Source organism: Acomys russatus, chromosome 15, assembly GCF_903995435.1.
Source record: "Acomys russatus chromosome 15, mAcoRus1.1, whole genome shotgun sequence".
Classification (NCBI taxonomy): Eukaryota; Metazoa; Chordata; class Mammalia; order Rodentia; family Muridae; genus Acomys; species Acomys russatus.
Genome location: NC_067151.1, coordinates 39,677,641 through 39,913,062, shown reverse-complemented (window position 1 = coordinate 39,913,062; position 235,422 = coordinate 39,677,641). Strand labels below are relative to the sequence as shown.

At 41.9% G+C, this 235,422-nt stretch overlaps 1 protein-coding gene across 4 annotated transcripts; it reads left to right on the top strand.

Moving 5' to 3' along the window:
- Positions 1–29,822: 29,822 nt before the first annotated feature.
- On the top strand, positions 29,823–208,486 carry Plch1 (phospholipase C eta 1). 4 transcript variants are annotated; one of them, XM_051157249.1, is made up of 23 exons: positions 29,823–29,955; positions 116,835–116,981; positions 119,514–119,757; positions 127,353–127,482; positions 131,219–131,389; positions 145,422–145,515; positions 147,337–147,540; positions 154,094–154,214; positions 157,659–157,830; positions 166,360–166,467; positions 175,262–175,423; positions 176,083–176,154; positions 179,169–179,260; positions 190,129–190,226; positions 194,104–194,283; positions 194,379–194,486; positions 195,180–195,304; positions 197,080–197,164; positions 199,867–200,013; positions 200,363–200,442; positions 202,385–202,444; positions 202,889–203,243; positions 205,620–208,486. In XM_051157249.1, the coding sequence occupies exons 1-23, from the start codon at positions 29,877–29,879 to the stop codon at positions 207,701–207,703; spliced, it is 5,118 nt and encodes a 1,705-aa protein (XP_051013206.1). In that variant the 5' UTR covers positions 29,823–29,876; the 3' UTR covers positions 207,704–208,486. The 4 variants fall into 4 exon arrangements, with proteins under 4 accessions (XP_051013206.1, XP_051013204.1, XP_051013203.1 ...); XM_051157247.1 differs by lacking the exon at positions 202,385–202,444 and having other exon boundaries at positions 205,623–208,486; XM_051157246.1 differs by lacking the exon at positions 202,385–202,444.
- Positions 208,487–235,422: the final 26,936 nt, after the last annotated feature.

Genomic DNA, 235,422 nt, shown 5'->3' with positions numbered 1-235,422 from the left:
TTGAACAACTACTAGATTCTTGGACCTTCCATTGACAGACAGCCACTGTTGGGTTAGCTGGACAACAGCCTGTAAGTCATTCTAATAAACTCCTTTTATATATTTATATATAGATTCATACTATAAGTTCTCTTACTCTAGAGAACCTGACTATTACACTGGCATTTTGCTAAAGGGTGTCATATATCTTATTTAGTTACTCCGAAGATGCGCATTTCTGTCAATAACCAAGATCACAGTTGCACAAGAGCATGTAAATTTGGGAGTGTACTTAAGACAGACCCTCTACCCCAACTCCTGGATAGATAAAGTTGCCAAAAAAAGAAAATCTAACAGTTTATACACAGGCTTCATTATACAAGTTGACTTTTGCGAATGTGTCAAAACTCCTTCCATACATAGTGAAAAGCATAAAACACAGCTTTTACAGGTCATGTCGCTCCTCTGCCCTCCCCGTCTTGAGTTTGGCATGGCAGCTGGCCACATATGGGGAGATACCTCTCCTGCTTGGTGGTTTGATGTGAGATTTTATTCTTTGTTCTTAACAATTTTGAGCAACACAGAAAGGCAGGCCATAAGGACAGGTCCTGCTCATTACTTCTACAGTGCTATCAATAGTTCAGCTAAGACTGATAACCTAGGGCAGGTCTTGGACCAGCAAGCACTTGAGAAATATGTGTCGAAAGGAAACTGACTCCTCCCTGAAAAACCTCTTAAATCAGGTTCCTTGACTTCCTGGTGCGCTGATTACAATAGGGTGTTATTTATGTCTTTTAGCCTCTTACTCCTGGATATAACTGTATTATTGATGATTAAATTGGAGTACTTTCGAATTCTTTTCTACACTCACCATGAATCAAATATACTAGTTTTTGCTCATGTGGAAAAATCAGCACAGTTATATTGAAAAATCCTTTGCAATGTACAGGCAAATGGGCTCAGGACAGGGCCCATTAATGCACGTATTGGACACTGTTTACAGGCTTTTCTGTGATCCTGATTGTCAGTGCACATTCAGAATCAAGCCAGCAGTGAAGTCTAGAAATCTGGCTGCTCTTTCGAAGAGAGACCTGACAGAGATTTGCCAGAATAATTAATGAGAGGCATTCCTTAGAATCTAAAGCTTAGATGGTGAAGGAGAGGAGGTAGGAAAAATGCCTCCTCCCAGTCTAAGGCACTTAAGAAAAGTGGATTTTTTCATAGTCTCCTTTTACCACTTTGAAGACTTTAAATCTAGGGACCCAGTACTGGGCTTTTGGTGACTGTTGTAAGGGTGAGGTCCTTTAGTCTGGGAAATCAGGGACGTTCAATCTCAGATGTCTCAGCTGAGCTGGAGTAAGCTATCGGCAGGAGTTCCTTCATCTTGGCAAAGTGGAAAGGATTTGCTATAGAAGATTCTAACTGGCATGGCAGGAGACCATCTAGGAAAGGTGCTTCATCACAGAGGACACACAGTAAAAGGAGTGTTAACGGAGATTCCCCTTCTCTTGAATTCCTTTTTAGCCAGTGGGGGTGGGGGTGGGGGAGGGTGTTGGAGGTTCTCTTTGTTTTGTTTTTCTGTTGATGCTGGTACCATGGAAGAGGTTACGCAATCACAGAGGCCGGTCACTACCCACTGTTTAATCATTTTGTTATTATCCTTTCCCTTTGTCATAAAGCAGGGAAAAATAATTTACCTCTACTTCCACAAAGTTACCAAAGTAATGACCTTTTTTTTTTTGTTTTAATCAGTGACTTCCCCCTCTCTTTTTCTTTCTTTCTTTCCCTTTCTTTCTTTCTTTCCTTTATTTCTGAGACAGGGTTTCTCTGTATAGCCTTGGCTGTCCTGTACCTGCTTTGTAGACCAGGCTGGCCTCGAACTCGCAGCGATCCACTTGCCTCTGCCTCCCAAGTACTGGGATTGAAGGCATGGGCCACCATGCCTGGCCCCCCTCTGTCCTGGATTTCACTATATATGTATTCCAGGATAGGCTTGAGCTTATGGCAGGTCTCATGCAGACCTGATGCTAGAATCACAGGAACGAGCCACCACGTCCAGCAACTTAATTTTCTTTTGGTTAACAATTCTTTAAAAAAAAAAACATGAGAAAAGCTATACTAAGACACCTGTTACCCCAGCACTAGGAAGATGGAGGAAGATCAGAGCTTCAAGGATTGCCTCTGCTATGTAATGAGTTTGAGGCTAGCCTAGGCTACAGGAGACCCAGTCTCAAAAAACCAAAATGGAAACGTGCACACATTTCAGAACATGCATGCTTGTGTATGAACGCATTAACTTTAGAATTAAAACTTAGAGAGATGAGGGGGCAGGAGATGGGGCTTAAGGTTAAGCATTTATTTTAGAAAGCAGAAAGAGGGGTTGGAGTAATGACTCAGTAGTTAAGAGCACTGGTGGCTGCTCTTACAGAGGACCTCCATTTGATCCCTAGCACCCACAAACGTCTGTAATTACAGTCTCAGGGGATCCAACACCTTCTTCTGGTCTCTGTGAGCATCATACATGCACTTGGTTCAGAGACATACAGGCACGTGTTCTGTGACAACACTTTTCCTGGGAGACAGAATGCATCTGTTAGGGAGCCCATGACAGCGCAAAGTACAAGTAACACCAAAGTCCAAATTGGTGAGTGGTTAAGTTTGACTTGAGTTTTTACAGGAATCTGGGTGAGGGGTTACACGAAGACAGCTGCATCACCAAAGCCCACCCCAGCATGAATGACAGCTCACAAGAGCCAGGAACCTGAAGAACACTGTGCAGCCTGCAGGCAGCTCAACAGATCAGAGAGTGGTGTCTATCGATCTAAATCTCTTGCAGGAATCTCTACTGGTGTCTGCTTCTTCTAGGCAGCTGTTCTGGGCTGGGAGTCTTCGCTGTAGCTTTTCTCCTCTGAGAGTCTTTATTGCCATCTGAGCTTTGTTTTCTCTGAGAGGGACTCGCAGCTTTATTCAGGCTGGTAGACGCCTAGGTGAGTCTGGTCAGCTTGCGTACCTTCTTGGCTCAGAAGCTTCCCAAGGATGGACTATTTCAAGCCCCTGAAGAAACGGTTACACACAGCAGACAAAACACCGATACGAATAAAACGATAATCATTTTTTCTAAAAGAAAGAAGGAAGGTATTACATGTTTTTCTTGTTTCCCATAGGTTTGGAATGTGGCATGATTTCAAACGTTTAAAGCTCACAGTGTTACAGAAATAAACACTATCAAAACCAAGAATGCAGAGCATACAAACACTCTTGTCAAGAAGTTGGTGTCTGAGTTTATTTTAACCTATGCATCTGTGATCTTTCAGCTCCAGAAAGACAAACACGGGAGGCTAGAGGATGGATAACCATGACTGATGAGGAGCTTAATTATCTTGCCTCTTTTTTTTTTTTCTATTTACCATGGTGATTACCACCCAAACGAAACTCTAAACAGCCCGTTTCTACACAAAGAAAAGCACTTTGGAAGCAGAAAATGACTTGCTTTTGTTTTATTTTTTCCTTTCTCGTTTATTTACTATTTATTTATTTATTTATTTGCTGCTGGCGATTGAATTCAGGTCCTCATAGCATACTATGAATTTACAATCTCAACCCTACTTAATTTCTTGTAAATTAGATTAGGTGTTTCTGATCTGGTTAAAGAAAAAAATAATAATAAAGAAAGAAAGACATTAGGAAATTTAATTTGTTTCTCCATGAAACCAAAAGACTGTGTATTTCCTTTTCTGAAATGATTTCTTCCTTGTACTCTGTAGCTATTCTGGTGGCTTTTTCTTCCTTTTTTCTTTCTTTCTTTTTTTTTTTTTTTTTTCTTTTTCCTGAGAGTCCAGGATAGCTTTCAGGATAAAGTTTCTTTTTGCCCATGGTGCTTTGCTGTGACATTGTAAATGCCTCTGTTGAACTGAATAATACAAATGGGTTGTTTCTATGGTATCGGCTAAGAGGGATGAAAAGGTGAAATACTAGATCTTGTGCTGAGAGGTCGCTGTGTGTCCCTCCTCCTACTCCCCCCCCCCCCCCCCCCCCCCCCCCCCCGGCCCTTCCAACCGTCTGTCAAGTAGAACCGGCGATCCCTCCCGGCCCTCCCATCTCAGGCTTTCGTTTATTACTTCCTGAGCAAATTCACGCATGAAAAAGACGACTTTTGTTTATGCTGTCACTAGGTCCAGACAACCCTTGCCAACCCCATGCCAGCGCTTCTGACCTTCTAACTGGAGGAAAGTTTTACGTTGAAAGGTGCGGCGAGAAGCTGTCCTCAGTTCCTCCCAGTCAGGCTTTGAACTAACAATAGGGCAGGTTGAATGAAAACTGATAAATGCAAATCCTGGAATCTCGAAGACGGATCGCACCGCATCACGCTGGTCCCTTTCCGCCGTTACTGCTCTCAGATGTCAACTTTTGAACACTTGCTGGATGCAAACGCCCTTCTGCCACCGGTGTGCCCTTTGACCGCTAGCAGTTGAACTGACGATTAACTGGCTTGTTAATTAACGCCAAGGAGTGGTTTTTGGAAGAGACTGGGAAATAACAAAGCACTCTATAACCTGCACTCCTGTCCTTAATTTGATTTGTAGTTTACTCGAAATGGATCGTTGTATTTACCAGTATTTACAGATGCTATATTTATTGGGAAGGGGGGAGTGTGTGTTGGGGGGGAGGGGAAGGATGGGTCGTTCGGTGTTTTATTTTCGAAGCAGTTCAAACTCTTGTAAGAGCAGTTGAACAGTTCGCTTCCCCTGAACTCTGCAGTTTTGTTCCTGCAACTTCTTTATCTGCCCATCACCTAAACTGAGAACCAACCAGGAATGCCTCTGGATTTGGGATTCTTTGAAATTTGCTGCGAGAAAGGACAGAAGACGATCTTTACTCCTAGGGTTCCGAGCTGTGCCTAGCAGGGAGCATCTTCCGGAGGGTGTAGGCTAAGGGGTCCAGGTCCAATTCTTGGCCCTCATTCACTGTCCCGCTGGGGCAGCTGAGGCTGCAGGCGCTCCAGTCCACTCGCGTGCGCTCCAGTTCCGGATTTGCCCTGAGCTGCGGCCAGGGAGGGAGGGGGTTCCAATGTGAGCGTGAGGATTTGAATGAGAAAGCAGGTTGTGGCGGCAGAGCAGGTCTCTACTCTGAGCTCCTCTGCGGGTTCTGCTGGCTGGTGTGTGGTAGTGCTCATCTAGGGGCCCTGTTTTGGTCCTTGGCAGAATCTTGGGGTTGGAGTCATACCGGGCCACTAGCAGATCACTCCAGCATTTGGGAGGTTGCGCCGGTGACAAAAACTCCAAGGATCCTTCATCCGCGGGATACTCTAAGCTGAGGAGGTCAGTGCTTTCGAGGGGTGGGGGTGGGGAGTAGGGAGAGGGACGCGAGGAGGAAGTGGAGGACCGGCCTGCCGCTCCAGCGTCGCGCGAGCAGGTGCCCGAATTCTTTCTGGGCAGTCCCAGCCCCGAGCGCCTTGGACTGTGCTATGTGCCAGGATGCCCCGGGTGAGGAAATGGACCACAGTCGCTCCTGGGCTCCTGATGGAGTGCGTGGGCTTTTGTGCCTCAGCAAGACCTAACCTCTTGTCTTCCCTGCCCTAGTTGCAGAGGTCCAGCCTCAGGAAGGGTCGGGCATCGCTGCGGGATAATCCCACGGCGGGGGCTCCCGGATTCTCTGTTGCAGGGAGAGTAGTTCTGGGGTCCCAGAAGCGCGTCCTCAATTGCACGCGCGCGCGAGTCTCACGGTTCAAAAAACTCCAGGCATTAGGCGCGGGGAGGATTTACTCCAATTGCCCTTTCTTGGGACAAATCAGAGGTTACCGGAGCGACGCCCGGGCTGCAAAGGCGCTCTTTGCGCCTGCGCGGGATCCCATGGCAACAGCACTGGATCAGAGACGCCACTTGAAGAGCAAACCTGTTTTGTTTTGCTTCACTGTGGAACCCACTCCTTCTCTAGACTTTTTTCTTTGTACCTTGGAACCAACTTACGATCTCATTTTTCTTTTTAAGTGTTTAGCGTTGAAGTGATAACCAACTGCATGGCATAGAAAATATGAAACTTTTTTCTCTCCTGCGTTATCATTTTGATCATGGAAAAAATAATGCTGAGAAACTGCTTATTGGAGGGTTTAGGTCTCCTCCTTTTATCTTGTGAAAAGGAGGAGGAGATGAATAAGCCTGTTTCTTGGTGAGGTTTTTGTTTTGTTTTGTTTATTTTTTGTTTTTGCTTTATAGTTTAGTCAGCCTTGGGTCTTAGGGGGCCAGATCTGAGCCTTCTTTCCACAGTGTGCGGACAACCCCACAGCACCCGCGTCCTCTGCATACCGCTGGTTTGTACTGTACAGAACCCGGTGCTCTCCAAATGAACTAGTGTGTAAAATGCTGGTGACTGGAAACAAAGGCTTTCTGTCAGCAGATGCGTTGCTTTTCCTGATGCAGGTTGTTTACTGCTGGGGTTATGGTCTTGTCCAGAAAATAAATATTTTAAGACGCCTTTTTGCAGACTGCTCTTCCCAAGCTGTCTGTTGAGAGTCATTTTCTTAAAATTGTGTCTTGAAAACCTCCTTCACTTTTAAATTCCATTTGTTAACACCCAGGGCACCATTTGGCAAGACTACAAATCTTCAGGGTTTCCTAGTGGGCTCTATAACTTCTCGTTACTATGTTTTCATAGACTGCATGCCTATTTCGCAGCATGATTGAGAGCTACTTTCTATTAAATAATCTGATTAGAATTCACAGAACCATTAATAAAAGTTTAAAATGGAGTTACTTTCTTGAGACAAGTATGGCCTCAAATGCCTTGAGTGAAATAAGAATTCTGCATCCTACTTTTGAACAGTATGCATTCCTGAATAGCGAGTGTTTAGTTGTACCAGGAATTTTAAGATGATTTCACCTAGTACAAACAGCAAATGACAGTCAATGAAATCAATGATACCAACATACTACTTTTCCAAAGATCTGTAAATAACATTCAAATAAAGTTTTCTATCCCATCTTTTTTCTCATCATTGTCTAGACATTGTGCCACTCACATAGCTCTAATGTTTAAAAAAAAAAAAAACTCTATTGAAAATGAGAAAAAGACTTATTTTCAGGTTCAAGTACTTTGTGGCCCTATTTGATAGCTTGTAACTGGCTCTGATTCCCTAATTCTCACTGACATTTGTTTCTTCTGGTTCCGGGAGGTAAACTGCAGTTTTAGCAGATCATGGGATAATGAGATTGGGAGTGCCTGGAGGAAGGCTGGAAAGGAGACAAAGGGAGGGGAGGTTGGTAGGCAGTGGCAGATTTATAGTGGCTTGTAATCTTGTAATAAAACGTGTTAAAAGTCCTTGCTTCTGTTTGACATATTTTCCACTTATTGACTTCAAGTAAACTTATTTTGAAAATCAGTTTTTTTATATAATTATAGAGATAGAGTTATAAAACCAGACATGATAAAGGATCTTTCATGTTAGAATTCCTTAACATAAAGTAGTGTGTGTGTGTGTGTGTGTGTGTGTGTGTGTGTGTGTGTGTGTTTGTGTGTTGCTTGGGATTGAACCCAGGGCCTCACTTTTGCATGCTAGGAAAGCAGTTTACTATCAGGTTATGTGCCTAGCCCTTACGAAAATTCTTAGCAATATGCTTTGCTTTTAATTTATTCATTTAGCCAACAGATATTTATTGAGAACGTGTATGTAAAGCAAGATGAATATATTCAGTTTCTTAGCCTCAATGGATTAAGAGTTCTGGGCTCTGGAATAACTCTAACTCAGCTTCTGGTTTCCAGGGCGGCAATACTACCTTTGGTGTTATTTTCTTTTGTCCCCTAGAACTGGAGATCAGACCCAGTTCCTAACATATGGTATGCAAGCCCACCACCATCACTAGCTGCACCTACCCTGAAGCCTTTGTAGTCTTATAGTTAATTTGGTCCTGATTAGATGGCTAGACTCAAATAGATGGTGCTGCTTTTATGAAAAAAGCAAGTATGCTTTTTAATTTTTTTTTTAATTTTTAAGGCAATTTAGATAAGATTATCATGTGCATGTGTGTACTTTGACACAGCCTTCAAACTGGTGCTCTTGCAAAAGTACAGTGCTCACTGTGGGAGAAACCAAGATGCCAGCAGCTCAGGTTTCCCCAGGGAAGCCAGGTGAGAGGTTCTGCAGTGCTTTGTTCTGGCCCCATGAGTCCTGACTTAATGAGCCTGCTACCAGCTTCCTTCGAAGAACAGAGTTGGGCTTCATGCTTGAGGGACTGTGACTGGGAATGGACGGTGGATATAAAATTATGGATGGGTGAAAGGAATACAGTGGACTGCTTTAACTTTTAAAGTAGGGTAACTTTTTGTGAATCCAGACTATTGCAATCCCTTATGTGCACTACAAGAGCTCTACTGAAGTACTGACCGTGCTTGACAAACATTTCCTCTTGTCTTGCCTAGGACAGAAGGTTAGAGAAGAGCCCAGCCCCTCTTTTTTTCACCACTTCCCAAGTTTAATACAGATTATAATGCCAGAGGCATGCAGAGGAGCATCCCCCATTTGGTTATTGCTCTTTGTCTAGGAAAACCAGACTCAGCTGTGAATTGTGAACCAAGTGGTGCAGAACTCATTACTTTGAACAATGCCTTCCCTGCCTGAGAAGTGTGTTCTCTAGTCTCGCTAGCATGGGTTTATTTCAGGCTTGCTGTGGTCACAAGGAAAATCATTTAGACACAGTTTGGCAGGCACTCACTTGCTTGTCTTTGACACCCGTGACCGTTTTTTTGTTTAGGAAGAAACCCAGTATTGCTGTGATAGGGTGTGCCAAATTGGAAGGGCATTTTAGGAAGCCCTGAAGAAGTTTACACAGCTTTTTGCTATTATCATCAAAGTTTCTGCTGTCTCTTTTTCAAAGTAGAAGAGGACAGGATGGATAAGAAGGGCAACCAAAAAAAAAAAAAAAAAAAATGTTTATGCCAAAGTTAAAAAATGTTCTTTCCAGCTCTGCATTTTGGATACAGTAAGTGCTTGGGCCTCAAAGTCGTTACAGAGCAGAGACAGATGACTCCACCATATGTGTTGCATGCATTAGGAAGCCAAGAATTGCAGTCACTAGGTGACCTTCTTAAATTCTCAAAGCTAACACATGGCAGACTAAGGATGAAAATATGGAGCTACCGATTTTTAATCTAGCTGTTTCGGGAAATCTAGGTACAACATACATCAAATCCTTACTGTGGCCTTGTTGTTTACAGAGTCATGAAGTTGGTTTTATTATAGATGCCATTGGTGAAACAGTAGCCATTTAATATGCTTTTTATCTGACAGTAAGTAGAACTGACTGTGTATATATTCTGATAATATATTTAGTTCCAAACATGTATATATCATGGAAACATGTTATGTGTGTATAGATGAAAAAGAGTCTTTACTAATTTAGGAATTTTGCCATGATTAAGACTTAATACAATGCTGGGCATAGTGGCTCATGCCCATAATCCCAGCACTTGGGGAGACAGAGGCAGACAGATCTCTGTGAGTTGAAGGTCAGCCAAGGACAGCCAAAGCTACACAGAGAAACCTTGTTTAAAAAAACAAAAACAAACAAAAAAACAACTGGAGACTTTTTGGAAGAAATGAACAAGTGACTAAGCTTATACTACGTGTCTTTGTAACCCATAATGATCCAAAGAGGTTGCAGCCATCCCATGGTGCTGATGAGACTCAGTGAGTTTACCTTCTTGCCTAGGATATACGTAAGTGGGGAAAAGATTTGGAATTTGAGATCTGGTTTGTCCACCTTCGTGTTCGGTTATATCATGCAAGATGGAACTCAGGAATTCAAGAGCACACGTATGCAAACCACAGGTGGTTTTATTTTCAAATTCCCCACTTCATGCAAAGTACCAGCAGGCAGAGGTGTTCCTCCTGCTGTGTGGTGAACAGAGGAGCCTCCTTTTGGGGGTTAGGAGGTTATAAATCTGGGTCTGGTCCCAGAAAATCATTCAAGAGTTTGTTTATAAACTGTGTTGGCTATTTGTTTAGAAGTGGGTGCTGTTTAGGTTCTTTTCTTCAGAGGTCTTTGCACATCAAAGCAGCCCACTTATCGCTTCTGGTCTGTTGTCATCTTGTGTTAGATCTGAGAGGACCCTTCCCCAACTTAAAGTCTGTTTCCTGACCTGTCAAGACACAAACCTTGGTTTTATCTTAGATTAGCTTTGCCCTTTTCTTTCTCTTGAAATGTACCGTGAAACTTGATGCAGGAATGAAGAGGGGTCTTACTAAAATGCCTTCTCAGCCTTGGGAATCAGAATAGGATAGCCTTGGCTAGTTGCTGAAAATGCCTGAAATCAGGCCAGAAGCTGGACTTTCGGCTGTCCTCAAGCCTCTGCTGGAGTGCTGGGGGGACTGCAATGGGATGCTGTGGGCTGGCTGCGGAGTCATTACCTTTTGAGGTTTTTTATCCCTGGAAAACTAGGCTCAGGACTGTCCATGCACACACAACTCACTGTGGCTGGGTTGCACCTGGGTTGGGGCTCGAACTACGTAACTTAGTAGTAGTCTAGTATCCTTGGCGGCACAGTACACACCCCTCCTCTCTGATTTTCCTCCCTACTGTCTGCTTCTGGTTAGTTGTCTAGTTCTCCTCCTCTTCCTTTTTTTTTTTTTTTTTTTTTTTTTTTTTTGACAGGAACTCAAGTAGCCCAGGCTGCTCTTGAACTGTTGCTTTGTCTGAGGATAGTCTTGAACTCCTGACCTTCCTGCCTCCTGAAAACTGGGCTTACCACTGTGCACCTCCATCCCCACCTTGAGTTCTTTTCTGTGGCTCTTTTCTCTGTGGCGGTGTCTTTTGCAAGGAACTTCACTGACCTGTCCAGTTAGTCAGGAGCTGGGGCCCACCTGTTAAGTTGCACCGGCAGCAGTCTGGAAGGTCTAAGTCTGGGCTAGTGCACGGGAGTTACTGATTAACTAAGAAGAGCCTTGGTGGTTTCTTTTCACCAGTCTGCATTTCCTGTTGCTGATCTCCAAGAATCAAGCATTCAAAGTCAGCTTCCCACTTCCTTCTTCCCGCCTCTTGGACATAGGAAAGGGACCTCTGGACCTCAGAACCGAGCTCCATGGTGTGCTAATAAAATCTCTGCAAATTTCCCCCTGTTGGAAACATGGAAGATCTATACAGGGTGCTCAGGGGCCAGAATCCAGGAACAGAAGGTACGTGAGTTGACCTGTTGGCAATTGTGTATCATTCAGTTTTTTAGACATTCTGCTCTCTTTTGCCAACAGTTCTTTCTTAGCCACCAGTGGGGCTGGATGTATTAAGAAGGGAATATCATGTCTTTAAGAGAGATTGGTTTGTAGACAAAGGTAATGTGCTCATATAAGGAGTTAGGATTATTGAAATAGTCTTTTGATTTTTATTTCAATTTAAAGTCGATTGTTCCATATAGCCATTTATATTAGAAGGCAAAAAGGGAAGGTAGAGGGGTGAACGTCTTTTCTTCTATGCATGTAAAATATCTCTGGACAGAAACACAAGGGACCAGCAGAATGGCTTGCTGCGGTGTAAAGGCAGGAGAAAGCCATTCACTGTATACCTTTTTGTAACTTGAACATTTAAAGCTTTCAACTTAAAAAAAAAAAATCCTTAGTTTTTCCATAAGAAAGAAAATATGCATCTACTTCCTACTCCTTAGTAGATGTAAGAGACTGGGAAGTGATTTCAAAGAAAGAGTGACACAATCTTTATTCTTTTTGAAAAATCTCATCAACTTTCATACTCAGTAATTTTAAAATATTCAATAATTTTGTCTTTGGCACAAGGTCTTTTACATAGACCTGGGTGACTCACTGTGTGGTAGCCTAGGCTGGCCTCAGATTTGTGGCAATCCTTCTGCCCCAGTTGAGAGGGTTTAGATTTCAGGCATATACCACCATACTGGCCATACATAGTAATTAAAAAAATTTTTTTTAGTTTTTTGAGACAGAGTTTCTCTGTGTAGCCTTGGTTGTCCTGGACTTGCTTTGTACACCAGGCTGGCCTCGAACTCACAGTGATCCTTCTGCCTCTGCCTCCCAAGTGCTGGGATTAAAGGAGTGCTCCACCACACCCAGCCATAGTAATTTTTGAGAATAGTGTATTTTTCTTCTTTCTTACAAAGCCTGCCTATTGGCTGCACTTAGACTCAGTGGACCACTGACAGCCGTTGTTTGTGCAGTGAACTTAGAAAGTCTCTTTTGCTTGTCTTTTTCTCTTACCCACCATTAAAAAAAAGATTTACTTATTTATTACATATACAGTGTTCTGCTTACATGTATGCCTGCATACCAGAAGAGGGCACTAGATCACATTATAGATGGCTATGAGCCACCATGTTGTTGCTGGGAGTTGAACTCAGGACGTCTGGAAGAGCAGACAGTGCTCTTAATCACTGAGCCGTCTCTCCAGCCCTTACCCACCATTCTTTTCCCACCATTGAAAGCTCTTGATCATTCTTGTATTTTCCTGAGCAGTGTCTTAACGGGTGTCACAGAAAAGGAAAAAAAAAATGCTTGTATACAAATGCTTTATTCTGAACCACAGCTTTTCTTGATTTACATAGCTCGTGAACTGGAAGCATTTGCTGTTTACTGAGTGAATCATTAAGATTCAGTGATGGAAGAAAGTAGTCACAACCTGTGCTCCAGCCTCCCTTTACCTTGTCCAAAGAGAGACATGTGAAATCCGTTATTTAGTGTCCAAGTGTGAAACAAAGGCAGAAACTCAACAGTTCTCAGCTCACTCCCGAACATTCTTATGTCAGATTTGCTTCAGTATTTTCTCCGAGTGCTGGGATTTCAGGCCTCACCACAACACAGCTCTAAAAGAAAAATGGTAAAAAGGCGTGGTGGCGCACGTCTTTAATCCTAGCACTTGGGAGGCAGAGGCAGGTGGATCGCTGTGAGTTCGAGGCTAGCCTGGTCTACAAAGCGAGTCCAGGATAGTCAAGGATACAGAGAGAAACCCTGTCTCGAAAAAAAACAACAACAACAACAAAAGTCTTTTTCAGTAAATGTTCTGTCTCATAACTGTCTCATAACTGTGTTTCTTAGCTCTTCAGATGGTTCCTTCATAGACCAATACCATCATGTGTTTCTTCTGTGTTTTTCCAAAGATATTAATTTGTAGATTTAGTTATTTTATTTTATGTCCACTAATGTTCCTATGTTTGTCCATACACCGAATCTGTTATTGATGCCCTTTGCGGGCAACCATAGCTATAGTGTATTCGCAAGTACATTGACTGTGTCATGTCCAGAAGACACTGTTTCCTAACATTCATACCCAACCTCTGGCCCTTCGGTTCATTTTCCCTGGGTGATTGAAAAAGTAATTGACATTCAGGGTAATTACTGATGATTAAGGACTGCTCTGTTGTCCTTTTGTCATTTGTTTCTGGTTATTTTGTACACCCTTTGTTCCTTTCTTATCATGATACAGATCTCCTTTGGGATTAAATGATTTCTTTAGTATGCTTTGATTTTTTTTTTTTTTTTCATTTTCTGCATTTTCTAGCCACTTTTGTTTTGGTTTTACAATATCCCTATGTAAAACATCCTATAGTAATGCTAGGCTGTTCTAAGGAGACAACAACTTAACTTAGATTTCATTGAAAACTCAAGTGGTGGTTCACACTTGAGAGGTTAGGGCAGCAGGATCACACGTTCAAGATTGTGCTTGGCTAATACGTGCAGTAAACTTTGAACTCCTACCCAGATCTAGCCAATGGACAGGACATTCTCCACAGTTGAGTTGAGAGTGGGGACTGACTTTCACACGTACTCTGGTGCCTCATATTTGACCATGTCCTCTTGATGGGGAGGCCTGGTGGCACTCAGAGGAAGGATAGCAGGCTACCAAGAAGAGACTTGATACCCTATAAGCATATACAGGGGGAGGAAGTCCCCCTCAGTCACAGTCATAGGAGAGGGGAGTAAGGGGAAAATGGAAGGGAAGGAGGAATGGGAGGATACAAGGGATGGGATAACAATTGAGATGTAATATGAATAAATGAATAAAATGTATTTAAAGAAAAGATTGTGCCTGGCTAGTTTGAGACCAGCCTTAGCTACTTGAGGCTCTGTGTCAAAACACCTGAACAAAGCCAAAACCCAAAGCCCTAAAAAACAATGACACCCTGAAATAAACAAACAAATCTAATATATTTGTTTTACTCCCCATTATTTTGTTTTTTATATCAGATTATATCTTTTTTACTACTATACTTTTTATATTATATATTCCTTAACAAATTATTGTTGCTAACATTTTAAAGGTTTAATCCTAAAAAATATTTATTTGTGTGTGTGTGTGTGTGTGTGTGTGTGTGTGTGTGTGTGTGTGTGTATTTTGTTTTGTTCTTTTGAGACAGAGTCTCTACAGATTCCTGAAATTCATATGATACCAGGCTGGCCTCGAACTCACAGAGATCCACTTGCCTTTGCTGCCTTAGTGCTGGGATTAAAAACAAGCAACTCCAGGCATGGCAAAATCTCTGTAAGTGTGAGGGCAGTCTGGTCTACAAATCCAGTCCAGGACAGCTAAAGCGACATGGAGAAGCCATGTCTCAAAAACAAACAAACAAATAGACAGACAAAAAGGATGACTCCATAGGCTTGTGTGTTTGACTGCTTAGTCCTTGAAAGGATTGCAGGGATTAAGAAGTGCAGCCTTACCTGGGCTTGGTGGCCTATGCCTTTAATCCCAGCACTGAGGAGGCAGAGGCAAGCGGATCGCTGGGAGTTCAAGGCCAGCCTGGTCCACAAAGTGAGTCTAGGACAGCCAGGGCTAAAGAGAGAAACCCTGTCATGAAGAGAAAAAAAAAAAAAAAAGAAAGAAAGAAAGAAAAGAAATGCAGCCTTGTTGGAGCATGTGTGTCACTGGGTGTTGGTCTTTGAGGTTTCAGAAGTTGAAGCCAATCTCTCTCTCTATGTGAAGATCAGGATGTAGCTCTCAACTGCATCTTCAGCACCATTTCTGCCACCATGCTCCCCACCATGATGATAGCTCCCAATTAAATGTTTTATTTTACTAGCGTCGCCTCGGCTGTGGTGTCTCTTTAGCAGCAGAGCAGTGGCTCAGACAGCAGTGCTGGGCTTCCTCAGTCTTATTTAGATCTGGCTGAGGTCATCCTCGAGTCTGAAGGACGTCTTTGTTGGATAAAGTATTCATGGTTGGTACGATTTCGCTCCCTAAATTTAGCTCTTTTAACCTATTATTTCATTGCCTTCAGACTGCTAAGGTTTCCGCCGAGCTGTTGGCTGCCAGACTTAGTGAAACGTCTTCAAATGACCATCCATAGATAGGCTTCTTTCTTCTGCAGCTTTCGGGGTTCTCTTTCTGTCTGTGGTTTTTGAAATTTTGGTTATATCTTAGTACATATAGTCTTATTGGTTGACTCTGACTAGAGACCTATGACCTTTGTCTACTTATATTTGAAAATTCTTGATTTGAAAAGTTTTATGCTAATATTTCCCTTTCTTCTCTCCCTCCCACTTTCCTTTCTTTTAAGACAGGGTCTCATTATGTTACCCTGGTTCTCCTGGAATTTACTATATAGACTAGGATGGCCTTAGAGTTACAAGAACTCCCCTGCCTTTGCCTCTCCACAGCCTGGATTAATGGTGTGTACTTCCTCACCCAGCTAGTATTTCCTTAGATAAGTTTCTGGGCTCTTTACCTCTCTGCTTTGCCTCTTTAATTCTGAATATTTACTCATTAGCTACTGTCCTGTTAAACTTTCTTTGTTTCTTTACATTCTTTTTTTCTTCTCATTTTATACATTCAATGAAGCTGTCTATGAATTTTCAAACTCTCTCTCTATATATATTTTTCCTCCTATTTCATCTTTTCATTGTGTTTTTCCAGTTTGTAAATTTTATTATTTTAAAATAATTTAAATCTTCATTAAAATTCTCATTTTAGTCATTTATTATTTTCCTTATTTCATTGAGTTACTTCTCTATATTTTCTTGAAGTTCACTGGGTTTCTGGGTTTCCTTGTCAGGGAGTTCACAGGTCTCCACTTCTTTAGATTGGCTACTGGTGGGCTTTTGCTGCTGTTGTTGTTGTTTTTTGTTTGTTCTGTTGGTAGTGTCCTGCTTCCCTGATGGTTTTTGATGCGTATGGCCATACATTGGTATCTACATGCTTAAAGAACTTATTTTGCCTCTTAGAGATTCTGGGCAGGTTGTCTGGTGTGGTCGGGTGTCTAAGTGGGCTTGCTACCGGAGTCCTTATATAGGCAGATGTAGTACAGGTTGGTCAGCAGGGTTGGTTTGGCATCTGGTCCTCAGGGTTGGAGCTAAAGCTCCAATTCAGTGGCTTGGTCCTGGGTGTTGGACTTGAGACCCAGGTCCATGAGGATGGTTTTAGAGCTCAAATCCCTAGGGCTTGGCCTGGGCATTGGAGCAGTATAAGCCTTAGTACTGTTGGGACCCATCCAGAGCTTGCTGGGGTCAATCTTCCAGGCTTGTTAAGTGCATGGGCCTGAATTCATAAGCCAAGTTGGAGCCTGGGGTAAAGAAGCTTGCCTGGCACTAGAGTGGGACGTGGGGGCCAGTTTATGTCATTGGCACAGAGTTTGAAGTAAGATCTTCTCAGATGTGAGTTAGTGGTAGAGGCAGAGTCTACAGCTTGTTTCCTCTATCTTCTCTGTGAAGGGTATCTCCGCGCTCTGCTGCCTACCGTTTGGAGAAGGATGAGAGCACTAATATAGAGCTTCCTCCTACCCTCTTTGTCTTAGGCTTTTTTTTTTTTTTTTTTTTCTGTGACAAGACACCATGGTCATGGCAGCTTTTACAAGGGACAACATTTATTTGGGGCTGGCTTTCAGTTCAGAGATTTAGTCCATTATCTTTATGGCGGGAAGCATGGCAGCACCCAGGCAGACACGGTGCTATAGAGGAAGCCGAGAGTTCTGCATCGGGATTCCCCCGAGCAGCAGGAAAAGACAGAGACACTGCGTCCAGCTTAAGTACTTGAAACCCCAAAGCCCACCTTCAGTGACACACTTCCTCCCACAAGGCCACACCTACTTCAGCGAGGTCACACCTCCTAATTAATTGCGCTACTCCCTCAGAGCCTATAAGGGCCATTTTCATTTCAAGTCACAACACTTTTGAACGTGACTTTCCTTATGTCTATGCTACACTGAGGTGCTGCAATCTTTCATTTGACTTTGTAAGTCTTGGAAATTTATTTTCATATATTGATAGTTCAATTTAATTTATTTTGGGTTAGTCAGCAAAATCTTAAAATAGTGTGTGTGTGTGTGTGTGTGTGTGTGTGTGTGTGTGTGTGTGTGGTGTGCATCTGTATAGAGGCTAGAGATTGACATCTATCATCTTCAATTCCTCTCTATCTTACTTTTTGAGACAAGGCCTCTCAGTATGTGCTTGACTAAGTGAACTCTCTCCTCAGCCCCTATTACACCATCTTGATAAGTCTTTAATGGCCGAATATTTTCCACTTTATGGACGTACTGTAATTTAACCATATTAATTGCTAATTAGATTGCTTTCAATCCTAGTCAAACAAATGCAGTGAATAACACGGTATTTGTGATTTTGAACAAGCCCAAGAATGGTTTTAAGATTTTTAGAAACAGTATTGCTGAGTCAATACATGTTCTGACTAGTTTTAAATCAGCTTGACCCAAGCTAGAGGAAGGCGCCTCAATTGAGAAGATCCCTACATAAGATCAGGTAGTAGGCAAGCTTGTAAGGCAGTTTCTTAATTAACGATTGATGGGGGAGAGCCCAGTCCCTTGAGGGCAGTGCCACTCTTGGGCTGGTGATCCTGGGTTGTATAAGAAAGCAGGCTGAGCAAGCCATAGAAGCAAGGTAGTAAGCAGCACTCCTCAATGCCATCCTCATTTCTGCCTCCTGCCTCCAGATTTCTGTCCAGTTTTAGTTCTTGCATTGGCTTCCCACAATGGATATGTAAGCCAAATAAACCTTTCCTCCCTAAGTTGCTTTTTGTGGTGCTCTTTCATCACAGCCATAGCACTGCTAACTGAGACTATACATTTGCAACTTTGGTAAGGATTGCTAAATCGGTCTTTGCAGAGTCTGAACAAGTTTTCTTCCCCTGGGAAATGTGTTGTTACATGTGATGGTTTCTCCATAGCTGAATCTTGCTTTTCTCCTACTAACTATGGGTTACTCGATAAATTTATATATTTTTATATCGTTAAAGTTTTTTTCCCCCTACTTTTGCTGTGTTGAGGATTAAACCTAAGGCTTTGTGCACAGTAGACAAGCACATCCTTATCCGGCTAATTTCTTTACACATTATTATATCACATTGTATTTAATAAGCATATTAATAATAATTATGGGTTGGGTGTAGTTTGTCTGAAGAGCCAAAGCTCATACTGCTATTTGAAGGCCATTGTGGCAGTGTTTCAAGTCAGGCTTTTAAGAGGTAATTAGATTATTAAGAGATTAGTATTATCCTTATGGGACTAAGTTCTTGCTTTAGTCTAGTGGGACTAAGTCGGATATGGTAAAAGAAGATGGTTACAAAGCCAGTCCACCTTCTTTACTTTGTGCCTTTGTCATGTGCCTACTTGTCCTTTGTTTTCTCTCTTGAGTAAAGCACCTGGAGCCTTCAATGGTACTTTACTTTTAGACATCACCACTTCCAGAAAATTGAGCCCAAATACACTGACTGACCTTTCTTCCTTAATCCCTCCTTCTCTTCCTTCCTTCCTCCCCACCTCCAATCTTTATTTCTTAGTTTTTGTCTTGTATCCCAGGCTTGTAAATGTTGTTTTTATTTCTTCTGAGAAGGGCATGAGATGAGAGCTGTACCCAAGCTTTATGAATACATGGCTTGGGCTGCACCCAGAGAGTTTCTATCTAATTATCCTTAGGCCTAGGCCTGGAAGCTTCTAGTCCCCATACATTCTAATCTTCTGTAAGCCTGGACCTTGAAGGCTTCAGCTTCTCTGTCTGCTAACCTAGGCCTAGAATGTCTTCAGCCTCCAAAACATACTGGTGAATAAGGTGATCCTTTCTACTTCTTTCTGAACTCTGGCTGGCTGGCTCAACTCAGCTGTTCTGGCTAAAAACTCCTCTCCAAGCTGACTGATTCAAATTGGCTTCTCTCCACTTCTCACTGAATTGCTCTACTTGGAAACACTGCCTCTGAACTCCACAAACTGAACTGCACTGCACTGTACTGTACTCTTAAACACTAGTGTATTGTCTCCACGAATTCTCTTTCTCCCTGTGCTGCTCTTATTTAGCTTGTCTTTCCTGTCTGTTCTCATGAGAGTTGGGTGTATCCTATGTCTGACTCATTGTGGCAAATCTTCCTCTGATTCTCTGTTACTTTGTCTGCCCCTCATTTAGATGTCATTGTTTGGGATTAAAGGCATGTATTAAACTCCAGCCAGAGGGAATAAATGTATACTCTATCCAGAGCAATTAGGATATGTATTCCAGCGAGAAGGATTAAAGGCGTATACTAAGGGAGTGTCTGTATTTTGGATGGATCGCATAGACCTAGGTTTTTGAATGTGATCCTGTGCCAGACTGGCCATGTTGTGGATTAAAATTCCCCTACACAGGCTGGCTGCAAACTTGCTGATGGTGATCTTGAACTCCTGATCCTATTACTTACCCCCTACCACCCCCCCACCCCAGATTGTAGGCATGTGCCGCTATGCTCAGCCTCTAAACTCTTATTCTATATAAACAGTTGACAAACTGCTGATAAACTCTTATTCTATATAAGTAGTTGACAAACTGCTGATAAACTCTTATTCTATATAAGTAGTTGACAAACTGTTGATAAACTCTTATTCAATTAAGCAGTTGAGAAGCAGCTTATCCCAGGTGATAAGCTCCATTTACTTACTGGAGAAGAGGGAAATGGAGGAAGAAGGCACGATGAATTGCGGGAATCTGAGTCATCTGTCCTCTGGGGAGCATACCCCTTTTTTTGAGATTAAACATTAGGCACCCTTATGTCTGGAGGAATAGGTCGCAAATCGTTGGCTCATTTATTTTATGCATTGGTGAATGCCTCTGAGGTTTGTGTACATGTGGGTTTATGGAGACCGGAGGAGGTCACTGAACGTCCTGCTCTATCACTCTGCATCTTAATCTCTTGAGATGCAGTCACTCCTGAACCTGGAGTGAGGCTGGTGGCCAACAAGTTCCAGGGACCCTCCTGGCTTGTCCCACCACCACCACTGCTTGGGTCATGCGCAGCTTTTTACATTAGGGCTGGGATCCAAACTCAGGTCCTTGTTCTTGCAAAGCACACGCTCTTACTCACTGAGCCATCCCCAGCCCTCAAATGATCAGTTTAGAGACAATTAGTATGAATCACCAACCTTCCTTCGGATGCCAGAACCTCAGATCAGCGCAGGCAGTCCGTGTGATTAGATGTGGTTGAATATGTTCATAACAGGCTAGAGTTCAACACGAATGTTTACTGAGAATTCAACATCTAAATTCGCGGTCACCGTTGCTTTGGGCGTCAGTTTTTCAGCGTGGTCTTAATATTAAGTCATTTTGTGTGCCCTCTTTTAAGATCCGGTCCACTCCGAATGAGAGGATAGGAAGGGAGAACTCATAATCCGGGAGTCTGGGGTTTCCTAATGACCCTGTAAGACTAACAGGGCTCTCCTTCATACATTATCTCTCCCTCCCCACCTATCCTTGCCCCCTTTTATTCAGAACTTCACAGAGCTTAGGAGTGATATCTTTGACGTTGTATATTTTTGCATCAAATCCCAGCACTGTTGCTTTGACCTTAGGTTGACTTAAAATCTTTCTGTGCTTTAGTTTTTCCAGCGGTGAGACGTGGATAACAGTTATGCCTGTTGGGATAATTGTAAAGATTATTTTATTTGTAAAACATGGTACTGTTACACAGTGCAGTACTTTAACAGTACTAGGTAAAAGAGATCATTTTCTTAAGTTCAGTGAAGGAACAAGTAACAAATTAATAAAACCTCAGGCACAAGCTAAGTAAAGAGGATCCAGATAAATACTGAGGCTAACTTTTGCATTCAAGATAGTTGCCAAACAGGACCAGTGAGATGGCGCCACAGGTAAAGGCAGCTGCCACCAAGGCTGGAAACATTAGTTCAATCTGTGGGAGTCACATGGTGGGCCTTGCACATTGTCACCCACATAAGTAAACAAATACAAACATGTAATACATTTAAAAAATACATTTTCCAAACAAATATGGCCATATATTTAAACTTTAGTTTTGTCAGCAGGAGACAAACAAAACAAAACAAACAAACAAACAAAAACAAAAAACAAGGCTAGACATATGCAAGAAAGAGTTCTCTAGTTCTAAACCAGGGACTTCAAAAAGACACTCTGTTTTAGAAAGGGAACTTAGAATGTTCTGGAAAACAAACACCACAAACAAAACCCACCTATTTTCTTTCAGATTTTATAAACCGTAAGGAAATCACCATTCAAAGCTTTGGTGCCACAGGATGGTACCCATCAAAATTCCAGCATGGACGCACAGGAGAGCCTCTGTGTTCCACCTCTTTCTGATGACTCGTTAACAGTTGGTGGCTATGGAGGGAGGGGAAATAATTTTCTCTAGCGGTGTAGCCACTGGTTAAGTTTCCCAAGCTCCAGTGAATGCCCCTCCTACCACAACACACATGCTCATGCAACTATTTAACTTAATGAAACACACACACACACACACACACACGGTGGCAGAGGGAGGGAGGAAGGACAGGAGGAGAAGAAGCCAGGGCTTAGTGGGAATGGAAGGGAAGATAAGAGGGGAATATGGCAAATTAAAATACATTATATACATGTATGAAGATGTAAAAGAGTAACACACACACAGCCCTCACAAACAAAAATTCTGGGTAGATATGGAGACATAGCCATATATTCATAATTTCATCACTCCAGGGCCTGAAAGAAATATACTATGAGTTTGGGGCAGTTTGGACTGCAAAATGAGTGCTGGGCCAGTCAGGGCTACTGAATGACCTTATCTGGGCCTGAGTGTGCATACTGTTAAAGAAGCTTCTACTGTTGGCATATGCAATACTCACTGCATGCTTGGAAAAATCTCTAGATGACATTTTGTTTGCACAAATCGCCTCTGGTATTGTAGAAGATAAGTTTTTCCTTTTTTTTTTTTTTTTTTTTTTTGGATAAATTGATTACTTTGAGTACAGAGATTCTCACTCCTGAAATCAGAAGGCAATGTCCTTCTTACAAGCCCCCTCAGTCCCTACAACCACACTGGTGAGTGAGGACAATAAACTAGAAAGACCAACTTATGCAGGGCCAGAGAGACGAGGAGGCAGCCTGTCTGCAAAGGCTCAGGAAATTGTCCTGAGACGCAGCGATGGAATGGATTCAGAAGGCAGGAGAAAACACTTATTGCACACAGGAGTAAACTGGTGGCTTAGCATCCTGTTTCCATTCTAAATATCCTTAAACATTAAGGACGAAATGCAGACCTCTCAGGCTTACAGAAACCTAGGTTGTGTTCCACGCATCATCACTAAAAAAGGCTCCATTTCAAGCAGAAGGAAGTGATGCCCAGGAGAAGGTGGACTCAGAGAGAAGTAACAGAGAAGAGGCATGGGGCTGTGTGGGACAGTGGGTGCAACTGGAGATGATCCTAAGTGAGCTCAGTCTCCAAGGGACAAATATCAAGCTTTCTTTCATTGGTCAGCACCAGACTTCATAGATGCGTAAAGTCATATGAACAGATAACTAAACAGCAGGAGTGAAACGACCTAGGGAAATACAGAAGACTGATGGGACAGGGAGGGGAGAAAGAAGGAATGGGCGGGCAGTGAAGGGTGCTGGGTAGGCTCAAAGCGCATTACATACTTGCATGAAAATGGCCTATGTAACCTGTATAGTAACAGAGAGAAACAGTAGCAAAGACGCTGGAAAGCAGAGAGAAAGAGAAGTAATGGAGATCGAAGAAGGGGAGAATTTGGAAGTAAAAGCACATGTCAGCTGCAGAAAATAATGATGTGTCTTCAGTGAGAAATAGTGACATAGGCTGGAAAAGCGAACGCAGCTAATATGTTGAAAGGCTCTTCAACAGTTTGGGAAGAAGTTAAAGTTATTGACTATTTAAACTTTGATAATTGCATGTTGAGCTTCAACCGAAAAACAGCTAGCTTCCTGGCTAGCACAGCTTAGATGAAATGAGAAACTTAACTAAGATGGTAATATGGAAAACAAAAATCACAGGCCTATCTTCCTGAGGAACACATATGTAAACATCATAAGCAACATACGAACAGGGCAAATTCAGTAAAGTATAAAAAGTGATACAATCTGACTGGGTTGGATTTATTTTGGAAATTGAAGCTAGAAAATTCACATGAACAGATTAACAGAAATATTCCCAAATCATATTATTAGATGCAGAGAGAGTATACTGTTTAATACCAAATTGTGTAAAAAGTAAAAACAAATAAAAAAAATTAGAAGAGATCTTCTTAACATTTTAAAGGATATTTATAAATAGCGTGCAACAAAGCACTTTGCCAACATGATGACCACTATTCTGTGAAATACTATATTACATAATTAATGGCATATTGTACCTCCCCCCCAATAACATTATTTTGTGGACATTTTTCTATAAATTTACAAGTTCTTTGCAAACACAATTGATAATGTCCACACAGCAATCAATGCTTATTGGTCAATATTGAATATTTAGTGTTCTTATTTTTCTGGGTCATAAAAAAAATGTTGTAGTAGATATTGGCAGTGCTCCAGTGCTTACAAAGTTTTACTGGAGCATGCATAAAATAATATGATGTAAAAAATAATATGGGGCAAGTCATTTCACAGTATCCAGTGTGGAGAAAAGCCCCAAAACTATGCAGGCCAGAATTCTGTGATCTGCAGTATTGTTCAAACTGGTTATATTACAGTTATTATTTAGTAGTTATTTCTATTGTTTCTGCCAGTACTCTTCACTTTTGGAGGGGAAAAAGGAGTTTTCAGACTTAAGAAATAAAGTTACAGTGAGCTGGGATGTTGCTCAGTGTGGACTGCTTGCCTACGATGCTCAAGGTCCTGGCTTCACTCCCCAACACTTCAGGAAATGTCTTTGTGTGTTCCTTTTGAGTATGAATGCAAATTATTGAAACAAAAGGTGTTGCCTGTTTCGAGCTATAAATTTATTTGCTTGTTTGTTTATTTATTTATTTGTGTAATGGGTGTGTGTGTGCCACAGGACACGCGTGGAAATCAGAGGAAAGCTTGGCGAGGTTGTTTTTTTTCTTTCTGCCTTCATATGGCTTCGGGAGTGCGCTATCAGGTGTGCGTAGTAAAAGCACCTGCCGCTAATAAGCCATCTTTCTAGCCAAGTAGCTCTATTTTAAACCAGTTGTTTCTGTTGTAGAATCTGCACGTCCTAGGAGAGTTGAGTGAATCGCATTGCCCAGCTGAGTCGCAGCACGTTAAGCCGGTGATTGCGTTAAAGAAAACACAGCAGAAACGTGGGCCTTAGTGACGTCTCCCGAGGGCCTTAAGGAACCGAACAAAGTGCCCTTTTAGTTATTTCCCTTTGTATACCTAGTTGGGAGAGGAAGGGCTGTGGAATCGGGCTCTTTGCAGAGCTGGTGCTTGCAAATCAGGGGCATAAAGGAACAGATTGACACTGGGGAAGGACCCCTGCTGGGTGGTTTAGGGAGCCCAGTGGCAGGCCTGACCTAGAACTGCACCCTTTCCACTCCTTCACCCCCTGGTGTAATCCCGTTGCCTTAAAATTAAGGGAGAAATGAGAGAGGTACAGGTTTCTTTGAAGTCTTAGCTTTTCCCTGGATTTCGTTCGAGTCATCAGGTTTTGGCAATACCTGTGCGCAGCAATCCTCACGCTGAACGTTTGTTGCCTTATGCACATTACTGTCTGATACTATTAGCGCTGCCTTTTATCTCCCAGCAAGGCCCGAGGAGAAGTGCAGTCAGCACCTTTCTGTCAGAATCCTGTGGGCTTTCAGTGTTATTTAAATTTATAATTAGGGATGGATGGATTGAGAGACTAGCAGGGGTTTGCCTAATGCCTACTGAAGGGCTCCAGAGAGCGAGCATCTCAGTGACTGCCAGGCCCACTTGCCCGCCCTCCCTTCCTTTCTTCTTGCTATCTTTTCTCCCTCCTTCCACTCGTTCTTACATTTTTTTCTTATTCCTTTTAAGATAAGGAACAAGCTCGTGGAGACACTAGCCTGAGTGAACCCTTAGAGGCAGGACCTGGCCGCACTCTGGTCTTTTGGCTTCTGAAGCAGGCAGGTGTTTTCCATGCCCTTGAATTTCTGCCTACAGCCTTGTGTCCTGTTGTCCCAAGCTGACCTTTCAGGGTCACACTCAGGCTCTGAGACCTTTCTGTAGTCCTGATCTATCAGCTTGGCAAAGGAGCTGTCTATATATCCAGCTGAGACTGGTGTCTGAGTGGTCTGTGTGGCACTGCTTGGGCTCCAATAATATATAGTTTTAAAGATATAGAGGGACGGGAACGGGAATGTTTTTTGTTTTGGTGGAGGAGTGATGCCAGAAGGCAGTAGCTTTGGTTGTAGGAGTTACAGGAGAGAAGGGGGTGGAGATGCCAGTCAAAGGCAGGAGATAAGTTCATCCAAGTTAATATATAATATATATTAGCATGTATATGTGTGTGTATATGTATGTATGTGTATGTGTGTATATATAGATATACACACACAATGGTTAAGAGTACTGCTTGCTGTTCTAAGGGAGCTGGTTTGAGACCCAGCACCCACATGAGAGCTCACAATGATTGTAGTTTAGTCTACCTTGTGTTTTGAGGCAGGGTCTCTTACTAGCCTGGAGCTCACTTAGTAGGTGAGTGAACCCCATTGTCCTTCTGCCTCTGCTTTCTCAGCCCTGGGATTATAAGTGTTCTGCCACCACACCTTATTATTATTATTGTTGTTATTTCTAATGTAGGTTCTGGGGCTTGAACTCATGCTTGGACAGCAAACACTTTACAGGCTTCACCTGTAAGACTTGAGGAGCTGGGTTATGTTCATTTCTCCTCATGCTGTGTCAATCCACTTGAATCATTAGGACAAAATACCATTGACAAGGTGGCTTACAAATAATAAAAGTTCATTTCTTACAGTTCTGGAGGAAAGGAATTCCAGGATCAAGTCAGACTTGGTGTCTAGTGACGGCCCTCTTCTAATTGCAGACTGCTGGCTTCTTGCTGTATCTGCACATGGTGTATACAGTAGGCTAGCTCTTATGCCTCTTACGTAAAAGACAGGGATCCAACTGCTTAAGAGATGGCTCAGGGGTGAAGAGCGCTGGCTGTTCTTCCAGCCTGAGTTCAATTCCTGAGTTCAATTCCTAGCAACCACATGGTGGCTCATAACCATCTATAATGAGATCTTGTGCCCTCTTCTGGCCTGCAGGCACACATGCAGGCAGGATACTGTATAAATAAATAAATAAATAAATAAATCTTTTAAAAAAGCCATTAAAAAAAAAAAAAAGACAGGGATCCCAAGGAAGGTGTAATTGAGGTGCCCCCTTCCCTCTGCAATTGGCACAAGATATACCTAGACACCAAATTCTCAGCACAAAAGAGATTTATTACCCTGGAGAGGCAAGCGAGGATTGAGGGGTGAAAAAGCTGCAAAGGCAGACAGCAAGCAGCAGTAACAACAGCAAACAGCAAGCAAGCAGCAGCAGGTGTTTTTTTTTGCAGGAGTGGGTGTTTAAGGAGAAAAGGAAGGAGTCTACGCTAGGATCAGTAGGTGAGTCCTGGTTGGACACATTAGCCAAATAATAAATTTAGATTGCTGGACCCTGGTGTTTAGTCTCAGGGATGAATGAGTCAGTGACCAAACAAGGGAATAGACATTGGGGGCTAGCTTTAGGAATGTAATCTTATGGGTTTTAGCAAGTGAGAGAAGGGTAAAAGGCAAAACCTGTTGATGCCATGCTTTCCATGTTCAGGTCCTGTGTTTGCCATGCTTGGGCCTGCTAGAGCCCTTCAGAGGGTAGAACCCCAAGGCTTCACCTCCTCAAGCCGTCATTAAAAATTTCAGCAGATGAACTTGGGGGGTACGGATGTTGAGATCACAGCACACATCTGTGGCTGGAGTACATCAACAAGGGCTTCCTTACAACTCCGGTGGCTAATTCTTTATGCTGGAAAGAGAGGGAACCGAGTAAAAGCTGTTTACTTTTTGTGAGGCTGTTCTTGGTTGTTAGCTTGACACACACGGGAACCTCAACCAAGGAGTTGCCTTCATCAGACTGTCCTAGGGCATTTTCTTGATTGCTGACTGATGGAGGGTCTAGCCTCTGTGGGTAGGTAATATCATCCCTAGTTTTTGTAAGGAAGTTGGCCGGCTGAGCAGAAGCAACGCAGTAAGCAGCATTCTTCTGTGGTCTTTGCTTAAGTTCCTGTCTCTAGGTTCCCACCTTGGCTTTTCTTCATGATGGACAATAGCATGTAAGCTCAGATGAAATAAATCCTTTCCTCCACAAGTTGGTTGGTGTTTAATCACAGCAACAGAGAAGCAGGCTACGATGTGTTTTTATCTCGGAAATCTTAGCATCCATTTCAGCTGGTTTTATTGTTATAAAGGCGTCACCGAACCCAGGATATTAGCTGTAATCCTCATGAATTTGCAGAACACATCACACACACACAGACACACACCTATTTTTTTTTTTTTAACTTCTCATTTTGTACAGGATTTCACTATGTACCCTAGCCTGACCTTGAACACAGTGCCCTCCAGCCCACTGCAGCCCTCCAAGTGCTGGGATTACAGGCAGGCCCTCTCATGCCTGGCTACAGGACATATTTGAAACCTTTGCAACCTGTAACAATCCTGTTTCTAATGGCCTATCACGGTTAGAAACTTGCATTTGGAAGCTGAAGATATGGTTGAAGGGTGTGTTTCTGCCTTTTCCTGGCAGCACAAACAAATCAATCTCCCTAATAGCATCTTCTCTGCTGTGGTAGAAGGCCATAACAGTACCTGTCGCAGAAGATTAAAACAGCATGGGTGTAAAGCCTGCTCGTGTACCCGCTTTGCTAAGTAGAAACACCTTAGCATTTACTTACACTTTTAGAACCTTCTTCCTTAGATCAGCAATGGGCATAGGGGGCAACATCTGATCATACCAAATAAAATCATGAGATCGAATTAGCAAGAGGAAATGAGTGTGAATACAGATAGGATGTTCTTTTTAATTCCATGTGCATTAATGTGTTTATACTATAAGTGACACATACGCCTTTTGTAAGGGAGAGGTACTACTGTTAATTATTAAAGATTATGTTCTTGGTAGTGTCCTTATTAATACAGAGGACTTCAAAATTGTATATTTAGGTAAAATGCTGTTAAAAAGTAGTTATTCTAGGAGAGAGGCATACAACAAGGGAGATAAGACTAGAATGGGGAAGAAAATGAGTGAATGTCAGTCATTGAAATTTTGAAAAAATTAATAACATGTCTAATTGTGTTTTGCTTATTTACCTGTAGTGCTGGATATTAAATTCAGGGCCCTGTACTTCTAAGAACATGCTCTATTTATGAGCTATGCTCTCTGCCTTTTACTACATTATTTATATAACTAAAAATATTTGGAAAAGGGCATCTCTTTATAATATGAAATGTTGGGTTTGGAGGACAAAGATAGAGTCATTTCTGTAACCAGCCATTATCTATCATGCCACCTGGTGTTCTGACTCCCTTAGCCTTAAGGAAAAGGAAGCTTATTCTAAGTTGGCGAGGATGAGGTTAAAAGAAGGGGCGGGGGAGGGCATTCAGGCTTGTGTGGAGAGGCAAGTAGGCTGCATCTAGATAGATGTCCTTTGTGGAAGGTTAAGGAGAAACTCTGACCAAAGCTCTAGGAGCCTCCACTAGTTGTCCCAGTGAAAGAAAACATGGTTGAGAGTTTACTTTTTTTATTAAGCTACTGACTTCATCCTGGGGTTCATTTGCAAATCTCTTCTTGCCTGTTCCAATCGGACAGATGACAAAACTGTTTTCCACCTGTAGGTTTTGCTTCTTTTCAACCTTGCTTGGCTTTTTCTAGCTTTGTTGTTCTGACAGAAAGGAGGTTGGGATTCTGAAAAGTCATAGCCAAATCTTGTGGACAAAGGGGGTCTTGTTCAGGGTTATGCACGATGGCTTTTTGCAGTTTCATCCGTCAGCTCAGATCACTCCATTTCCAGTCTTCCCTCTTTGTGGAGATGGGACTCTCTGCAGGTACTGGGAGTCCATTGTGCTGGACGCCTGGCCAGCTCTAGTTACATCTGTAAGCCTCGGTGGCCCCAAGATCAGTGGCCCCAAATAAATAGCTGAGCTGAACCAAAAGAGGGCAAGGGTGCTTTGCTATGCTTTGGCCTATTATTTCGTGGCCATTGTAATCATTTCTAACTTCGCATGAGGTGGTTACATAACCTACCAGGGTGGAACCAACACAAAATTCCATAGCTGAGAATGATAGCAGCTCACCTGCTAGCAAAGCCTAAGGAAAGTCACCAGGATTGCCTGGTAAATGTGGGTCCCGAGGGAATTCAGGTGAGGCGTGGAGCACATGAACCAATTCTGAAACCTACTGAATGATAGATTTATTTCCTCGACAGACAGCAGCAACTGAGTCCACAATGGGGCCATTGGAAAGAGTTATTGTTTGGGTAAAAAAAAAAAAAGGGGGGGACATTTCGGTTCTGAGCAGACTTGTGGGAAATTTGTTAGGGTCTGGAGGAGTCCTGGTGCAAATAACAGCCCTGTGTGTTGCCCCTAATGCTAGGCAACTAATGGCCTTATGCTGCCAGCGGTGAGCGTGTGGCTGCCATTTTCTTCATTTTGGTCTTATTCTGTTCCTCTTGACAGGGCAATTTTCGTTTTGATGCTGTGCCAGAAATCCTCCGACAATGAGCTACTGGAATGTGGAGAAAAGGAACTGTGTGCAGTACCGCAGGCATTTTCTGGTGGACAACAGTGTGTTTCATGGTGAGCTGTCTGCTGCATTTATGTAGCTGAAACCCTGCTTTGCTTTCGGACAGTACTTTTATTGTCCTCCTCTGGATGCAACTATGGCTCAACTGTTGTACTGAACCAAGGCTTGAGTTTACTTGCTTATGGTTAATTAACTTCAAGTTCCACTGGACCAATGACCCACAGTCGTTAGCAGTGTGAACCATCTCTACAACAGCAATGGTGTTCTCCCTTCCTACTTCCTAGCCTTTCTACTCTTGTGGAGTCCAGTAACATACTTTCCCATCTTTGTAACTATTTGGGGCTGGGCATACAGGAAGTGTTCTGTAAATATTTGAAGCTCGCTATTCAGCGTTTACTAGCTGAGTGGTGTGTGCTCTCCAAAAGTCAAATGTTAAAGTGTGCCGATGACCATCTGTTCTGGTTACTCATTAAAGAGACGGGCATTCACTTATATTGCTGTCCATTGGGGTTTGGAGGCTTATCCTGTGCATCAGACCTCAAGAAAACATAACAGAGCAGTTTGCCTCAGTTCAGAATGTCTGCCGGGTGGCTCGCTGTAACTGAGCAGAGAGTGATCAATATTAGTCATTTTCCTGACAAATAAGAATTATCTTTTAACCATTGCCTTTGGCCCAGGTGACAGCTGCTTGTTTAGTGGCTCAGAGTCAGAGATAAGCTTTGTCCATCCTGCCATCAGGATTTCCATGAGAGAAATTTGTCTGTGAACCCCAAAGATTTCTGGGGCACTGGAATTTTGTGGAGCAGTGTCCACTGGAAACCCAGGAGAAATAGAGGGAAGTAGAGAGGTTTCGGGAGACCTAGGTGTTGCCTAATTAAACATGCTATCATCTGTTTTCAACTTTCTGGGTTGATTCCTCATTGTGACAACAGATTTAATGTGTACAATTACTTTAAGATGAAGTCTGTGACAAGTCTTCATCCCGAGAGCTAGGGAGCAGTTACAACTTCAGTACAGTATGCTTGTATATTTTATATCCCAGTTAGTGTTGTTACTTTATTATTGTCTCTATCAGTTACTTTTCTCATATATTAAGGAAGGAATTATTTGGCTCACAGTTTGGCGGGCACAGTCCATCACTGGGGAAAGCATGGCGTCAAGAAGTGTTCCAGCTATGGAGAAAAGAGCATGACGCAGCTAGTCACAGCACTTCCTCATGAAGAGGCAGAGATAAACGCTTCTGCTAGCTCATTTCCTCCTTTCCCCCATTTGATTCATTCTGGAACTCCAAAATCCACATTTGGTATGAATCTTTCCTCCTCAGTTAACTCTCTGGAAACCTTCTCACAGACACACCTGAGTGTGTACCTCTGATTCTATGCAGTCAAGTTGACAGTGGCAGTTAGCCGTCACAAGGAACTCTGCAGGGCCTGATCACGAGGACTGCTCTGTGGAGCCCTTTGGGAATCTTCGTAAGAGTTCATCCTATTTTGTGGATAGAGGAAGTAAAGGTTGGAGGTTTTGTTTTTGTTTTGTTTTTTTGAGACAGTGTTTCTCTGTGTAGCCTTGGCTGTACCGGAACTCACTTTGTAGAACAGGCTGGCCTCGAACTCACAGAAATCAGCTTGCCTCTGTCTCCCGAGTGCTGGGATTACAAGCCTCTCCCCGCCCCCCCCCCCACCAGTTTAAGCTTGGAGGTTTTGAAGTGGAGATTTGCTATTCAAACTCTGATCCTCAGGGCTCCACAACCCCAGTGTTTCTGTTCTTTTCAGGCTATCATTCTTTGCTAAGAGATGAGTTCTGGGTGAGTACTCTGCCCTTGAGCCTAACACCGTGCCCCCCCCCCCCCGAGTGCTTGAGAGGTTCAAATTCCATTCAAGAGTCCTTGTTCTGCCATTAGCCAGTAGTGGACAACAAATTACACAATCCTTAAGGCATGTGGGACTCTGTGAGTTTGAGGCCGTCCTGCCCTACAAAGTGCGTCCAGGACAACAGCTAAGGCTACACAGAGAAACCCTGTCTTGGGGGAGGAGGGATTGACTTCTGATAGGGTCAGTCATCACAACTTCTCCCCTGTGTGAAGTAAGCATGCTGGTCTTGATAGGTTATAAGTTTTTTTGTTTTGGTCTAGTGTCTTAGATTCCTTTAAAGTATCTCTGAAGGTTACAATTTTTACATTTTCCTGAGTTTGGTGACTTTTCACCAAACACAAGATACACAAGGGGGCAGTGTAGCACTTAAAATGTGAATCGGTTACTTTTCACAAATCAAGAATTACTTCACAAAGGATTTAGAGATATTAAATCCTCTCAAGATTAAGAGAATCAAAGCCAGTTAGAACCGCGATTCTTTTCATTTGTAATGCAAGTAGTAGCTTTAAGAATTGATTTCTAAAGCCAGGTGTGATGGTGCAGGCCTGTAATCCCAACACTCAGGGAGTCAGAGGCAGGTGAATCTCTGAGAGTTTGAGGCCATCCTGCCCTACAAAGTGCATCCAGGACAACAGCTAAGGCTACACAGAGGAGCCCTGTCTTGGGGGAGAAGGGGCATTGATTTCTGATAGGGTCAGTCATCATTTTGTGTTTCTCTGCCTGGAGAGATTTTGTGACTGTGGACCCAAAGACACTCTGCTCATCTGTCTGTGGGAACTCAACACTTGGCTAAAGCAGGGGCAGTGAACGTAGCGAGAATACTGTGACAGTGAATTCTGTGAGTGTGTTGGTCTGTTTCGTGTTAAAGGGGTGTTAGTAATAATATTTTGGAGGTTCCAGAATATGGAGAGAGAGAGAGAGAGAGAGAGAGAGAGAGAGAGAGAGAGAGAGAGAGAGAGAGAGAGAGAGAGAGATCTCAACAGAGTAAGATGTGGTGAAGAAATATTTATTTGGAGGGAGGGGCTTCTAGGGCAGGTGGGCTTCCTAATCAACTTTTGCTTAGCAATTTGGCTTTTTGTTTATGTTGATGACAATTCTTGTATAGCCAAGTAAACCAGGATAAAGAGAGAAAAAAACCTTTACATCACAAACAGGAAAGCACCATCCCACACATACGCCAGCCTTTTGAAATATACTCACTTGAATGCAGATGTCTTTATATTTCTTTTTCCATGAAGACTTGAGCAGCGTTCCCAGAAGACAAGAACTGCATTAAAATGAGGACTCTGTGCACTAAGATTCTCAATAAAACTTAAAAAAACATAACATCTGTGCCCATAAAGCACATCCTATATTCCTTTTCTGGTTATAGTGGCAACATATTCTCAATGGAGTCGATTAGAATAATTATAGCCCAAACCAAAGAGACTGCTTAATCCAATGAATGTCTTTCTCTGCTCTGAATTGTTATCTGCTTGCTGATTAACTTTTATCAACTCCACACAAACTGGAGTCACCTTGGGAAGAGAGAACTTCAGATGAGGAATTACTTCTAGCAGCCTGGCCCGTGGGCATGTCTGCAGGGCATTTTCTTGACTGATGTGGGAGGAGACAGCCTACTGTAGGCTGTGCCACTCCTAGGCAGGTCTAAGTGAAGGAGCTGGGCAAGCCAGTAAACAATATTCCCTATGGTTTTCTCATGGATGGTTCTGGCTTGCAGGTTCCTGTCTTGAGTTCCTGCCATGGGTTCCCTCAGTGATGGACTATGACCCGGAAGTATGCTTTTGGTCATAGTGTTTATCACAGCAACAGAAAATCAATTAGATCTCTGTTCTTTCATCTTTGTGATCCTGCTGCTGTGGGAATGGGCTCGATGGAAAAGCTGCCAGATGTCTGCTAGCTGAGAGATGAGCTGGGAGATTGAATTAGTTCTATGTTCAATTGTAAGAGAAACTCAGTTAGGAATTATATGTCTTTGCAATCCCACTCTCTCTTTTGTCCTCAATATATGTGTGTGTGCGTGCATGCATGTGTGCATGCGTGCGTGTGTGTGATTGTGTGTGTGTGTGTGTGTGTGTGTGTGTGTGTGTGTGTGTGTGTGAGAGAGAGAGAGAGAGAGAGAGAGAGAGAATGAATATGTGTGTGGTCCTCTCAGAGGTTAGTAGCGGCCATTGGATCCCCTGGAGCTGGAGTCACAGGCTGTTGTAAGCCACCTGAAATGGGTGCTGGGAATAGAACTCTGGTCCTCCAGAAGAGCAGCCATCAAGCATAACTGATGTGAATTATATAACTAGACTAATTGTATCAGGAGGCTCATCATAAGCGTTTACAGGGAAACAGTGTCTTCCAGACATGCTAGGCTTGATAAACATATGAGGTCAGAGACTGTGACAGCAAAATTCAAGCCAGACAAAAATCTCAGCATGGAGAAGGGGGGCCAGACAAAAGGTCTCATCTCTAACCAGAAGCTATTTGCAATCAGCACCTCCTTGGAAAGGGAAAAATCAGGTTTTCCAATGGAGTTGCACAGGGTATCCCAACCACACTTCAGGGCAGGCTCCATACCCAGGGATAATTGGCTGACACAAAAGGACACTGTGATGTGTGAGTGTGTGTGTGTGTGTGTGTGTGTGTTATGTTTTTGTTTTCTATCGCTCTAGTTTTTAATTTTGATTTTTTTCTGTTAGGGAGAACATGAGTCAGATGAATAGGGAGATTGGGAGGATCTAGGAAGAGTTGGAAGCAGGGAAAGACTAGGATCAAAATATATCATATGAAAAATTTTCAAATAGTAAAAAGCAAAAGAATTGTCAGTAACATCAGCATGTTCAAGTAATACCACAATAGCTAGGCTATGCTTAATTACTACAATTTGGTTCATGGTTTCAGAACAGAAACTGAATAGAAACAGAAAATAAGTTTATATTACAGGCATCGGCTACTTCATTGACTTTGCGCATTATGTAAATGAGGAAGATCAGCAGAGGCAACCAAGACCCTCATGGAGACTGACTTTGGGGCTAGATACTCTTTTGACACCTCTGTCTGGTAGGAAGATGTAGGGTGAGGGCTGAAGAGGTTCTCCCTAGCCTCCAGTGAAGACTCAGAGATGGGCCTGGAGAATGAGCTGGCTGTCTAACCTCTCTAATGGGGGACAGAGCTGGGACCAGGCTGAACCATGGAACTGGCCAAATGCTGAGCATAAGCAATGGTGGAAGTGCTAGGTCCCAAACAGGACAACTGCATCACTTGGGGAACCTTCTAAAAGAGCCAGAAGATGGAGAGGTATGAAGCATAAGCAGGTCTTCTGGCTATGACATAGCAGCCTTGCACCCATGAACTCACTATAACTGTGGGTATCTGCACAAGATTGGGCCTATCAACATTCCATCATGGGTGGAGACTGGGCCCATGAGATCCTACTCCTCCTAGAAGGACTACTGCAATTGATGGTTGTTAGAGCAGGGGGGTGTCAAGTTCTTCGGTAGTGGAACCACTCCTAAGTTAAGTACTAATCTCACACTCCTGCGCAGGCAAGAAGTGCTAGTTAAACTGTGGGCCACATACAAGAAGAAGATGTAAATGTAGAGGCAGGGGGCATTTGTTGAGAAAAAAGAGAGGAATGAGGGAGGAGCATGGAAAATGAGGAGACTGAAGCACATTAGGGAAATATACAACTTCTGAAATGTTTAAAAAAACCAAAGGTAATACTTTTAAACAAGCTGAAGGGAAAGGTATTTGTCCTATAATCATTGGGAATTTGAGAACAACATTCTTGATATTTTGGAAATACACAAAAATTTCGCTACATAGATATTTAAAGTTTTTTAAGTTCGTCTTTTATCTTTTTGCCTTTGTGTCATCGTAACTGGGTTATTGGGCATTCTTTTGAATTTGATTCCTATGTGCCCATCGTGCTTTGTCCCATCATACCATCTCAGGCAGCCTCTTACTTTTTGACTACTTTTGGTTGAAAGTCCAACTCATTTTAAAATGTTGATTTGAAATGTATTTAACAGTTCCATCCAAAGCCCGCTGTGGCTGTTGACGGCTGAAGGAAGGCAGGCTTTGTCTCTGTCTCTGTCCACAGAATGCCAAGTCTTATTCCTGTGATTTGCTACATGGGTATCTTTTATTTTATTTTTAAGATTTATTTATTTATTATATATACAGTGCTCTGTCCACATATACACCTGCACGCCAGAAGAGGGCACCAGATCTCGTTATAGATGGTTGTGAGCCACCATGTGGTTGCTGGGAATTGAACTGAGGACCTCTGGAAGAACAGTCAGCGCTCTTAACCTCTGAGCCATCTCTCCAGCTTGCTACATGGGTATCTCATTTCACTTTTACCTCCTCTGTCACCAAGGGCCCATGAGATAGAGGACCCACTGTCTCCCTTCAGTGTCATCCCTTCTCTGTTGTGAAGTCCATCTCTAGCACTTACTTGACTTCCTTGCTTCTGACGTCCCTGGGGCAACTTGCCTGGCCCGTTCTTTTATCCCCGCGTTTCCTCACTTGAGTCTTTCGAAGGCTGTAAAGGATGGATGGGTGTGAGGTCCTGTTTTCCTCTCTGCAGACCGCTTCTCTTACTTTTAAGTGACAGCTACTTCTATCAGCCTATACCTTAAGATATCCCCAAGTTTTTCTTCTGTAGCACTTCCCTGCCATCTCATGAGTGAGAAAGGCTCTTTAGCATGCTATCCCTGTCACCCAGGATAAGGTTTTAGGGCACTGTGAGTTTTGAATGTCTCTTTCATATGCCCTGGCAGCTTGTATATTCTAGAGCCACTCTAGGCCTGACTTTGTCTTTGGTATTTTAGATCAGGGTGACTTCATGTCCCTAAACACTGGCATTATTTACTGTGTCTGTTCCTTGCAAGGCTGTTTACCGGCATTGTCAGAGCCAGGCAATGATCTGTCCATAAAAAATGTATGTTGAGATGATTCAACCTCTTTTCTTCAGGAATCTAATTCAGTGAAAGGTTTTGGCCCTATGATTTCTTGGCTGAGTTTTCTTTGTCAAGGACATTCATATAGCAGACGAAAAGTCCCCGCTGAGTGCCTGCCAAAATGGTAAACCAAAGGTCTGGGTGTGTGGGCAGCCTAGGTGGGAGAGGAGAGACAGAGGTCACACTTGATTATGCCAAACAAGCCTGTCACCTTCGAGAAAGATCATTGGCTCGCCTTTTCCATTTCTTCCAATTCTTTCTTTGAAGCCCGTGGCCATTTGGAGGTCAGCCAAACCCAAAAGGTCTGTGATTGTTTTATTCATCCATGCTTGCGAGCCCCAATTTCCTAATTACTTAATTAGAAGGAAGAAATTGTGTGTTTAGTACAACTTCTCCTTCAGACTGGCAGATTTCTCACATGTTAGCTGTGTACTGGGTGAAAATTATTTCTCTTTAGATCTGTGCTACACGTTTAGCCTTTGTTTTTTTTAAAGCTGCATTTTCATAATTATAATTAATTTCTCTTTCATTTTCCCCAATATGCAGATATTGATAGAAAGAGTCTACCAGTGGACTCTGGGTTCCTCTAGGGCCCCGTAATTATTTAATTTAGTTACACAAACGATCTAGAATTTTTTTCTTAAGCCATGGTAATAATTATTAGTGATTGCATTTGTAATCACGGAAACCTCTTATCTCCCGTTTGTCAAAACAAAGATGAAAAACTGCAGTTTGTCCCTTTATAATGTGTAAATGAAAAGCCATCCCAACAGACGTGATGTGTTTGTGTTATGGCTCATTCCTTTCAGCAAATATGTTGGCAGTGATTACCAAATGTAAGTTGTGGGGTTCAAAGGGACTTTCAGATTGTCTTCAGTCAAAGCCCATGACGGGAATAGCTGTTTCATAGCTATAACTCCCATGGGTATCTGCTCACTCCAACAATGGGTACATTCCTGCCTGAGTCCATCTCCTAGCCTGCATACTGATACCTGATGAGCAAGATGATGTATCTAACCCTGGGATGCATCACGTCTGAAGAACATCCCCTGTCCTGGTACCTGTCTATCTTGGCAGCCTTTCTCTTCATATACCTCAGCTTCATTGACGTTTGTTCTTGCCCACAAAGTCCCGCTGTTCTCTCTTTAGCCATCTATTTATCTTTCTTTCCCTCCCTCCCTCCCTCCCTCTCTCCCTCCCCCTCTCTGTCTCTCTCTTTCATTTTTTCTTTCATGTTTATGTGTCTCTGTGGGCATGCATGTATGTGTGTGGAAACTAGCAGTTGGCCTGAGCTGCCTTTGTTGATCGCTTGCTACTTTCCTGATGCAGGATCTCTCGTTGAACCTGGAGACTTGGCTGCCTTGGCTGGTCTAGCCAGGCAGCTTGTCTTTGGGGATCCCCTGTCTTTGCCTCCCAAATACTGGCACTATGGAATGCCTACCATATATGGGTGCTGGGGATCCAAACTCTAGTCCCAACAAAATACCGCAGAAAGAATCTCCTCATTTTATTTAAAAGGGGAGATTAAAACCAGCTGCTTTCATATTTATGCACTATGTTGAGTTTGGTTTTTTAATCTTTTTGCTATAGAATATGTCGTGGCTTTGTGGCCTAACGTTCCTGCACTCAGAATTTTGCCACGGGAAACCCAGGAGAGACCTGTAGCCATTCCTTCCTGAAATGGAAAAAGAAAGTCTGCTGAGAACCCTAGTGTACCTTATTATTGCAAACGTGCAGTGACTTCAAGGCAAAATGGTTTCTGTGAGAACTCGTAGCCTGCTCAAATTCATTTAGTGATACTTCCTAGGGCTCCCATGCTGCTTATATAGGTTTATCTCTTTCATTCAATTTTGAAACTGGAGTTTTTCTCTCATTAAAATGGCCCTATTAATAAAGGAGCTTAACTGGGGTCTTTTGCATTTCATTAAAATTCTTTGCAGTCTGAGTCTTAAATGCACTTGTCTATGGAGTAATTCTTACTGCAAAGGGCATGGATCAGACCTTGCAGAAACAAGGGCATGGGTCTCTCAGTGCGAGAAGCCCAAAGAAGGCCTGGGCAACATGCAGAGAGAGTCACCAAGCAGCACAGGGCTGCCTTAAAAGCTAAGAAGATGCACTTTTATGTTCACCATATGAACAGGAAAAATGCTCCCACCTGTGCCTGTCATCTGAGAACCCTGAGCAACATGTGAGCCCAGTCCTGACTTCCGGACAGCAGGACCACTCTGGGAAACAGACCCTACGTGGGTTGAGTAAGTGTAGAATTTGTGAAAACTTCGTACAATTATGTTTTCCACATGTTTTGTCATTTGGTAATGTGACTGATGTGTGGCCACAACATTTCCTGTTTTATAAAGGATGATGGCTTATGCCCAAGTAAAAGGACATACTGTTTCGTGTCCTACTTTCCATGCCAACGTGAAATGGACCATCAGCGTCTATTAGAGAATGACTGCAGCTTGGGACAGTGCCAGAGTCAGCTTTCCCCGGGTTGTTCTAGCAAAAAGCTGAAGCCTCTTTTCTGCTGAGGAGATTTGTAATTAATGCTCTAAAGAGCCCAGTCAGGGCCGCAGTCTGGAACCACCTGGAGAAGCAAAAGCAAAAAAACATAAAGAAATAAGGTTCTGTGGACCTAGTCTGGTGGTTCCGCTGTCACTAATCTGGGGTATGGCTGGGATGAGGAAAATTCGAGAATTTCCCATGTTATTCTAGGGAGTAGCCCTTTCAATTCTAGGCTGAATAGCTCGGGCCTAAGGTGGTCAATATGTATTATCTCATAGAGCTATTTGTTTACTTTTTGAGACAGAGTTTCTCGATGTAGTCCAGGATGTCCTGGAGCTTGCTGTGTAGGTCAGGCTGGTCTTGAACTCAGAGAGATCCTCCTGTCTCTGTCTCCAGAGTTCTGGGATTGAAAGCACGTGCCCCCCCCCCATGCCCAGCTCTCACTTGTCTCTTTGTTGTAAATGAACAGTATGTTGAATACGAGTGGAGAGAATCAGCATTTTTTGTTGTAATCCTGAATCTAAATGGGAAATGATCAGTTTCTGTTCCCATCTAGTGTACTGCCGACTATTCAGTTTATTTTGGAAAGCAGTTCCCATGTTTTCCTCTTTGCATTTTGCTGTCTGACTCCCCTCTACCTGGTGTGTGTATGTGTGTGTGTGTGCGCGCGCGCGCGTGTGTGTCCATCCATCTGTCCGTTCATCCATCGCTCCATTTGCCCATCCATGTCCTTATCTGGTTTTAGCATCAGGGTAACACTGGCTTGGTAAAGTGTGTTTGATAGTGTGTCTTCCCTTCTAGTTTTGTGGAACAGTTTGATTTTAGTGATCTTCCTTATAGAATGCACAGACTGGTAGTGAGTCCGTCTGGTCTTGGGCTTTTTGTTGTTGTTGTTGTTTTTGTTTTTGTTTTTGTTTTCCTGCTTCAATCTTGTTGCTTCCTAAGGATCTGTTGAAGTGTCTTATATCTTCTTGACTCACATTTTGAAGGTCATGTGTGTTTAGGTCTTTCTTCAGTTAAAAAAGGTTTCTTTTGCTGTTTATAATATAATCACATATTTTCCCCTTTCCTTTCCTCCCTCTAAAGCTTTATGTATACTGCTTGCTCGCTTTCAAATTCATGGCCTCTTTTTTTTCACTAATTGTTGCTACATACATCTCTATATATGCATATGTATTTTTAAATACATAAATCAAACCTGAGTTCTCTCTCTCTCTCTCTGCAACCGGTCTCTTTATCATTGTCCCAGTAAACCCCCTTCTCTCTCCCCATTCTCTGTGTTGCTCCCTTAAGGAGCTTCTTTTTCCTCTCTGTTCTTGTGAGAGGTGGGCGTATCCTATTCTGTCAAATTCTCTTTTGATTCATCACTTTTTCTTGCCACTCAGTGAGACATCACTTTCAAACATGGGTGCTTCCTTCTGCAAACTAACTTTACCTTCATTGTTTGGGATTAAAGGTGTGTACCACCACACCCAGACCTAAGCTTTCCTTTACCTGAAACTTGCTGTGTGCCAGGCAGGCCTTGAACTCAGATCTGTGTGCCTCTTTCTCCTGGATTAAAGGTGTGTTTGTAGTCCAGCCGATCACACAGACTGAGAAGGTCTTTGGATGTGATCTCTCGCCAAATAGCCATGCCCTGAATTAAAATTCCTCTACATGTGCTCTTCTCTGGGGAGGAGTGTTTCTCAAGAGCTCAGCATTCTTTAGTTGCCTGCAGTCCTTTGTGTAGGCTGAGGCTTCCCCTGGTCTACTTAGTACTTCTACTGTTGCTGCCCTTGTTCTGCTCAGATGTAGGCAAGTAAATCTGAGGCAAGTAAACCAGTTTTCTTTTTCTTTTTCTTTTTCTTTTTCGTTTTTTCGAGACCAGGTTTGTCTGTGTAGCCTTGGTTGTCCTGGACTTGCTTTGTAGACCAAGCTGGCCTTGAACTCATAGCTATCTGCCTGCCTCTGCCCCCCAAGTGCTGGGATTAAAAGTGTGTGCCACCAGTTTCCTTAAAATTCTTTATTTATTGCTTTCCCAATCAGAGTCTGGCCTGAAACTTGCTGTGTAGACCAGGTTGGCCTCAAACTTGAAGTGATCTTGCTTCTCCTTCTCAAATGCTGAGATTCATGGCATGCATCGCTCTACTTGTTTTTTCCCCCTTTATTGATATTTTAATATATTATTTCCTCAGCCTTCTCCTTGATCGTTGATATTCTATCTTCTGCTTGGTTGAGCCTGTTGAAGCTTTTGACTGTATTTTTTATTTCCTATATTGACTTTATACTTTTTTAAAATCTCAAAATCCTTTTTAAAGTATTACTGACTTTTAAATGTATGTTGCTGATTTTATTGTTCATCTTCTGATCTTTGTCTCTGTGTTGTTGACTTTCCTCTCTATATCTGGGATCGAATGTATCTACTTATATTCTCTTTGTGGTATTTGATCATTGCATGTGTGCGTGTCCGTTGTAGTGTGGTGTGTCTCTCCCCATTGCTTTCCACTTTATTTCCTGAGGCAAGGTCTCTTGTTGAACCAGGAACCCATCAATTCCAGCTAGTCTAGCTGACCAGCTTTTTTCTGCTATGGCCTGTCTATGACACTTGAATTCTAGGACGGCAGGCAGTCACCGTAGCTGTCCAGCTTTTATGTGAAATCTAGAGCATGGACTGCTCTTTAGGCTTGTGTGACAAGCGTGCTATTCGTCAACCATCCCCTAGTCCACTGATCATGAAAATGTTTGTTTTCTAAGGTTTATTTATTTTTCATCTTACGTGTATGGACGTTTTGCTTGAATGTATATCTGTGTACTACATCCATGCCTGGTGCCCATAGTGGCCAGAAGAGGGCCTCAGCTATTCTGGGAGTTACAGACAGTGGTGAGTTGCCATATGGGTGTTAGGAATGGAACTTGGGTCCTCTGGAAGAGCAACAAGTGCTCCTAACCACTGAGCCATCTTTGCAGCTCATATACATACATACATACATACATACATACATACATACATACATACATGTGTGTGTATGTGTGTGTGCATGTGCTTGCACATGCTTATGGGCATGCCATGCTGCATGTGAGGAGGTCAGAGGAAAACTCTGTGGAGTAGCTTCTCTCTTTTCACCTTTGCACGATGGACGGGTTCTTAGGTTACCAGGTTTGAGTAGCATGCATCTATCCATTGAGCCATTTGCCTGCCTCCTGTTGGCCATTTTTACTTACTTTTGAAATCTTCATCCAGTGTTGTGCCTCTTTCAGTCTGTTTGAACGTAGTAGTTGATGACTTATAATCAATCACTTGAGAGCATCATTTTTGCATTGCTTTTTTCTTTGTATTTTATGTGAGTTTGTGTTATGAAATGACACGTGTATTTGGGCATCTCTCCCAATTTTATTCTCGAATCTTCTCATTAAAGTGACTACTTTCGAGAGGGTCAATCCTCAATATCAATCAGAGGAAAACAAAGCACTGTGATAGAAGCAATGTCAAACTGTATAAGACACAGAAACCTGCTTAAAATCAGCTAAACTCTGCTCATATCACCAGCAATCAGAAAACAGCAATGCAGATGCAGAATGTGCTGCAAAGTTAGAACTTGCTTGGGGTAAATATGGAAATAATGGTGTAAAGGGGCCAGGAGAAGGGAGAGACAGGGGAGAGAAGCAGGGGTGCGGCTAACGGTAAAGGGCAGCTAAAAAGGATATGGAGAGGAAGAGAGTGAGCAAGAGGTCAGAAGATGCCCCTAAGTGAGAAAGTTCAAAATAAAAATTACATACATATCAGAAGAGAAACAAAAATGAAAAGATAAAATGTAGTAGAAAGAAAAGGTAAAAGTGGGGGGAGAAAGGAAAGGAAAAAAAAAAAAAAAAAAGATAGTGCAATAATGCCAAAACAGTATAAACAAAATTTGATAACTATGTGAAATAGAATAAAAATAAAAACATGAAAAGTTAAAGATGATGATAAAGGAAAAATAATGCTAAAAATATAGCCAAAAGAAAAAAAGGGGGGGGGGGCGCGATGCACATGGAGCAAAAAGCAAAGATGAAGTGCGCATCTTCCGTCCCGGTCCTTGAATCCTGGAATCTGCTGAAGTGCATGAGGTGAGGCTGTTAGTGGGTCCTGCTGTCTTTCCTGTGGTTTATGCTGCTGTTGATTCTGGTTGATGCCTCCTAGAGCTGTCTTTCCAACTGGAGTTTCTCTTCCTTGTATACTAGAGGTCTTTCCTGGCCATAGCTATTATCCTTGCAGTCTCTGTGTTAGGCAGATTCTCTTACCCTCATGAGACTCTCAGTTCATACCATACCACAGAATGGCTGATATTTTTGCTGGGAGTATCTCCCAAGTGTAGTGGGCAAGTGGGAAGCAACCACAGTATCGAGATCTGTGCAGGCAGAAGACCTGTCTTAAGCATTGCACTTCAGCTCTCTCTGGCTCCCTAGAGTGCATGGCATGTAGGTGACTCCAGATTTTTAATCTACCTGTTGAACCCAGGCTTAGGGCACTCAAACTCCAGTGGTATTTTCAGTTGATGAGATTGGTTCCGGGTTACTGGGGCCAAAGTTATGTGCTGAGCAGCATTGATTCTTGCAGGGTTTAGCTAATTCTAAATGGTTTCTAGTGAACTCTAAAAGTTAATTCAACAAGATGCCTTTCCAACCCAGCTGGCCTTCATGATCTGAGCCAAAGTATTATTGCAGGCTACATGGGTTTTCAGTAGGATAAACTGTGCAAGTCTTTGCATTTTTGGAGTCTCAGGAATGACTTCTTTATAGAACCAGAATATAGAAACATCGAACTGTTTTAAATGGTCTGCATATGGCCAGGCGAACAAAGCGTCTGGAGCATCCTAGGCCTGTGGGTCTGAGGATTGGCTCTGCTTATCCTTTACTGATTGCAGCAGAATTTAGTGCTGTGGGGCCATCCTTTGCTAGTAACATTCAACAGCTCCCGTGTTTTGTGTCTTTGTATCTAAGGAGTGGTAATGAACTGTGGGGGGCGGGGTTCTGAACTTTACATGTACAGCAATATAATCCACGCAGCTCTCAGAGCTGGTAATGATTTCATTATCTGGCACTTTATAACCTGGAGTGTTGACTCCACGAATTCAAAGGAGGCTTAGAACACTTCCTATCTTGGGAAAACCATTTTAACATCACAGCTCTGTAAAACTACAGATGCACAGCTTCTGTGGAAGAAGGCTCTTTGAAGCAGGCCCTTTCTGTCTTTGTGAGAACGAGTGGTAATGTCCTCCTGAGTGATGCTGGTCAGGGACAGATGGTTGTTTTTCAGGGACAAACATCTAGTGTCAATATGTTAGTTGGTAGCCTGTGTTGAAGAAGTAGTCTTTTATGGGATCTGTTTTTGCTTGAGCCCTGTGAGTCTATCTGGGAAATACTGTTCTCTTGTCTCCTATTTTGGTGTTGTTATATTTGTAATGTCTTCTCTCTCAGCCATTTCTGCTAAATTATATAAATCAATACAGTTATTTAATATTCAGCAAGTATAGTCACCATGTTTCTGATACCAGTAACATACAGTTTTTTTTTCTTGGCTAGGGAAGAAGTTCTGCATGTATCATAAGTGCTAAATTATTTCTAAATTATATTAATATGGAGGGGAAAATGTTATTGGTTTTCTACTTCATAATCATTAGTATTCATGAAAATGCAATATTTTCTTTTTTCTTCAAGGTCTTTAACAAGACCTTTATTATTAGCCTTTGTAACCATTTTGTGTTAGTTGACTATCAGTGTGAAGAACAAACGAAGCAGAAAATTTAAATGCTTTTGATGTTTTAACTTTAATATTAATCATTAATCTATATTCCAAAGCTACTTCTTCATTGATAACTTTATTGCTTCAGAAAATATTTCCTGGTGTCCTTCTTTTAATTAGAAATAATTTTTAAAAAGAGCTGTTTTTGTTTTATTTATTTTATGTCCGTGGGTGTTCTGCCTGCATGAGTGTCTGTATACTGTGTGGTGCCCCTGGGACTGGAGTCACAGATATATGGGTGTTGGGAATTGAACCCAGGTCCAAATGTTGCTAAATGGCTCAGAGGTTAAGAGCACTGGCTGTTTTTCCTGAAAGTCTTGAGTTCAATTCCCAGCAACCACATGGTGGCTCATCTATAGTGAGATCTGGTGCTGTCTTCTGGCATGTAGGCATACACCCTGGAAGAATACTGAATCCATAATAAATAAATAAAAAAAAAATCCCCTTTGGTTTTTAAAAATCTCAAACAAACTTTTTATATAAAAGTATGTAGATTTATGTATGTCTGTGTGTTACCCACATATGTATGTTGGTGCCTGTAGAAGACACTAGAGAGGACCAGAGGGTTGTCAGCTGCCCAATGTTGCTGCTAAGAACTGAATGCAGCAAATGCCTTTAGTTGACGAGCCATCCCTCCAGCCCCGAAGATTTTTACTCTTTAAACTGTTCTGTCTAGCTATGGAAACATATATAAGAGAAGAAAGCATCACATATATAATTTAATGTTTTTTTATTGAAAGGTTTTGTTTTTGTTTGTGAAAGGGTCAGATTATGTAGCCCACAATGGCCTATAACTCACTCATAGCAGTTCTCTTAACTCAGCATTTTGAATGTTAGGACTGTGGGTGTGAACTACAAAACTGAGCAAATAGTTATTTAATTTTTTAAGTGTGTGTGTGTGTGTGTGTGTGTGTACATGTGTGTATATATGTGCATGTGTGTGTGCATGTGCAGACATGTGCATGCATCAGAGCTCACATGTGGAGGTCAGAGGATGAATTCGTACGGTCTTCATCTCCTCCATTGTTATATGGGTTTCAGGAACTGAACTCAGGCCATCCGGCCTGGGTAGCAGGTGCCTTTTCCTGATGAGCCTAAATCTTGCCTGCCCAAGATTTTACTTTTTGACTTGCCCATTTATACAGGGGAAGGAAAATGCTAAATATGGAGTCAATGTTAAACTTCCTAAATTCCACCAAATTCTTAAGATTGGAAAACACTTCCTATGGGTGTGGCCTTGGGCTACCCCCCCCCCCCACCTCTTTGGGGGAATTTTCTAAACAGGGTTTCTCTGTGTAGCCTTGGCTGTTCTGGATTTGTTCTGTAGGCCAGCGTGGCCTTGAACTCACAGAGATACAGGGATTATAAGTGTGCCACCACTTCAATTTAAACAAAGCATTTGAAGGCCCATGGCCTTGGCCCTCTGATTGGACTAGAATTCTCCTGTTGCCATCTTGAAGCTATGTCTAGGTCGGGCGAGGACTCATGGTTCTGTTTTACAGCCGAACAGGACATTCTACATCCAGTTCTGATGTGACGCTACATACTAAGCTAGAGACTTCACACTTGTTATTGTAGGCACTGTTGTGGATATAGACACTGAAGCTTATAGCGATATAAATTAACTTGGTTTATGTTGCTGAACTACTTGGTAGCACCCAATTCTTCCCAATTTGATATCCTATGGCTTTGCCACCAATTCTAACTTTATGCCCTTAACTCTTCCTGTGGTGCTTAGCAGTTTCTGGTTTGGAACTGCCCTTTTGTGGTACCACAGGTGTCTGTCAGGAACTCCCGGCTTGAGATATTACTTAGAAATCTGTTTGGATAGTGTCAGTAAATGAATCAGATTGATTCCAGGGGAATGCTGTAGACTCCATACTCTTCCCTCTGGTTTATAGAGAAAAGGCTTGTCTCCAGTTCTTCTCTGATTTACTCTCCAAGTGAGGATGGCCCTTGCCTTTGAGTCCTGCCATCATTCCCCAGAGTCTAGAACCTGCTTTATGCCCTGAATCTTCCTGACAACCCAGGAAAAAATACCTGGATCTGAGTTCTGGTGGATTTTCTGGATCTCAGGGCTTTCTGCTCCTGACCACCCTTCTTACCTATTGGGACATAGGTCAACAAAATAGACACTGTCCCGCAGTTCTTATTGCTGCTGTGTCCCACTTGCCTGCCATTGTGTCCTTAGAAAGAACAGAAAATCAGTTATCAGGACAGTTGGGAGGAAATAAAGGAGGGAGGAAAAGATGAAGTGTTGTGATCTGAAGGAGGGATGCTGCCACAAACACAGATATGTGTGAAATCGCAAGGCTGAAGCTGTGGGGACCAGTCACTGCTATTTCAGCAACGGTGAGGGAGTCTGGTTTTCTTCCCAGAATGGCAATTTAGGTTAGGGATTTAGACACTGCACTGGGACTATGGGCTGTGATGTGTTGAAAATTATTATAAAAGCATCAAGGTGGTTTCTTTCTTTGGTTTTCTTTTAGAAAGGACCAGTGTTCATAAGGAAACCTTATCCTTTAAAGGCCACATTTTGTTATGAAAGCAATCTACCTTAGGCATCATGGACTGGGTTTTGAGAGAGGTGACCCTGCCAGTCCTTTGGAAACATTTTTTTTGCCCTCTTAGTACTCCTAGACATTAATAGTCTCAGAAGTCTGGGGTTAGCAGAAGGTCTGCAAGTTTGCTGGGGTTGTTGTGACCCTGCTATTCTCGGGCAGCCTCAGAACTTGGGCCTTCCTAGCCAGGGCTTGGGGTTGGGTGGCTTGGTGAGACTTACAGAAAGAAGTGTAGCTAGTGTTGCCCCGACCTGAACTTTTGAGGATATTGATTCTGTATTTAGTGAATCTGCTTGGTTTCATTTCATTTGTTTGTTTTATGAGGCAGGATCTCACTATGTAGCCCTGGCTGTCCTATAATTCTCTGTGGACACCAGGCTGGCCTAAAATCACAGAGACCTGGCTGCCTTTTTGCCTCCTGAGTGGTGGATTAAAGGGTGTGCCCCCACATCCCACTTCAGGGGGAGTTTCCAGTTCCCCCTGTATGCAGAAAAGCGGTATTGAGGGAGACTGTTGAGGTCTGTTATGAAATGCCCCTGGGCCTCATCAAAAATTCCCAGGCCTGTCCCCAGCTCCTGATATTATAGAGAGGTGACTGGATCAGGAGACCACTCAAATCGGCAACCTGAGGGGATGGGGCCTAGTGTGAGGAAGTGAGCATTAGAGACTTCTCCTGAAACACACACCTTGTTCTAGACCTTTCTGTTCTCTCTTGTCACGAGGTGAGTAGCGTTCTCACTGCCATGTCCTTCTGCGTGTTTCTTTATTGCTACAGCCTTGAAAGCAGCGCAGTCAGCTGGCCATGACCGAAACCTCTGACTCAAGCCAAAATAAGCCATCCCACCCCCCACCCCCTGCCCCTTGTAAGGTATTTTTGTCACAGCCACGAAAAGGTAACACCAGGCGGTTGGTTACTTAATAATCTAGTGTCTTTTTACCTTTCCTTCCTTTCTGACTGATATGCTTGTATACCTCTCGGCATTGGTCTGCATGTGTAGTGTTCCTGGTAAATGTCACCAGACACAAGGAGTTAGCATTAGGATGACTACATAGTCCTCTCCCCAGTTGACCTTACATATGTAGTCCCTGTTTGACTGGCTGTCAGCAAAGATGTTTTTGGCAGTTAGTATCATTTGCCTTTCGATGGATGCAGAGATGCTGGACTAGAGCATGAAAATGTGGTCTGTTTTAGCCACTGCATATGATCAGTGGTTCGTGAGCATTCCAGCTGGAGTGTGGAGAGCAAGCGCCATCACTAAGGTTTTGATACTAGCTTCCTCATGCAGCTGTCCGCTTCTTCCTCTGTGAAGGAGGAAAAGTTGCATCTCAGTGGCTGTTGGGGTAAGTTTGAAACCTGGCTCTTTCAGTTCTGGGAGTCTAATTACATCTGAGCTTTTAAGGGAGGATTTGTTTTTAGTATATGTCACTGTCAGCAGCCATTCAGGATCCCCATGTACCTACCTGTCGCTGGCTAATTTACACTTATGCGAATTGATGGGAGATACGGAAGCAGTGGCTGTTGATTTACACAGTCTGGCTATTTTTATTTATATCTGCATATGAGTTTGAAAATGTCTGAATGCTAATAGAATTTTCGCCCCTCTTGAGACACCACCAAATGCGGTTCAAGTGTATTTTATGTGCTCACTAAATAAGAGTTCTGGGTGTCTTCCAGAACCTATGAGCAAAGTCCTGCCTCAGGTCCCAGCCACTTTCCCGGTTTACTTGGGCTGAGTTTTACCTTGAATTCCATTGACACCTTCATCATTGCCAGCGATGAGCCTGTAAATTTTTACACTGACTTATAAATTTTAAAGTGAAACAGTCAATAAACGTTTCAGAAAAACAATGAAGACATCTCATTTTAAAGCCAGGAGTCCTGAAGGGGAGATCAATAAATCATCAATAAGGCATCACTTCAAAAAGCCTTGGGCTGAAGATCGGCTGCTCTCTGTCCTGTGGAATGTAGCAGAAATAAATGTGGGTAATGCTCAGCCTGCTTAGAGATTTAGAGGCTTGAAAAGGTGTAGCAATTACTATGGATGCATGTCAGGTGTTTAGTGTGGGGGTGTTCAAGCCGGTTTGTTTGATAGGGACGGATGGTGTGGAGGGTGTGTCCTGTGATTACAATGTATGCTTGCATCTGTCCAGAGATGAGCAACGGTGGTCTAACAGGCCCTCCAGTTTTCTCAGCATCTGTTCAGCATCTGTTCGGTAGAAGTATGCATCCCGCCTCCCCTGGTCTTTGTCTTTTGTGTAAGATGAACGAGAGAGTGCTCGACATTTTAATTAGTTAAGAAGCGTGATTATTTCTGAGCCATCTCAAGCTTTGGGATGCAGCCTTTGTTCAGAGTTGTGGTTAGTTTAAACGTTGAAGTCTATTGCTTTTCTGGATGGAATTTCAAGTCCAGTGTTAGGGATGCTAACATTACTATTCTAAACTCTGTATGGATAAATTCTCACTGGGACATGTTGAAGTAGAATGTAGTAGCGCACTCGTTGCGCAAAATAAGAAACCAAAAAGCAGCTGGGCGTGGCGGCGCACACCTTTAACCCCAGCACTCAGGAGGCAGAAGCAGGTGGATCGCCGTGAGTTCAAGGCCAACCTAGCCTACAAAGTGAGTCCAGGGTAGCCAAGGCCAACATGGAGAAATCCTGTCTTGGAAAAAAAGAAAGAAAGAAGGAAAGAAAGAAAGCCCAAAGCAAAGAGGCTATGTAATTTTCTGGCTCACACAGGTGGCTGGTGGCAGGGATGCTTTGAATACACACAGATGACGTCTGAATTCTTTACTGCTGTTCTGTGTAATAGAGTGTATGCGTGTATGCTAGGCTGGGTCTTGGAAGGTGCTCTGATTCTGAGCACCTAGCTGCCTTTAGCATCCCAGTGAGACTCTTAAGAGCACGAAGGGGTAGATGATAGTGAGATTTGCAACCTTGGGAAGGTTGCCTGTAAATTGAGAATGAGGTGAACGGGAACAGGTAGAGCACGTTAGAGAAAGGGGTACTGGTAGAGGTAGTGGGGTGTAGCAGCCTGGGCTGGATGGCCCTAGTGGGAAGATTGACTCTGGTCTGTGCATACTGGAGACGTTAGGGGTTCCAGGGGCCACAGGTGGGTGGGTGAGTTGGCATTAGAGAGGACAGAGATGGCACTAGAGGTTAGTCACTGGAAAGAATTCTGAGAGTCATAGTTTTAATACACAGGGTGGAGAGACCCAAACAAGCTGTTTGAAAGCAAGACAATAATAAATTGCTTGTGAGCTATCAGCTTGTAAATCTGACTGGCTATGTAGGCAAAGAAGTTGATTAAACTTTCAGATACATACTTTAGGGAAAACTGTACTGTAATAATAACTAGTTCACTAAAAACTGCCTTCTGCAGACCCATGCTATTTACTTTACTTATAAGGATGCAATATTTTCTTTTCAAGACAGGGACATAGCCTCCACTGACTAAACGTTTTGAGAATAGTCTTTTTCCTCCTAAGTTGGCAGCATTCCAGGTGTCTCTGTGATCATTGCTATGGTTGTGTGGAAAAGGGGGGGAAAGCCTCAACAATTTGAATAAACGTGCACTTGCCCAGAGTGGAACAAAAGTAGCCTGTGGTGCAGAAGGCGGCATGCAGATTATTTCTTAATGGGAGTGTTTGCCTCTGGTGGAGTGGCATGTGCTTCCAAGAGCATGCACGTAGTCCGCCTGTGTGCCTCTGTGTGTCTCTGTGTGTGCATGTTGATTTTCTGTATTCTGCCTGCGTCACTCCTATGGTAATGAGCATCTCCCAGTGACCTCCGTAGGTGAGGAGGGCTGCTTTGATGGTTAAAGACCTACAGTTTCCACACATTAAATGTGCATAACACCTTAAGGGCGTTAAGCAACACCACACTCCCTAAGCACACACGCACATCTCACAGCCTAAGTAGCCACAGCGCCTGCATTCCCACAGTGGCGGCAGGCAGAGCAGATGCCTCTGTGCTTATCTGGCTGCGCTGCTCACTTCAGGACAAAGTTCTACAATCATCTCATGGATTTATTTTCTCTACATTATAAAGCCTGGACTGTGAAGATGTCATCATGCCATCAGGGGCAGCATGAGCCAAGTTCTTGGGGCTGTTAAGGATTTCTTTGCCTTCCCTCTTTTTTGGAGATGTGTCTCAGGGAAAGGCTTTGCCTTTAGAGAAAAATTTTATTGCGTTGGCCAATAATGTGTAGCAATATTAAATTTAATGGCAGACCTTGAAGTGTATAAAAACTTAAGTCCAGAAAAAGGTAAGACTCATGCTACTAATTTTAAGGTAAGTTAATAGCTCTAGTAAAAGGCGGCAAGCATGTCTTTTATTATTTCATGTTTACTAAAGATTTATTTGAGTTGTTGATTGATATATTTGAGAGACTATGTTTTAATATTAACTGAAAAGGTGTTTTTTTTTATTAGATCAAAGTGGCTTTTCCTTGTAAATGTACATTTGTACAATGGTAAATGTGCTTGTTGATGAATTGCAAATGCATCAGTATGATAAGGTGGTCTTTGAGAAAATAGTATGTAGTCTTGGGTTATAGTCAAAGACTATAAATCAAGGACACAGGCATGTTGAAATTTTCATCTGTTTAATACAAGCAGTAGGTTTTAATTTAAGTATTCACAAGTCCAACTCACTTTGAATTATGATAAATTGTTCTATTTTAATTTTCTTTAATAATCTAGGAGGGTGTTTCTAATATGTATCAATTAAACATAGTCAATCCAGGGAAAAGAAATAGGTTTATAAAATGAAATGGCACGAGTGCTCAGCATAGATAAAATGGAGGCAGAATCCACGTATCATGTGTGGAGAACCTGTCAGCCCCAGAAGCTTGAGGGAAACATTCTAAAGTATGAATTAGGAATCAGAAATTTGACATGTACAGAGATTGTTCTTGTATGGAAAGAAATGCTGCTGTCTGCCCAGACAGAACAAGTGACATGTCAAGAAATGTCATCTAAGCCCATCTCCAAGTTGAAATTCATGTGTCATCCAGATTATTGAGGCATGTTGACTCAGATGCAACTTTTCCAGCCTGTCTGGGGGTTGTTGCTGGCCTGCGGGGGCCACCTCAGCGTGCTGTGCTCACAGTGCCAGGCCTGGTGCTCGCTTTTAATTCAAAACCATAAATTGTACCATAGTTGATACCTTAATATACCCGAATTTTCCACGTCTGAAAAGGAAATCTTTATTTAGATGTAGAATAGGATTTGGTTCACTTGATAACCACGTTGTTACAGTGATTCCCGGGTGAAGTTGTCTAGTCATGTGTGCAGAGTGTATGAGTGAGGGGCTTTTTGTGGCATGCTGTCAGGACTATGTAGTTCATAACTGCCTTGCAAGTAAAGAGTGACTTCTGTTACTCCCACTGCATACTGTGGTCTCTAAGATTGGAGTCCGCATAAACTCTCGTCTTAAACATTACAGAAATTTGGGTTGTCTTTTCCAGTTATATAAACTTTAAAAGATAATTTAAGATATCATTTCAGGCTAGAGGTTCTCATGTACAGATAGTCTTACTAAGGTTTTTTTTTTTTTTAATTTAAATTAAGTCTTTTTTTGATGTGTTACTTAAGAGATTTTCTTTGATTGATTTTAATAATTTATCTTTGCTGGGAAGAAAAAAAAATCTTCACTGAACCCACCCACTCTGTTAAAACAAACAAACAAACAAACAAACTTCTCTGTTGGTAGCAAGGCCATTTAAAAAAGAACAATTTCTTATACATTCCAGACCAGTTAAAGCTTATAGGCTATGCAGAGTATGTGACACTGATAGAGTCAGAATTCTCATGAAGTCTAAATTGCATTATTAGTGGCAGGAGTGGAAGTAGCTTCAGTCGAGTGGCTTACAAAGTTGAGAAATGTTCATTCACAGGGAGAAAGGTCAAATAGGCCTAGAGTTTTAGTGGAAGAGCTTCAGATTTTAAGCCATCTTAAGTGTAAAATGCCTATTTGTGCATTTGTATTTATAAGCATATTAATTATATATTTGTGTGTTTGTATATATATATATTTGTATTTATTGCATGCTTAAAATTATTATTATATTAGTTTTAGATTTTGGCTTAATGTACTAAATCTCTAAGCTGGAGAATCATCTCAGTGACTTTTTAAAATGATACAGAGAGAAAGTAGGGCTTCATCATAATGAAGACTCATCAATAGAGCAAGCTTGCGGCACCTACAGCTTCTGTTTTTATAACCTCCGAATGTCTATGGACTCAAACTTCTTCTTGTAGGACCAAGACAGCAGAGCACTCCCTTACCCTTGCAGACTGTTAGAGAGGGCAATGGTGCACTAGCCCTAAAAATACTTGGAAAGTGGGAAAGGACTGTAGCTGTGGAAGACAATATAATTAGAAATAATGGGTAACTGGGGAAATGAGATGGTTCAGTCAGCAAAGATGCCTGCTGCCAAGCTCACAGCCTGAGATTGACTTCCAGACCCCACATAGTTGAAAGAGAGAAACAGTTCCTGAAAGTTGTCCTCTGATTTCTACTCATATACTACGGCACGCACATAGATACAGCAGAGGGAGGGAGGGAGGGAGGGAGGGAGGGAGGGAGAGAGAGAGAGAGAGAGAGAGAGAGAGAGAGAGAGAGAGAGAGAGAGAGAGAGAGAGAGAGAGAGAGAGAGAGAGAGAGGAGGAGGAGGGAGGAGGGGAGGGAAGGGAAGGGGAGGAAACTATTAAGGATAATGTACATTTCATCTACTTTAATAGAAAGGAAACTGTATTTGTCCTGGGGGTGCCAATGAAAGCACTTTGACCTAGAACTTGGGTACCATCTGGTAATTTTCCCTCTGGCTCAGTAGCCTGCATGCCAACAGTATGTGCTCTGTGTAGCATGCCTTATGGAAGGGCAGATGTCAGTGTAGGAACAAGCCCTAGGTTTCTGGAGTCAGAAGAAACCATAGCAGTGTTATTCTTTCATAACATGCTTTTCCAGTAAACAGATCTTCAGGTAGTACTGGGCCCTCCAATTTCTATCATGGCTGCTCCTGCCCTTTTCATTTGTATCAATTGTTGATTTGTAGGATATGCAAATTTTTATATTTGTGATGTCACTTATGTTAATACCGTTTAAGCTCTTAGCACAAAACTGCTATTTAGGGAAAGGAAAGTAGACATCTTCTTAGAGGATTCTTTTTAAAAAAACTATTGTTGATGATGATGGTGATGATGATGATGATGATGTGTGTGTGTGTGTGTGTGTATGTGTGTGTGTGTGTGTGTGTCACTTCAGGTGTGTGTGGGCAGCTTTCAGAAGTTGTCCCTCTCCTGTCAATTTGTGGGACCCAGGAATTGAAGTGAGGTCACACCCTCAAATAAGTTGTTGTTGTTGTTGTTGTTGTTCTTCTTCTTCTTCTTCTACTTCTTCTTTTTCTTCTTCTTCTTCTTCTTCTTCTTCTTCTTCTTCTTCTTCTTCTTCTTCTTCTTCTTCTTCTTCTTCTTCTCTTTTTTTGGTTTTTCGAGGCAGAGTTTCTCTGTGTAGCTTTGGCTGTTCTGGACTCGCATTCTAGACCAGGCTGGCCTTGAACTCACAGGGATCCAACTGCCTCTGCCTCGTGAGTGCTGGCATTAAAGGCGTGTGCCACCACCACTCGGCAGCACCTCTTCTTGATGAGCCATCGTACTCACTCATTTTCCCCCTTAAACATTATTTGTTGTCTTGTAGAATTATTAGCTGCTAGTTATGAATTTGTACAGTCAGTAGTGGCATAGTGAGTACTTGACAAAGCACTGGTTAGGGGTATGAAGATGAATAAAATTATTTGCCCCTTACAGTAGCTCCTGATCTAGTACACAGACATGCTCATGGCCCTGTAATAGAGAGGGACCTTCCACAGGTACTTGAGTGTGGAAAAGTCAATGTGAGATTTTTGGGGGATGAGGTTTGACTGAGTTAAAGACTAAGGAAGATTACAGCAGATGGAAAGCAAGGATTGGAGTTTAGGGAGCAGGCAAAGACAGGTATTAGAGTAAAGATACTCAGGTAAATTCTAGTTTTAGGAAGAATTCTGAAAGCAGCTTAGAGCCTGTCTTAGCTAAGGTTATCATCACTATGATGAAACACCACAACCAAAAGTAAGTTGGGGAGGAGAGGGTGTGTTTACCTTACTACATTGTGGGCCATCACTGAAGGAAATCAGGAGAGGAACTCAAACAGAGCAGGAACTTGGAGGCAGGAGGTGATTCAGAGGCCATGGAGGGGTACTGCTAACTGGCTTGCTCCATTTAGCTTTCTCACCCTGTTTTCGTATGGAATCTAAGACCTCTAGCCCAGGTATGGTACCACTCACCAAGGGCTGGGCCCTCCCCAAACAGTAACTAACTTAAAAAATGTACTATAGGCTTGCCTACAGATGAATCTTATGGAAGCATTTTCTTAATTGAGGTTCCCTCCTCTCAGATGATTCAGCTATGTCAAGTTGACATAAAAATATTCAGCACAGAGCCTAATGGTGGGAGGAGCAGGGTTGGACACCAGAAGGTTACCTGTGGAGCTTAAGGAGTAGGCAAGGCCAGATAAAGACCTGATAACCCAGCGTAAGGAATTTAGATTCCCCACCCCCTACCCCACCAGTGGGTTTTGAGTTGAGAGATCTCAGTCTGGTTCTTAAAGTCTTAAGACAGGCGCTCATAAACTCCATTGAGCATCAATGCCACTGTGTAGCCAAGGCTAGCCTTGAACTCCTGGTCTTGCTGTTCTATCTCCCAACTTCTGGGATTATAAGCACGTACCACCATGCCCAGGTGGGGTCTAGTTTTAGAAAAAATTCTGAAGGCAATTTAGAGCCCAGTGGTGGCAGGAGTGGGGCTGGAGATTGCAGCCTTCCTCTCGATTGTGCTATCCCATTGTCTCTCATAGGGATACACTGGGCTTTCATCCACTTTGGTGGCCTTTGTCCCTGACCAAAGTTGTCCTAGAACTTGCACATGCTTCTTCTGGGTCAACTTATTGTTTAGGATAAGATAGCTGCACAGCATTCATGTTCTGGTAAGACAGTCAACACTTCCGATCTAAGTTTGTGACTTACCTGTTGAACAGAATGCTACCTAATGTTGAGTATCTCTGTTCTTATACGATGTTGAGAGTGGGGAAAATGGTTTCTCTGAGCAGTCAAGATAACACTTCATCAGACTGTGGTGTTTTGGTTTGAGGGTTAGTTCTATTGGTTGTAAAAATCTATCTCAACCCTAGGGCAAGAAGATCAGTGCTTTTTCCTGGTAGTTTATGGGACGTGGCCTTTTCCTCATTCAGCGATGCTGCTGTTCACTTGCTTCTCTTTCACTCCACTCTCCAAATCTACTGATCTACTTCTGAGCCATCTATGGGGACAAGTTCTTGCTTGCATGTGTGTGTCTGTGTTTGTGTATCTATGTGTACAATGTGTTTGTGTGCAGAGTGATGGGTGGGCCCCACAGTACTTACAGAGAGGGAGAAGAACAACTTTGCACAGTTGATCCACTTTCTTTTTGAGGCAGAGTCACCTTGGTATTTCGTGACTGTGAACACCAGGCTAGCTGGCCCAAGGTTTCTGGGTGGTTCTCTGTTTCCACCTCTCATTTTTATCACATCCAACATTTTACAAGGGTTCTGGGGTTTGAAATCAGATCGTCATTGCACAGCAGGCACTTTTACTGGTAAGCCATCTCCTTGGCCCTCTTCTTACCCTTGGTAAACAAACAAAAAATATTTACCTTTTTTCATGTACTTTTCTACTCTAGCTGAATTTTTGAACTGCCAATCCAATTCCATATGTAACCCAGTTTTTTTTTTTTCTTCTACTTTTGGTTGTAAGCCTAGCCTTGAACAGCTGAGCCATCTCTCCAGGCCTTTTCTTATTTTCTTATTGAACTAAATTTACAATTTAACTGAAGAGGAGACACAGCCTATGGACATTATAGTTTCCTTTTTAGGAAATTGATAGGAAATTTCAGGAAAATTAGAGTAAATGATTTGTTGTACTTTAGGCCCTATCTCTCTTTCCTTCCTATTTCCCTTTCTTTCTCTGGCTAGCCTAGAACTTTCCATGTAGACCAAGCTAGCCCCAGACTCATGACAGTCTTCCTGAGAGCTGTGATTCATAAGTGTGAGTGCTTTTTCATGATAGGTATTCCAATCTATCATTTCTTTTATTTTTATGGTTCCTAGTTGGTATAGCAGTAGATTTTTTGAATGACACATATTATTCACTTATTTTAGGTAGGTGGATGTTTTGTCTGCATACTGGAAGCAAGATCACAAGGGACTACAGTTGTAGTTGGTTGTGAACAGCCATTTGGGTGCTGGGACTTGATGTCCGAACCTCTGGAAGAACAACCAGTGCTCTTAATCACTGAGCTGTCTCTCTAACATGAATATTTGATATTTTCTTAATTAAAAACAAAACAAAACAAAACCAAACAAACAAAAAACCAAGCCGGGTGCGGTGGCACTCACCTGTAATCCCAGCACTCAGGAGGCAGAGGCAGGTAGATCGCTATGAGTTCGAGGCCAGCCTGATCTACAAAATGAGTCCAAGAAAGCCAAGGCTATACGGAGAAACCTTGTCTCAAAGGAAAAAAACCTAAAAACAACAAGCAAACAACAAACAAACAAACAAAACACCACAAACAAACAAAAATGCCCCCCAATACAGTTGAAAAACGTAAATACAAGTACAGCATGAGTAACTGAATACAGGGTTCCCTCAGCTGTTTTTATGACTTTCCATAAGAAACGTCTTTAATCACTCAGCACCCTTTTGCAGGGCTATAGTGTTACTTTCGTATGTCTAAATCACATGCTTGCTGACTTCTCAGCTTTTGATATCATCCATTTTAAATTAGATTTTTTCCCCTGTGGTAGATAAGGCATTTGTTCATTTGCGCTACTGGTACAATGCCTTCTGTCACTTTACTGGCCACTGCACCATTCAGCTCCTCCTCTGGCTGCCACATCCCTTTCGGTCACTTCAGTGGCCTCCAAACTCCTTCTGCCACTTCACCGGCCACCACACCTTTTCTTCTACTTCCCTGGCAGCCACACTCTTTCTGTCACCTCCCTGGCCACCACCTTCTTCTGCCATTTCACTGGCTGCCACACCCCTTCTGTCACTCCACAGTACACCCCACCCTTTCTGCCATTTCACTGGCTGCCACACCCCTTCTGTCACTTCTTCACTGGCTGCCACAGCACTTCTGCCATTTCACTGGCTGCCACACCCCTTCTGTCACTTCTTCACTGGCTGCCCCATCCCTTCGGTCACTGGCTGCCTTTCTGTCCCTTTAACACTTCACTTGTACTCTCACTGTGCTGGGACTGAGCTGCACCCAGCACCCTGCTGGGTGGGTCTGCTGCATCTCCAGACACCTCACATTTCTGTGTCCTGCTCTGCCAACTAGAACCCTTTATCTCGCTCATCTAATGGCCATAGCATTCTCTTTGCCCCTTTAAAACTCTCCCAACACCTCTCAGTATGTTTCCATTCTTCCATGTTCAAGATTGCTTTCCTGTGTTTTGATCGCAGGTTGACTTTCAAAGTTTGATTTCAAGAGACATCATTTACATCACCATGTCACTTGCATACATCTTATGACTATTATCAATGCCCACAGAGAGAAGTAAGTAGGTAAATTACTTTAGGAATGCTGCCTTAGAGGATGGTATGTAAGGAAAAGGGCAGATTTTGGATAATTCTGCAACAAATGATAAATCAAATTCATTACACAAAACTGAGTTCCCAATACTAATTTTAACGACGGGCACTCTTCAGGACACCTCTGTGAAGTAAGCCTGATTGTTATCTTTGTTTTGGAGATGACAAGTCCGAGAAGCAGGCACTCACAGAGCGAAGGAGAACTTGCCCTAGGCAATCCTGTGATTGGTGGAATTGGTGTTTTACTCCTGTTGCCTGGATTTGGAGCCTAGGTTTTCAGTCACCTTTCCTGTCTCAGGGACGTTACTGCTTTGTTTGGAGGTGGCCCATAAACAGGTGGGTGCCATCAATTGTCCTCTTTTTGGAACTTACTCACTCTTGGTTTTTGGAGGTTCTAGGTCTGGTGATGTACTTGTTCCTCTTAAAGACTTATTTTGACTGGACTCCGAGTTAGCAGCAGAAGTTCTCAGTGAGGAGAGCCCATGTCTCTTGGCAATCTTTTCCCTTATTCTTTTGGTTACAAGTTTAGCATGATCTTCAGCCTTCTCACTTTTTTTATTTTGTGCATTGTCTTTTCAGAGCAATACATTGACATTTGTGTTACAGGATAGAGGAGTAATAGATGCTGACCCGTGGGTGCTTTGGTCCTGGGCTGCTTATTTTCTTTGTTGAAGGGCTTTCTGACAACATGTTGAAAGACAGCATCTTCTTTAGAGAAACAGAAATATTTTCAGATCCTTCTAGATCCTTTGGGACCTAACCTACAAGGCACAGTATTATCAGTCCATTCTTAATTTTCTTAAAACAATAACCAAGTTTATCTGGGCATAGTGGGATATGCCTTTATTCTCAGCTCTTGGGAGGCAGAGACAGGTGGATCTCTGCATTCAAGGCGAGCCCTGTCTACATAGAGAATTCTAGGTCAGCCAGAGCTACCTACAGAGACCTTGTCCCAGGAAAACAAACACACAATACCTAAATTGAGAACACTCAGATTGGCGTCCACATTGCATCTTTAAACAGTCCTATGAATCCTGTCTCCGTTTCTCCTTGGTCTAAAACTAGAACGCCCCTTACTCACCAACAGGCACACTCTGTCATGGGTCAAGACAGCCCACTTCATGGGAAATCCTTGTTTGCCCTTTTCCCCACTGATCATACCACACACCCTTCCACATTTCACCAAGAGCATCAGCAGATACCTCTGTGGCCATGCACTTCTCATAGAAAGTATGAAGCTTTTGTTCATCTGGTCGGGAGGAAGATGCTAGCTTCATCTTTATATGGATGACCACCTAGGAGGCACCGTGAAAAAGATCTCGCCACTGTCTCAGTAAAGACATCTCAGTTCTTTTTGTGGATGCCTTCCTCTCCATCACCCTAGGTTTCCTGGACATTCTTTTGACTAAGTAGACTTCCTAATGAGTAAGTACTTCCTGAACGGGGGACAGAAAGGTAAACAGCAGGCTGCGTTGCTAGAACAACTGTGCAGGGAAGCAGTGGGGTAACAGTGAGGAGGCCGGGAGAGAGATGTGGGGTCTTTCATATCCTCTGATGGCTTTGGACGACCTCAAGAGACAAAAGGAGATGATGATAAGCTTTGGAATAAACAGTTGATATTACAGTAGTTCCTCAGGAAGCTGAATCTGCCAGTGGAGGGACCAGCAGAAGCGAAAGCTGGAGAAAACACCCTGCAGTCGGCCTGAGAACTTGGTCTGGGTGCATCAAGGCCATGGACCCTGGTCGCTGAGGCTTTGACAAATGATCCGTTACTTCTCTAATTACAAGTCAACAGAACAGGTGCTACCCTGCCCGAGCTAGAGCTCCTTCGGCTGTCGCTTTGAAGAATGGTAAATGATTGCTTCCATTGAGCGGTTTAAAGAGTACATCATGGTTATAAATGGGTGTGACATAAAGCTTTTGCCTAGTCCAATAACCTGTTGCTTCTTGTTTTTCTTTAAGATTGATGCACTGTCTGTTTTTCCAGGAAAAAAAATGTACAACGATGACACTGAAGAGACCATGGAAGCAGGGCCTGTCTCTTCCTTACTACCATGTAGGCGCAGAAGTCAGTAGAGAAGCAAAGTAACACTGAGAGGGCAGCCATGGGGGTCCACCTTGCCATTTATTCCCTTGATTTCTTTCTGAACCTTTTTCTCTAAGGTCATCAATCCTCATCTGTCCTTTTTATAATTCATTATTTCAGTCCAAATATCTGAAATTACATGCGATTAGCTCAGAAGATGACTGCGGATAGGGGGAGAAGGCAGTAACGGAAAGCAGGCGATAGTGGTATGTGTGGTGCAGTGGGTGTTCCGGAGGGGAGTCGCTCCCGGTTCATACTTATTTCAAAATAATGGGCCGCCTCTCCTTCTTTGAGTGCATCCCAGTTTGCAGTCATTCTGCTCTCCATTCCTAGTCCCTTGTCGGCTTGAATTCTTACATGCCTGTTTCTTCTCAAGGAAGCAGGGAATGAAAGGAAGCTATGCACGAAGGGGTAAAGGCACAGTGTGGCCGGTAGATGTGGAGGGGGGGAAAGGGGAGGGGGAGGGGGGGTAAAGGCACAGTGCGGCAGGTAGATGTGGAGGGGGGAAGGGGGGAGGGGGAAGGGGGGTAAAGGCACAGTGCGGCAGGTAGATGTGGAGGGGGGAAGGGGGAGAGGGAGGGGGGTAAAGGCACAGTGTGGCAGGTAGACTGTGGGGTAAAGGCACAGTGTGGCAGGTAGACGGCGGGGTAAAGGCACAGTGTGGCAGGTAGACTGTGGGGTAAAGGCACAGTGTGGCAGGTAGACTGTGGGGTAAAGGCACAGTGTGGCAGGTAGACGGCGGGGTAAAGGCACAGTGTGGCAGGTAGACGGCGGCCACTTCATCTTCTCAGGCTTATATTTCTTTTTACTTTCTGGGCAGCTATAGTCTTGTTTTATGATCTCTTTTACATGGATGTTTCTTTATTTAAAAGAATTGTTTTTGATTTTGCTTTTTCACCACATTTCTCAAGACATATTTTGTCATAGAGGTAAAACTTAGCTACACTGGGTTTGTGAAAGTGGTAAGCAATAATTGGTGCCACCCAGACTTCGGCCTGAGTTACCTGTTAAGCCCTGGGAACCCGCCCTCTGCTGCTTTTGGCATTTGCCCTCTGCATTTACATCCCTTGTCTGTGAGGAGCCTTGGGTTGTTCTTAAGCTGTGTGTAATTCATAACAAAAGCAAAGTGAGGCAAGCATTAGCAGGCGAGGCAGAAGCCCGAAGTTCATCAGGAACAGCTCTAGTTACTGTTCTATTGCGGGGAAGAGACACCAAGGAACTCTTATAAAAGAAACTCTTTACTTGGGGGCTTGCTTACAGTTTCTGAGGGTTAGCTCATGACCATTGTGGTGGGATGCAGACAGGCCGGACAGTGGAACCGTAGTCAAGTGCTTTACATCCTGATCCACAGGCAGAGACAGACAGACAGACATACACACACACACACAGACACACACACACACACACACACACACACAGAGAGAGAGAGAGAGAGAGAGAGAGAGAGAGAGACAGACAGACAGACAGACAGACACAGACAAACAGACCCCCCCCCCCCCACAGAGAGAGAGAGAGAGAGGCAGACAGACTGGACCCTCAAAGCCCACTCCCACTGACAAAAGTCCAGCAGGACCACACCTACTTCAACAAAGCCACACCTCTTAGTCCTACTCACAGTTTCATTAACTAGGGACCAGGCATTCAATTTGATTCTCATTCAAATCACGAAGCAACACTCTAATGAAATCTCCTGCGTTGATAACTGTTGCTATAGTGTTACATCCTGACTGACATTCTCTTTGTATTAACTGGGTGGTGGGAGGCTTTTTTTTTTTTTTTTTTTTTTGGTTTGTGTGTGCATCGGTCTGTGGGGGTGGGGGTGCGGAAGTCTGGAACCCGGAAGCTCATGCAGGATAGGGGAGCCCTCTTCCTTGCCTAGTGTTCACAGTCCTTCAGGAAGTGTCACCTTCTTCCTTCCGACAGCAACATCAGCTGCGGCTGTTAGGATTGGATCTCTGCATTTACATCCCCTGTCTGGGTTTCATCTCTTCTCTAGTTTTGTCAACCAGCATCAGGTTTCTGCTTGTGTGTCTGTCTTTGCTAAGCCTTCTCATGGACCTAGTCATTTACCTACCTGTGGCGTAACCCAATCCAGAAATAATTCAAGTGTAGGAGAGGTAGGAGAAAGTCTAAGGAAGCAGTAAATTAAAGCCGTGGCCGACTTCAGTTAGCCCACAGTATATTACTTAGGACACATGAATACAGAAGTGGATCACTCCCTCAGTTCTGATAGCCCCACCTCCTCCCGCAGCTTTCAGCTTCCCTGGAGAAGTCAACACCCAATCATGTGTACCGATTGCTGTCATGTGACATCTACCAGCCATAGGTTACTCTGCTCCTTATCTCTTAGCCTGATTGGCTACATTAAACACACGTAACCTTGCTAAAGATAATATTTTCAAGATCTACTATAGTTTAAGCAGGGAGAATGTTTGTTGAAAAATGCAAGGGGAGCAGACTAAAAAAAAAAATAGTTTAACTGTGCTTGCAGATAGGCTTGGGCATCTTCAGGGTGGTGGACTTTCACCTCTGTGCTTCCGAAGATGAATTGAAGGCGGAACACTTAGTGTGTGTGAGACCTTGTCTTTTAACTGCAATGCTGAGATGAGAAACGGGATGTGTTACTTTATCAAATTGGAAAGAAAATTATTTAAAAAGTGACAATGCCAGCTAAGACATGAAGAAATGGGCGCCTGTACACTCTGCTAGTATGAATTGGAATCACACTTCTGGGCAGCAGTTCAATAGGCAAGCCTTTGGTCCAGAAGTTCTCAGTTCTGCCAATTTGTCCTATAAAAGTACTTGCACACTGCTGAGAAGATATATTTGAGAAAGTTTATTGAACTCAGTTTTTGTATTAGCAAGAAGAGGGATGTGTCCTTAATGGACAAGTGATTTTAGCAGTGGTAGCACATCCATCCCCTGGAAAGTGATGCAGCTGCTAAGGGTGATGCAGAGACGTAGACTGTTGAGCGAAAGTGCCTATGGCTATAGTCAATGGAAACTACCATACCAAATTCCCATTTTTCTTGGTGCTTAAAGGTAAATTAAGCTCAAGGGTTTATTAAAAGATGGTAGCACACACCTTTAATATCAGCACCCAAGAGGCAGAGGCAGGTGGATCTCTGTGAGTTCGAGGCCAGCCTGGTCTGCAGCATGAGTTCCAGGACAGGCAGTGCTACACTGGGAAACCCTGTTTCAAAAAACCAAACCAAACCAACCAAACAACCTCCCTCCCAAAATAAAACAAAACAAAGAGTTTTACACTTCCTTATACACATAGTTAGGATGTGCTAGTTACTGAACCTAAAACTCTTTAGAGAGTCATCACACAGAACAATCCCTCCTCAGCTCACAGGTCTGCTCTGATGCTGGCTTGGGCCAGCGTCATGCTGCGATGCTGGAGCTGGTCTCTCCCTGCTTCTGGCCTTTTCCTTGAGTTGGCTGTGTGGGAATTATGTTACTTGTCTCACAGCTTTGACCAAATACCTGACATGATGTAATTTTAAGGGGCAAAGAGCTTATTTTGGCTCCTACTTTGAGGGAACGCAGTTCCTCATGGCGATGGCAGCATGGTTGCAGGAGCATGAGGCAGCTGGCCATATTGTGTCTGCAGTCAGAACTCAGAGCGAGGACAGGGCGTGGGGCTTGCCCCCAGTAGCCCCTCCCCCTAGCACGACGCTGCTTGGCACATCAGCATCACTAGCTGGGACCAAGTTCTTCAAATGGCAATCCAGTTTTCAATCTCTTGTTCTCGAACGCCTTTTTCCTGATTGCTGTGTTAAGTCCTTTGGCAGACTCAGCTGGTGGCATGCAAGTGACACTGTGACAAGACCCTAGCTAAGGCAATACAGTTTTAGATAAGGCTCTGTGTTTCAGTGGCCAGGTACCAGCTTCTTACTGCCCTAACGTTTTGATGCAGGTGTTCTGGGTTGGGTAGGTTTTCCAAAACAGTAAATCAGGAGGCCAGGTTCTTACTATTTTATGACTCTGCCGAGGCCAACGTGTGACTTAACATAAGTACAGCCTAGAGGGAGCTCCTTTTCAGCCAACTTCAAAGGGAAAGACGATAGATCACAAAAGCAGATTTTAATGAAAACATTTTAGTGAGCAAGGTCCAACTCGTTGACTGTCCAGAACCTAATCATGCCCTGATACGTTAGATGACAGTCGCCCCCATGGGCTCATACGTTTGAATACTTTGTCCCCAGGTGGTGAGACTGTTTGGAAACAACGATGGGGTGTGGCCTGTCACGGGGAATGGGCTACTGCTTGTGGATCAAGATGTGAACCCTCAGCTGTTCCTGTAGCCATGCATTTGCTCCACAGTGACAGACTCTAACACTCCGGAACCATAAGCCCATAAATGCTTTCTTTTATGAGTGACCTTGGTCATGAGGTTTTTGTCACAGCAGCAGAAAATTTGCTAAGACCTATGGCTACAGCCAAGTGGAGAAGACACCTGGGAAATGTGGTCTGGTTCTGAACCCTGTAGAAGAGAAAGCAAATTTTATAAGGATCCAGCGCTTTCTCTCTTGAAGGCAGAAGCCCAGATCTTTGCTTCATTCTCAGATCAACAACTTTATTAATTTGTCATATATCTATTGGCCTCAAAGGCACATAACAGTTTGAGTACATAACAGTGTACAGTTTGAGCCAATGTATATTAAAAGTTTCATAAACTATCAATTGTTACATGAGTGCAAGGAGCTTTGTTTACACATTTCATTGCTTTATTTTTTTTTTTAAGATTTATTTGTATATGAGTGTTTGTCTGCACATCTGTATGTGTACCTTATGTGTGTGCCTGGTACCTTTGAGGCTTAGAAGAAGGTAATTAATCATGGAAACCAGAGTTATTGGTGGTTTTAAGTTGCTGTATCAGTGCTGGAAATGGAACCCAGGTCCTCTACAAGAGCAGTAAGGGCTCTTACACCACAGAGCTATCTATTCAGTCTATGTTTTATAATTTGTAGAATTACTTGATTGATAACCTTGACCGGACATTGGCTAACAGTGCCCTGTGAGTCAAATCTGGCCAGCTGACAAATTTATAAAAAGATCTATTGGAACATAACCATGTTTAATAGTGGACATATTTTCTAAGGCTGTTTTTGCCCTACTTTCACAGCTGAGTAATTGCTATAGGGACCGTATAGCCTGGCCTGCCGGGAACACTGATTCTCTGGTTCTTTACCAAAAGCATTTGGTGACCTTTGTACTAGACACAAGTGTGTGAGGTTTTATTCACTCTGCCTTTAGGGCAGTGTCTGAGATACACTTTGGGGAATCTCCAGTGAAGGACAAAAATACCTTTTTGAAGCTCAGATAATATGCAGCCAGGAAGCAATGTCAATAAAAAGATGTTTTTTACTAGTGTGAGTGAGCTGTGTACATTCGCTGCACCCTGCAGTAGCCAAGACAACCAGGCATCCAAGTTCAACACTCACAGCTGAACTCCTTCTGCTGTGTCGCCCCTGCCAGGTTCCTTGTGAGCCTGAGCACTTGCTCTGCCTTACTTTTACAATTGGAGCAGTACTCAGACTGTATGGTGCATCACTGTTGAACTCATTACAGTTGGTGCCTATTAAGTAATGATTATGGTGTGTGGGGGGGTGCAGGGAGGGGGTTAAAATGCTGAGTAAAAACCAGCTGGCTGAGGAAGGCTTTTGTATTACAAGCGCATTGTCTTGATAATGTTGGCTTCCCCATTTACAAAGACTGAGTTTGTAAGAGTCAAAACAACTTGACAATTCTTCCTCTAATGCTGGACAAATTCAGAGTTTGTTTCAACCAACAGCACAAAGTTAAGAATTAGCATGCAGAGCTGGTAAGACAGGTGATGGAACGGCTGTAGGTGCTATATTTGGTATTGGAAACTAATGATAAGTAAGCCACACCCTCTGCTGTTTTTGTTTTGTTTTGTTTTGTTTTTAACAAACTCTCACTCATTCAATTTTACCAATAAAGGCTTAGGAACCAGACACCAGGGTGAAAATCTGCTAACTCAGAGAGCCAGAGAAAATACCCAGCTCACCTTCTTTCTCAGCCAACATCCCCAAAAGACAAAACCTCCTTTCCCACGTTGAATGTTCCCTGCCTTCTAATTCCCGTGTGTCTCTCTATCCATCCTCCTGACTTCCTCTTGTTCTCTGTTTTTTTCCTATGTTCACTCCCTATCAACTGGTTGCTTGATCTACCTCTTGACCTATGCTTGATTTTATTTAATCCTGTTTATAAAAAGCAGAAAGCTCTTGGATTAAAGGTGTGTGCTAGGGCTGAGCCACACCACAACTAGAAACAAGGTTTTTTTTTGTTTTTTGTTTTTTGAGATATAGTCTTTATGTGTTAGCCTTGGCTGTCCTAGACTCGCTTTGTAGACCACGCTGGCCTTGAACTCACAGTGATCCGCCCGCCTCTGCCTCCCGAGTGCTGGGATTAAAGGCATGTGCTCCCATGCCTGGCTAGAAACAGGTTTCTCCAGTAAACAATCTTGGGGTTCACAGTGTGATCAAATAACCTGCAACAAGAAGATACCAAGGGGATGTGCAGATCTGTTTAGTTTTCAGAGACATGGTCTTGCTAGGAGACTTTATTTGTGCTATGTATGAGTGTGTACGTGGGTGTAGGTGTATGTATCTGTGCATGTGAGGCCAAAGTCTTCCTCTATTACTTTTCATGCCATTTTTTTGAGACCCTGTCTTGATGAATGTGGAACTCACCAATTGGCTAGATTGGCTGCCTAGCAAGTCCTTAGGATCTTCGTGTCCTCACTGCTGGGATTGTAGAGATGCATCATCCTCCAGGTTTTCACATGGGTGCTTAGGGATCCGAAGCTTGTGCAGCACACATTTGACCCATGGAGCAATCTCCCAGCCCTGTGGGTAGAACTTAAATGGACATTAACATCTGAAACAGTAGCCTCTTCTGAGTACTTTTGTCCAGCCCATGGAAGGTGGGGGTACGGGGTTGGCGGTGGAGAACAGACAAAAAGGTTTTTAACAATTAGCTACTGCTAGAATTGGGTCAAGAGTTACTTTTCTAGTCCCATCATTTGTTACCCAAATGTAGGCAGAGAGGCAGTTGTCACAGTGGATCAAATCACAGGTTATAGAAGACCTGCTTTTGCAGACCTGCTCAGTAAACACGTTGGTTGCTTTTCTTCTCATCTGTTTGTTTTGAGCAGGGAGGTTTTAAATGGATGCAGGAAACAGTGATGTGTATCAGAAATCCTTTCTAGAACTCAGCCACTGAGAATTTCAGAGTGTTGTTGCCCCTGAGAAACTTGCAGAACAAGAATGGTGTTTAGTTTCATTTCATGTCTGTAAGTCTACAGCAGCGACCTACGTGGAGTTTATGCTCAATGATTGTTTTTGGTAAAACTTTGAAAAATCTCTATTGGAAGCAAAGACTTAGTATATCTTTTAGCCATTAGAAAAAGAAAAGATGTGTGGACGAAGCAGACATAAACACGGCAGGAAAAGATAATGGACAGTCAGTGTTCTTGTGGGGGCTAAGGGAGTTGGGCGCAATGCTTTCTCCATTACTGTAAACTCCTTATTTGAGTCTTAGGTTTAAGATAAAATACATATATAGATTAGGCTTTCACATATAGCTTTTAAATCCTAGTAGTAATTCCATTTGTTCCTATGCCTGTCCCTATCATGAGCTTGTCCAGTCTGTAGATTCAGGAAGTTACCTTGAGCTGTGCAGCTGATGGGGTTTCCCATCAGGAGGCAGAAGTCTGCAGCTCCTGCTCAGGCCAGCTGTTAAGCTTTCCCGGTGTTCATTCCCGGAGGTTTTTCTAGGTTACCAGACTGTTAACGTCTCACTAACTTTAGATATGTATACTGCTGCACGTGGAGTCCAGCCCTGGAAGAGGAGGAATTGCTTGTTTCTGAAGACTGGCTCCCTAGCTTCATCAGGAGGACCCCTTAGTGGCCCTGTCTTGGTTATAGAACATCTCAGAAGTGGACTTCCTTCCCAAATATATTTATTTTCACTCAATTTTGTAGGTTGTTTTTTCTCATTTTGGGATGAGGTAAGAAATGATAACCACATATAAGATAAGTGTGGTAGACCTGCCGGACACACGTGCCTCTTCTCCCCTTCTTTGTTTAGGTGATCTGGAGATGTTTCTTAATAACAAACACAGATGGTGTTTTCACCTGCTCTTTAAATTTTCTTCCTTTAAGCACGTTCTTTTTGAGAAATAGGAGGAATCATACAGACACCAAGGGATTTGGTAGAACAGGTGAGGGGTCAGCTTTGATGGAGTCGAGTGATGGAACGTAGGGCCTAGGCTCAGAAGCCGAGCTACAAATTCACTTTGCTAATGGACCCCTGGCCCTCCAGGCTCCCTCCCAGCTGCACCAAGTCTTCATGATGGGCTGACCAATGCCTGCCTCATATCCCAAGATGGAGCTGCTTTGGCACAAAAATGAGGAGTCCTTGACCTGAAACACTAACCAGCCCCTTCTGCCTGAACCCAGTTATTGAACTGAGCGAATTCCTCAGCTAGGAATTAAGTAGGTTGTACTGCATGAACTACATGGATGTTGAAAATCTAATTAACCAGTGTCTCTGGTACAGTGTTTGAAGACATCCCCCACGCCCCAATGTGGGCAATATGGACAAAGCGGACAGAGGACGACAGTCACTATTTTTCAAGATGGCAGTTCTCCATCTGGCATTATGTTTCAAAGCTTCAGACAGGCAGCCAGGGATTTGGCTGTGTGGGATGCTTTGCAGAGCATATCAGACCTTTTTATTCAGTAAATTTCATATGAAATTCAATTACCTATGAAGTCACCCTTGGGAGGTCACTCATCCTAAGGTACACAGGAAAGGAAGATTGTCAATTTCTTTTCCAACAAGGGATTCTTTTTAGAGGGGGCCTGTTGATTTTCTTCTGATACGTGTCATGTAAAATCTAAATGTACAAAAGATGAGGCAAGACTCAAGAGAATGAGATGAGAAAATGTGTAGAATTCTTTCCAACTCATACAGTAGTGGAAATAAGTTAGCTAAAGTTCAGGCACGGCTGAGGTTAGATCCCTTTGGTATTAGGACGCTTATTCCCCTGTGAATTCCAACTCTTGAATTCAGCTTTGTGCCGTGTCCACCACAGGTTTCCATGCCTGCTTTGAGGGACCCACAGTGGCCAGCTAGGCACAGCTTTGGAATTAACACCTGTCATCTCAGTCTCAGATGCCTTCCATTTCTGCCGCACTTAAAAGGTCCAGATTTTTTTTTTTTTTCTGTGAGCCAGCTCAGTGAGAGAATGGGCTGGTAAAAGAAGCTGCTGACTTCCAGAAATTAAGTTTCCCTCGCTGGAGGACCTGGGGAGTTGTGGCTGTGTTGGTGAGGGAAAGTCTGACTTCATGTGTAGGCCTTATAGTTACTGAAGACTGACCCAGAGTGAATAGCTGCCTTGCTTCAGGTATGGACCCTTCAGCTAAAGGTCTATCCATCCTAGCTGTGTGACTTTCCCATTCCTGGGGATAGATGATGAGTCTAAACCACAGACACTTTCTAAGTTACACAAGGGAAGTAACAGTGGTAACTTCATATACTCATTACAAACAGAGCAGAAGCTTCATTTAAAATTTTAAATGTGTGTGTGTGTGTCCATGTATATGAACAGATGCCCTAGGAGGCCAGAGACTATGGCGAGCCGTCATTAACAGCTGAGCCAAATCTTTTGCCCAGGTTCCTTTTTCTAGTGATTGAGGCTGCAGAGGATTTGGAATGAATGGACATATCTCCTCTGGCACGTGGTCAGGAGCTGTAAATAAATCTCCTGAGGTTGGGTGACTCCTTGGTTATCGAGACAACACCCATTACCATGAGGAACTGGGAATGGAACGTGCCTGGTGGCTTTCATATCTGTTGTTCTGGATGCTTTAATAATGCTGAGGCTTGCTTTCTAGTGACTGATGGGTGGTGATGTGACAGCTAGGTAAGGATGTGACAGCCAGGGAGACAGTTTCGTCTTTGTCTCTGAATATAATACTGTTTCTTTGAGCTTTCAGTCATCTCCTGTAGTTAGGTTGGTTTTACAGTCTGGTGGGTAATGATGTTTTTAAAGTAAGATTAACTTCTTCATTGCAACTGAGGGGGAAGTGGTAATATTGAACAGTGATGGGTTTGGGTAGGCAGCCGGGGAGGAGCAGTGCAGTTTGAGGTGTGACTACCTCTTTCCAGATATAAAAGGCATAAGCAATCTGTATGGGTTATTTGTAGATTTATTTGAACACACCAGCTCAGAATAAACTGAAACAGTTGGATTGAAAGGTTAATAGAAGTGTGCCATAGCAATAAATAAATAAATAAATAAATGCTTATTAATACCAGCATTCAGGGAGGCAGAGGCAGGCAGATCACTGTGAGTTCCAGGCCAGCCTGATCTATAAAGCAAGTCCAGGACAACCAAGGCTCCACAAAGTAACCCTGTCTTGAAAAACAACAACAACAAAACACAAAACAAAACAAAACAAAACTGCTTATTTCTATTTGTGTGTCTGTGTGAATGGAAGCTGTTTGTCTGTGGCTGTTCATGGGAGCCAGAGTGATTTGATTCCCTGGAGTTGCAGTTACAGTTAGGCCTGGGTGCCGGGAATGGAACTCAGTTCCTCTGCAGCCACTCTTAACCACTGTGTTATCTCTGTAGCTTAGAAATAAGTTTCTTTAGTAGAAACTTTTGCCTTTATCCTCTTTTGAAATGGGGTCTTATATAGCACAAGCTAGCCTTGAACTTCCAAACGTAGCTGAGGATGACCTTGAAGTTGTGTGTCTCCAGCTTCCATCTCCCAGTTGCTGGGTTGCAGGTGTACACCACCACGCCCTGCTGCAAGTTCTACGTTTTGTAGGGGATGTTCTTTGCTGTCTGACTAATCTGTGCTTTTCTGGCAAAGCTTCTGCACGTAATGAGCAGTGAGGGGAGTCTGTTAGCTTCTTCTCAGTAAGAACAGTTTCAGGGTTTATGGCTCAGTGAATACTTCCTAAGTAAGTCGTTGCTCTTAGAGTCACACTGTGGTCTTTGGCAGTTTCTAGTAATAGTTTAGCATTGTTCCTCTCTGGCATTAGGTCACTTTCTCTCATGCCTCCTCCTCAAGACTGGAGGGAAGAAGTCTGCATCTTGAGAGTGTTCTTGTGGGCAGTTCACATTTCCTCAGTAATAGGTTCTGTGAACTCAAATTCCCCGAATTTCTTCCTGTGCTTTTTTTCCTCTAAATTTCCTGCTTTGTTTTAGAGTCTGAAAAATATCTTCAAGCATCAAGCTGAAGCAGTCGCAGGCCTCTGTCACTAGACTCCCTTCTCTCAGGAAACAGAGCTCTTTGCTGCTTGGTATCTTTACGTCTTAAAACTATTGTTTCATTTATTTCATCCAGTACTTTTGTTTAAGATGGGCTATTTTATGTTGGTCATAGCAAAAAAATTATTTCCTAGCTATTCTTATATGTTCATTTTTTTTCTGTGTACTTAAGGACCAGCTCTCTTAGCTGCAGAAGAGACATGTATAAAACCTTTTACCATTGTTGTTTCTGCATATGAGATGTTTCTCTTTCATTGTATTTTCTTCAGGTTAAGGAAGAGTCTAGCTTTGTCTAAGAGGCATTTACGTGTGCAGATGGTACACATGCCCAGAACAAGTCATTGATTTTCTTCTTTCTGTTTTTTCCCCATGTAGTACAGCAGATCAAACATTTGGCAAAGGCAAGCACTGCACACTAAGCTACAACCCCAGGCCAATTTCAATTTTATTGAACTAAAGACTCACAAATGGTATTAAAGTCTCGAAGACCCTTTTAGTATTTCTGGAGATAATTGCACACGTTCCCTTTTTTCTGTGCATCTGGTAAACAATGAATTGCATTACCAGATTGCTTAGAAAGGCTGCACGTGTGTAGAAGTTTCATTGGTTAGTGCCCTGCTATTATTCTGTGTGCTATTGGTATGGATGAGTGCTTGTCTGTGTGTATGTGTGAATAGATATACACACCAGGCAGCAACATCCATGAGTAAGATTTGTGTGTAGTTATTTCCTTTGCAATCTGTTATGAAATCAAGTTTGGGTACCAGAATTATATTGGCTTCACAAAAAGGATGGCAGTTTTTGCCTGTTCCTAGGCCCTGAAGCAATATGAATGGCATGTAAGTAGCTTAGGGCTCATCTATTCCCTGAAGGTTTGATTGGATTCCCCCTCATAAAAACACATTAGTTGGAAGCATTTTTATCTGGGAGGATAATAGTCTCCATTTCTCTGTTCTATGAAAAAGTTTCAGATAATCTGCATTGGAGTTAAAAAGTGAAATATTTTTTAAAGAAAATGATCCCTTTATGTAGATTTTCACTGTATATGGGTTTGTGAAACACTACCTTTTGCTATTTAAAACATAACTTCTATTTCAGTGGCCCATTTCTGTGTGGTTTATGTGTTCTTTCTTCATTTCGTTCTTAAATAGCTTGCTAACATCTTGTCTACTTTGTTGGTTTTCCCTCCAGAATCTGAATTTCAGGTTTACTCAGTCGTTCTGTCCGAGGTTGTGACTTTGATTTCTTTTGTACGCTGTCTTGGTTTATGAGGCTTCTGGATGTGAGCCTTTCTTTCTGGGAAAGACTCATAATCTACCATTCCTGGTCGCCACAGCTCCTTCTCTGCTTTCTACGCAGTTGATGTAATCTTGCTCTGGAGTTGACTTTGCTGGTTTAGGCTGTTTATTATTTGCATATAAAGGGAAAATTTTGTAATTGTTTGAAAAGATTTATATTATTTTATTATGTGCATGCGTGTGAGTGCATGTGTGTGTGCATGTGCGCGTTCATGTGTGTGTGTGTGTGTGTGTGTGTGTGTGTGTGTGTGTGTGTGTGTGTGTGTGATGCTGGTGCCCAAGGAGACCAGAGGATTCCCTGGGAGGTGGAGTTACAGGAGCTTGGGAGCTAGCTGATACGGGTGTCGGGAATCAAACTCAGGTCCTCTGGAAGAGCAGTATGTGCTCTTAAATGCTAAGCCATCTCCTCAGCTCCAATTTTCAGTATCCTTGATCCCAGGTTATACCCTGGGTATGTTTTGCAAATGGTTTTATTTACTTTGCTTTTGTAGATGTTTAAGAAGATTTGGATTCAGGCATCTCTTACTCTATGAAGATTCAGAAAGTGAAAGATTAATCTAATATAGTAAAGTAAGATTCCTGAAGCATAAAGTGATTTGAGGTAAACATTTTAGTTGGAACATTTTATATAGAAAGATATCTAAAGACCTTGATAATGGGTTGCCTTTCTGTAGAACCCTGAATGAAGGTATGAATTGAAGAGAGAGTTAGAGGGAACGAAGTAGTGACAGGCAGACAGCTGGCTTTGAGGAATTTTCTCTGTAAGACATTATAGCATCATGGGATAGAGGCTAGACAGATGAATTCTACCGGGATGAATTTTTTTTTTTTTTTTTTAAAGAGACAGGGTTTTGCTATGTAGTTCCGACTTGATGGTTCATAAGCACGAACATGCTGTTGCTATCAGTCAAGGCATACATGCAGTCAAGGAATCCTTCTGCCTTTGTCATCCGAGGCACCGGGGCTACAGATGTGTACTGTTACGTCTTAATGTTTTAAGGAACTTCTGAGTGTTTAGAGGGACTTCTGGTAACCTATTTGAGGACTGCTCCACATAGTATGGTAGAAAGAAACCAAGCCGATGCAGGAAGGACTGGAAGCAGGGTGTGTAAGTTAAGGTAAAGGTGGTCAGTGGGTGAAGAGCACTTTGACCTGCAGCTAAGACCAGCTGTGTGGGAAGGATAATGGAGTCTTGAGGAGAAAATTTGTATAGACGTTCTTTCTGAGACAATGGATGAATTGGTAATGAGAATGGCTGCTCATTTGGAAAAAAAATGTGAAGATAAATGCAGATTGAATCTTGTTCCCATGTTCTGTGCAGATGCCAAACTGAGGAGAGTAGGAAGTAGTTGAGTGAAGGGTGAGAGGAGCGAAACTGAGTGCCTATGTAAAACTGTGCAGCCATCGTTAGTGGAGCCCTTAGGTATGTGGGCAGTGAAGAGACCGCAATTGTAGGCCATAGGCCGGTGAGACAGCCCAGGGCTAAAGGCACTTGCCGCCAAGCCAGAGGAGATGAGTTTAGTTCTGGGAATAAACATGGTAGAAGGAAAGGACTGACTCAGGAGAACTGGCCCCTGTCCTCCACAGGTGCACTGTGGCGCAGGTTTGCGAATGTGCACGTGCGCGTGTACACACACACACACACACACACACACACACACACACACACACACACATTTAAAAACAGAAAAAGCCAAAGAGGGGGAACTTTCCAGTGGGGCTGAATAATCAGGATACTCGAGGAAGAAGAGAAATCTAAACGATGAGGTGGTGGCATTCTAGTAGGAGTCGTGAAGTAGCGATTGAGAGAATCATACTGTTAACAGGAAGTCTGTTAGTAAAGGTTTAGGATAGGACCATTGAAATGGAGGCCAAGGTGAGTGACGTCATTACATATGACGTAGTAATGGAATAGCTAGAGCATAAAGCACCACTGTATTCGAATTCAACATCCCCGGGAGTACTGGTTGATAGAAAGAGGGAGCTTGGTCATGACATCAGTGAATGAGGATAGTTCTAGCAGTGTGACTTCTACTGCGGAGAGGCAAGGTGTAGCAGGCGGTACAGTGGAGGATGCTCTTTTTGTTCAGGGGTGAGGGGAATGGTCTCAAAGCAGCATCAGGGAAGCCAACAGTGAGCTAAAACACTTGACACTTTCCTCGCATATACTTGCAGCCCCTAAATGAAACATGGTACCCAGTGCTACTGTTTAGCAAATTAATAACCTTGAAATTGCAAGGCCATGTTCAAAGTAGGCTTATAAAATATTAATGTGTTCAACAGGATCTCTAAAATCAAAATGGAATGTTCTTTTGCTAATCTGAGAGGGGATGCTAAATTGCCTTAACTGTGGGAGGGTTTGTTTTTATGATGCTGGAGACCTTTGGCCCTAATAAGATGGGTCCAGCCATGTGTGACGCTGCCTTTGTGTGCACTGGATAAATGATGCAACACGGGTGTACAACAATAGCAAGACCCCCCACCCACTCCCAATGATGTGGTATGAGACGTTTTGTCTCACACAATGCTTTGCAATCTAAATGTTATAGCCGATTGAAGGATACAGTGGCTTAAAGATTAAAGTTAACTGCCTTCTCACTGCTGTGACTCTCCTGGAGCACTAGGGAAAATGAGAGGAGAGACAGGGTTAGGTCAAAAGCCAAATACATTCTAGCATCTGACTTGGACTTTGCTTTGTCCTTCTGCACACATGGTCTAATTAATCATGGGGCTCACCAAGAAAGTCAAATAATAATAAGCTTGTTCTGCTTTCTTAACCACATGGGTCCAAAGGCACTGAGGTATAACTTACATATTTTTGGAGATTTCCTGGAGGGAGAGAGTCTAGGAAGTTAGGATTTGAAAAATGAAAGCCAGTAGGTAGTCAGGGTTTCTTTTATTTCGTGCAGGATAAAAATTTCATCTCTGAGAACAATTTCAGAGAAAATAATTGGAATATATAATCTGCCCACAAATAAAACTGGAAGAAGGAAGCAGGGGCTCCTTATATTAATGCTCATAAAAGGCTGGTGATTCTACTTTCTTATTAAAACATAAAGTGGCCCAGAAGCAATGGAAATAGAAACGAAGTATGTTTACCTTCCAGTTTCTTTGCTTAGTAATGGTAAGCACAAACATTTTTTCATGGTAAGATAGTCTCACTAGTCTAAAAGTTATAATATTAGCACATACATATTAGAACTTTCAAGAGGCAGAGCCTGGGAAATAAAACATAAGCCTCCACAAAAGGCATGTGCTCCCAGTCCTGGGCTGCTAACCCATGCTCTATAAATGTTCACAGTTGACATGTTGGTTTGTAGCTTCCTGACTTTATGCCCAGGCAATTATACTGTACCTTTAAAAAATGAAAACCTGAATTGCCATCTACTATGTTTGACTAATTGGTTTTATTTTCTTTGTTTACCATGCACATTTATGCTCACATACAACTTATCATACAGAAGAATATTTTCAACACGAAGAAGCACACAAACCCTCATGTCCCCTTGGCGCACCCTCAAATTTATAGCCTTTATTGTTCTTCATATGCTATCATTACACACTCAGCATTCATTAGCTGCCTGTTGTTCTTCTTTAGGGGTGGGGCCCCCTGGAATTCCCTGTTCCATATTAGCATGTATATCGGTGTAAGATTAAAGGATTTTTTCTACACCTGTTTAGCTCCCAGATAATAACTCAGAGACTTATTACATTTATTAATAAGTGTTAAGCACTATAACTGGGCAGATACTTATCTATTCCAGCCTGACTCTGCTAGCCTGGCCTACTTCCCAGCCAACTAATCTAGCCCTGGCTGCTTAGCTACTCCCTTATAGTGACATTTCTTCTCTCTCTCTCTCTCTCTCTCTCTCTCTCTCTCTGTCTCTCTCTCTCTCTTCCTCCTCCTCCTGGGATTACAAGCCCCCCTCTTAGGTCTCCTCCAGCTATAGGTTGTTCATCTCTTTATTAACCCATCAGAGGTGGTGGAGAACAATTCTTACACCACATTGAGACAGGAGATGCTTCATAGATTATGCCAACATCAGGACTCCAGCCAGATCTCTGGGTACAGAAATCAGCATTTGAATACATAATGCACAAAACCATCCCCAACATACTGGTATTATCCTTGCTCAGGCAGCCATATTATTGAGGTATTATGGGTGAAGCTTCCCTGACATTTTTAGGAGACAAAATCTCATGGCAGATGTCCTGGTCCTCTGGCTCTTAATAATCTTTCCATCCCCTTTGATGTTCCTTGAGCCTTTGCATAGGGATCATGTTGTAGATGTATTCAAAATCAGTTGTTCTCTGCAATTTGGCCAGTTGTGGGATTCTGTATTGGTCTCCATCTGTTGCAAGGTGATGAGGGGCAAGAGCTGTGCTTACCTGTGGGTATCAGGCTCAGTATTTAGAATGCAGCTAAGAATTATGCTGGTTTAGTAGAATGATTGCAGTAGGTCCTTTCCTAATTCATAGTGAGATCTATGATATCACTAGCCACAGGCAGTTGGCTAGTATCTTAGTTGGGGTTTTTATTGTTTCATTGAAACACTGTGACCAAAAGCAAGGTGGAGAGGAAAAGGTTTGTTTGGCTTACACTCCTATATTGCTGTTCATCACTGAAGGAAGTCAGAACAGGAATTCAAACAGCTCCTCAAGAGTAGAGCTGAAGCAGATGCTGCCACAGAGGGATGCTGCTTATTGGCTTGCTCGTCATGTCTTGCTCAGCCTGCTTTCTTAGCGAACCCAAGACTACTAGTCCACAATGGGCTGGGCCCTCTACTGTCAATACTAATGAAGAAAAAGCCCTTCAGGGTTGCCTAAAGCCTGACCTTATGGAAGCATTTTCTTAATTGAGGTTCCTTCCTCTTGGATGACTTTAGCTTGTGTCAAGTTGAAATAACCAACACAGCTAGGTTTCCAGTACCATGAGTGACTTCCCTACTGCTGGGCAGGCCTGAAGTCCAGTTAGACTGCTGTTGGTTACCACAAGATATGGATCCCACGATTGCACCTTTTGGGCTATCTTGACATGCTGGTCATTGTTGTGCTCATAGGAGTGGCAGCTGGGTAGGAGGATTGGCCATTTCCTACTTTTAGAAGCTTGCACAGAACTTAAAACCATCAACACCTAGACCAAAAGATCAAGACTCCTTAAAAAACAAAAACCAAGCAAGCAAAAAGGAAAAAAAAAAAAAAAAAAAAAAAAAAAAAAACCTCAACCTAGTTCTGTAGAAGACATTAAGGCTAAAAAGCAAGCAAGTATAGCCTAGTGAAAATTAGTCCTCAGAGAAGAGGCTTTTAGGCCAAGATGTAGCTTAACTGGATCCTCCTCCTCCTCCTCCTCCTCCTCCTCCTCCTCCTCCTCTTCTTCTTCTTCTTCTTCTTCTTCTTCTTCTTCTTCTTCTTCTTCTTCTTCCTTTTTACTCCAGGGCAGATCACTTTCCAGACATACTGAAGTTTTACATCCTCCTTATCTCATCTTCTTATTCTGTATCTTCCTCTAAAGCTACAAGGCATTGTTCACTGATGCGCACAGTTCCTGAGCTACAGTTCAACCTTAAGACCACAGGTTGTAATATCAAAGCCAGCGAAGGAAACTGTTGATTGCACAGACATTTTCAAAGTTGCCAGTATTGCTTTGATTGGACCGCTCTCATAGTTTTTTGCTTCTGCCTCAACAACGTGTAATTCGTCCTTGACCCTGCCCCTAAACTGACTTCTCTTAGTGATAATGGGTGCTCAGTTTCACTGTTAACTACCTTAAGTGATAGCCTTTGTGGGCCTTTAGTTTACAATAAAAAATAAAAAATATTCTGAGCCTTCAGAGGGCTCACACTCATCAAGTCTTCCATGAGCCAGAGGCATTCACTTCCATGTGGGAGAAGCCGGGTGGGGATGATTGTGTACTCCTTCTCAGGACAGACTCATGCCAGGGGCCTGGATTGTTTTTATCGGATATTTTGCAGTTGTGGAGGGCAGTAGAGGGATGGCTGGAACTGCGAGCTGGGGCCATCCTGGTCTCTCTGCCCTCAGGAAGCCTCAGGCACACCTCTAAATCAAGGTTGAAGACAGCTGTTTGCATGCGTAGCGTGAGTTCAAGTGCATCACAGGTCTGTTCTAGTTGAGTCTCCCCTTCTGAGCTCCTGGTTTCAACTGTCTTCATAGTCCAAACATTGCCTTCCTAAGCCACAGCCAGGCAGATCTTCAGAAAAAAAGGCCACCCTAGGCCTGATCCTGTCACTCAGTCAGCAGAGTGCTCTCCTAGCATGATTGAAGCCGTGGGATCCAGCCCCAGCACCTTATAACCTGGGATAGCTCACACCTGTAGCCCTTTGCCCTTGTAAGGTAGAGGCGGGAGGATCAGAAGTTCAGGGATAGCCTTGGCCACAAGGTGAGTTCAAGGCCAACCTAGGATATAGAAGATCTTGTTTCAAAAGCCAGTCAACCAATCAGCCAACTGAGTATCAACAAAACAGAAAGGTAAGTTGCCTGGCTCACAGGGCTCTACCGTCCCTCCTGCCCAGTCACGGGACTTCAGCAATGCTGGTGCCTGGTAAGCAATGTCAGACTCTGTTTCCCTGGCTGTCTTCTCTTTGACCTCAGAGCACAGACTTCAGGCCACTTCTACAGAGAAGCCTGGGTGGGGTCTATTATCATTTACTTTATCTTTCTGTTCTCCTGGGCATTTTGGAGGCACCATAACAAGTGTTATGACACTCTGTTGCCTAATTTGTTGGTTTATGTCACTCATGCCTGCCTAAGGGAGACAGAAATTCATTCTGTCTTGTAAACTCACTGTGGTGTCTTAGCACCCAGGAATAACCCATGCACGCAGAAGCACCCACTGTTTCATTGAAAAAAAGAGAGACTGCTGTGTCTATGAATAATTGACACTTTGGAGATTTAGGTGTGAGCTGGGCAGGCCTTTCTCCCAGCTGGAAGCTTGACATTCACCCAAGTGAATGAGTAGGCCTTTCAAAAGGGGAGTCGCCTGCTGGGGAGGACACCAGAGCCAGAAGCTTAGTGAGCAGGCCAAGGCCATCATCAGTGGTCCTGCCTTGTGAAGCTGTCAGCATCATTTGGTGATGGCTCTTCCATTTGTTTCTTGGCCTCGAACCTGACATGGTGGATGTACGGAAGCTGAAGCTGATCATTGAGAAGTCTTTAATACCGCTCCATTGTTTCTTCCTGGAACTGGAGATACCAAACTTCCTAAGCCATGACCCTGTGGATGGAATTTTTGCTGCACCAAGGGCTGGAAATTTTAACATGAATATCATTGTTACACTATGCTCCCACCCCCCCCCCCCACTGCCTCCAAAAGCCAGAATTTTTTACTTTCCAGGTTTTCAAGGAAACCGTGGAAAAAAAATCCTTCTAATGATGAGGTAAACATAGCATGTAAAACCCCTCAAAGTTCCACCCTCTGAGAGCTCTGTCAATTCTATGCACAGTAGCGGTAAGAACTACTGGCGGAAGGGAAGCACGCAGGTAAAACATTAGTCAGACAGTGGATTCTGATGCTGGGCAGTCCCTGGCGTGTGCCTCCTCTGCCTGTAGACTCTTCAGGTTTGTTAAAATATTTCATCTCAGATTGTCAAGAAATTTTAATTTTGATTTATTGCTTGAAAGACTTCTGAGGGGGAAAAAAATCTAGTTTTAGAGTGAGGGTGTGGTATAGATCGCAGTGCTTGCCAGGCATTAGCTACAACCTTTCCACAGCAAAGTCTGCCTGGGTGCTTTTACCTGGGGCCTCTGCACTCTAGTTGGCCCTAAGCTCTTTGTACATCTTTTGTTCTCTCCAGTCTCCTTAATTGGCTGCTTTGTTGATGTGCAAAGAAAATGTAATTTCCTGTTGCTTGTGTCTTTTGTTCTATGTAAAAGATTCCTAAATTGGAAGAAGAAACTTCAAGAAATGTGTGTTGGCTTGATAGAGCCGTCCCCCGGAATATTTTTATTAGGGTGCTGTTGAGTGAGGTGGCCACAAGTCTTTCATCCTGATACCATTAAAGGTTGTGTATGGACTCCTTTAAATGGAGTACAAATGCTTCTGTTTAGGGCAGGGGAGCACATTCATTTTGCATTTTGACTCTTCGGTTAAGATTTCATGCATTTCTTGTTGGCTGTTTACATCCCCGGCCTACTGAGTAGGAAAAGCACATGTGTTTTGCCCGGGGTGATACAGCATTTCCACAGAATTGTTTGGTTCTGGGAGAGAAGAGCTAGAAATGGAGAGTGAAGGTGAGAGCTAGATTCATAGTGTTACAGATCCTGTCTCTGTGTCAGTACTTGTTCTGTTGTCAAGCCTGCTTGTTAGAATTGAGTCACCACATCGAAGTGGAAGAGGAATGGACGTTGCTCAGGGAAAGGAGTCAGAGAATGTGTAGGTAAAAGCCACCGTGGATGTGTCTGTAGCCTTCCTTATAAGTCCTTGCTTCATGCAGGTATTTTGTCAAAAACCAACCCAGCAAAATAAGAGCTAGGGGTATCATAGGTGTGTGTGTGTGTGTGCGTGCGCATGCGCGTGCGTGTGTGTATGTGTGTGTGTGTGTGTGTGTCAGAGAGAGAGAGAGAGAGACAGAGAGAGAGAGAGAGAGAGAGAGAGAAAGAGAGAGAGAGAGAAACGCAGAAAGAGATAGAGATGTGAGAGTGAGACACAGAGAATATGAGTGAACATGGAGTATAAGGCAGGTGGGCAGGGGACGAAGCTGGCCAGCAAAGAGTGGCTCGCTCGCTCTTGTTGATGCTGCTGAGAGTTTCTGTTCCTGTCTTATCTCTGTGCTCTGAAGCCTTGGTGAGCTTACCCTCCAGGTTGTGTGGAGGATGGTCAAGATAAAAGGGAAGCTAGTATTAGAAGGATGGTTGTCTCAAGGACCTTGAGGTGACCCCTAATATGGACTTTGCCAAGAAAGCCAACATCAGCAGCTGACTGTGTTTGGTGATTGGCACGTCGGTATTTTGACTGGTTGTCGCTCTGTAATTGTATGATGATGGCCTTGCGTAGATGAGTATGCCCTTCAGGGCCAGAGTTATGGCGCACAAAGAATGCTGTGGCCTGTTGCTGTTTTCCCCTTGCATGCACTGATGGTTTGTCCTGGTTTGAAGCGGGGGGGGGGGGGGGGGGGTCCTTGTGGCCTTTAATTGGGCCATAGAGTAACTCCTGGTGCCACTGCATTGGTGTATTAATATGGGAAGTCTTGAGGATGCATCTGCTTGTATGTTTGTGTTTTTAAATTTTTGCTGTCTACAGAATTTAGAAACCAATAGAAATACTGTATATTAGTCTAGAGCGGTGGTTCTCAACCTGTGCGTAGTGACCCCTTTGAGGGTAGCATATCAGACATCCGGCATATCAGATGTTTACATTATGACTCATAGCAGTAGCCAAATACGTGTGATGAAGTAGCAGCAAAAACAGCTGCATGGCTGAGGCTCAGTACAACATGAGGAGCTGTACTAAAGGGTAGAGGCGTTAGGAATGTTGAGAACCACTGGTCCAGGGGACAGAATAATAGGACATTTGCTGTTTCTTTTTGTCTGTTTGAGACAGGGTCTCACAATTTAGCCCAGACTGGTGTCTAACTTAACCAGGCCAGCCTCCTGAGTGTTGGGGTTATGAGCACACACCATGAATGCTTGACTCTAGTTCACTTTTTAAAATCTTGTTTTTAGTATTTTTAAAATGATTTGTTTAGTGTACAAAATAATGACTTTCATTATGACACTTTTATACCTCTTCCTGTGAAGAGCTGGCTCTATTTTTTATAATAACAGCAGTGATATATGGAGATAGAAAGTGATATTTTAACATGTACATGAGGCGAGATTTATTATGAAGAATATGCTCACATGATAGTAGAGGCCGAGATGTCCAATGTTCTGCCTTAGGCAGGCTAGAGACCCCGGGAAGCTTATGGTATAGCTTCTAGCCTATTCCCAAAGATCCCATCAACCAGGACACTGATGACGTAACTACCAGGCCAAATGCAGGAGACAAGGGTCTGGGCTCAAGTCATTAGTCAGACCTTTAACATCCATTGTTCTGTGTGGGCCCCCAGCAGATTGAAAAGCACACATCCACAATGAGGAGGATGGGCAATGTGCTTCACCAGAGCCCGCCCCCAGACCCTCTGTAGAGAATTTTCAACTAGATATATGGATAGCCTGTGGCCCAGTCAAGTGGACATGTAAAGTTCACCATCAAAGTGGAGCCTTTTAGCATTCTTTCAATGAAAGCAACAGTGCAGACCACAGAGAATGAGCCAGCAAATGATCTTGAGTCGTTTTTACTCTAACACCTCCTTTGGAAAGCAGAGTGTCTATGCTGGATCCTGCATTAGCACTTATAGCTTGGGAACTTTAACTTTGTGTCTTTGTATCTTCTGCTATAATATAGTGAAAGTGTCCCAGTGTCCCCTGCACTATGATGAGAGAGACGCGTGAGTTCAGTAAATGATGATATCTTTAGTATTTTTATTACTGTATCACTGCCTTTACTGCTCTTAAAACAGGCAAAAATTAGTCTTGACCATATATATATATATACATGCCAACGTTCAGACACTGCTGACTGTGAACTAGTGTTTTTATCTATATTTTTGATGGATTAAACAATATTCATTTCTGCTCTAGTATTTAGTAAATTAATAATTAGGGTTCTTTTTCTCTTCTTCACATTTCTCCCCCTCAATTCCCCTCTCTTTTCCTTTCCCTCCTTCCTTCCCCCATCTCATTTCTGTTTTTGAGGGTTTTGTATGCATGTTCAATTGACAAAATCAAAGAACCTTAAACTTAAGTTTTGATGAGGACCTCCTCAGTTCCTAGATTCTTATACAGAGTAGACCAAGGGTTTTGGGGAGATACTTGAGTCTGTTATACACAGAGAAATCTTAGGGTAAACATTTAAGTCTAAGGAAAAATATGAAACATCATACCTGAATTGTAAATATTATCAGTTAAGAAAGAAACTGGCTAAATGTCAGGGCCAATAAAGTAATTTTAAAGGCATTTGCTTTGCAGTTCCTGTTTTAGGTTAAAAATCAGTTTTGAGAAACAAAATACCATTTGTTGTATATTTATGTCCTATGAATCAAACTCAAATTATGCACTGATCCTTCTTGGCAAGCTGAAAGCCGGTTTTAAACATGTTTTCTAAGGAACATGTCAGATGTGTGCTTTGGGGGTTGTAGTGAAATAAGTTCCTTCGCAGAGCCTTGATGGTCTCTTTAAACACCTCTTTCTGGCTTCCTATTCAGTCACATTTGGAAAAGTGGAAAGCTCCAAATCATGAAGGACTTAGAAAGAACTTGTGACAGTACTTCCTGACTTTTCGGATACGATCAAGAATGGAAAGCTTTTGTGGTGTTAGCTAAGTGTTGATACCTTGTGGATTCACTTGTTGGAATTTACTGAGAGGCTCATGGAAGGACCCACCCAGACCCGGGAGGTTCTGAGACAGAGCAGCGTAGTGCTGTTCTCTGTTCTCCAGGACAGTACTCTACCACAGCTCTGAGGACTACTGGGAACTTGGTGGCGGCTACAGTGATTTCAGATGTCTTCAGTAGGCTTGCTCTAGCATTTTTGGTATGAAGAAGGGTGCTTTGTTTGTGCGAACCTTAATGCAACCAAGAAGTTTTCCACTCAGAGGCAGATTATATGGACTTAGTTTTCTGTTCCTCGTTTAATAAATATTTATTGATTACTTATGTTATTTAAGACTATTACAAAATACACATGATATACTATCATGTGTAGCTTAAAGTTCAATTTAAGTTTTTAGAAAATATATGTTAAGTATTTAAGTGTCAGTAACAGACTTTTCCAGGGTCAGAATTCTTTATTCATTAATGTTTTCTCCCAGAGTTTGTTCCCATATCATGGCATGAAGTCATCCACCTTAGTCCTTTGCCTGTATAGATGCCTATGATTTATTCAGCAGTTTTATTGATTTTAGTTAGAAGCAACTAACGAGGAGGATAGGCATGTCTGAAAAATAGAAAATTTCCAGCAGCAGTGTTGCATGACATTGTGTTTTTCATTAATTCAATAGCAAGAGATGGATTTTGTGTAATCTGGGAAGCTGGAGGCCATAAGATTATGAACATGGCAGCATGCCCAAATAGTTTCTAGAGTTGGAGGTGGCTCAAAGTTCAGGACTTCACACACAAGCAGTCACACACAGAAAGGAAAGCTAGAAATGTCATTGTGTAAATCTGAAAGGAAGTCCCAGCTGGCTGCTTCAGGAGAAGGATGGGTATGCTTTGTGAGGGAAGCTTGCTATGCTGCATGCCCATGGTGTGTTGTGTTGCAGTGTCTAAAAGGGTTTTGTCTCTGTTTTCTGTCTGCTTAAGTTTTGATCTTTATGGGGACCGATACCATAGGGGAGCATGTGAGTGGTTGGTGGCTTATGTGGCACTGTAGTTTTAAAGCTCAGTGATGAGAACTAAGGAGGGTTGAAGTCCCTGACCTCTCCTGTGTTTGATGAAGATAGAAAGGAGACCAGAGAGGCCTTTAGGTACATGTATGTGCTGAGCATGTGAAACACATTTTCTTGCAGTGAAACATGGCACATACTTGACAATATATTTTTATAAATATATTTTAATAATTATTATATATTTATCTGTACATGAATATGTCTAAGTATGAGGATTTCAGCGGCATCAGAACTTCCAGAGCCGATGTGGGTTCTGGGAATTGAACTTGTGTCCTATGCAAGAACTGTAGGTGTTCTTAACCACTGCACCATCTCTCTAGCCCCAATGATTTCTTAAGATGGAATACTTAAGGGTCACTTGGAGAGCTGAGCCATACCAAGGGTGAAGTAAAGAGAAGCAACACAATCCGACAACAAATGCCACAGTAAAGTTCAGAAAGATTTTTGCGTGGTGTTGGGGATCAACCTTCAAGAAGCCTCATGCATATTAACCAAGTATCCAAACAGAAGCTATGTGCCCTGTGAGTCCTTTGTTCCCCAACTCTCTGCTTAGCTAGTACTCTCAGGGAGGTCTCCTTTTCACAAGAAAGAAGAAATGCTACTAATCCCACTCAAGATTCCAATTCAGATAAATATCAAGGTGGGATGTTGGCTCTGAAGTGAGTGATTTGACAGGTTACTTAAAACCCACTGAATTCCCAAAAGCCGGCTTGTGGAAAAATTGACTGATGTGCAGTAATTACAGCAAAGGTAATCTGAGCATCTTCCTGGCTTGGCGTGGAGAAGTACAGGGGTTAATATGAGCTGTTGCCTAAAAAGCAAAATGATGGGACAGGAGACTGCTCACCAAACATACTTTGCATATCCATGGGGTGAAAGTGCTAATTGTGCCTAGGTGATATCTTCTCACTCCAAGGACAAACTACAGGCCCTGAGCCTACACTACCACATGACATCTCACGCATTCCAATGAGTCTCCTCATCTTAAGCCAGGGAAGGACTTAGCACGCTTTAATAATCCACATCCGCTCAATGTTTTCATGCTTCAAACTTCTAGTCTACAACAGATAGACATTTTTGTACAATTAAATTAAAATTGAACTAAAGATAAATCAAGGCATAAAAAATACGAGCTTCATTTCTTTTCTTTTTCCAGACAGGGTCTCACTATGTAGTTCAGGGTGACTGCAAACTCAGAGATCTGATTGTCTCTGCCTCCCGACTGCTGAGATTAAAGCTATCAACAAGGCCTCCAATTTTTACTTAATCAAGCAGATATAAAATTGATCTTTCAAATTGTCTGAAGTTATGTATACCCGCAGAAAGGTAAATCTGCTCTTCTGGCCTTAGCTCCCATCACAAATAGTTTGCAGACTAGCAGAAATCCTGAGTTTATACTGTGAGATACCAAATGTATATATTTTGTATCTTATTTGGAGTTGGAAAAAAATTCCCAAATTTTACCTTGATTCATATTTCTTTTGCCAGTGCATTTTCTTAATAACAATAAAACATTCACTGCACCTCATTTCCTAACAGAGCCCCAATGGGCTGATCCTATCTCAGTGAAGTATAGGATATGTGCCCAGTCCTTGAAACTGTGGCCAGGCTGGTTATTCCAGTTCCCTGATGATGATAGCAAGGGCAGGTGGTAATTAGACAGGAAATTCTGGTGTCTGAGCTATTTTCTTTCATTTTACACATGGTGAGGTGAAATGAATTGAGGCTAAGACACCTGGATCTGCTCCAGCCATCTGGCAACCAACTGGCTTAGGGTCACCACAGTAAAAAGATGGAAGGATGAACGTTTTAAAAACGGTTATTTAAATCTTTCTCTTATGTGTGTCTTGCCTATATGTGTGGATATGTGTCTTATATGTTCTGTGCCTATGCAGGCCAGAAGCAGGAATCAGATCCTTGGGAGCTGGAATTGCTGGTGGTCATGAGCCATCATGTGGCTGCTGGGAACCAAGCCCAGGCCCTCTGCAATGCAGTTGATGCTATTAACTGCTGAACTTTCTTTCCATTCCCAAGAAAAAAATTTTTTTCGAGACAGGGTTTCTCTGTATAGCCTTAGCTGTCCTGGACTCGTTTTGTAAGTCAGGCTGGCCTCCAACTAACAGAGATCCGCCTGCCTCTGTCTCCCGAGTGCTGGGATTAAAGGCATGTGCCACCATTGCCCGGTGAAAACTTGGATTGTTAATGAACTCTGAAGTGTTAAATAAACTAACCATCTAACTGCCTTATTAACTTTCTTTTCTGAAGTGTAAGAAATTTTTTCTTGTGTAAGCCATTTGTAGCATCTTTTCTCTTTGTTGTAGCCCAAACCATCTTTACAATAACCTGCCAATTAATATACTATTTGAATTACATATAATACTTTAATGAGTTCAAACTTTAAAGAAACTCAATAACTGATCAACTGCTTATGAGCCAATTTCTCATGTAATGTTCTACCCCAAAGGGTGATTTGTTTTTGTTTGTTTTTTATCGATAGCAGCTACTTTTACTTTTAGAAACAAAAAACCTATACAAGAATAAGCTGTAGAATTTGTAGATCTGTAGAAGTTATTTTGCTAGCCCATTTTTTAAAACACACGACCAGGAAACAAGGCATATTACAGTTGTAAAAATTTTATGTTGTGATGTGGGGCAATTCTAACTTTGGGAGTGGTGCAGGTCAAATCAAGTTTGAGCCTTTTGTTTGTGTGTGGAAGGGAAGTGCAGTGCACATGATCCTCCCTGCTAGCTGCAGGATTTGGATTATTGATAATTGCTGGAGGCTCTGACTAAGGGTCTGTTCTGTTTCCTCCTGGGCACTGTGTGTTCAGCCTTTAAAGTCCATGGAAATGCTTGGACAAAGATTTGCTGCAGGGTTTGAGAAGTACTGTATTTAGGTGTCTAGAGAGAATGATTACTAGACATCTGAGGAGCTGGAGTGTATGAGAAGAACAGGAAGGAGAAAGCAGATATGGGTCAAATAAAGCCATCTTAGTGTAGCGGCAATGTAGCTGGGGAGATTTACTTAGTTTTATTTTATATTGTCTGTGTGCATGCGTGCGCGCACATGGCAGAGGAAAGATTGTATTCCCTGGAGCTGGAGTCACAGGCACTTGTGAGCTGCTTGGAATGAATTTGAGGAACTGAACCTGCTTCCTCTACAGAAGAAGCAAAGGGTCTTAAAGGCTGAGCCGTCTCCCTAGCCTGGGAGTGCATCGTTGCCTGAGGTATTGTTCTACGTCCTCGGTCCTCCTCCCATCCCTTCCTGTTACTGGTAAATAATGTCTGTAGTGGTCTAAACGTAACAACGTAACATTTTCACCCCTTTAATTATTTGTCAGGCACAGTGGTTATTACCCATGTTCACATGTGAGCATTACATATGTTCACAATGTTGCTCACCGATATTCACAATGTTGCACAACCATCACAGAAACATGCCTTCTCAATTTTTTCTTCATCTCCATGATCCCCAAATGTAGAAAGTTCTCACCCCAAGCCCTAGTAACCATTCATCTGCCTTCCGTCCTAATGGATTTCCTATTGTAGAAATTTCACGTCAATGGAATTTGATGTGGCATTTGGTCTGGCCTCTTTTACTCGGCATGTTGTTTTCAAAGCTGTCCGGGTGGTGGTACGTATTTGTGGCTGAATAATTGCAGTTATATGGATAGCTGGGACTCAGCATGTGTATGTTTGTGTGTGTACTGGTGCATGTGTGTGCAGATATATGTGAAGGCCAGAGGACCACCTCGGTGCCATTTTGCAGGTGCTGCCTACCTTATTTATTTATTTTGCAACAGGGTAGATAGCTAGACAGATGGCTGAGCAGTTAAGAGAAAGCCAGATGTTGTGGCATGCAGTTGTATTCCCAGCACTGGAGGGCTGGAGGAAGGTTTTCTCTATGTGGGCTCTGGGGCTTGAGCTCATGCCCACAAACACGTTACAGGCTTAACCATCTCTCCAGGCTCAGGCCCACAGTTTTGAAATGCACTTTATTGGTTGAAAGTTACTTGAGTTAGGTTTATTTTTGGTCATTGTTGACTAGTCTTACATTAATTTTTACATGAATTCTTGATCCGTTCTGTCTCAATGAGTTCTTGTTTTGCTGGTTGTGTTCAGCAACCAGCCTTACTTCTCAGTGTTGGTCCTTGTAATCTGTACCCCATTATTCTAGCTTGCTTTCCTCTTGAGCCCCCATACAGCAGGATGATGCTGTCACTATTGACTTGCCTGTGGTTGGAGGAAAGAGACTTAATCGTGCTACCTCGGACATTCTTACTCCACACACTCTTTGCATTTGTACGTAGGTCAGCTGAGCACATCTGCTCTTTACTTACAAGGCAAGCATAACAGATTAGTGTAGCACACTGCGTGTTTATTGGTTGGAAGGTGTGCGTGTTTATCTTGATTGTAAATCTGATTGGGTTGAGAAATCCCTGGGAGGCTAGTATAACACGTTTCTGGATGGGTTTGTGAGAGTGTTGCCAGAGAGAATTCACTTGAAGGCATATAGAGACAGACAATAAAACAAGTAAGAGAGTGGATGCCTTGCTGAGTGCATGATATATTATATGTATTTGTAAACATAATATCATGTATAATTATAAGTTATAATTATAAAATACTTTATATGCATATCAGGCATTAGATAACAAATGTTGAAATAAAGGAAATGTGAACAAATTAAACTATTTCAATGAATAGATTACCAGGTCATAACGAGATAGACACTTTTGAAAGACAACAATCCAAATATGATTATAATAGATTATTTGTTTATTTGTCTATCCACTTTGGTGGTTTTGCAACAGAGTCTTGCTGTGTAGCTCAGGCTGACCTTCAACTTGGAATCCTTTGCTTCACCCTCCCTACTGCTGGGATTCCAGGTGTGCTCCCTTAACTTCCAGGCTGTTGGGAATGCTCGGGCCCACGGGGAAGATCCGTGTTTGGACTATAATGTGTTTGAGATGGTGTGCCCTGAATACTGAGCAGCACTGTGAGCTGTCATTTCTCAGCGAAGGTGACTTCCCATGTTCCACTGCAGCTTCTATTTCTGTCCCTGTCAGTGACTTCTGTAGAAGTAAAGAACGAGAGGAAAACTGAAGAGTTCCTCACAGCGAGGGGGAAGAACAACATGTTTTAAATAAACTACCAGCCTGACCAGCAGTGTGAGCAGTAGAGAGAAATGGTTTGTATTTCTCAGGAAAGAAATGGTTTCTCTGTCTCAAGTGGAGTATCAACTGAAGGCAGTCTTGGGATCTGACAAGTTGCGAGCGAGCTTTTTATTGATGTAAAAAATTCAGTGAAGGTTTCTTCTATAACGTGACTGCCATGAGCATGCATTATTACAGCTCTTGTGTGGACTATTTGGCATCCCACAAACCAGAATAGAATGTTTACATAGCTTGTCCTGGACTGGGAGTATAGCTTGTTATTAGAGAGCTTGCCTAGCATGTGGGGGTGGGGGCACCTGGAGTTCAGTCTTTAATAATAACACACACACACCCCACAACAAACAAAACTAAGCAAAACAAAAAAGAGAATAAACATAAAGATGCTACTCTCTTGTTCTCCCATTAAAAATAACTATTGGAGCCAGGCATGGTGGCACACAACCCTATACTGGGAGGCACAAGCAGGGCACAGGGTAATCCCACTTGAGTCCAGCCTGGTTTGCATGGTAAGACCCTGCCCCAAACAAAAACAAGACACCGAAATGTCAGCAGTTACCTTGCATAGGATCTTCATTTTTTTAAATCCCTTAAAAATCATTGTAATTATTTAAAGGTGCCTGTGTGGACGTGACTTCATAGAGATACTGTTTGATTTAAGCCTGTTCATCTTATAATACAGGATAGAAGGCAGACAACTGTACTTTCAAAAGTGCATTTTGAACTGGGAATCAGCTAATCCCCAAAGATAAGCTGCTTTGCAGCTGATTTGTTTATGGATATGATGATGGCTGCAGAGGTAATAGATGCTTGATTCAGCTTCCAGAATAATTCTGCATTCTGCATAAAAGTACGAAAACCAGTGTGGAGAAGACCCAACCTTTTGTTGTGAGAAAGGTCCCTGGCCCAGTGTGAGCGAGAGTGGGTTTGGAATGAGGAGTCAGTGGCTAAAATCAGTTGTTTTGGGGACACTCCACCTCTAGCTCTTGGGTAGCTGGAGTAATCAACATCATAGAATACTTCAGTTCAGACATAGTAATCGCTTGTTGGCATAGCCTTGTTGAGCTATGTCTACTCTGGTAGCTGATGGCCACTGTGACATTGCTTACAGCTGTTCTAGTTGAGTCTTGCTGCCAGGTCTGGCTTGAGCTTGAAGCCTTGGATCCCCATCTTGCAAGCTCCACAGGAAGGCTACACTGGCTGGAATGTGTTTTCAGTTACACTGACTGTGCTGATTAGTGTTGATCCTGCCCTGGGTATTTGGAAATAGAGTCCTTCTGGTCACTCCCTGTGCACCTTGGGATAGACTTTTGGTGAGCGGTGGTGGTGACTGAGTCCTGAAGGCCACAGAGGCCTCTACCCAGTCACCAGAAATTTTCTCTGCTACTAGAATGCCACTGCCTTGCAAAGAGCAAGTGCCTTCCAAGGTTCAAGACGCAATGGACTTAACGTGCTTTTTAAATGTTCAGAGTAGGATTTTAGTGATGGACTCAGATGTCTCAATTGCTCTTGCTCCGATGGAGAAACAGGTTGTGATTACAGCACTTAACAGTGACGAGAGTAATGAGGCAGTTGAAGAACTTCAAAATAGCGAGGGAACTAATTGTCCTGTGAATAGGCCCTCAGGGAAGCCAGCACAGGGCTCATGGATTCTGAAAGTTGTTCCTCCCTTGGTGGAATGTTTCAGTGATCTTCTGGGCAGAGCTGGGTGCTCCGGCATCTTCCATTCCTTCAAATGCAGCACGTATGACATAGCATATCTGGAGCATGGCTGTGACCCTAGCTCTGACGGCCTGGGGCTGCTGAGAAACCACCAATGTGGAAGATCACAGTCTTGCAGCTGATGATTGATTGTTTGCTGAGTGACTGTGTTTTTACGAATATATCAATTTTCCCAGAAATGTTTTCTGTATTTCGTAATGTTCTGGGTCTAAGTCATGGGAAGGTGACCCAAAAGTGGATCAGTTTGATATTAATAAAAAAATTGGGCCAGAATTTCAGGGTTATGTAAATAGCTTTTACAAGTAAGACAGAACATTTTCCCCTAAGATGAAAAGTTTGAAGTGGTGTTTACTAATGAGTAATAAAATAATATTCTAAATTCTAAATTTTTAAAAGCATATTGAAATATTTTGGTGTTTGTCTATGAAATCAATCTCCTCCCCACCCCACTCCCCACCACCTCCACTCCTTTTTGGATTTTGAGACAAGAATCTCACATAGACAAGGTTGGCCTTGAACTTGCTATGCAGTTGAGGATGACCTTGAGTTCCTGAACCCTCCCTGGGCCCCGACTTCACTTCTCAAGTGCTAGCATTATAGGTATTGCCCCAACATGCCCAGATTTAATTCTCTTTTTTATTTTTCATTTCATATGACAAGTATCATATTAGGAAGTTTACAAAATAAGATGTTATTTGTTCACTCAAAGAATCACAAGGTGAGAAGCAAATAAAGAATAGGAATAATTTCTGTCACTGCTCTAGTTGGTGGTGTAAACCTGACAGAGTTCCGCCTAAAAATGAGGCAGGCTGACGTCTCATGCAATGGCCAACTGTGTTCAGAGCATCAAGCAATTTATACCCTGAGGGTTAAGAAATATCACCCGAGTAAAGTTCTCTTAAGTTCAGGTTGAATATAATCACAGGGACAAGCCACACATGGAAAAAACATTTTTTTCGTAGAGGCACTTGAATAACAAGCTGAAGTAAGCTCACACCTATCTGCCACCCCTGGGAGTACCACAAAAGCGCAGTGCAAGAACAGTTTGCTGTTCTGAAGAGACTGAGGTCACAGGATTCGTGTCTTGTTTTCTTGGAGTGTCCTAACGAGCACTCATAATTCTCCTCATGTGGCTTTATTCTTGGACCATGTTGCAGCAAAATGTCAGATTCTGTAATCCCCCCAGCATAATGGTTGAAATGTTAATACAAAGCCTTAAAAACACCTTTTCTGTAATAGTTACACATATGCACATATGATGTTTGAGGCTCATCTCTGTGTGATTCACAATAGGAGTAGAAGGAGCAGAGATGGCGGATGCTGAAGAAGGAGATGCATCATTGGAATTGGAAGGTCTTTGATGGTGCTCCTCCTCTGTACTGTGGTCCAGAGTCTGCTTTGTTGAAGTCTACCTGCATTGAAAAGTTACAGTTGTTAGAGTTTTCCAACCAGTTGGATGACACCAGTGTATTTTGACTGGCCTAGTGAACATTTTCAAACCAAGTTCTGTATGAATGGCAGAATGTACACCTTGATTGGCATTTAAACTAATGCCCATCTAGTTTCGTCTTTTAATTCTTTGCCAAGTCTTAGGTGTAAGAGTCCTGAAGTGGATAGTTCAGTCCCTATCTTTTATTCATGAGGCATTCTTCATATCTATCTGAGAGCAACTGCAAAGAAATGGCGGTCCTTTTTAGAGTTGCTTGTTGGGAACCACAAAGATGTTAATCCAACATACAAGAATGTGTGATGTCTCAACCATGTGTCAGGCACAGGAAATCATTTGAGAAGAAAGCATCTCTGTTCTTTGAGAATTTCCAGTTGTGTGTATGAGCCCTCCTCCAGTTCTCCCCAGACCTACTCTGCCTTCCTGACTCACCCAAAGATTTTTGAATATGTGGTCTTCTACAGGAGTGTGATCCCGTGTACTCCTCCCTCTCCTTGGCCCTCTTCTTGCCTATCCTGCAATACAGAATATTTTAAGGTAGGATCTAAAGTGCTCTAATATTTTTCTCATGAAGTACCATTCCTTGTTCTAAATTCCAACACATTCCCATGCTTACTGTGGGACAAAAAGGTTTCTATCTTTGCTCATTGGTGTGGCTAAGACCGATGTAGTCATGGGCAGGTGAACAGTCTGTTTAGTGTATGTTTTATGTGACAAGAGCCTGTAGAAACAAAGACACAAAGAACAGGGAAACTGTCTATTTTTATAGAACAACACAGTACAAGGTGAATGGAGAGCAAAGGCTATGCTCTGTTGTGGCCAGCAGAGAGGAACTTGGCAAGGCCCATTGGTCAGATTGTTCTAGATAGCCCCGTGTCTTCATGCAGAAGGATGCCGCTTTCCTCTAGGGAAGGCACTTCTGGAATGAATGTTGCTTGACCCATTTTGGTGCAAGGACAGGTCATTTATTTTTGGCTTTCTATGTGGGACAAGGGCAGGAGAGGTCAGCCAGAACTATCTGCTTTTACTGTTGGCTGAATTTTGGGGCAACGTGTCCTGAATTCTGTCAGTATGTAGCATATGTTAAAGTTGGTAGATTTAACAATTCAAACAGAATCATGCTATAAATGACTTCTGACTGTGTGTGTATGTGTGTATATATGCATGTGTACACAATGGTGGGAACTGAACCCGAGTGCTTGGTATATGCTAAGCAAGAGCTCTGTCACTGAGCTATGCCTCAGATATGTTTTCTAACCTTTTTGTTCATTTAAAATATCTTTATTTTCCCTTTTTGGCAAATATAGAATTATTCCATTGGTGTGTGTGTGTGTGTGTGTGTGTGTGTGTGTGTGTGTGTGTGTGTGTGTGAATGTATTCACATGTGTGTGTACTGATGTGTTTGTACATGTGTGATTATGTGTGTATAGAAGGTAGATCCAGGGTTGGTAATACATGCAGATGGGTTTTTGTAAAAGGAACTTTTATCCTCCTGGCTCCATTGCTATCTGGGAGGCTTACTGCCTCTGTCTGCTAACCTAAGCCTAGTCCTGGAAGCTTCTAAGCTCCATACAATCTAACCTAGGACTAGAGTGTTTTCGGCCTCTGAAACTTACTGCTGAATAAGCTCACCCTTACTTGTTCTTTCCGAATTCTGGGCTGGCTGGTTCAACTCAGATGTTCTGGTTCAAACTCCTCTCCCAGCTGACTTACTCAATCGGGCTTTTCTCTTGGCCTCTGAATTGCTCTGTTTGGCCTCCAACTAACTCCAGCAGTCTGTCCTAATCCTCTGGCTCCTTCTCACTCTCTGGCTCCTTCTGCCTTCCCCTGTGTCCAGCTTGTTCTCTCTTCAACCTCTCTGTAGAACTCTCCTAGTAAAACTGCCTTTTTTCCTCTCTCATTGCCACTTAAGTAGCTTGGCATTTCTCTCTGTTCTCGTAAGAGTTGGCATATCCTATTCTGTCAGATCTTTCTCTGATTTGTCACTTTTTCTGGCACTCAATTATACTTCACTTTCAAACATGGGTGCTTTCTTCTATAAACTAACTTTATCTTCATTGCTTGGCATTAAAGGCGTGTACCACCATGCCTGGGCCTTAGCTTTTCTTTACCTGAAACTTGCTCCATACCAGGCTGGCCTTGAACTCGGATCTGCTTGCTTTTGTCTCCTGGATTAAAGGCGTGTTTGTATGCCAGTGGGATCACACAGACCTAGAAGGCCTTTAGATGTAATCTCTTGCTAGAGCAACAATGTTCTGAGTTAAAAGTCCTCTACAGGTTTTAGGGGTCAACCTCAGGTCTTCACCTTTGCAAGGTATGCACTTTACCCACGGAGCCATCTCCCTTGCCCGCCCACCTCAATTTTATGAATAGTTCTCCAACCTCATTCACAACAGATTTTACTACATTATTTATTTCATTTTCAAAAAATGATGAGTATGTATGTAAGTCTGTGTGTAGGTATGGGCACATGTGTGAAGGTGCTTGTTAAAGCCAGAAGCGTGGGGTTTCCTCCCGAGTTGAGTTATAGGCTACTCTGGGCTGCCCAGTGTGGGTGCTCAGAAGCAAGCTCAGGTGCAGTGCAAGAGCAGTACACACTCTTCATGGCTGAGCCATCCTTCCTGGTCTCATGATGACTTCTGAGGCAACACTTAAGTATTTGCATATCGAATGGAATACTGCTTTGCTATAAATTTTAATCCACAATGCATTTTAACTTGTCACTATTTTTGCCGGTGCCCAAAGTTGCTGTTTTTGTTACCAGGACTTCTGCTTTTGCGTGCTTGAGGAGATGGGTGAATTCTTGCTCTGGAGCAGAACCGTGGAGGACTTATATGGTAGAGCTATGAAGTGCATGACTAACGTGGATGTTTTACATGTAGCTCTGCAGTCAGTGTCACACCTCTTATTTTTTTCTGATGCAAAGGGCTCTTGAGGTGACCCTTAGGATTCACCTTTTTTCCTATGTTGCTCCTCCCTTTTCCTGACTTGCAGGTCTTACAGTGTTTATAGACTAGCTGTCCTCTTTACCATTGGATGGTTTTCTTCTATTGCTCTTTAGCCTTGTTGCCACCATGTTAAATATTTCCTGTTCTTTCTGGCTGCGTTTGGACACTCTTTGTGTTGGACTTTTGTCATTGTTACAAAAAAGTTGACATAAGCAACGTAAGAGATGAAGGATTTGCTCTGGTTCACTGAGGCTTTAGTGCATGGTCACTGGGCCTTATGCACTTGGATAGATAATGGTGGTGGGGGAGTATGTATGTGGTAGAGAAAATTCTTTACCTCATGTCAGCCAGGAAGGTTTGGGGCAAGGGCAAGGGCAGAACTAGTAAGGACAAGCCCCCAGTGACCTTCCTCTTCACCTATCAGCAACCTTCTGAAGTTCTAGAAATTCCTTAAGTAGAAATACCAATTGGGAACCCAACCTTCAGTATGTGCCCCTTTCTTGGTGTGGGGTAGGGAAGTATTTCATATCCAAACCCTAACATTCCTCTAGACTTCTATATATGTGTGTGTGCATGTGTATTGTCCATATATATAATTTGATAATATATCAATTATTTTTATATATGTATATATACACACATATAAATATATATTTTATAATGTGTAATAATATAAAATAAATATGTAAATATATATTTATATATATATACACACATATAAAATATATATAAATTTGGAACCCTCACAGTCTTGCATTTCACTTGATAGCTCACCCATCATATAGCTATCTTTATTATTTCTTAGCTCTGTTTATTCTTGTTATCCCTGTCATTCTTGTACTGCTTAGGGTATATGTAAATGTGTGGGAACCTTGTTTGAGTTATTATGTGTGATGACTTTTGGATGAGACTAAATAATTGTTGTAGTAGAGGGGAGGGATTTAATGTGGCCCTCCCCTGGGATTGACTATTCAGAGAACTTGACAGAACATCTGCTCTGATTACATCTGCATACTTTGTCTATAAAAAGTTTGCAGTTTTTCTCTTCTCTCTCATTTTTAGAAAGTTGTACTTTAAAAAAAAAAAAATGATTTTAAGACCTGTAGTATAGTGAACTGATTTGGGATAACATCTCCAATCAAAATGCCACAATTAGGCAGTGAGGATTCTCAGTTACTCAGTGATGGCTTTAAGGCATTAAATTTTTAAGAAAAATGTGTTGGATTAGGGAATGGTTTCAAAAGGCAAGCCATGAGGGAATTTGTCCACGCATTTTCCATGCTGTAGAAAGCTGTCTGCTTTTAATGCCAGTGGACTTGATTTTCTGGTAGCTATGGTTGGAAGGTGTCAGGACCTGCTTCTTTCAGCACAGCAGGTTGTCTCTGAAACCCCCAGACCAGGAAAGACACTGGTCTGTGAGCAATCAAGGGTGGGAAAAGGAGAGCATGCCTTTGTCCCTCAGGGACAGCATGCATTCTTTTTCAATCTTCAGTTATTCGACTCTTTGGTAGAGAGTTTTAAAAGCATGCTGAGTTAGGACATCCATGAAAAAATTAGCTGTTTGCATGAAGTCAGTTAAGATTTTATTTGGGTTTTTTGTTCCCGTGTTTGACATAGACGGATCAGTTGTATAGTCCCAAAATAAGAGAAGGATTAGGGTGTCAAATTAATAACTGGAACCTACTTGGGAGGGTATGAATTTGCTGGAACACACATAAGCACTTCCATTTCACATGTAATATAAACAAACACAAGACACTGAAAAAAGTTCAGGGATGTGAAGAAATGAAATAAATAATAATAATCGTAAATATGCACTTAATTTTGGTTTAGTGTGCATAGTGTACCCTCTTTGAATAAGGAAGAGGAATTTTGATTTTTCAACAAGGTGACTTTGAGTATGGTGTGGCTAAAGTCAGATACTGTGACAATTAATCATTAGTGCCTGTGGCAGACAGTGCTCCACTCCTACCTAGCAGCCATACACAAGTAAGATCTGACATGTGAGATGCAGAGCAGCCTCCAAGGAGAGGCAAGCTCATAGAGAAAATGGTAGCTAGTGGGTGGCAGGATTGCCTCACTTTTAACCTTTGGTTTAACTGGTATATCACCTTTTATCAGTGGTGGGGAAGTAGTGCTAATGTTCATATTTGAAACTGAACAGGCGGCCTTCGCTTCCTTGAGTTAGGTTTTGCTCCAAAATAAAGTTGGGTTCTGAGTCCTCGAGCACCGTGTTGGTTCCTGCTGATCCCATGATAACAAAGTGGACTGAGCAGCGTTGACAAAATTGGTACCTAGAATTTGGCCTCCAAACTAAAATGGGCTTCAGAATTCCTGTGAGAATATTTAAAGTGCAGATGCTCAGACAATGGAGAGTCCCAAGGATGTCAGCTGGGAGTCTATTTTAGCTTATAAATACAGCCAGGTGATTTAAGAGAAGATGGATTTGTCCAAGGACCCTATTCAACCTCTGCCTCCTCAAGACATGTACACCCGCATTTAACAATGTTGCGTTTTGACCCATCCATCACTCAAGCAATAGACTAGAGCTTTGAAACTGGTGTGTACTATGCTGAGCCTCTTCCTTTCTTTCTTTAACATGCCTAGTACAAATGCTTTTTTGGGCAACCATAGTGCCGTTCTTGTAAAGCCAACAGGGAACAGTTTTCGTTAGTTGTCTTTGTTTCATTTCCTCTGGCTATAATAAAGGTTCCTGACCAAAGCAACTTAAGAGGGGAAAGATTCATTGGCTCACAAATCTAGGTGATAGTCTCTTGCTACAGGGAAGTCATGCGACAAGAACTTGAAGCAGCCAAGAGTGGAGAGCAGTGACTTACTGCATACATCCTAGTGCTCAGCTTGCTCTCCCTATTTTATTCAGCCCCAGGGCCCAGCCCATGAAATTGTGCTGCTCACATTCAAGGTCTTGTCACCTGCATTAACCCAAATCAGAAAAATCCCCTGCAATCCTACAGGATTTAGCTCTAGGGAAAGTTGAGCCCGGTCAATGTAGCTGACAGCTGACCTGGCATAGAAGGGCAGGTGCTCAGCGAACCCATTAAAACACTGCAGTCTAAGGCCAGGGGAAGAGGACAGTCATTACAAGCTGGGTGGTAGAAGATGACTCAGCGAGCTGTATTTGGACAAGGCATACATGTAGACCAACAGGCAGCCAGACATCGGTAGGCACATCAGTGACACTGGCACACAGAGATCGACAGTCTACGGAAGGTCAAGACACTCACTGTTGACTTCCTGTGTGTACAAAAGTGGCATTCTGCTGGGAATGGTTATGGGACATGTTTTATCACTACCTGGTCTCGGTTCCCCTGACATCCCCTGACAGCCATCATTAACTGGCTCATGGACTCATCGGCCCCTGGATATCTGGCTTGAGCCATATTTTCGTGACTCATAGCAGATAGCATGTCACTGCCGTGCTGTTTAAATTGTAATTGCCCCTTTTATGTCCTATGTTCAGTCCTTACTGAGGAGTCTGGGCAGTTGGTAGCCGCTAAGGCAGAACCATTTGGTCATTATTGAGGATGTCCCACTAGGAGGCTTCCTGTGTCCTGGTGGATGGCTGCATATCTATGCATGTATGGGCAGCACTAACTTACTTAGAGAGTTACTAAAAATTAAAGGAAAAAAAGAAAAAAGAGGACAACATGAAGTTGGGGAGGGGGCATGTTGGAGAAGATAGATGAGGAGAGCTAGAAGTCATCGGGGAGATTAATGTTCTATTTCATTGTATACATGTATGAAATTCCAAAGAATGAAGGAAAATTACAATTAAAAAAAAACTGAGAAGACTAGGAGTAATTGGTGTCTTAGTCAGTGTTCTGAAGTAGCCATGAAGACACGCCATGATCATGACAGCTCTTTTAAAGGAAGGCGTTTAATTGGGGCTGGCTTACAGTCCAGAGGTTTGCCTGTTATTGTCATGGTGGCAAACATGGTGGCATGTAGGCAAACATGGTGCAGGAGAAAGCACTTAAGAATCTGGATACAAATGTGAGGCACCATAGTACGTGAGAAAGTCATATCACACTCTCCACTCAACTGTGGAGGGGGAGACCTGGTGGCACTCAGAGGAAGGACAGCAGGTAGCCAAGCAGAGACTTGATATCCTATGAGAATATATAGGGGGAGGTAATCCCCCTCAGGAACAGTCATAGGGGAGGGGAATAATGGGAAAATGGGGGGAGGAATGGGAGGATACAAGGGATGGGATAAACATTGAGATGTAACAAGAATAACTTAATTAATAAAAAAAAAAAAAAAGCTAGTCAACTAAAAAAAAAAAAAAAGAATCTGGATACAAAAGCTGCAGGAAGAGAGAGAGACACTGAGCCTGGCTTGAGCATTTGAAGCTCCAAAGCCCTAGCTCAGTGTCACACTTCCACCAAGTCCACACCTCCTAATAGTCCTGCTCCCTGATGACTAAACATTCGAACATGAGCTTATGGAGGGCATTCTTATTCAAAGCACCACATTTCCCTCCTTGGCTTCCACAGGCCAATAGCTGTATCATAGTGCGAAGTGCATTCAGTCCAATTTTAAAAGTTCTTATAGTCCTAGCACAGTCTCTACACTGTTTAGAAGTCCGGAATTGAAAGTCTTTTCTGAGACTCATGGCAGTCTCTAAACTACAGCCCCCTGTAAAATCAAAACTGAAAAGCAGATCCAGTGTTCTAGGGGGGGAAAAAAAAAGTCTGATCCTAAATGGAATAAAGGGAGTGTTGACCTCTGGGCAAGACCCCATCCAGCTAAGCTTCTGTGAAAAGGAATTAAAGAAAAGCTTAGGGTTGGACATGGTGGTGCAAGCTTTTAATCCCAGAACTCGAGGCAGGGGCAGGGGCAGGGCCAGGGGGAGGAGCAGGGGCAGGGCCAGGGATAGGGGCAGGGGCAGAGGCAGAGGCAGGGGCAGGGGCAGGGGCAGGGGCAGGGGCAGAGGCAGAGGCAGAAGCAGAGGCAGGTGAATCTCTGAGTTCTGAGTTAGAAACCAGCCTGGTCTTCAGAGCAGGTTCTAGGATAGCCAGGCTTATGCAGTGAAGTAAACCAGGAAAACGAGCTTGTGAAAATGGAATCGAACAAGAGAACCATGTTCCAGCCCCAGCAAAGAACAGGTCTTGACAACTTCCACCAAGTGGGCCTGGCTTTAAAGTCAATGATACAAAAGGAGGCTTAGAAATCTTCCTTCATGACTAAGGAGCCACTGAGGCCAGGCGTGTGGCAGGAGTATTCCTTCATGGAGGCCCAGAGAGGCCATTGTATGAAGCTGTGAAGGTGAAATGTGCATTGCCATGGAGATCCCAAGATGTTGGAGATGCCAGAGCTGTGGAGTACCTGCCAAGGAAAGCTGGTAATTGCGAATGACACCAGCCCAAGAGAGAGGTGATACCAGCCCAAGAGAGAGAAATGTGTTGCAGTCAATAAAGCTGAAAGGAGTTGGTGCTCTGAATAGGGCTTTGACATCAGACATGGAGGTGCAGAGTTTAGAGTTTGCCCAGCGGGTTTTTGGTTTTACGACCAGTTATTTCCTTTCTTTTCAAACTCTTCGTTTTGTATTTTTCCTTACTCAGCTTGCTTCTTTTCATTATAGATCTGTATAAAACTGGCCACTAGTAACCACATGGTGGCATCAACACTAAGCTGCTGTGAAATCTCCTCTGCTAATGCTATGAATCCAAAACTCCTCAATTTAGCCTCAGGCAGACTTTTCAGATAGCCACATTCTTCACCAGAATGTCACAAGTGGTCTCCAGGCCAGGAACTAATATTAATCCCCTTGAAAACTTCTTGACCTGAGCCTCTACAGTTCCAATCACCCTCAGCACCAATGTCTTTCATGCTTCTACTAGGATGACCCATTAAGCCCACTTACAGTGTCCAGTTGCTTTTCTAGTCCAACGTCCCAAAGTGTTCCATATTTCTCCTAACAGAAGTATGGACAGGCCTATCATAGCAATACCCCAGGCCCTGGTATCAACTTCTGTCTTAGTCAGTGTCCTATTGCTGTGGAGAGACACCATGTGAATGGCAATTCTTGGAAAGGAAAGTTAATTGGGGTTGCTCACAATTTTGTCTGTTTTGTTTTGTCTGTTATTAGCATGGCAGGAAGCATGGGGGCATGCAGGCAGACATGTGCTGCAGAGGGAGCTAAGAGTTCTGTATCTAGTTTGTCAGGCAGCAAAAGGAGAGATACTGAGACTGGCCTGGGCTTCTGAAACCCCGAAGCACACTCCCAGTGACATATTTACTCCAACAAGGCCTCACCTCTTAATAGTGCCAGTCCCTGGTGAGCAAGCATTCAAATCTATGAGCCATTCGCATCTATGGGGGTCATTTCTATTCAAACCACCACACTGGCTTTCGGTTAAGAAATGACTTAAATTCTACTTTCTAAATTTTATTCAGTGTTTATATGTTGTATGTGTCTATGTGGTGTATGCTCTCTCTCTCTCTCTCTCTCTCTCTCTCTCTCTCTCTTTCTCTCTCTCTCTCTCTCTCTCTTTGTGCGTGTATGTACACATGCAATTGCTCATGTATATGTTATGATGTTTGAGGTCCATATTAGATGTTTTCCTGTGTTGTGCTCTATCTTATTTGTTTGACACAAGGCCCCTAACTGAATCCAGAGCTTGGCTAGCCTGGCTAGCCAGTGAGCCCCTAAGATTTTCTTGCCATCTTGCCTCCATCTTCCTAGTGGTGGGGTTGCAGGTATACAGGTATGCACCAATGCTTATTTGTTTGTTTTTTTATGAGGATGCTAGAGATATGAACTCAGATTCACAGGCTTTTGCAACAAGCAATGAAACCAGTTCCCTAGCCCAAGTCTAATGGCTTTTTGTAATTAAACATTGACGTGGACCAGCAGGTCCAGGAGGAAGGGCCAGGGAATCAGAGATAAGGAAGACAACAAGTGGGCTCAGGAGTTCTTGTACAAGTTATGTCTTATGCCAAACAAAATTATTAAGAAGTAAAGTATCTTATATACTGTTTGCAGGGGCAACAGGGACAGAGTCTGTGGAAATCTATCATACAATGGGGCTATCACACAATGAGCACAAGGCTAATCATGCAATGTTGTACAACGGGAGCCCAGGATATCTATCTCAAGGGCATCAGGGACCAAAATCTTCTGTCTTTTCAAGGGAAAAAAACAAGTTTCAGGAATTGAAACCTTTCCTTCTTAGATACACCGGCCCTAGCCGCAGACTAGATTTTTCCAAGTCTGCCCGAGGGCTACCACACAGAACTAGACTTCCTTTGTCTTTCCATCAGGGTCTCTGAGCAAGCCTTGGATCCACTTAGCTTTCAACAAGCATTTTCATGTTTTGTATTTTATGTGTATGGGTGTTTTGCCTGCATATATGTCCATGTACCTGCATACAGTACCTACAGAGGCCAGAAAAGGACTTTGATCTTCAGGAACTGGAGTTACTGATGGGTATATGTTGCCATGTGGGTGCTGGGAATTGGACTTGGGTTCTCTAGACTAGCCACCAATGCTCTGAACTCTCTTTATTTGGTAGGCTCTCTCAAGCCTCTAGGTCTAAACTATTTTTAAACATGGTGACAGAGTTCTTAAATAAACTTAAAATAATCACAGCTACCATTGACACACTCTAACTGGGGAGAAAGAACTGTGCAGAAAGCCAGAAGAAGAAGGAAAACAAGAAAACACTAAGCATTTTCCATGATCCTCAGAAGTCAGGCTCAGTTTCTCTGTCCTCAGATGTCCACAGTTCTCCTCTCCTACCTTAGTTCATTTTCCTCTCTCTTTCCTAAGTTAGTGGTTCATGATGTAGCCCAGATGCACCTTAAACATACTATCTTCCAGCCTCATTCTCCGAAGTAACTGGAATTATAGGCACAAGCCATCACATTTAGCACACTCTTTATCACTCATGGCACAGTTCCCTCATTCCATCCCCAACTTTATTGTAATTTTTACATACTTTATCTCATCTTTGCTATGAAATGATAACAGTACCAAATTAAGCATGTTGCTATGCTAAAACTCCATGAATAAGACAATTTATAGAAGAGTTTATTTGGGCTTATGGTTCCAGAGAGGTAAGTGTTCATCAAGACAGGAAAGTGGCATGTATGGCAGCTGGAGTAGCAACTGGAGCTATCACATCTTGAACTATAGAACCACAAAACAGAGAGAACAAACTAGAAGTGGTTTGAGTCTTTAAACTCTCAAAGCGTGGCCCCAGTGACATGCTTCCCTAGCAAGACCCTACCTCCTAAACATCCTACATAGTGCCTCAACTGGGGACCAAGTGAGCTTATGGGGTGCATTTAAACTACTACAGCTACCATCCTTTAATATGTAAGGCTGGGCCTTGTGTGTTAGACAACACTTTGAAACCCCCTTTCGTTCAGGAGGACAGATATTGGAGTAATGGCTGCTAGTCATAAGGCCGGTCATTAGCCAGTTACTGGCCTAGGCAGGTCTTGAAAGTAGATGTTTTATATGGTGTGATGGAAGGAGCACCACTGTGGGGCTCAACTGACCTGATTCCAACCTTAGGCATGGACATTTCTTGGCTTTGTAATGTCAGACAGGTTCTTTACTGCTTTGAATTTCTTTTTTCTATTTCTCATAGAGGGGGCAATTATTGATATCTGCTATCATCATAGAGGTTTTATGAAGACCAGGTGAGATAATACATAACTCTGAATGCACAGCAGACCTCTGGGGAAGCTTAAACCAACCTGCAAACATATCGGATGCTCAGGCCTATCCCACGAGATTCAGAGCTCAAGCTTAGCGTATTTGAGAATGTCTTTCTGTGATATTTTGTACATAGCAAGTGTGAGAAACATGAATAAACCTTGTTAGATGGTAATGTTCTTTATATCTGTAGGCCAATATTTATTGTGGCATAAGAATTTTGTCCTCAAATAGCTAGAAAAATGCTGTAATATCTAACAATGGTGGAACAGGATCTGTGCTTTTTTTTAAATGCTGTTTTTTAAAACTCATATTGTAGGGTCACTTCTGATATTGTATTCAAATAGAAAACTCGATTTGTTAAATGGAACTAAATGTAATGTTTTTTTGTTTTTTGGTTTTTTTTTTAAATAAATTTTGTCTATTTTCCCCATGGAATAACATTTAAATAAAACTAACAAAATTATATTGTAATGAATTCTGATTAGTATTGTATTTGTTTCTCGGGGCTACAAATCTTGGAACAGAACAATCATTGCATATATAATAGACCCAATTAAGAAGAAAAATATTAAGTGAAAGGTTTTCATAAAGTAAACAAAAAACAAACCTGCTGTGCTATTTTAAGATTTACTTAAGAATTTCTTTCTTTGACCAAAATCTCAAATGTATTTATCTACTTGCAGTATGCATATAAGGCCTACAGACAAATTCTACAATATTATTGAGAGTAATTATAAAAGGCTTTAGAGCAATCTTATCTTCTTCACAGGAGTGATTAGGCCAAGGCAGGGTTGGGGGTGGGGGTCCAGATGGGCATCAGTGAACTACATATAGTTTGCTATTCACTAGGAAGTCTCCTGCCTTGAGCTGAGCTCCTCACAGTTGTTCTGAGTTCAGGTGTTTATAGGCTGTTTGATTTGAAGGCCTGTGAATGGCAAAGGGTAGCTCTCACAATGAAGCCATTCCCTGTGAAGAGCTATTATATTTCATATATAAAACTCATTGTGAAAATTCAATCTCTACTAAGACACGCAGATGGCAGGCCCCCCCCACCCCCCAGCCCCCTGTGATCATTCTAAAAGCTTTTTCAGAAATCCTGGAAGTTTGATGGAAAGAAAATAACATTTACACAAAGAGCTCAGCTGTTTTATAGTAAAAATGCTCTTTTAGATTCAAGAAAGGCTACTCCTTAACCTTCTGAAAAATTGCACAACCAGTTAGTGACAGGGATGGAACTAGTGCCCCTCTGGTCCTTGACACTTTTCCCCTTGGGAGCCGCAGTGCCTGTGAACTCCACTGCCCAGCGCCTTCCCTACCAGAATAGGGGTCCAGTTTGTGCCCAGGATTCTACAGATAAGCCTTCTCTTTCTTTTGCAATGATTTTTAGGAAATCTCTCTTTCTTTCCCTTTCAGGACACTGCCTGCATTATTGGGGATGTTTTTTTGCATAGAAATGAAATTGTTTTCAGTAGCCAATCTTTTTCAGTGACTGAGATTTACTTTAATCTGTGAAACTTGGAAAGAAGTCAACTCATTTTTTTTGTGTGTGTGCTTTTTGGCTGGAAGGATTCTCCTGCAAAAGACATGGGCTTTTTGTTGTTATTGTTTATTTCCTATTTGCCTGCTAATATAGTTTGGTCATCTGCTTATCAGAATAGAAGTGGGGCTTGGCCATGATCTTGTGTGTACAAATTTGTCTCAAGGTGACCATTGGAACAGAGATGACTTTGCTTTTTGGTAAAGGACAGAGAGAGGAAATATATTTTAATACATAAATATGCAAATGTACAGAGCTGTAGACATGTGTAGACTTCATTCTGTATGTGAGCACAAATATGTATTTACTTTTTTCACATTTCTATTCTTACTGACTTAATTTTAAGTGTAAATATGTAGGATACTAACAGAGGACACGTCTTTCCTACTGGATTCCCCTGTTCACAGAGAGCTAAATGGCTCCATTTTTAATTACTTATTTATTAGTTTAAGTTTGTTGTGTTTCTCTCTTCTAACAATGAGTAGATGCTATAGAACCATAGTTATACAAACATCTCTCTCTGTGCATTTGTGTATGCCTGTGTGTGTGTGTGTGTGTGTGTGTGTGTATGTGTGTGTGTGTGTGTGTGCACGTGTGCATGCTTTATGGTCTCACATCGTCCAAGATGTCCTCGGATTCCCCATGTAGCTGATGACTCCCTTAAATTTCTAGTCCTCCTGCCTCTGTCTCCTAAGTTCTGGGATTGTAGACAAGTGCTACCATGCTCAACTTAATATAACTGTCTTATTTTTTTTGTAGTTTTCTCTCTTTTTTTTTTTAATACAAAGTTAACATACCTTGCTTCTTTTCATGTTCCCTTACTCTCCTAGAGGTTACTTTACACCAGTTCATAATGAGCCTTAGACTTACACAATGCTCTATTATGTACTTGATATTTATCCAGAAAGCCCCCTAGGTGCCAGTGGAAGACTTTAGTGTGATCTGGGTGATATGGGGAAGGACAAAAGGGCAAAACGTAACACCACTGGAAACATTAGTACCTTGGAATTGGAAGCATTATGCTAGGAGAAGGAGGATGGGCACTACTAAAAATGACATGACTTTGTATAAAATGTACGGGGAAGAATGATATGATTTGTGTGTTGAAGTGACACATTAGAGAGCTAAGCCTGTGAGGTGGCTCAGCTGTTGGAAGCACTTGCTTAGTGGAATGTCAGGCAAGAGTAGGGCTAACAGAAATGAGGTATGTATGAAAAAGCTATGTGGGAACCTATTATCGCATAACTCAACTAAAAACATATAGTAAGAGGGGACAGTGAAACGTTATGGAAAAAGCAGGCGCGATATAGGGAGCTGAGGTAAAGAAGGAATAGGAAGCCGATTAGCTAAACCTAAAGATGTAGAAAGAAACCTTGTGAAGACGCACAAGTTTGTAAGCTAATTTTAAACATTTTTAAGAAGGACCTGGAGAGAACAGGAGATCCACAAGGAGACCAATGGAACCAACAAATCCGGGCCTGAGGGGGCAGTGTGTGTGGGGGGTGGTTTGCTGCAGAGAATGATGCACCAACCAAGGACCATGCATGGAGAGGACCTAGATCTTCTGCTCAGATGTAGTAGATGGGCAGCTCAGTCCCCTTGTGAGTCCCATAATATAAGGAGTAGGGCTAGCTCCTAGATCCGACCTCCATCTCATTAGCCCTTTGAGTCCGGTGTGTACCAGCCGGTTATTATACTGCCCTTGGGTGTGGGGCCGGCCCTGGGTGTGGTTAACGTACCAGAGGCCACACCATTAAAGAAAACTAATTCTCTTATTTTCGCAGCTGTCAAATGCCAGTAGCTCCTCAGCTAAGGGTGGGACTTCAAGCCCCCTCTTCTGGGATTTTTGTCTGGCTTGTACAGCCTTCTGCATGCTTTCACAGTCATTGTGAGTTCATGTGTTGTGTTGTGTCTGCTAAACACTATTTCCTTGTTATTCCTCCACCCTTGGCTCCTAAAGGCTTCCCATGAAGAGGGATGCGACATAGATAGCACAGGTGGAATATTCATGGGTGTTCAAGACAGAGTCCTACTTTGAGACCCAAGCTGACCTTAAACTCAAGATTCCTTTTTCTCCCAATTGTTGGAATTATAGGCATTGCATCACTGCACCCGGCTAGTGTTTGTTTATTTATTTACCTATGCATTCATAGCACCTTCTGCTTTGGGATTTTGAGAGTTGGTAACCCTTAAGGAAATGTTGTATATTTTAAAGTAATTGTTCCATCAAGCGTTTATTTAATGCTTTAAAAGATTGTTATGCTTTTCATTTTATAGCTGAGACTTTGCTACGAGTTATAAAGCTCTTAATTATGTAATAAAGTTAAGATGGTCCTCAACTCATATGTTCCGCTCTTTAAATATTTATGCAACTGGTAGGCAGCCATTAAGATGACAATTGTAAAGTCTGTAGAAACATAGAAAGCTGCTTTATGATACAAATGCAAAAGTAAGGTGCCAAATGGCTTAACTACCAGGATTTCAACCAGAATAGCAAAATTATGCACACGGAGTTTAGGAGATAAAAACAGTGTGGGTGGTGCACGGGGCTGCAGGCGGTTCTTCTTCAGTGTTCTCAGGATTGCAGTCAAACTTGTTTTCCAAACATACTAAAGCTGTACTGGGTAGGACCAGAGAGATTTTTGTGTACGATGGTAGCTGCCTCAATTCCTAGTCTCTTTTTGCAGCCATTTGTGGGGAATCTCCAGCTCTGCAAATATCCTCAGTGAGGCTGCAGCCTTTGTTCACCGTCAGTAAAGACTTTCTCTGTTTCCTTTCCTTTCTTTCTTTTCCTTCCCTTCCCTTCCTTTTGAACATACTGTCTTCCCACTTCTCCCTTCCCTCTCACATTTTCCTTCCTTTCTTCCTTCTTTCCTTCCTTCCTTCCTTCCTTCCTTCTTTTCTTTCTTCATGATCTATTTTACTTTTATTTATGTGTGTGTGTTTGTTAGCCACATGTGTTCAGGGATCAGACAAGAGTATTAGATCCCTTGGTACTGGAGTTCTGGGCAGTTAGGAACTGCCTGACTTGGTTGCCAGGATCCAAACTTAGCTCCTCAGGAAGAGCAAGCAGCAAGTGCTCTTAATTCTGAATCATCTTTCCTGCCCAAGAAAAGTCTTTTAAATCCTATTTCAGTTCTCTACCAATCTAGCATGAGTTGAAACTGACTTTAAAGAGGGTGGTATCCATTGTATCCATCAGTACAAAAAGCAGAATGTGAAAATTGGCTTATGCTGACACACACATAATTTTGATAAAATTGGGGGAGTATTTTGTCTCCATCCTTGGAACCTTTTGCTCACAACAATGTGTTACAAGTAGTTCCTTATTTACTTAGCTTCTTACCTGCAAGGAACTGTGTACTGTCAGGTTTGAGGAAAAGAGAGGTAGACTCTGCCTCTTAACACTTCACTGGACCACTGCTTTCATTTAATTAACCAAACCACTCTTCTGGTGACAGGGAAAAATTATGGAGGCAGCAGAAAGCTGATACACAAGCACTTTAGTCAGACTTTTAGGGCCAAGTACCTTGTAATCACATGTGTATGCCCACTGTAGCAGATGACAGGAAGTCTTAGCTCATAGGATATCCAAGGGTAGATAAATGCAAAGCTAAATGAATACTATGTTGAGCCAATACACCCCTAAATTGAGAGACTAAATTCAACTTTCCATAATGTGCTTATCTGGGTGATACTTGCTAAGGAGTAAGGTACATATGTTAACTAAAGTAACTGAATCTGCTCTTGAACCCCTGTGCTTTTCCTGTTTAAGTGTGGGATGGCTCGGCCACAGTGGTCCCCGTTTTAGGAAGAAAGGGAGAAGGAAAGAAAGGGCATTGTGTCAGCTTTATTTTTCTGCAGTGAGTGCCAGACACAAACATTCTTCAAAAGGGATGGGGTTACCTTAGCAGACAGATTTGGGAGTTTCACCCCATGTTTGGCTGGCCCATTGTTTTGAGCCTGGGGTACATCATGGCAGGCATGCACAGCAGAGCAAAACTGTGTACTTCTCAAAGCCATGGAGTGAAAAGGAAGAGACGGAGACCTACAGAGCTCTTTAGGGGCATGTCCTCAATGGTCTGTTAGGCTTCTCCTCATATAGGTTCACCCCAATAACTGCTAGATACTGGCAACCAACACTTTTAACACATGAACCTTTTCTATCCCGTGTGTGTGTGTGTGTGTGTGTGTGTGTGTGTGTGTGTGTTCTAAGCAATAGCAAGTGGTATGAAGACAGTAATGAACATTAAGTCAGATGCACAGGCATTCCTCACTGTTAGGCATGAGGTTGGTACAGTAATTAGTAATTAAATTAAGTTAAAATTTTACTCTGGTTTAAACAATGTATTTTCTATCTCCAAAGAGACAGACTTCTTAATTGAACTATGTCTGAGACTAGCTAATATTTTGCTCAGAGAGAGCTGATGACTGTTGCCAGGGAATCAAAAACCTTACTCTACCTCCACTGCAGACCCTATAGCCTACTCTTTCTTACTTGGCATGCTGAGGGCCTTATATGCCAATATTCTTCTGAGTTACTCTGGATACCCTTAACCTTTCTGACTAAGTCTTCACTGATGCTGTCCAAGACCTCACTTCTTCCCAGTCCAGCCTACTTCCTTTCCCTGTGGCTTGCACAGTGTGGCTGTTTTAATTCTGACTTGATCTTTGTGCTGAGAGATTGTAAAGAGAGTGTCTTATGCCTCAGCTCAAAGTCTCTAAGAAAATACCACAGACTAAGTGGCTTAAACCACAGTGTTGGAGCTGCAAGACCTAAGATGAACTGATAAGTTCCTTGTGAGATTTTTGTATGACATTTCCTTGGGAGCTATGAACAGACATCTGTCCATCGCAGATAGGGCACTGATGGTGAACAAACAGTTCCAATCAAATCTAGCACATGAATCAATGCATTTACTGAGGTTACTTTCAGGAGCATTGGTGATTCAAAGGCAGCAGATTTGCTGAAAAGGCCACCCAGCATGGCTGAAGACTCAAAGAAGCAGTTATCACTGGATCTCTCAGAACAACAGGAATGCCACGCCAGTGCATAGTCTCCTCTTCCCCATAGTTTTCTGCTGCACGTATTACTTGAGGGAGAAGGCCTTGTGGGCCTAGTAAGATCCCTTAACTTACAAGCCTCTCTGTGTGTAGTAAAGAAATGTTTCCACACGGGAAGTTAGCTACAAGGCAAGGTTCTTTTCCTGGCTTGCCTGCAGGCTCTTTTCTTATCATTGTCTCCTTTATATGGAAAAGAGAAAGGGAAAGGGCTGTGACGGGGGATGGATTGAGGGGAGGGGAAAGAAGTCTTCTGTGGAGAAAACACATTTCATTACTCCCAAGACCTCCACTGCCCAGTGGCCTCTTAAAGGCCCCATCTCCAAACATCCTCATGTTGAGAGTTGGGACACAAAAACATTCACACTTCAAATGATGGTTTCCACTTACTGTGTTTCTAATGTGCCAGGCAGGGTTTTCAGTACTATTCATACAAATCGGTTCATTTGATCCTCATCATAGTTTGCGAGGTAAATGTTATGACTGTGCATTGCATAGAGAAGGAGGGCATGGGCGTATGAGGAGCTTACTGAAGTCTTATGTGAGAGTAGTGGGTGGCAGACTGGTGCTACAGATCATCTTAGGGCAGATGCCACCAATGTTCTTAGCCATACTTCTAATAATGTTAATAAACATCTTCCTGAATGTTGAGTAATGGCAAAATTTGAGTGATTGAAGGCAACACCTCTTCCTAGTTTGCTTCATTTCAGGATAGCACAGTGCTCAGGATAGGAGTTTGCTCCAGGAACCTCTGTTTAGGACACGATCTGTGATCAGTGCCACTGCTGTCAGTGACCTCCCCAGAGGCCTTTATTAATTAGTCTGTGTTGGTTGGTTTGACTCAATGGCTTTGTCTTGATTCTCTGAAATACTTCTGTTGTCCCTTTAATTCCTGGTGTGAAGTGGTTAATGTGTGAACAGAGGTAAAAATCCAAGAGTCTTGGCCAAAGATTCCTAGCATGCTAGAAACACTCATTACCATGGATATACCACTCTCTCTATGCACAAATCCAGAGGTTGCTTCAGTACCTTGCCTTCAGCCATCTGTCCTCTTCTCTCCACACTACCACAGTTGCCCGGCCAGATAAACAGAAAGCTTGCAGAGCATGAGCCAAAATGGGAGTTGTCAGCCAATACCCATCCTCACACGCTTTCTGAAAAACCCTAGTGCTAAGGCAGTTTCACCGGGTCATCAAGCTGGGGCATGTCCACTTTACGCTAGCAAATGAAAAGCCGATGTTACATGTTCCAGTAATTTGTAAATGTTTTCTTCTATCTGAAATGTCATCATGCAGCCTTCTTTGGGGCAGGTTTTATCAGTTTGCACTGTGAGGGAGCTTTACAGTTTATTACTGCAGCCAGAAGAACACACAAATGTATTAAAAAGATATCAAATCAGCCCAGGTGGTGGTGGTGTACACCTTTAATCCCAGCACTGGGGAAGCAGAGGCAGGTGGATCTCTGAGTTCAAGGCCAGCTAAGGATACACAGAGAAACCAAATATATATGTATGTTTATGTATATATATAAATATGGTGAATAAGCAAGGCGTTTGCTGCAACTCACTACTGGGCAAATTACTGAAGATGGCTGCCCATGGGAGGCAACAGAATTGGCTTTTGGTTTCCTAATTAACGAAGAACCTCATCATAAAAGAACATTAGATTTTTTTTTTTAGGATGCCAGATTGTTACATTTAGGTAACATGCTTAATAAGTGAGTTATTTTATCAATACAGATTTAATTGTATATCCTAATTCTAACACAGATAGGTACAGAAGTGCTATAAAACCTGTAATAGCTTTTGAGTTTTACGTGGCTTGAATTTTTAATATTTCTATATTAATATCTTTTCTTCAGTGTATATTTTCTTCAGGTATCAGATATAAGATAATGTTGTAACTTAGATGTGTATTGATAGTGGACCCTGAATGGAACTGGCTTCTTACAGAGAAAAACTCTGTTTGAGGGCTTAAATCTAAACAGAGAGGCCATGCAATATCAGTTAAACACTAGAAATAAAAATTATTTTGGCGAGTAAAAAAAACATTCGGCCTTTTAGCGTTCATTGCTACAATGATGGCACTTGATGGCTGGTAGACTTTACTGATGCCTGTGAACCTCTAGTTTTGTGTTTTGCTTTATGTTGTGCAATTTAACTTTCTGTGTTTGTTTTCCTTTTCTTTCTTGTATTCCCTTTCCCCCTCCTTTCATCCTTCCCATGCATTGGAGATGTAATTCAGAATATCCCTGAGATATATCTCTGAGTCTAGTTCTCTTAAGCAATGTTTTTATTATTTTATCTCTTCTTCACATAGAATCCTCCAACTATAATTTTGAGGGATTCTTTCTTGACTCTACTAGGTTAAAGTGGGTGTGTTGAAGTTACCTTTAATAGGCATCTTGTACATGATGAATATACTAAGCTGTTAAATCAGATCCTTTTTCACAGTTAAGACTTTCTGCTCTCCACTCCAAGAGCTCAGGCTTGACATTTCTGAAGTTTACTTTTATCATTTGAAATAATCTGTGGCTCACAGCACCTGTTTGATAAGGCAAACACTCCGCAGATATGTCAGCTACGCTGTTTCTGGCTGATACAATGAAAAGGAGTATTTTGAAGAATATTGGAAAGCTTGCAGAAGTCAGGGGATGAGGTAGTGCCTTGTCACTCTTACAGTGAGGCATGTGACAGTTGTGGCATCTTGGAGACACCAATCAGGAGCATGCTGCAGAGCTCAGTTGTGGAAATGACCCAAGCCATTTAAAGTCAATCATCCACTCAAAGTTTGAGTTTCTTCAGAAAAAATCCATTTGCTCTAAGCTTAAATTAGGTGCCTGTTCCTTGACAGGGTGACTCGCAGGCCACCAAAGATTCACAAAGTCTGTGAGGAGTGTTTCTAAAGAAAAAGGAGGACAGCCTTACCGAAGCAGGGGAAATGGGTAAATGACCATATGTCTACTTCCAGGAAAATTGATCTTAAGGGGCAATAGGTGTAAATAAGAGCTAGAGCATGGACAGGAAGTAGTTAGATATTACCTACATTAACTTGTCAAGTTATTCCTCTAGATAGAACATCTCAGTAGCTTAATGAACTAAAAATAGTGAAAACTTGTTTCTTGGTTTCATGAAACATGTATTCAACTTACCAAACACATAAAAAGATGACATGAATGTACATTGAATCACCACCCAACTTTAACAACTGGTCTTGTGATAATCCTGTTTCTTTTGATTGCATTTTAGAGCAGCTTAATTGGTGCTTTATACAGCTGGTTATATAAAAAGTCACAAGATTTCATGTCTGAAAACTTTCTTTAAAAATATAAACCCAGGTGTCAATCCATCGTTAATCTTATACTAACAGACTGATAGACAGACAGACAGAAAAAAAATGAGAGATATATTTGTGTAATATATTTATCTGGCACTTCAATTTATTTTTGAAAGAGTCAAGGCTTTAGCTCAATGCTAGAGTGTTCACTTAACACGCACAAGGTCCTGATGCTGAAAATGATGGCAACAACCATAATTATTATCCAAGCCCAATGTGACAGCTTGTATGTGTAATCCTAGCACTTAGGAGACTGAGGCAAGAGGGTTGCTGTGAGTTTAAGGCCACCTGAGCTACACAAGGAGTCCCAGGACAACATAGGCCGCAGTGTAAGCTCCTTGTTCCCCCAAAGAAATAATTTACTTTTATCATAAGGCTTTTTACTAGCTTAAGCTTGATGATCTATTCCTTAACAAGTCTTTTTTTCAGGTTACCTCTGCCAACGTGTCATCTGATCCTCGGGGTCTTGAATAGATCAGAAGCTTTTTTGACTGTCAGATGTGCATGCCGGCATGCACTTGCATTGTGTGCAGCTGCAGCTGACCGTGCTCTGCTCTCTTGCAGTTGAGAGATGCATGAGTGTGATGCAGTCCGGGACGCAGATGATCAAGCTAAAGCGCGGCTCCAAAGGCCTCGTTCGCCTCTTCTACCTGGATGAGCACCGGACCCGCGTCCGATGGCGACCCTCTCGGAAGAGCGAGAAGGCAAAAAGTAAAGCCAGCCTTTGAATTCCTTGCTTTGATTGATACAGTTTTGCATGGAAATGCATGGGAAAGCCTGAGGAAGCTCCGTGGAAGCTCTGTGTTTGTAGAAGGGCCATACTTTTGCAAAGTTTTGGGGTCTGTTCATTACAAAACAATAAATGACAATGATCTTTGGGGAATGGAAATCCGTGAGGCTTCCTTATCCGTAAATGCTAAAATGCTAATGTTTCCTCTGTGTTGGAGATTCATCGTGTTTTATTTTTATTTGAGATATCAGGTTCACAGCTTGAAACTTGTTCCTATACAAGGTAAGGGATTTTATAAATCAAATGGACTTTAAAGTCTATTGCTATCCTCCAAGCAATCAACCGATTCATGAAGTCAAAACAGTGTTTAAGTGGATAAAGTTTCTTTCTCCCATCTATACTATCTGTATTACCAGGATTCCTGTAGAGAAATAGAACTAGTAGATGGATAGCTGCTTGGGTAGACATAGGCAGATGAGATTTATTAGGAGAAATGACTCCTGTGTTTATGGAGGCTTAGCAGTGCCATGATGTATGTTCCCACTGCCAGTTGCGGAATGACAGACATCAGTGGCAGGTTTGGACCAAGTCTCAGGGCTGGCAGCCAGGAGAGGGGATGGTGGGACTCTCAGTTCTAGGGTGAAGGCCTGAGCTCCCTCAGTGTTGTAGATTCAAGTCCCACAGTCCAACAGCTCAAGACGATGAAGTTTTGATATCATTGGGCAGAAGGAGATGAGTGTCTCAGCTCTAAGAGGGAGAAAATTTACTTTTATCTTCTGCCTTTTTGTTCTATCTGGGCTGTTTGCCAATTGGGTGCCGCCCACTCCCACTGGCTGAGCTAGGCTTTTCCTTATTCAGGCCATTTATTCTAACACTGATCTTTCCTATTAACTCTCCTAGATGTACCGAGCAATGATGTTGCTCCTGGTATCTGGGTATCTCTTCATCAGTCTGCTGGCACTGTAACTATTAACCATACCTTCTGGATTTAGCACTAAGTTTATGTTGAATCCTCTGTAGTGGGTCTCATCTGCTCACTCCTTTCTTGCTTTACATTAATGTCATTGGTTGAAAATGTCTTTGCCTTTCAGGTAGGCTATTGTAGAGACTTCCAACACCCCATCATTTTCACTAGGCTCTTCTCCCTTCATCAGAAACAGAAGACTTTTTCTAAAGTATAATCTTATATTGTAAATAAGCATCTTATCCCCTTTGACAAGAAACTTGGGGCCAAGCCTGAGAAGTTTTGTTTCTTATTCTGTTCTCTGCCTTATTCGGTCCCTTGTTCTCTGTCCCTGGTGCTGACCAAGCAATCAAAGCAAACAGTAACCGGACTCCAGCTACTCGGAGGCCCAAAATAAAAAGGAAGAAGTAGATATGGACCTCCTCTTTCTCCTTGTCTCCCTTCTCCTCCCTGTGGCGTAGATCTGCCAGGACCTGCCCAGGAGCTAAGCATCAACTGATTTCCTGAGTATTATGCAGGGCGTGACTTGATGCTGAAATATAACCAGGACCTGGGTCTTGAGGCAGAATGAGGGATAGGGTAGATGGCAGTCAGCAGGATGTGGAACGTTTCAGATTCTTTCCTAAAATACATGTGCAACATGGAAAAAAGATAGCACCTCTCTGGTGCAATCTTTACGTGCCTGTCTGTTAAGCTTCCTGTATAACGTGACTCTATGCCTGTTATCCTCACCTCTCAAAGGCCTTTTGTCTACGTCTCCAACTACACCTCCCGCCATTCTGTCTCCTGAGCATTTTAGGACAGCATCCTCGCAGAAGCCGGCCTGCTGTTCCTGTCTATCTTGTCCCTTCCTCTGGGAAGCCATCTCGTTCCTTCTTACTTTTCTAAGCCATGCTATTCCTACATTTCCCCCGTGAGTTACATTAATCTGCGCTACTTCCTTTTTATTTTCTACCCAACTTAAATATTTTGCAAAACAACATGCTACTCAAAAGTGTTTGTGTACATTCCCCTACATAAATACGTTAAAAAAAATTGAAATATTTATTAGCCACTTTTCTATCAGTCTTCTTGCCCCAATAGGCATCTTTGTTTCTTTCCTATAATGTCAGCATGCTATATGAAGTGTTGCTTTGGGAATACATTGTCAAGAATGCTCCAAAAGGTAAATTGTTAGGAAGTTTGAGGCCTTTGAGGCCAGTTTTGCAGTTTGGTCTTTGAAAGTACTACTTACAGGCAATGATATTTTTCTTCCTTGAAATATTTTTTAAATGATTTTGCATTTCTTCTTTCTTTCTTTCTTTTCTTTTTTTTTCTTTTCTTTTTTTTTTTTTTTTTTTGAGACTGAGTTTCTCTGTGTAGCTTTGGCTGTCCTGGCCTCACTTTGTAGACCAGGCTGGCCTCGAACTCACAGCAATCCCCCAGCCTCTGCCTCCTGAGTGCTGGGATTGAAGGCGCCATAATGGCCAGCTTGCATTTCTTATTTCTTACTCATTACAGATAAATGTCTTCACCTGCCCTATAACTATATGTCTTACTTCCCTTACAGTACTTATTGACTCCATCTACAAAGTCACAGAGGGCAGGCAATCTGAAATATTCCACAGGCAGGCCGAGGGGAACTTTGATCCCAGTTGCTGTTTCACCATCTACCATGGCAACCACATGGAGTCCCTGGACCTCATTACCTCCAACCCAGAGGAGGCACGCACCTGGATCACAGGCCTCAAGTATCTGATGGCTGGCATCAGTGATGAAGACTCCCTGGCCAAAAGGCAGAGGACCCATGACCAATATCCTTCCTAGAACTTCATGTCTGAGTTGCTTGTGTGTGCCCAAGTGTGTGTGTGTATGTGTGTGTATGCATGCATATGTGTGTGTGCATGTGTGTATGTGTATGTGTGTGTTCACAAAGTGAGGATAGAAAACACTTTGCTTCTTTCCATATTTTGATGTCCGGTGTGCCTCCTTGCTTTCTGTTTTTCTGTCACTTGAATTGTCCTCTGCCCTTTTGCTCTCATTCCCAGGGCCTGAATAAATAAAACCATAGAGACATGACAATGTGTGAACTCAGGAGCAAAATTCTGAAGAAACTGAATGTAGCTCCATAACCAGAGAGGTCCTTTATTAGAAATGATTGTATTTTTACGTTCATTAGCTGTAATTGGAGGAGGACTAATTTGGATTATAGAAAATCTTGGTATGTCATAAATTCAGTTTAGCCTAACAAATATTTTCTGGGTTCTAATTATGTCCTGAACACCAAGAACCTCTCAGCTATTTTCTTCTTTTGAACTTACAGCACAGACACTGAATGGTTAACACTGTGGAAGAAGAAATTTTCTTTTTAATGCACACACCCTCTCTAAAGTGACTGAGGAATGAGAGTTCCCATGTCGATCCACCTCTCCCTTTTTAAACTTTAAAAACTATAGTTTGTGCATTTGAAAATTTCATGCATGAATATCTGTTTTGATTAAATCTTTCCTTCTTTCCATCTCCCCCTACTCCATCCCCAAACACCATGAGCCCATTTGGTGATGTTATTAAACACTGTGATGTAGGGCTATCCACTGGTACCTGGGCAACTCATCAGGGCCACATCTGAAGAAATCTAATTCTCTCCCCTCCCATGACTGCCATCAGCTGCTAGTGGTTCTTCAGTTCAGGGGCAGGGGAAACGACTTTGTGAGTCCTTCCTCACTTGGGCTTGCACTCTGGCTGGCTTTATCTTGTGCATTCAGTCACAGCCATTGTGAATTCATATGTGTAATGACCTTGTCATGTCTGGAAAACACTGTTTCACAATCTTCGCACTCTCTCTCCTGAAATGAGAGTGGAGGCTCAGGGAACGAGGCTGTGCTTTAGGTGTCCCATTTAATACAGAGCAATCACATTCTCCGTACTTTGACCAGTTGTGGGTCTCTGTATTAATAACCATTCACTGCAAAAAGAAGCTTCTCTAATGGAGGTTAATATGTGCACTCATCTAAAAGATAAGCATCCTGGAGGAAGTTTAATGCCATTTTCACTTAACAGAATAATACTACTAGGCTCTTCCCTAGGGAGGCCACATATTTTTTGGCCCTGTTAACAGTACCAAGCATGAGTTTCACCGTGTAGAGCAGGCCTTAAATCCCACCAGAAAGCAGTTGGTTACTCTCCAAATATTCATGTCATTATAACCTCAATAAAGGTATTTTGTCATCCTTCTGATTCTTGATGAAACCTGTTCCTGTGGTCCTGCCCTGCTGAGGAGATAAATAATTAATACACTTGGTCTGAAGACACATTCCTGCTGGATAGAGTTGGTCACATTCTGTGATCTTTCTGACTGCAGTTTCCCTGCTTATTAAGTAAGGATATTGGGCTAGTCCAGATCTGCTTTCCTTCTTCATGCCATCAATGGTCTTTAAACACACACACACACACACACACACACACACACACACACACACACACACACACACATATATATATCATCACATTGTGGTGTCATTCTCCTTCTAGCCACCACCACCACCATAATCATTATTAAATACAGGAGTGAGGAGAAATTTATATTCATTATCTGTGTAGATCCACACATAGGATACTGTTGAAATAGAAGGGAACAGTCAGCTCAGGAAGGCTAGGCTGACCAGCCACAAGACTTTGATCTTTATTTATAGCAAGCAGATGAGTGCAAGTGGGATTCTTGAATGAGTTAAAAGCATGAGCTAACATTCTCTGTCTCAGTCTGTTGGTTTGACATTTGGTGAAGTGGAACAAAAGGAAAACCCAAGTAAGCAGCAATACGTAACAGTGGGGACACATTCTGAAACAAGCATCAAAAGCCGTGTTTATGGTGCTTTTGGTAAAGATGCACTTTCGCACGAGGAGAGCCCTAAGATGATCAGTTTCTGGGTGTGGTTAATTCAGTGGCTCAGTGATGTCACCAGGGACCCAGATCTGCATCCCTAACATGTGGGCATGGTCCCTCAGCTGGCTGGCTACCTCTTGGTCAAAGGAGGTGTAGCATCTTTAGATGGCAATGCCAAAAACAGTCTCCCCAGGGGCATACTCTTTTACCTTACAAATGAAAGAGAGCAGAAAAAAAGAAAAAATTCTTTCTAGAAGTAGCTCATCGCTGGCCAGAATTCCTATTTCAGGCCTATACCTGCTTAAGGACTGCCGTATTGCTTTAGTAACATGAGGTATATATTGATACTTGCCGTGTTAGAAGCTGAATCTGAGCACTAACAATAGCCAATTTGTTTTAAGGCATAGCAAATTTTGCTACATTTAATGAAATGTACAATGACTATATCTTTCAAAGTAAAGCAGCAAAACCTCAAAGGATCCTGCTACTTCATTACCATACATGTTTCTACCATGTTGGATGTAAGAGAGCACACGAGTTTCCGTGTCTATTTTGTTCTTAGCCTGTAGTGATATGTTGGCTTAAAGTACACAGCAGAAACTCCACCTCACACAGATAGGATGTGAAACTTGGAGACTTTCATCAGAGACTCTCAGGAATGCACCCTGAGGATGGCTGGGTAAAGTCCAAGAGTCACCTCTTTCCCCTCAGTGGCTGGCCACCATCAGAGCGAATGACTTGGATACAGTAATATAGTTGAGGGTCTGTATGAAACAAGGAAAAGTAATAGTCACAGGGGCAACAATCAGGTCTGGTACTCACGATGTGTAGCCAGTTAACTAGAACCCACTCGAGTATCTCAGAGCCTTTAGCCCAGAGTCAGAATCCTTGACACAGACAGGCAGGGGGTGGGCATAGATGGCAGGAGCATCTTCTTGCTTTACTGCTCAGTGGGTTGTTTTGTTTGTTTGTTTGTTTTGTTTTGTTTAACCTTGATGCATTTGTGTTTACTGCCACTTGAAAGTATTTTTATTTGAGTCATCAATGTGGTGGCTAAGCATTTCATATTCTGGACACGGGTCATCCGGGAAGGAAGCCCACCTGGGAACTGCACACAGAGGCAGTTTCATAAGGCACTTAGAGACAGTTGGTGTCTGTGCCAGTAGGGGAAGGAAGAGGAAATTACACATAGTAAGAAAAATAGTGAAAACTGAGTTGAGGCAGGTCACCATGTTTCAGAAATGACAAAGGTTTAAGTAATATAACAATATATTGGCATTGCATTAAAATTTTTTCTCGTATGTGTGTGTGAGTGTACACATAAGTGTGCATGTTCACACTAAGGTGAGAGCGTGGTGGTCAGAGGACAGCATATAGGAGTTACTTCTCCCCTTCCACGTGGGTGCCAGGAATTGGAGTGAGGTCATCAAGGCCTGACAGCAAGGACCTTTACCCACCAAGTCATCTCTCCAGCTCCAGATTGACATTCTTGATTGGACATATGTTTAATTAATCAGGGAGAAAGGATGTAGGATGTTCACGATTAGACTTCATTTAGGACTTAAACTTTCATGAATAAATAATAAATATAATGAATCTTAAGTGGCGGAAGGGGAACATCCATTCACCTAAGGCGTGAATTGTTTTTCCATCGTGGTGGGCCAGGTACCATCAGGTTTGGGGGATTCCACCCTTTTGTTTCAAAGTCTATATTGGTAGGATGTCTGTGCTGGTAATGCAGGTGCCTGCTCACTGGAGGATGTGGCGGGCAGATAAATAGATGCAAGCACAGCCTACATACTGAGCTCTTCCGTTAACAGGCTGCTTGATGCTGCCTTGCCAAAGGCTGGCAAGTGTCTTCTTTTTTCCTTCGGGTAGAGGAACTCTGAAATCTCAGCACCCTCACCCCACGTAGAGTTCATGGTGCTGGTGTATGCCCTCAGCATCGACTCCATCAGCCTGGTCCCTCTTTTCTCCATGCCCTCTGTCCTGACGCTGAAGGAATCGCCACCTGGAGGCTGCCCTTTATGTTGGTGTAAGTTAGAACTTTACTGCTTCAGGCAGTGGGGGGGGGGGGGGAATGCAGCCCACTTCCTAGGCTTGTCTAGGATTATTAGCTGAGTATGGGTTGAAAAAGTTAAAAAGAATGATAACATTTTTAGTTAAAATTTGAGCTTCCTTGTGCACAAGCAAAGTGTTGCTGGAGCAGAGCTCTGCGCCTTCCTGTGGGTGTTGTTCATCAAGATGACACCCCGTGACTGGAGGGGCTGTAGCAGAGATGAATTGTTTGCAAAGACCGGAAGGTTGTGTGTAGAGGACTTTTAATCCAGCCACATGGCTACTCTGGCTGGAATACAGACACGCTTTTAATCTTAGGAGACAGAGGCAAACAGATCTCTGAGTTCTGTTCAGGTGGTTCAGTTGAGTCAGTGAGTTGAGAGGCAGTGCAGTGAAGCTGAATTTGTGACAGTTCAGTTCATGGAATTCAGAGGCAGTTTTTACTGGGAGAGTGTTACAGAGACAGGTTGAAGAGAGGACAAGCTAGACACATGTAGAGACAGAATGAGCCAGAGAGGGAGAAAGAGCCAGAAGATTGGTACAGATTGCCAAAGTTAGTATGCGGCCCAGCAGAACAGTTCAGTCAGAGGTTGAGAGAGAAGCCAGTTTGAATCAGTCAGCTTGGAGAGGCGTTTGAGCCAGAACAACTGAGTTGAGCCAGCCAGCTAGAGTTCAGAAAGCGCTGGAAAGAATAAGCTTATTCAGCAGTAAGTCTCAGAGGCTGAAAACAATCTAGTCCTAGATTAGCTTGTACGGATGCTAGAAGCCTTTGTGACTAAACCAAGGTTAGCAGATGGGGCAGTAAGCCTCAGAGACAACAATTAAATCAGGAGAATAAAAGATACTGACACTCAGCAGGCGAGTGGCAGCCACTTCACAGAAAGTTTGCCTACTCTCAACCTCATGTGAAATAATACCACGTGATTTTGCATTCTCCTATGGTTTTGTCATAGAGAGCACCAACCATAACCTTGATTTCCTTTTTCCTCTGATTTTTCCTCTGCAGAATGGCTTACTTTTCTTAATGCTGTTGTTGTGTGTGGTAATGACTCATCAGTTCAGGGCATTTCTGGGCACTCACATCTTAGTTACAGAGTACAGCTTGAAGGTACCAGGAACCTTTCAACTGCTTTTCTACACGTGCTGCTACTGGAAATAATAATGGGTTTTCCTTTCATGGGATGTTGAAATTACAGTGCTCTCATGGTTATCTAGCTATGTTTTCTGATGCTAGAGGGGTAGAAACAGCAGCACTTAGAGGTGACACGGGTGACCCATTTTAGCAGGCCTGTGTCCGCAGTAGAATCAGGACCAGCGGTTATTTCTTGTTCACGCTGAAGGATGGCCGTCCCTTGTCTCTTCCCAAGTCTTTCTGTAGAACAAGTAGATGGTAATATTGCTCTCATTGGATTCATTGACTCACTCCTTTGTACCATGGCTGAGCGTGTTGCAGGCCACAGAGGAGTATTCTGTCAAAAACGGTGGCACTCAAGGGGGAGGGTGCTGCATACAGAAAACAGAAAAAAAAAAAAAAAACCCAAAAATATATATTAGTAATGATCATCCCTTGAATTTTTTACTTATTTTTCTTCTAGTTCTTTTCTCCCTTTAAACTCTAGGTAAAGTATATACTGATCTGATGAGGAAAAAAAAATGGAAAGAGCTGAGCTTTTGTGTTAATTTTGTTATAAAATAACTCTGGAAGGAAAGCAAACTTAATCTTTCTGGTTGTCGTTACTTAGGTTTTAAGTTTACAGTGACTAGCACATATACATTGTGTAAGTTAATGGGGTTCCTTGTGTTCCTTCCTTCCTTCACTCATTCACACACATATATGCTTTTTACTTCCTAAGGCATTAATCTTGCATGGTCATACTTTGAATCATATTGGAAATGTAAGTATGGATTGCTGTCACTGGGAAGTTACTTGATAATTTAAGTTAGGGAAAAGAAATCTTTGTGTAATGTTACCTGCTTGATAAGGTGACTTTATCCATGGGCCCTCTGCTGTGGTTCACTTCTATTCTCCCAATTATTGTTTTATTTTTAAATTTTTGATTTCTATTTATTTTTTGGGGGTTGTTTCTCATACATGCATTTCTCTGCCTATTGACCACAGAGGCAGAGAAACTCCCCTAGATCTGGAGTTTCGATGGTTGTGAGCCTTCATGAAGGTGCTGGGAATTGAACCCAATTTGTTTGGAAGAGCAGTGAGTGCTCTTAACTTCTCAACCTTCTCTTGATTTTTAAACCTATGCCTTTCCCTGAGTTTGATTCTCTGGTTTCACTCTTTCTTTCCTTTTTAAAGTCATATTTGTTCAGTTCCTCTTCAATACTCTTTAAACTTTGAAACTCAATTTAATATTCTATGCCTACATACTATTTTTAAACTATATTATATTAAAATGTTATATGTTGAGAATTTTCAGTGCATCCATTTAATTTGCTCATTTATTTGCATGTCTTGTAAGACTCAATGCACATCATATGAATCCTTTATATCTAAACTTAGCTTCGTATTCTCACCACTGAGTCCCAGACCTGAGCTTACTGACTATGATTAGACGTTTGTAATTGTAAGGGCAGTGCAGTCATATGTAGTGATAAAGGAGGAATGCAGGCTTTAGGCCTTATGTAGAAGAAACATAGATGCCTGATCAGGTTACAAGAATCATGGAACTGAGACTTCATTCTCTCTGTCTCTCTCTGTCTCTCTCTGTCTGTCTGTCTGTCTGTCTGTCTGTCTGTCTGTCTCTCTCCCTCTTCTAGCCATAATGAAATTCAAATAGATGTCCTAATTTTCAAAAATAAGAGTAAGACACAGAAAATAGAGATGAGATCTTGATTGCAAGGCTGATGGAAACAAACACGTACTGAGGAAGAGGGCGTAGGAGAAGACGAAGCCTAGATCTCTTATATTTGAAATTTCATTATAATGAGACCCTTGACCCAAGAGCTAGAGCATTATACCAGGCTGTTCCTGCTGGGTGCTGTCTCTGTGTTCCACAAGTGAGGACCTCTAACCGTCTGTGTAGGAAGGAAATTTGTGTTAGCATGGCTGCATAACTGAGAAGATAAGGTCAGGCCATGAGAGAAGGGGCGGCATATGAAGTCACACAGAAATACTTGGGGTGTTGTGAACAGAGGCTAGAGTGCTGTTCTTTACACAGAAAGCGCAACGTGACAAGCTGATGGAATATGGGGCTTTTCAACAGTAGGTTGGATTAGATTGGATTAGATAGAGTGTTTCAGCAGTCTGGTATGACTCCAGTTTTGCGTTGGAGGGCACCACCCAATTGCACCCTTCTTTCTGTTATTGTCATTATCAGGTGCTCATCAGAGCCTGTGCACTGCAGGGGCTCCTCAAAAGCATGTCTTCTGTGTCCATGTTCCTGACAGTGTGCTTGTGACAGGCAATGAGAGAGCAGTTCTTATTTGGGTGAAAACTTTTCCTTGACCTTTCTGCACATGGGTGAAGCAGACCTTTGAGGAAGCTGATAAGAACGGTGACGGCTTATTGAATATTGAAGAGATCCACCAGCTGATGCATAAGCTGAATGTCAACCTGCCCCGCCGAAAAGTCAGGCAAATGTTCCAGGTATGTGGTCACAACTGGCCTGGCCTTTTGTAAAACCCAACAATTCACTGACGTACTTAGGCGCATTAAAATCTATTATTCTGTTGGAAGCTGCCACTACCTGCTCTGACAAGAAGAACTTTATGACAGGCAGATCTGGATCCTGGGGTCCTCCTCAAACTAAGGCACCAGCCAAGGAGAATATAGGCAGTAAGCTTCGAACCCCTACCAAGACCTAGCCTATGAACATGATACTCTCCACCGTTGAGTGGAGAGTGAGATCTGACTCTCACACGAACTCTGGTGCCCCTTTTCTGACCATGTCCCCCGGATGGGGAGACCTGGTGGCACTCAGAGGAAGGATAGCTAGTTACCCAGAAGAGACTTGATATTCTGAGAGCATATATAGGGGGAGGAGGTCTCCCTCGGTCACGGACATAGGGGAGGGGAGAAGGGGAGAAATGGGAGGGAGGGAAGAATGGGAGGAAACAGGGGAAGGGCTAACAATTGAGATGTAATATGAATAAATTAATAAAAAAAAAAGAGCAGTCAGAAGCAGTTTTCCTGACACTTGAATCGTGTGATGAACTTGCTCAGGTCCTTTCGAGAGGCTGGGAATGTTTGCCTGCCTGCCACGGGGGCTGCTGCGGGAGTGGGGGGGGGGGGGGGGGGGTGGGATTAGAATGAAAGCCCCTGGAGCTTGAGATTGAAAACCCAGGACGCTTGGAAGGGCTACTGTCAGTCAGAGTTCAGCCCTCTCTTGGTGTGTGGGACAAGATGCTCTTTCCTCTCAATCATGAGGATGGGCCTGGGCTGGAACTTACTCTCTGGCATCCAGCTCGGTTGTGCTTGGAAGTGAGCAGTGTTGGGCAGAGACCAGATTGCACTGTTAGTAACGAGGAAGAGATAAATTGCAAAATGGTATTTATTTGGAGATAAGTTATATGCATAATATATGTTTTATTAAGACTGTTCATTTGTTGTGACTAGACACATAAAAAGCATAAAGAGGTAAAGTGTTTTATGTTTGGGCTTTTGTTTTCCTTTGGGGGGGGGCTTTTGTTTTCTAACCACTTGCTGCTCTGTTCTTATCAGGGCAAGGACATAAGCAACAGGGGCCCTATGTTTCAATAGTGAATGCAAGAGAGGCCGGGTCCCTTCTCTGATCCTTTAAGGTGGTCTTGCTTAGGGGATATTCCCATTAGAGATGGGTTGTATTGGGGTATTTGCTTCCATTGTACTGGAGAACAACATGAGAAAACAAATGAAAAAAGGAAGGAGTGAACTACAGGGGAAACTAGAAAAAAATTTGTCTTATGTCTTACGGTTCAGAGTCAATACTTTAGACAAGTTTATTCCTTTAATAGCTACTGTTTTAAATTGTAATAGCTACTGTTTTAAATTGGCGTATATGTCAGGTTTGTTATGACGTTTTCATACATACGTTGGTTGATTCTCTTCCCTTCTCTTTCCCCATTACACACTTACACCCTTGTGGCCTAAGTAGTTTCTTTTATGCTTCTATGTCATTCTGTATCTGAGGACAGCCCAGGCCGCCTCAGAACTCCTTGTGCCACTCCAGTTCTGGGTTAGTAAGCCACTGTGTATGTGGTGAGACAGCACACTCTCGGATTTTAAAATGTGTTAAGCCAGAAACTGACGAAGCAAGTATCCCTGCCCTACGTGAAGCATGTCCACGTGGATTCAGAGTAAATCAGGGATTTGCAAAGAAATGTTTGTAGTGGGAGTGAGGCGTTCAGTAATCCCACACAGATTAAATCCACATGAAGTTCTTAAATCCAGAAGTATTTTGGATTTAAGACTTTAGTTTTCAGAGTTTGGGATATTTTAATATAGGCAAGGGGAAATCTTAAACATATCTGTTAAATAGGAGTAAACACACAGACAGACAGACATACCCTTAAAGGCAGGGTCTCACTATATAGTTAAGGATGGCCAGGAACACACCACGTAGACCAGACTGGCTTTGAACTCACATAGAGTTGCCTGCCTCTTCCTCCTGAATGCTGGCATTAAGGTGTATGTCCTCATGCCTGTCAGGATGAAGCATGCTGATATACAGTTGTAACAGTAACGTGAACAGTAGTAGTATATTCAATATCCTCAATGCAAAGACTCTTTATTACAGGCCCCGTATATCAAAAGCAATCTAAACCGTCATTTAAAATGCACCATGCAGAAGCTATACAAGGTTGAAATATGTTTTTATGTGTTCTTAACCTAAAGTTAGCATTAAGAAAAAAGATTCTTAAAAATCTGGAATGCATCACTAATTTGCATTGTTCTAATTTTAGCATATGCGCCACTGAAGCAAGCATGAGCAGTAAGCAAATGTTTTTTATGAGCATCTCGACTTTCCAGGCTATATTTAAATCTACTTAACATCTTAGTGTTTTTTCCACAACCCAAGGCCACTCACTTCCTGTCAGTTTCTGTTTGGCTACCATTGTGTGTGCTTTGAATGAAGGCGATCCTGTAAGTGGTTTGGTTGCTCATTACGGTGCCCTGGCAGCTTAGTGACTAATTCAGCCAGTCTAAAGATTTGTGCTGAATAGCTCTTGTGCAGTAATTATTAGCCACCAATAACTTAAAGTAAACATCTATCTGCGTGAGCTGTTCAGACCTTTCTTCGGAGGGAAAACTGATAGTACCACTGGCTCTGGTGGCTCTAAGAGCCCGAAGCCACCCATGACGCACCAGAGAGTGTCATAGGGGAAGAAATACATTTCCTATGATGCTACAGTTCTGAGGCGGGTGAGAGACAAGTATTAAAGCACACCTTCTCTCTTGTCCTTCATCTGTTGTGCTCAAGGTATGTCTTTGATTGGTTTCCTCAAAGATCAGCTGTTGGTTTCCTCGCTGGCTTTTAAAGATAGCCTTTCTGGTTTTGTTTACAGTTTCCTTGGTTTCCTTTGGCTTAGTTCTTTTTAGCTTTTCAGTTGATTTGCTAGCTTTTTGTTTTATTTTATGTTTGAAACAGGGTCTCTTGATGCAGCGCAAACAGGCCTCCAACTAGCCACCCTTCTGCCTCTTTCTCACAGCAGGTTTTGTTTCCTAACACATTTGACTTCAAGCTTTTGCTCTAAAGGTTCCATCTGTCCTTGTTTGTAATTTTTATTTCTGCTTCTGGGATTGAAAGCAGGGTTGTCATACAGATTTAGGCTTAATGTACACATATGTTTTTAAAATTGTGTTTTGCCTGCATGCATATAAAGCCACTATATATATGCAGTATTGAAGGAAGCCAGGAGAGGGCATTGTAGCCACTGGAACTGGAATTAAATAGTTGTGATCTGTCATGTAGGTGCTTGAAACAGAACCTGGTTCCTCTGCAATAGCAGCTGATGCTGTGTTTGTAACTGCTGAGCCGTCTTTCTAGCCTCAGCATCTTACAAAATTGAATTAGATTTGTTCACTTTGATGTGTTTATTTTTACTGTTAAGTATTATTTCAGTACCCTGCTTCAAAGATTTTCTGTTAACTTACAGATATACTATAATTATATATAATTATATAGTTAATTTATAGCCAGAGAAATTAGTTTGTATAAAGTTGACTATGGTTTATTGAAACCTTCTTTCTTACCTAGTAATCAATTTTTTGATAATGTTCTGTGTGTGCTTTAAAGTGTATTTTTGTGACTCATGTGTTGGCCTCTCTATAGTGAATGTTACTTTGTTATTCTGAATTCTCTGTTTCCAATTCTCACCAGCTTTCTCCCCTATACTTTGTTCAGGAAGCTGACACAGATGAGAATCAGGGAACCTTGACATTTGAAGAATTCTGCGTTTTTTACAAAATGATGTCATTGAGACGTGATCTCTATTTGCTGCTCTTGAGCTACAGTGACAAGAAAGACTATCTGACTGTGGAGGAGCTGGCTCAGTTTTTGAAGGTGGAACAAAAGGTACCATTAGACTGCGGAGTGAATTGTTCGCTCAAAAGTACTTGAGAGATGCGGGTATTTGGCTGTAGGTATATGTTAAACACAGGATACACCGATAGCACAAGTCATCAAAGTTTATGACATCTGCCTATCAGCTCCGAAGCCTAGCATGTATAGCTTTATCTTGCCTATGTTGAACATTTTGTGTATTTTTCTACAAAAGAATGAAAGTTAACTCATGTTTCATTTTAGATACACTGCAATGTTCTTTTTATACTGTGAGGTACCTAATTATAGTATAAATTTGAACTTTGTATTGATTTATATTAGTATTAATTTATATTAACTCATAGTGTAGTGTTTTTTACTGTGACATAATTCTTAGATCACACTATAGACACTAGTAATTCAGATAAGAAACTGGCATCTAATCATGTACAAAGGCTAGTAAATTAGGCCCTGCCTAGAGTGGGAATTTTTAAATTTTAAAGGACAATATTAAATTTTCATATATTATAAGGTCAATTATGTTCAATAAGTTTACATTTTTATATTGCTGTTTTATACTTCTTCAAACTCCACCTCTCAGTACAGTGGAGAAGTAAATGGCTTTATATATGAATCTCAAACACAGGTAGACACTTCGCTGTGTGGCATTTCAGGCTAACTCATTGCCTTGTATGGACACAAAGTACATTTCCAAGTCATTGTGCTAAGTTTTGGGAATGTGCAAAATATATCCTTAGAGATCCCAAAATACAGAGCTATTTCTCCATGTTTTATAATTACACTAAGAAGTAAAACAACACACTTCTCTTTGGTCTTGCTGAGACAGGGCTCTCGTGTGGCTCAGGGTCCTCAACTGTCTTGAGCTCTGTGAAGCTCAGCAAAGCAACATGTTTTTTAAGGTTTTCCCTGTTTAGGCGTATAAAACTAATTATGAAGTAAAAAGGGAACGATGCAGTAATATTCTTTTCCTGAACTTCTGCTTCATTTACAAGTCTCTGAGGAGCTGGAGAGATGGGCCGGTGCTTAAGAACTCTGCCCGCTTTTCCAGAGCCTGATTCTCAGCACCCACTCTGGCCTGCTCACACCACCTGTAACCACAGCTCTGAAGAGTTGACACCTCTGGCATCCATGGGCACCAGCACTCACATGCATATAGACACACACACACACACACACACACACACACACACACACACACACACACACACGTTTGTGTGTATGCGTATATGTATGTATGTAAGTATATACACAGACATATACATATATGTCTGTGTATATACATATATGTGTATATATGCAAGTAAGAGCAGTGCTCTCTTCATATCTCCAGCCACCTGGATATATATACATATATATTTCAGATGGTTTGCAACTGACTATACCTCCAACATCCTTTTCTAGTCTCCATAGCACTTACACTCATGTGCACATACATTCACAGAGGCACGTATATACACTTAAATCATCCTTTTTAAAAGCATTTTTGTGGGAGAGTTGGCATGGCTCAGCAGGTTAAGTTGCTTACTATTGGCCTTCATGACCCAAGTTTAATCTCCAGAGCCCACATGATGGAAGGGAAGGACTACTCCCAAAGCTGTTCTCTGACCACCACCTATGTGCTATGGTGTGAATGTGTCCATATGCCTTAGTTAGGGTTACTGTTGCTGTGAGAGACACCATGACCAAAAGCAACTTGGGGAGGAAAGGGTTTATTTCACTTACACTTCCATATAACAGTTCTTCTCCTCCTCCTCTTCTTCCTCCTCTCCTCTTCCTCTTTTTCTTTTTCTTGTTCTTGTTCTTCTTTTTCTTGTTGTTGTCTTCTTCTTCTTTTCTTCTTCTTCTTCTTCTTCTTCTTCTTCTTCTTCTTCTTCTTCTTCTTCTTCTTCTTCTTCTTCCTCTTCTTCTTCTTCTTCTTCACAAGAAGTGAGGACAAGGAACTCAAGCTGGACAGGAACCTGGAGGAAGGAGCAAATGCAGAGGCTATGGAAGGGTGCTGCTTACTGGCTTGCTCCTTGTGGCTTGCTCAGCCTATTTTTTTTTTTTAATAAAAATCCCAGTCAAGGAGTGTCCCTACCTACAATGGGCTAGGCCCTCTCCCATCAATCACTAATTAAGAAAATGCCCTACAGACTTCGTTGGTTACAGGCAGCTCTTTTGGAGGCCTTTTCTCACTTGAGGTCCTCCATCCCCCTCAGATGACTTTACCTTGTGTCAAGTTGACACAAAACTAGCTCGAACTCTAAACATTTGAAACTAACCAACAAGTAAGCAAATAAATGTAAGAAAAGTACCTTTATTAAAATGCTAATAAATTGATAATATGTATATACAATCATGCTAGTTTAGTGTTTGTTGTAATTTTAGTTAAATTGAATTAAACTTCTATTACTCCCAGTGTCTGTGTGATGTCTATTATGTGTGGACACACACGATACAGTATCCATGTGGAAACCAGAAGACGATTTTTTGGAGCTGGTTCTCTCCTTTCATCTTTACGTGGATTTCAGTGACTGAGCTCTGGTTAGTCAACGAGCTTGTGTGACAAGCACCTCTGCCCACAGAGCCATTTTGATGTAACCTAAATTAAATTTTTGAGGTGACGTCTTTAAAAAAAAATCTATTTTTTCAATTGTGTGTGGAGAGGTTTTGTATCTGAGTTGAACTTATTTCTGTTTCAATGTTTCAAGTTTTGAAACTTCCTTTAATTTTCTCTTGTTTAAGCTAGAAAAATGCCAGTTTTACTTGTCATAGCTCAAAATTTGTCTGTTCTTAATCTGGACTGGCTAGTGCTGCTTGCAGGGTCAGAAGTGGCAAATGTCTCATTGCTTCAAATCTAGTCCTACTGAGACGGGCAAGTACTTTTTATGACAGCTAAATGCAATCTGAATTGGTTCATTATATTCTTCAGACTTTTGCTTTAGAGAGAATGAGAAAAAGCAGAGAAAATTTGGTGTTTTTTCTCTATAATTTACTTGCCACTGAGTCTGAACCTTAAATTTTCTTTGTAATGCTGTATAAGAGATTGTTTTCAGTTAATAATGAATAAAGCAGCAAGTAAATACTTACTAATATCTTTGTGATGATATGGACTCATAGAATATCATCTTAGTGTGCATTTGCTTGACATTTCTTGTAGTTGAGATGACTATATTTTCATATGTTTTCTTTTTATGGATCTAAATACTGCATGCTAACTGATTGCACCAGAAGTTTGCCTTTTAATTATATTGTTTTTAAAGTCTGTTTTCAAGCTGGCTATAAAACAGAAATTTCATGCTAATTTGGGGGATAGGTGTGTGTAAGAGAGATAAGGAAACTAGAGACACGGACAAACTGACAGGGAACCAGAAGTCGAGGGTGTTACTCGGCCAGTGTCCTGGGGAGACCCACCTCATGTAAATGGCAAGAGGGCCATCCGGAGCACAGCCCATTAGCTGTCACTTAAAAGAAAGCTATATTCAACCACCAACGGGTTTCAATGCCTTCCTTGGTGTCTTTTTCAGATTTCTAAAGCTAAATGTATTAAAGTTGATTCCTGATGTTTCTGTTATTCTATTCTCTATTCAAACCCCTTAGCATGCTTTGCTGTGAGTGGACTTTATTATTATTGTTGTTGTTAGACGATGTGGCAGGATAGGGTTAAACAGATCTGGATATACGCGTTACTTCTTCGACTTGGATCACATTTTCCTCTGTATTAGTTTTTTTTCTATTGCTATGATAAAACAGCATGGCCAGAACAAATTATAAAAGAAATCCTTTAATTGAGATTATGAGTGCAGAGAGCTAGAGTTCATGACAACTGAGGTGAGAGTATGGAGGCAGGAACAGCTGAGAACTCACGTCTTAAAACTTAAGCCAGGAGGCAGAGAGAAGAAACTGAAAATGAGACCTCCTTCAACAAGGCCCAACATCTCCATCAACGGGGGCCCAAGTATTCAAACATGAGCCTTTCGAGGCCATTCTCGTTCAAGCAACCACAGCCTTTCATTCTCAACTCTGCAAGTCATCAAATGTTTTTGATAGCCACATTTCCCTGGCAGGATTGGGTTAAGGCTGGAAATAGTCATTTTTAGTTAATTTCTTATAGTAACTGTCTGATAAAATTTCATGTTTACTTAATTGTACAGATTTGGTCACTTCCAAAGAGCCTATGTAGGATGACAAGTAAGCAGGTATCCATGAGTGTGCTAGGTTTTACAATTCCATAAAAAATAATTTTTTTCTCACAATTTGAGGATCTTAAAAGTATTTTAAGAAGAAGAAAGAAAACCATACAGGCTTCTGTGATAAATTTTCATGGGACAGGGGAGACTTCATAAGGAACCGAGGATGTGAGGAACTAGGATACCCTGTGTATGTTTTATGCCAGGTCTGATGACACATGGACAGATATGTAGACATGGGGAATTGTGCATGATGGATCAAGGCTCTGATATCATGCTGTTGAGCAGAAGCAGAGGAGGAGTTGGCAAGACCTGCCTGTTCAGGCCTTTCTGTCTTCAGCTCCTTCTCTGTGAGTATAGGCAGGGCATCTCTGAATGTGAGTATTACACCCTAACTTGGGGGAAAAATCAGAAAGTCCTTCCCAGGAGTAAGTACCTGCCTAAAAGAAGAAAGCCTGGGAGGAGATCAGAGACACCTTCCTGTATTTGCTGTTTATTCACATTCCGAGATGCTGGGTGTTAGGGTAGCCCATGCAGAATCTCATTACTTATGCCCAGCTAGAATTTTGTTCTATGTTAATTCTCTTTGGATCATTATTCCCACATCTGCCATAATGTAGTATAATACTAACCATGTAAGTGCTCTTTGTCCCCTGATCGTGGTAAGGAAACATCAAAACCCTTGGCATTTCCTGATTGGCTAGATAACTTTTGTTATTTCCAGTGAGTCAGTCCCCTTCACATTTGAATTTGCTGGACCTCTGAATAGTTTTAACCATGTGATGAGAGCTGGTGAGCTTTCATTTCCACTTTTGGACCTAGGGAGGGAGAGGCAGCTGGAGATGAAGTTAATAACTTTGGTCAATGATGTCATCAGTCTGTACCTTCATGCTTATATCATAAACCTTCCATAAATAAAATGCCCTGGGGCTCAACGTTTAATGAACACATTTGATGCCATGAGAGTATATGTCCAGGGAGGCCATAGGTCACTGCAGTGATCCCATTTCCTATGCAGTTCTTTTGTTTGGCTATTCCTGAGTTGCCATTTAATATACATAGATAACTGAAGAGAAGCATTGTCACTGTTCTGTGGGTCATTCTGTTGAATAACTGAACCTGAAGGCAGTTGGGGCAACAGTTTAAAACTAGCTACTTGATGACTCTAACCAGGCTTCTCTGAGCCCTTCTGAAGAGCCCTTTTCTTAGCCTTATTCTTAAAAATCCTTTTGTATAAAGAATCATGCTCTTATCTTAGCCAGGATCCCCATCCTCAACCAAAATGTCTCAGCCTGTTACTTGGACCCAGTTTCTAGTTGATGTTTGAGCATCCTAGTCGGCTTTCTGCAGGGATCCTGTCCATCTAGCCTGAGTTCCCTTTTCCTCCTGGTAGTGGTTTATTTATTTATTCCCCATTGGGTTTTTTTTTATGCAAAAAGTAGCTGCCACCCATTTTCCCACCTCTCATTGTCAAGTTGAAGGTTGGTCTTGACGAATGTGACTGAGATATTCAGAAGTTCAGCAATGTGAAGAACTAAAATTAAAATATGTAAGTCTAGTGACTTTAACTTCATCCAGGCTAGTGGAATCACTCCAAACCATTTGAATGGCAATAGTGCACATCGCTTGCTAAGGGGCATGCATTCTTTTCCCCTTTCTGTTTATGTTGAAATTCTGCCAGTAAATTTTTTTATGGGAAACAGAAGTCAGTGCTGTGTGAAGTCTGCCTTGGCATATTTGTATCTACTTTAATTTTCTAAATTAGCTTGAAGCTACTTACATATGGGTAGGGCTTGAAAGATCTCTATCTGTCTGTCTGTCTATCTATCTATCTATCTATCTATCTATCTATCTATCTATCTGTCTTCTGTCTACATTAGTGTATCTCAATAGGCAGAAACCACAAAGGAACATTCTATTGATTAGAAACTTTAAGGCCTGATATTTCAAACTCTGTATAAGGGACTCACAAGGTAGGGAAGTGTTTGTAACACACACAAAAATGAAATACTGGCTCTTCTTAGTGAGAAAAATGCTTTTATGGGTCAGTGCACCTAAAGGATTATCTTGTAGGGAGTTTCTCATTGGTAAGGGATTACCTCAAGATGTTAAATATGATCTACATTCACTAGTCCAATGCTTACCTATACCACACATCTACAAATCCAGGAAGGCTAAGATCTTCTAGAGAAGTCTATCAATGCCTTGCCTATAATCCCTTTTCAAATGAACTTGTTTCTCACAGTTAAAACAATGGACAGTTTAATATCTAGGATTATTGGCTCCTGCTTGTCCAATTACTGCTTGTCCTAATGTCCAATAGTCATTAGGGTCAATATTAGCAGAAGTTATATTCCATTCATCCATGGGCACTGATTGAAATTTTAAAGGTCCAAGAACTTTTTTACACTTTGCATTTGCATTTCTGAAAGCAAAAGTTTCAATTAATACTGACCTCACATCTGGATCTGATATTGCCCTGTTTATAGCTAATGCTAATCGATATAAGAAATTAGTAAAGGTTCTTTGGGTCTTTGTATAACCTTGTTCCTCCACCTTATCCCAGGCTCTTAAAGCTACTAAAGTACATTGTGTAGTAATGGAGTAATCAAATTGCATCTACTTTGTAAATCAGCACATTGACTTTCAGCTAGCAATTGATCTTTCATGATATTAACACCTTTAGATCTACTACAATTTTCCATAATTGCAGCTTCTTCTCACCATCATGTCAGCTATTGTAATTCTAGTACAGCTGCTGCTAAATCTTTGCAGTCTTGGGGGATAATCCTGTTTTGGGTAGGGCAGATACTTAACATCTGCCTCATATAGGGTGAGTGCATTCTATAAATTACTATTGCTTCTTTAAAATGTTTTAGATCTGGTATTTTAATAGGATTCCAGGCTAGTTTGTTCCTTTTGTGAATTTTCACCATTTTCTGGCATTTGTTCCCAGGTAACTGAGACAGTTACTAACTTTTCCTCTGTTTGAATAAGAGGTGGGTCTGTAGGTTCAATTGGTTGTTAATGTTGATCCTCAATTTTGCTAGGTACCATAGGTTTACAATTAAGCAATTCTTGTTCTCTTCTGTTATGCCTTTGTATTGTTATACCTAATTTTTCTTGTTGTACAGCTATTTTTTCCTGTTTCACAGTTATTTTTTTCAAATTTTTTAGAGGAAATATATAGATTGCCATTGAAGGTAAAGAGGAGTTTACTTCAGTGGTCACTGTTGCAATAAGCACTGCGATGGCTTTTTAAAGTAACATTTCTATCCCCTCAAGTCCTACCTTTGCTCTTAAGGAATCTGAAATGGAGTTTCCATTTTTTTTTTAATGCAAGAAAAGTCTGTGTATATAATTAAATTTATCTTTTGGAATTGCTTACTCTAATTCATTTTTTTCAGAGGTTCCTGTGACTTCAGAGTTTTCCCAAGTCTCTTTGGGCTTCAAACCAAACTTGTTTCCTTTATAGAAAATCCCAGGCAATTTTTTCCTCTGTACCTTTCTGTCATATGTCTCTGCTCTTTGTGATGTTTTTGTCACTTGTTCTCTGCTTTCTTCAATGTTGGGGACTTTCTTCTCCAATCACATTGGGTTGTCCTTCCAACTACATTAAGCATAAATGTAAATGTCGTTTTTGTTTTTCTCAGATGAGGAGCTGAGATGAAAACAGTTCCCAGGCCTTTCTAGCTCTTTCTAAACCCACACAGTCTGGTTCAACTCAGATGTTCTGACCTAAACTTCTCTCCAAGCTGACTGATTCAAAGTGGCTTTTTTTCTTTTTTTCTTTTCTTTTCTTTTTTTAGCTTTTCACTGAATTGCTTTGCCTGGCTTCAAACTAATTCTGGCAATATGTTTTGATCTTCTAGTTCCTTCTCACTCTCTGGCTCCTTCTGTCTTTACCTGTGTCTAGCTTGTTCTCTCTGCAGCCTGTCTCTGTAAAATTGTCCCAGTAAGAAACTCTCGGTAAAAACTCTTCTTCTTTCCCTGCAATGCTTTTAGGTAGTCTCCTTTTCCTGTCCTGTTATTGTAAGCATTGGGCATATCCTCTCTCTTACTCATCCTGTAAAATCTTTCTCTGATTTGTCACTTTGTCTGTCCCTCAGTTAGATGTCACTTTCCAACATGGCTGATTTCTTCTATAAACCAACCTTACCTTTATATTTTGAGATTAAAGGTGTGTACTAAGGGTGTGCCTGTATTCCAGCCAGATCATATTGTAATGAAATCCAATTGCATTCCAGCAAGATCACATAGACCTAGAATGTCTTTAGATATGATCTTTTGAGAGAGAAGGTATGTTGCTGGATAAAATTCCTCTACAGCACTTATAAACACTTTGTCCTACCAGTAAGCAAAAATATAAACTTAAGCCATGAACTTATTATTTTAACCTACTAATTTGGTGAATATTAATAATCACGGTATCTACTTTTGCTTGAAAGCAATTTTACAAGTCTGAAAAGTTTCAGAATTTACCAAACATTTATCCATTTATCCTAAAGACATAGCTAAGTACATACAGAAATTTTTGGGAAATTGTACATTCTGGCATTCTTTGGAATGAAGGAAAATTAAAGACAACTTATTGTGTGCAGTAAGAGAGCTTGGTAGCATTTGAGTTTTGAAACTGTATTAGCTCAATGGGACATACCTGAGACATTTGATCTCTGTGCTATTGATTCATCATTTTCTGAAGACTTAAGATTTGTTACAGACACTAGAGTGTTCACCTTTTAAAAATATAGTCAGTTGCAAAACAAAACACCACTGGTGGCCACAGGTAGCATCAAAGATTTGTGAAATCAAACACTGGTCCATTGATAGATTCTTATTTCACCCAGATTCATTTTCACTAGGTAGAATATTAGAAATTTATCTTCAGGTAATATTACCAGTTATAGTGAGTTGAATATTGGTACACAAAGATCTAAGTGATAATTCTTAATACCTGTTAATGTTTGGTGCTACATTAAATGTTTATGTGTTGATAAATACAATTATAATCTTAATTACCGTAGATTTCAGGTGGGCCTTAAGTCTCAAAGTGAGAGTTTTCATAAATGAGCAATAGAAAATGCATACAGGAAGAAGACTATCTGGAGGCAGTGGAGACTGAAGTATTCCTCAAGGCAAGGGATACATGATGCCTCTTTCAATACAAGGAGTGTTGCGACCAGAGCCTTCAGGGGAGCTAATCCTGCTGACACCCTCATTTTAGACTTCTGACTTTCATTATCATGACAAAAGAGTTTTTTTAAGCCACTAGCTTGTTGGTTAGAGTAGCTCTAGATATCTAAATAACAGCCCAAAGTGTGTGTGTGTGTGTGTGTGTGTGTGTGTGTGTGTGTGTGTGTGTGTGAGATCCTAATGTATTAACTTATAGTAGAAATCAAATATAGTAGCATGCCCCAAGAATCCCACAGTGAGGCCAGGAAACAGCTCTGCTCGTGAATATAGATCTCTGTCCAACCTTTTAATGCCTTTGTTTTAAATGTGTCTTTAAATAAATTTAAACATCCTTACCATTATTTGTTGTACTGCCCATCCTCCCCACCCCCACACAGACTCCACCCTCCCGTCCTCCACCCTGGTAAAATTTCCCCTCTGTTTTCTTCCATTCCCCTTTCCCATGTTCCCAGCTGCTTTCCTCAGTGATCCTTTTCTACTTTCCTGCTTCTACACTCAACCCCTACAATTGCCAAGGCTAACCATGTATTTGAAGAAATTCCATACTATAAAAGAAAGAAAGAAAGAAACAAGCAACAAACAAACAAATAGAAACAAGAAAGTTGGTGGAAACAGAATAGATGCAACACAGGAAGAAGGAAATATCAGAAACTGGCTGTTAATGTCATCAGAATAAGAAAACTATAACTGTAAACTGGGAATGAGACACCATACAAAAAGATTCAGGGTGGCGTGGAAAGGGAGTTCCAAGAAACCTAAAGTTGGAAAGTAGTGAGGTCAACACAAGGGAAGGTTTATGAAGTGCAGAAAATAGAACAGACAGAACTGAAAATAGATAGAGTCCATAGGAGGAAATTATCTAGCAATACAAAAAGTTAGAAGCCTATAAAGAGATGAATATTTAGAAAAGCCAGTTGAGGACCATGAACATTGTGGAAGATGAGCCACTCACATGCAACTCAAATTCATTATGTAAAACTAAAGCGGAAAAAAAATCCAAAACCAAAGCTACCTGAATTAGCCTGACGAAGGATGAGTAAATAGAATCGGCATAAGAACCACATCGAGACTTTCCTTAATCCACTGGGAAGCCAAGAAACACTAGCAATGATTCCAACCGAGAGCTTTCTGACTCAATAGACTGTCAGCAAGGAATGTGTGGAAGAAAAGTCACCGAACAAATACAAACGTTGGCAAAATGCAGACACCTGACTTTCTTAGAGCTGTGTTACGGAAGTCAGGGCCCAAGCTCATGAGAGCTACACATCAGACGAGCCTAAAAGAGGCACTGTGGTTAAAGGAGACGATGGAATTGAGAGGGCATTTCTTGCCTTTCCGTTATGTGAAAAATATAACAAAGTGCCATTAGAATCATTGGGAATTTCATGGTTGACCTATTAAAACTCAATCAGTAGGAATTGCTGCAATCACTAAATCAAAAAAATTCTGTTAAGAGAGGGAATGCAGTTTTACCCTTCAATGTTGGAATCATTTAAATGCCATATTGTTTAATGAACATTATGTAGGTACACCATGGGGGAGATGGACAAAGTGGGAGAGCCTGGCTGACAAAAGAGAGGTATGTTAGGTACAGCTCGTACATAATGTTTAACATAACAAGTCAACAGGTGGAAAATAACAAAAACACAACAGGAGTGTGATGGTCCATTTCAAAAACAATATTAAGTATTAACTGTGTTGTCTTTGGAGGAATAATTCTGGGTATATAAAAGGGGAATTGTACTTAGTCATAAACACTGCAATTTTGACTTAATAAGTTCAGCAATATTAAAATTTGCAAATTCTGTTTCAGCTGTGTGTTTGATGCGCTCGAGGAGCGTGGCCATGAGAAATGTAATCATTTACTCCACTGGCTTTGTTTTGGAATTTCACTTACTGGGAATGCCTGTCTAACAAACTAACAGTCTGAGGATGAGCGGGGTCAGATGTGCTACTGCTTTCCATGACTCGTCTATATTGTGTGTGTTTTTTACTTCTAGATGGTCTGAAAATACAGTAGTCAACAGAACAGAATGAGTCCAGTCTTTTTTAAAAATATATTTTATTAATTTATTCATATTACATCTCAATGGTTATCCCATCCCTTGTATCCTCCCATTCCTCCCTCCCTCCCTCCCATTTTTGCCTTACTCCCCTCCCCTATGACTGTGACTGAGGGGGACCTCCTCCCCCTGAATATGCTCATAAGGTATTAAGTCTCTTCTTGGTAGCCTGCTGAGTCCAGTGTTATTCCATGCAAGAAGTCTGATTCCAGGAACTGATTTGAATATTGTTACACCTTTGAAAGGTTCATAAGTTGGGACTATATTGAAAAAGCCAAATGCCCTTCAAATATTTTAGTAGAAATGAAGAAAACATCAAGGGGCTAGGTCTATATAAGTGAAAAAGGTTTAGATTTAAAATCCAGAAGGTCCGAATTTGAACCTCGGTTCCTGCCTCTCCTGCCTCTCACAATTTTAAGACTGGTGGCACTGCTTAACTATTCTCTGCATTGATTTTGTTACCTATAAGCTGAGATAGAAAGTATTAAGTTTAGATGACAATTGTAGGGGCTGGAGAAAAGGCTTAGTGATTAAGAACATAAACACCTTTTGCAGACAACCAGAGTTCTGTTTCCAGCCCCCACCTCAGGGGCTCACCAGCATCTGAAACTTCAGCTGCGGATGATCTCATGCCTTCTTTCAACCTCTGCAGGCTTCCAAGTCCTTGCATGGCTCCAGGGAGAGACCTTACTGGGAGCAATGAAGGGATGAAGAAGACACACACACGCTCATGGACATAGACATGGACACGGACACAAAGAGCTAGCTGGGGATGGTGAACTGGACTTTCTCATGGAGAAGCCTCATTAGCCTGGAAGTTTAGTGGTTGTTGTATACATTTCAAAAGGGAGCTGGGTTTATCGCGTACAGCTGAACAAGGAAGTGGATTTAGTACATACTGATCGAGGAGACAGGGTTTATAGTATACAGGTGGAGCAAGGAGACAGGTTTAGCTAATCTCAGTTGCAGGCTGTAGTCTTAAGTTCATAAATATCCAGGTAAGAAAGTGGCCCTGGACATCTGCGCACGCTGTCAACACCGCCACTCAGGCCTCAGAGGAAGGCTTTGTCGTTTCTTTGAGCCCAGCTCAAGGAAGGCACTGTGATTTTCTCACGGTCTGAGCTTTTGGAGACCTTGACAAAGCCATGCCTCTCTCAAATGCACACATTGAGTCAGGATTTCACACATTTAAAGCTTCTTCCACTTTCTATAGCAGGCACTTGTGTACAATGTGCACATTTAAAAATAAAGATGATTAAAAAAAATAAAGATGATTGCAGTAACTATTTTGTATTGATAGCAATATGCAAATGTAAAAGGCATCATAAAGAGAGGCTTAAAAATAAAAATGTGTCATGCTACAGAGATGCTTACAGGAGAAGGCTGTGGGGCAGGAGGAGAGCAGAGTCACTCTTTAGCTTGAACCGTCATTAACACAACACTTAACACTGTAACTGGTAGAAAGTTATTTCTAGAACTGTCTTAATTTTTACTAATATCTTCACTAACCTGATGAGTAATTTTTAAGTATGATCTTTTAAAAAATCTAATTCTGCTTTGCACCTTGTGATAATGAATTCTCTGCTCACCTACCATTAAGTTCACTCTAGAACGATGGGTAGTTTGTTGCTTGCACTTTGCTTTAGATCCCATGGGCTCCTGGTGGTTTATCTGAATGTAGCGCGTGGTCCCTGCACCTCGGAACAAAGGACCTCACACCTGAATAATTGCCAAGTGAACTCAGTCTTTTCATGGAGCAAAAAGTGATCGGTGTGGTTCTTTTTATATTACAAGAAACGGGCATGTGTGCCAAGTCTAGCTTATAGTAGATAAGCTGCTTGCAGCCTTTTGGGTCTTTGGAGCTCCTTGAAGCCTTTGCAGTTCTGTCAACTTAACCACATTTCCCGGGGATGTGGTCAAGATGACGGGCTTTATTTAAACGATGCTATTATGCAGCCAGCTTGGAAAACAAAGCACTGTGTATTTTTCAATCTGGAAAAAAACCACCCCCCCTCCAAAAAAAAAAAAACCCCAACCAAACAAGCAAATAACAGCATTTTCTTCTGCAGAAAGTTTAAGTGCTATTAAATAGATGATTTAATAAAATAAAAAAGATAAAACCCATTAAACATAAAGACAATGGAATCTCTGCGGAATATAATTAAAATGTGTTTTTAATATTCATTTTTTAAAATATTGGCTCACAAGATTGGCTTCCCTTATCACTATTAGCCAGTATATCATTTTTTCTTTTTTACATCCTAGGGATCAGACTCACCGATTTATAAGTGTTAGGCAAGTATTTTACCATTGAGCTACTATATAGTGAGTGGGTTTTCGACAGTGGTTTTGCATTAATTTTATTTTATCACTTCGTGGAGAACATTTGTCTCAGAGCTGAAAGGCTGTGTTTACTAACTGAAGCTGAAGGATGCCTGGGCAGGGGTGAGATCTTAACCATCCTCCAAAGGTAAAAGGAAAAAATGAGCCTGGGAGCTCCAGAGCACTTACCTCAGCCCCAGAACTGGGAAGCGGGTAATAATTGTAAGCCTTGCTGTAGTATAGAAGGACACGGCTCGTGAGGTGGCAGGTGCTTTCTTTCTGTTCTGTTTTCTTTAGATGAGTACTGTCACTGTGGACTATTGCCTTGACATCATAAAGAAGTTTGAAGTTTCTGAAGAAAATAAAGCGAAGAATGCCCTTGGCATAGAAGGTAACCAGTGGTCTTAATCTCTGTGTCTCTATCCTATCTGCTACCATAAATTTTATTACAAAAGTTCAGAAGCAAAATTGGGAAATATTCATGGAATTTTGGGTATTTCAGATAAAGCCCGGAAAGCATACATTCTCCTGCAAAGCAGATATCTGGACTTGCTTTTCTCTTATTTTTGCAGAACCCCTTAAGCTACCATTGTGTGTGGTGAATGCCAAAAAAATATTTGGACTTTGCTCAAACAGATAAATTTTTAAAAAAAATAGCCATGTTTTGATGATTGCAGGAAGGGAAATTTGGCCCCTAAACAAATAATCAAGAAAAATAGTGACTTGAAAATAAACTTTTTTTTTTTTTAAACAAAATTTTAGGAATTGGTTTCTTTTTCCCAATTGGTACAGTTTTAGAAATGGTTAGAAGTTTTGTTTATATTACAACCTCATTTATAGCTAGGGAAAGAAAGACCAAAAGAAATTTATATTTATATAAATTTATTATTTATAATTATGAATTCAGAACTTAGCTCCTAGGATTTATACATAAGTAATATGGTATAAATATAGCTAGGGTGTGTATAAACTATATGCCTCTGAAATATGCAGAGAAATAAATTATAGGCTGTGGGATTTCCCAGGCAGAACAGATAATTTTAACCAAAGACTTCTTGGAAACTCAGCTTTCCCCAAGAACATGCAAGGCTCCCCAGCTTCCATCATCAGTATCAACAGAGGTTTGTGGTGTGTGTGTGTGTGTGTGTGTGTGTGTGTGTGTGTGTGTGTAGCAATCAGGCTCATACCACCATACCTGACTTCATACGGACTCTCTGATACCAAGTACTTATTTCCTGGGCTGGAAGAGAATTAAAATGAAGAGTTAATAATTTAAAAGTTTCTATCATTAAAATTATTTAAAAATAGAAGACAAACTAACTTGGGCCTCTTAAGACTGTGCTTAGATGTGACTATTTTTCTTGAGGCTTCCCCCAAAGATGCAATTAAGTACGGTCTGTAGTTATGAGCATCAAGGTTGCCATGAAGGAACGCTGGAGACTTAGGATATTTACAGACTGAATTTTACCAAACGAGTCTCAGTGAGTAGAAACAATCTATCATGATAATGGCTGCTTCTGGCCACTCGTACTGTTCTTCATCACCTCATCACGATGACGGCCTCTTTGACTCAGGCGTTAGGTTTGGAAAGCTTATAGAAAAATGGGATAAACATTGAGATGTAACAAGAATAAATTAATTAAAAAAAATCTTGGAAAAAAAAAAAGAAAAATTGGTAGACTTTCTACACAAACTTTAAGCATTCTTTTAAAGTCATTTATGTAAAAGCCATTGGCAGCCGTTTTCCCAAAACCAGTGTCCTTGCTAGTTGTCACCCTCTGAATTTAGGCAAAATTTGGCCTTCTACTTTACCAGGTGCTGTTTTTAGGAACATTTTAACAACTTATCAGCTGCTGGTTGACCAGGGTTTAATATGGCTGTAATAACAACACTAGCCACCCCTGGGGTCCCACTACATAAACATATCTTGAGTTTAGTAGAATAGATGCTTTCGTTGTGACAACTCAGTTTAAAAAAAAAAAAAGACGTCAAATAACTTTTCTGAAGGATATATTTAAGTGGCTACTCCCCAAAGTCATATTTTTTTGTACTCTAGTTGTCATCGAGCAGACCTCTCATTGCCCCAGTTCTCACCACAAGTATTATCCTGATACTTGCTTATGAGTATTCTTTGACCATTTTTTTGTCTCTGTTGGCATCAATTACATAGATATTCTTTAAAAGCTGTGCCATTTCACTCTTTCCTCTGAAGGCTTCACGAACTTCATGCGTAGTCCTGCCTGTGATGTGTTTAACCCTTTGCACCACGAAGTGTACCAAGACATGGACCAGCCCCTCTGCAACTACTATATTGCCTCATCTCACAACACATACCTGACTGGGGACCAGCTCCTTTCCCAGTCCAAAGTGGATATGTATGAGCGCGTGCTACAGGAGGGCTGCCGGTGTGTGGAAGGTAAATATGGTTTGTCTGTGCTTGTGTGACTTGTTAATAGGCCATTTAAACAGTGGAGGTCAAAAAGCTATCTCTATACTAATTAAAGATATTTGTTCATTATAAAGTAATTTTTCTTCTTTGTCAAGTTTTTCATCCACCAGGGACAGAGAAATGTGCCAATATTTGGGAAACACACCTTAAATTGCTTTTAAAAAACTGTTAAAAATAGTAATCTACCCGAAAAGATATTTTTAAAATAAAAAACAGCAAAAGTAGTTCAGGTCATTGATTTATTTTGAAGAGACTTCATGGTTTGCATTTATTGAGTTACAGATCAGTTTTAGTGGTGAGGTCACAGATATAAGTAAGATGTGGTATTTGTCTTTGAAGAGCTCACAAATTATCAGGGAGCACATACATAAAATATTAGTATGGTATGAAAATTCTATTGGTTGAGATACAGACATGGTATAGGAGTGTTAGTCTAGGCCAGTAGAGTATGGAGTAAACTATAAGTCATCAAGGAGTGTTAAGTCAGGCAAATTTTGGGTCAGGTTCAAATTTTGATTTGGAGGCTAGTGAAGGAATTCTTCCCCCTAAGAGAGGGGATTGTTTTGACTTTCTGCTCGAAGAGACCAGATCATCATAATGGGGAAGGCAGTGAGAGCGTGAGGTGGCTAGTCACGTTGTAGCTGCAGTCAGGAAGCAGAGAAAGATGAATGCTGGGTAGTCATTAGGCTCTCTCATTTCTCCTCTGCTAATCTGTCTGGCCTCCAAGCACATGGTATGGTGTCACCCATGTTTAAAGTCTTCCAAGTCCAGTTAAACCTCTCTGTATTTTCATCTCATAACATAAAATGCATTTAGTCTCTTAAGAGCCTTCAAAGTCTCTTAGTTGACAGTATTTAATGTTCCGTTTCTTCTGAGACTCAGTTGTCTCAGAACTGTGAGCCCCCTGTAAAATCTAAAAAGAATACAGTTATACACAGAACATAACCATTCCAAAGTGGAAGATTGGGGGCCTAGCCCAGAAGGATATGACCAAAACAAGACTGAAATCCACCCCAAACCTTGGATCACAGTGTCCAGCATTTGGAGCTCTTGGTGGCATCATCTGGATTCAAACAAGCTTGCATGGTCCATTCCATGAGCTCCGTTGCCTGTTGTATCTGCCGTTTCTCTCCTGAGCTTGCTGTACTCAGTCGACCTCTGAAGCTTTACTCAGTGGACATCTTCCATCTCTGGCGTCTGTCTTGTCTGTGATCATCGTTGTAACTTAGGCCCACCTTCACATGCTCACAGGAGCCCTGGGTCGGAATCCTACCATGCCACCTGACCTCAAAGGATGTTTAGAACCTTGGTACAAGGTCCCACAACTCTTTACTCTTAACTGTTGCCTGCCTGCAAAACCATCTCCATGGGACTAAAACTGAGTTCTGCTATTTCTTGAGATGTAGCCTGGCCCAAATGGACTATTGCTGCCATGACCTCCGTGTCCTCATGTGCCTGAACCTGGGAATATACTAACTGCAGCAGCTTGGCTCAAGTGGGATGCCCTGAGGTCTTTTTTTGTTAAGAAGCTCTCATGTCAAATGGAAGGTTTTCAAATGAGTTACATTGTTTCATTCTGGAGCTTTGGATGGTACCCTGTCTTGGTGTTTTGTCCTCAAATCACCTTTCTTATTGTCTAGTACGAAGTCCTGGTTTTTCTTTAATTCCATCCCCTCCTCATTGCTGGGACTTGGACCCAGGTCCTCACGCATGCAAAGTATATGTTCTACCATTTGAGCTATACCCCAGCCTATGGGCACCAACTTCTTTAATAATAAGAAACAATTTGTGCTCCCCTGCCCTGTGCTCACTTTCAACATTTTCTTAAAAATTGGGGTTTTTTTCCCCCACTGAGCTGCATATTTTCATATCCTTGTGCTCCACTTTCTGCGGTCTCACTGTAAATACGGATAAATGTAAAGGACAATAATAGCTATGATACACCCTGAATGTTACCCTCTTCAGATTTCCTTTGCCAAATAAATCAATCCACTATTTTTGGATCCATTTCCATTTAAGTTTCCGGACACAGGCAGATTCTTTGCCAGAGTATACTGTGACTAGCCTCCGAATAGAGGTCTTGCTTTCTGCTGGCCACTTTTCAGACAACATTCTGGACTTCCAAACCTACAGCAGAATAGCCTACTAACAACAGTGCAGGGCTTCTCTCACCCACAGGCCCTGTGAACACTTTTGCATTCTTTCCACAAACAGGTCCCAGAGGCCTCTGAGTCACATGATCCACTTTCTGGCACCACTTTTCTGTAGCGACTACATTTCTCAGCACCTTGACTTCGAAAGAAGCAATTTAAGTAAGGGAGGAATTTATCTCACTGAGCTCTGAGGTGTGAGAGTGTGGCCCATGATGAAGGATTTATTGTGCTGAGATTTGAGGGTGTGTCATGGTGGTTAGGACAACAGTGAGAGCAGCTTAAGGCTGTAATGGCAGTAACATGAGGCTGCTGCCTGATAGCTCCATGGATTAGGAAGCAGAGAAAGGAGGGTGTGGTGCCCTAGCTAAGGGTTGTCGAACCTGTAGGTATAGTACTCAGCTTATAGTTTAGACAGGGATATGTAAGTATAGCTTGACCCACTCACAAACAATGTAGAGAAAGAGGGGAAGGGGGAACTGATCCAGGAGAGTGGTGGGACACCTACTCTTTTATTTATTTATTTATTTATTATTAATTCATTCATATTACATCTCAGTTGTTATCCCATCCCTTGTATCCTCCCATTCCTCCCTCCCTCCCACTTTCCCCTTACTCCTCTCCCCTGTGACTGTGACTGAGGGGGACCTCCTCCCCTGTATATGCTCATAGGGTATCAAGTCTCTTCTTGGTAGCCTGCTATCCTTCCTCTGAGTGCCACCAGGCCTCCCCATCCAGGGGACGTGGTCAAATATGGGGCACCAGAGTTCGTGTGAAAGTCAGTCCCCACTCTCCACTCAACTGTGGAGAATGTCCTGTCTATTGGCTAGACCTGAGTAGGGGTTCAAAGTTTACTGCACTTTTTTGTCCTTGGCTGTTGCCATAGTTTGAGCAGGACCCCTGGGCCCAGATCTGCCCATCATAATGTACTTCTTGAAGGATTCTAGGACCCTCTGGGTTCTTCTATTTCCCCATTCTCCCATGTTTCTTTCACCTATAGTTCCAATAGGATGTCCTCCCCTCTGTCCCACTTTCCTGGTAAGTGAAGACTTTCATGGGATATGCCCCTTGGGCTAGTGTCCAGATATAAGTGAGTATATACCATTTGGCTCTTTCTGTTTCTGGGTTAACTCACTCATTATGATCATTTCTAGTTCAATCTATTTGTTTACAAATTTCTGGAATTTCTTGTTTTTAATAACTGAGTAGTATTCCATAATGTAAATGTACCACAGTTTCTTTATCCATTCTTCTACTGAGGGACACTTAGGCTGTTTCCATGTTCTGGCTATTATGAATAAGGCCACTATGAACATGATTGAACATATGTTCTTGTTGTGTGCTGGAGATCTTCTGGGTATATTCCAAGGAGTGGAATAGCTGGATCTTGAGGTAGCCTTGTTCCCAGTTTTCTGAGATAACGCCTGTCAACAGAACAAAGCGACAGCCTACCAACTGGGAAAAGATCTTCACGAACCCTAATCTGACAAAGGTCTAATATACAAAATATATAAAGAACTCAAGAAATTAAACAGCACCAAACCAAATAACCCAATTGAGAAATGGGGCTCAGAACTAAACAGAGAATTCTCAACAGAGGAATATCAAATGGCTGAGAAACACTTAAAGAAATGCTCAATTTCTTTAGTCATCAGAGAAATGCAAATCAAAACGACTCTGAGATTCCATCTTATACCCATCAGAATGGCTAAGTTCAAGCGACACCACATGCTGGCAAGGATGTGGAGAAAGAGGAACACTCCTTCATTGCTGGTGGGAATGCAAACTAGTACAACCACTTTGGAAATCTACTGTTATATTTTAAAGGAAGAATTAAAAGTATTGCACTCACCAGGCCTCCTTCTGCAAGCATCTAAGCCAGCTACTCGGGAGACTGAGGTTGAAAGTTCTGAAGTGCAAGGCCAGGCAGGTTAACCTAGTGAGACTCCTTTTCAAAATAAAAATGGAAAGGAGGATTAGTGATCAGCTCCAATGGTAGAGTTTGTGCATCAGCTTCTGGGTTAAATCTCTGGTGCCTTAGAAACAACCAGTGACTAAGCTGTGAAGAGGTAAACCTACCAGCCCAGAGAGAGACACAGAGAAGGAACTAAGAGTGGGGTGGTGGGACTGTTCTGTGCTGATGGAATGCCGGAGGGAAGCACACCAAGGAGCACAACTTTTTATCTGCTGAGTTGAAAGTGACTTGGTGACATTTAAACACATGTCTTTCTCTGTCATTCAGATAACCATATGTGAACTTAACAGAGAGATCCAGAAAAGATAAAGGTTTCATAAGTCTCTGTAGACCACGTAGTTAAAAATCAAACACAGGCAGGCAAACTGATAGGCTAATGGCTGGGTATCTTTCTTATGAAAAAATCTGATGCTGTAGGGGTGTGTGTGTGTGTGTGTGTGTGTGTGTGTGTGTGTGTGTTGGGGTGTGACATGAGAGAGGGGGAATAGATATTGGTTGTTTTTTAATGAGAGGAAGAGTATTAGAGCTATTGAAAAAGTTAATGCCTTATGTTTGGAGAAAAGTAGGAGAGGCCATCACCCACTCCTGTGCACGGTAGATAGAGATTGTTTTGGGGGCCTGAGAAGATCATCAAATTAACTTACAAATCATCAGGGAACGGGAGCTGATAAGTTAGGGAAGATGGAGCTAATTAAAAATAAACTCTAATCTTTAGTGATGCAAAATCTGTATGCTTAGCTCCTCCTATGTCCTCAGCAAAACTCAGCTGCTTTGACATATGAACAATGCAGATCAGTTACAGTAGGGTCTGGGACTGTAAGTCAGGACAAGAGGTGTTGAAATTGCACACAATCCCTTTAATCCCAACACTTGGAAGGGAGAGGCAGGTGGATTGTTGTGAGTTCAAGGCCAGCCTAGTCTACAAAACGAGTCCAGGACAGCCAAGGCTAGCACAGAAAGACCCTGTTTCAAAAAAAAAAAAAAAAAAAAAAAAAAACACCAAAAAAAAAAAAAAAAAAACCAAACACACACACACACACACACACACACACAACAGAAAGAAAGAAAGAAAGAAAGGTTAGTTGCACACAGTCATACACTAGTTGGTGGTAGTGATATATTCTAGGAAATGTGTTGGGCAATTTTGCCAGATTTCAGAGTGTGCTTACACAAACCTAAGTGGTGTGGATCAGTTCGATGTGGGTTATTAATGTGATCAAGAGACACAGTAAACATGATCTGCATGATGCTGTTGCCTATGGAAAAAGCATATTGTGTTTTAATACATTTTTTATAAATTGAAAAAATACACTCTTAAATAATGGTAAAAAAGCACAGCAGAGTGGGATGTGAACAAATAATGTGGTTATTTGTCATCACTATCAGCTTTTAGACACTAAACAGAATTATACACACTGTATTTCTGTATCGCTGAAAGTCCAGAATATTCGTTTCTACCAGCAATATCACTAATATGCCAGAAATGTCTTATGATAAGAGTTCACTACGGCTGCTATGCCACAAGATTTTAGAACTGTCTATTTCAGGCCAGGGATGATGGTGCACCCCTCTAGTCTTCACACCTGGGCAGCAGAGGCAAACAGATCTCCGTGAGTTTGATGCCAGCCTGCACTACATCATGATGCCCCACCTAAATCTATAAATAAGTAATATAAAAAAGATAGAAATGCATATTTCAGGGTTGAAGAGATGTCTCAGTGGTTACGAATGGTCCTTACAGAGGACCATCCGATGTTTAGCGCTTGATGGGCATCGGATCCTGTAGTAATCAAACTTCACCAGAAAAAGAATCGATGAAAAAGAGTGAGAAAGGGAAATCAGAATTGGCTGGTTGCGTTGCGGGAACGGGCTCACACAGTTGTGGGGTGAGCAAGTCTGAATCGGCAGACTGACTAACTGTTAGCTGGATAACAGTGGTATTGCAGTTGTGTGAGCTCAAAGCAAGCTCAGGGAGAACATACATGTCCTAGTTGCTTTCTGTTGCTGCGACTCTCAGATGAAAGGATTTATCCAGAGAAGTTCAACTTATTTTAGTTAAGAAAGAAAAAATTTAAAAAGATCATATTCTGAGGTATATTTGGTTTAATTTTGATACATTTACAAGAGAAACTTTGATAAATGCTAGTCTACATGTGAGCATAATGTCTTTGTAATCTATAAGCACTCACGAAAATCCCAAAACCCCAGGTCATTTATCATTTCTAACTCTTTATTCTCGTAAATATGCCACATGCTCAATTCTCTGTTTTACATCTTTGCCATAATTGTAGAATGTTTCAGTTCTAGTAATACCCATTAATGTTTTTGGTATTTCCAGAAATATTAAGAGACTCCAGACATTTTATGTTGCTAATGTGAACTTCTATTTTGGCAGTTGACTGTTGGGATGGCCCAGATGGAGAGCCAGTGGTCCACCATGGCTACACTCTCACTTCCAAAATCCTCTTCCGGGATGTTGTGGAGACCATCAACAAGCATGCCTTTGTGAAGAATGAGTGAGTACAGCAAAGCCTGGGAGCTAAGCTCCGCCCCTCGCCTGGGAGCACCACCCAGGTTAATGGCACAGAAGGACAAGCTCTTCCTTGGACCCCTCACCTTTCTTCCTACTACCCTGCTTCTCTTCCAGCTCCCCTGCAACGATTAGAAACAAGTAGTTCCAAGCTTATGGATTCTTGTGACCCACTTATTATTTAATTCCATTCTTCCTCATCCCATCTCTTTGAATTTGAAAATATCCTTGCAAAGAAGGAATTCTAAATTCCTAAACCCATAAAGCTTTGAAACAAGCTATTCTATGTAGTATTTTAAAATATATTTTGAGAATTTATATTTATGTGCATAAATGTTTTGTCTGAATGCATGGGAATGCAGTACAGTGTGTAGAAGCCAGAAAAAGGCTTCAGATTCCCTGGGTCTGGAATCATAGACAATTCTTAGCTTCCATGTGGGTGCTGGGAATTAAACACCAGTCGTTTGGAAAAGCACCCAGGGCTCTTAACTGCTGAGCCATCTCTCCGGCCCCGTAACAGTTATTTTGACACTATGTCATAATATAATAAAACGTTGAATGTCGGACACTTCAGGACACATAAGACATCCAACACAGAAAGATTTACCATTTCTTTGACTTCACTACTGTCTCGTAATTCTCATTTCCCCTTTAGCTCCATACCATTGTTATGATTTCTTTCTGGAGCACAAATACTGCTGAACTTCTTGTCCTAATGTTCTTCCTAAAGCTGCTACAGCACCCAAGATGTCTTCATGCCCTTCATGGGTGGCTACTTCCTTCTCTTTCAGCAGTATTCTCATCCGTCATTGCTCTACAGAGACCTAGCATCTGCTAGCAACGACTGACTTTCACCTTCTCCAACAAGCCTGGAGCTTTTACCACTCTGAACCTAGTGTATGCTAGTGTCTCCCCAAATGCCCTTCCCATCATGCCACCCACATAGTTCATTTTTATACCACAAAACTATTTAAGCACTACCCCCTTAAGAAGCATATATTGATCCAAATTTGACTTATCCTCCCTTTCTTGGTACTTAGCTGTCCGGATATATATCTGTCACAGCATATAACATTCTGATTTAAAAAGTTGATAACTTGCCTCCTTTTGTAGGTATGAGATGGTAAACTCATTGAAAATATGGACTTGTATTTCATTAATCATTATTTCTTACTGTTTAGCAGGTACCATCAATAGACTAAGCATGCAAGAGAGGATTTTTAAATTAAAGAAGCGAATTAAAATTGTGATCGCATAAAATTAATATTTTAGAAGCTAGGAGCCTTTAAAACTTCTAATATTTGGTGGTGTTATTAATTAACCATGAGGCTGCTATGCTGTTCTATAAGAGATTCTTTCTGCATAGCAAATTTAGTTTGTGACATCTTTTACATGCAAGAATTTCGTGCTAAACTTAATCTTCTAAACCCTGATTTCTATAGGTCTTAAATGTCAGTATTTCCCACTGCCACATACATCAGAGGATCCTCTGATGCTCACAATGCTGACTTTATGTCTATGTACCCTTAGAAGAACTGCACCTTATGGGCTGGAGAGATGGCTCAGTGGTTAAGAGAACTTAGTGCTTCTGCAGAGGACCTGCATTTGGTTCCCAGAACCCACATTACTTGGCTCCCAACTGACTTTAACTCCAGATTCAATGACGTCTGACACCTTCCTCTGGCCTCTATGGGCAATAGGAGTGCACATGCATTCAGGCAAAACACGCATACACATAAAATAGTGGTAAATACATCTTTAAAGTTGGAAACACTTTAAATGAGAATGTCATATACTTGTTTAGAGCATTAACCAGTTTTGGCCCTTTTATTTACCTTCTGTTTTTAATGTTTTCTTTTACCAAAGCTTCTTAGTTTTGGTACTGTGGAGATTTGTGACAAGATCATATGTGGTGGGAAGCCATCTTGTGTATTGTCGAGCATTTAGCAGCATGTCTGGCTTCCACTCACCAGATGCTGGTAATATCCCTAAACTGTGCCCACCAAAAGATGTCTACAGACATGGACAAATGTGTGGATGAGACTTAAAATCCCTTCCCCAGTTGAAAACAGTCTTATGCTTGGCAGCACTAGATACTCAGAAGATCTTTATATAGAAACTGAAAATTGTTAAAACCTACATGATTGAAATACAGGGAATGCTTTTTTTTTTTTTTTTTTGTTTTTTTTTTTTTTTTTTTTTTTTTTTTTTTGTTTGTTTTTTGTTTCTCTTGTTACAACACTCTTGGATAATTCCTATGTGAGAGCACATCCAGCTGGTAGACCACAGGCAGAAAAGCAAGGCACCTGCACTGCGACCTCAGCATCAGGTGTCTGAATCGAACAGAATGTAATTTGAAGAGGTCATGGGCTATCGTGTGGAGCTTGTGCTTGTCCAGAGAAATCTGTTTTTCTTTCCACAGATGTATTAAGTAGTTCATATATTGGTTTGTAGGACTTTGGAAGAAGACCTCACATACTATTTCTAAAGATATATGAGAAAACTAAATTGTTTGTTAGTTTATTTGTTTCCTTTTTCTTTTTCCTGCTTTGGCTGCTAACTTCTTAGATTGTTTTTGGGAACCACCTTACATTTTCTATACTGAAATTTGTTGTGCTGCAGTAGACTGGATAGTTGGTTTTTTTTAGACATTTATATGTGTGTGTGGGTTGGGGGGGTGTGTATTCACATGCCACACTGCTCATGTGGTGGGCTGTTAATGGTCAACTAGCAGGAAACCTTTCTCTCCGTCCACATGTGGTGCCGAGGGTAAGATCCAGGGCATCAGGCTTGGCAACTACTGCCTTTGCTGGCTGAGGATGATCCATTTCACTGGCCTAGCTTTTTTTTTTTTTTTTTTTTTTTTTGACTGAAGGCTGGTGTACAGTTTTATCAAAATACTTTGAGGGAGGCCTAATACTTGGTATGTAAAACAAAGCTCCGTTATGCTATTTCCGCACCCCCCCCCCCCCCCCCCCCCCCCGCGCCTTGGTTCCCAAGCTGGGCCTGGTATATTTTTAGAATAAACAACTGCCTTTTAATGATATGCAGCAGTCTCTTTCATGCATTTACACTTGTGAATAAATGTGAAAAAAAGACATCATATATTGTCTTTCCTTAGGCTTCATAAGTGTGTGTGTGTGTGTGTGTGTGTGTGTATTTTAGATACACTTCTCATTTTCTCCCTGATATTAAGCTAACCCATCCTGTGAGACCTAATATTTATTTAGTCATTGTACCTGGCTTTGAGGAATTTTTTTCGAGTGCGTGTTTAATCTTTCACCTTTTAGCATCATCTTAATCATTATTAGTGTTTCCCATTCGGTTGCTGGGATTTTAAGAATGCAATCAATACAGACGCTATTTCCAGGTTTCCAACCTTCCAGAGCGGCTGCACTGAATGCCCTTGGACTTGTTGCTGTTCCCTCAGGTTTCCGGTTATACTCTCCATTGAGAACCACTGCAGCATTCAACAGCAGAGGAAGATTGCTCACTACCTGAAAGGAATATTCCGGGACAAACTGGACCTGTCATCTGTAGACACTGGAGAGTGCAGGCAGCTTCCAAGCCCTCAGAGTCTGAAAGGCAAAATCTTAGTCAAGGTAAGTACTTCATGGGTTACAGCCCAAACGTTAAAACATGAATGACCAGTCACATCTTCCTCCTTGATGACAAAAGGTTTAAAAAGAAATAATTAAATCCATAAATGTAAAGGGTGTGTGTACACGCATTTATGTTAATGGACAGTCACACTCCACAGGCAAGTTAATGGATTTGTTTTTCTGGCTGTCCATGCTGTGCAAGCCATTTTAGCCTGGGAGAGCTCACACAGAGAGGTACGCATGGGAAAGTGAGGTGCAAGAGAGGAGAAAGCTCTCTGACTCCATGTCTGAAGGCATTCTGTTCAGATCCTTTTCTTCCATTTCAAGCTCCAATAACTGTCTGTCAAAAGGGGAAAAAATCTTCATGGTTGATTGGTCTTGGTTATGTGTGTGAGAAGCACTCGCCTCAAACAGGAACATGGATGCAGACATATTGCCCCCCAGGACATGTGTGTGTGTGAGACGGAGCGAGTGTGCAGAGTGGCATTTCGTCAAGATCTTCTCAGGGAGAAAACTCACTACGGTGAATTTCATTAATGCAAACAGTGGTCGGAAAGACAGTGCCTGGCGATCTCAGATCTCAGGCTTTGTGATTTCACTCATCTTCGGGGAACATTTTCTTTGGACTAAAATCTTGGGTGGTGGCCTTGTGCTGAGTTTAAAAAGATAAAGATCAGAGCAGTAGACTAGGCTGCTTCAAAAGAATGGTTGTGATGGAGGAGAGGTAAAGTCAAGGAAGGAGCCCACTGCAGGGCAAAACTTTAGGAAAGATACTGAAATCTTCAGAGTCAGTCCAAGCCTGCTTTTCTCACAATTATCTTACAAGGATAGATCCAAAGCCCTTCAGAGAGTGGTTGTTAGGATCCTGTACAAATGCACCGTGACTGAAAGGTCCTAGTATCATGATAGGTGACATTAAGGTCAGCTTGCCCAAGACTGGCCAGAGGTAACTGCTATGCTAAAAACCAGTTTCTACACTCAAAATTGAAGGGTTATCTTTGTAATACTGTAAATACTCCATATTCCTTATCCAGCAAGTCAGGAAATTAAATATAGACTGAGACAAGTTTGATTACAGTCTTTTCTTTTGACTGGGCACAGTGGCACACACTTTTAATTTCCACACTTGGGAGGCAGAGGCAGATAGATCTCTGTGAGTTTTAAGTCAGTCTAGTCTACATAGTGTGTTCCAGGCAAGCCAGAGATGCATAGTGAGACTATCTCTCATTTGTTGAACGATTATTAATATTTAATATTGAATTGTTATCTTAGTAACATCTGTAGTTACTCTTTACCCAGCTTTATACCTAAATAACCACACAGAGAGAAGGATGTATTTAATTAGCCTGTAGCACAATGCTGCATAATAATTGCTCCATTCTAAACCTCTATGCTAGTATAGTTTCCTCCCATTCTGATTTTCCACTTTATAACTGATTTTTCCTTTTATCCGAGGTCCAGCTCATTCCTCCTGGTGCTTTGGGGTCTTCTCTTCAGCCTCCATCCTATCCTTCCTTTTCTCTCCTCTCTTCCTCCCCCACCCCTGCCGCCCCTGCCCATCCCTCTAGCTCACCAGCATGTCCCACCTTACTCTCTGTTATTGTTCAGCATTGACTAGTCAGGCTTTATTGGCAATACAAGGAACAAATGATGACATGTTTATACAAACTTGAGACAGGGGATACCAACTATTCGTGAACATGGGACCTACCCTGAAGTGTGGTTAATATACCTGGTGAGACTCTACTGGGAAACAACTATAAAACTATGTTTTGTTTGCATCCAGCTTCTTAGTTAGAGGTGGAAGCCAGAGTCCAGTTCCCCCTCTTAGCACTTGGACTTGGTTTAACCAGCACCAAAAAATTTCCTATAGCAGATGGGAACTAACACAGAAACCCATACCTGGACAGTGTGCAGAGAGATTTAGACCATTCAATCTTAAGTGGGATATGTTCACCAACCCCTCCCCTTGGGGCTCAGGGATCTATGTTGAAGAGGAGATTGAAAGGGTTTAAGAGCCAGAGGTGACGGATGAGTCCAAGGAAACTGTCTTCCAGACACAAAAGGGCTGATGCACATGTGAATTCACAGAGACTATGGCAGCACACACAGGGCCTGAGCAGGTTTAATCCAGAAAGGGTCCTGATTTTACTCTTTCACGCTCCCCATGGGTAACTCTCTTAAGAGAACATGTTAAAACAATGCTCTTGGCGGGACATGGTGGGGCATGCTTATAATCCCAGTATTTGGGAGGCCAAGGCAGGAAGACTGCAAGTTCAAAACCTGCCTGGGATACAGAGAGTAATGTTGTATTCAAAACCAAAGGCAAAATGAATTTAATTAATGAGTTTAACATTAAAAAAGTTTCTTAGTATTGGGTAAACCAACTGGTGTGCTCTTCTCTGGGGAAGACTATACGTCCTACTCTCAGCATTCTTGGTTATTTACACCTCTTGGCATATGACTGAGGCCTCCTGGGCTTTCCCCAGTCTCCTTCAGCGTGTTGAATATTGCTGTAATCCTTGTTCAGTTCAATCTAGGTCAGTGGTTCTCAACCTTCCTAATGCTGAACCCTCTAATACAGTTCCTCATGTTGTGGTGACCTCGCAACCATAAAATTATTTTTTTGCTACTTCATAACCACGGATCCTATATAAACGATAATGATTCATCGCATACATCTTCAGGAAATGCCTTAGGGGAGCATAAGCATTGTTACAGTATTATATTTTCATTCTGGAGCTTAGAGGTTTATTGTCTGTTGGGAAAAAGGAAAAGACCTGGCCCACGCGTCTCTCTTTCATGGTGAGTTTGTACTAACTTGTTTTACATTTCCCAACTCATATTTGGTCATCTTTTAGGTGACTAGTGATTTTTAAAAAGAAAATATTGTTGCCATGTTGAGTTGACAAACACCACTTTCTCCAATTACCCTAGGCAATTAATGATGTATGCTATCCTATTACAAGGCTACAAGAATATTATAAAAGGCTATAAGAAGTTCATGAAAAGATGTATTTCACTCAAGCTAATATGTCCTTTATGCTTTTTATAACATCTATTAACATAGCATAACATCTTGCTTATGATTAAAGTACTAGAATATAGCTACAAACAAAACAAAACAAAATAAAACAAAACAAAACAAAACAAAAAAAACCAAAGACAAACCAGCTATGTTCTTCTGCAGTGCTTTTCTTCCTGCCTGTATGAAGTGTCTTTGCAAACTAGGAATATGGAGCAGCTGGCTAAAAGAACGATGAGTTCCTGGCGGAGGGTAGCCTATGATGGAGCCTTTGGTTTTTACCCCCATCCCTTGGCACACTGAAACAAAGGGGAATAAAAGTCACAAAAGCCTTTTCTGCTGCACATCTCATGCCTCACTGCCATGGTTCCCTTCCATCCCATGGAGCTGGAGCCGTTTACATCATTTGAGAATAGCATTATAATAAATTTTAAAAAAATTCTTAACTTGGTAATGCTTTTGTGTTTATTGGTTTTTTTTTTTTTTTTCTGTTGAGCGTTGTTTTAAGGGATTGGTGTTGATGGTATTTACAAGAGAAAATGGCTGTCAAGGCATCCAAGTGTCCGTACACAGGTCTACTTCAATATCTGTCATTGTGCTCAACAAAATGTTGACTCCAAGTGACTCGTTGGTGACCGTGTGAGCAATGCTGAAATCATTGTGTCTGTGGTTTCTGCATGTATCTGGCCACCACCTTAGTGAGTGCTTGCCATATCATCACAAACAGCCCTACAAACATTCTCTAAAGTAAAGGACAACGAGCTCATTTTCTGGGACCTCTCTGCATAGATAATCTGAACATTCTAGTTCTGAGCAGGCCTGCTATTAACAATACACAGATTGGGGCTGGGGGTGTAGCCCTTCGTGGAATGCTTGCCCCAGGCTGTGTGAAGCTCTGGGTTGAACTCCTGTCACTACCTAAACTGAGCTTGGTGGTGTACACCTATAGTTCCTGGACTTGGCAGAGGAGGCAGGAGGATCAGAAATTTAAGGTCATCTTCAGCTACAAAGTGAGTTCAAGGCCAGCCTGGAGTATATAAGACCCTGTCTAACATAGCAGTACACAAATAGGATCTGACCACTTCAGACTTAGAAATGCCATTCTGCAAGTTGAAGAACATATTTATAAGCATGCAGATTTTACTTTTATTACATAGATTATCTAATTATTTGGAAATTGTCACTGTGCTAAAGCTCAGGGCCAAAGGCTTTGAGTGAATAGGAGGGTGCAGGACAGCAGGCAAGAGTCCTCTTAGAGTCTGACAAAGAGTTCCTGTGCAAAAATCAATACCAACTCATTCCATACTTAAAATTTTTCTAACTCTGTTTTGGGTTTTAAATGGTAGATATTTAATTTTTCAACCTTTATTAAAAATAGGGGGTGCACTGGGCCTACAAATTACCAACCAGATGAACCTTCCTCTGGCACCGAAGAAGAAACTATAGGAGAGGTCCTAACTAAGTCCATTCTGCTGAGGGTCGGTAGAGGAAGCTGATGGTAGCCTTTTCTGCCAGCAGTTCCTGAGGCCACTGTGTGAATGGTGAAGTTACAGTGATCTTTGTCCCTTAGTTTTGCAAAAGGCATCTTCACTGGATTAGGTCTGCCTCCATGAGTCTATTTGTGAGTTGATCAGGCACTTATGGCTGTATAGCAAATTATGCCCAAATTTAGCAACTTGAAGTAGCAGACATTATCCCATAGTCCCTGCTGGGTTTTCTCGTCAAAGCCTCTTAAATGGCTGCAGTGAAGGTGTCTGGTGGAAACAGTTACCTCAAGGTGGGAAAAAGAAGCTGGACTTCTAGGAGCAGATGGTGGCAGGATGTTTGCCTGGTGACTTCCAGTTCTTTGCTCTGTGGTTCTTCTTTCCTCTCTCTCTCTCTCTCTGTGTGTGTGTGTGTGTGTGTGTGTGTGTGTGCGCGCGCGTGCGCGTGCCTGCGTGCGTATCTGTGTGTGAGACAGAGAGACACAGAGACAGAGACAAACAGACACAGAGAGAGAGGTGGGGGCTGGGGCTTGGATGCATGTGGAAGATAGCATAAGGAAGGGCAGCCTATCATTTTGCTGTGTTCTTCTTTACAAGTGGTCACTATGTCCAGCCCATTCTCAAGCAGAGATTATGGCAGAAGAACAGAGATAAGAGACAGGAGACATTGGTGACATTTGGAGGCTTCCCACAGCAACAGCCTCAGCCACTTGCCTCAGAGCCTGGTTCTGCCTACCCTGCCCTACAGCATATTCTAGGAGCAATTTATTATTCTATTAACATTCCTTTCTTCTGTCAAGTCAGAAACCTACCTTAGAACTCTCGGGCTGGAGAGATGGCTCAGAAGTTAAGAGCACTGAGCACTGACTGTTCTTCTAGAGGTCCTGAATTCAATTCCCAGCAACCACATGGTCACTCACAACCATCTGTGATGTGATCTGACACCATCTTCTGGCCAGCAGGTGTACATGTAGGCAGAGCACTGCATGCATTGTATGCATAATAATAAATAAGTAAATCTTAAAAAGAAAAAAAAAAAGAGCTCTCTCTTATCAGGCCCCTGGGCCTTGCCTTCTCTTGTGTTTTTTTTTTTTTTTTGGGGGGGGGTTGTTTGTATGTTTTTCCTTTTCTGAATATAAATTGGGAAATATTGAAGAAGGAGGTACTTACTCTAAAAAAAACCACAACAATAAAAACAATCATTTGTGTGTATATGTGTGTGAATGCCTAAACATGTGGGTGAGGGTGGGACACAGGTGGAGGTCAAAGGACAAGCTCAAGTGCTAGTGACTGCCTTCCATCTTGATTGAGGCAGGCTTTCAGTTTCCAGGGATTTTATGCCCCCATCTTGACATCGCAACCCTGAGATTACAGATGGAAGCTAACGACACCCTGCTTTACATGGCTTCTGGGGCTCCAAAGTCAGACCCCCATGCTTGTACAGCAAGTGCTTTGCCCTTTGAGAATCTCTCCAGCCCTAGACAATTATTCTTTTTTTTTTATTAATTTATTCTTGTTACACCTCAATGTTTATCCCATCCCTTGTATCCTCCCATTCCTCCCCCCCCATTTTCCCATTATTCCCCTCCCCTATGACTGTTCCTGAGGGGGATTACATCCCCCTATATATTCTCACAGGGTATCAAGTCTCTTCTTGGCTACTTGCTGTCCTTCCTCTGAGTGCCACCAGGTCTCCCCCTCCAGGGGACATGGTCAAATGTGAGGCACCAGAGTACGTGAGAAAGTCGTATCACACTCTCCACTCAACTGTGGAGAATATTCTGACCATTGGCTAGATCTGGGAAGGGGTTTAAAGTTTACCTCCTGTATTGTCCTTGGCTGGTGCCTTAGTTTGAGCGGGACCCCTGGGCCCAAATCTGCCTATCATATTGTTCTACTTGTCGATTTCTAGGACCCTCTGTATCCTTTTATTTTGCTGTTCTCCCATGCGTCTCTCATTTAGAGTCCCAATAGGATGCCTTCCCCTCTGTCCCAGAAGAGTGATAAAGAAACTGTGGTACATATACACTATGGAATACTACTCAGCTATTAAAAACAAGGAATTCCCGAAATTTGTGGATAGATGGATTGAGCTAGAAATGATCATAATGAGTGAGTTAACCCAGAAGCAGAAAGAATCAAATGGTATATACTCACTTATATCTGCATACTAGCCCCAGGGGCATGTCCCACGAAAGCCTTCACTTACTAGACAATTATTCTTAACCATCAACTATATCTACTTTCAAATTATTCCCCAGCGATCTCATAGATCTTTGAGATCACAATTGGGTACAGACAGCCCACCTTCTGTGCCTGTGCTGAACTTACACAGGTTTCTTTCCCTTAGGTTACATGGCATTTATGTTATATTAGGTGCCATATGTAGCCTAGAGGTGATCTGAAGTTAACAGGAGGATGTACACAGTGATGTGCTGTCACCAAAATGTGTTGCCGGAAGGACTTGAGCATCTTTGTGATTTGGTGTCTAAGATGAGTTCCAGAGCCTGTTTCCCATGGATACTTGTGGGTGAATGTAGTGTTGTGACTCAAATCTCTTCCCTTCTTAGTATGAGAGTTTTTCCTGTCAAAGGTCTATGAGTTGTAAAATGTATTGGTGACTCAAGAGTGGCCTGGTCATGAGGACTGTTCTGTAAGCTGCACAGTGGTTCTGTGAAAGTAGGACTGGTTGCAAAGGGACACCAGCCAGCAACTGCTAAAGGCAGCTTTACCCTGTGAGGAAAGCAGGCTGCTCATGGAGGCCATGGTGTCTTTGGGCTGCTAAAACAAAATATCTTATTCTGGGTTAATTTAAAAAAAAAAAAAAAAAAAAAAAGCAGAGGTTTATCCATTCTATAGGCTGAAAAGCCTGACCTCCAAGTTCTGGAATTCTCCTTTTCTTTTCTTTTCTTTTCTTTTCCTTCCCTTTTCTTTATTTTTCCCTTTATTTCCCTCCCTCCCTCCTTCCCTTCCTCCCTCCCTCCCTCTGTTCCTTCCTTCCTTTCTTCCTTCCTTTTTTCTCTCCCTCAAGCCCCAACCCAAGTCTTACTCTGCAGCCAAGGCTCATCTGGAACCCACTGTGTAGCCCGCTTGTCTCAAATTCACCTTAGTCTTCCTTTGGCAACCTCTCACGTATTAGGGTTATAGTTGTAAGCCAGGCTGGCATGCTTAGTGTCTGGTGAGGGAGGCCTGCTCCTCGTAGGTAGAATTCCATGACGGAAGAGGCAAGCATTTAATCAACCCTCAGAGGCCTAATTTCCTCATGCTGTCAGTCATGATAGCCGTAGTATTCGAGTCCAGCATATGAAGAGACATCAGCACTTGGACTGTGAAAGTCACTCAGTCAGATGGGCAATGCTCATTGTCAGGAGTCAGATTTTTTTTAAAAGACATTGGTCTGTTTTTTTTTTTTAATACAGTATTATTAATTGATTACATTTAATTGAAGGTAATGACAGAATTTTCTACCTTTATTTTGTCTTTCCTCCAGACTGCGCTTTCTCGTGGGTCTGAAGTAATTGTGGGCCATCACATAGACACATCATTTTGTATTCAGTTTTTTTTAAAAAATTATAGTCCACAAAGTACAAAATGTACTTAATCCATTAACTACTTAAAGGTATAATTCAGCAGTATTAAAAAAATAGACAAAATATTGCATAATCAGAAGTGTTTTCATCTTGAGAACCCAACATTCCATATAAATTCAGCAGAAACCGTTTGTTTCCTGCCTACCGTCCCCATCACCATTGTGTGTTCTGTCTCTGTTTTTGCTGTTCGGGTCCCTTATGTAAGTGGAATGGGATGTGTCTTCGGATCATCTGGCATAACACCTTCAAGGTTCACCCATGTTGTAATGTGTCTCGGGATTTGTTCTTTTTAAAGGCTGAGTAATATTCCATATGAGAGGAGCACGTTTGTTCATCCAGCCATCCGTCAAGAGATACCTGGATCGTCTCTACCCTGGGGCTGCCATGAGTTTATTTTTATGTTCAAATGAGTCGTTTTGATCTATTCCAGGGCAAGAAGCTGCCTTACCATCTTGGGGATGATGCAGAGGAAGGAGAAGTTTCTGATGAGGATAGTGCAGATGAAATTGAAGACGAGTGCAAGTTCAAGCTACATTATGTAAGTTACTGCCTTCCCACCATTTTTCACCCTTTGTGCACTGTAGAAAGAATGAGGGCAGAGTTGGTGCTGTGTTGGATCCTCCACATACACGGCCTCTGTACTGTGGCAGGATTCCGCAGTGCTGGCACCCAGCGGTCAGTGTGGTGCTTGAGTCGAAGAATCTGCGCCTTAGAGCTGAGAGACATGTTAGCGGTGAACACTTCTGTCTGATTAAGGGTTTCGGTTGTGTTAAGAGACACCACGGCCACTCTTACAAAGGGAAACATTTAACTGGGACTGGCTTACAGTTCAGAGGTTTAGTTCATTATCATGGCAAGAAGCACGGCGGCAGGCAGGCAGACATGGTGCTGGAGAGGTAATTGAGACTTCTACATCTGGATTGGCAGGCAGCCGATCCATTCAGGGACACTAGACCTGGATTAAGCATTTGAGACCTCAAAGCCCACCCCAAAATGGCTCTCTTCATCCAACAAGGCCATACCTCTTAATAGTGCCCCTCCCTTTGGGCCAATGGAGGCCATTTTCATTCAAACCACGCCACCATCTTCTGTTCCCTTATTAAAGACAAGCCCACTTAATATCATCAGACTGGAAGTCAAACTGTGGTTAGGCCATCAGTCTTCTTAGTGAAGGCGAGTAGGCGTGGCCTTGCCTCACCTGCCAAAATCTGGCTGCCCTGCCTATTGTCCTACTTTAGATTGGCTAAAGGCCCAGGTACCCCTGTGTCTGCTTTTCAGGGTACCAACACCCTCACTGAGAAAGTATACGTTGGTCTAGAGGATTCCCAAGTCCTTGCAAAAATGGGACACTTGGCTGAATGTTCCATTGGCCACATCTACTTAGGAGTAGAGTGCCATTCGAAGTTAGCCATCTGCCTGGGGACCTGGATCTTTTCTTACACAAAGGGATTGCGTTTCCATTTTGCCATGTGGTGCTTGGGATGGGGGTGGTGCAGTTTGAACCTGTAGCATTCTAAGGCTTGAAGAAATGCTGTCAGTTTTTACCGCTAATGGTCACATGATTTCCGGCGCCAAAGGACAAGTCCAAAGCTGTACAGGCTTGCAGTATAATTTCATTTCTACAGAAAAGTGGTGCTTCGTGGAAATCAGAGCCATTACTCTGTTCCCAGATACATTTTGTATAATCTAATATACACGATTGCCCTGAATTCAACAATTATGCTGTTACAAGACACTATCTTCTAAATTACACTAACTTGGATGCCTCACCTCAGAGGTGGCAATGGGACCTGACATTACTTTCAAAGGAGACAATAGCTTAACGACAGCTGACGTCTCCATAGGCATTTTTTTCTTGGCTTTAAAGTACTTTGAAGCGGGGGAGGTGGGGGGGGTATATAACAGATTTTGTTTGAAGAGAACAGAAAAATTGTAAACTGAATTCATCCCTTCCTTGGTATTAGTTTCTGTTAGCTCTGTTAAATACTGTAACTAATAGGTCACAAAAACCTAGATAGTTTCATAGCTGAAAACATGGTTACCAAATTAAGTTTTAAAAATACACTTCTCTAGGTATTTGCTCTCTTTACCACTGATTCCTTCTGATCGTGGCTATTGGGTCTAGTTCTTCAGATCCCTGGTTTGCTAGCCGCGTAGTCCAGTATCTACCAGAGGAAGCAGAAGGCCCAGCATCACCTGTGTGGGGACTGCTCCTCTGTGACACCGGGAGGCACAAGCTTTAACTACCACGACTGTGACAATGCAGGCATCTACTACTGCGTGCACATGAAATTGATCTAGCTCTTAGGTCCGCTTCGCTGTCTCGGGTTTTCTTTGAGTTTGTTGAGACTTTTTTCTTTCTTTTTTTTATTGTGGTACTCAAGGTTGAATCCAGGTCCTGGTTTTTTTTTGTTGTTGTTGTTTTGTTTTTTAGGCAAGAATTTTACCATTGAGCCATGCCCCTTGGCTTGTTATCTTGAAATACAGCCTTGAACTTGCCAATCTTCCTGTAATAGCTCGGATATTGGCTCATGCCACAATACGTGACAAATGAAATTTCCTTGTAGATATAGTACTGTGGAACCAGATCAGTGTTTGCAGCTGTAACCTCCAGGGATCCCTGCTTGTGTTCCAAGTCTCTTGGCTGCTTTCTTGGCTCTGATGTAGATAGATGCTTTAGCAAATGTCACACAATGATAGACATGACCCTTCATTTGACCTGAGGAGAGCTGGGGAGCGCCTTCATTTAAAAGGCTTTACAGATGCTTCTTTGTTATATATTAAGGGAGAAAATATGTTAACACACAAACTCAACATTTTTTTTTAGTAGATATATATAAAGTTTTTATTCAACCTTTGTTTATTTTTTAGCTCTTTTGGGAAAAGACAATGAATATACTCTTGTTCAAAGTTGTGAGTATTATAATCAGTCAGTGTATCCTCCATTGGACAGCAGGGAGCTCAGCTGTCTTATCTACATGGTAGATTTAAAGATGTGTGATCACGTTTCTACAAAACAACATACAGTATAGGTTGTTTGCATGGGTGAGCCATTACTCACAAAGCTGTTCCTTTTAAAGAAAGTCCTTAGCCTCAGCTATAAGTTGAAAGTATATGGTTAGGTTAATAAGCCACATCTAAAACATTGTAATACAGAACGCTTTTAACATAATTCGTGGACTCTGAACATTAACTTTCATGAGCTTATTAAGATATTTTATGCATGTCACCAGTTTTTACTGAGCATTTCCTGTTGGACATGAGACGTCACCATTGTTGGTGTTAGGCAATATTGGTGTGAATAAAATAGATGAAAGTTCTTGTCTTCCTGGAGTTTAACCATTAATGAAAAAGAAAGAGACAGATACCAAACCAGGGAAAAAGTGAAATATAGGCCTGTTAGATATAAATGCAAAGGAAAAAGTTTTGTGTGTGTGTGTGTGTGTGTGTGTGTGTGTGTGTGTGTAATTTTCAGAGGGAATGTCTACCTAAAGCTTTCCTTAGAAGTTACATTTAACTAAAGATATGGGGGGGGGGGAGGAATTAGCCAGCTTAATATATGGGGAGAATTTTCTAGACACAATAAACCCCAAGGCACAGAGCAGAGCAGGTCCAGCGGCTCACCAACATTACCTGCAGAATGGGAGGCAGGCTTTCTCCTAATCTGTCAGCTGCCCAAGCCCCATGAAATTTTTTCACTTGTGCAGTGAATGTTTCCTGCTATCCTTGACTCTTCTAAGCTTCTGCCTTGTTTTACTTTGTAGCTTCAGCCATAGGGAAAAAAATCTGACTCATGATATGGAAGCCACAGGGTAAAGCCAGTGTGTTCAGTGACCCAAGAATAACACAGCTCAGAGACGTAAGGGGCCATTTCCTCTGTGCCATAGTATAATAGCCTAGCAGACTTGATTCCGGGCCGCCAGCTCATCATTATTCACCGTTACAGCAATCCTCTGTGCCGGTGCAAAGACTTCCCACTCCTGAATGTCAGCTTCCTTGATTTTCTTTTTCTTCTTCTGTTGAGTTTTTTCAGTTTTATTTTTTCTTGAAGCTCTCTGAGTCTGTGTTTAGCCAGGCTGTTGGGCACAAACCTCAGCTATCTCTTACATGAAGCTCACTCCACAGGACAAAGCCTTCTGGCATAAACTGAGCCCCAGTGCATCAGTGACGTGTAAGTCCCCTTGTCATCCATAATACTGTACCCCATCATTCACTTTGCCTCCTGCTGAACATCGTAACCATTTTCCCTTTCCTGCAACTTTAGTTGCAATGTCATCATCTTTCCTTTGAGACCTTTCAAGATACGTAAACGTTGTTAGTCTCCAGCCTAACAGCATTCATAGAGCAGAGGACACTCTTGTGTCCACTCTGAGATCAAATGACACATGCTGAACATATCCTAGCAACAAGTTACAAGGTCTAGAGATGGGGACCTCCAGGATTCCAGTTCTTTCTGTTCTGTGATATGATCCTTGAGCAGGAGAGCAGGTTTTACGGGAAGGAAAGAATCTGGCAGGAAAGGGCCAGAATGAATGTGGACTCAGACGGCTGAGAAGCAGTGTGCTGCCACCCATGCCTCAAAGAGATGGCCTTGAAGCTTGATAAGACAACCCAAGGGACAGCTAATATGTTTTTTCTTCCTGTTGCCAGAGTTCAGTCCTACGCAGGGAAGAAAGGGGCATTATGGGATGTTGAGATGGCCCCATATATTTTCTAGTTTCATTTTTAATAAGAAAGTCTTCAACTTTAGCTGCATATTGGTATGAGAAAGAACTTCCAGAAGTACTTGTGCCTGTGTCCCAGACCGGAGACTTTGATGCCGGTCTGGGCATCACCTGGGAATCTTGTCCACTATCCTGTTGACTCCGATGTTTAGTGAAACCATCAGTCAATGTTTAGTGAAACATCAGCGCCTTCTGGCTCAATCTCTCTAATTCCTTCATAGTCTGGTGTCAGCAAATTCTTCTTTCCAAATGGTTCTTTAAAAAAAAATGTGCCGGGGGAAATGAGAATGTTTTTGTTTATTTGTTGTTGTTGTTTTATTGATTGATGAACGACAGATTTCTATGTCTTACAGAAGACTGAATTAGGGACCCTAATTATATCTCTTGGATAAACTGCCCCTGACCATATTAACTGACTGTTCTCTCGGCAGCATCCTTTCTCTGGCCCAGGGAACAAAAGAATGAGATACACAGAGCTCTCAGCTTTGGTCTCTGCCACAGCTGCACAGTGGCAGATAGGTCTTGAGGTCAGTTGTCTGCCTGAATTTTTTTTTTAGTGCTTCTGTTGGGTTCCAGGACTGAATGATAACATGGTAATGAAACCTCAGCTGCATATTTCTTTGTTCCTTGTGGCTGCAAATTTTATAGTGATGAAAATCACACACACATACACACGGAGAGAAAAAGATCACCAGGCAGGGCTCTCGTTCCTTTGGCAAATCCCCATGTTTAGAATAATGACAGCTCTCGTGTCAGCCGTTTGTTATTCCACCAGCACCAGCCATCCCAGGCTTTGTAGGCTCAGTCAGGCCCTTCTGACATGCCCACAGTTCAGATCTTCATTGTGTCGAGCTTTCTGTGAGGCCTCGAGCAAGGAAAGGAAGCAGATGGTGTTGGGAGCACTCTGACATCGGCTCTGGGCATTCTAGGTGTTCTTGCAGGCTTTCTCTCTCATCTCCACAAAGCCTCTCCTCCAGGCTCAAAAGCACTTGATCAAATACACTAGGACTCAGAGAGCTTGTGGCTCTTTTGTTAGGTCCACTCATGGCTTTAAGTGAAGTATACTCAATGTTTTCGGCGCAGAGATGTCAGACTATGTCCCATGTTTTACAATAGGAATGATGGGTGTTTAAAATACGAGCTGACTCATCGACTCAAATCAAGAATCCATCCTTTTCTGCCACAGTGTAAACAGAATGGCGGCTGCACTGTTGGGGTGTGCTGTGTTGTTGTTGTTTGTTTTGTTTTGTTTGTTTTTGTTTTTAATTTAAACAATTTATTCAGATTACATCTCAATTCTTATCCCTTCACTAAGTGCTACAACTTGCCCTGGTATCATTCATAGGGCTGTGTTCAATTGAGCTCCAAGCTTTTCTTTCTCTCTGTCATTATGAGTGGGATTTGGCAGGACTCAGCTTACCTTAGTGGGTGTTGGGCAGTTTGGATAATGTGCTGTCAAAGGACATTGCTTCGTAAAGTGCCCTGGTACAGAGTTATACTTGCGTTTTCCAGACAGTCATACTATATTTTGAGCTTTGATTTATTACGTTTGACGGATAGTGCACTTTTTTTTACAACATTTGCTGTGATGCTGCCCTGAAAAAGCACGTCGGCCCCATGCTTTCCACAGTGAGTGCTCATATTGTGTCTCTCCAGCACATTTTGGTAATTCTCACAATATTTTAAGCTTGATGGCTATGTTGTCATTATATGTGGTGAGCTCTGATTTTTGATGTTAGGATTCTCATCATTTTGGTAATAGCATAAACTCACCCAATCTGTTAATATCTGTATTTGGAACTATTCACTAACTTGCTGTTCCCAGCTCCCCCCCCCCCTCTCTCTCTCTCTCTCTCTCTTTCTCTCTCTCTTTTGAGACATGTTCTCTTTGTGTTAGCTTTGCTAGTCCTGGACTAGCTTTGTAGACCAGGCTGTCCTCAAACTCACAGCCATCCACCTGCCTCTGCCTCCCAAGTGCTGGGATTAAAGAAGTGAGCCACCACGCCCGGCTCCCAGCTCTCTCCTGCTTGGGTTTTGCCAGTCCCCAGTACACATCAATATTGAAAGTAGGTTAATTAATGGCCTTATAATAGCTAGCCCCCAAGTGCTCGGGCTCCAAAGCTGGAGATGATGAAGGCACAGAAGCTGACAGACAGAGAGCACCCCCCCTCCCCTCACCCCCGCAGGGCCCTCCCTCCCCCAACGCTGAACAGTTGGCCAAGTTGTAAACACAAAGGAAAGGCTGCTGAAGGAAATCAAAGGTGCAACTCTAATAAATGCATAAATGGGTAAGAAGTGAGGCAGACTTACTGCTGATAATGGAGAAAGCTTTAGTGGTCTGAATAAAAGACAAAAATAAACTAGCCACAACATTGCGGTATGCTGAAGCCGGATCAAGGGCAAAACCCCAACTCTGTGCAGTTGAGGATCTTGAGAGGAGAGTGTCCTGGATACAATCTGGTGGGCCCGAATCCATGGCAAATGTTTTAAGAGGAGAAGACCAACAGATAGGTACATACAGGCGAGGGTAGTATGGAGACACACATAGAGGTTGCTGTGCCCTTACAAGCCAGGGAATGCACGGAGCTACTGGAAGTGAGAAGAGGCGAGGACACGGAGCTCCAAAGGGACTTCGGCCCTACCTTGCTCCAAACTTTTGTCTTCCAGACTAATGATAAAAGGAATTTGTTGTTTCAAGTTGCTGAGTTTGAGTCATTTGTTACAGCTGCTGCAGGAAATCAATGGTTTCCTCTTTTAAGGTACCTTGCTTCCTGTTTCTTCCTGCCAAGAAGCTGAATTCCCAAGGCAGGTGGAGTGGCCCCCCTCTGTGCACCAGTGGTGCCCACATGCCTGACTCATAGTGACGTGTATGAGCAATTCTCCCTGACACCAAGGATTATGACAGTGGGTTGATCCGTATTAGTGTTTCTCACCTGGCATATGACAGGAATTCAGTATAAGTTTGTTTTAATCACAATGAGTCCCCACCCCGACAAACTCTCTCTGACCCTTATTACAATCCCCCAGTACCCTAGCCTGGGTACTAATGAGTGCTTGCCGAGACACCTGCTATGTCTGGATTTTCATCTGCAGGCTCCTCTCCTTTTTTGGAATACGCTCCCAGACTGCCTTTATTCCTAAAGTATTATTTATGCAGAACTCTCAGCTGTCCCATCTTCTGGGTTTGAAGTCCTTCAGCCCCCACAGTCCTTCCCTGTCCTCCTCTGAACCCCTGAACTGTTCTAGGACACGTTTGGCTCATTTAAATCATTTGCTTACACTGGGTATTACATCGAAGCCCTTCACTTCCTCACTGTTGAACACTGAGCTTTCTGGTCAAACCTCTTCGCTGGGGCTTTCTCAGCCACCCAGGAGGAGTGGCATGCCCTTCCTAGCATGGCTGTGACTGGTAGGCTGTGCTTGTTCCCTTCTGCGGTCACCTTTGTATGTCCTTCAGAGCCTGATTCTATGACGGGTGGAACTCATTGTTAATTGGATATCTTAAACACATCTATGAATGTGATATAAGTACAGGTAAATGTAGCAGTCCATCCTGGCATAGGTGTTCTTAAAAAAAAATCCTTATGATTTTATACTGCCTTGCCATTGTAAGATTTTGTGAAATATATTCAGAATTAAAGAGCTATCTATTCTGCTGGGGTCAGATGGCAGGCGCTCCTAGTAATAAATAAAGTGGGACTTGTTCTTATGGAATGGTACCACTCCTAGCATGCTTGGGGAGGGGGGGGTGGATTTGTCTTTGGCAACTGGTTGAATAACCTGTGGAACACATCTGGACAAAGGGAGAGGTGAAGGCAGTTAAACAGCAGATGGCCAGTGCTCACAGCCTGGGGCCACTGGTCTGTGAGAGGACATAGAGGCTGGACACTCACTATGTGGCACGAGACTTCTGGGGAATGACATGCTCTGACCACCTAAAAGCTGTGTGAGATATTGGCATTGCTTTGTCTTCTGAAAGCCTTGAAATTGGTCGCAATTTTAAAAATGATCATAATGATGGGTCATAGCACCAGTGATATTGTGTGTCCTCTAATGACATCAAGGAGTTGGAAACGAGAAGGAAATTTTGTCTCAGAATTGTCAGCAGCCTTGGACCTTCTATAGCATTCTTTGCCTCTCAGTGAAGGAAGTCATTTTTTAAAAATAGCATTTCTACTCAACTGTGACTGTGTAAGTTTAGAAAGCTTAGTCTCAGGAAGTTTTCCCTGGGTGGCCCTCTGGCAAAAGCTTGAAGTATCAGGAAGGAATGGTTTAGTATCTTGCCTCACTTACTGGCCAGCTCCATAAACCTTAAGCGATTTGCTTAATTTCTCAAAGCCTCAGCTTCTCCATCAGTGGAATGAAATAGAATAAGACCCTTTAAGTGTGAATAACGCTTGAACATGGGCGTGAGTAGCAGCAGAGACACATGAAGAAGAGTTGACAGAGAGTGAGTGTTTGATCACCAGGCGCTTCGGAGGGGTTTTGTTTTGTTTTTGGCTACTGGGAACAAATTGAGAGACGATATTATAAACTCGGTGTTGTCTTGGACAAAAGGCATATTCTCTGTGAGTCTGTTTCTCAGGCAGACTACTGGCTTCTTTGCAGAGTAACGGAACCACTGAGCACCAGGTAGAATCTTTCATACGGAAAAAACTGGAGTCCCTGTTGAGAGAGTCTCAAATTCGAGACAAAGAAGAACCTGACAGTTTCACCGTGAGGGCTTTACTCAAGGCTACGCACGAAGGCTTGAACACGCACCTTAAGCAGGTAGACAATTTCCTGTTGAGCTCGTCTTGGCAACAAGGGAAAAAAAAACCCGACCCCCTCTCCTCCTCTGTTTCTAAGCACACTTCCTTTGTGAAATGCTTCTCAGACTTCTCTGTCTATTCTCATAAAGTTTGAGAAATGAAATCCTACTGCAAAATATGTGAGAATGTATGCAGTGCCCTTGGTGATTTTTTTGGGGTGTAGTCGTACCAACTCAAGGCAATGAGTTCTCTCTCTGATTGCAGGAGACAGCTCTGCTGCATACTGTTAACCTGGTATCCTAGTAAATGTGCCCGACTTCACTCTTAAATCATTCTAGTCGAAACAATAAGTGAGTGACACAGTCCTCTTACCAATAGATGGGCTCCAAGAAGTACCAAGGAACTCAAAGATTAATTGGCTCAGTCTTCTGAGCTCATTCTTTGGAGACCAAGGGAAGGGTTGTGGCTTTGGTGCCTGCCAATACTGTTTCTCCTAGCTTAGGGAGAGCAGTGTCAATCCTCTGACCAATGCCTAATTAGCTACCTTCTTCATCCCTTAGGGTTTGAACAATCAGTAATTACTTTAGTAGCTCTTCATATGCAGTGCACACACATCTACTAGAGCTAAGCAGAACAAAAGGGGAAAAAACCCATTCCATTATGCTTTTATTTATGCAGAATCTGGATGTAAAGGAAAGTGGAAAGAAGTCCCATGGGCGATTCCTGATGACCAACTTCGGGAAACACAAGGTATAAACTAAGAGTGGTAAATGTGCATAGTTCAGTTAATTTAAGGATTCTGCAGGGCAGCATTATATTGTGGTGACCTTGGAATGGATGTGCAGGACTTCAGAAGGAGAAAAGTTTAAAATGTAAACAATTCTGAAGTTTAGTGCCACTGTTAATCAAAAGTATCAAAATTCAAGTTGCATTTGGGAGTCTTTTAAACAAACATATCCAACAAAGGACTCGTATTCTGAATACTTGAATCATTTCTACAAATGAGATGGGTAGTACACATTTCTAAAAAACAAAACAAAACAAAATCAAAAGCTTAAATGCACCCATTACAAAAGAAGATAACACACAGCAGGAAAAAGAGACTCGCCTTTGGAGGCGTCTGAGAAGTGCAAATCGCAGTTATTCTGTCATCCCATGCACACCATTTGTGATGGCGTAAAAAGACCATAGAAACCAAGTGTTAGGACATGGGGCAACACATGCATGGTTTCTGGGGTACAGAAACCACTCTGGCATTCAGTGTCACAGTTTCTCCTTAGCTGTTAGCTTTACGACAAAGACAGAAACAACAGTTTAATGGTGGCACTTGTAATGGAACAAGTAGAAAACAGTCCAAATGCTCATTAACTATAGAATCAATTAAAATGTGGTATATTCCCATCTGGAATATTGCAGAGCCTTGAAAAGGACACAGTTATATCTATGGTCTATCAAACAGGATTTGAGCTAAAGAAGTAAAAACTCAGAGTGAATGCACTGTGAGTATCTTTGTATGAAATTTAAAGCCATGTAAAAATGCTCGAGTGTAGAAGATAAGATGGTTATTGAGGATAGTCATTTCTTTTGAGGGGAAGTAAGGATCATGTGGGAAGAATGAAATTCCAAACTGTGTAAAAACGCTGTAGAGTAGAAGTTAGGATAATTGTTAAGGACAGTTTTTCCCTTTGAGGAGAAAATAAGGACCCAGGGAGAAGGTCAGAAGGATTCTAGGGAACAGGCAAGATTCTACTTCCTCATTTGAGTGCTTTCACATTAGGGAAACCATCACTTTGTACACTTAAAACCATACTTTTACATGTATCTGTGATACCTCATAAAGAGGAGAAAATGCTAAACAGGAAATCAGTCATTGGGCCAGCGAGATGGCTCAGCAGGTAAAGTGTTTTCTGCCAGACCTGATGACCTTTACTCTGACAGATTGTCCTCTGATTGTCCACATATGTAGATGCACACACACTAAAGAAATGTAAATTTAAAAACTAGAGATCAGATATTAGATGATGGAGTGAACACTCTCCGAGGGTTCTGGTTCTACTCCTGTAAGGGATGCCTAGAAGTATGATAGTTTATGGAAATTAGTTAGGGCAATTTAAAAAACCAAACCAAACCCAAAACCAAATGACTCCCTCATAACGAGTCATTAAGTAAGCCATGATTCACTTGCATAATGGACAGGTGTGAACTCACTGGGGGATGATCTCTCTGAAGATCTTAGTATACAAAACATGAAGCAGAAATGTATGATGAAAATTGATGCTAAGTGTGATAGCCACAATCTGATGTGTATTACGTATCAAAACTGTGTCAGAAAAATTACCATCATTAATCATTCTTTTGTTTGTCGGGTTTTTTTCTTGAGGTAGCATCTGATGTGTAGGCCAGGCTGTCCTAGCACCTACCATGTAGACGAGCTGGCCTTGAACTTCCACTGAACCTCCTGCCTCTACCTCTTAAGAGCTTGGACTACAGGTGTGCACCACCATGCTGCCTTTAGCTCTTAATTTCTTACTTCTTTTTTCTGAAGCAATTCAGCTACCAAAGAGTAGACACTTTCACACATCTGGTAATAATAGTAGTCTATGTGATGTTTATGAATTATTAAGTGACATTGAAAGTTAAAGTCAGTAGATTGCAAAATGGCTTTGTATGCTATCCCAGTTAATCACTGAAATAGCATTGTGGAATGGATAGTATTTGCATACTATTTTTACAGCAGGAAGCTAGAGAAAGCTTCCTACTTTACCAGCTTGGTGAAAAGCCAACCTAGATTACACATTTGAACACTAAAGCTTCCATATCTGAAGTTCTCTGGACAAAAGTTACTCCTGGGAGATTCAGAGTAGTCCCTCATTGTGAGTGCAGTGGGCATTTTATAGCTTGACTTAAGTTCTGGGCGATGAAAGAATCTGGAAGCTGATGTGATCCTATGGGGATACGGGGATAGTGTTCATTTGCAGAGACGTTCTTAGATGTCCAGGATGGCTAGCCCATGGATGAGCTGTGTGTTTGATCCCAAGGCTTTCTGCAACGACTGGGGTCTCTACTGTGTGTTTTCTGCCATTATGTGCTACCTAAACAATAAGCAGTCTCCAGTGTGAGGATGAAATCACATCACTCCGCAAACACCCTTCCAGAAGACACCGGATTAATTCTAGAGACTTTAGCTCACATCCAATGAGTACCGATTTTTATTTTCCTATTAGAACTAAAACTGAGTCACAAACTCAAAAGAGCAGTCGGACTTAGATGACTACTTGAGCCTGTGCTGTTGGAGGGTAAAGTGGCACTCATTCTATGTTTTAACTTAATACAAACCTGTTTTAGGAACCAAATTTGCCCTTGATCACCTATCAATAATAAGCTTCTATGCAAAAGAACATTTTCCCTTATAAGTATTTAAATAGATACTTTAATTATGGTTCTCTCTTGTAGACATCTTCAAAATGCACAGCTAATAAATTGTTTCCAGGACATCATGTAGGTTAGAAACTGGTTTCTGGGCACAAAACTCAAAATTTTGCATGGCTGGCATAATATAAGGATGTCTGTAAACATTTTTTAAAATTTAATGGTTAAGCAAGTAACTGGCCATTCTTTCTGCATGCATACGTGTGTGTGTGTGTGTGTGTGTGTGTGTGTGTGTGTGTGCATGCGCGCTTTAAAATTCAGTCCAATTTCTATATGTTGTGAATGAACTTAATGTGGTGAGTTACTAAGTTTATTGTGATTTTTTTTTCCAGCAGAAAACTACAAAATCACGTTCCAAATCCCACAGTATTGATGATGAGGAAGCTATACTTCAGAATCCAGGCAAAGAGGGAGGCCAGTTATACAGGTAGGAAAGCATCTTCAGGCTTGTTGCTGAGACTCCTGTGGCTTCTCCATTCTAGTACCCTGGCTGTGTTAGCTGTGTGTGTCTAGAGAATGGAACATATGAGGCAAGGTGTTGGAGTGAGATGTGAAGATCAAAATAGAGATATTAGTGGTCAAGGGCAAGGCATGTTGGGAGAAAAAGAGGGCAGTACAGATGTGCAGAGAACAGGCAGAGGGGTTGAAGGACAGGATAGATGGTAAGCACGTGATTGGAGCCAGACTTCAGGTATTTGTCCCTCCACTAACTGTCTTTAATGCTGAGCAAGGTAAGCTCTCTATCTCCCAGGGTCACAAAAGGATGAAAGGACTTACCCATTAGCATGGTAGGTCCCAACCCCATTAAAGAATTGGTTGGCTGGGCATGGTGGCCTTTAATCCCAGCACTCAGGAGGCAGAGGCAGGCAGATCGCTGTGAGTTTGAGGCCAGCCTGGTCTACAAAGTGAGTCCAGGACAGCCAAGGCTACACAGAGAGACCCTATCTCAAAAAAAAAAAAAAAAAAAAAAAAAAAAAAAAAAAAAAAAGAATTGGTCAAAAATTTTAGCTGCTGCTTCACTATTTTTTGACAATTTTATACTAATATATAATGAATGTATTATGGTCATATCTACCCATTATTACCTTCTCTCATCCATCTTCCACTCCCACTGACTCTTTCCTTGCGAACATGACTTCCTCCTAGCTTCATGTCTTTTTTCGGACCCGCTGAGATGAGTTAGGATTATTTACATGAGCATGAGTACAGGGCCATTTGCCGAAGCTTGGGAGACTTGTCAGTAGTTACACCACTGAACAAAGTAATGCTCCCTTCTTCCCAGAACCATTTAACTGCCAGTCGCTCCTCTGGAAGTGGCAGAACCTCATAGTCCCCTCCTTCATCCTTGATGGAATGTTGACGGCCTTGGGCTCTTATCCACAACCACTGTGTGTTCGTAATCGCAATGGCCACATCAGAACCAGAAGACAGTGTTTTGTAACAATCTTCCTGATCTTCCGATTGCTGCGACCTTTCTTCCCTGCCTTCCACGACATTGCCCTGGCCTTGGAAGGCTTGATATAGCTGTTTCATTTAGAGAAGAACACTCAACAGCCACTAATTCTCAGTGCTTTGGGCAGTTATAAGTTTTTTTTCCATTTGCTGCTGCCCACTGCCCAAAGAAGCTTCTCTGCCAATGGCCGGGAGCAACAGTAGTCTATGGTTCTAAGCATGAACAGTTAGATAGTAGTTTGGCTACTTGTCCTTTTAGCAGGACAGTAATAGTAGGTCCTCTGGAAGGCTTAGGACCTCCTAAGCCATAGGCTTTTCACCACATTTATAGTACCAGATGCACGTTTCCGTCCATGGAACAGTCCTCAAACCAACTCAGTTTCCCCTACATAGTAATGCCACTATTGCTCCAGTGAGCATGTCTTGCCTGGTGCGTGGTCCTTAGCTAGGTAAGATGTTGACTCTTCTTCCACAGTGGCCTCCAGAGAACCTACTAGCACTATGGATGCTAGTGAGCAAGTAGAAAGCTTCCAGTCAGCTGCCTGTTGATGTCTCCTGGGTATATGGTGTCTTTAGCAGTAAGGTCTGGAGAAAAATCTCTGCCAGCTATACATGTGACAGGGGATTAACATCTAGAATGTTCAGAGAACTAAAGCAAAACTAAAATCAAGATGACAATGGACTATGGAACTGAACACAGAGTTTTCATTTAGTTCTGGTAGGCAACCAAGAGCAACAGCAACAGCCTGTATGGGTACAGGCTACCACAGTCTCCTTGCCAACCATCCACAGGGAGTATCCTATGTCAGTGCTGAGATTCTTGTTTAGAGACTTGCGACTTCTGGGCGTAGCACTTTCCATCGTGCATACGACCGACCTCCATTCAGACTTTAAATTTTGAATTTTGTCTTTTTTATTAACTAAACCTGTTCTTAAAAGTTCCGTACACGTATATAATGCATTCGGGTTATTCTCACTCTCTACGCTTTCTTATCTTTCTTCCACTCCTGTCAGCGCTCCTTCCTCCCGATTAAATATCTGTCATTTTGTTTTGTGACTCCATGAGTTGAAGCAGGCCCATCTGGGTGACCATCGGTTTAGAACTAGTCATTGGAGCCAGGTGGACTCGCTACTAGTAGATACACACTTCAAGACGATGACTTCCTCTCGCCTAAAATCTATTTGTAGCCAGTAGTTCAATGGGGAGTGGTAAGGCCCCACAAGACCCGCCCTCATCCATGACTGACTGTTGTCTGGGCCAGTCTTGTGCAGGCTCCATGTTGCTAGCTTATGATTGCTATGGCTGTCAGGCTCAGAAGACAACATTTCACAGCCTTCTTCCTATTTTCTAGATCTTGTATTCTTTTTGTCCCCTCTTCTGCAGTGTTCCCAGAACCTAAGAGTATAAATGTCTTATTTAGGACTAAGTAGTCAACAGTCACTTATTCTCGAAGCCCTTTGAGCATCTATGAGGCTCTACTCACCGTTATTCACTGCAAAGAGAGTCTTCTTAGGTTAAGGCAGAGGGCAACATTTGTCTATATATAATCACAGGTACTTAAAAATCAGCTTTTACCTATATCAGTTTACCTAGAAGTGTTCGTAAGCTCTTCCTCAGGGTCTGTAACTTCCCCAGCCACCTGGTTCTGGCTGGCCTTACAGTACTATGATTCTCTCCTGTGGAGAGGGATCAACTTCAGCCAAGCAGCATTCAGTTACCGCACCCCCCTCATAGTGGGCCCCTCTTGCTAGGTAGGTTGATATTGTGGTTTCTAGTGTTCACAATCCTAAATCAATTGGTGCTCCTTCTTCCCCAGCAACCTGTGCATCCCCCTGTGTTGCACCACGGGAGCTAGGTGCCATGGAGAAAACTGCCCACTCAGTTACAGCTGCATCGCTGTTTCCTGCAACTGGGGTGTATGGTATCCTCAGCAATTTTGTCCTATCATCTAGCCCTGGTGGACAGCCCTGGGAAGTGTCAAGAGCCTGTATTATATTGGAGGCCTTTGGGGCCTCCCTTAACCAACAATTCATAGAGAGGCAGTCTATGCCTGACACTGAAATCTTTATTTCTTTACTCATGGCTTCTAGGAGTGACATTATCTAGCCATGCAGGCCATCTCCCTCTTAACTCGTTTTTTTTTAAAATAAGATTATTTAGTTAGATTATAAGTTGGTTCCTTCTAAAATAAAAAAAAATCTGTATGTGTGTGAGCGTGCACGCATGTAAATGGCATGTGTGTCGAGGTCAGAAGACAGCTTGTGGAAGTTAGTTCTTTCCTTCTACCATGTGAATTCTGGCATGCAAACTCAGGTTGTCAGATGTGGCAGCAAATGCCTTTATCCACGAAGCATGTAAGCCTAAAGTAGTAATATTATTACTATTATTAATTTTGCTACTTTTTCATACATTCTTTAAAAATGAAAAAAAAAATGGGCTGTAGACCTGAACAGAGAGTTCTCAAAAGAAGAAACACAAATGACTAATCAACCCTAACACTTGATGTCATCAGTCATTAGGGAGATGAGAGTTAAAATGCTTTAATATTTTGATCTCCATCTCACCCCAGTCAGAATGGCTACTATGAAGAAAACGAATGACAAAAATGATGAGAATGAGAGCACACGGGACTCTTTATTCACCATTGGTGGAGTTTAAACTGATACAGCCACAATGGAAATCACTGTGGAATACTCCAAAACTAGAAGTAGCACTTCCACATGACTAAGCCACACTTCTAGACATTTGCCTACAGGACTCAGTTTAGCCTGTCATAGAGACACCTGCACACTCACACTTAGTGTTCTTCTATTCACAATATCTAAGAAATCAAATCAGCTCACATGTCTACCAGCCCATGAATTGTTAATGAAAATGTGGTCCTTATACATAATAGTCCTATTCAGTGCTGTAGAAACATGAAATTTATAGGAAAATAGATGAACCTGGAAAACATGGTACTGTGTGACATAAACTAGACCCAGAAGGGCAAACACTGCATTTTTGTCTCATATGCAGATCTTCACTTCAAATTTTTAGATTTATGTATTTAAGTTGGGCTAAGTACCTCTAGAGACCAAGAATCAACAAAGTGGGGTGGGGAGGCCCAAAAAGGAGGGCTAGAGTAAACTCATGATATGAAAACAGAGGGAGGATACTAGATGTGGAAAGGTTCCTGTCCTTTTAAAGCCATACCTCTAGTATGTATAATGACCTAAGTGTGGTCCGTGGTATGACCAGGACTTTCTTGAAGTCACAAAGTAACACAAACCATATTGTGAGTAGGTAGACAGGTATAGATGGACAAACAGACAGATAGGTGCATGCGCATGCATGTGCGCATGCGCGCGCGCTCACACACACTTACTGTCTCTTTACTGAGCAGAGAAATTAAAGACAGAGGTCTTATAGGAACTTAACATTAGGCCTCAGGTAGAGTTTATATTTGAGCTCTAAATATATGCATCAGACATTGAATAGTAAGAGCAGAAGAAAAATGTACAGAAAATTTGAATATTAGTTACAGTAAAAGATGCAGGAAAAATAGGAAGACATTTTAGAAGTCTTTTACTATTTTTCAAAGTGTATGGCATAGCTAGGGAAGGGACGGTGTTTGAAAAGCCACATTATTATTCATGCATTCAAATGAGATGTTACATGAAATCAGGTTACATGCTGCTGTTGAGTCAGTTAGAGATTTGTTCCTAATACCTGTGAGATAGCATCTCAGATTGTCACCCTGACACTTTGTTAAACCAATTCACTACTGGGATAAAGAGTAGGAGGAGCTAACTTTGTGTAGAGTGACTCAATGTCACAGACTGTCTTGGGAGTTTTGCTTGGGAATTTTAAGCATGATCTCACACTGACTCAAAATCAACTGCCTTTTACAAGTCCACTATTGGCTACAGGGTCTTCGAACTTACCTAACAGACAAGACATGGTACCCTCTTGTACTATTTGCATCTTGCTGCTGGCAAATGATGTTGATCATCATCTTATGTGCTTGTTGTACATCTGATTAATTGTTCTATAACAACTAAATAAGCATCCCTTCAACTGTTTTTACCCATGTTAATATCCATGCTTCTTTGACAAAATGAACTTTATAAGGAACATTTTCCCCATAGCTTTTGATTTAATATCTCCCGTCACCATCCAAGTGAGGATTTTCGTCTGATTTGTTCAGTTTTTGCATTAATATCTAGTTCTCAAACATTTTCATCAGCCCAAGAAAAAAGTTGCCACTTGTCAGCAGTCACTCTTCTCCCATCTCCCTAGCATACTTTCTGTCTCCAGGTAGATTTTGTACTTGTCGTCATTTTACCTTTTAAAAATATTTGGCTTCTTTCTCTAAGTTTTGTGGGATTTTTTTTTCTTTTTTTAAAGATTAGTTTATTTTATTTATTGCATATGAGTGCTTTATCTGCAGAAGAGGGCACCAGATCACATTATAGATGGTTGTGAGCCACCATGTGGTTGCTGAGACCTCTGGAAGAGCAGGCAGCACTCTTAACCACTGAGCCATCTCTCCAGCCCCGTGTTTTCAAGATTCACTCACATTGTAGCAGACATGTGTACTCTGTTCAGTTTTATTGCTGACCTACCCACTGTGTGAATACAGTACATTTCATATGTTCATTCAGTAGTTGGAGAACTTTTTGGTGTCTTTCACTTCATTGGCTGTTAAAAAATATTATCATGCAAATAGTATTGGTCTAACTGGATGTCTACATGTAGAAAAATGCAAATAAATCCATATTTATCACCCCGCTACAAAACTAAACTAAAGCCCAAGTGGATTAAAGACCTCAACATAAAACCAGAGACACTAAATCTGTTAGAAGAGAAAGTGAGAAAGAGACTTTAGCTCATTGACACAGGAGAAAACTTCCTGAACAGAACAACAGCTCAGGCTCTAAGATAAACCATTACTAAATGGGACCTTATGAAACTGAAAGCTTCTGTAAGGCAAAGGACACTGTCAACAGAACAAAATGAGAGCTTACAGACTGGCAAAAGATCTTCATCTACCCTACATCTGACAAAGGGCTAATATGCAAAATATATAAAGAACTCAAAAAATTAAACACTACCAAAACAAATAACTCAATTTAAAAAATGGGATACAGAACTAAACAGAGAATTCTCAACAGAGGAATATCAAATGGCTGAGAAACACTTAAAAAAATGATCAACATCCTTAGTCACCAGGGAAATGCAAATCAAAATGACTCTGAGATCCCATCTTACACCTGTCAGAATGGCTAAGATCAAAGACTCACGTGACAGCACATGCTGGTGTGGATGTGGAGAAAGGGGAACACTCCTCCATTGCTGGTGGGAGTGCAAACTTGTACAACCACTTTGAAAATCGATCTGGCACTTTCTCAGAAAACTGGGAATGGCGCTACCTCAAGACCCAACTATACCACCTTCTGGTCATATACCTGAAAGAGGCTCCACCTTACAACAAGGACATTCACTCAACTATGTTCATAGCAGCTTTATTCATAATAGCCAGAATCTAGAGATAACCAAGATATCCCTCAACCAAAGAATGGATAAAGAAACTGTGGTATATTTACCCTATGGAGTACTACTCAGCTATTAAAAACAAGGAAATCTTGAAATTTGCAGGCAAATGAATGGAACTAGAAATGATCATAATGAGTGAGGTAGACCAGATCCAGAAAGACACACATGGTATGTACTCACTTATAAGTGGATATTAGCCCAACATAGTTGTCCTCTGAGAGTCTTCACTCAGCAGGGGATCAGGACAGAACCGGGACTTGCTGCTGGACCCTGGGTGGAGCACTGAGAGTGGTATGGAAGAATGGGGCATGGAAGGACCCAGCAGAGTCAGAAGCTCCACAAGAAGACTATCAAGGCTGGACGATTTTTTTTTTTTTTTTTTTTTTTTTTTTTGCTAAATACTGGGTACTGTGTGTGTGGGTTTTTTTTTTTTTTTCAATTAAAGCACTGTTTATTTAAAATTTGTAGATTAATATGCTAGTTTTTCTTTTTCTTTTTTTTTAATTTTTTTATTATTAATTTATTCTTGTTACATCTCAATGGTTATCCCATCCCTTGTGTCCTCCCATTCTTCCCTCCCTCCCCTTTTCCCCTTATTCCCCTCCCCTATGACTGTTCCTGAGGGGGATTACCTCCCCCTGTATATGCTCATAGTGTATCAAGTCTCTTTTCGTTAACCTCCTGTCCTTCCTCTGAGTGCCACCAGGTCTCCCCCTCCAGGGGACATGGTCAAATGTGAGGCACCAGAGTACGTGAGAAAATCATATCCCACTCTCCACTCAAGTGTGGAGACTGTTCTGACCATTGGCTAGATCTGGGTAGGGGTTTAAAGTTTACCTCCTGTATTGTCCTTGGCTGGTGCCTTAGTTTGAGCAGGACCCCTGGGCCCAAATCTGCCTATCATAATGTTCTACTTGTAGGTTTCTAGGACCCTCTGGATCCTTCTACTTTGCCATTCTCCCATGCTTCTCTCATCTAGATTCCCAATAGGCTGTCCTCCCCTCTGTCCCAGTTTCTTGGTAAGTGAAGGCTTTGGTGGAACATGCCCCTTGGGCTAGTATGCAGATATAAGTGAGTATATACCATTTAAGTCTTTCTGCTTCTGGGTTAACTCACTCATTATGATCATTTCTAGCTCAATCCATTTATCCACAAATTTCGGGAATTCCTTGTTTTTAATAGCTGAGTAGTATTCCATAGTGTATATGTACCACAGTTTCTTTATCCATTCTTCTACTGAGGGACACTTAGGCTGTTTCCATGTTCTGGCTATTATGAATAAGGCTGCTATGAACATGGTTGAGCAAATTTTCTTGCTGTGTGCTGGAGCATCTTCTGGGTATATTCTAAGGAGTGGAATAGCTGAGTCTTGAGGAAGCCCTATTCCCATTTTTCTGAGATAGCACCAGATAGATTTCCAAAGTGGCTGTACTAGTTTGCATTCCCACCAGCAATGAAGGAGTGTTCCTCTCTCCCCACATCCTCACCAGCATGTGGTGTCACTTGAGTTTTTGATCTTAGCCATTCTGATGGGTGTAAGATGGAATCTCAGAGTTGTTTTGATTTGCATTTCCCTGATGACTAAGGAGGTTGAGCATTTCTTTAAGTGTTTCTCAGCCATTTGATATTCCTCTGTTGAGAATTCTCTGTTTAGTTCCAAGCCCCATTTCTCAATTGGGTTATTCGGTTTGGTGGTGTTTAGCTTCTTGAGTTCTTTATATATTTTGGATATTAGACCTTTGTCTAATGTAGGATTGGTGAAGATCTTTTCCCAGTCTGTAGGCTGTCGCTTTGTTCTCTTGACAGTGTCTCCTGCCTTACAGAAGCTTCTCAGCCTCATGAGGTCCCATTTATTAATTGTTGACATTAAGGCCTGGGCTGTTGGTGTTCTGTTCAGGAAGTTGTCTCCTGTGCCAATATGTTCCAGGCTCTTCCCCACTTTTTCTTCTAAGTGACTTAGTGTCTCTGGTTTTATGTTGAGGTCTTTAATCCACTTGGATTTGAGTTTTGTGCAAGGTGACAAATATGGGTCCAGTTGCATTTTTTTACACATAGACCTCCAGTTAGACCAGCATCATTTGTTGAAGATACTATCCTTTTTCCATTGAATGGATTTGGCTTCTTTGTCGAAAATCAAGTGACCATATGTGTGTGGATTCATATCTGGGTCTTCGATTCGATTCCAGTGATCAACCAGCCTGTTGCTGTGCCAGTACCAAGCTGTTTTAATTACTATTGCTTTATAGTACAGTTTGAGATCAGGTATGGAGATTCCTCCAGAGCACCTTGTACAAGATTGTTTTAGCTATTCTGGGTTTTTTGTTTTTCCATATGAAGTTCAGAATTGAACTTTCAATGTCTTTAAAAAATTGTGTAGGTATTTTGATAGGGATTGCCTTGAATCTGTAGATTGCTTTTGGTAGGATGGCCATTTTTACTATGTTAATTCTCCCGATCCATGAGCAAGGAAGATCATTCCATCTTCTCAGGTCATCTTCAATCTCTCAGAGTTTTGACATTTTTTTTTCAAACAAGCCCTTCACTTGCTTAGTTAGAGTGACTCCTAGATATTTTATATTGTTTGTGGCTAATGTGAAGGGTGTGGTTTTCCTAATTTCTTCCTCTGCAAGCTTGTTATTTGTGTATAGGAAGGCTACAGACTTTTTTGAGTTAATTTTGTATCCAGCTAATTTGCTGAAGGTGTTTATCAGCTGTAGGAGTTCTCTGGTGGAATTTTGAGGGTCACTTATGTACACTATCATATCATCTGCAAACAGGGATAATTTGACTTCCTCCTTTCCCATTTGGATACCCTTGATCTCCTTTTGTTGTCTTATTGCTCTGGCTAGAACTTCGAGTACTATATTGAAGAGATATGGAGAGAGTGGGCAGCCTTGCCTTGTTCCCGAATTTAGAGGAATTTCCTTGAGTATCTCACCATTGACTTTGATTTTGGCTATTGGCTTGCTGTATATAAGGCTGGACGATCTTGACCCAGGGTGCCTGCACAAACTGTCGTACCAACTAAAGACAATGCATGCAGTAAACCTAGATCCCCCTCTTCAGATCTAGCCAATGAACAGCACCTTCTGCAAGGTTGTGGGAAGAGTGGGGACTGCCTCTGACATGAACTCTGTTGCCCCTGATTTGATCACTTCCCTAGGTGGAGAGGCCTGTTGGCACACAGAAGAAGGGGAAGCAAGCTAATTGAGTGAGACCTGATATGCCATGGCCATATGGTCGGGGAGGAGGTCCCCTTCTGTCAGATGTTTAGGGGTAATATGGCAGAAGAGGGAAGGAGGGTGGGAACAGGAAGATACAAGTGAGCAGATAACACTGAGGAAATAATCTGAATAAATTATAGTAAATTTAAAAAACATTGTCATGCATATTTATGTACAAGATTTTACATAGATATAGAATTGCAATGCAACAATGTAACTCTTTCACTTGAGCAACTGCCACACTGTTTCCCAAGGGAGTCCCACTATTTCTGCATATGTTCTGTATAAGGCTTTGAGTTTCTTCTTGCTGTCACTCACTCACCTTTTTAGTTATAGTTATCCTAATAGAGAAGGCATGGAACCTTCTTGTACTATTTGCACTTTGCTGTTAACTATTGATGTTGATTATCATCTTGTGTGCTCTTTGGCCATTTGAATGGTATTGATGGTCATAAATAACCTTGACATGAGTTTGATAGTTAAATTTCCTCTAGAGGAGAAACATGTGTGCATCAGAAATGAAATGGCCTGTGGAAATTTTACTGTGGCAAAGAGTAGTAGTTGCATATATAAGGATATAGTCAAGATTCTAGGATTGTTTTGTAGGTATAAAACTGAGAAGGTACCTGGGAAAACTAAATTTCACACAACACATGTATATTCATTTAAAGAATATCTGAAAATACTTATAATTATATTCCTAAAAAAGTTACTGAAATTTTTGGTTCATTTTCTTTTAGGTGTTTAGGTTTTGCGGCCCACGTGTTTCCATGCCTATTAGTCTAGCTCTGTTTCTTGAGATTTCTCCCTAGCTTAGCAGTTACATAAGATGGAAAGTTGTAGTCATTCATAAGAGAATTCACTGATTCCCAGCCGAGCCTGGATAAGCCGGTGGTGGCAGGATGATGCCGACATAGGAGAAGTACTGAACAAGGAGTCAGACCCAGGTTCCAGTCCTGCTCCCATTAGGCCTCAGGGAAATCCACCTATTCATCCTTTTAAAAGGGAAGGCTATGCAACCAGAGGCTCAGAACCCTTCCATCGCCAGCCTCCTCAGTAACTTGAGTGTATGCTCTGCAGGCTGGGCCGCCGAAGGAGAACCATGAAACTCTGCAGAGAGCTTTCGGACTTGGTGGTCTACACAAACTCGGTGTCAGCCCAGGATATTGTGGATGACGGTAAGGCCTGAGAATCTCTCATCCTTGTCTACAAGTTTGCTGTTCTTTGCTATTGCTAGTTACTGTTTTCACTGAGCAGATCATTCCCACACATGCCTGGGACTGTACGGAATCTCATTTGTCGGGGAAATGATAGCGGACATGATTCTGAGGTCACACATGGGGCTGGGTTGATTATTGGCAGGTGCCTGATTGCCTGGAGGTTGGAGACGTTTCCTACAGGGTGGAGAAGACTTTTATTATGAAAGACAAAGGTAACAGAGGCAGGTCTCACTGTGGAACTCGAACTGTGAAGACCTGCTCTACCTTCATGACCAGGTCACAGATGGTCTGGCTGTTTCCAGTGTGAATGACCATAATAAAGAGTAAATTAATTAGCTACAACAATACCCCAGATAGACCATATTTCTTCCTGAACTATTTTGACTTTGAATAAAGTAGTTTATTTCACTGGCTGAATTTTTAACAAAAAGAGTAGACATATTTCAGTGTCATTGGTTCTCAATGATCTTCCTTTGTTCTTTTCTTTTAAAAAGGATTTATGAGTGTTTGAGTGTTTTGCCTGTATGTATGTATGTGTACTGTGAGCACACTTGATGCTTGTGGATGCCAGAAGTGGATAGTAGCTACCCTGGAACTGGAGTAACAGATGATTGTTAGCCACTGTGTGGGTGCTGGGAGCCAAACTCATGCCCTTGGCAAGTGCTCTTATCTTAGGGCCATCTCTCCAGCCCTGTCTCCCTGTCTCCATTCAACTGAATCAAGCTGAGAGGGTCCACTCACAGGTATCCTCATGTCTGAGTCTCCTAGCTATTCTTTCTTTCCTTGTCTCCTGTTTCATCCCGTCACCAAATTCTTATTGAGGTACCATAATCCTGTGGCACTTCAATCAATTTTAATTTTTGCAAAGTGAATGGGAAATCGGAATGTCAGTTTTCTCAATGGCTTCAGCACAAAGGCAGCAGTGTGGGACGAGGCTCTTGTCTGGACTCCTCACTCAGTTCTTTTTCTCTTGGCCACAGTCCACAGGTACATCTTTTTCTATTTGTTGAAAGTTGACTTTTCTTCTACCTGGGTTTGGATTCCTTCTTAAAACAATAGCAGTTATACAACACAAATAAAAACCATCTGGGAGAATATGAAAACCTTAAGACTCTCAACTAGCAGGAGATGCTTTCTTATAATGACAGCCCATGGCTCCAAGATTAACCCAGGGATTGGCTGAATGGAGCTGAAGGTATAGCTGGTTGACGGAATGAATGTGTTGATTAATAAGTACCTTTGGAAATCACAATCCTTGAGCTTTGGGAACATAATCTTGAGTACTGTTTACCTCTTAAACTTCATCTGGCTTGTCTTCCCCGCCCCCCTTAGGACAAAAAACAACAACAACAAAAACAAAACAGAACAAAACAAAAAAAAAAAAAAAAGAAAAGAAAAGAAAAGAAAAAAGGAGCAGTACATAATGAACATGTTGCTTATCTTTATGTAAAACATCTAAATACTATTAAAATACTAACTGATGTGAGCTTAATAAGAAAGCTCATCTTAATGACCCCATGGCATGCCGGTTTATGTGTGTAATCAGAAAAAAAATAACTCAGATATTGATTACAGCGATGTTCCATATGCACTAGGTTGGTTAATAAGTGTATAGTCTCCAACTCTGTTCAAAGCGTTCTCCATCAAAATCTACGCATGCATTCAATTTCAGTTTTGTTGAGATGTGGAAGCTCTGGTCATGTATCCTGTCAGTAATATACATTAGTCATTACTTTCAAGGAAAGGGCCCGTGCTAGAGAAATCAGTAGGTTAAAAACTGTAGTCCTCCCACCTCCTCCTTCTGAGATCTAAATAGTCCAAGTTCCAGCCATGGAGTGTCACCAACTCAGTTGCCGGCTTTTAACACCTAAGGGAGTAGCCTTAAGGACAAGAAGTATCCTGACAGACCATATTGCCAGCATCCATGACAGACCTCCATTCTAGTCTGTAGTTCCATGGATTCAGACACTTGTTTGCGCGAGAATGAGGCTTTGGGCAAGCCTGCTCTTTATTCAGGCTGACTGTTTGCAGCAGGTCCGGTGGACAATGAAGTAAATATTTGGGGCCCAGGATATGAGGTTTGGTAAAGGCGTGTAAGATTGTAGCAGCTGTGGCACTGTAGAGATGGTCCAAGCGATGGGTAGAGACGAAATGGGGAATGTTAGATGTTTGAAGTTTTGCTCTGCACAATCCTCACATTTGGAGATTGTAGACTGACAGTGTTTTGTAGTCCAAGTAGAAACTCCTCCATTTTTATAATTTATAAGGCAGATTGGATAGACAGTCTTCCTTGTTTTTGAAGCATTGCTTTTTAAAAACCCATTTATGTAGTAGTGTTAGAGGTTGGGCACAGGGCCTCATATATGCTAGGTAAATGCTTTACTGCTTAATTATGCCCATGCATCTGTTCATGTGTTGATTTTAGGACAGTATTTCAGTTGTCTAAGATGGCATTAAACTCACTTGCTAGTGCAGGCAATCCTTGAACTTGGCCTCCCAAGTTGTCAAAATTATAGGCCTACTCTGCAGGGTCATCTCCCTTATGCCTCTCTTCCAAATAGGCTTTGATTGGTTCCTTGAGTAATCAAATCACCTTCCAAACTCAACTTTTCTCTTCTCAAAATGGCATTTTTCCTTTGATTTCTTGGAAATGTCAGCTAGTACATGTATTTCATACACACTTTTTATGTTCCTTTTATATTTTTGTGCATATGTGTTGCTTGTCTGTGTGTATAGCATGCATGTTGTGGTGGTCATGCATATGGAGTCTCAAGGAGGCAGAGGCCTGACATGTATGTTGGCAGCCATTCTCCATTACTCTTCCAATGTATTCATTGAGGTGGGGTCTCTCAGTTAACCCCACAGCTCACCAATATGGCTACTTTTGCTAGTTAACTTACTGTGGAGTTCTGTTGTCTCCACTTTCCCAAGCTGCGATTACAGACAGGCTACCACACGCACTGGATGTATATATGGGCTCTGAGGACATGAACTCTGGTCCTTACACTTGCATGACTGAACCATCTCCCCAGCCTACCTATGAGTTCTTAATGAGCATCTTTAATGTTTGTCTTCCTGGTGTCAGGAGGAAGTTGTATATCTAGTTTCATGTATTCACTGTCACCTGTTTCTTTGCCAAAGATATTGTTTATTTCATGTACCTACAAAATAAAATTTCCTCCTGCTTCTTTATGCTGACCAGACATGGATCAATGAGACCATTGAATTCCGAGATAATATGGTACCTCACAATCGGGCACCTAGCAAATGAAGTTTGCCCATGTGGCCTTGCATTGGCAACAGAGTCCTAAGAGTGGAATTTTGGGATCTTTCTTGGTAGAAGTTGCTTATAGTGCTTTGTTACCTAGCAAATTTTGTTTAAAATTTTGTTCATACCTATTTAAGTTTGTCCTAAAGATTTCTCTTTCGCTATTTAGCTGCAGCCTAACAAGACGGGTGAAGAGACTTTGACGTTCCAACAGGCAGCTAGTCTCAGTCAGTTACAGTGGCTCCTATCCTAAGGAGCGTTCAGATAGTACACATGAGCTTCCACCAGCCAGGGTGTCGCAGAGGTTTGTCTTTCCTGCTACTTTCTTTCGGTGGCTCTACATATGACTTGCCACTTACCGCATGAGTCACTCTGAACCTAATCTGATTCTTGGGTGGCTTAATTTGTGACATGTCTCAGGCAGATTTAGTATGTCTAAAGTCTCTCATTTAAGAGGTTGGACCCACTTCTGCTTTGGGCCATGTGTGGGCTGTGGCATTGCCCAGTCTTTTATGAGAGTGTTGGTTTTGATGCATTTACCATTTTCCCCATTTCTTTGACTACTAGGGACCACAGGTAATGTGCTGTCCTTCAGTGAAACAAGAGCGCATCAAGTGGTCCAGCAGAAGTCAGAGCAATTCATGATCTACAACCAAAAACAGCTCACAAGGATTTACCCTTCTGCCTACCGCATTGATTCCAGTAACTTCAACCCTCTGCCCTATTGGAATGCAGGCTGTCAGCTAGGTTTGTATGGCCTGAGAGGCGTGGCCCTCTGCGTGCTCTCCCTACTTGCTAATTGTACGTTGTTTCTACTCTTCTCAAACTCTCAATTTTCACAGTGGCTCTGAACTACCAGTCTGAAGGGCGAATGATGCAGTTAAATCGAGCAAAATTCAAGGCAAATGGCAACTGTGGCTACATTCTCAAGCCCCAGCAAATGTGCAAAGGTAAGCACCAATTTCATACCTGTATCTGTCACTGCAGCTGATATTCCACATTATTATTATTATTATTATTATTATTATTATTATTATTATTATTATTATTATTATTATTGGCATGTGTGTTTCTATGTATGTGCATGGAAGTCTGGGGACAGATTTGCCGAGTCTGGTCTTTCCTTCCACCATTATGGGTGCCAGGGATGGGCTTAGGTCAGGGTTCATGGCAAGCATATTACCCATTGGACTGAATTTGTGAAAGTTAGACAATAAAATGCCTGTTATTTACTTAATTTCAGGTTTTCTTCCTGTTCCTTGTGTCTGTTCTAGACCCAAGATAGCTTAGAAAATTATTGGAATCTGACATAACTGTCCTTATAAAGCTACAGGCATTTAAATACATTATTTATCCATGTCACAGTTGCACCAAAGACATTTGCTTTAATGCATCCCATCTCCTGGCTTTTGGGAACAGAGTGTAATGAAAAAACAAAGCTATGGACCTGCCTGCTGCTGCTTCTGCTGAAAGTTACCTGATGGTCACATTATAATTTCTTGCTCTAGCAAACGTGATGATAACGGCCACTGTTGTTTCTTTGTTTGACAAACATAAGCTGTGTGTGTGCTTATGTATGTGTGTGCCTGTGTGTATGTGTGTATGAGTTCCTCTGCTACTGACCTCTGCTTTACTTGGCCTAGGTACTTTCAACCCTTTCTCTGGTGATCCACTTCCTGCCAACCCCAAAAAACAGCTCATACTGAAAGTGATCAGTGGACAGCAACTCCCCAAACCTCCTGACTCCATGTTTGGAGACCGAGGCGAGGTAAGCTACACTTGACTGCCTAACTAGTTAAGTAGGGGATTATGTTATTGTACTTAAGCCATCACCTGTGTCTCTAGAAGTCTGTGTGTTTCTGTGTGTTGGGAGGTACAGGTGTGTGTGTGTGTGTGTGTGTGTGTGTGTGTGAGCACTGACCTCCACTTCTCAGACACGAGCTGGTTTTCGGTCAGTTACACAGTGTTCCTAGAGGGCTGTTTGCGTCACCTGCTCTGGAGGCATGCTACTAGTTCACAGTTGAAGACTGATGCTGGCAGTGCTAAAGTCGAGATGTAAGAGACAAAGGCTAAGTTCATTACTGACAGAATCATGGCCAAAAGCATTTGGTTAGTCTCCAGATTCCACATGTCCAGCAGCCTTCCTCGCTGCTGCATGCTCCTTGGCCTCACGTGATGTGGCCACGTGCAGGCTGCTGTTACCAGCTGCTGCACCTCTGTTGCAGGACGCAACAGCATTTTGTCCTCTGCCAACTGGTCAGTCCTGTTCCCATGTCCTCCTCTCAGGGCAGGCCCGTCGCTCCAGGCTCTCTGCACGCGAACCTTCTCAGGTCTCATATCTGGATCTTACGGTTGGGGACACACAGCTCTGAGTCCATACTATTGTGAATTTACTCATGTCAAACTTCATCTGACCTGTATGCAGTGCTGTACAGGCTGTACTGTAATACGCTCACTTCACCTTCCTAGCCTCATTCCATTCTTCACAATAGCTCCCTGAAATCTCTCTGTACTTTTAACAGAAGTGCAGTGCCCTCCTTTTCAGAGAGGAAAGCATCAGACAGGGCCGTCACCTCCATGTCTCCTACAGCTGTCTCCCATGGACTCATTACTCTGTATTTATTTCTTGCTTTTACCTTCTGCTCTGCTCTTGACAGCAGAATAGTTAATTGGTATGATCAGAAAGCCTATGCTTACATCTTTATGTTTGAAGAAAGGAATGCACGTTTCCTATGTCTCTTGCATTTTCCATTTTGAGAAGTATTTAGCCCCGAGAAAAGTTTCAAGAATAGTACAACGGATGCTCTCAATTGACTAATTAAATGACTAGATTATGTAACAGTGCTGTGCTGTCCTTTCATATATACAAATAAGAATGCTTGTTGGGAGGACATGCCTTTGCTCTCATTGGCAGGCATTTATGACTGCCTCACTACTTGTTGATTAAGCACAAGGGCATTTGTCTATAAAACAACAGCAAATGCAGTATGATCTAATATAGCATCTATATCCAGTCTTTTCATCCTGTCCTTAAATTGTCTATCTTCTCTTTTTCAATTGAATCGCATGCAACTTTTTATTATTGTTTTTCTTTAGTCTTCTGTGACACAAAATAATTCTCCAGTTGTTTTTGGTTTTTTTGTTTTTTTTTTTATTTTGATTTTATGAGACTGGCATCCTACTCAAGACAGACATTTAAGTAAATTTCAGTGTTTAACCATTATGACTGCCACTTTTCTGAGCTTTTGCGTACTGATGACCCTCTTATGTCAACTGGGTACGTATCCTGAACTGAAATAGTAGATTCTTTGAGTAAAACTATGTGTAGCATTAGCAAATACTGGCAAACAGAATTCAATGTTTAAATTCCATTCTTCACTCATATATAAAAATCTGCTCTACCTGGTTCTATCATTTCTTTTATTAATCATGTACTAGTATCCAATGTTACTGACATGCGAACATTTGGCTTATTTATTCTCAGAATAATGAACACTTGTGTGCATGTGACATTGGCAATAATACTTCCTCCTTTTTATACAGATCATTGACCCCTTTGTTGAAGTTGAAATTATTGGGCTGCCAGTAGACTGCTGCAAGGATCAAACTCGTGTGGTGGATGACAATGGTAAGATGGCAGTCAGTATGCCTCCGAAGGAGGCACTCTGAGCTCCAGTTTGCACTGACAAGCAGTGTGCCATGTAGAAGAGCAAGATGACTGAGATCTGTAACTGCCATCCAAGTGTATGGTAAACACATTGATAAAAAGTCAACCACTCTCCAAGTTCTAGTTCCTTTATGAAAAAGGAAAGTAAATTCTATCAATCAGACACTTGACCATTTTGTACTATAAAAAGCCTCAAGCTCATTAAATAATGACAGACTTGAAATCAGGAGACTCCTGGTGAACAAAGGAGATTATATTTCTTGTTGACATTGTAATAACCTCCCAGTTATTTCTCCAATAAGAAAAGAAGGCTTGGTTAACAGCTGAAGAGCTGACATTGACACATGGTCTATTTTGATACAATTATTATAGTCAAGACTCCTGGGATGCTTGGTAAGTCTTCCTACTGAAAAGTGTGAGTGACATCTTAAAGACCTGGGCTCAGAGCTCACCTCAGGAAATACTTCCCAGTGTGTCGCTTACAATGTGAGGTGTATGTTCTCATAAAAGAGTCTCCTCAAAGCTTTCACTCATGAGGCCCACATCTTTAGTCAGTTTCTCTTGGCTTTGTTTGTTTTTGTTTTTGAGCATGAAAATGTCTGAAGATTGAGCCAGAATGCTCTGGCATATGAATTTCTTAAATATGGTTGAGTAGCCAGCATTTGAATAATGGCAAGAAGACATTACCTTTACCCAAGTCTAGTATATTTTTCTGGATAATCTTATAGTTATATATGTTTGTTCTATAGTGAAAGGTATTGCTTCATACATATTTTAAAATTTAGAATAACTAATATTCTAAAATAATTTGAAATCATGGTTCATCAAAACATCTAAGAAATCACTGGTTCATAGGGAGCCCTTGTTAGTTGTCCAAGGATAGGGAAACAACATCCTTAAAGATGCCCTTCCTATGTTGGATCTTCTCAGGGCTTAAGAAACCATTCCTTCTTTTTTCACTTGCAGAAGTACCTGGGAGGTCACTAGAAAGTTAACAAGAAAGATAATCTCCTTCCTTCACCAGGAGACTCCCTGGTTTTCAACCTATCATTATTTACTGAGCTCAAGGCCGTTTATAGTGCAAAGTGACGGACTCCTCCTGGATGCGTCTGTCTGATAGAACTTACTTTCCTTTTTCAGAAAGGAACCAGAAACATTGGCAGTGATAGACTTCTTAGCAGTTTTCTGTAATTATTTTGGCAGAGAAAATTTCTCCAAGAAATAAACGCCTTTTGTCGTTTTGTATTTAGCCTTAGCACATATTCCATTACTCTAATAGTACTTGAGCTGAGTCTTTAGGAAGGAAATAGGTTTATAAAAAGATCCCATGGTGTTGGAGGTGGCCCCAGCTTTTGCAAGAGATACCTGACCAATTCCCATCACGGCAGGATTATGTGTGAGAGATCACATGGTAATTTGAGAACTTGCCAATAGACAGGCTTGCTCTATAACAGCTCCAGTGGGAACTCACAGTGTCTGGCAAGGAATCATCAGCATCTTCTGGGCTTACAATCACAATGACATGACAACCTCACACTTGGCTCTACATCGTAACATAGCCACAGGGGGTGTGAAGATTGCCACGTAATAATTCTCAGAGGACAAACCACACGCAAACTATAGCAGTATTTAAACCAAGGCATATGCTTTCTGTTTCATTTTCAGTACCTGTGGAAAGAGACTAAGTTCTTGCTTCATGATAAGCCACTAAGAATGTGTAGTGCACAGTCTAATTTGGGCTTCTTGTTCAATGTATGACATGGGCATATTTCTGTGAACAGCAGTTCTCTAAACTATAGTGAGTTACAAATATTTTGGACTTTCAAAAGCATAAGCATGTCTTACTTGTAAAAATTTGAAGTCATAGTTTGAAACTTGATAACTTATGTATGTTTTTTTTCTTACATAGACAAAACCAAGCTGGGTGTGGTAGCTCGTGTTTATAATCCGAGCACATGGGAGGAGGATAATAAATTCAAAGCAAATCTGGACAACTGAATGAAAACCCTGTCTCAAGATAGATAGATAGATAGATAGATAGATAGATAGATAGATAAATAGATAGATAGACAGACAGGATGAACAAAGGAAAGCCACAAGCCCCTGGCTTGCTACTCTTAAAGGGTTTCTGTAGGAGTTAAATAGGACTGTATATATATATATATATATATATATATATATATATATATATACACATCAACAAGTACAAAGCACTTTATGAATAGTAGCTGATGGTCGGTTACTCCACCAAGAGAAGCTTTGGTAGGTTAGAAATATGATTCCATCAAGGGGCTACTTTCTGTAATGTTGCTGCTAAAATGCTCTTCGAGTGCTACTATAATTTTTAAGCTTATTGAAGCATTTTAATGACTATTAATAAGCTTCTTGATACAATGGGGCACCAGAGATTAATAGAATTGATGGGATAATTTACAGGCAATTCTCCTACCAATTATTTTCTAGCAGTGGAGTAAACTCAGAGGTTTCACTTCAGCAGGGCATCCTGAAGAGGGTCAGGCATCTTCATGAGTTTAATAGCCAGTACAAGTGACTTTCACTGTCTGCTCTACAGACATCACTGCTAAATCATTTCCAGCCAAGTTCTTTGCTTTTTTCCTGATTTTTCTTTTTTCTTCTTCTTCTTTTTTTTCTATTTCTCTAAGGATTTAACCCTGTGTGGGAAGAAACCCTAACATTTACAGTTCACATGCCAGAAATAGCTTTAGTTCGGTTCCTTGTGTGGGATCATGATCCTATCGGAAGAGACTTTGTGGGACAACGGACTGTGACCTTCAGCAGCCTAGCACCTGGTAGGTATAAGCTGGCTTTTTATATCTAAATTGGCTATTCCTGTTTTGGTTTTGTCTGTTTTCTGCTGGTATCTAGAGCCTCACATATGCTGGATTAATCTTTTCTCTTTGGAAAATTTAATACATGAAACAGGACAAAGAGGATATTTATCAAATTAATTATATAAATTAGTTTGTGTGTTATATGATAGATGTGATGTAACGTGCTATATAAAACGTGAAGAATGATAGTAAAGACACATACTTAATTTCCTTGTACTCTCTCTGGAACGCCAAAGGCAAATTCAGCGGAAAGAACTATTTTATTTATTTATTTATTTTTGTTTGTTTATTTATTTTGCTTTTGCAGGCTACCGGCATGTCTACTTGGAAGGACTCACAGAAGCATCCATTTTTGTCCACATAACAATCAATGAGATCTTTGGAAAGGTGAGAAAGATCATAGACATTCAACAATACTATGGACTTCAAGAAACTTACTGTTTCATAAAGAAATGTACATTTGACAAGTGGTCTTTTTGTGTGTGTAAGCTCAGCAGGCTCAGGCAGTGCTCCAGCCTCAGCCCTCTGCTCAGAGGTGTGTGTTCATTGCATCCTCCCAAAGGTCCTTTCTAGGTTGAACAGAATTGAGAAGGCTGTCATACTTTCAGGCAATCATTTTGATGAGAATGATGAAGACTGTTAAAATTAGAATTTTATTGTAATTCTAAAAAAGACCCCATTTTCTTTTTTTTTAAAATTAATTTATTCCTGTTACATCTCAATGTTTATCCCATCCCTTGTACCCTCCCATTCCTCCCCCCCCCCCCCGCCATTTTCCCATTATTCCCCTCCCCTATGACTGTTCCTGAGGGGGATTACGTCCCCCTATATATTCTCATAGGGTATCAAGTCTCTTCTTGGCTACCTGCTGTCCTTCCTCTGAGTGCCACCAGGTCTCCCCCTCCAGGGGACATGGTCAAATGTGAGGCACCAGAGTTCGTGAGAAAGTCATACCCCACTCTCCACTCAACTGTGGAGAATGTTCTGACCATTGGCTAGATCTGGGAAGGGGTTTAAAGTTTACCTCCTGTATTGTCCTTGGCTGGTGCCTTAGTTTGAGCGGGACCCCTGGGCCCAAATCTGCCTATCATATTGTTCTACTTGAGACGCATGGGAGAATAGCAAAATAAAAGGATACAGAGGGTCCTAGAAATCTACAAGTAGACCCCATTTTCTACAGAAGGAAATGTGGTGTCTCAGAGGTTCAATGAGTGTCCGAAGCTAATCTAGCCATGATTCCACCATGGCTAGGCAGGGTGCATTCATATGGAACAACTGGCAATTGAAAAAAAAAGTGTGAATGGATTTAAAACTACCTGCAGAGGTAACGGAGAGAGGAAAGGAGGGGGAGATCCAAGGGAGAATGAAAGGGAGAAGAGGGTGAGAAGAGAGGGAGCTAGGGAGAATGGAACAGGGAGAGAGACAAAATATCACAAAAAGGTGTCTCGCTCTGCCTAGTTCTTTCTCCCTTCATTATAGACTGGGATGGTGCTTTACGCAGCAGTGAGTGGTCCTCTGGTCATGCCAAGTGCTGGAGACTTGGGCCCAGCTGTGGATTTTCAGGACCGGATGTAGCTTGGGGGTGGGTGGGGGTGGAGGATGCAGAATGGAACAGTGCCTGGGGTTGCCCCATGTTGCATAAATGTGAAGTAAAAATAGTACCTGCTTCACAAATAAGTTCGTTATTCTTTGCCAGTTGCCTAGCGTGGAGGAAATGAGCATTCTGCTGGCTAGCATCAGTATCACCATGACCACAGGCTAACTGGGCACTGAGGTGGGAGTGTAGGTTTAGCCATGTATCCGTCAGCAGAAGGGAACAAATGACTTTTATTTCTCTAAATACTGAAGGCAAAAGCTTTAGATCTTGAGTTCCTATTTATACAGCTTGTTGGTCTCTTTCTTTTAGTCTGAATAGAAGCATAGATAAATGATTTGCAGGCGATGGCTGGATTCTAGAAAGCCCAGTTTTTAGCTCTGTTATCTCTACCTCTCATCAGGGTGGCAAGAAACAATAAGATGAAACATTTGCTTAAAACTTATCCCAGAAATAAAACACAAATAAAGTATTCTATATAACGTCTGTTTCATTCCTAAATAAATGACTATTTTTTGGGTCATTTATTATTTTCAATGTACATCTGGATTGGGCCGCTCACCCCATAGTGTGGTGGTGTTGAGTTGAGCAGGGAATGAACAGAAGAAGGGAACGCATCAGAAGTGGGAGGAAGGGTTATACAGATGTGCACGTTTCTCTTTCATGCTTATTGGTACCACCTTCTTGAATGAGCCCAAACTGTGTTTTGTTGTGTTTTTGTTTCCTCCCCTGCAGTGGAGCCCTTTAATCCTCAACCCCAGTTATACCATATTGCACTTTCTAGGAGCTACAAAGGTAGTTTGTCAGCATGCCTCTGCATTCTCACTCTTGAAATGACTATGGTGGCATGCCTCGCTTCCTCGTGTCTTTCCATCTCTGCTTACCACCATTTTGAAACACACATTTGTTGCTTCAATGCTGCTGAAGTTTTTGTCAGTTTGCTACCCGTTGAAACTTCTCCCATTTTATAGGTAACTTTTCCTACCGTCTCTAGGTAGGAAAGTTCTGGCAAGGTTGGCCATGAAATTGAAAGGCTGCCTTCCTCACAGAATAAAGTTGATGAGATGTGCATGGCAGTGTATGAACCTCCTGTGAGCTGCTTTCTTATTTTCAACATGCTTCGATCAGTGACTATGCAATTTTACTTCATATTCATTCTTCTTGGAGCTGTCATTTCAAACACAGTTGCTCTTACGGCGCCATGTGCTTAGTGTGTGGTTGGTCCTTTTGTATCCTCAGAACAGACAGCTCCAAGGTCTGAAGGGACTGTTCAACAAGAACCCCAGGCACAGTGCTTCAGAAAGCAACTCCCATTATGTTCGCAAGAGATCAATTGGAGATAGAATTCTGCGACGTACAGCCAGTGCTCCGGCCAAAGGCAGGAAAAAGAGCAAAGTGGGCTTCCAAGAAATGGTGGAGATAAAAGATTCTGTCTCTGAGGCCCCAAGAGATCAAGACGGCATCCTGAGGAGGACCACACGGAGTCTGCAAGTGCGCCCTGTCTCTATGCCTGTTGACAAGAGCCTTCTGGGGGCTTTGTCTCTGCCTGTACTGGAAGCAGCAAAAGATGTGGATGGAAAAGAAACCTCTCTGGGTAAGATGCTTTCAGTTTTTCTAAGCTGCTTTTTGTCCATTGTTTCCATTATGATAGAGCTACCATTCTGCAATTAAAATATCCTGAAAAATAAACAATTTTCGTGTTAATACTAAGTAAGAAGATTTTAATCTTTGGGTAAGAAAGTTAAAAAATGAGCCATTTCCTCTGCTCCTATGGCTTTAAAATAACATTTCCATGAGTGGGAGGGAAGGGAGCATCAGGTGTAATGGCCTACAGCATGCCAGTCTGAGGAGAACCAACAAAATATAAAGTGCTTGTTTTCTGAGTGGTAGCATATTTGGAACAGGGACAAGAGGTTTAAAGAGGTATTGTTCTGAGGCTGCCCCAGGTCTAAATGGACTCATGCTGGCTTTTCTGGTATTGAAATCAGCCACATTACTTTTCACTATTTAAAACTTCTGTGGCTGGGAACATTTATGGTGAAAGGATGCTGTTACACACACACACACACACACACACACACACAAGCACACACACACACACCTTCCTTAAGGTGTGGCTGAGGCAGTGTTCTCCTATGATACCACTTCCCAGCTCTGGACAGTGGCAGCCATGGTGACATACCCATAGTTTTTGCTTGGGTGTAGAATCCACAAGTGTAGGAATTGGGAGCCATCTTTTTCCTTAATGTGGAGTACGATGGTCTCACTTGAGCAACTTACTAATGAGCAATGACCACTTTACAAAATGACAAAGAGCTCTTAAAGTTTGTATCCCTGACTCTTTTTCCTGTTTCAAAACTGTGTCCGCAGACTGTGTCTGGAATTATCTTAAACAAGTAGGATGCAATGCTTTGTTTTTGCATTTTAGCAAAGTTGGTCTTTATCCAAACAAAATAATTTCAGTGATTTATTTCCCCACAAATGCTGCTTTGTTTGTATTGGTTCTTATTATAAGATGTTCTACAGAGAAAAAGCAAAGCCAGTTCTTGAATACTTATTAGAAGAAAGGAGAGAGGCAAAACTTGAAAACGTCCCAGTTTGCAAGGCCCTGGAGTCTATGTAGCACTGGGGATAATGCTAAAAAGCTTGCTAAGAGAGTCTCAGAGAAGAGAGGACATACATGGCTTCAGAGTTATTGTAAAAGCCCGTTTCAGCAAAGCAAAGCTATGTTCAGTAGAAATCTGTATTGATTAGTCTTCTAAGTTGAGAAGATGCTAAGCCAAGAGGAGGAGCTGGGAACCAAGGGAGAGACAATCCTTCTTTCCCGCATTTAAAAAGATCTGAGAACTGATCACATGCATTGAACTTACAGCAAATATGGACGAATACCCAGTCACTGCACTGATCCCAGATACATGGAATCATGCATGGAAAAGATTAGGTAGAGAAGAAGCAGAAGACAAAATTCTAAATAATCTGTCTCTACAAAAGCAGCTGCTTCTGAAAATGATGTCATGGAATATTTAATTGTTTACAATTTGGGAAACATTTTTATATGATGAATACATTTTTAGTGAAGAGAAATTATGTTAGTGAAAAATTATGTATCCATATACCATGACTGTGAATGAGTTAATAGAAAATTAAACAATCAGATCAAAAATAGTTAAAGATTGAGCATTGTCTCAGCACATATCAAATAGGATGCAATATCCCAGATTAGTATGAATTATACGTTTTTACAGTTTTTCTTATTTAACATCTTACTACCACTTTTGAAGGGAAGGAGGGACGAATACAGTATAATTTTTTGTAATAAAAAACAAAACAAAAATATTATCATCTGAATATTACATATTAGCAGGGATTTGGAATTGATGACCGATTATTTTTTCATGTTAAACCAGTAGAAATTAATAGTTTTGTGCACATATTGTATCTTTCAACTGTGTTAGAAATTACTTGGTTAGGTTAAATATTGTGCCAAACTGTCTTAGAAAATGGTATCATTTGTGGTTTGCCATGTATAACTTTGAGAGCTGATAGTGTCTTGTTTACAGGTGCCATAGTGCGTTGTTTAACAGAGCTGTCTTGTTCTGTTTTTATTGACATGCTCCTGTGTAGTACAGATCTGAATAGGAAGCAGCGTAAGGTAATCCTCGCCATGCAAGCACAGTAACTCATTGACATTTTCTGGACAATGAATATTACATCCTCAGCTGATGTAATAGACATTCAAAAGGAAGCCCGGCGAAGTTCCTATTAATATATATATATATATATTTTTTTTTCCACCATTTATCCATCACACAGACACTGTGTTGCAAACTTCTGCTTACCCATAACTATATTCTGTCACAATGTAAAACAGATTTACATTCTCCATTTGTCTGTGTCAAGACAAACATGAGTGTTCCGGGCCCTGCATAAAGTGACACGCTTTACCTAAAATGTTGTTTGCTTTATTTAGCAGAGGACAAGGATGACGGAAGAAAGGGGGCGGCAACTATGAAAAACCCTGCACATTTTTCAAATTTCAACAAAAAGCTATCCTGCTCCTCCAGTGCCCTCCTCCACAAAGATGCCAACCAAAAGGATAACACTCTTTCAGCCGCCAGTGTATCAAACCCAGACCAGGGTGGAGGACCAGGTGCAAAGGGCGGGAGAACCAAGCCAAACGTGACAGATGATCACCAGGAAAGCCACAGTCCCCAAAAATTCCTCTCTTCGAGGCAGCATCTGGCCCTTGACCCTACACTGAAAGGACCGCAAGATCTGCATGGAATGAAAACCATTGAAAAGGAACATTCTGAGGGCTTAGCGGGAGGGAAAAGTGTGTCGTGTGGAAGCGTTCTTTCTCAGAGCGCTCTGGAGGTGGAGAACGTGGAAGGCATCGGGGCCAAAGGTAAAGCAGCAACATCCTTTTCTCTGTCCGATGTCTCCGCGCTCGCTTCTGACATCCCAGATTTGCATTCCACTGCCATTCTGCAGGACACTGACATTTCCAATCTCATTGATGATGTCACTTTAACGAATGAGAGTGAATCGGGCAGTTCCATCTCAGCACTGATCGGCCAGTTTGAAGAGAGCAACCACCAGGCTAACGTTGCTGTGGTTTCTCATCTCCCTAGCCCCAGTATGACGTCAGGAGGTGCTCCGTTGCCGATCCCATTGGGCCTACAAATACCCTTCAAACATGGTTTTCCCCAGGGGAAAGCCAAGGCTTTCTTGTGCTCGTCTCCTGAGCTGATAAAGCTCTCTAGTGCTGAGACCACCAAACCGGCAAATAACACAGTTGCTTGTGGAATGATTGGCTCTCCTGTTCTTAACCCAAAGCCAGGAAATGAGGCTTCTGAGAAAGCCAAGGCAAGAGTCATGGAAAGCAACGTGCCTGGGTCCACGGATGCTTCTCCTTGTCAGTTTCCTACAAGCCCCATCCATGCAGAGGGCGAGGGACTAGCAACCAGCAGCCCTGCTCTTTCCACGGAGTTGGTCCTGGAAGATTTAACAGCCGACCCGGCTCTCGGTGTCAATTCTGAGGAGAGCAGCCTTGTGGAAATCGATGGAGAATATGACAACCTGTCTCTAACAACCTGTGACTACAGGGGAGAAGGTCTGAATCAACTTGTTTCTCCACTAAAACTGCACCACAGCCAGGACATGGTGGAACATATCCAGAGAGGCTTGAGGAGCGGCTACTGTAAAGAGACACTCCTCCCTTCTGCCCCTGAAACATTGAACAATATTCAAGGTGTCAAAAATCAAAGTATTTCTCATCTAACCTATCAGGGTGCTGGCTTTGTGTATAACCCTTTCTCAAGTTCAGATGCAAAAACGAACGAAATCTCTGGGCCCCAGCAGCCTAGGGCTCCAGATGTGCATGCCTCCACACCCACACAGTTAACGCATCCTCCTTTGGCTGCTTTGAAACTACCAAGCCCATGCAAATCCAAAAGTCTGGGGGACTTAACATCAGAGGACATTGCCTGCAATTTTGAAAGCAAATACCAGTGTATTAGTAGGAGTTTTGTAACAAATGGCATTAGAGACAAGAGTGTGACTCTGAAGACCAAGTCATTAGAACCTTTAGACGCCCTAACTGAACAGCTCCGGAAGCTGGTGTCCTTTGACCAAGGAGACAACTGTCAAGTGCTGTATTCAAAGCAGGATGTCAATCAGTGTCCCAGGGCGTTAGTCAGAAAGTTGTCTTCTAGAAGTCAGAGCAGAGTACGCAACATTGCCAGCCGTGCCAAGGAGAAGCAGGAAGCTGGCAAGCAAAAAGCTATGACCCACAGCACCAGAGGAGGGGTGGTCCTTAGAAGTAAACCGCCAGCTCCTGCTCTGGCTGTGAACCGTCACTCCACAGGATCATACATTGCCAGCTACTTGAGGAACGGAAAAGCCGGTGGCCTGGAGGGTCGAGGCAACCCCGAAGGAGCATGCGCAGCCCTTCGCTACGGCTATGTGGACCAGTTTTGTTCCAATAATTCAGTTCTGCAGACTGAGCCAAGCAGTGAAGATAAACCAGAAATTTATTTTCTTTTGAGGCTGTGAATTACATAAAGCTGCATTTTCATTGTTTACATGACATTCTATAGGCTATTAGAAAATTTTCCATTGTCGATAAGTACGTTACGGGGCTTTGAAATGATTTTCAAATGCATTTTTAAACTTGTATTCTGGTCTCCCTTTGACTCCATGTATTTTCTTAGTTCATGCCTTTGTATTTAGATTCTGTGACATTTCCCAGGACCCCGTGATCTCTACCCCGAGGTGTTGTAAAGTGTGTCAGTATGAAATGTGTGCATGCCCTCTACGTGAAACTTCTCAGCAGTTTGGGTCACAGTGTGCATATGTTGCACAACAAAACTCTTTCCTGTGTCCTTGGATCCCAGTCACAGAGGCTGTCCTTGTTACTCACTGTTGAGCTGATTAAGATTAGGTTTTGCAAACAATAAAGGGATGGATTCTTTATTTGAAGCCACATTCTCCTTTTTAATTGAGAGACCCAGATTCAGTTTTAGAATTCATTTAAAAGAAACGTTTTAAATAGTTACCTTGCCCTTTATTATTTTCACACCCCACCCAAAGTGGGAATTCCACAAAAGATGCATAGCATCTCTGCAATCCCCCAAGCCCCTTTTAGAATAAATAGGCTGTGAGGAAGAAAGTGAACGTCTGTGTGTAAGGACAAAATGGTTTGTTTTGCTTACATTTTGTTACATATTTTTGCTAATGGCTTTGTATGTAACAAGAATCCAGTTGGCAAGCTGTCTGCCGTACTTTTGGATTATCTGATATTGTAGATCGAAAATCATGGCTTTCAGAATGAGAGACTTCCAGCTGGGCATGGTGGCTTCTGCCTTTAATCCCAGCAGATGCAAATGGATCGCTGAGTTCGAGGCCAGCCTGATCTACATAGTGAGCTCCAGGCCAACCAGAGCCACTTAGTAAGACCCTGTCTCAACAACAACAACAAGAGAGTGAGGGACTTACATTAGACTTAAAACCCAAAGTAGTACAAATGGAAACTTTCCCAAAGCTTTCAAGAAAGAGTATTTTCTCATAATCCAAGTGAATAGATAATTAAACGAAACCTTTTCCCTTTAGGGAACCAAGTAACTATATTTTAGTACTGACATATATTATTTTCATTGTGAATCCATTTTTTATTGCATGTTCAGGTGTCATTTGCTTTTTGTACCATGAATTACAATGATGTTCTTCCTGGACTTCATAAAAATATAATTAAAGCAGATTTTTGAACACTTGGGTGCTTTTATTTATTTATTTATTTTAAACAAAAACAAGCAAAGCCACAGCTGAAGTTTGTATGTTAATTGTTGAGTGAGGGACCAGAAGCGCTTGGATGTGTGGCTCCCACTATGTGCTTGTAGCAGAATTGGAAGGTTTCATTGTCAGAGATGGTTTTACACAGCAGTTTATGTCTCTGGATATTTTCATTATGTTGAAAACATGCACATTTTTTATTTTTATTTTTTAGATATATTTCCTTTATGTATGTGAGTGTTTCACGTGCATGTGTGTACAGCATGCGTGTGTACAGCATGTGTGTGTGCCTGGAGCCCGAGGAGTTGAGAAGAGGGCCATAGAGAGCCTTTGGAACTGGAGTTACAAACAGTTGTGAGCTGCGTTATGTGGGTGCTGGGAGCAAAACCCGCGTCCTCTGCAAGAGCAACATGTATTCTTCATTACTGAACCATCTCTCCAGCCCCGTCATGGCACTGAAGAACGTAGTTGTAGATAACTTAAACAGATACCAAATGGAATGATTTCTGTGCACTTAGTATGGGTTTGGAAGTTTAAACATAATTCTTGGCAACTAGTCCAGTGGTAATGGTTGTAGTAGGTGATTAGAGACAAAGGTGGGGCAAAGTAAGTGAGATGCTCTGTTTGGCTTGTGTGTGTGTGTGTGTGTGTGTGTGTGTGTGTGTGCACATGCACGTGTGCCTGTATGCGGCACACATGCCCATAAGTTTGTGGCATGGGGAGGGAGCAATCAATTCTTGCTTCTTTCAGTCCCAAATCTTAGCTTTTATCCAATGCTGGGAGTCATCTTTTTTCACAAACACTGGAAATTTGTTGGAAGCAGAAGTATCAAGATGAAAGAGACCAAACCCCACTTGTATGCCCCTAATGAGCTTGAAGTCTTTCTGTCTTGGGGCTTTTGAACATCTAATGTTCTATTCTGAGACCTTGGTTCATTTGTTATTATTTTTATTTTAGAAGCCATTGATGTAACACAGATTTTTAAATTAAATTGCTATGAATAGACCTTAGCTGCTCTTGATGATTTAAGGAGTCTTTAAAAATTAAAACAGGAAAGAAACATCATGTGTCTAGTAAAAATGTGGATGTTTGGGGCCAGAAGCTTAGGAACACAGGAGTCCTTTTCATGTCATGTTTTTTTGGTCACATGACCAAACACAGGAAAACAAGAGAGATCCATTTCTTGAGTCCTTTGAGAGTTGTGTAATAACCAAGAGGAGGCAATAAAGCTTCATTTTAATAATAGCATTTGATGTTGAGATCCTGCTCATTAAAATTTCACCTGCTCAGAGGATGGTTATGGGACTGACTCAGTCCCAAGGAAATCACACAAGAAACTCAGAAACTCTCAATCAAGATGTGTACAGGCTTCCCAATGCTGAATGTGAGGGGAGCTGCCAGTCTCTGCAACTCTGACGTAGACCGAGCCCCGTCAAGTGTGGAATTCCTGCAGGCTTTTTCCTTAGAAGCTGCATTGATGTTCCAAGTCTGAGCACTCAAGTGACCGGAAGGGTTGTTTGTAAAAGTAGCAGCATCCATGGAGGACAGAATCAAAGTTGAATCTGATCAAGTAACTTTTCCCACTTAAAAGTCTTCATCTGGTCCTGCCGTAAAACAATGTTCTATAACTTTGTGTAGAATTTTGACCAATTCTTCTAAAATTCTCAAGCTTCCAATGCAGTCTAGAATCTTAGGTTCAACCGCAATATGTTGTTGATAGACCACGTGGCTAATGTTTCCTCCATTAGGCATGACCCAGTGACCAGGCTTTATGCCTTTTTCCTAGATCAGGACCCATCATGTAGGTGTATTCAAGCAAAAAGCTTAGCGGAAACGTGAAAGAAAATAGCATGCCTGATATCTGTCCATTGTACTGTCTGCAGATGCACAGGACTTGTGCTGTGTGTAGCTATGCCCATTGATATTTCTACATGTTGGTTACTTTTCCCTATTTCTATCAAGCCATCTTTTTGTCTCCTTTTAGTGACAGTTGTTTTCTGTCAAGTAGCTGACGTCATACAGCACTTGGCAGCACAGAAAGCTTTTACATTTGGGCCATCTCATGTGGTCACAGTAGCCTTATGAAGACATGATGTTATATTCAGTTCACAGGCTCAGAAAAGGAGTCTCGTTTTGTGATTTGCTCAAGGTCCTGGTGCGATAGGAAGAAGGCAAGCAGGAGTATTACATCTCCTACATTAGCCTTCTTCCCCTACACACAACTTATACTTTGGAGCATTTATTTGCATCCCAGTCTTCCATAGAGTCTCTCCCCAGTGGCTAATTTGGAGCAGAGAATCAAGTTCTACCATGCATTCTGCATGGAAGAGCCCCTCCTGAAGACAAAGTGGTGTCTATGTGGCAAGCATCATTTTGCAGTGTCCGTAAGAACCTTGGTTTGGGGGAACCTGCACTCAGCTTCAGTGACAAGGCAAGGGGTGTGGGTGTTCCACATCTCCTCTTTATACCCAGTTCCTCCCTGTGGGTGTCACCTTGCCTAAAACTCTTCTTCCTCATGGCAGGAGCACCCTATTGCTAGGTACTACATTTACTAAGATGTGAAAGTGCTGTAAATTAGAAGCATCATCTCCCAGGAAAAGAGGAAACTTCTTGGTTTGTTTAGTCATCTTTTCTTGAGTGTTCAAGGCAGAGTGACGTTGTGGTTAAAAGCTTCTTGTCTGCACCCAATTGCTTATATTCAAATTGTGTTTTGCTACTTGCATTTTTCACAATCTCTACAATGAGAAGAGCGCACCTACCTCATTTGTGCTGGGCGCCACACAGATTCCCATGTGGAACGCTCAGGGGTAGTTTTCATGTACCAAGTGCTCCAGTTCTGCTCCTATACACCATCACCATTACTATCGTTTTATGATATGCTGAATCTTCTTGGCACTTAGCTACTGTTTAACCAGTCATCGGTTTCTTTCTGGTTTTAAAGAGACAGTGTTGCTGTGTTACCCAGGCTGGCCATGAATGCCCGGGCTCAAGTGGTATAGTTGGTATACATGTGGATGCCCAGTTTCCTTCCTTCCTTTCTTTCTTTCTTTCATTCTTTTAGAGCATAATTTCATTTTTCTCCATAGACCTTTCTGAATTATGTGAACTTCCCTTTAGTTTCTTTTCCTGTTTGTATGAAGAAGAAACTCCTACTTACGAGTTACAGGTATATACTTCTTGTTAGAAGAAATACAATATGTCTATAAAATATGTAATTGTGTTTTATTGCTAGAAATTAATAGGGAAAATTGCTCCTTTGTAGGAACTCATATATATATATATATATATAATTTCAGTCAGTTCCCTACTTTGAGTTTCTTTTGAATAAGTGGTCATTTTACACTGTTCTTCGTGCTGGCTTGTGAGTTATTTTCTTACATCTTATTGTTTTCTTTCCCCTTTGTTTTTCTCAGTGAGAGCAAGCCTTGTTATGAATATAGTGTAACGTGAGAAGGCATAATCAGTATTCTGAATATTTCCCACAGTTACTTCCTCTGTGTATCTTACATTTTCATTCCTATTTCAGCACAGTTTTTTTTTTGTTTGTTTGTTTGTTTTTTGTTTTTTTAATTTACTGTGCTTTCTTAGCTTTCTATTGTTGGAGACAGACTCTTGCTATGTTGCCTGTGTTGCATGGGCTGGTGTCAAGCTCACAATCCTCCAGGCTCACTCTGCCATTTAGCTGGTAAAGCTGGAGCCTGCGTGCTTTGCTCTAAATAGTGCTCTGAATTTATTTCTTTTAATGTTTTTCTTTTAAAATTAATTTAGACCTGCAAAACAGTTTAAAACAAGTACAGCAAATTCCTGCACACACTTTACTTGTCTTTCCTAAATGATAACATCTTACATAACCTAGGTCAAATCCACCCAGGGCTCCACACCTTGGGGTTTCCCCTGGGCTAGCAGCCCCAGACGCTGGTGCTCTGCAGCACACAGTTCAGCCTGAGATGCAGAGTGCAGATGCAGCTCCTGGCAGACGGGTATGGGTCCAGACTGCAGACAGGGCACCCGTCCTCAGGAACCCAGAGACTTCTTTGTGGACCAGCTACATGGCCTGACGCCAGACCTACCTGTGCTCCACACAGTGTGGACCCCTCTCACCCAGGGCACTCCAGCTCTGGTGTTCTATAACTCCCAGGCCGGTCCCTTGGCTCAGTCCTGCCAATCAGACAGAGTGTGTAATAGGTGCCACCATCTTGGATCTCCTACATAAATAATGTTTAATAAACTCTCTGCGCACTCCATGGTCCAGTCAACTTAACACATAAAATCAGTCATCACACTTTCAGGAATCTGATAGCACACAGTGCCTTTTTGCCTCATTACAGATAATATTAACTCAGATGGATCACTTGGATAGGCAGTCTTCCAGGTTTCTCCACCGAAACAGTAGTAACTTATTTGGCCACTATTTTGTGGTAAGATACTGGAGACTATGTAAACGCGCTATTTTCCATGGCATTAATCTATTTTAGCACCCATTAATGATTCTTAAATGAAATAATTATTACTCTGTCACTGAAAGATGACTTAAAAATTCTATTCATACTTCATTTTAGATTCTACTATCTTATTTATTAATTGTTTATATAATTATTGGTATGAATAACTTTGTTTTGTTTTCTGGATTATAATTCATAACTATATGTATTTTGTTGCTCAAATTGTCCTAGGTTGGGTACTAGGAGTCTGTCTTTAATTGTTTTTGAATGGTTTTACTTCATAAATTTTCATTTCTTTTATATAAGATTATTATAATAAACAAGGTTCATTATTATAGCATTACAGGTTTTTTTGCATGGAAATCTTTTAGTATTTTATTTCTAAAACTGTTTGATTAAATATACTACACTAGGTGATTATAATTTAATAGGTATAACAGAACATGACCCCCCCACTGGCCCCCCCAAAAGAAAAACCTAAGAATACCAGGCACAATGGCTCTTTCTTACTATCAAGTTATTTTGCTCTTCATATGAATAATCACTTGAATCTTATGGCTTTGGGTTGACATGTTCTAAAGACATTCTCACCTTCCGGAGCAACTATTTCAAAGTGAGATATGAAAAAAATAGAAAATATTGACATTTTAAAGTAAGTTCTATGAATTATTTTTATAAATAACAGTATATAACAGTATATAACATTTAATGCTCATCTTCTTTTTGTAACTCATTCATTTTTATCTCCAAGTCTTGCTGGCTGAGAGAGGCATAATATATCATCTATATTCATTGGCTTTAGTTTTACTTCAGATCACAGAAAGCAATTCTAGCTCTCTCATTCCAAAATGAATTTATTGAACAGATGTGTGATAGCCCATAGAATCAGGTAAACAACTTTTAAAAAGTGGTTCAGAAAAGGCAGATATGCATCAGAAGGGGCTGCATGGATCCATAAAGGAAGGGCTAATGAACAGATCCTTAAACTCCTCTGAAGGTCAGTGTGATTCCTTTAAAGAGTCAAACACCAAAGACAAAGCAAGTGCTGGACCTTCCTTGACAGCCATAGAAAGATCAGGTCCACCTAAAAGCCAAGAATGGCCATGGGCGTACCCATAACCCCAGCAGTAGGCATGCTGGAGCAGGAGGCTTGCAGTTTTGAAGCTGACTTTTTTTCTTCTCTTTTTGAGATTATAATATAGTTGCACCATTCTCCCTTTACGTTCTTCCTTTCAAGCCCCTCCATTGCCTCTTCTTGCTTTCTTTCAAATTCACTGCCCCTTTTTTTATCCTTTGTTATATATGTATATATACACACATTCCTAGGTATAATCTGCTCAATATGTATAATTTTTGGGTGACAAGAATTTTCCTGGGGAGATGTTTCTTCTTAAGGTTTTATTGCTGTGAAGAGACACCATAACCATGACAACTCTTACAAAAGAGAACATCTAGTCAGGGCTAGCTTACAGTTTCAGAGGTTTGGTCCATGGCTGTGGCTGCATGAGGGCATACACGGTGCTGAAGAAGGAGCCGAGAGTTTTCCATCTTGATCTGCAAGCAGCAGAAGGAGACTACCACAGTAGGCATAGCTTGAGAAGATGAGATTGCAAAGCTTTCCTCCACAGTTGACACACCTCCTCCAACAAGGCCACAGCTACTCCAACGAGATGTATTCATTGGGAATAGGATCGAGAACTGTACATTTTGGTTGGTTGTGGTTTTCTGTGAAGGTCTCCATCTATTTCAAAGAGAAGTTCCCTTGGTGTAGGTTGAAGACTACATAGCAAAATCCTTACAAATAAGTAAATCAATAAATAATAAGTGTCCCCTGAGGGATATCGTCTAGTTCCTGAAAGAAGTATTCAGAATCAAATGACTTGGTGTGTTGGCACATGCCTTTAATCCAAGTACTTGGGAGGCAGAAAACGGAGGATTTCTGTGAGTATGAGGCCCGCTTGGTTTACATAGTGAGTTCCAAGATGGTCAGGGCTATATCGGAAGACCCCACTTAAAAAAAAAAAAAAAAAAAAGAGGAAGAAGCAAAAAAGGTCAAATGAATTTCTTCAGGGGAGGAAATAAACAGGAGTAAATCTCTGGAAACTTCAGTAAGGCAGTAGGGAAGAGAGACAGGAAAAACAGCCAATAAATGTGTTATCGCAAGCATTTCCCACACTAGAGGAAGGTTATTAGTGTAAACAGACTGGAACATAGATAACATGTTGACAGGTATGGAAGCTAGGCTGTTTCCCAACCACATCCCTTTCTTTATAAGATTTGTTGAGGACTTCTGAGCCATTAGCCCTATGACACTTGGGCTTGTGTGTGATCAGTGTGCTATCCCAGCCAGACAAAAGGTCTTCATAAAACAATCATGGGAGTTTTTAGTGAGCAGCCTCTGTGATTAGAGGCGATTCAATTGTGAGGCTAGGTAGCAAGTGCTTTTACCTGCTAAGCCATCTTGTAAGAGACTGGAAGCTGAGCAGACGACAATGATACTCATTTTACAAAAACAGTTATGTGCATGCATGTCAAGTTGTCATGGTCTGCATCAATCAGGATCTTTCAGCTACAAGTAGAAAGCTGTCACTCCATAAGAGCTAAAAGCTTAGAGACAGAATCCAGCATTGACAGGCTACGTTATGCCGTAACAATAGCGGCGTCTTATTTCTCATTTATGAAAGCCAGCCAACTTAAGTTCCTGTGATTATTCTTTCAGAAGAACACAGTAGGGTGTCCATCTGAACACAGCCTTTGTTTGCATAAAGTCATGTGGCCATATTTTGCTGAGAAAGAGATGTTGTTTTTGTGTGCCTGCTACTCTGCGGGGACAGTAGACTGACACCCAAAGGTAGTAAATACTCCGAAGGCCTGGAGGTTCATGTTTCCAGTGTTGTTGCAGTGGCTCAGCAATTATCAAAGACACAGGTGCTGGTGTTGAGGGTGAGGAAAAAATGCCTCAGAGCGCAGCACTTCCATGCCATATGGAGTGCTCTGAACTAAGAGGCCTGAGGAGCCTTGAAAACAGATTTAGAATGGAGGTCTCTCTGCCTCCTAGCTATAGCTCCTAATCTTCTCTGAAGCAAAATTTCTTTTCTGAAACTAAAATTTCTCTTCTCAAAGGCAGTCATACATCTAGAACAAACCTTCCCCAAAGTCAGTCATGAATATTAAAATTATCACTCAACATTGTAAGCCCTAGCCAGAAGGAAATTCTGTGACATACCTACCTAATTACTGACTGTATTAATTACTTACTACATCAATTACTTTCTATGCTGCTGTGGTCAAGACATGACAAGAAGCAATTTAAAGGATGTTAGGTTTATTTTTGGTTTACAGTTCAAGGATATACAGTCCCTCCTTGCAGGGAGGTCATGGTGGCAAAGTCATGGCAGCATGCCATATTGGACCCACAGTCAGGAAGCTGAGAACAGTCCATGCTTGCACTCAGCTGGCTTTCTCCTTTATGTTTAGACCAATACTTCAGCCTGTGGAATGGCCCTACTTACATTTAGGGTGGATCCTTAAACCTCAATTAACGTATCTGCAAAATCCCTTACAGACATGCCTAGAGATTATTTTCATGCAGGTTCTAGATCCCATCAAATTGACAATGAAGTTTAAGTATGGTGCCCATCCTTGCCTAGGTCCCATCAATTTAACAATAAAGGTTATGTATGGTGCCCATCCTTGCCTAGGCCTCATCACATTGACAATGAAGGTTATGTATGGTGCCCATCCTTGCCTAGGTCCCATCAAGTTAACAATAAAGGTTATGTGTGGTGCCCATCCTTGCCTAGGTCTCATCACATTGACAATGAAGGTTATGTATGGTGCCCATCCTTGCCTAGGTCCCATCAAGTTAACAATAAAGGTTATGTGTGGTGCCCATCCTTGCCTAGGTCTCATCACATTGACAATGAAGGTTATGTATGGTGCCCATCCTTGCCTAGGTCCCATCAAGTTAACAATAAAGGTTATGTGTGGTGCCCATCCTTGCCTAGGTCTCATCACATTGACAATGAAGGTTATGTATGGTGCCCATCCTTGCCTAGGTCCCATCAAGTTAACATAAAGGTTATGTGTGGTGCCCATCCTTGCCTAGGTCCCATCACATTGACAATGAAGGTTATGTGTGGTGCCCATCCTTGCCTAGGTCTCATCACATTGACAATGAAGGTTATGTGTGGTGCCCATCCTTGCCTAGGCCTCATCACATTGACAATGAAGGTTATGTGTGGTGCCCATCCTTGCCTAGGTCCCATCAAGTTAACAATAAAGGTTATGTATGGTGCCCATCCTTGCCTAGGTCCCATCAAGTTAACAATAAAGGTTATGTGTGGTGCCCATCCTTGCCTAGGTTCCATCACATTGACAATGAAGGTTATGTGTGGTGCCCATCCTTGCCTAGGTCTCATCACATTGACAATGAAGGTTATGTGTGGTGCCCATCCTTGCCTAGGCCTCATCACATTGACAATGAAGGTTATGTATGGTGCCCATCCTTGCCTAGGTCCCATCAAGTTAACAATAAAGGTTATGTGTGGTGTCCATCCTTGCCTAGGTCCCATCAAGTTGGCAGTGATGTTTAAGCATGATGTCCATCCTTGCCTGATAACAGGTCACAAGACCCTTCTCTCTGAGCAGTCCTGCCTCTTACCTGAGAAAAATTATTGCTGCAACTCAAAGAGAAGGTGGACAGTCAGTCAGTCCTTGCTGGGCTTCCCCATCAAACCATTAAATTGTATCCTTTTTGTCCAACCACATTTCCACATGCCTGGTTGCACCTGCTTCATAGAACCTAAGCATAAATTTAATGTTTTTTCACCATGTCACAAAAACTACAATCAAACAAATGTGTTTTGATTTTCTATTGCTAACTTGTCTCTTATTACAAGAATTTCATCTGTTACCCTTGTGATGGGGAAGAAGTGGATTGCTGCTTTCCACACTGCACCGTCATTTCAATCTGGCATCTCTGATTTGTCAGGAACATCCTTTTGTCACAAAGTGTCTGCACCAACTCCAATGTCAGTTTTCCTTACATCAGCATCCAAAATCTAGAACAGGAGATTGGGGTCTCTCGGGTTTTTTTGTTTGTTTTTGTTTTTGTTTTTACCATATGTTATAGGACTTTCTTCTCCTCTTTTTTTCCCCTCCCTGCCCTTCTTTCTTCTCTTCTCACACCTGTCTCTCCCTCAGCATCACACCAGATTTCACAGAGGGCTTACATATTCTCTTCACTCATGAATGACAAACCTTCACTGACCTGGAAGAAATAGGAATGTTACCCAATCAGCAAAGAGTCAAGCATGCACTTCGGGAGATGGGAGAGCTCCTCTTTATGACCCACAGGAACCCAAGCTATTTTTTTGCAAAGGTATAACAGCCTGCTACAATTGCCTACAGCTTTTATAGTTCAGGTAACAGGTGATTTTTGTGTCCCATGCTCACCAAAAGGAATTTTGTCAAAGTTAGGCATGTTTACAGGAAAAGAAATTTGGGAGGCAAACATTTGTAGGCATGGAGCTGCTGCTGCTGCTGCCACCACCACCATGGGGCTGTGGGGCTGTGGGACTGCAGGGCTGTGCAAGGGCTGAAAACATCAAGGCCCTACCCAGAGTGCCAGAGGGCAGCTGGTGCCAAGGGTGGAGTGTGTTTAGCAGCCTAGAGCTCGCTTGGGTACTGCCACTAACTATGCTGCTTAGCTACAAGTTCACCCTGACTCTAAGGAACAACAGGATGTCTGAGACGAAGAATGGTTCATTGTCTGGATTGGGTCAGTGTTTCTGCTGGAGGCCATGTTGGTGTCTGTGGTCCATGCTGCCTCTGGGGGTCATGCTGATGTCCCTGATCCAGACTGCCGCTGCATGCTGTGTTAACGTCTGTGATCTGTGCTGCAGCAGGAAGCCACATTGAGGTCCACGTTCCATGCTGCATCAAAAACTATGCTGATGTCCATGGTCTGTGTTGACAGTGGAGACCATATTGATCATGTTCATGATAATGTTGCCACCATGACCAGGTTAATGTCTGTGATCCAAGCTGCTGTAGGAAACCATGTTGATGTCTATGATAGAAGCTGCTGTAGGAAACCATGTTGATGTCTATTATCCATGCTGCTGTTGGCTGCTGTGGGTTAGGAAGCCGCTTTTGCAGTGGAATTGATGATTGCAGACTCATAACTGAGAATGAGAGTCATTGAAGGCACCCCCTAAGACATCCCCAAAAAGAAAAGAAGAAATAGTCCAGACAGGAAGTATTGAAGAAAGTCCTTTAAAAATGTGATAAAAATGCTGATGTGTAAAGTGTTGTTCTTCACAGTTGATGGATTATGGTGGGGATGGGGTGGGGAAGGACTCAGTTTTCTTTAAGGAACTGACTTCTGGGAGTTTTACCATGCTCAAATGAGTATATGAGAAACACAAATTGATCTTGGTGTGTTGGAGGGCAGCAGAAGAGTGGGAGAGTTGACCTTGGAGACATGTAAAGCAAGTGTGGTCCAGGTGCATTGTGTGAAATTCCCAAAGAATCAATAAAAATATTATGTTGGGAGAAAAATTAATTATGCTCTATTTCTCACAATGGGGAACTAGTATTTCTTTTAACCATCATTGATGATTAATAGTAGAAACTAGAACATACTCTGAGTCCCTTGCCATTCAAGTGTAAGAAACTCTTTCTAAAGTAGAAATCTTCCAGTCTGTCCTAGACAGAAAAAAGAAAGAAAGAGAGAAAGAAAGAAAAAGCCCTGCCAATAGTGACAACAATCAAATCAAAAGTAAAAGAGAAAAAGTGATTCAAAAGTGAACAATTTCTGAGAATATATGTGCTTATCTGATTAGCACATGTAAGAAATCTAAATACTTTATTACAGAACACACAATATGGTGAGAAAGCTGTTGAGGGGAAGACTCAGCTTTGAGGAGCTCTGAAACTCCTTCCTCATGTAAATCAAAAACATGCTGTTTCAATAGTGTAACAGTGGAGTTGAATAAAACAGACAGGAAGAACAGAAACTGCAGCACAGCCTTAGCACAGGACCCATGAAAAAGAACGTTTGTTTAGTTTTATTTGTTAAGAAGCAGGAGTGATGAGGAGGGCCAAATCTATGTTGGGATCATGAATGACTCATTGGTGGATTAGTGTGTTATAGTGAGCCGAAGGAAAAGACAGATACCTTTCCACTGTACATTTTAAGTCTAAATAAATTTCAGATGGATTAATTTGTAAAAAAAAAAAAAAAAAAAAAAAAAGCCAAAAAGTTTTAGAAGAAAACACAATTGGACATTTGAACAGATGTGAGCTGGGGTTCGTGGGGGGAGGGGGGCGGCCAGGAGTTCTCATTGAAGAAAAAGGTGTGACGAATTGGCCAGCTCTCGGGTCTTGTGACAAAATGCCCGAGGTAGTTGCTTAAATGGAGGCAGCTGTTTCATTCCTGGTTTGGGAGGCTTCAGTGTGTGATTGGCTAGCCTTGGGCCATGAGGTCCATGCCAGTGTGCAGCATCTGGGCAATGAGTGCATGCGTGATAGAGCAAATATGCTCACCAATGGCAGCTGGGAGATAATGCTGGGGGGGGGGGTGGCGAGAGGGAGAACGAGACTAACACTCCTTTAAAGACATACTTTTTTTTTTTTTTTGAGCTTTCACCAATTATGTCCCTCCTCTTCAGAAGTCTACTCCTGGAAATTTCCAGTGTCTTTTGTCCTCCATCTGCTTCCTGGGTCTTCTTCTCAGTGTGTCTGCTGCGTGTGTGTTTCCTCACCCCCAGGGCGTGCTTTTCTTAGTTTGCTAATTCTACCTGTGGTGCAGAAAATGTCTGCGATGCTACATCCTGTACTTCAGAGTTTTCCGGCCTTTTAATTCCTTAACTGGGGAGGGGGAAGCAAACTCAGCCAAGACCTGTTGGCTGTATCATTTCTATACTGTATGGATTTGGGGGCTTGCTTCCAGATTTCTTCAAAAAATCAGTATCATTTTTGGAACCTCATCAGAATTGTTTTTGAGGACTACCAACTCATGTAGTTCAAGTCACTGGATTGGATGCCTGGGTCCATCACACCTGTCCATGTTAAGCCCTGGACCGCTCCTGACACCCCTGGAAACCCCAGAAGCTGTGTGTTCCAGGTTTACCTGAGAACTCCTAGAGGACCTCAGGCTGCTCTTCAAGTGTCAACACTCTTCAGATTCACATGAGTCCCCATAAGGGAGGCACCTTGCTGAGGTACAACCCTCTGATGGTTAAAATGTCTCTGTTGGCTTTACTTTACATCAGGGCCCTTTTTTATAGGCTTAACACAGCCCTGTGTAGTCCAATGTCCTTCCTGGACTCCAGAGTTCTTTGAAACAGATTTTAAAAAATAGAAAGATGGAAACAAGATCCATTACACCAGCACTGATTTTGGTGCTATTGAATAATGCATTTCAATACCAAGATCTGGTAAAGGGCTCATACGGGCCAGCGAATTCACTCTCTCATTCTTTAGGAGGACTTCTTGCTCTGAGATGAGGGATGCCATTTGGAGGAGGAATACACTCATATGTAGGCCCTAGCTCCAGTAAAGCTTTTCCTTTTAATTTTTTCTCTTGTTGACACCTGTGTAGAAAAACAAAATTGTCAGAGACAAATCTGTGTCTCAGTCAGTATGATAAATGCCTCTGCCGAGAATTGCTAATGAATCACAAGGCCCATTCCTAATCTGGAATCTTTGTATGCAGAGTTCATGAGGCTGACAAGGTATGTACCAATCTCTAACTCAGAACGCTGTCCAAAAGCTCCCTGGCCTGTGCCTGTGAGATACTTAGGGAGTTTCTTCATAAATAATCAGATTACCAGGAGTAACCTGGTGCTCCCACAGGACTTCTGGTGCTAATCTCACCTTCAAGGCTGAGTCTGGCATGACTAAAAGGACCCAAAGACAACCTTTGAGATGGATGGAGCTGGGAGCCCTGAGGCATACTCAAACCTTTGCCTACCTGGGAGTGGTCCTGATTACTCTCACCCTGTGGTCGGACATTTCTAGATTCTGGATCCATCACTTTTTATCCCAATTACACTCAAGCCACACTCCTCCAGCAGCCCCAGTTCCCTTGGTGGCTACCCCAAACCTGGCTTAAAGAAGTGACAGACTGAGTCGCCTATGGCTACAGGCTCCCTTTGTGAAGGGAGAGACTTACTTCAGGGAATTGGCACAGACTTGGGCATTGCAGGACAGTTACAATGGGCCACTTCAGAAGAGAGACTCTGATTAGAAAAGGCTTCACCGTCTATCATAGGATTCAGGGTTGGAATACTACTAAAGGGTGAAGTGTGTTAACAAAAGAGAACTTAGGGTTAAAAGAATGGATAGAGGCCACAGGACAGATTTCCTGGGTGGAAGCTTGTACTCAAACCCAATAGGCTTTGAGGAAATTCTAGTTAGAATGAGAACACTCTTCTAGATGTTGAGGCTAAATATCACCATGTTTCACCAGCTATGTGTGGGAGTGTGGGGCCATGAGACCGGGGAAGCTGGCCCAGAGCAAGAGTGAGGTTGAGGCATGTCCAAACCCTAAAAATCTCATCTTCAGGCCAGCCCTGTTCTGGGCCTGTATATCTAGCTCATGTACCTTTATGTCCTCCACCCCTATCACCCTTGAGGTGGTCACATAGCCTGGTGGCCATGTTAAACTTCCTCTCTTCTTATGAGGTCATGTCCAGCAAGCACCTAGAATTCTTCTTTATGCAAATAAGTCATTCCCAGCACCCTGGCCCCAGCCGATGATATACACTTATTCTGAAAGCCTCTACTCACCCCTCAAATGTTTAAACACCCTTTGTTTCCCCCAATTAAATGATCTGTCTCACTGAAGCTGTCCCCTGAGAAGTCTATTTCTCATGCACTCACTGCCAACCAAGATCCTGCACTGTACTCACCTGCGCCTGGCTAAGCTTCTCTCTCTCAAATCCAGCTTGGTGCACAAGGAGCCTAAGTTCCCCAAGGGAGAAGCAGACACCAGGCAACACTTATGGTACCCCACTCCTCTGGAAAATAACCTCCCATAACTGAAATGTAACATTCGGTGTCCTAACAGCCCAAGTTCCTATGCTAAATGAGGGAATTAAATATCTATTGTCAAAGGATTAGGAGGGATTATTCAAAATATCTGCATTGTACCCCCTGATGGGCAATTTTATGAAGCACAACACTGTTTCCCTTTCATATTACCAACTGGAAAATGGCATCCAACTTTACTCCCAACAGGAATGAGACCCAGATTTCACCCAAACTTGGCCTCTGGTTTCCCCTTCCATCAGAAATTATGTATGGTACATGGGAAATTCTATGTATTGTTGGGATGGAGTAACTAATGATACACTTCCTCTTATCAGTTTCTGATGAGAGGTCTCCAAACACTCCTTCAATCCTACAGGGCTCTGGTGCTGTGCTCAGCCAGCCTTATCGGTTCAGTTCACCTTACTAAACAAAACTTATGTTAATCATGATGTTGAGGGACTTTCCTCATTAACCTTGTCTCTTAAGGCTCCCATGAGGTTATCATAGAGGAATCTCAGTTGTCAACTTCTGAGCTTAATTTAGCTGATGAAAAGGTTTCATGAACTCTTGAATCAGACAAATGCCTTCCTCCACAGTGTATATATCTTACAGTAGACAATGTGACAGTCTCATTGTTGCCTATGACAGAGCCTGCTGAGAATTCTTTGAATGATTTTCTTGCCTTTCTCTTCCTCTTATAAAGGCAAAAACTGCCTCAGCTATTTTCTAAGTTTGCTTTTAGTAGGACTACTAACAGTCTCACCTTTTACATGTTATAGAGATTACCTCACTCTATAACAAGCTCCAAAGATACATACCATCAGCAAATGACTGTCTTATGCTCTGGATCATTGCCAGCTCTGTGATGGCTGGCTCCCACTTCATCAACCCTTTGTCAGCACCAAGTACCTAAGAGGGCTGTCACACCCAACCCCCCTAACAGCAGTTAGGGTGACATCTGAGAGGAAAGAAGGAGAGGCCAGGAGTTAGATTCTCTGAGAGGCAGAGATAAGGGAGATGGACCAAGGTTAGGTGACAAAGGTGGTGGATTTCTAAGATGGCCTTTTTTCTCCTGACTGCAGCTTTTATCCCCACCATATGACACCTGCTGGTGGACTGATTCAGTGGAGTCTGAGCCTAGATCAGGACATGTCTTACCACAGTTCTGAGCCAATCATCCATTGTGGCTATAATTAACCAACTCTTTATGAGGAGAGGAAATTTCTTCAGGAGCTTTAAAACCCCAGCCTTCCAGAAGATACTGGAGCTTTGGGACTCCTGAGTCCCCTCACCCCTGCTTCACAGAGGCTCTTTTTTCTCTTGTGTGTATGCTTTCTCACCTCCAATAAACACCTTAACTGAAAAAACAAAATGATACAAAAGGCTTACCCCTTTAGAGGGGTATCCTGCTATAGACTGGTGATCAAATGTTAAGTTACCTGGTCCTTAACACAAAGAACCACAACTGGTCCATGTGAAGACAGTGAAAGACTTTCAAACATCCAGTCCTACATGGGATGTCTTCATAAACTCTCACATTTCAAGGCTCAGGGTTCGATACAGAAGAAGAAGCAGAAAGATTGTCAGAGCCAGAGGTGGTGGATGTGGTCAAGGTAATTGTGTCTTCCAAACGCAGCAGGGCTGATGAACTCGCAGAGACTGTGGCAGCATGCCCAGGGCCTGAATAAGTTCAAAACAGAAAAAGAATCCCAGCAGGGAGAAGGAAAACTGGTCACAGAATCCCATCTTAACCTACAAGCTATTTGCAGCTGATATCTAGTGAATGGCAAAGCCGCTTTTCTCCAGTGGGGTGTCACTTGGTATATCAACCACACAGGGCTGGCCCCATGCTCAGGAGTAGTTGGCCAACACAAAATAGTATTGAGTCTTCAATACTCTTGTTTTTGTTTTGTTAATTATGTTTTCATTTTTGTTTTGTTGCTCTTTTTAAAACTAATATACTGCCATATATTACAGTATAACTTAAAAATGCTGTTGTAATGAAACTTAGTATTAATAATAAAATGTTAATTGGGAGGATTAAAAATCCTCCAAAATATAAAACATTTGGCAGGCTAAAACATAGTAGTGCATGTATATAAAAAATGTTATTGTTAGTATGTAAATAGCTCTTGTATGTCAATGAGAATGCAAATATTCCAAGTGAGAATACATGAAAATCCATTATGACTGACTTAATCCATTATTACTGATGGATTGTATGTAAGTTATTTCATTTATAGGCATCTATGTAACACACACACACATACACACACAAACACACACACACATCTTAATAACATATTGTCCTGATTTACCAAGAGGGAAAATAACAACCAGAGAAAATTAAAGGCAAAGAAGGTGTATTCCATGACATGTATCATATAGTTTTATTACAGCATATTTAATTGTTTTAAGGGTTGGTACATTTCTTCAATACTTGTATTAACATTTTATATATTGTGATGTGTTTTAAATTAAATGCAACTGTAGCAGGGCAATTGTTCCTTTTCCAGCTGGATTATGGCTTCCTATTCTATCAATTCCATTTCATTTCTTCTATGTTGACAGTGATGTCATTCTTTCATTATTGTAAAATTTTAGATGAACCTGAGTGAATGGGGTGCTGTTAGTATTCTTCTCTGCTATGACAGCTTAGAAACTAAGGAAGTGATTATCGGCTGCACACTCCATTGAGGACACTACAGCCATGACTACTGACTGGCCACACGTAATAGTATCCAGTGAAGCTAACTGTTAATAACTGTTGTTTACTAAAAAGTATATAAGATAATGTGCCAATAATCCTCTGTGTCTATGACTTAGACACAGGCAGGTCAATGAAAAGTTAGCTGCTGTGTTTTATGTAGTCCAATAGGGGCACGATTCCATGAGAATGAATCTCCAGTTCCCAATGACTTGGTTGAGGACAAACACCAGAATAGAACAGATCCTATCACACAATATGAGGTAGCCTGTTTGTTTAGGAAATGACACTTCACGTTCTATCTTCCACCAAACCAGAAACTGATGTTGCATGCCATGACTACTCGATTCATGACCCAAGAGGAGGGACCGTCTCATGGAGAGCCATTTTATCTGAAAGACAGCCACCATCTAGGTGACTAAATTGCTTATGTAACTGCTGGACCCTGATGTGTCATCTGTAACATTCCAGAAGAAACTGACAAAAATTAATTTACAGATTCTAGAGATACTAACAATTGTGCCCAATAAGTTAAGAGGGGCAAAACAGGAGCTGCAAGCAGGGGTTGAGGATGCCAGCAGCAACCACCTAGGGATAGCAAGGGAGCTACTGCAGAGGAAGTGAGTGATCTGCACTGCCAGTTTTCCAGACTTCCATATGTTGTTCAAGGTTAGACTGAATGGTCCTGAGAGAAGGTGAATAGACTCAAGACCATCTATGACAGATTTTGAAAAACAGACACTAATTCCAATAAAGCTAGTGTGGTGTTTGTGATACTGGACACTAACAAAAGTTCTCAGATATTGACTATATGGGGGTATTCCTGCTCCACTGCACCACCCATCTGTCTATCTACAACTGATATAATTCAAACCTAAGAGGCTCAAATGACCCTACCTTCCTAAAAAAAAGTCTTAAGAGAACTAGATGCTTTAGGCTTCCAAAATCTTTTTTATTTTTTCAAAGTTAGATAATAGGAGTTTATTTTTTAGGGACTACAAAGTAGAAAAGGGAAAGAGCATAAACAATTTAATCTAGGCTTCCAAAATCTTAAAGAAACAACTAGAAAGGGGAAAAAAGCACTTACTGCTTCCCAGCATTGATTCTTCTTATTAACCCTTCATTTGGGGGTTACCTCCAGAATTCCGTGTCAGTGTTTATATGTAAAACTAAGGTATTTGGAACTGTATTAGATGATACTGTCTTCCTAGGATAGGATTTGGTTGTGGTGGGGATTAGTGCTTATCTTTTATCAAGCTTGAAATCTGAATGTGAATAATGAACATAGTTTATGAAATTGACTCTTGGCCCAAGAGGCAGGTGTGATTCTGCAATTTAAAGCCTGTGTAAAACCAATATTCCCTCTTAAGCTTCACTGCTTGTCAGGCTCAATTTGTCTGGTTGTTCAAAGGACAATGAAGCTTGCCTCCTCTCCACTCTTTCCCTTTCTCTCAGAGGTCTTTCTTTCAAAACTGTCAGTGGCATTGTCACCGTTCCTTCAGTGTAACTTGAAGAGCTCCAAGTGTAGTGCACCTTCCTGAGCTCTGAACTAAACTGGATACACACAGAAATGATCATCTTCTTTATCTTGTCTGAATACAAGAGTAAGCAGGAAAGTGCTCAGGTGATGCAAAACAGAAAAAGTATTTGCAAATGGGTAAGTCATTATCTGTGTAGCTTTGCTCACTGCAGCACCTGCTTATCACATAATGCTAATTCCTTAGAATTAATAAAAAACGTTTCCAAGGTTACACACAATATTATGAACAAAATAATTGAAATGTATCAGAGAAATTTCTAAGCTTAACTCACGTGAATGTTGAATTTTGAGGTGCCAATGTCTACATATAATATAGAAACTGTGAATACAACATGTTTATAGTCTGTGTACTGGAAGAGATCTTTGCATTGATGAGGTGTGCTTTGAACAGGGGTTCACAGTCACTTCTCTGCCTTTGGCTGAGATCAAGTGTGAAATGTGAGAATACTATTTTATTTTGTTGTTGTTGTTGTTGTTTTTGATTAAGAATCATAATTAAAAATTAGGAAAAATAGTTTTCTAAGTGTGAACTAGAGTCTCAGATTGTCATAGTTTTGATCTGAAATGTCAGCAAAATACATGTGCTAAAAGGCTGGGTTGTCAGCTCGTGGCAGAATTGGGAAGCAGTATAACCTTTGAACATGAGCTCGGTTGGAGGAGGTAGGTCACTGTAGGTCACTGTGCCCTTGAAGGAGAGGCTGGGACTCTCACACCTTCTCTCCCCATTTCCTGGGCATCGTGAGGTGGGCGCATGTGTTCCTGCAAGTTCTCCATATGAGGATGCTTTGCCTTGACACAGACTCACAGCAAGTGGATCGAAGTGATTATGGATTAATATCTTAAAACAGTAATTCCCAAAGGATCCCTCCTTCTTTATGTTGATTTCTTTGGTATTTTATAACAGTAACAAAAAGCAATCGATACAGTGATGTACCAGGTTATTGCCTTAGTTGAATATTCTTGAACTGTGAATGTTAGTGCTATGTGTTGGATTGCATGAATCCAATGTGAAAGAATGATAGGTTGGGGTCTTAACACAAGTTTTTCAGAGCATCTTTATTTGGGTGTTGTGTAGCAATTTCCCTTTAGTCAAAATATCCCATCTTGTGGAAGCTCATTAAGACAAAGGGTGTTTAAAGGAAAGTAAAAGTGTTCCCTTTAGCAAGGAAGTTCATTAAATCAGAAAGTAAGCAACTCAGTAGCTTCAGGATATCCCTGAAACTGAACAGATCCACCAAGCCCCAACCTGTCAGGCTTATATAAGCAGTGAGGACAGCTGACATACACTCTCAGACCAGCCAACATGCTTAGTAGAGTTACAGAGCAGCTAAACTGCCTGAAAAAGATGCTTTCCAACCTGTCAAGATAATTGATTTATCCTATTTTACTTTTTACCTTCAAGTTATTCAGTTCCTCTTAGGTTTCCAGCTTTTGTGAGCCATCATCCATGCTAAAACGATGCTGGGTTTTTAATGTTATAGCTAGTTTTTGAGCCATTTCTGCTCCTGTAGGTAACCCCTCATCCACACTCCTGTAAGTAATCCCAATAAATTCACTGATTCACCAATTTGGACGTTGGTGGTATGGTGGTTTGAATGAGAATGGCACCCATAGGCTTATACATTTGAATGCTTGGTAATTAGAGAGTGGTGCTACTTGACAGGAATTAGGAAGTGTAGCCTTGTTTGGGTAGGTGTGGCCTTGTTGGAGGAAGTGTGTTACGGAAGGGCCTTTGAGTTCTCATATGCTTGAGCCAGGCCCAGCATCTCTTTCTCTTCCTGCTGCCTGTGGGTTCAGATGTAGAACCTCAGCTACTCCTCCAGCACCATGTCTGCCCACCATGATGTGTCCTGCCATGCTCCCCACCATGATGATAACAGACTACACCAGTGGAACTCTATCAGTGGAAGTCTAAGCCAGGGCCTTTATAAGAGTTGCTGTGGTCATGGTGTCTTTTCACAACAATAGAACATTGTCTAAGACAGAAGATGTGCTTCCTTCGGAATGTTGTTGGTTCCTATCTGAGGTGAGTAGATGTTTGTTCATTTCTACCCAAGAATAGTGTTCTACAGTAAATCTTTAGAGGAGTAATTAGGTGATGTTGTTACAATACACCCTCAGCATATTTGACCATGTCCTTATAGAAGGGAATAGTTGATTAAAAGATAGCCATTTGTAGAGAGGGGATGACACAAAGAAGCAATGAGGAGATGTCATTTATAAGTTAGGGGGTTGGGGGAGCTGTGGAAAAGATCCTTCCCCCACAGACCTCAAAAGAAACCTGCCTGCTGTCACTTTGGGAATTCTGGCCTCCAGAACTGCTGTTAAAAGCACCTGGTTTATCAAACTCTGTTATAGCAGTGGTCAAAAACCAACATAGGTAGTTAGTGTATAGCCTAAAATTGTGTACAATGTGTTGTGTTTCCAAGTGGAAAAGAACACTTTTCTGACTTTTCCTATTTTCCTTTCTTCTCCCTTCCTTTGAACATGCAGGGTGCTAGGAACACTGAAGGAAGATTTTTAGAGAAGAGATACTGTAGCCGCTACTTGTGTTGCTGCTGTGACAAAAATGCCTGAGAAAGCAACATAAGGAAGGAAAGGTTCCTTTTGGCTCACAGTTTGTGGTACAGCCATTAAAGAATGAAACTGTGGCAGGGATCCCAAGGCTGTTGGTCACCTTGAATCTACTGTCAAGAAGCGGAAAGAGATGATGATGGCCTTCTGTTTGGTTTCTTTCATTTGTTCATGCAGGGATCCTAGGCCATGTGTTGGTGCCATGCATATTCAGGGTGACTCTTCCCTCCTCAACCCTTTCAGGAAATGCCCCTGTACAAATGCCCATATTTGTATGTATCTTTTAAGTGGTTGATAAAGAAGATAAAACACCACTGTTTTAGTTACTGTTCTATTGCTGTGAAGAGATATGACCAAGGCAACTTATAAAACCAAACATTGAATTGGGGACTTACTTACAGTTTCATGAGGGTGAGTGCATGACCATCATGGTGGGTAGCACGGAAGCATACAGGTAGGCATGACTCTGAAGCAGTAGGGGAGAGCTACAGGAATGAGGTAGAGAGAGAGAGAAGCAATACATATATCACACAATATATATATATCACTCTCAAAGCCCACCCCCAATGACATACCCTCCCCAAAGAAAGCTTTGTCTTTGTCCTTCACCAAACAATTCCACCAAGTAGGTTCCAAGCTTTCAAACATATGAGCCTATGAGGTGTGTTCTCATTCGAACCACAGCAATTACACATAGTAGTCTTCAACAAATGAAAAAAATAAACCAAATTAATACACATGTAATTGTATTCTAAATATTGTAGGATATTGGATAAGAAGTCATTTTTAAGGTTCTTATTGGAACAACAGGTATTTTTAAAAATGTATTTATTTTTATGTGTATAAATGTTATGCCTGAATGTATTTTGTGTATCATATGTATGAAGCAATAGTATTATTGAAGACTGCTGTTTGAAAGGACACACACACACACACACACACACACACACACACACACACACACACAAAACAACTACAGTGTGGTTCACAGTTTTTCCTGGCCTTGGAGAGATGCCAAACTTCTGCTGAGAAATGTGTTTACATAAAGCTCCTCACTGCTACTGGGAAAAGAAGGTGCAAGGAGGTGGGGAGAGCTGAGGCTATAGCGTGGAAGGTTCCCCTCCTGAAATAGGATGTCATAGAGAGGCATGGATGGGCTAGAGTAGCACTTGGAAACAGTATCCTTGATCACCCAGGGTGACACCGAATGATGCCAGCCCTGAGAGAAGAGCACAACAGGTTCTCGGGAAATCCTGATGGTGCAGAGTCTGGCAACAAAATGAGATGAAAGGGCCTGATAAACTCAGGGAAATATTTCCCACAATAGACCACATGGGAATTATTCAGTCAACAGAGCCCTAGGTTAGCTCACAGTTAAAATTTCTTTGTAAAGTTTACCTACCTGGTGGCAGCAGAGTGTGAACACATTTTATTTTCCATCCCAGGCAGATATCATGTAAATTCATGGAAACGAACCTCAGAATTTAAAACGTTTTCTCTGTTGGATTCATTCTGATCAAGGCAGAAAATATGAGAAGTATTTACTTCCAAAAGGGTTTGAACTATTTGGGAATAGATTCAGAAAGTCTAGAAGCATCCCATTACCACCCACAAAAGCGTGAACAAGCCACGGAGTACTTGACAGCTGTGTATCAAACAAGATTTGAGTTCAATATTCAGACAGATCAAAGAGGGTCTGGAGTTTTTTTTGTTTGTTTGTTTTTTGTTTTTTTATAAAGCTTACTTGAAAGTTGAACCAAGCAGGGCCTGAGCACACTGTCCTGCTATTGTGGGAAGCTGGTCGGGCAGAGATTTGTTATGTCTCTGAAGCCTGACCTTATCATCTGTGTGAAGGTCAATAGGTTAGATTGCGTGACCAAGAACCCCCTTCTGCTCTGGTATGAGCCGGGAGAGCGGGCCAGCGAAGGTGAGAGGCTGGTAATTCTCAAAAGAGGAAACTTGAAACTCCAGTAATTACTCTATTCAGATGTATGTGTGGGATCTGTCATTTCTAAATGGGGAGGAAGACCCCCGTTATAAAGATCTTAATCTGGAGTCATCAGTGCTCACATGAGACTGTTAGTGGTATCCTCAAAGTGGATGCTATGGTATATGTGTCCATGACGGTGGTCATTTTGGATAGAGGGGTGATCCTGAGCTGTTAGTCCTGGATGCCTTCTGCAGGAAGCGTAAAGACTTAGTGTAGATGGAGTCTGAATAAAGATACTTCAGTGGGGTAGAGCGAATCCTAGCCCTTCCACAAAGAATGAGTCTCCCTGCCTATTCTCATTGGTGAAACCCAGCAAGAGAACCCATTGCAGGAGCCCACAGGGCTTCTGAGCAGTGTGAAAGTGCTCGTCACTAGGAAGCTACTGCATCCTAAAGAAGGTTATCTGTGAAGGCCCCTTTACTCCCATTCCTCCTTTTCTCTGGCTCTCAGAATACCCTGTCCCAGAATTACTGAATTGGTATCTGATAAAGATGAGCACTTGTATAAAGGAAATGTATGGTTTCGACAGTACAGAATCAAAGAACAGTCTCATTAGGGTCCAGAGAATCTTGGGGATGATCAAGACCAGATTTGAGTAAGAGAGCGTCTTTGTAGTCTCTAAGGTGGTGGCCATGTGCACACAGCAAAAAGCAAGACCCAAATGTACGTGCTAGTCCAAAGTAGAAAGCAGACTCATTAGATATCCTTCTGTCTGATGAGCTAATAGTGGCAGTATGAATCTACAACCACCTTTCCTGACAGAAACTAGTAATTTCAACATTTCAGCAACACACACACACACACACACACACACACACACACACACACACACACACACTCACACTCACACACACACACAGCTTTTTAAAAGCTCTAGATAGAGGTATATATATTTGAAAGACCTAATACATTTTTTGGTCAGTCTGTTACAGCTGGGAAATGGACAGGGATAAAGGTATGATGACTGCCACCAACTGTTTACATATCCATAGCATAGTATGAGTCTTCAGGAAACTCCATGAGGTATATTTTATTTTCCTCCATTTTTTTCCCCAGAGGAAGATCTTGAAGGCATTAAAGTTCAATAAGGTTTAATGGTTCGAACAAGCCAAGAGCTTAGATTGCAGTTTAACTCTTCCCTACTCTACAGCCTTACCTGCGTTCTGATCACATCAACTCCTAGGCCTGCACGTGTGTGCGCATGCACTTGTTTGTTTGCATAAGCACATGTTTGTGTGTGTGTGTGTGTGTGCGTGTGTGTGTGTGTGTGTTCCCGTGTGTGTGTTTGAGAGAGAGGGGGAAGGGGAGGAGGAGGGCAAGAGGGACAGGGAGAGGGACACAGAGAGAGAGACAGTGAGACACACACACACACACACACACACAGAGACACACACACACACACACACACACACACACACACACACACAGAGAGAGAGAGAGAGAGAGAGAGAGAGAGAGAGATAGATTTGTTACCTTGGGAGCTTTATGGAAACTAACCCTTACCCCTACCTCTATTTTGAAATTATAATGAGTTGTGAAGCAGAAAGCTTCCTGTGGAATTATTTGATTTAACTATTTTTATCAAGTGAGCCACTTTTAAAATGTATTATTCTTCTGAGTGTATTCATATGCTGGATGCTGAGGGAATTTAATAAGGGACTAAATGGCTTTACAAGCTTTTACCAAAAATGTTGATTTATATACACACTTGCCAAGTGCAATTTACAAACCTTAACATCTTACTCTTTTCTTCTTAGTCTTGAAAAAATGTTCTTGAAGTAACTATTTCATTATCTTCAAGAAGAAAGGAGGTATAGTGACAGCCTCCTGTGACTGCTGTGGCTGAGGTAGACAGACAATGAAATAAACTTTACATCAGAGAAGAAAAAAAAATGACTCTAGCCACTTTCCCCTATGTTCAATAAAGAGAATAGCATTTTGTGCTGCCCAGTTCGTGCTAAAATATCTGTTTATGAACATACTTATAACTTCTTTCTGAAAATGTTTTCTTTTTTAATTTTCTTTTTTTTAATATTTGAGAACTTTATACATGGGTACTGCATGAACATCAGCTCTACACCCCCCTCCTCAAAATCCATGTCCCCTCCCTGCCAAATTCATGGCATCTTCTTCTTTAACAATGGAGCCCATTTGCGCTACTTGTATGCGTAGGAGGATAGGACTGACTACTTGGGATTAGATAACATGGGGTAGAGGGTTGTCGCTGGAGAAGACCTATTCACGCTCTCTCAGCAGCCATAAATTACCTGTATTCTTTATCCAGGGATAAGACCTTATGAAATTTCCTCTGTTCACATTGGCATGTCAACTGGTGTTGTCACTTTACATGACTATAGCTTTGAGAGTTCAAGTGTAGAAGACACAATCTCCCAGCAGATATACTGGTCCTCTAGCTATTACAACCTTTCCACCACTAACTTCTGTGATATTCCCTGAGCCTTAGAAACACAGGTTGCGTTGTAGATGTATCAAGTGGGGTTGGGTACCACATGGCCAGTTATTCTCCGCATTTTCGAAGTTATGGATTTCAGTAGTGGTCTCTATCTGGGGCAAACAGAAATTTCTTGATGAGTCATGAGAGATACACTTATCTGAAGGTATGAGGCTAAGTACTTAGGGATTATATTGGTTTAGTAAAAGTGGAGGTAGTAAATGCTCCTCTATGATCTCATTATCCACAGATAATTGGCCATATTTACACTACCAGGCATGAATTTCCTCCTAGTAATCATGCCTTAAGTTCAGTTAGGCAGCTATTGGTTGATGATCCCCAAGAGAAAGCACCATTATTGTCTTCTTGGGGCTATCTTGTCAGCTGCTTCTTGCTGTGGTTCAGTCTCGCCGTCTGGGTAGGATTATTGGTTAAATTTCTTTCTTGAAGGCTTGCATAACACGATTGGATACTATGAGAGATTGTCCTCAGGGATAAGGCTTCTATGTCAGTTCTAGTTCAATTCTTTGAAATACTAGGTACACAGTGTGCACTATCTTCCTTAGGGACTTACCTTCAAGTCCTGAGAGGCAACCAATGGCAACAAAAATAGCCTATATCATTTTAGGAATCTCTTTATGCCTCTGACCAACAGCTCAAGTGGAGGCACCTCTACGTGCTTGAAATAGGTAAGCTGTCTGTGGTCTGGGAGGGGTGAGCATTCTCACTTCAAGTGG

Excerpts from the sequence above, each read along its gene's own strand:
- Plch1 (XM_051157249.1), top strand. The coding sequence starts at position 29,877 with ATGAGCTACTGGAATGTGGAGAAAAGGAACTGTGTGCAGTACCGCAGG. Across the intron at positions 29,956-116,834 it reads GGACAACAGTGTGTTTCATG|TTGAGAGATGCATGAGTGTG; the intron begins GTGAGCTGTCTG and ends GCTCTCTTGCAG. Across the intron at positions 127,483-131,218 it reads AAGTCAGGCAAATGTTCCAG|GAAGCTGACACAGATGAGAA; the intron begins GTATGTGGTCAC and ends TACTTTGTTCAG.